This window comes from Ursus americanus, chromosome 22, assembly GCF_024610735.1.
Source record: "Ursus americanus isolate L20-20 chromosome 22, mUrsAme1.1.p, whole genome shotgun sequence".
NCBI classification, from domain to species: Eukaryota; Metazoa; Chordata; class Mammalia; order Carnivora; family Ursidae; genus Ursus; species Ursus americanus.
Window position 1 is genome coordinate 16,210,814 of NC_142148.1, and position 286,965 is coordinate 16,497,778.

Genomic DNA, 286,965 nt, shown 5'->3' on the forward strand with positions numbered 1-286,965 from the left:
GGCTGCGGCCAGCCTTCTCACTTCAAGCCTCCCCTTCCTCTTAGCAGGCGGCCTGGCCAACCATGCCATTCGTGATTCCTCTGCTTTCTTCAAAGCCCCTCTTAACCTCTGGCATGTTGTGTATACATGTTGGCTTATAGCTTGTCTGTCCTCTCTAGAATCTAAGCCCTGTGAGAATAAAGTTGTTTGGGAGAGTCTTGGGGTTAATTTTTGTATCCTCATCACCAGAACCATGCCTTGATGCCCGTTCATTGAATGTGTGAAGCAGAGAACAGCTCTAGTGCAGAGTTCACAGGAAGTGGCAAGTTAACAGGTTTGCAGTTGGCAAGGATGCCTCCCTCAGAGGACAGGAAAGAGACTCAGGACAAGCCACGGGCAAGAGTGGGAGACACAGTCTGGAGCAGGTGCTGGCGGAAAGCCCCTGGTGGGTTATAGGCCAGCTCACCGAGGTGCAACCACGGACCACCTGCCTAGAAATCACCCCTGGGAGCCTACAATCAACTCCATGGCAGGAGGACTGGAGGGCAGGTTGTCCCAGAGGCTTGCTGCGTCTGATGTTAACGTAGGTGTTCTACAGACTGGGTCGCCTGTGAACCTCGGAGATGAAGATCCCCCGGTCTCCACTCTCACTGGAGTCACCCATCAATGCTGACAGCCCTGCAGGGAACAGTCCGTGATGGAGCCTGGGCCCTGCAGGTCATCAAGGGAGAGCTGGGGTGGGGGACAGAGGACAGGAGTCCAGCCAGGAAATCAGCAAATGCACAGGGCCATATAGCAGGTGTGGCCCAGCTATGCAACTGACTGGAGCATCAGGCTCTGCTGCAAGAACTGCAGGAGGCAGAGCGGAGCCCTAGTCTCATTCCCAGGCCTTGGCTCTGCAGCAGGAACCAGGACTCAGCCAAGGCTCAAACTGGGTACAACTGTGTGTGACTGGGTCGAGGGCCACCTGGGGAGGGCTCTGCCATGCTGACAGGACCCCATGTGCACCTTCAGCAGGGCAGGGGTGTGTCAGTCAGGACCCAGGTGTGCTAACTCTTTAGAGAGGGGGCCCCCAGCAAGAGGATCTGTCCCCAAGTCTCCCTTGGGAACCAGAGGCACTGAAGCAAGAGTCTAGAGATGGGTCCCAGGCAGGTACCCATCCCGTGGTGAACTAAGACCTCAGCCCCCAGGCAGGGCCACATGCCAAATCCCATGAACCCCACTGCTGAACACCGCACTCCCTAGTCTAGACCTTCTCAAACTTGGCACCCATCCTGCTTCAATCCCCAGCTTCTAGCCAAGTGGGCCCATTGCACCGTGGTCAGGGTGGACCACAGCACAGGCTCCAACTGCTGCCATGGCCTTGGCAAGTTAAGGTCACTGTGGTCAGGAAGTTCTGCCCCGCTGCTGGTCGCTCCTTTTTTACCAGTCTCACCTGGGGGCTAGGTTCATGGCAGGCCACGTCAGCCATCCATGGCAAGGCCAAGCAGGGTCCCGATGCACCTTCCCCTCCCTGCTAACAGCCAAGGACTCCTCAGAGCTTTGAGACAGCCACTGGGTGCAGAGGAAACTGCCCCCAGTACACTGGGCCCCTTTGGGGGAAGGCGTCCAGAGCCCCAGACCTGGGCTGTGCAGACAAGGATGTCCTCTGAGGAGGAGGGCCCAGATCTCCAGATCCCTCAAGGCCCCAAGGACAGTCACCAGGGAACCAACCCAGTGACCAGGAAACCACAGGCAGGGGACAGGAGAAAGGTGGAGTCTACAACATAAGGAAAAAGGAAATTTTATTTTTTTCAAGAAAATGTACTAATAGGTTGAGGGAAGGAGCACACTGGCCACGTCCCCTGTTCTAAGCAGGGGTCTGAGATGAGGCCAGACCTGACCAGGGCTTGGGAGAACTAATGGGACTCCCTGTGGCACTGGCGAGAGGACCAGGCAGGCCCAGGGGTAGGACTTTGTTCTGTTAGCACCAGGAAGCACCCGCAGCCACTGCTGAACTTGGAGACTAGAGAGTGGGTGGCCCTGCTCTGCCTCCACCTGAGCAGTCTGGGGAGGGGCTGGTGGCAGAAGGCTCCCTGCATGTGGTCATCCGAGTGTGATTCTCAGACTCAAAGGCCAACCTCGGTCCCTCCAGCCCCCTGTAAACATAATGAGCTTGTGACCACCAAGCCCCTCAGGACAAGATGAGGGTCCGAGAAGTGTGGCTGGGCTTCAAGCGGCCCAGGAGCTGCCGGGCTTTCTCTTGCATGAAGAGCTGGTCCCTGGTCCCCCCGCAGGCCACCGTCTTCCAGGCGTTGGTCATCTGGGAGGAGGCAAGAGAGTTACCATCCAGGCAGGGGCAGCATGCACACTCCCAGCAAACGCTGTGAGCATGGCCAGGAGAAACGGGGGACATGTCTATGACCCTCCTCCCTTTCGAAGTCACAAGTCTTCTTGTGCTCCCTCCACCATCCCAGTGGCCCTGGAGAGGTTGCTCCTGTTTCTGAGCTTCCTCAGATGTAGAGCAAGGAGGCTGGACCAGACAACATGGCCGTGCCCATGTGGCACCAGCCTCCGCATGAGGAAAAGTGACAGCCAAGCAGGCGGGTGGGAGGGAACAGCAAGAAATTCATACAGACAGTGAGGTGCAAGCAGCCAGGGCAGCCCCTGCCCTTGAGGACAGACATGTGCTAAGCAACTAAACACAGAGACAATGATTAATTACAAGCGAGACGACGCCGTAAAAGAGGGGCTCGTGTGGAGAGGGGGCTCTCCAGCACACGGCTCCCTCCCCAAAGGAGTGGCGTCCAGACTGAGATCTGAAGTGTCAGCTTAATCAAGCAAACAGAGCCTGAGAAGGGCATTCAGGCAGAGGCGACAGCCTGTGCCAAGTCCCCACGGGTAACACCACATTGGTGGCCAGCACTCACAGGGGCAGGTGTTGGAAAGTGGCTTCGGGGCTTCGGGGCTGCCACCGGCTTCTCGGGCTTGGCCTGCAGGAAGCCCTCATTGAGGAGGCTGGTGTCCTCTTTGATGCCTGGCACCGTGAGGCTGGAGGAGCTTGACAGGACATTTGTCGGCTGAAAGGAAAACCGAGCCAGACTCACCCTTCTGCCACGAGGGAGGGGGAAAGGGAGGAAACCAGTCACAGCTCAGCAGCTCCACCTCCGGGCTATTGGATCTTGGGCAGGACATTAACTTCTCTAAGCCTCAGTGTCCTCTTCCAGATGAGGACTTCTCTGTCAAGTGCCTGTTTAAGAGCCTGGCACTTAATAGATGCCCAATAATGCCGGTCCTTTTTCCATGGAGCTGGCTTCTCCGCCACAGTCTCAGGCAGGGGTGGGGGTGCTCTAGTTTCTCCTGGGACCAGAAATCTCCACGAGCAGTCACAGATGCCAGCATCAACCAGTACCCACAAGCTGCACCAAGTACCCCTGGCCAGCCCACCTTCCTGCTCTGCTCCGCCTTTACCCTCCTAACAGTCTGCTGGGCTAGGCGCTCTGGTAGGCAAGAACCTGACACTTGGGACAACTGAGAGATCCCAGAGAACAAGGGCCAGCATCAGGACTCCACCAGCATCCCCCCCAACCCCATGTTCTAAACTACTTAACCACACAGCTTGACTGCCTGGCAAGTATTTCACGTACCCAAGGCGATGCCTGTTGCAGGTCTGGCTGCATGGTACTAAGTTCTCAGCCCTGTGGGGCTCCCTGCCCAGTGATGCTTCTCTGTAAGGGCTATGTCTGCAGTAGTCCTAAGTCCCCAGATCTGCAGGATCTGATCAGGCAACCCTTTGTCTCATCCCCCGTGCCCCCCCCGGCACTCCTCTCGCTGCCTTCCACTGGGCAACGCACCCCACTGTCGGCTGCCAGAGATCGAGTGTGGTGTGCTTTCTGAGGGCAGGCTCCGTGTAGGCAGCAGCCCCCTTCCTGAGCTCAGCCTGGAACTAGACAGCACCCTTCCCAGGCCTGATGTGTCCCAACCACCTGGCTATGCCTCATCGAGGCACATCAGCGACCTTCTCATCACCCCCATGAGTAGAATATGAGAGAAGGTGCCAGGGACCCAGATTTATGGTTTTCAAACATGTTCTAGCAATGCAACTCTAGCAATGCAATAAATGCTTCTATGAAAGACACATGCAGAGCTGCCTTGATTGAAACTGGAGGGTGGGTGCCCAGCCCCACTTTCTCCATCAGCCCTTTACAGCTAAGCCCGACACCCAGAGCCCAGTCCGAGAACCACCAGACCACTCCCCCACCAGGGTCCCCTCACAGCTAAAGGGTTCTAAAGGCAGAGGGCCTCCAGGGAGACTCCATCCTCCCTGGGCCAGACGAGCCTTCTGCAGTTCTGGGCAAGGCAAGCAGGTGACAGGGTGGTTTTTCTCTCAGACCCCTTACCAAGGACAGCACCTTGGGCAGTGTGGACATCACCAGCTTCACATCCTCATCCACGATGTCAAGAGCCAGGGACTTGCGGACCTTCTTGATGGGGCTCCGCCGCAGCTAGGGATGGGGAGGAGGGAGATAAGGCAGACGTTTGGGATTCCCGAGTTTTTGGGGTTGCCTGCCCCAACCACCCTGGTCACAGAGCCACACCCTGATGCAGTGGAGCCTTCGAGCCAGGTCCCTGACTGGCAAGGATTGGGATGGGGGTGGGGGGAACGCAGGTAGACCAGGAGACCCTGGCCCCATCACAGATTTAGCACCCAGGACAGACCGTCCTGCCAGATCCAACCACAGGGAGGCCAAGACACAAACACCTCCACCCAGAGACCCACTCCTCATCCCCAGATGGACCATGCACAGCTCCCAGGCCTCTACCACGCTAAACTCACCCCTAAACAGGCCTGGGAGAGAATCATCCAAGTTACACCTCAAATACCCACCTGCAGACGAGGAACACAGACACATAAACCTGAGGGACATAGGCCTCTTATAGAATACCCAGCCCTGCACCAATACCAGGGAGGAGCTCTGGGACTAACTCACCCCCCCCCCCCACCCAGCAGTATGTCCTAAATTGGTACTGCCATGGCTCAGAACCAACATCTGACATGGAGAAGCCAGGGAGGGCCCTGGGTCAAGTTCTCTGAACCTACACACCCAGGGGTCCTTGCCCCATGGGCCCCTCCCAGACTGAATGCCCACCTTCCCCACACACCCATCTGGCACATTCCCATCTTCCCACCTCTCCTCAGAAGAAAGCATCTGCAAGAAAGGGGGACATGAAATCCATCTGCTTTCAGGGAACCACACACGTGGTGCAGCAGGGGCGTGGCTTCTGGGCTGGCTTGGGACAACCCCTGCCCTGCACTCTGCAGCCAGGTGTCCCTGACCAGTGTCCCCACCAGCTCTCCACCTCACCTGAACCAACTGTCCCCCACCCGGCTCACATGGCCCAGATGCGTGGCTGAAGTCATCTGAGGACTTCCCTTGGAATCCTCTGTGTCCCTTTCTACTTACTCCCTGACTGCTGTGTGCATCGAGAGAGTCACTGGTGTGTTGTCTAGCATCTGCCTCCGCACCCTCGACTCCAGGAGGGAGTGACCACGTCTGGGTCTGTATCGCCATCCTATCCACTGCACCCAGCCCAGAGCCTACTTGAGAAGGGTCCCAACACAATGCTGCTAAAGGAAGGGCCTAGCTCAGAGAGATAAGGGGAGGGTCCCCAGCACCAGGGCCTCACTTTGGTGGGTTTTGTTGATAACCACTCTGAGGAACAAAGGGCATGGGCTGCAGCTCCACCTTCCCCAGTGATCAACTTTTACCAGCTATTCCCAGACTCACCCCCTCCCCACGGCTCCACCTCCCTTGGCCCAAACTGCCCAGCCTGGTAGGAAGGGGATCTCCAGCCCCACCGGCCACTCACCCCAGCCTTCCTCTTCTGCTTCTCAGGCCTCGCTTCGTCCTCAATGATGAGCTCGATGCCGGCCTCCGAGCGCAGCACCTCTTTCAAGTCCTCCTCCAAGTGTGGGGTCTGGGGCTGGGGGTGGGGGGTGGGGCAGCCCATGTGAGGCTCCACAGCCAGGCTCTGGGACCCAGCCACACCCTGGCTGTCCTAGGCAATGCAGGAAGGAGGCCCGGGGCCAGGATGCTGACGCTGACCTCGCACCCATTCATGACCATTAACTGTCCTGTCTCACAGGATAGACAAGCAGACACTGACCTCAACTCACTGAGGCCCATCATGAGCCAGGAGTATACCCACATCACCACAGCGACCCTCACACAACCCCGTGCAACAGCTGTCATCTTCCACAGGGTAGACATGGGAAGCTCAGAGACAGCAAGCGCCTGGCCCAAGGTTATAGAGCTGTGGAGTTAGAACCTGGACACCTTCAAGCCCTAACTCCTCACCCCCTTTGTTCCACACTAATGGGGACTCGGTTCCATTTCCCATTCTTGGGCCTGTGGGGCTCCAGGTGACCTCTCTGGCTTCAGGAGGCACTGACAAGGGAAGGAAGAGAGCAGCAGTTGCAGGGGAAGGCAACCCTGTGAAGTCACTCTAAAAGCCCCTACATGCTTTAATTTTAGTTGGCAAGGTCAGACGTGCCCTCTCAAACCTGTCCGGAATGCATGCCAGTATCTCAGTGTCTGGGAACCATATCCCCACCTGCACTAGACAGAGAGGTGCTAACTAGTGCCTCACTGGGCTCATGGACTCCGTCAGCTCATCCGCTCCATCCCAGGGCTGGAGAGACCACAGCAAGAGAACCCCACACAGTGGCAGTGACGGGAGGCGGGGGCAGGCAGGCCACAGACCGTTTATAGGCCAAATGCTTCTTGACAACCTTTCTCTCACCTTCAACTCATTTCTAAAATACCTGCCTCTGTTTCAGAAAGCCCACGGTGCCAGCTTTCTGTTTTCACTGGGGAAGAGTACGACCATCCCACTGGGAGGAGTGGGGAGAAGGGCGGTCTGCCCACTGCCAGGAAGGTGCCTCCTCACTGGCCCCTCAGGCTCACCCACAAGCTGGCTTTCCCGTGTTTCAGAAAGCACTGGCAGCGGACCAAAGCCGTCAGTGTGAGAAGCCATTGGCCACAGCACCCGAGCCAGTCCTTCTCGTTCACGGCATCTGCCCATCTTCTCCCCGGCACGGACGATACACTAGGAGTGCTGAGTTCTCCAGGCGCCAGTGTTTCATGCAACCCGCACCCCACCACCCTGAGCTTCACCAGGATGCCACCGCGTCTCCAGCACCAGCCAGTGCCCACCCAGCATGTTGCAGGTATTCAGGAAAGGTCTGATGAATTGGTAAGTAACTCAGCCTCGGAGCACCCATTTGTAAAATCAGGATATTTGCAACTTCTCAGGGCTGCTGGGAGAGTCCGTGAGGTCTCAGAGGGAAAGGGCTCTGTGAGCCATACATAGCTACGTGGATCTGAGAGACCCCACCGTGCACACCCGCCTGGCTGCACCACATACCAGGGGCTTTAGTGGTCCGTACTTCTCCAGGGCATTCTTGAACGGGGTTGGCGTATGGGGAGTGTTGTCCATGGAGTACTTCTGATCTGGGGTTACAAACCTGTCAGGCAGAGAAGGAGGCTGAGCAATGGGGTAGGGGACAGACACCTGTCACTCTGCCACAGGCTGCCCATGACTCCCACCGTCCTTCCACCTGACCTTTGGCCTCGGCAGCAAGAAGGAAGCCCCAGGCATATGGTCTCTTCCCATGACACATCCCTACCCACATTTATACCCCTAAGGGTCTTCATCAGGGCCTCAGAGGACTGGCCAGCCTCAAAAACAGGAAAGAACAGGACATAGTCTAAGAAGCCCTTGGAGCCCCAGCCAGGTGGAAGAACGTTTGGGAATGTTGCTCAGACTTTTCATAAACAGGGCAGGCCCACAGCCACACTGCAGGCCCAGCAAGAGAAGGGCAGGGGAGCAAGGCAAGAATCCAGGAAGACCAAGTCCCTTCCCCAAGCTCTCTCCAGAGAGCGCGTGCCACATGGAGAGCACGTGGCAGTGGCATTATAAAGGGAAGACACGTGATGCGAGATGGTGAAGTCAACACACGGGCTTAGTGTACCCTCTTCCTGAGTCCCCTCAAAATGATCACGGTGGGGACACAAATGTGGAGAGAAAGCTTTAGCAGACAGAAACATGGGAAGGGTCTGGTCCACAAGCAGAGATATTAAAAAGCTATCAGCCCTGGCCCCAGCAGCGAGCGATTTCTGCCTGTGATGGAGAAGCCTGGTGGGGAAGGCCCAGAAGAGACCCCCCACACACACACACACCGCCAGCTGGCTGTGGGCAAACCATCTCTCCAACTGCACAAGGCCCACATGACCTCCGTCAGCCAGAGATACCACACAGCTGACTCCCAGGCCTTACTGGGGCTGTCGGAGGTTGAGAAACACCCAGATAGTCAGAAACTCGGGAGCAGAGGCCAAGGTGGACACAGCTGCTGGGGCCCCTACTCCGGCCACCTCCCCCAGCCTGCCAGCCATTCCACGGGAGATAAAAGGCTGGAACAAGGGCAGACCATTCTTTATTTCCTTCCTCGGGATTGAGATTAGACGGGGATCCACTCAATCTCTTCCCAAATTCTTGTTATCTCCCACCCAGGACACACAGAGGACCCGCCCTCCAGTAAAGATGAAGAATGACGAGATAAGTACTGGTCAAATGTAAACATCTCGTGGTTCAAACTGTAGCTCCAAGGGATGAATTGAAGTCTCGGGATCAAACATCTCTGTGGGACATGGAGCTTTTGCAATAAACACAAGAAAACCCTAGAACCTAATTCACAGTTTCTGCAAGAACTGAGAATACATGCGTGCAAGATCCACCAAGGGAGGCCAACTTGAAAAAGAAAGACAAAAGATTGCTTGAGATGAAAAACTGCAACTCTGTAAGCTGGAGGCCTCAGCAGGGGGGAAAGTGCAGGAGCAAACTGGTGAATCAGAAGACAGTCCTGCGGCGTCCTCGCAGAGTTCAAGTGGCTTAAGACAATGACCAGGAAGGTGAAGATAGATAGAGACACAGCAACCGACAAGACTGTGTAGGGAGGATCTAAAGGTAGAAGGTAAAGGGGCAAATCCCCAGAGAAACAATTTTAAAAAAAGAAAAAAAAAGTGCATTTTCTTAGCTCAAAGTTTGAGTCTTGAGTTCGAAAATCAGGGTGGTGGGAGTTCATAAAAGAGACAGCACACCTACATCTAGCTTGGCAAATTTCAGGAATTAACCAAAAAAAAAAAAATAATAATAACCCCACGAAAACCAAAACCAAACCAAAGCGCTACAAGGATCCAGAGAGAAAGAAAAGATTTGCTACAAAGGAGTAACGGTGGGTTAGGTATCAGATTTCTCCGCAACATAAACGCCTAAGAAACAAAGCAGAACCCAGGGTTTGGGGTTACAGCTATTCTCCCTCCAGGCTTCTAGATGCAGCTCCTGTTGTTGAAAAATAGAAGACAGACAGCCCAGGCGTCAGATGGCACAGGCCCCACACCCTCCTCGTTCACAGCCTTCTCTCTGGGAACAACTCAAAAAAGCACTCCACCTAACCCAGAAAATAACCAAACTTTAAAACCAGGGAAGGTCTTTGCTTTATGAACCAGTAAAATCTTAGGGGTGTTATCAGCTCCACGCGGCCCATCCCCACTGACGCATAGCCCTGGTGACCCCTGACTTCTCGCCAACAATGCTCTACACCCGATTCACTCCAAACTTAGTGGCCTTCTTTTTGTTCTTTACAACACAAAAAAAGCATCCTTCTGTCCTTTGCGTTTGCAGTTTGACCTGCCTGGAATTGCTTTTTCCCAGAATTCTGCAGGGCTCTCCCTCCCTGAAGGGCCATCCCTGGAAACTGACCTGGAACTGATACACAAGCTAAAATCAACAGACAAGTATATAAAGACAGTTGCTATCATATACTTCGTACGTTCGACAGCAAAGTTGAGATGGAGGGTATTTTACAAGATCCAGTTGAACATCTGGAGACAGAAACCACAATGCCTAAGATCAAACACACACTGGATGGGATTACAGGGGACCAGATGCTGCAGAGGAAAAGATTAGTCACTTGAAGACAGAGCAGTAGAAACCGTCCAAAACTAAACAGAGAGAAAGAAAAGTGAAAACAATAGTAATAACATCAGTAAGCTGTGGGACAGCTCCACATGGTCTAATATGTGTGTAATTGTGGAGTCCCTAAAGAGGGCTGCGTGGGGGGGGGGGGGTCCAGAAAGAATATATGAAGATATAAGGGCTAAAGTGTTTCCATCACGGCACATCATAATCAGCTTGGTCAAAACCAGTAATAAAACAGTACAGGCCAGATGACAGGAGAGCAACATCCTTAACGCTTAAAGGAAAACCCTGTCAACCCTAAGTTCTGTACCCAGCAAAACTACCTTTCAAACACTAAGGGAACTTTTCAGATACAAACTTTCCAGATTCACCAGCAGGCCCAAACTACAATGTTAAAGGATGACCTTCAGCAAGAAGGAACATATTACCAGGTGGAAATACAGCTTGATAGAGGAATGAGGAGCAGGGGAAACACTTCTTCACATGGAAAAAACCCAGAAAGGCTGGGAAAGCAGCCGCCGATTAGGAACAAGGACGAGAAGGAAAAGGAGAAAGCACCATCAATGCCTTCTGTGGCACCAGCATATCTGCTTAAAGGCTTAGATGTGAAAAATTCTGGCTTGAACAGAGAATCGTTCCTCATGCAACATATCTGTTAAACTCTAGGTCAACTGTTGAGAGACTGATCTCTGACCAGGGGATTCATAAAGCTTTCCTGAAATTAGGTATCATTACAAGGGCTAACATTTCTGAGCTGATTCCTGAATTACACCGCTTACTCAGGAAATAACATGGCAATGCTTCTCCTGCAGCAAAGGTAATACGCAGGGTAGTTAAGCCACTGTCTCCACCTGGAATTCAGAGTCAGGATGACGTATGAAGTGCACTTCCGTGAAAGCCTTTCCCAAACACACAGGTAAGCAACCTATACAGGTGAGACACGGAGCTTCGTAAGCTCTCAGCATGGGCTTCCTCTGACTGAGCACCACAGAGACAGGGAGAACCAGGGCACTTCTGTCCTTCATGTTAAGGCTGCTCAAACACAGTGGATTTGCACTTGAAACTTACACAAGAGGGCACATATTTTCATAGCTGTTGGGACTCTAGTCCTAAGATTAGAAAACCATCAAATTAAAAACTGAAAATGAGGAACAAAGATGAAGCACCAAACAATCCTGACAAAGACAAAGAGGCGTGGTGGCCAGAAGGAGGCTGCCTTCTGGAAAGTCTCGGGTGTTTTTCCAAAGGGGATCCTGATCCTGGCTTGGGGAAGGGCAAGGCCCAAGCTCTTGGGCCAGCAGGGAGGGGTTGGCACAGCACTCACGCTGCGTGTTTCTGGTGCAGGGGTGTCTTATCCCGGTGCAGGGGTGTGGTGACCACCACCTTCTGGCTGCACACCGGGGTGGACGTCAGTGAGGGGCTCTCCAGCTCCAGTGTGTCCTGTTTGTTCCAGAAGTTCAGAAACTGCCAGGGAAGAAGACGGAAACAAGACAAAATGACAACCTGCAGGGGTGGGGTAAGATCCTGGACCCCCCACCCCCCGTCCCCCACCATGGCTATTCTCTGACAGAGGTCTCCCTCCTGACCTGGGAGCACTCCCCCACCAGGCACCAGAAAATAAAGACCAGGATAGATCGACAGGACCCACTACCTAGGTTCATGTAGACCCCTGGGATTGTCACTGCCCCTAGCCCTGGCTTTTTCGAGGCTGGGGGAGGGCCATCCCCCATGCCCACACTCACAGCACTGCGACCGTGCTGTCAGGGCAAAGGAAGCTGGCAGTCTTGAGAGCAACTCCTTTTCAGAAGTAACACTAGCTCTCACCCGACCTGTGGACAGGGGACAGTGACAATGGTGCTGGTAACGTGAACACGCAGAGCAGGTCCTCACACCAGGACTAAGCATTCACACCAAGAATTCCATGTAGTTTTCACAGATCTTCTGTGATGTAGATGGCATTATGACATCCCATTTTACAGGTAAGAAAGCTGAGACTAAAGAGGTAAAGGTTCTTGTGCTGAGTTCTAGAGATGGGACACAAATCCAGATCTGAGCCAAGTCTGTGGCACTACCCTCCCCCTCTCTGCCCTGAAGGTGCCCCCAGTAGCTCAAGGTCACGAGCAGCCTTCGGGCCCACAGCCCAGAGCAGTGTCCCCATCACCCTGGGCTATTTGTTGGGTGGCTCGGAGCTCACCATCCTCCTTCTCTTGTCAGCTGCCCTTGCTTGGGGCCTGCTATGTGGTGTCCTCCCAAATTCCTATGTTGAAGCCCTAACCCACAAGACCTCCGAATGTGAACGTATTTGGAGAGAGAGCCTTCAAAGAGATGATTAAGGTAAAACATGGTCATAAGGATGGGCCATCATCCAACATGGCTGGTGTCCTTAGAAGATTCTACGAGAAGCAGGTAAGAGATTATAAAAGAAAAGAGATTAGGGCACAGACACACACACAAAGGGAGACCATGTGAAGACACACAGAGGTGTCAGCCAGCCACCTACAACCATGAGAGGCTCCGAGAAAACTGACCCTGCCCAACTTAAACTCAGCCTCCAGAACCATGAGATTAATTTCTGAAGTTTAGGCCCCCTGGTCGGCGGTACTTCATTATGCACCTGTAGCAACTACACAAGGTCTCTCGCAGAAAAATACCACTCATCACCCGACACGGGCCTGGCTTTGATCCCTGGACAGATGGTGGGAGGAGCCTCCTGAAACGTGCCTCCTCTGGGCCTCTCTTTCTCCCACATCCTCAGGGAAGGGGGTAGACATAGGGAGACCCAAAGCCTCTGTCCACTCTCTTCGGGTCTGGGGAAGTGGGAACTCCAGGGTCTGCCTCTCACCTGCCCTTCCGGTCCACCCTACCATAGCCCCACCACCCCCTCAGCCCCCAGGGCAGTACATACCCGTTTACACCTACAGCCCTCCAAAGCCCCTGCCCCATTCCCCGACTTCCCCACCACCCTGGCTCTGGACTTCACACCATGCACTCTGCTACTCATGGAACGCTCCCTTCTCTCCATGCCTGTGTTCAGGCTGACAAAACCCAGCTCAAACATCTCTCTCAGAAGCTCTGAATGCCTCCCCGACACGTAGGGAAGACAGAGCCCCTCCTCAGGTCTCCCTAATAGTACTTTCATTACAAACAGAGCTCCAGGAAGCAGCACCCAGGACACAACAAGCTCCCAACGAGCACAGCACTTTCCACACCACCTTCTGTTCAAGTACTTACAAATGTGCCCCCAGCACTCACTACCCTCATCAAGGGCAGGGCTATGTCCCCTTCACCGTTACACCCCACGGCTGGCAAATCTGCTATGAGCAGGTGCACAATAAAGAGACTCTTACAGCAAATAGTGAGTCCTTTCCCTTCTTTGCCCAGTTACCACCTACTATTCCCCGGCTAAGCCTTCCCTCCTCCTCATGGAAGGCTTCCAGGATGACACCTTCCCCCCAGACGAGATGCCCTCACGGCTCTGTAAGTCTTCTGCATACCAGGTGTCAGATTCATTTGCAGCTTTTTCTATTAACTGGTCTTCCCACCAGAGCATAAGCTTCCCGAGGGCAGAGCCAGGCCTGGTTTTGCTCCCCTCTGTGCCCCCAGCACCTAGCACAGGGCCTCATACATGGCAGATGCTCAGTGAGGACTTGCGGGATGACATGTGCTTGTGTGCCAGGCCCTGTACCGGGCACTGGGAGTCTGTGCACCCAACCCAGTGAGCAGTCGGGGTGGGGTCCCACACACCTGAGAGGGCGAGAAGGGCAGGGTCTTGACGGGTGTGCTCTTGGGGGTGAGGCTGTTACAGGAGTCCAGGAAGGACAGGCTGGCACTGTTCTCCGTGACAGGGGACAGGGCGACACGCCTCTTCTTCTGTCGCTTGAGCACTGAAGGCGGCGTGCCGATGCCCAAGCCCCCCACTTCAGTGCTGGGGGAAATGGGGATCAGCTCGCCCCGACTGCTCCGGCTCAGGTCTGAGATGGTGTGGCCGTCCAGGCGGTACTCGGTCACACTGGGCACCGGGGCAGCGGGCTGGCGGGGCGGCGGCGCCAGCTGCTGCTGTGACGGGGACGGCTGCACCGGGCTGTTGCTGATGCTGCCCTCCGCGGACGGCTCCTCGGGCAGGTCAAATTTACTCAGGTCACACCAAGCATCAGGGTCCTGCCCAGAGAGGGGGGTTAGGAATCCCTGCAATCACTCTGCGTTCCCAGCCGACACAGGAAGACTCATCATTAAAGGACAATACACAAGCGCCAGGGAGGAACCCAGAGCCCCAGAGTCATCACCGTGAACGTTTTCTCGCGTTTCCTTGAGGATTCTTCTACATCTGTGTATCTCTATCTGCGAACATACCTGAAGTCCTACTGCGCGCACGGATGCTTGCTGTTACTTTTAAAAAGCGGTACATAAGATCGACAAAAAGCACAAAGAAAGAAAACTCAGACACCCATCGAGGAGCCTAGGAAATAAAACTGAATCACTGAAGCCCCAGGCACCTCCCCTCATACACATCCTCTGCCTGAAGTCAGTATTTACCGCCCTCATGCACTTCTCTCATTTTACCACTTAACACACGTCCCTCAACGATAGCTAGGATTCTGTGTTTCTACCCTTACAAAAAAATCATTTCTATATCCTGTTTTTCCATTTAAAATTATAGTAATAATAATAGTGCCTAATTCTATTACCTATGAGTTAGATGTTTACTATTACATATCAGTTCTCATGTGAAAAATTTTCCAACTTTCATAACAGGTTTTATGACTACAAAATATTTGATCATATGAATGTATCAGTTACTTAACTATCCCCTTCTTCTGTTGGATATTGTTTTTTCCCCTAGTTTTTAAAAATTAAAAATAACATCTTCATGAACATCTTGGATACAAATCGTTTCCTGCATTTTTGGTGACTTCCTTGAAAGAGGCTCCTAGAAGTGAAGTCTTAGGCCTGGGGCTGTGTGGCCGGGTTTAAGGGTCCTGATCTACATGGCCAAACTCCTGGAGAATGTCTTCTGCTGTGCTCCATGTATCTGCCAGTCACGGATGCCTCCTTGGCCACTTCACCTAAACTGCCTCCAGTCCCACAAGAACCTGCCAGACAAGCATTACTTTCTTAATTTCCAGGCCAGAGAAGGTGCAATCTGCCTGAGGTCACCTAAGTTTCTGGAAGCAATTCTGAGTCATACCCAGGTCTTCCTTCCTTTGCCCAATAAATTACAACCCAGCCACAGGGCTCCTGGAGACAGAAGCTTTGGTCCTTGGAGGTCTGGCTCTTAGTAGACCCAGATCCTCGTGATGACTCCTGGTCCGTGGGACTCGCGGAAGTGTGGGCAGTTCATTCCTAAGGATGGAGGCCAGCTCAGGGCAGGGCTGACTTCAGGCCCACGCTCCAGCAGCAAACCCCAACCTTGAGGAGGCCCCAGACTGATGGTGTCTAATGGACCAGAAGCATATCCTACAAGCACTGCCTGGAGGACCAGACGGCAGGGTGTCCACAAACGCTGTAACAGAGCATGCATGTTAGGTAGCAAGTAAGGAGCCTGGCCCGTGGTGGGCACTCAAACGCCAGCTACTGTCGTTAACTAATTAAGCATCGGTCTGGCAAACACTGGGTGCTCAACAAAACTGAGCTCCCCTCTCCCCCTCTCTGTATCTATCAAGGGAAGAAGATGCAGAATGGTCTGAGGATGAAGGCAGGGAACACCGTGAAAGGCCAACCATGCCAGGCACAGAGAACGTCCTCTGCTCATCTAACTCCCCCCTTAGGGCCTGAATCGGGGACTGCCCATGGCAGCCTCAGAGTTCTTTACTGAACGTACTGACAAACCAAGGAGACCTGCTTCTTGTGCCCCCGAAGTTTCTTGGAGTGGAGGGGTGACAGCACCTGCCGCTGTGACGGTGACGACTGCTTAGCTAGACCCTGCAGCCGGGCCAAGCCCCAGCCTCTGGAGGCCAGAGGTGGTCAGGACGGCCGAGACCCCCAAGCCTACTCACTGTATGACCGTGGGGACATGACTTAACCCCCCTGAGCCTCGATCTCATCTACAAACACAGAGAAAGGACAAACTTCACAGGATACTGTGTGGATTCTATATTGAACCCAGAACCTGGCATTTAGTAAATGTTCAATAAACAGCGTCATTATTCTTAGCAAGGATGGGGAAGCCCAAGTGGGAAGGTGAGTGTGGGCCTCCTCCCACTGAACTCCGCCGTGCCTAGTTGCCAGGCCTCTCACCCATCACGTCCTGAAACCCACTCCACACGGCAGGCCTGGCTGACACAGAGAGGAGCAGGGATGTCACATCAGGAGGTGCAGTCCCCACCGAGCTCTCCCCCATGAGGTACAATCCAGAGCCAGTGCGGCCTTAGGGGCAGCGTTACCGGAGTTACAAGAACCCACTCAGCACTTCAGCCCCAGTCCTACATCCGGTGTCGCCAGCACCATCCTCGCCCGTGCACTGTTACGGGCCTCAAACGCCCTCCCCTCGTCATCCCTGAGGTCTCAGGGCAGTGCCACCTCCTCTGGGGAGCCCTCCCACCCCACCTGCACTGTAGAGCAGGAGGGCAGGGACTGCGTGGCAGCCATCTGGGTCCCCAGGCCCTGGCTCCCAGCTGGGCACTCAGCATCCGCTCAGGGGATGTGCCGGGATGACGGAGTGAACAGAAGGATGCCCGCCCACGAGAGAAGCAGTCCTGGTTGGCAGGTGCTCTAGGCCCACTGTCAAGTGCTGTGACCAACATTACCGACTCGATCAAGTCCAGGGCTTCCGAGAGGCTGGACCCCACGGCAGGGATGAGGAGGTTTGCAGCCTCCACCACCCACTTGTAGGGCAGGCTGGTTTCCGGCGAGGAGCCCTCCTGGTCTTCACGCTTCGGGAAGTCCTCCAAGGGCTCCGGAGTTCGCACTCCATCCAGGTCTGCAGGGACAGCTCCCTGCTCCTTAGATGTGGTGGCTGCCATGGCCTCCTCCTCACTGCTTTCCTCTTCCTTCATGGCAGGAAGCGCGGGGGGCCAGCTGGTCATAAGACTTCCCTGTTGGACACAGGGCATGGGGTTCCGGTTATGAGATATTCACTGTGTAGTATTCTAGCGAAAAACGCACAACCTGGGGCACCTGGCTGGCTCAGTCTATAGAGTGTGCGACTCTGATCTCAGAGTTGTTGAGTTTGAGCCCCACGTCGGGCACAGAGGTTACTTAACATAAAAAATTTAAATAAAATAAAAATGTACAACTGATCTAATAGGGAAACTCGGATGAATCTAAATTGAGAGACAGATGGGGTGCCGGGGTTGCTGAGTCAGTAAAGCATCCGACTCTTGATCTCAGCTCAGGTCTTGATTTCAGGTTGTGAAACTTGATTCAGGTTGTGAGTTCAGACCGTTCACTAGGCTCCACGCTAGGCATGGAACAAGGAAGGAACGAAGGGAGGAAGGAAAGGAGGAGAGAGGGGGGGAGAGAGAGAGAGAGAGAAAGAAAGAAAAGAGAGAGAGAGAGAAAGAAAGAAAGAAAGAAAGAAAGAAAGAAAGAAAGAAAGAAAGAGTGAATCTACAAAATCACTGGCATTATCCTATACTTCAAAGGTATCAGCATCATGAAAGGCTAAGAAAGGCTAACGAACTATTCAGATAAGTGAAGACGAAAAGAGACAACAACTAAGTCTAATCTTAGACTGGATCGTGGGCAGGAAAATGGAAGTATAGACTGTAGATTTGTTAGAAGTCCTGAGTCAGTGTTAAAATCCCTGAACTGGACAAAAGCATACTACAAGTATGTAAGCCAAGCCCCTTATACTTAGGAAACACAGACTCAGTATTAAGGGATAGAGAGGCAAATGCATGTAACGAACTCTCAAATGGCTCAGATAAAAAAATAGTACCTGTATACAGAAAAACAAAGCAAATCCAGCAAATGTTAAAAACTAATGAATCTAGAGGTCCCTAGCTGGCTCAGTCAGTGGAGCATGAAACGCTTGATCTCAGGGTTGTGAGTTCAAACCCCACGTTGGGTACAGAGATTCCTTAAAAATTTAAAAAAAAAAAAATTCCTTAAAAAAAAAAAACTAATGAATCTAGTAAAGAGTATTCTGGGAGTTCTTTGTACTATTCTTGTGACTTTTCTGTATGCTTAATATTGTTTGGAAAATGAATGTATACTAATTTTGTGACCAAAAAAAAAAAAAAAGATGAAAATCATTTGGGGCAATAGCTCCCCTGGCAGAACCCTGAAACTAAGGCTGACATGTTAACCTTACAGATAACAGCATAGCCTTGAAAATGGCACATGTGAGCAACAAGGCCTTCTGGAGGGCAAGGAGTGCGATCCCCGTGTCAATGAGGAGGGACACAACGGCGTCGGGGAGAGGACACGGGCTCTGGATTCAGCCAGTTTGGACATTTTTGCTAAGCGACCTTGAGCAAGCTGTGTGACCTGTGTGTGGGTCAGCTCTCTTGCCTATAAAATGAGGACCTAAGGCTCACCAGGCAGGGGTGAGATCAGCAACAATGCGAACAGTGCCAACATACACCGCGGCTATTATTGCTATCACTGTCAAGTGAACAGGATGGAAATGGTTTGTCATCCAAGCAAAGGAAGAAAAGGAGAGAAGAACAGATTTGATTGAAAACTTGTAACTGCGACAATCGGAGAAAGGGGAAGAATGCCATAAACGTTATTTAAAGGCCTGAATGTGGGAATCCTGCTTCGGAAACAGCCATGTTGAAAAATGGCTTGGTGATTTCATTTAGAATTCAGAATACACTTACCATACAACCCAACAATCCCAATCCCAGATGTTTACCCCAGAGAAATGAAAACTTATGTTCACAGCAAATCCTGTACACAGATGCTTATAGCAGCTTTACTTGGAAACATAGCTAGAAACGTCCCTCAGCTGGTAAATAGATAAAGAATGGTACTCCCATACAACAGACTATCACTCAGCAGTAAAAAGGAACAAATCACTGACAGACGCAGTCACGTGGATGAATCTGAATGCGTTAATAACTACGTGAAAGAAAACAGTCACAGAAGAGCAGAGATTGTATGATTCCATTTACACGACGTCCTTACTAAGATAAAACTACAGAAAGGAAATAGAGAAGCGGTCGCCAGCAGCTGGGGGCTTAGGAATTTTAGGGGGTGTTGGAAATGTCCTCCACCTTGACCATGGTGTTGGTGACACTTGTCAAAATGCACAGAACTATCTACTAAGAGGGTGAATTTTACTCTCTATAAACTACACCTTTATGAAGTGAAGGGATGAGGAAGCTCCAAGTTTCGCAAGCTGGGAAAAAGGAGTTACTATATGATAAAGGGGTAATATCCTTAATATATAAATAAAAGTTTATGAATGACAAAAAAACAAAAAAAAAGGGCAAAGGCAAATCAATAAACTAAAGAAAAACGGTCAACCTCACCAGTAGTAAAAGGAAATCAAACCCAAATGATAGTCCATTGTTGTTCATAAAATTGGCAAAGTTTTTTGGTTTTTTTGTTTTTGTTAAGATACGGAGAGAGAGAATCCTAAGCAGGCTCCACCTGCAGTGTGCAGCCCCGAACCAACTCAGGGCTTGATATCACGCCTCTGAGATCATGACCTGAGCAGAAATCAAGAGTCGGACGCTTCACGACTGAGGCACCCCGGCAAAGATATTTTTTATATAGTCACAGCCAGTGGTGACAACGGTGTGAGACAGCAGGCAAGGCCATCCGTTGCTGACAGGACAAAATGGTACCACCCCTGGAGTGGCAATTTGGTGATGCTTATGAAAATTTCACATGTCTGGACCACTTGACCAGTCGTGCCACATCTGTAAAATTAACCCACATCAAAAAGTACATGCACGGGGCACCCGGGTGGCTCAGTCGTCAAGCATCTGCCTTCGGTTCAGGTCGTGATCCCAGGGTCCTGGGATCAAGCCCCGCATCGGGCTCCCTGCTCAGAGGGAAGCCTGCTTCTCCCTCTCCCACTCCCCCTGCTTATGTTCCCCCTCTCGCTACCTCTCTGTCAAATAAATAAATAAAATCTTTTTAAAATTAAAAAAAAATAAGCAGACGCACAAAGAATTTGAGCGATGATGTTCACCGAAGCATCTTAACAGAAACGGTGACAGATGTTCATCAGCAGGTTATGACAAGAGGTGACAGATTCAAGAACGGTGTAAAGATCTGTATGCACAAAATACCATGGAAAGATTTAAGAAGAAACCGCAAGGCAGTAAGTTACAACATAATCTCATTTTAAACTTACTGCCCTTAGTAAGAAATGTTGGCAAACACATTAAACGACGTATTGGTTCTGTCGGGCAGTTGAGATTAGCAGGCTCCGCCTTCCGCAATATTCAGTTCTGTAACGCCTGTAACTCTTTACAATGACTATGCATTGCTTTTGAAGCAGAGGGACAAGAATCACAATTGCAAGCACTGACCAGTGAGTGGCGAGACCAGGAGGTGGTCCCATACGCACATTAATAGGCAAACCTTTTCTGGCAGGCAATCTAGCAAAATGTATTAGAAGGTTTTCAAGAAATGTGTCTCAAGCAATCTCTAGGAATTTCCAAAGAAATGACTGAGCACGTGAGCAGCGATTTGAGCCACAAGGACGGTCATTAAAGTTTGGTTTCTAATTTTAAAAATTAGACATAATTACATAAACAAACAGCACAAAAGAACCATGAAAATGATGCTGGAGATGAAACACGGCTGAAAATAACACGCTAACTGGGCCCCAGGGCTCATTCTGGCCCAGCGCAGCCCGCGCTCCAGACGCAATGTGCCAGGGGCAAAAGCTAAGTCAATAACCTGACTTTCAGCTGAGGATTTTCAGAGACTGAGAAAGGTGTGTCCACGTCCCCCTCAACCTAACAGGGGACTTTGTGCCTGCTGATGCCCACTGTTTCTCAGTGTGCAACGTAGGCTTCTTCTTCAACCCGAAGTAAAAGGCTGGAAAACGTGTTACTTAGATACACAAGAAAGTGTGAAAAGTAGACACCTCTGCTTAGGGGATGTGTGGGGAGTCCAGACCGGAAGAAGTCGATTTACTTTTCATTCTAGATCTTTCCCTACCAGGGAATCAAGAGATATGCTCTCAAGTTGAGAAATCAAGAAACAGAAGCAAACACAGGATGCAGTGCGGCCGTGGAGCCTCGCAGCCCGGAGTGGTTCACAGGTTCCACGCAGCCAGGAAGGAAAGGGAAGGGGGGCGTGAAAAATTATTCACCAGTTCACAGTCACAGAAGAGACTAGAACAGGGCACAGAGGAAGTGTGTTACCTCCTCTGACTCCACATTGTCAAATCTTCATTCTTTGACACATTTCCTTCAATTTTTTTTTTAAAGATTTTTAAAAATGTATTTGTTTTGAGAGAGAGAGCGAGAGCAAGTGAGAGCACAAGCGGGGGGAGGGGCAGAGGCAGAGGGAGAAGCAGACTCCCCACAGAGCAGGGAGCCCCATGCAGGGCTCAATCCCAAGACCCGGAGATCATGACCTGAGCCGAAGGCAGATACTTAACCGCCTGAGCCACCCAAGCACCTCTTAAATTTTTTTTTTTAAGTTTGTTTTAATAATCCCTACACCCAGTGTGGGGCTCGAACTCACAACCCTGAGATCAAGAGTCACATGCTCTCCGACTGAGCCAGCCAGGCACCCCAAATCTTTATTTTTAAAGAATAAATCATTAGAAAAATAGTTTTAAAATATCAATAAAAAGTTTGCTTTGGGATGTGGGATGGGAGATGCTAACACCTTTACAATTGCAAATGTAATACCATATAATTTCATTTCTATGATTTTTTAGAAAATTGTATGAAATCATAAACAGAAAGCAGAGGAGTACCTGGGATGAGGGAAAAGGGCGGACATAAAGGAAGACAAGGGAACGTGGGGGGTGATGGAAATGTCTGTATCTCGATGTGGTTTGGTTACAGGACAGTATGTTTTTGTCATGACTCAGAACTGTACACTAAACGCCATGGGTTTTACTGTATGTCAATTATACCTCAATAAATAAATGACCTTTTTTTTTTTTAATTGCAAGCCTGTTTTTAGTATGAAAAGCCTGAAAAAGGCAACAGGTAGGAAGGAAGCTGTTGCCGAGGATAGAGGAGGCTTAGGACCTCTTACACCCAATCCTCCATCTTGTATGTCAGCTTGTATGTCGTCCTTCACCTGCGGGCAGACAAGTGTCAGGTCTGTGCAGAATTATGGGATAAGGAAAGGCTCTGGTGAGGGAGATGCAGCCCACAGGACACCCTGTGGCAGGAAGTCACGGACAGCTGTGGCGAAGATGAAAAGGAAGGAACGGGCGTTAAATGAGATATCTGGGATAAATACGCAACCCAACAAACCCAGAGCCGGGCCCTGGGGCTGGGCGGCCTCAGGCAGCCGTCTCACCTGCTCCTCCACAGGGTGGGCACTCTGGCAGCCGTCCTTGTCTTCGAGCTCCAGCAGCAAGTACACAGGGGGCTTGCAGTCTTTGGACTCACTCAGGAAGCCACCCGTGTCCACCTTCCTTTTGATGGTGGAGTTCCAGTGATTCTTCACAGCATTGTCCGTCCTGCGGGGACCAAGAGGAGGCCTTTCAACTCAGCAGCTGTGCCACAAGGCATGTCACTAACCTCCCTAAGCAGAGTTCCCACTTCTATAAACAAGGGTTCAACCTGATGACTCTCTGGTCTCTCGCTCTCTCTCTTTTTTTTTAAGTTGGTTCCATGCCCAGTGTGGAGCCCAACGTGGGGCCTGAACTCACGACCCTGGGATCAAGACCTGAACTGAGATCAAGAGTCAGACACTCGGTCAACTGAGCCACCCAGGCACCGTGACTCTATGGTCTCTTAGCTCTAAGATGAAGTCAGATGTGTCTCTGGCTCTCAACGATTTATACATATTTCCACTAACCTCAGCAAAATAAGCAAAGGTTTTATTCCGCCCATGGTAAAATCATACAGATGAAATGTTTTTGAAGCTCGCATTCCCTTTTCCACTCACTTTGCACCTGCAGAAACTAGAAGCAAACCCCTGGCTGCTGAGCTCCACTCTGAGGCTCACAGTGATCTTGAACACAAGGCCTGGTCCTCCTCTCAGACGCAAATGGCCACAAAGGGCAGAGCTGGATGGCATAGAGGGTCTGCTATGGGTCACTCTGAGCCTCAGTGACTTTATCTGGAGAGTCAGGAGACGACTTCATACTCCGTCACTGACTGAAGATTAACCGAGGTGACATAGGTCGTAGTGTGAGCAGAGAGCAGCACAATGCTACAGGGGCACAGGGTACTAGAGTATGGGAGTGTAGAGAAGTACAGGAAGAGAAAACAGACCGAGACAGACAGACTAGCGGAGCAGGAGGAAAGCGTACAGTGGTATGGAAACAGCACCGTACAGTAGCACAGAAATGCAAAGCGTAGAGAAGCCGGGGTAGTTTAGAAGCCACAGAGTAGCATACAGCACACAGCAGCAAGCGGCAGGCGGCAGCCAAGTGATGCAGGACAGGGCAGCACAGTCGTAAGCAGCACGAATGACAGCAGAGGAGTAGAGGAGTACAGAGGAGGCGAGGACTACGGAAGCCCACAGCAACGTAGCTGTAGGACTGCGTGGCAGCAGAGCAGTACAGAAGTATAGAGTCGTCGTCACCATGTCTGCAGGGCTGAGAGGAGGGCAGAGCTAAAGCCCCAGGGTAAGCAAGGGTGACAGTGCATCAAGGCCAGGCTGGTGGCATCAGCCAGGCCAGGCAGGTCACACGGGAGAGAGAGACTCAGGTCTGCCACCCAAGCGCTAGGAGAAGCACCAAAAGGATAACACACTCAGGTTTGAGTTTTGAAACTAGACCATTCCAGACTTAAGAGGAAATACAGCACCCGGCATTTTATCTCCTCTCCCCTGCAGGAGCACAGTGTCATGACAAAAGATTAAAAATAAAACTGAATAAGAGGGAAATGCACAAGGACAAAGAGAACAGGGTAGAAAACAGCCACAAATAAGAGATTTTTGTAAGTTTCCAGAAGATGGAAAGCACTTAGGGGAGCAATAAGCAACTTAGGAGAGGGGAGTTGACCCCGGAGGAAGATTCTGGCAAGAATGGAGACAAGTCTTCCCAATGCTCCCCCAGAGCCCCAAGAGCCTCTTAGAGGGACCAGGCACAGCAAGGAGTAGAAAACAGAGCAGTGGATTGGATGTCTAGATCCTGGCCCTGACCGCACAGGCTGGAGAAGAGAAGTTTACTCTCTAGAAAAAGGGACCAGGCAACCCTGGCAGAGGGCAGGTGTGGTGCACAGAGCTCCAACAGGGACTAAAAGAAAATCTGTACACAGTGAGAGGCCCCCAGGCTCCTTCTCCCTGCCCTGATTCAGAACTGCCTATATAGCCAGGCCAGGCACCCCTAGGCAAGAATCTGAAGGATTCATTCATCTCTGGGAAAAGTGAACAACTGCAAAGAAATAGGACTGACTCTTGGAACATCCCCCAAAAGCCCAGCGGATGCCCTCACTTCCTGGGAACATCCCGGCCCCCGGCCTCCGGCCCCCAGCTGGCAGCTCACCTCCCTGGCAGCATCTTGGCAATCTCGGCCCAGCGGTTGCCGAGCACCTTGTGGGCCTCACAGATGATGCGGTCCTCCTCCTCAGTCCAGCAGGACTTCTTCACCTCGGGGTTGAGGTGGTTGTGCCAGCGCTCACGGCACTGCTTCCCCAGCCGGCCCTTCAGGTGCTTGGCAATCAGTGTCCACTGCTTCGTGCCGTACTTCTTGACCAGCTCGATGACCTTGGAAAAGGTCTCTGTGAAGCTAGGGGCACCCGCCCCTCCCTCACCGCCCCAACACAGCACCCTCCCTCCACATACGTCTCATCTCACTGCGTTTCTGAGAGGGCCAGCTGGACACCCCTGCCCACCCCCAGGACAGCCTCACCGTCCCTTGATCCGCTGGGGTGGGTGAAGCCCACTGTGTGCAAGGCACTGGCCGACAGTTACCTTTTGATCCTCCTCTTTGGTCCATGGCCCCTTGACGAGGTCTGGATTCAAGACCCTCAGCCACCGGTACTGGCACTGCTGGTCGGTGCGGTTCTGGGAAGAGAACAGGAACCCGTGAGGATTCCTAGGACAGCAGCCTTGGACACTGGCTGAGCACTGGGTTGAATGGGCCAGGCCTACCTCAGACAGGTTTTGTCTTGTTCCCTTCCCCACCACATGCTACACTCCCACAGGCCGAACACACGTGTTTTTCCTGTAGGAAGCTTCCTCCTGCCCCACAATACAAGGAGGCCACCATCAGGAGCCATAAATTCCTATAAAAGTTTGTGGTGTATGTCAGAGATCCTTCCTTGCTTCTGGGAAAGCATTATTTCCTTTAAGGTTTCAGATCTCACAGAAGCAGGGAAGGTGAGGAATGAGGTAGGAAGGGTCTGCTGACTTGGTCCCTGAGCCATCGAGTGACTCAAGAAATAAGGCAGATAGCAGCTCCTGCCACGCCCCCTCCCTACCAGGCACCTGCAGTCCTGGGGGGGGGGGGGATCTGGGGGACCTGCATCCCCAGGAGGCTCCAGCTGCTCTGGGGGGGCTTTGGCAAGAAGCCTGCCCAAAGTATCGCTTCCCCTCCTTTCAGTCTTGCTGTTGAGACTATTTGCATTTCTTGCGGGAAGAAATGCAAATGTGCCACTGGTCACATGCTCCAGATGGCACAGAGCCTAAAGACCACCAGGCCTGCCAAGGCTGCTGTGTGGAGATGCTTATGACAGGGGAACTTGAATTCTGGCTTGGGAAGAACGGGCCTAGGAAGGTTGTTTGCTTTTTTTGGGGGGAGGGGGCAGCTTGGTAAGGAACACCCTCTTCTCCTTGGCAGAAAGTCTGTCCCAGGCACACTGTCTGGTCACCCAGAACCCTCATCTCTGGGGGAGGGGGCCACCGAGGGGCTGCACTCACAGGAAAGTGGCTGGCCAGGAACTTCCAGTCTTGCTGTCCAAACTGCCTTACCAGAGACCTCAGCTGCTCGTCCTGCCAATGCCAGAAAGAGAGGGCTCAGCTCACACATATGCAGAAAGCAGCCAATCATAATGGAGGAACAGCCAAAAGGACAACGTCCTTCACGCATGCAGTCATGAAGGGAGCGCCTACTATGTGCCAGGTACTGCAGACATAGCAACAGGCAGCGACAGAGCTGCCCCCTCTTGTGGGAATTATGGTCCAGAGGGAGCTAATTAAAGGCTCCCACAAACAAAAATAAAGCCACCTTGGGGCTGGTTGAGGGCCAGCGGAGAAGTACATGGTGACTGCCTCTTCAGGGAGACCGAAGGACAGGCTCAAAGGAAGGCTAGCGCAGCTAAAATGCAGGAAGCAAGCGAGGGGGATGCGAGAGGATTTGGGAGGGCACGGCAGGGGGCAGACCACACACAGGACTCATTCCGGCCTCTGCCTCACACAGAGGCCTCATACGGAGCCACTGAGGCATTTGAGCAGTGGGTGGTCACGGTCCAACATGCCTATTATGCAGTTCACCTTGGCAGCTTCAGGGAAAGGGGCTCTGAGAGGGCAGAATGGAGGAAAGGAGGCCATGAGAAGAATCCAGACCAGAGAGGACAGCGACGCGGCTCGGGAGACGGGGACCTGTGGGCAGGTGAACAGTCGGTGTTACAACAGTCTCCTGAAAATAAACTACAGACTCCCGCAACAACACGAAATCTCAACATCATGATGAGGGAAAGAAGCCAGGCATAGGAGGGTACACACTGCAGGATTCCATGTATATGACATTCCCAAAAATGTCAGCAAAGCTGTAAGGACAAAAAGGTAGTCAGTGATTGTCTGAGGTCGGAGGTGAGGGAAGGAGGGAGGGAAGGACAGCAAAGGGGTGCAAAGACTGTTAGAAGTTAATGGAAATGTTCTATAATGCGATGGTGCTGGTAGTTTCAAGGTAATACATCTGTTGTAACTCACTGAATTGTACTATGAATGGCTGCAGTTCACTGGATGTAAAGAACTCGATCAAATTGGTTTTTTATATTTTATATACATCTATATAAAGAAAATGTGATATATCCATATAATGGAATGTTTATTCAGCTTTAAAACAAGGAAATTCCGTTAGAAGCTACAACAGGGATGAACCTCAAGGACATAGGTGAGATAAGCCAGTCACAAAAGGACAAATACTATAGGATTCCACTCGCATGAAATATCTAAAGTAGTCAAAATCGTAGGCACAGAAAGCAGAAAGATGGTTGCCAAGGGCTGGGGGAGGGGGGTAAGGAGGAACTGGCGCTCGGTGGGCGTATTCAGTTTTGCAAGATGAAGACATTCGGAAGATCTGCACAATGGGAACACACCGAACACCGCGAACCGTACACTTAAAAATGGCCATGACGATATGTTTCGTTTATTGTTGTGTGTTTTTTTTTAACACACACACACTCCTGGACAGAAGAAAAAGGCCATTACAGAAATTCAGGCCCTCAAGTGCAGTCAGCACCAGCTGGGGCAAAGTCCCCATAAATCCTGTAGCTGAGCCAGCCCTGGACCAACACCGGCCTTCCTCCCATGTGCCCATGTCCATATCTAGCACCGCCACCCTCCCTGACAACTGGCAAGTATTGTCTTTGCTATATTGTCTCCATCTCCTCCCGGAACCCAGGGGCCTCCTCTACCTCTCAGTTCCATCCCTGCCTTAACCTCTCCACAGCTGCCTGGTACGGCACCCTCCCTGTACTGGGTACCACCAGTCTCAGCCTGGGCTACCCCCAGATCTCTTATCCATCCTATACACAGATTAGCTCCCCTGAAGCCCAGCTATGTTCAAGTCACTTCTCTGCTTTAAAAACCTTCAATGGGAGAGGTATGCCTGGGTGGCTCAGTCGTTAAGCGTCTGCCCTCGGCCCAGGGCGTGATCCCAGGGTCCTGGGATCAAGCCCCGCATCAGGCTTCCCTGCTCTGCTGAGAGCCTGCTTCTTCCTCTCCCACTCCCCCTGCTTGTGTTCCCTCTCTCCCTGGCTGTGTCTCTGTCAAATAAATAAATAAAATCTTAAAAAAAAAAAAAAACAACCTTCAATGGGAGGGATGCCTGGGTGGCTCAGATGGCTAAGTGCCTGCCTTCGGCTCAGGTCATGATCCCAGTGTCCTGGGATTGAGCCCCCGCATCGGGCTCCCTGCTCAGCAGGGAGTCTGCTTCTCCCTCTCCTTCTACTGCTCCCCCTGCTGTGCTCTCTCTGTCAAATAAATAAATAAAATCATAAAAAAAAAAGTTTTGGGGCGCCTGGAAGGCTCAGTCATTTAAGTGTCTGCCTTTGGCTCAGGTCATGATCCCAGGGTCCTGGGATCAAGCCACATGTTGGGCTCCCTGCTTAGCAGGGAGTCTGCTTCTCCCTTTGCCTCTCCCCTGCTTGTGCTCGCTCTCTCTGAAATAAATAAATAAAATCTTTTAAAAAATGTTTTACAAGACATACACTAAGAAAAAAAAAAGACCTCAATTAAACATATCCAGGGGGAAAAAAGGTAAAATAAAAGATAAGGCCAGCAGGAGTCTAGGATGGAACAAACAATTTAGAAAAAGGTCTGGTAGTTTCTATAAAACTAAGCATACACCACCCCATGACCATATAAATATCTCGCCCAGAGAAACGAAATCATAATCCTCAAAAAAGATTTATGTAAGAATCCTCCCAGCAGCTCTATCCACAATAGCCAAAAACTGAAACCAGCCCAAATGCCCATCAACAAGAGAAACATATTGTGGTATACCCGAATAAAGGAATGCTATTCAGCAATAAAAACAAATTGCTGAATCAAGCAGCTATTTTGTTAAGCAAAAGAAGCCAGATAGAAAAGAGTACAGCTGTATGATTTCATTTATAGGACATTCAAGAACAGACAACACAAAACAAACCAAGAGGCATTACTTCAGCAATTGCCTGGAGCCAGGGAAGACGGACCACAAAGGGACCTTTCTGGGATCATCAAGGTGGTGCTTTCAACTGTTCACTTTAAAAAGGTGCATGTGATTGTACCTAACAGTGAAGGTGATTGAACAATAAAAAGAAAATTCAGAGCTTGATGTCCCACGGATGCAGTTAATTTTTTAAAATTATAATAAAGAGGAGGGGCACCTGGGTGGCTCAGTAGGTTAAGCGACAGACTCCTGATTCCAGCTTAGGTCATGATCTAAGGGTCGTGAGATGGAGCCCCGGAGTTGGGGCTCACATTGGGCATGGAGCCTGCTTGGGATTCTCGCTCTCCCTCTCCCTCTGCCCCTCCTCGCCCCAACATGTGGCTGCGCGTATTCTCTTTCTCTCTCTCTCTCTCTCTAAATAAAATAATAATAACAATAGTAATAAAGAAGTTGCACATCAGGCTAATCAGCCTAGCGGACAAAGGACAAGAAGCAAGCAGTTAGTGCCCAGGATGCAGAACACACCAGCTTCCAAGAGACAGTGTTCCAAGAGTCCTCCACAGCTCCCGAGAATGCTCTGAGAAGAGGCACTCGGGAGAACCAGAGCACCCGCCCACCTCTTTCACCAGCTCCTCCTCTTCATTGCACCCATCACAGCGTCAGGCACACACCCACCCCAGGCTCAGTTCTCTGACCAGACCCCCAGCGGCCACCAGCCCCTCCCCCAAAATGTCTCTCAGTGTCACTCACCTCCTCGTGGGTCCATTTGACCTTGCACTTGCTGTCCCTTTGCTCTGGCACATCTGAATCTGTGTCCTGGTAGTGCAGCTCGTCCAGCTCCTCACTGCAGGGAGAGCAAGCTAAGGGTCAAGGGCATGTGTCTTCACACATTGCTCCGTGACGGATGGACAGCGTGTGGGCAGTGGCTGGCGATCTCTAGGGAAAGGCTTGAGGGAGGCAGCCTTTTACTGCCCACTTTTGATATGTCCACCCTCCTCCTTTTTTAATTCTTTAATGAATTGGGGTTATGGACTATTTTTATTTTCTTTATCCTTTTATTTTCACAAATACCCTAATGAGTTCAAAAGCTGCAAGGAAAAAGAAGTTAAGATTTCACCAAGAAGAAATGCCTGGGTGGCTCAGTTGGTTAAGCATCTGCCCTCAGCTCAGGTCATGATCCCAGGATCCTGCGATTGAGCCCTGCTCTATTGGGCTCCTTGCTCAATGGGGGGCCTACTTCTTCCTCTGCCTGCCACTCCCCGTTTGTGTTCTCCCTCTCTCTCTCTGACAAACAAATAAATAAAGTCTTTAAAAAACAAAAGATTTCACCAAAAAAAGAATATTATGATATTCAAACCAGACACCTCTTTGGTATTTTCTTTTCTATACCATAACTTTTTTAATTTTATGGTTATTTTAAGGATTAAATCTGGTGATATAAACAACCATCGAGCACATATTTCAAGATATATTGGTTATCTGAGGGGCACCTGGGTGGCTCAGTTGTTAACCATCTGCCTTCGGCTTGGGTCATGATCCCAGGACTCATGATCCCATGGTCCTGGGATCAAGTCCCGCATCAGGCTCCCTGTTCCTCGGAGAGTCTGCTTCTCCCTCTCCCTCTGCCTGCTGCTCCCCTGCTCCTGCTCTCTCTGTCAAGCAAATAAATAAAATCTGAAAAAAAAAAAGAAATATTGGTTATCTGAAAATAACACTTTTTTTTTCAAAGATTTTATTTATTTATTTAACACAGAGAGAGAGAGAGAGAGAGAGAGAGAGAGAGAGAGAGAGAGGGAGGGAGAGAGACAGAGTAACAAGCAGGGGGAGTGGCAGGCAGAGGGAAAGGGAGAAGCAGGCTCCCCGCGGAGCAGGGAGCCTGATGTGGGACTCAATCCCGGGACCCTGGGATCATGACCTGAGCCAAAAGCAGACGCTTAACCGACTGAGCTACCCAGGCGCCTCTGAGAATAACACTTTAAATATATCACCTCATTAACTATGTCCATTTTCCAATCCTTGCCTACACACAGGCATGGTTTATGGAGAGAAAAATCAAAGTACAAGCAGCCTTGACTTCTGGATGTTATTTTCTAACAGGCAATTTTTCAAGTTCCTCCTAAATCTTCATATCTATCAGGTTTAATGATTACAGAAATGGAAATGACACTCTTCACTCCAGGAATGTCAGGTGCTGGGGGCAGGGAGGGAAAGGTTAGTAAGCTCCCAACTCCATGTAGTGGGAATGCCTCTGGTCACCTGTCAGGTACATTCCTAAGTCAGGCGTCTGTAAGTGGGAAAAGCCATCTCCAAACAAGCAAGGCAAAGCACAAGCCTTGTTGCAAGAGGACAAGGACTTCCTTTCATGTCCATCTTCCCCTTCTCCAGGGCTCAGCAACTTCCTAGAGTCACTCCTGAGCTCCCACACCTCAGAAATCCTCCTGTCTCTCAGAATGAAGGCCCTTAGGCTGCTCCTTGACAGGGACAGAGGTCAGCTCCACCTCCACATCCGCAGGGCCTTTGGGGGTTGCCATCAAAAGGCCTTAAGAAATGTTTGCTCCGGGAATGACTGGATACTTGAATTAATGAATAAACATGCCTTACTGCTGCCTATTGGTTGATAAGAAATGCTAATTAAATGCTAATTAAAGCTCAGTAAATGTTCCTTCAAAGATAGAAGGTTGTCTTTGGGAACACTCTCCGGTGCTCCAATACTTTAACAGGGACAAGCAACTCAGCTGGGAGATACACAGTATACGAAATATACTTCCATCATCAACATGGAGCCAACCATCTACTTCACAGGCATTCCCATTACCCACGTTTAACAGATGTGGACCCTGAGGGGGACAGGGGTTATGCCACTTACCAAGTCCACAAAGCAGGGCTCCAGACCTGCACCTTCAAGCCCTTACCCTGTGATCCCCCCTGAAAAAGTAGAGGCCAAGTTGGTGGTGGCAACCACATGTAGGTCCAACACACCCTTTCTATGCCCTTCCATGTTCTGGGCTCTGCTCCAGGCTGGGTGAGTCAGAAGCTGAGCGGGAAGTGGGGCACTGGTGCAGAGGAGAGTTAAAGCGAGTGGCCAAGAATTGAACTGAGGGCTGTGGGGTGCCAGCGCACAGAAACCATCCCTCACATGGGAGGGGACTCCTCCACAGATCCCCAGGAGCAAAGTGGCAGAGGACCTGGGGGTTTTCTGGGGCTTGTCATTCCTTGGAATAATATTTCCTGCACCAAAAATGAGGACAGGGTCCGATAAGTGGCTGATCAGAAAACTCTTCCTGGGAAATGGAGGTGCCCTGGGAAATGGTGGCCTGAGGAAGACAGAACCTGTGCCAGGCACCCTGACCAGGGCCCAGGGATCAGAGGCTTCCATGCTGAGAGGAACTCTGGGGAAAGCCAGCAGTGAGTGCTTCTTAAGTCTATACCCTCTTCGTGAGAAGGGGGACACCAAGGGAAGGGGGTTAAGGTTATCTGGGCTGCGGGAATCCAGGGAGGGAATTGGGCAGGCAGGCCCCCTTTATCCTTTGACTCCCAGACTGACGTAAAACCCAGAGATCAGGCCCCAAGCACACAGGTGTAAGACAGGGACCTGGAACCTACAGACTAGGTTCCAGGCTCCACTCTGCCTCTTACTCTCTGGAGGAATAAGTAAAATGGAGACTGCAGTTCCTGCCTTGGCCCCAGAGCGGTCTTGATACGCATCTGTCTCTCTTCCCCTCACCTTCAACCCTAACTGCCCCAAACTCCTCATGTGGAACAGGAAAACAGGTCTCTTAAACTAAACCAAGCTGGGGCCCGCGACACCCAGGCTGAGGGTAGAGGGGAGACACACAAAAGAGTCCCCTCCCCCCGGCACCCTTCTCGGGCCGGAGAGGGTTTGGGGAGCTCCGTACTTCCCGGAATGTTTGAGAAGAAATGCCCACTGCCAAATATGAACCCAAATAGGTTTGAACTAAAAGTCCTCCAGGCTTTGGCTTCCCCCTCGCTGCGGCTTGGAGGGAGAATCACTTACCCTTCCAGGGGTCGCCTCCCTCCCCGGTAAAGGCCCTAGCAGCTGACACTGCCGTCCCACCCCCACCCCGCAATTAGGCGGGAGACAAAATGACATCATACAGGGCTTGGCCCGGGTCCCAGAAGACCCGCCCGCCCCCGCTCCGAGGCCCAGCAGGCCTGGGGAGCTGAGCGAGGGGCCCCCAAGAGCCCCCCGGCTTCGCGCGCGCCCTCTGCCTCGGGAGACCCGGGACACAGCAATTCCCCGGGAAGCCCAGCGCCACCCGGAGGGGCCACGGCAAGGGTAGGGGTGGGGTGGAGGCAGGGGTCGGGGTGGAGGGGGATGTAGGGGAAAGCCCTCGGCCGCCCGGCTCCGCTCACCCGCGCGTCCGCCGAGACATCCCCCCGGCCCGGGCCGCGCCGCGCTCGCCCGCCCGCCGGCTGAGCCCGGAGCGGGAGCCGGGCCGGGGTCAGGGTGAGGCTGCTCGGGCCGCTCCGGGCCCCGGGGCCGCGCCGGGAGGCGTCAGCGTATCCGTAGATCCCGCCGCTGCTCTCAGGAACTGCAGCCACCACCGGCGCGCACAGAAGCACTTTTCTATCTCCCGCCAAGCGCGACGGCGCCGCCCGGGCCTGGCGCGCGGGCGGGCGGGCGTGCGCGGGGCGGGGCCTGCGGGTTGCGCGGGGGCGGGGCCGGCGGGGCGGGCTCGGGGGCGGAGCCTGAGGAAGGCAGGCGCCGCACGGGTCCAGAGCCCTGAAGCCCCAGGGCCAGGAGAGTCGGCGGTGAGGGCGGCGATTTTGGGGACTTACGGAATGGAACCGGCCGCCATTTAACTTAGGCCGGACCTAGGCCAGGTGTGGGTCCGGGGCGGTCCAGGAGTTGCCCACCCAGCAAAGACTGAGGAAAGGGAGTGAGACACAGGGATGGGAGAGTCAGGCCGGGGAAACGGCCTGTGCAGAAACCCCCACGCTACTCCAAGCCGCTCCTCTGACCCTACAGCCCCCGCGCTAAACTGTTCCCTCACCCTGTGGACCGGGGCTTGTGCCTTCGAACTGTCTCCCTGCTTCCTCTCCAGCCTCGAATTCGATGGCTGTCGCTCCTGGGCTCAACTCCCGGCAGCCCGAGTGAGCTTCCTAAAATGCAAACCCAATCTTTCCTCTCCAGAACATAAAACCTCTCTCCTCTACCTCGGGGTAAAATATTCCATAATCAGGATTCTACCAGCTCCAACACCACCCCGCTCCTAGCCTAGCTAGTTTCCTTGCCTTTGCGTGGGCGATTACCTGGCCTGGAACGCTTCCCGCCCCTCCCACCGAATTCCAATCTATCCCTGGGCTTCGCTGCCCAGGATCTGCTCGTTGAGTAGTCGTTTTCCTCTATGAACTATGGGCAAGCTGAGGTCCAAGTGGCCCCTCAGTTCACCGCAGGGTCCCCAAGACCCAGAAATTGTCCGCGTGCTTAAACTCCTGGAGTCTTAGCGAGGATTTTCCTTCTGAAGTTGCCATTTACCAAGTACCTCCTGAGAGTCTTACCACACTGGGCTCCCTGGGAGGAGTACTGAGAGGAAGGTAAATGAACTATAGGACGGGTGCCTGGGGAAATCTGGTCGAACCCCAGCCTCTTAGCCACTGCTTATGTCTGATTCCTCTTCCTGAAATCTGAGGAAGAGGCCACCTTCCTGACCACCTGGGGACAGCCTAGCCAGCTGCTGCAAACTTCATTTACCACAGCAGAAAGAATACTGATGTCTTAAGTGCCAGAAGCTTCCACATCAATTAATTCAGGTCTTCCCCCACCCACTTCCTTCATAAAGTAATTCATGCGGACATCCCATCCCCTTTTCATTACTAGAGCATGATATTTAAGAGTGCAGACTCTGAAGCCAGACTTCCTGGGGTTATGATTCCCAGCCCCATCATTTATTAGCCGTGTGATCCTAGGTAAATTACTTAACTCCTCTATGCCTGTTTTCTCATATGTGAAAATTAGATTTATCAAAAACTTAGTTTTTATTATGTGCCAGCCACTATTCTGTAGGCTTTATAAATCATTTTAGGGACACCTGTGTGGCTCAGTGGGTTAGGCATCTGCCTTCCACTCAGGTCATGATCTCAGGGTCCTGGGATGGAGTCCCACATTGGGCTCCTTGCTCAGCGGGGAGCCTGCTTCTCCCTCTACCTGCCTGCGCTTCCCTTGCTCAGTGGGAAGTCAGTCTCTCTCCCTCTGCCACCCTCCCCAGCTCGTGCTCACACTCTCTCTCAAATAAATAAAATCTTTAAAAAAAAAATTATAGACTCCAGAACTAGATAGCTCAGGCCCAGGTTTGAATCCCTGCTTTGCCATTTACCAGTAGTATGGGAGAGGAGGAGGGAAGGAGCTGTATCTTAGTTTCTCCATCTGCCAAAGAGGATCATACTAACATACTAACACTACCTCCTCATAGAGTTATGAGGATTAAATGAACTAAAATGATTTTTTAAAGATTTTATTTGTCAGAGAGAGAGCACAAGCAGGGTAAATGGCAGGCAGGGGGAGAAGCAGCCTCCCCACAGAGCAAGGAGCCCAACACGATCCCATCCCTGAGATCATAACCTGAGCTAAAGGCAGATGCTTAACCCACTGAGCCACCCAAGCAGCCTTAGAGTCTATGCTCTTAATTACTACACTGGTACCTACTTAGTAGGGTGGTTGTAGGATGAAAAAAATCAGTATGTGTAAACCACTGAGAATAATCCCCGGCCCATAGTAAGTACTATTTTACTTTTAGTTGTCGTTGTTATGATGATAATAAAGAATAGTCAGAAGAAAGGCAGACAGGGACAAGCACTCCCTGTCCTAAGAGGAAACTACTCTTAAAAGGAAAAAGAACCTGTTATTCTAGACTTTACCCAGTGCCCCAACTTTAAGTTGTCCTACTGGGAGGACTTACAACTTCTATGTGACAGAAAGGAAGGGAATGGCCTTGGGTGTCCTAACCCAGGCCCAAGGAACAGCTCAACAGCCAGCGGGATATTTAAACAAAAAGCTTGATCGGGTGGTGACGTGCACCAGCATGGCATGCCTTAGGGCAATGGCGGCTACCACCTTCTTCATCCCTGAGGCTGTGAACCACCACCCTGCAAGGAGCCCTCCCTCAACCCTTTTCCACGTGAACAACTACCTGACAGGTAGATGAGTTGCATGTACAAAAACTCTCCAAAAGCTCATTAGCTAACAGGGTAAATGAGTAAACAGATCTGTAAGGGTGAAGATAAACTGCAGGGGCTGTGGGTGCCCACCCAAAAGGCTCACTGAAGGCTCTTCGGGCCTTGGTTATTTAGGAATTTGCAAGGTAGCCAATATGGGGAATAGCACTTCAGGCAGAGGAAACAACCACTGCATGGCAGGGAGTAGAAATATTAGTAAGTCCTCAGGGATTGGCCAGAGTTGCAGTCATTTTTGACTCTTCTCTCACATCACTTACCTGATCCATCTGCGAACGTATTGGCTCTACCCTCAACCTCTACCTTCAGAATACAGCCAGGGGCAAGAGCATCAGGCCCCTTGCTCAGCAGGGAGCCTCCTTCTTCCTCTCCCTGCCTCTCCCCCTGCTTGTGCACGCTAACAAACAAAACGTTAAAAAAAATGTATTCAAAACCACCCAGTCCTATGGAGTCAAGAAAAATGAGTGCATATGTCTGTCCACAAACAGATTTTTGCATAGCTTTATTTGTAATAGCCCTAAACTGGAAATAACCCAAATGTCCAGCAACAGATAACTGGATAAACAAATAATAGATATAAAATAAATATATTCATACAGTGGAATACTACCCAACAATAAAAAGGAATTATTGATACAATAAGAATCTCAAAATAATTTTGCTCAAAGAAGCCAGAGAGTGGATACTGTATGGTATCATATACATACAACTGTAGAAATTGCATAACAGAACCAATTAAAGTGAAAAATGGTTGCAGAGAAGGGATTACAAAAGGACACAAGGAATTTTGGGGGAGTGATTAGTATCTTGTATTTGTAAGATTCTAGGCGTCCCTCTTGGATCACTGGGAGAGGTGTGGGGTCACTGACCACAAAACGGGGGAATCAACTTTGCCTGGTCTGTCCTGATCATGCCAGTCCCTGCTGTGTCCTCATTTATGCAACTACAAAGGATGAGAATTTGGTCTCTCTTAGAAACCACCTAATCCAAATTTCCGGAGTTCCTGTAAAGGGGAGGAGACTCCGAGACGAGTGCCAGGGCCCTGGGCTGCTTTATGCACACACCATGTCCAGCCCACACCTCTGATCTCTACGCTGGGCTTTCTGGGCATCGGCTTTCGCAAACTTAGCTTTCTTTTGCAGTGTGGCCACTTGTCCAGGAACCAAGCAGGGAAGGACCCGAGGGTTACGGAATTCCGGCACAAAGTCAGGGATGGAACCAACAAGGGACGCCAAAGCCTTGTTCAGCGACGGTGGAAACCACCTCCACAACCTGGCCAGGCCTCGCGGCCGCAGATAACAACACCACCACCCTCTTCTGTAAAGATGGAGGGAAAATCAGGCTTTGGAGTCCACCTGGCAGTCTGTCAACGCCGCTGTGATCCGGGGCGAGTGCCGCGACCAGTTTCCAGCAGTCCTCCCAGAAAACCGGGACGCACCAAGGCCCAGGCCGCGACTGCCGGGCGCGCGCTCCATCTGTGGCGGGGCGTGGAGCATCACGGGAGTCGCGCCGCCTGACGTCACCAGGGGGCGCCCGCACTCGGCGTCCGCTTGGAGACGGGCTGCTGTGTAGTGGGGCTTAGGCAGCCTTGCTCCGCGCTGATTCCTCGCGCGAGGTCCCGCCAGCGCCGCGCCCTCGGAGCTGTGTTCGCTGGGAGGCTTCCCCCGACGCCTGCCGTTTTCGGATCGTCCGGAGGATGGGCGAAAGAAAGGGCCAGAGGTTGAGAGGGAGCAGGGAAGATAGGTGGTCGGCCTCCGACATCATGGCAGCCATGGGAGTAGGCGTTCAGCAGTCGCCCCGGCCTAGAGCCCTGTTGACCCGCTCTGCCTCCACCCGGCCCTGACTCCCCGAGTAGTTCGGCAGCACTGGACAGGCTCCTGACACTGCAAGTTTCCTTCGTGTTGCTAGTAACCATTTGCGACTCTACGAAGTTAATTTCTCTCCCCAATTAGATTGTGAGCTGTGGAGGTAGAACGCTAGGATAAAACCGTGGTGGGCTTCACAGTAAAATTTGGTATAAGCAAGATATGTCATTCTTTTTAAAGTAAATATTTCTTCCTGCCTCATGAAGTCAGCGGAAGAAATTGGTAACATCGGTTGCAGAAAGGGGAACTGAATGGGTGAAGAGGGTGAAATTCTTTATCGCTCAGTTCCGTGCATAGGTATTACCTAAAAATTTCATTAGGGCATACTTAACGCTCTAGAACCTTTTAGGTAACGGAGTTTAAATAAAACCTCTCATATTTGGCTTTATAAACAAGAAGTAACCTAGCAAAAGCCACACCGTAATCTATGACTCATAAGAACCACAAATTTTCCTTCTTGGTCTTGGGGAGAGGAGAGACCTTTGTTCGTAACACTTCATCGCCCCTTTCTCATTGTACCTCCTCTTCCTTTTGACACTCAAACGTCTCTGATGAGAGACGTTTTTGAGTTCAACAAATAAAATCTCCCAACAGTTATTTTTATGCTGTTAACCTGCTCGAACTGATACCATCACTTTGTTTGTGTTTGTGTGTGTGTGTGTGTGTGTGTGTGTGTGTGTGTGTGTGTGTGTTTTAAGAGTGAAGTTGAGGGGCGCCTGGGTAGCGCATTGGTTAAGCATCGGATCGGCCTTCGGCTCAGGGCGTGATCCCAGCGTTCTGGGTTCGAACCCCACATCAGGCTCCTCCACTAAGAGCCAGCTTCTTCCTCTCCCACTCCCACTCCCCCTCCTTGTGTTCCCCCTCTCTCGCTGGCTGTCTCTCTCTGTCAAATAAATAAATAAAATCTTTAAAAAAAAAGAGAGAGTGAAGTTGAAACACTTGTTCAAATCTCTTACTTTTCATGTTTGAATTTAAAAACACCCCTGGCTCACTACCTCACCCAGTCGACTGAACTTAATTTCACTTAGAGGACTAATCTGACATACACAGCATCAGCTATGAGATATTCTTGCCAAAAATGTTTAATTAAAAGCTAGTCAAGCCTTTAAGCCTAACCTCCAATTTGCAGGAAAGGAGATAATGGGTTAATAGACACCAAGAGGAAACCATCAGAAAAATCCACAATGTGGGACACCTAATAATTTTTTTTCCTTTAATGGCGCCTTTCTTTCAACAGCACCTTAGTTCATATCCCCATTACTTCCTCTTGGGGTTACATCGCACTCTCTGTAAATGGCCTTCCTTCCATAGTTCCCATCTTTATAGAACCCACTAGCTAAGCTGTTCCCATTGCATCGCATCCCTTACGCACTGGCAGTAGTTCTGCAATCTTCTGTCTTTCAGGGTTCCCCAAAGCTGGTTCCCAGTATGTCCAGTACACTGCTGTGCATTTCCACATCAGCTGCCCCATTCAAGCAGGTACAGTCTCCCATTGTCCTTGGGACAGATGATCATATTATAACCCAAATGATGATGGAATTCAATGCTTCAGGAGCTCAGAGGAGGGTGACAGAGTGTGGGTAGAGACGACAGCCTCCAAATGGTTGTGTCCTGTGGATGGCTGGGAGATGAAGGGGTGAGTGATCCATGTAAGGAAGTTATTGATCTACTATTTTATCTTTTTCATTAGGCACCTGGGGCAAACAGACCCTTGTAGGTTAAGTTTGTTTTATATCCTTCTGAGCTAGTCCAAAAGCTGAACAGTATTCATAAGCGAAAATTATTTATGCCTTTGATAAAGGAGACTCAAATTCAGAACTACAGTCCAAAGAAAAGACCTCAATGAAAGTCTGTTTCATAAATTATAAAAGTACAGATTCGGTCAGATTTAATTTCAAAAATGGAACGTATCTTACATAAGGATCTTGTTAGAAATGTTACACCTATCTGGGCACTACAGGAGATGTACGGACCTACAACTCATGGGGTAAAGAATGTATAGGCAATTTTGATAAGGAGTTGCAGAAGAATTCAAAAATAGTTTACAAAGAGAATCAGGAGGCAAAGATGCTTCAAGAGGCACGGTCCTCAGAAATTGTTCTGGAATGCTGGTTCACTTGTATCAATGTCATGTTCCTAGATGAGGGAATAAGACACAGAATTTTAGTATTTCAGTATGAAATGTGAAATGTGAACTCTGGTGTTTTGCACTTTAAGATTCTGAATCATCAATTGGGACACAGGTAATCTCTGGCTTGAAGGCTAAATCCAGCTGAAGGATCAAGTTTTCACTATCAGGACAAGGCTTCTGACTACTCCCCACCACCCACAAGGAGTGGGGAGCAAATACAGTTGAAGTCACTAATGCAAAGACCACACCAGACTTCTTACCTTGGCCTTGGGGGCCTGTCTCTGCCCCGCCAGCAATGTGAGTACTGTTGAGAACCTACCTGAGGCCCATCCCACATTTCAGTGCTCCAGCAGTTATATCAACTCCCTTCTGGGTTCCCTTCATGGCATTTATCTCAGAGCACTGTCATTTGCCCATACAGTATTCCTATCTCCCCCACAGCACATGGCTCAGAAAGAGACAACAAAGGGCGCATTCATCTTGTTCACTACAACAGCCCCAACATCTAGCACCATGAGTATCAGCAGAGCCAGCCCCTGCCAGTAGAGGATCTAACCTTTCCACTCAGCATCTAAAATCCTAAGCATGTACATATGTATGTATGTATGTAGAATGAATGAATGGCATACACACACACACACACACACACATATATGAAAAATGGACTGTCTACACTGTTTAATAGCCCTTACCCCCCACAACCCCATTTACTATATCCTGAACGTCTTCCAAGTCCTTAAACATTCTTCTAAACATTTTTTTTTTCCTCTAAACATTTTTGATCTTATGGATATACCGTAGGTACTTAACCAGTTCCCTACTGATGAAGATTCTTCTTCTATTAAAACAATGCTACACTGTGCATCCTGGTTGGTAAATCTATACACATTCAGGATTATATTACTAAGACAAATTCAGGAGTAGAATTACTGTGTCAAAGGTATATACATTTTGGGAGCTTTTGAATAATATTATAAAACAGATCTACAGAAAACTGGGACAAATTTATTCTCCCATCAGTAGTACATAAATGCCCATTTACCAACAGTGGTTGCACATTTAATTTAAGAAATCTCAGCAAGGGGGGCGCCTGGGTGGCACAGCGGTTAAGCCTCTGCCTTCGGCTCAGGGCGTGATCCCGGCGTTATGGGATCGAGCCCCACATCAGGCTCCTCTGCTATGAGCCTGCTTCTTCCTCTCCCACTCCCCCTGCTTGTGTTCCCTCTCTCGCTGGCTGTCTATCTCTGTAGAATAAATAAAAATAAAAAATCTTTAAAAAAAAAAAAAAAGAAATCTCAGCAAGGGATAGACAAAATGAAGACGAGACATAATTTTAAAGTCCTTGGTCCTCAGTCCAGAGAAAGATGATTTCTGACATAAGGTGCTGACCTTGTGGCTGGCTTCTCCATCTTTGCTCAGGTCTCTCTAACCACACTGGCATCACTGCTATGCCTCAAACATGCCAGGCAAAGCCCAGCCTCAGGGACTTTGCACAGGTCTTCCCTCTGTCTGGGACACTTGTCTCCCAGGTACCTGCATGGCAAAATCCCTCAACACCTTCAGGTCTTTGCTCCAATGTCAACTTTGTAGTGAGACCTATCCTAACCACCCTGCCTATTTAATACTGCCACATTCAGCACACTTGATCCCTGCTCTACCTTTTTTATACCACTAGCCTGTAGCAATACTATGTCATTTACTTCCATGTTTAGTCTACTATCTAGCTCCTCCAGCTAGAACCGAAGTTCCATAAGTGCAGGGATCCTTGTCTGTTTTTTCACCTAGTAGATACTTAATAAATCCTTGCAGAATGAATGAATGGCATAAAACACGAGAAGTCCAGTTTAGGAAATATACCAGCACTCAGAAGGGTTCCCACTTTAATGGGCTTTCTAGGCTCTACCTGGTTCAATTTCTTGAACTCCACCACTTGGAAGAAGATGTGCTCAAGGATATGTTTGGCATCTTGTTGGTCCTTTGGTAGTTTATTGGTTACTCCAAGAATGTCACCACACTTTCTGACATAGAATTCCAGGTCTTCTTCAGTACCTAGGCACAGTCAGGGCAGTCAGATGAACCCTTATGTCCTGTCCTTCCCCAAGAACAGACTTAACTGTGGTTTACCTATCCCCTTGTCAGGTTCCTATACCTCTCAGGATCACTCACCTTTTCCCAGGGTAATGTGACCGCAGGACTTAAACAATAACAAACTAAAGAGATCTCTGATGTGCTGCTTTTATGAATTAGGACAAAAGTGTGACACTTCTAATTAGAATAAAGCTGGACTGGTTCTGGCTCTCCTACTCCCAGAGCCAGCATTCCTACATTACAAAGAACAGGAAGAACTAGTAGGAAATCAAATTACCATTCTCTGAATGCAGCAAGGACCATTACGAGAAGGGCATATGGGTATATTAAGTAGCATTTATTATAGCAATATTACAGAAAAGAAAATTAAAGAAGAAAAAATCACTCATAATTCCACCCACAATGTATCACTGTGCAGCCATCCCCAGCAGCCCGATATCAAGGATGGAGAGCTATTACAGCCCTTCTTACACTAGTCTATAATTCCTTTTTTGTTTCCCCTTCTCATGTGCATTTTTTAAAGTTATGATAGAAACGTAAGTTTTTATTAAAATATTCAAACCATACAGATGCGAAATTCTCTTGCTCTAACTCTGTCCCCACCAATACCACCTAAGGTAATTACTGCCATGTACGCCTACATATTTACATATGTATAAACAATCGGGATCAAACCAAAATAGTTCTATAAGTTGCTTTCATCATCTAACAAGGTATCATGGATATCTCACATCAAAGCTTATGCTCTATATCATTTTTTTAACAGATGTATGTATAATATTCCACTATATTTCATTAACCAATTCCTCTCCTGATGGGCCGTTAGACTACTGCCAATTTTTTGAATACTACAATTACTATCTCTATAGCTATATTTTCTTTGTTTCACATTTCTATAAGGATTTCTACAGGATAAATTGCTAGAAACAGAAATGCTGAATCAAAGCATCTGACCCTTCACAGGTCTGTTATTCCTACTGGACCAATCACTATGTCTTGCTAATTTGTGATTGCTCGGCACCTACCACAATGCAGGACACAGAAGAGAGATGCAGTGAAGGTGCTTTACATTGAACTGTTCATTTTTGCACACTCCTTCCTGGTCTTTGGGCACATACAGATGTTGCTCATATAGTTAGGATCCTCCTGACCATGCAATTTTCTATCTTGCCTTTCTTCACTTAGGATTCTCACTTAAGTTCTATCAGTGTCACCCCCACTCCCTGGACTTTGGGAAACCTTTTTTATAATGACATGTTTTCTCATCAGATGAATCGAAGTCATCTGTGTACCTTCCTTATCTCCTTGATTAGATTCCCAGGAGTGGGGTCACTGCCTCAAAATGGATGGTTAATTTTATGCCTCTGAGCACATGTGTGCAGGCCCGTTTGCTCTGGAGGCAGGGCATGTCGTCAGAGTCAGGAGAACCACTCACCATGCAATTGTGTGGCCTGGGGCCTCACCTCCTCATCCACATGTCAAGGCGGGCACACATAACACAAGGGATCCTCCAGGATCCCTTCCAGTTTGAAGTCTGTATAACTCTTTTGGCCCTGACTAAGGTTTCTTATTTAACTGCTCCTCTAACCAATGACCTAGATTTGCTAAGAGGCAGCCAGGGTCAGAATCCATCCTCTGGTTACTCAGTAGGTCAGAACTAAGGACCTACAGGGATTAAAGCTGAGACCTTGGCTTCTGCTTTGCACCATGTTCTAACTCATTGAACTAACTGGCCCAAGAGAAACGATCGACATCACTTCTATGAAACAAATGGAAACTGTCATTTTACTCTGCCGTTCATATTTTTTTCTCCCTGAACAAACTCTAGCTCTCTCTCACGGCAAATCTCAGAAGTTCACAATTAAGTAAAACTGATAAAAGAAAACAAACAAAAATTTGCCAAACTTACACTTGTTGGTAATCTGAGCAAGGCGGGCCTTCTCAGAAGAGAACGTCTCATCTAAGTCGAACAGCTCCAGTGGAGGAGGTGGTAACTCCCTGAAACTGGGAGGGAAAACCTAAAAGGAAATAAGGTCTTTCAAGAAAGAACATACACAAAGCCACAACTGGCAGTGCTAAGATGGAAGGGAAAGGAGAGGCCAACTCCCAGCTCTTCCCTGGGATGAACCACGCAAATGCTCATCACCTCCCCCCACCCTAACCCGTCAGACCGTGTCAAGGGAGACGACTAGCCCAAGGTAAACAACCAAGCAGAGCCGGCACTGAACTAGAACACCGCTAAACCGATCAAACTGACATACTAGTGCCCATGAACTTGTGCAAGCATGAAAGCTTGGGGCTGATGAGGCTTATTTGTGTTGAACATTTGACTGCACAATGTGTTTCTCATTTAACCATGAGTTCATTAGGGACAGAAATTGGGTGGCACAGCGGTTAAGCGTCTGCCTTCGGCTCAGGGCGTGATCCCGGCGTTATGGGATCGAGCCCCACATCAGGCTCCTCCGCTATGAGCCTGCTTCTTCCTCTCCCACTCCACCTGCTTGTGTTCCCTCTCTCGCTGGCTGTCTCTGTCTCTGTCTCTGTCAAATAAATAAATGGAATCTTTAAAAAAAAAAAAAAAGAAATTGGGGAAGCAGATGTAGATTCAGGTAGAAAGTGCTAAACCTGGAGCCAGAATTTGCAGGTATGAGCCAGTGGTGTGCTGAGAAATGTTTCACTATCAGCTTTTAAGACAACAGAACATAGGCCTGCTCTGTAGCCTGTGTCATTTTCTGCAATGTAAATATCTCACCACAGCCAATTTCAAGCTACTAAAATGAAACCAAGTGGCTCATAACATTCCAGAGTGTGGTGGGATAGGACAGTTTTGAAGGTAAGGTGAGTTCCTGCCAGACTGGAATGTTGAAAGTAACCTATGCACCCATACCCCACCCCCACCTCCCCAGGGCTCTATGAATCCGTGCTATGAGCCACCTGTTGCCTGGAAAGCTGCAGCACAAAGCATTTCCTCCTTTTCACCCAGGATTTCTCCTATCATATATGCCCTCCAACTACACAAGATGGGAAATGCTTAACACCCACAAATGTCCACACCCTTGACTTCTCAGCTGGGAGCTACAGCCAATGGAAGGCCTTACGGAGTACTAATGGTTTGGTCTCTGCATGTTCAGAGCCAGAGAAATGTGACTTCGTGAGAACTACCATACACATAGGGTGTATATATATATATACACATGCCTGGGGGAAGGACCCATGTGATGGCCCAGTTGGCAAAGTAAAGATAAAGAGTAGGGTTCTGTAGCAGGATCCCCAACCACACCTACTCACCGCTGGCTGAAGGGCAGGCAGTGGTGTCTCAAACTGAGGCTGGATGAGCTGGAGAGGTTCATGTTTCACGTTTAGCTGTTCATGGGCCCTGTGTTAAGAAGAAGACCAAAAAGCAGAGATCAACGTGAGACATTGTGGCAAAGCGCATCTAACTGACCACACTGCGCTCTACTCCATCAAATCAGGCGGTTTGACACTTTAGTAGAAAAACACACAAAATGCACTGTTATAGGTAATGTAATGATCCTTTCATGAATCTTCTCTACTGTATCGTATGGTATTGACTGTATCAAGAGCTGAAAGGGAAAGTTCTTTTCACGTTTCATATCAGGCTTCTCCTAAACAGGCTTTTTATTTTTACCCAATGGACAGTGTGAATCTTATAACCCACTTTGTTTCCTTATTTTTATAACCAAGAGATAGGAGTCAAATCTAAAGTCTGCTTCTGGCAACTGTACAGATCTGTACAGTATATACTTCTTTCTTTCTTTCTTTCTTTCTTTCTTTCTTTCTTTCTTTCTTTCTTTTTAATTAATTAATTTATTTATTTTTAGTCATCTCGACACTGAACATGGGGCTGAAGCTCATGACCCCGAGATCAAGAGTCGCATGCTCTTCCAACTGAGCCAGCCGGGCGTCCCTATAATATACACTCCTGTGTGCTCATTCCCTCAGCAAGTATTTACTGAATATGTACCTGTACCAGGCAGTTTTATGCACCAGGAGAGCAGCAACTGTGAAAACAAGAGACCAAGGCAGCCCTTTATTGTGAGGAGAGACACACAATAAACAAAACCCCAGATGCCAGGTATCAATATGTATTGAGAAGAAAAACCAGGAGAGAGGGTAGAGACAGGGAGGAGGCATGGGGTAGAGAAGCCTCTCAGAGAAGACTTGAGTGAAGGGAGGAAGTCATGCACTTCCTTTCACAAGTATCCCAGGCAGAGGCAAGAGCAAGGAGAGCAGGAATAAGGGTACAAGAGGTTTTCACAGGACCTTGGGGCGGCCAGAGTGGCTACAGCAGAGGGAGAGTGCTAGTGAGGAGTTCAGAGTCAAGTGTGACCCTACCCCTGTGTTTCTTTTGGTTGTGGCTTCCTCTCTGCCTCCATTCTCTCAAACGTTCCTCTTATCTTTTTGTACTGTACCTAATGTTGTAAGCTGGCTGAACTCCTCCAGGAATGAGGCAAATTAAAATACACTCACCTAATTTAAACTATATACACATTTGTGACCTTTTAAAATGAAGCTGAACAAGCAAATGCCAAAGGGTGTCGACAAAGTTCATGCCTGCTTCTATGGGTGGGTGATTTTAGAAAGGAAAGAGGTCTGTGACTGCAGAAAGGCACTCAGCTGAGCTTATTGCCATCACCTCCTCCACTATTCCCAGGTGTCTGGAGAGAAGCGTTCCTGGCAATGCAGAAGATCCCTATGGAGAGAACAGAGTACCTGTTGCATGCCACATATTGTGCCTGACCCTGTGCTAGGCACCTAAAACTTAGTTCACTTAATGCTCAAAACAACCCTGGACAGTGGGTATAATCTTTTACAGAAAAGGAAGCAGATGTATAGAGATGAAATAGCTTTCCAAGGACACATGGTTAAGAAAGGACAAAGGCACGATTAGAACTCTCAGCTGGCTAATCCCTGCCAACCAAAGGCCCCAGGACTCAGTCTATACTGAAGGCAGAATGTCATTAGGGGCAGTATCTAAGCTAAAGGTCCCACCACGGGCACACGAAGAATCCTGCTGCCAAGCCCTGGCCTCTGCCATCCCAGCCATGATTTTCTGCTTTCTGTCTCCAGATGGATCCCTGTGTGAATAATAAAACAAATCCCACTGCCTCAACCCCTTCTTGCTCAGTTCATCACCTACCCAAATCTTCCTCCTCCTATTAGCCAACAGTGAGCTCATACTTGATGGGGGTGGGGGATGGGTGGAGAAACTAATCTTAAAACCAAGAAAACCTAATTCAGAAAGCTATTTCCAGGACACTCTGCCATGACCTCCGGCACTGCGTTTTTATCACTCCCTATCTCAGCCCCCAACCCATCAGCCCATGATCTCAGAAAGCAGGGACTCCACGCTCTCTGTCTCTACACCTCACTCCCACAGGGATCGATAAATACCAGATGGACAAATGAAGTTACTTCAGAGAACATTCTACAGACAACATAAATATTTAAAGACTAATCGAATTTTTACTCAGAAAAAAAGACACTGCATTCAAAAGATGTTACTAGCAAATACAAATAGCTAGGACCACCATATAGAATGGCCCATAACTACGTCCTTTGCTATGGTATGAACGACAAATACAATGAAAGGAGCCATCCAAGCCCCCAAATATCTACTACACTTGACTCTGCCGGCACTGAAATAACACATGATCCCATTCAACCCTGCATTCAGCGCTGAGGCTCAGTCACAACAGCCTGATCGAAACCACATCAGGAGAGAAGCAGGCCGAAACTAGAGGCAGAAGCTGGGAAGACTATACCTGGCTAGCGGAGCAGCTGAGGGGACTTTTCTGAGAAAAGCGCAGACAGCGGAGGAGGAGGAGCCCGGCCCATCTCCAGACCACCCTGCTTCCCTGTCCTTTTGCCTCCCTTGGCTTCCGGGGACACTGCTGCCGTTCCACTTCCCTAGCCCTCTCGCTGCTTTTCCCCAGCTTGTCACAGGCCTGCCTCCTCTCCAGCCTCAAAAGCCAGGGCAGCTGTGAAGCCCTGTCTCTAGCCCAATCCCCACTCTGGTGCTGTCCCGGAGGGTCTCCAGCCCCTCCCCCCACCTCTCTAATCACCTTATCTAGGCCTCTTCATCATCTACACTGGTGGTTCCGCCTGCACTCTTCCCAGGACAACCTCTCAGCCACATCAGATGGAGGCAGAGCAGAACTCATTTCTCTCTCCTCTCCTCACATCCTGAGCACCAGTCAGCAGCACCGCCAGGCACCCGGATCCCCCAGGGAGAAACCCCTGTCTCTGATCTCGCCATCATAGCTTTCCATGCATGGCCCGTGGCTCCTGACTCTTTCTTACCAAACATCTCTTAAAACCACAGCGACTGCTCCCACTAGTCCTGCCTCTCAACCCTCCAATCTGCTGTTAACAGTCTCCTAGCCGGTTTCTTCACTTCTACTTTTTCTGTTTCCCATTTAATTATACAAACCGCTGCAAGGCATCATTTTGTCTGGTTTCAGAAAACAGAGATTCAATCAAGTCCTTCTTCCGGAAGTCTTTACTAGCATCCCATACACAAATCCGGCCTTTGCCCCGAGCCTCAGGCTGTCTGCCTTGGCTTCTGATTTCGGTAATGCTCAAGCCTGTCTCCTCAAGTGCCGGCTGGGGAACACAGAACAGACTGTTGCACTTCAGAGACCAAATTTTCAACTATTACTAAGTTGGCCTTGTTCGAAGTCAAGGCTACATGCAGTTCAAAGGGCAATTAGGAATAAACTTCCTTACCTGGACACACGTCCATGTGTGAACATGCAGGCTTTGCCCACAGAAGCTACCTCATTGCCCAACTCTCTCTGAACATCCCCGCCAGCCCCCGAAGCCTCTTCACCCCTGACGGTGGAGCAGCCAGCATCGTGCCAAGCAGACACAAGGCCCCCCAAAAATGTTTGCTGAAATAATCAATGCCTAGCTAAAAGGGCCCCTCTTTCATAAAGCCTTCCCTGCTCACCCCAGTCAGAGTCAAATTCTCTCTCTTCATTATATGCCCATGGTCTCCAGGTTTATATTTCACATTTGGCATTAATACAATCACCTTGCCTCACAACCTGTGTCCGTCTCCTCCATAAAACCATTAACTTTGGACACAGTACAGGGGGAGCTCAGTTAGTATTTGGGGAACTTGAACATAAATACAGCAGTAGGAAGTTAGACACTCAGACTTTGGTTTATTCAGATGTAGACCCCATGTCAGGCCAAAGATGCAGAAGAACATATGGTTTTGCTCATTTATGGAACATAAGAAATAGCAGGGAGATCAGTAGGAGAAAGAAGGGAAGAATGAAGGGGGGTAAACAGAAGGGGGGATGAACCACGAGAGACTATGGACTCTGGGAAACAGACTGAGGGCTTCAGAGGGGAGGGCGGTGGGGGGATGGGCTAGGCCGGTGACGGGTACTAAGGAGGGCACGTGTATTGCATGGAGCACTGGGTATTATACGCAAACAATGAATCATGGAACATGACATCAAAAACTAATGATGTACTGTATGGTGACTAACATAATAAAAAGTTTAAAAAACAAACAAACAAACAAAAAAAGACACTGAAGAATGTTGGCCTCAGTCCCTGTCCCTGTCATTAGGAATGGACGACAATGACGAGCCGGCAACAGAGCAGGCAATCAAACAGAGGAAAGCCCTGGTCTGAAAGGCATTCAGGCTCCCACCTTGGGAGAATACCTGAAACTCTCTAAACTGGTTTCCTCCGCTGGAAACCTGGCACGTGATTCAGAGGACAAATGAAGTAAGACGTGAAGTAACAATGTGGGGTGCCTGCAGGGCGCCTTGCCTACCCAACTCAGTTGACTGGGGGTTCCTGGGGCATTGGACCCTCTGTGCTGAAACCAGGGAAGTCCCAGGCAAACCCAGAACACGTTGGTCACCCTAAATGCATGATATGGAGCCTAGAACACAACAGGCGACTAACAACTGCTGGCAGTTTTCTCTCCCTCGACCCCCACTGCAATTTTCCCGGCTGTCTCTGTCGGCCTCATCACAGACCTGAGAACATGTTTTTACATACCACACAGGCCATGACCCTAACTCCTGTCCCCAGGCTCATGTTTTCAAACCAAACACTCAGAATGGAGTGCAGGGCAGCTCCGAGAGCTACAGGTACTGACTTGATGACCTTGGGGAGGGAGGTGGTATCCAGCTGGTAAATGGACAGGTCGAAGAGGGTGGTAAAGTCTCTTGGGTTCTCGTCGCCCTCCTGGAGACACACTCGAAGCCGCTCTGACAGGGTGGCTGTGTCGGGCAGCATCATGTAGTCGGAAATCTGAAAGCCACAAGAGGGTTCACACAGCACAGCGGGGTAAGAATTTCATCTGTCTAAACCTGCAATATTTCTACTCTCTTATCAAGAGATTTCACTGGTCCTGGTCACTGACAGCTAAACCTTAAACAAGCCACTTCATGTGGCAAGAGGAACAAAAGTCACTTGGCTAAACCGCAATGCTGGCTAAATCCAATTCTGTAATTCCTCATATGGTACTGAACACAGCTGGAGAAACTAGCACGCTGACTGGCCTCCTTTTAATTTCGTGATCACTGATACTGAGTGGTCAGCAATCAACTGTATTTCTTTAGTTCATTCACTTCCTTTTGTCCTAAGCAATACCTTCCTTTTGTCACTTCAGCCATCTAAAACACTTTTCCCTTTCTTTTTTTTTTTTTTTTTTAAGATTTTATTTATTTGACAGAGATAGAGACAGCCAGCGAGAGAGGGAACACAAGCAGGGGGAGTGGGAGAGGAAGAAGCAGGCTCATAGCGGAGGAGCCTGACGTGGGGCTCGATCCCATAACGCCGGGATCACGCCCTGAGCCGAAGGCAGACGCTTTACCGCTGTGCCACCCAGGCGGCCCCAATTTTCCCTTTCTTTATTTTTGCTGCTGACCTTATTTTCTGTTTCAGTGAGAAAACAGAATCAATCGTAAAAGACGGTCCACAAGCTCCCACTACAGCTGCTGTCCACCCACCAGCATCTAGGCCACACACTCGGCTTCCTCTGCTGTTACACGTGTGAACCGCCTATGACCCTGGCACAGATGAACCTTGCACTCAGACACTAGATCCCAGCCCTTCTCACCTAGCCAAGGACATGCTTCCAGCACTGCTGAGAGCCCTTAATGATGACACATGCTGTGTGCTGATAACAGTATAAGACCAGGAAAACCTAAATGTCCACCAACAGGACACCGGTTAATATACTATAGTACAATGGAAAATACAGTTTTAAAACAAAACAAAACAAAACAAACAAAAATCAAAAGAAAGCTCTTTATGTATAAATAAGGAAACATCTCTTAAGATATACTGCTAATTTTAAAAACTAGGTGGTGGTGAATACAGTGTATAGTACCATTTATGTAAAACAAGGGGGAAGAAGATACACTCACACACTTATTTACTTATATATGTATAAAATATCTCTGGAAGAACATACAAGAAACAGCTAAGACTGTTGTCACTGGGGAGGGGAACAAAGCAGCTGGACAAAGGCAGGAGGGAAACTGTTCATTGTGCATGCTTTTAAATTCCAAACTGTGAATCTATTACCTACTCAAAAAGTACATTTAACTTTAAATAAATACATGCTGGCAACAAGAAGTTTATTCCTAATTGCCCTCTGAGGTCCCCTGCAACAATGTGTTCTACATTCTCCAGGGCCAGTTAGGAGGAGACACGCCTGAGCATTACAGAAATAAGCCCAAACAGGCTCACTTTTTTCTATATTCCAAGAGTCAAAAAACTCCCCTAATCTTCAAACTTTTTTTTTAGATAAGAAACAGGAAAGGAACATAAATAAATAACTGCTTTTCCCTGAAATATTTGTCCGTGTCAGAGGCTTCACCCCGCTAACAGGATGGGGATTGAAGGGTACTGGAGGTGCCGACCGTGTCAGGACACGCACCCAGATGCAGCAGGAAGATGGGTAAGGCTGGTTCGCATCTCTGCACAGAGCCCTGCTACACAGGCCTAGTTCAGGAACCCATCAAGCCCTTCAATGTCCAGACAGAAATATAAAAGGACTCCCAAGATCACTGGTTTTATAACTTCCTGGCAGATATGGAGGTTAAAACTTGTCATGGAAATCCTCTCAGCTTTTTACTGAGCTACCATTTTATTAAGTATCTTTGAAACCAAACTGCTGTTTGGGCTTGAAACCCATTCCAACATAAGATTTGATCCGAAATCATAGGAAGTTTGGATTTTCAGAATTTCTTACACTACAGTGTTACTGGGTCCAGAATTTTACTTTCCAAACCCCTACAACACAAAGGACACTTGCACCAGGTCTCCCGTGCAGAAGATACATGAAACCACGTGATTTTAGAGAAAGGCCGTGGCAACACCATCTTCCTCTGGTGCCCTATTGACAGACACTTCCCTTCCGAATCAGTCTGGGAATGCACAGTGAACAAGACAGCAGCAGAAAAGGCACAGGCTCTAGAATCAGCCTGAGATGGACACTAGGAATGGCTAGCCAGGTATCAATCTCGGCAGGGACCTTGAAGAACGCACTTACTTCCATTTCCTCGGCTAGAAAACAGGAATGACAGAAACTGAGTGAGAGCAAGTCGACCGCACAGACCAGGAGCAGATGTGCCATCTCAGTGCTGCTTCCCGGGCCCCCACACTCTAACTAGGACTGGCAGCTGACCAAGTCACAATCCACCCAAGAGTTGGGTCTTGTGAGGTCTGAAAAGTGAATTCCTGACTGTCCTCCAATTCTTTTATTTGGGGGGCTTATATCACTTTTTGGGAGGAATTAAAGCAAAATATCTATCCATTTCATGTTTCCATATGAGGGAAGATTTTAGACACAGGGCTCTTCTGTTTCCTAACCTAAGTCGGTCTTTGGGAGGCCACACCCTCAGCTGAGGGAGGAAGCAGGCAGTAGGCCACCATTTCTGACCATCTTCTCGCCCACTCCCTGCTACCTACCTACAGCCAGGAAATCATTTTCCTGACACTTCGGAGTTCAAGCAACAGAGAAGCGGGGTGGCTGGGTGACTCAATCAGTTGAGCATCTGACTCTTGATTTCAGCTCGGGTTGTGGTCTCGAGACTCGTGTGGGGCTTTGCACTCAGTGGGAATCTGCCTGGGACTCTCTCTCTCCCTCTGCCCCTCCCACCTGTGCGCATGCTCTCTCTCTCTAAAACGAATGAATAAATCTTTTAAAGAAAGAAAAGAGAAGCAATTATAGAACAAGCAGACTGAATCAGGAGAGCTGGGTTTGGGTCCCAACTCTGCAGTCGCTTGCTATTTGGACATACTGCAATCTTTTTTTTTTTTTTTTAAGATTTTATTTATTTATTTGACAGAGATAGAGACAGCCAGCGAGGGAACACAAGCAGGGGGAGTGGGAGAGGAAGAAGCAGGCTCATAGCGGAGGAGCCTGATGTGGGGCTCGATCCCAGAACGCCGGGATCACGCCCTGAGCCGAAGGCAGACGCTTAACCGCTGTGCCACCCAGGCACCCCTGGACATACTGCAATCTTAATTTCTCTTCCCTCACCTCTAAAATGAGAATAAGACCATCTCCTTCAAAAAGGCTGTTGTATTCAGAGAGGAGGGGGGTGGGGGAATGTGTTATACGCAACTAATGAATCATCGAACTTTACATCAGAAACCAGGGAATGTGTTATACGCAACTAATGAATCATCGAACTTTACATCAGAAACCAGGGATGTACTGTATGGTAACTAACATAATATAATAAAAAAACATTAAAATAAAAAAAATTTTTAAAAAAAAGGCTGTTGTAAAGATTACATAAGATGATTTATGTGAAGGTATATGATACATGGTGCCTATATATAATAAATACAAGAGTTTTAAAAAGTCTGATAGCTATACCACTTCCCACACCTTTTAATTTAATAAGTAAGTATACATCTATTAATTGAGGCCTCACAATCATCCTGTGAGACAGAGAGCACAGGTACTGGTATCCCCACTCCACAGATGAGAAAACCAGGATGATAAAAGGTCAGAAATAGGCTGCCTAAGGTCCAAGGGCCAGAGTGGAGCAGGACCTGGAAGGCAGGTTACAGGCCCTATTCCCACGCTGGTCTCACTCTCCATCGTCTGATAAATAGTATCCTAATGCCTTTAGGACGGTTGTTCCTAAAGACACCAAAATTATAGTTTAAAACTTAAATTCTGATGATCTTTGTTTATTCACAAATAATTATTTTTATATCCTTCATATTTCTTTTTTCTTTTTTTTTTTGAGATTTTATTTATTTATTTGACAAAGAGAGAGAGAGAGAGCACAAGCAGGGGGAGCTGCAGGCAGGGAGCTCGATGCAGGGCTCGATCCCAGGACTCTAGGATCATGACCTGAGCTGAAATCAGAGGCTTAGCCCACTGAGCCACCCAGGCGTCCGTATCCTTCATATTTCTGAAAGAAGTATTTCTCTACAGATAACAATTTTGAAAGTTTGGTGAGGGAGCATAAACATAGAGAGAGGTTCTCATCCCAATTCATTCTATAATTTCTTGATTTATTATTTTTTATAACATGGCCTTCATCGCCCCTAAAAGCATCACTTCTTTCTACCTCTCTTACAGATAAAGTAAGAGATACATATTCCTTTGATACTGTTGGAAGCGGTGCTGAGAGGCTGGACCCATTTTTTTCGACCTTGAACTTTTGTAATGATTCACAGGCCCTACCTCTGGATCTTCGGCATCAATCTGGTTTAGGTGGATGTCTCCCGTTGTGAGCCACTGGAAAACAACATCCTGGATTTAAGAATAAACACAGAATTAGACACTTGGTTATTTGAGAAAACCCAAGGCAGGACTAGAGAATTAAATCAATCAAGAAAAAATGATAAAGGGAAAGAGACTACATAGCAGTTTTCCAAAAAAGAGTAGCCACCCTTCTCTTGGTGAAATCATATGAAAACGTCAAAGTTTTCCTAACTCTAATGCCACTTCTACTATTGGAAATTGAGCATTTATCTTAGGGCACTTTCACTTTTAACCACAGGCCAAAATGTATTAAAACTTGCTCATGATCCCGAAACAACCCGTTTAAATGTGCTGATGACGGTCTGAACTTAAAGAGTAGACTTATAGATAGATGCCCCTGGAATGTGTCTAGAGACACTAGAATTTCATGTGGATTCTGCAGAAACAAGATCTTAATCAGTCTCTCAATACAATGACAGTCCTAAGGCTGAAGGAATTGTTTTATTAATGAAAAAGTTCAGTGGGACCTTCTTCCTCTGGCAACTGAGTCACCAGAATCACACCAATGTCCAGCTGGCACACACCATGTGTCACCCTTCACAAGACAGGTTTCCTCCCCACTACGCTGACAAGCAACTGCAGTGCCTTCATCTCATTCCCCACATCGACCAGTGCCCAGGCAGTCCTGTCATAACCCCTCCCGACACCACGTGCTGGCTGGCCGCTCTCCTCATTCCCACCTTCGCTACCTTCACTCAGGTCATCATCCCCTCCCGGCTGGCTGACTCTGCCAATCTCCCAACTGGCTCCAGGTTGCCTCCTACCTCTCGCTTTCCACGTGCCTGACAGCGGAGTCTTTCTGAAACACAGATCTGACTATGCCCAAGGCTGCTGCACACTCTACAAGGGCTCTCCATAGTTTCCTGCAGAAAGTTCAAGTTCCTGGGCTTTACACGTGAGGCACTGGTTGAGCCTGCTCCTGGCTTCCACCCCAACCTGGCATGCTTAAAAACATTCACCACATCCTTCTAAATTTACGTCTGTCTCTCACGCTCTCTCTCAATGTACTATAGATGTCTTCAAAGCAGGGACTGTACCTGACTCAACCTTGTATTCTTAGTGCCAGGCATTTAATGGGTTCTGAAGAGTTAGTTTTATTTTTTACTTTTTTATTTTTTTTAAGTTTGTTTTTTTAGTAATCTCTACACCCAATGTGGGGCTCGAACTCACGACCCAAGATCAAGAGTCGCACGCTCTTCTGACTGAACCAGCCAGGTGTCCCTGAAGATCTGGTTTTAAATGAATCGATGACCTTAGCAGGATTTTTTTTTTAATGACATGAAAATCATACACATTATACATTAATGTGATGAAAAAGAAGAACCTACCATGATTTTGCTGTTTTCTTCTTTATCCAAATACTGGTCACTGAACATGTGACATGAGCCAAGCACTGCCAGCTTCCCACCTTGGTTCTGTCAACGATAAAAGTGGTGTTAGATACTCAGATCCCAAAACACACCACGTGCATCCTAGTCCCCAAAAACTTATCATCAGAATCATGAGAGGATTTTAATGACCTAGAAATATTAACCATGATAGCAACTATATTCCCACCTGCTTCTCATTTTAGACACTTCTATATCCTTCTATTTGACTTTAACAAAAAGCAATGTGAATTGGTTCTACAGCATTTTCCCAGTTAACTTATAAATGAAGGTTATAATTCTAAAGGAAAAAAAGAACCCAAAGGCAATCTGTAAAGATTTAAAGATATTTTATGACTATCAAAAGACAGTGTTTAAGATCCAAACAGAAAACTAATCCATGAGCATGAAAAATTCACAGAAGAGGGCACCTGGGTGGCTCAGTTAAGTGTCCAGCTCTTGATACCGGCTCAGGTCATGATCTCAGGGTTGTGAGATCAAGTCCTGTGTCAGGCTCCACGCTGGGCACGGAGCCTGCTTAAGATTCCCTCTCTCCCTGTCTCTCTGCTCCTTCCCCCCTTCTCTCTCTCTCAAAAAGGAAAAAAATATTCACAAAAGAAATAATTGGCTAATAAGAAAAAAATTTAATTAGTTATTTAAAAAATAAAAGTATTTTTGCCTATCAGATTAATAAATATGAAAAAGATGACTACAGTGTCAGATTTCAACGAAATAACTTCTTTCGCACTATGCTGAAACTGTCAACATATGCAACAAAGCCTACAAGACTCTATGGACAATTTTACAGTCATAATCACAGAAAGTCAGAAATAAATCCAAATGTTCAGCCACAGAAACAGTGGCTAAGGATAAGGGAACCTCCTCTAGCGGTGAAGTTGTATGTTACAAAGGGTTTTCAGTAACCTGGAAGAAGCCTTCTGTCATAACATGAGGTGCATTTTTTTTTTTTTTTTTTTTGCTTTAACATGAGGTTAAAAAAAAAAAGGATGCCATAAATTGTACACACACCCTCGCTTAAAGCCCGTGAGGCAAATAAATAAAAACGAGCTGCAAGAAAAAGTAAGGAGAAAATGACCAAAATGTCAGTTGTGTAGCGAGACTTTTTTTTTTTTTCCTTTCATCTCTGTATTTTTCAGTTTTTCTACAATGAGCATAAATTACTTTGGTAAAGAGAAAAATAGTACAATGTTAAAACTACAAAATGAATTTGGTTTTTCTAACAACATCACATACAGGAAATAGGCACAGTTGTAACGGTACTAGGAAAGAATTACTCTCAAGCCAGAGATGTGAAGAGATACAAATACACAAATTCCGTAAATAAAACAAGATTTGCAAAACAAACTGTGACTGCACCACATTAAAAGCAAATGGTTCATAGGAAAAATAACACTGACTATAACATAACTACTGAAAGCACATCAGTTACTGAGAACAGGAAGTAAATTTGGTGGAATTCCACAGGAAGAATGGGGAGTGCGGAATGAACTCTGCTGCGATTTGAACCCACATATGTAAGTAAATACAGGAAGAGGAAAGGACTTTCCTTCTCACTACTACCCAGTTAGGTCTATATTTTTTCTTTAATATTCTTTTTTTTCCCTACCTCATTTATTTCAAATAGACTACAGTTAATCCTTTTATTCTGGACAGAGATTCTACCATTGCCTTCAGTTTCCTTTTCCAGCTTTTGTCTCTAATTTGTTCCAATTAAATTAGAGTGTATCTACTTAAGGACTGATTTGCTCCTTCGATATTAATGAGTTTATGCTAGTAAACTAGAGACCTAGAAAGGATCATGACAAGCTCAAGAAGGCAATGGCCTTGGGCAAGGAGGCAGAACACACCCCTCAACCCCGTGCTAGCTTCGCCCTGCTTGGGGTTTCCGGGACTATGGGAGTGCCCCCTCAGGCATCACTGGTTTATCTCACAAACATAAAAGTGACAGGTAAAAACCTCTCAAAGATGGTGTTTATAAGGCAGGACTAAAAGCTTGTTAGGAGGGGCGCCTGGGTGGCTCAGTCCATTAAATGGTCGAGCATCTGACTCCCAATTTCAGTTTAGGTTATGATCCCAGTGTCCTGGCATCAGCCCACGTCAGGCTCCCATGCTCAACAAGGAGTCTCCTTGAGAGTCTCTCTCTCCTTCTCCCTGTGCCCCCCCCCCACCCCCCCCCCCCCGCTTCCTGCTTGCACTACTCTCTCTCTAAATAAATACATAAAATCTTTTTAAACAAATGAGATAAAATCTTCTTAGGAAAAGAAAATAGGCTTTAAATAGCTAGGCAATGAGCAGATGATAATCTCATGAGTTCTAGAAGAATCATCACAGTTAGCATAGAACTCTGTACTTAATAGATGTTTCATAAAAATCCACTGAGGAAGCTAAGTAAAATCTCTGTGTAGAGATTAAAAATTTGGTTAAAAAATCAAAAATAATAGGGGTGCCTGGGTGGCTCAGTCAGCTAACTTTCCAATTCTTGATTTCAGCTCAGGTCATGATCTCAGCATTGTCAGATCAAGCCCCAGCCCACATCAGGCTCCATGCCGGGCATGGAGCCCACTTGAGATTCTTCCTCTCCCTCTCTAAATAAATAAACAGACAAATAAATAAATAAATAATCAAAATATTAATTACCAGAGGCCCCTTAACATAGTTGTTTCATTACTTTTGTGACTATAAACTGACAATTTATGGAAACTGATTATTTCCTCATCTTGAATCATTTAATACTTTAATTTTAAAACACTTATTTCCATTGTTTGGGAGAAACTACCTACCATAATAACTATTTTGTCCAAAATTCTTTCAAAAAAATAAAATCTTTCAAAAACAGCATTCAGGGGTGCCTGGGTGGCACAGCGGTTAAGCGTCTGCCTTCGGCTCAGGGCGTGATCCCGGCGTTACGGGATCGAGCCCCACATCAGACTCCTCCACTATGAGCCTGCTTCTTCCTCTCCCACTCCCCCTGCTTGTGTTCCCTCTCTCGCTGGCTGTCTCTCTCTCTGTCGAATAAATAAATAAAATAAAAAAAATCTTAAAAAAAAAAAAACAGCATTCAAAACATTCAAAAACATTTATTTACTTCCTAATAAAATGAAGTCAGACCTTTTAAATATGGGAGGGAAAAGTAAAAAAATCCCACAGAGAAAAATAGGATATGAGGAACTAGAGAAAAACTGGGAGGTCAGCTGGTGAATTCTAAGTCTTGGTAAACAAATAAAGGTGAATTCAGCAAAACACGAATTAAAAGGCAGTGGGTGGGGCACCTGGGTGGCTCACTCGGTTGAGTGTCCGACTCTTGATCTTAGGTCTGAATGTCAGGGTCATGAGCTCAAGTCCTGAGTTGGGCAGTGGATAAGTGGGGTCATGATGAGAGGGGCTATGTCCTCTGGGACCACGTGCTCCCACATTTTGTGGGGTCTCCAGGATAAGAACTGAGCAACTAGTCTTCTGATATATTGCCCTGGGACAATCTAAAATAATAGCGCAATTGTGTGCATTTTGGCATAGTGTGTTAACTCACCCTTCCCTGGATGGATTCTCTTACGCTGAGCGTGAGAGCCTGTAGTCATAGACGGTTATAATACAGGTAGCCTCATGCTACCGTGGAATAGCTTTGGACTTAGAATGGTAAGAGATAGGTCTTGACTCCATCGATAACTGGACAATCTGCTATTTCCCCATAAATAAAGTGTAGTTAACTGAAATACTACCTCACAGGTGGCTGTTGTAAAGACCAGGGAGAAAACATATAAAACCCCTCTGGAAACAGTTTTTATTATTTCAATATTAAAAATAATGTATCCACCCACATCTAAGAAAGGCTGTACCTTCGAGTGATAGAAAGCCAGAATGGGTCTGTTAAGCGGGAAGCAGACAGAGCCTGTGGACAGAACAGCCACTGCTGGTTTCATGACACTCAACGTGGCACCAAAAGGATAAACAAAGGTAAGAGCCCTGTAAGATTTTAAAGAAATATTCAAATTAAAAATAATAGTAAATAAAAAGTTTTGAAGATAATTTCAGTGCTTCTTGAGCAATTCAAGATCAAACACAAAGTTTTCTGGTTTTGGGGGGGTGGTTTTGGTCAGGAGTAAAAAAACCAAAGTTTTATTACATACACACGGAGGCCCAATAATGAAATTGAGACCCAAAGAAATGACCAAGGCAGGTAGTTTTTTATACCTTTTATACAGAGACAATAAATGGGTGAGGAATTGACAGGATAAAGAAAACAGGTATTTGAGGGCTTTAGTAAGGAATTCTAAGTGGAATCTGGGCTGAGGCAGTAGATTAGTAAAAAAGTAGCAAGGTGTATTTCTGTAGCTTTCTCAACGCTAAGGTCTCTACCTCTGATGATAAAGATGTCTTTTACTTTTTTTTTTCCTTTTTCAAATTTTTATTTAAATTCTGGCTAGATAAGGGGCACCTGGGTGGCTCAGTCAGTTAAGTGTCTACGCCTTTGGCTCAGGTCATGATCTGGGACTAGTCCCAAGTGGAGCTCCCTGCTTAGCAGGGAATCTGCTTCTCCCTCTCCCTCTGCCCCTCCCCCCTGCTCATACTCTCTCCCCCACCCCCCCAGCACTCTCTCTCAAATAAAATCTTTAAATATTTTTTTTAAATTCTGGTTAGTTAACATACATTGTAATAGTGATTTCAGAAGTAGAATTTAGTGACTCATCACTTACATACAATATCCAGTGCTCACCATAACAAGTGTTCTCCTTAATACCCATCCCCACCCATATCCCTCCATCAACCCTCAGTTTGTTCTCTATCATTAAGAGTCTCTTATGGTTTGCTTCCCTCTCTCTTTTTTTCCCCTTCCCATAAGTTCATCTGTTTTGTTTCCTAAATTCTACATAGAAGTGAATTCATACAGTATTTGGCATTCTGACAGAATTCTTTCACTTAGCATAATACACTCTAGCTCTACCCACATCGATTGCAAATGGCAAGCTTTCATTTTTTTGATGGCTGAGCAATATTTCATTATATATACATATGCATATATACTACATCTTTATCCATTCATCAGTTGATGGACATTGGGGCTCTCTCCATGGTTTGGCTATTGTTGATAATGCTGGATAAACATTGGGGTGCATGTGCCCCTTTGAGTCAGTCATTTTTGTATCCTGTGGGTAAATACCTAGTAGTGCAATTGCTGGGTCATAGGGTAGTTCTATTTTTAACTTTTTGAGGAACCTCCATATTGTTTTCCAGAGTGGCTGCACCGGTTTGCATTCCCACCAATAGTGTCAAAGTGTCACCCACTCCCTGCATCCTCACCAACATCTGTCGTTTCCTGTGTTGTTAATTTTAGCCATTCTGACAGGTGTGAGGTAGTATCTCATTGCAAACACAAAACACACACAAAAAAAACCCAAAACCACAAAATTTTCTCTAAGCTTTGGTTTGTCAACCCAAAAATTGGTATAACTCTAGCTACCAGTTTAATAAAGCATTTAAAAAATCTGAAAGCGAATTAACAACTTAAAATCATATGTGTAAATGACTGTAACTGGAAGAACTAGAGAAAGCCCTATGGAGGAGGAGAAGAGGGGCCCTCATCTCAGGGCTGAACTGGAGCTATGCTCTGTATGACAATGTCTTCCAGGTAAATATTTCCCCCTTCCTTACAGATCTGACTGGTAAAATCTCCAGGGATGAACGGCTGTCATTAGAAGGCCATGTTCTCAGTCAAGTACTTATGTGAATAGAGACCAGACATCAGACACTTCACACACACCTGTCTTGGCCTCCTTCCCCTTCCCCTATTCTGTACTAACAAACACTTAAGAGTATCTAGAGTGAATCAGTCTGACCTGGGGCAATGTACTCCTAAAACGAGTGTGGGATTGGAGGGGTAAGGGTGGAGTGCAGACCCTGGGGTGTGGCAAACTCCTGCAGGAGGGGCTGAGGTTTAACTGAGAAAGCAAGATGGAGCTCTGAAAAGGTAGTTGTTCGAAGGAAGTGCTCTCAGAATCGAAACAGGAATCTTTAAACAAAGCATAAAGTTAGAAATTGGGGAGGGGAAGCACCCATGAAGAGCTCCCTATAAAGATAATGTGAATTTTCCTTTCTCTTAGACCATGAGAAAATTCTCTTTAGCTTAAGTTTTAAATTATTTCCTTTCAGAGCTAGTTTCCCCCTCACTTCAGTCAAGTCTCACCTACCCCTCTGACTTCTGTGTCATATCATGGGTGAGAAGTGGCACCTGCCCCACGTTCTCTATTCTCCCCCTTCTGCCCTGCCCCAGCACTAGCCCAGGAAAGGGGACTGTAGGCCACGAGTCCCAGGCCAGAAGCAGAAAGAAATGAGCAGTTGCCATGGAGGAAGAAAAGGGATGTGGGAGAAACAGTTACATGGTTGTGAGTGCACATCCTTGCTCCACACTTCCACCAAATACACTCCAAGGAGATGATTCTCAAGGAGGAAGGGAAAATGGACACTTGAGTCATCCGATGAAAACTGTCAGCTATTATTTATACTCCTCTATTTCTTTTATTATTAGTAAGAAACCAATCAGACTGACATTTTATAAGCTAGTATTTATACTCCTCTATTTCTTTTATTATTAGTAAGAAATCAATCAGACTGACATTTTATAAGACTTTAAGCATATATACATCCACCCAAAAACCAAAAACAGGATTTTTCCAAACCACACATGAATGAATAAGAATTAGCTGGGTAAATAGCTGGGAAAGTGTATTCCTGGGACAGGGAGCAAATATGTACAGGCCCCTAAGATAGGAATGAACTTAGCATATTTAAGGAACTGAAACAAAATCAATGTGGCTACAGCTGAGTGAGAGAAGGGAAAAGGGACATGATAGAAAAATGAGAACCTCAGACTTCAGTAGGTCAAGATTTTTCAAAACACAAAGCAGGAGTAGATCTCCACATCTCAGAGCCTGCCCAGAAACTTATGCTTCCGGGATGACCCAGGAAACAGTCAACTAGCCATCTGCCCTTCACCACAATTACCAAGGACTTAATAACACAACAACAGGTAAGGTACTATGCCATGTAGCTAACAAAGCACTTTTATAAGTGTGGCCTCACTGGCGTTTCCCAACAACTTCGTAAGATTCATATCATCTCCATTACACAGACATACAAACAGAAGCTAAGAGTAACTTGCCCAGGTCACCCTCAAAGATAGACATGAAAATAAAAACTTCTACCTCCAAATCCACAGTTCTTTTACCTACACCAACTGGATAAGCTGACACAAAGCTTAAGAATTAGATGATGAGGGGTGGGGGATGGGTGAAACAGATGATGGGGGTTAAAGAGGAGGACACTTATCATGGTGAGCACCAAGGAATGTGTCGAAGTGTTGAATCACTACACTGTGCACCTGAAATGAATATAACACTGTATATTAATTATACTGGAATTAAAATAAAAAACTTAATTTAAAAAAAGAGTTAGATTGAGCTTAAATAAATAAATAAATAATATTATGATTCTTGAATGTCAAAAATGTTAATTCTATGATGTATTTTGCCATATGTTTTTCACTTTTATCACTTTGCCTTGGTTTCGTCCTAAGAAAGGTCTTCTTTATTCTAAGGATTATAAAATATTCACCAACTTTTAGTGATCTTATGGTTGCATTTTTTTTATCATTTAAAATTTTCATCCATCTGATTAAGGAGGGCACATTTTGCATGGTGCACTGGGTGTTATACGCAAGTAATGAATCATGGAACTTTACATCAAAAACTAGGGATATACTGTATGGTGACTAACATAATGTAATAAAAAATTATTAAAAAAATGTAATCCATCTGAAATATATTTTAGGAGTGTGCTGCAAAAATGGAAATGTTTTTTCAAATGGTTAGCCACAATTATGCCCTTCATTCCCCAATAATTTAAAATGTCATTTTTACTATAAACTAATAATCCTCACCTTTCATATATACAGTCTGATTCTAATTTATTTATTTCTCTTTATTTCTGCATTATTACCACATTGTTTTCATTACAGAGTTTTGTAATATGCCTTAACTACATAAAACTTTCAACTCTTATGAGGCGAAATACCTCATAGGAGAAAGGTAAACCAGAAAAAATATTTACAACACGTGGAGGTCTTATAAATGAATAAGAAAAGATAAACCATCAATAGAAAAATGGGCAAAAAGTAGTGAACAGGAAATTAACAGAGGAAATACAATCAGCCAATAGCCTTTAAAGGCTATCCCACTCAGTAGTAATCAAAGAAAAGCAAATTAAAATAAAGAGATATCATTTTCATGAGAATACTCCATGCTAGCGAGAGAGAAAAAGGGAGATGTTCATAGGGACAACAAGTGCTATAAACTACCTCGGAGGCAATTTAGCCACGTACCACATTTGGCAATGCAACAACTGGAAAACTTCTGACCCAGAAATTCTAATACTAAGATCTATCATTACTAAAATATTAGCATAGATGCACAAAAATCGCACGTACAAAGATATTCACTATGTGCTTTATTTATAGTAAGTATAAAATTGTTTATAATAACAATTTGGAGCAGAAGTTAAGAGCACAGGCCCTGGAGCAGACTGCCTAGGTTTGAAACCAAGCTCTCACACTTACTAGTCAAGTGAGCTTGGGCAATTAACCTCTCTGTGACCTCATCTAAAACCTTTGTGTGTTTCTGTGATGATTAAATGAGATAAAAATGCCTGTCTCATATACACATACACACACACACACACACACACACACACACACACAGACAAATGCCAGTCATATAGTAAGTGCTCAATAAATGTTCGGTTTAACTATTAAAACAAAATATCACAAATGACCTAAACGTTCAACAACAGGAGATTGGTTAGATAAATTAGGATAATTCCAATTTAATCTAGTCATTTAAAAGAATATGGTACCTATCTATATTTTTAAATATGAAAAAAAAATCTAGAAATCTAAATACCATATTGTTAAGAATAATTATCTTTGGGGAAAGGGGTATACATTTATAGTGCACGACTTCTATTTTCTTCCTTTCGAACTGTTCAAATTGGTTTTTTTGGTGAGAATGACTTTTATAATGAGAAATGAAAACTCTTCACTTTGAAAAAGAAAACTCCTCAAAATGACAAATGCATCCTCTTTAGGTAGCCTCAGAAAACACACTCACTGGGCATTGTTTCCATTGCTTTCCTCATCAATGATTCCAGGCACGGCCTTCCCTGCAGCTCGGCTAATTTCCCTTGAAGAAAAAAAATTAAATCTAGTAAACCAAAAAAAATTTAGGAATTTCACACTCCATTCATTAACAGTAAGTATGAACTAACTGCAAGGATTTTGCAGACTTTTTCAAAACATAATTCTTAAAACTTAAATAAAGGTACACCTACATACCTACACCTCTTTGTGTAGCTTGCAAAAGTTATATATGAGGATCAGTTCTTCTTTCTTGAGTCCTGAGGGAAGGATCAATATACTAGACCATATTCTAGACTAGATCCACATTCTAGTCCTATATTCTAGACTCTGTATCATCAGACCCAGCAGAGCACCTGGCATATAGCAAATTCAAGTGTGGAATGAATAATTTTGAATATAGGGAAAAGCTCACAGAGAGGGCACCCGATGCTGCTCCTCTCACACATTCACCTCCCACTTCTCCAAAGCCCCTAATTTATCCTTTAAGATCCAGTGAAACAGAAAAAATTGACCTCACCCCAGCTCCAGGGGTAGAGAATATGACCCAGCTATACGCATCATCGGGGCATTCTATGCCCTCTGCCACAGTGACCAGTTCAGGATGGGCATGTGGCGTAGGCCAGCCCAAACAGAGCAAATCTCAGGACTACTCTTGCTGGGAATGCTGGGACCAAAGCAGGCTCTCTTGCCCTAGATGGTGTGGCATGCAGGGATACTGCTAAATTATTCAGCCCATACACACAGCAGAGCAGAGCCAAGAGAACTACAGAGCAATGGAACTGGAGCCCTGACAACATCATCAATTTTCAGTCAATCCACACCTAAAGCCTGCCCTATTTCTGGGCTTTTCAATTACATGAATCAATAAGATCTTTTCATTGTTTCATCCCATTGAGAGAATAGGGTTTTCTACACTTGCAACTGAATGCATTCTGACAAAAAGGTGAATGTGTAATAAGGTTTCAAAACATGGGAGGAACGTAACTGGAGGAATGAGAAGTAACGGGATAAAATAAACTATAATACAGTAAAATAAAACAAAAGAACAAGAAAGGAACAAAGGCCAGTGACAAGAACGTGTGAGAAGAGACAAGAGAAGATAGGAATCATCTGTAAAAACATTTCTGCTTTCAACACGCTTACCTATTCAGGACTCCGTTGGAAACTAGAGCTTCTTTAGGATGGAAATACTTATAATATACATTTCTAACCACAGCATCTTTAAGGGAAAAAGAGAGGAAGTTGCATCTTAGATTAGAAATAGGTTTGAGGGGCGCCTGGGTGGCACAGCGGTTAAGCGTCTGCCTTCGGCTCAGGGCGTGATCCCGGCGTTGTGGGATCGAGCCCCACATCAGGCTCCTCTGCTATGGGCCTGCTTTTTCCTCTCCCACTCCCCCTGCTTGTGTTCCCTCTCTCGCTGGCTGTCTCTCTCTCTGTCAAATAAATAAAATCTTTAAAAAAAAAAAAAAGAAAAAAAAGAAATAGGTTTGATATGGGGCGCCTGGGTGGCGCAGTCGTTAAGCGTCTGCCTTCGGCTCAGGGCGTGATCCCAGCGTTCTGGGATCAAGCCCCACATCAGGCTTCTCCTCTGGGAGCCTGCTTCTTCCTCTCTCACTCTCCCTGCTTGTGTTCCCTCTCTCACTGGCTGTCTCTCTCTGTCAAATAAATAAAATCTTAAAAAAAAAAAAAAAGAAATAGGTTTGATATTATAGACACATATAAACTTTGACCTGTAGGGAACCCTGGAACTCTGTTCCGATTCCTCCTATTTTATACACGGAAGAAGCCTAGCCCCAGAAGTCTCAGACTGCCACTGAGATCAGAATGCTGGACCACACACCCTCAGCCCAGGGCTCTTTCCACTATACTATTAGGTCCAGAGGGCTACAATATGAATAATAAATAGGAAACAACTGCTTCTACTAAAATAACAATAATAATAATTACCATTATTAACCATGATTCCATATTCTTCTAGAAGAAAGTTAATATTCGTGTCAAATCTGGATTCCCCACCCTCTCCTAGCATCACAAGGATATCACCACCACCATCAAGGTATTTCTTCAGGACTTCAAACTACACAAAGGAAAAAAGCAATATATAAATATACCCGAAAGACTTTTGTCTAAAGTACTATGAATAAGATCTTAACTACCTGAAAAATAAACAAATCTATAAGGCACTTAAATATAAATGTATATAAGATAATATAAAAGGTACTCTCTTCATAGGATTTCCAAGCTTGCCTTTAAGCATAAAGTTTCAAAATACTCAAACTGAATTAACATTTTCCACACTGACTATCTGGAAAGCAAACCAAAAGTGGAAACCATTAGCTAAAGGAAACTCACAGGCCATTGAGCAGCAGCCCCGGTCTCAACCTAGTGGAGACAACATCAGCACTGGTTGAAAACGATTGCTCCAGACCAAACCTTCCCCTCACTGCCAGCCACAGACATCAGGATGAAGGCACTGCATACCACCCCGAGGGAGGAATTCTGTTCCAGTCACTGACTGATCAAGCCACAGTGAGAAATACATGTTATCTGCTTATCTCTTGGGAAGCTCTCTCTTGCTTTCCCAAAGCTGAGGAGGGAAGAAAAAACTAGGACTGGTCTTGTTGACCCAGCTTGAGAAAACCTGGGGTGAGTGGTCTAGACCAATAGTCTCTCAATTTTCCTCAAGCACCCCATAAGAAAATAATGTGAACACGTACTCTGATATGTGTATAAAGTACATGTGTTTATATAATTATAAAACATCCTCCCAAAAAGGGAAATTTTGAAGGATAATAAAGATACGACAAATAGAGTTTCCTTCCGGCACCTCAGTGATTTACCATATACATCCCACTTTGGAAACCACTGGCTTCGCCCAGCTCTGCCACAGCAAAGCCTCTTGCTCTTGCACACTCCCTAGACTTCCTTCTCTCCTCCAGCCCCCTAAATATAGAAAACATAGTGCAACAATTAACATCACCAAAGGGGCTAGCTCCCAAATGAGATCTTCACGGATCCTGGACTCTGTACGAGACTGTCCCATTCATGGGGATCCTACATACCTATTTTTAGCCTTTGTTTCAAAATGTCAATTATAAAGAAGGGCTCAAGCATTAGCAAAGTGAAATACACGTATTCTTCTAGTGCCGATATGCCCAAACACTGACAATTTGAAGCACACATATTCTTTTATACTTTTACACATATTCTTTTATAAGTCATCTTCCTTTAACTTCTTTACATTACAGTTAAGACACTTATTTTTTTAATGATAGTGGGTTATAATATCTAGGCTTCTCGATTCAGAATAAAGGTTCATTTATAATATAGATAGGGGTGCTGGATGGCACAGTCGATTAGGCATCTGACTCTTGGTTTTGTCTCAGGTCATGATCTTGTGGTCGTGGGATCAAGCCCCACATTGGGCTTCCGGCTCCTGCTCAGCATGGGGTCGGCTTGAGATTCTCTCCCTCTCCCTTAGTCCCTCCCTCCACTTGCACTCTACCTCTCTCTCTAAAATAAAATAAATAAATAAAATCTTAAAAAAATAATATAGATAGATATTGATCTGACAGGGTTGGGAAGCATGGTCTGGGCCAACTGGCGGTAAGTGAATACCATCACCAAGCAAATGTGTAAGCCAATGGAGCTGAGGTGGGAACAAAGAAAAACTAAATTCAGTCTAGTTTCCAGCTTGATTCTCACATCTAGTATCAAACATATGATGTCCTGTCATAGAGGTTTCTGGAGGACAACATCAAAGAGGGATCATCTAGTCTATGAGGAATGAACTGGCCCCTTTACTGGTTCTAGGAGGCCGGCAGCAGTGTCTAGGAAGGCAGTGATCTCTGCCTGGAGGAACACCTCTACTGACCATTTGGATCAGCTTAGCAGAAGAATAAAAACACAGGGGGATGTTGGTCCTTAGAAAGAAGTTAAAAGTTTTTCTGCCTTTCCTTCCCACCTCACTCCACCTCTAAAGAGAGGGCATGCTGGACGGGCATGGTCTGGTGGGAGAACATTTTATTAGGCTAAATATGCCTCTCAAGGGATTCTATCTTTTGGATGCCACTGCCTTCCATCCCTAAGAGCCTGAAGTAAGGTTTGACCTAGTGCCTGTTCCCTCTTGGGAAAAGGACCAGGCACTGGTCTCTGACTCTCTTTCCAGATGCCCTGGCTTTTCTGAGGTTGCTTGTTTCCTCAGCAAAGACCTGGTCACCTCTCTCTTTGTCTTCACTAGGTGGAGAAGGGTGGTAGCAGAGGAGAAATTATTGGAGTGTGAGGCTAAAACCCAACCAGGAATATAGTATTCCTTCACAGGTCACTGCCCACTGTGTGTACATTTCCCTCAGGGTCTCAGTGGGTGGGGGCAGCTGGCCAACTCCATGTTCCTAACAGGAATTCCTGCCTCTTCTCTCAATTAACCTGATCAGTTATGTCTCTCTTGATGCCCTTCTCAGCTGAGAAGGTGGCCTTGCAGTCAGGTCAACAACAACAAAAAAACAATAGAAATGCTTCCCTGTAGACCTCCCTGCTGTGTCCCCACCCAGAGTCAGAGCAAAAGACTGTGGAATCCCCCCAGTCTAAGGACCACATCGGTCCCACCCTGCCTCAACTTCCCTACTCCCCACAACCCTCCCTGAGCACCACAGCACTTGTAGGTCTCTATGAGAAAAGCTCTTGTTGTGTTCTGGGGTTTCTGTTTAGTTGTGGCAAAGTACACGTAACATTTACCATCTTAACGATTTCTAAGTGCGCAGGTCAGTAATTAAGTACATTCACATAATTGTGCAATGGATCACCACCATCCATCTCCAGAACTCTTTTCGTCTTGCAAAACTGACGCTCAATACCTATTAAACAACTCCTCATTTCCTTCCTCACCCTAGCCCCTGGCAACCACGATTCTAACTTTATATGAATTTGACTACTCTAGTCACGTCGTATAAACGGAATCACACAGTACTGGTCTTTTTGTAATTGGCTTCTTTCATTTACCATAACGTCCTCAATATTCACCCATATTGTAGCATGTATCAGAACTGCCTACCTTTTTAAGGCTGAATAATAATTTATTGGATGTATATACCACATTTTGTTTACCATTCATCCATTGGTAGACTTGGGTTGCTCCTACCTTTTGGCTATTGTGAATAATGCTGCTATAAACGTGAATGTACAAATACCTCTTTGAGATTCTGCTTTCAATTCTTTTGGATATATATCTAGAAGTGGGATTGCTGGATCATGTGATAATTCTATTTAAAATTTTTTGGGGAACTGCCATTCTATTTTACATAATGGCTGCAGACACATATTTTACCTTTCCACCAACAGTGCACCTAAGTTCCAGTTTCTCTACATCTTTGCCAATACTTGTGTTCTGGGTTCTACATTTATCATTCTTTGTCTATTCTATGAAATAGAATTAAAACAGCTTCACGTTAAAAGGAATTTTCCTATTTTCAAAGCAAAAATATGGCGAACAGGTATGGCTGGTACTTAATTAGCCTCAACTATGTGTCTGGTACTTGACATGCAGTATCTCAGTTAATGATCATTAACAACTCCATGATGAAGAAAGACAGGAAAGTGAATACCTTAAGGCAATACAGTGTACGGTGAAGAGGGATTAAAACCAGAATTTCAGAGCCCACGCACCTAACCTTCTTACTGTATTTCTTCTTTTTGGATATTTCTTACCTCAGCTGCAGTAAATTTTTCCCTTGGCCCAGCTGTAATCCACAGTTTCACCCCAATTAGCTTCTCAGATGTGATTTCATCTTTTAAGCTAGAAATATGATTTTTAAAGTGTTAGATCCATAATTTAAGCCAATTTAGGAATTATTTTAGCCTCTAGACTATATGGAACCCAAAGGCCAGAGAGGCCCAGAGATGAAGGGATTTAGAGGTACCTGGTACAGCCTCTCTCCCAGAGTAAAAATCCTCTCTATAGGCTTGTCCCAGATCAGCCTCTGCTCAAATACTTCCTATTGGCCAAGATGTCCAAATTAAACCATGCAAGATGAAAGTCCTCCAACTACTAATTCAATCAGCTCTGCCATTAGCTGATATGATTACATATCCTTACCCATTAAGAAAAACCATTTACACACACACACACACACACACACACACACACACACACACACAAAGAGATAATTCTCATCTATCCTTTCCCTAAACTGAAGTACTGACCCAAGTTAAAATATGGAGAAAGACTCTAACCTCTTAAAAAATTGTATCTGTATAATTCGAATAATTTTTTGATTTGTAATTTGGGAGACAATATGCTAATTGTCAATTTTCAAAAGAGATGTTTTTTATAATCTTTTAATTACTTCTGAACAATCTTTATATTGAACTCCTTCTATCTAAACAACTTCTTACATAAGAAAATAAAGACTTTCCAATTATTACCAGCAGGCTATTATTATCACTTAGAAAGGAAAACAATATATATGGTCACCTCTGAATCTTCCAATTACTCCGAAGTCTTTTCTGCATGGATTTATAGCCATTGTTGGTGGTAAATACTTCTTTTTTGTATGCATTGAAAAGAATGGTGCTCCGGAGCTCTTTCTCCATGGTTACCTTATGGAAAAAAGAAGGGATCAGAAAAAGAGAAACAATAAACAATATTCCAAAAATCCTAATGGAATAAACAGTCTTCTAATTTATCAAGAAAGGGCATACAGCTGCAACCTAGCTATGAAATCCCTATGACTCTCAAAGGTTGAGAATGAAAATGCATAATCACAGCTACAGAAACGTTAAGGCCAACTCTGGCTTTTGCCTCCTGTTTCTTGCCCTGGCCATCCTACCAGCTTATTCTCACGACCCTGCCCTGCCATCACCCTACCTTTATGCCGTTAGACCATGTTTCCCACTTGATTTCTCACTGCTAACTACCGTTAAGTGTGGGGCATAGTCTTCTAGATTCTTTTTATACACGTTACCTTACAATTTTTTTATGATATAGGATCCAACACACTTTTTTCACCTAACTTTGTATCTTTCCATGTCAGTACACATGGATCTACCACATTTTTTTAAAACTGCTGCACAATATTGCATTTATGGATGTACCATAATTTAACCAGTCATACAGGTGAACATATTTTTTTTCAAAATTTTTGCTAGTAAAACAATGCTACAAACATCATCCTTAAACATGATATTTTTCTGCACTTTTCATATTTGTAGAATAAATTCCTACCTGCTGAATGGCTAAATAATTTCCAAATTGCCCTCCAAAATTGTATTTTTTAATTCCATTAACACTAATGCATTTGTTTCTATGTAATCCTATTTCTAATCTTGTTCATCTTTGCTAATAAAATAGGCAAAAATAATTTTTTTTTTTTTTTTTAAAGATTTTATTTATTTACTCAACAGAGATAGAGACAGCCAGCGAGAGAGGGAACACAAGCAGGGGGAGTGGGAGAGGAAGAAGCAGGCTCATAGCGGAGGAGCCTGATGTGGGGCTCGATCCCATAACGCCAGGATCACGCCCTGAGCCGAAGGCAGACGCTTAACCGCTGTGCCACCCAGGCGCCCCAAAAATAATTTTTAAAAAAGCCCTCATTGTTTTAATTTTCACTTTGAAATTGGTAAGATGGCCATCTTTCACTGTGCATATTGGCCACTCATATTTCTTCTGATTTTCTTGTTCATGTACTCTGTTCATTTTTCTATTGGGTTTAATATTTTTCTAACTGATCATTAAATACTTTCATAAATGTACTTGTCTTTAGACTTAGCTTCTAGTACTTTTTTTTGGTTTGGTTTGGAATTTTGCAGGACATACAGAAGGTTTTAAATTTTACAGAGTCAAAAGTATTAATCTTTTCCTTTCTGACTTCTGGATTGCAGGACATATTTACAAGAGTTTTGCTGTGCTAAGGTTACAAATACATACACCAATTGAAAAGAATGCTTTCTTCTAGTACTTTGTTATGTCGGTTTTTAAGATATAAATTTTGGCCTATTTGGAACTTATTTTGGTGATCAAAATGAGCTTCATTATTGTTCTTTTTTTAATTACTAGAAAGCTGCCTGACACCAAACTACCTTTTCTTTTCTTTTGTTCTAAGATTTTATTTATTTATTTAATGAGAGAGAGAGAGCATGAAAGCGCACAAGAGGGGGACTGGCAGGCAAAGGGAAAGGGAGAAGCAGGCTCCCCAGGAGCAGGGAGCCTCTATGCAGGGCTTGATCCCAGGGTCCCAGGATCGTGACCTGAGCCGAAGGCAGACACTTAACCAACTGAGCCACCCAGGTGTCCCCAAACCACCTTTTCAATGATGATTTGAAATACCACCTTGACTACATAATATATCCCCATAAGTATCTGTATTTGGATCTATTCTGAATTCCATTACATTCTATCTGCATCTAAGTTCCTGCTCAGTTCCATACCATTTTAATTACTACAACTTTATAATATGTTATACTATCTGGTGGTGCTGCAGAGCTAATCCTCCTTATTATCCTTACTTTTTAGAATTTTCCTGCCTAGTCTCACATATTTTTTTATTCCAATTGAACTTTAAAATCTTTTTTTTTAAGATTTATTTATTTATTTATTTATTTATTTATTTAACAGAGAGAGAGAGAGAGAGAACACAAGCAGGGGGAGTGGAAGAGGAAGAAGCAGGCTCCTAGCGGAGGAGCCAGACGTGGGGCTTGATCCCAGAACGCTGGGATCACGCCCTGAGCCGAAGGCAGACGCTTAACAAGGCAGACGCTTAACGACTGCGCCACCCAAGCGCCCCTAAAATCATTTTGTCATCTTTAAAAAAAAAAAAAAAAAGGAGCTCATGATTACAGCACCAGGGTCTTTTCACGTTCCAACCGTCCGTGTATACGCTTGTCTTCCCAATGCGTACATACAATATTGTATCCAGCTTTTCCCAGTTTCCTGAAAGAAGTCTTCATGGTCAGGTTAGTGGTTGTACGCTCTCTTGCGTGGTTATGCCATAATGAACTCAACCACCGCCTTCATGGGCATCTTTTCAACGATTTTGCCGTCACAAACAAACTGGAATTTACATACTTCTACTCTTGCCATTATTTTTGCTGTAGGACACATTCCTAAGAACACGATTCCTAGGAAAAGGGTTTGAGACTAAGATGTTAACGATTCCTCGACCAATGCTCTTTCATACTCAGCAAGACGACTAAAAACCCGCCAGGTCGCAGGCGACGGGGATTCGAACCCAGGGCGAGGTTCGGGATCCAGGCCTATATCCGCGGCCCCAGTTTACTATATCCCAACGAATCTCGATTTTCCACAAGACTGGCCCAGAGGCCTCAGGAACAGGCCGGCGAGGCCCTCGCCAGCTCCCAGGCCGCCCCAACGGCTCGACCGGCTCATCCCAGTCGGAGCCCTTCTTACCTGAGGCCCAGTGACCACCATCTTCACCTGACACCGCCCGGCATCCCGCGGCCAGGTATCCAAGGCCTCTTAGCAACGGCGCTGGAGAGGCGGTGCGCCGGGCAGGCGTTCCTGGGGCGTGGACGTACCCCGGAGCAACGTGATGACGACAGAACGAAGGAGCCATTCCGGAGCGACACGGAGAGGAGGTCGGGGGGCGGGGCTAATATGGGACTGTACCATTATGTGGGATGAGGGGTAGACCGAAACAGAACGTGAATTAACTTCATGACAAAGACAAGCCCATCTCGTTTCGTCCTTTAATATCAAGTATTATTAGAGACTGGTAAAAATGGTAGGACCCTAGGGCCCAAACTTCGCTCCGCCGCGAGGGAGAAGAGCGAAGGCTTCCGCCGGGGGGGGGGGGGCGGGGGGGATGCCCTAGCCTCGGCCCTAAGGGCGCAGGTGCGGAGAGGAGGGGTGAACCCCGGGTGGAGCTCTGCGGCTTCGACCCTATGTCGGGGTGGAGGGATCCAGAGCGCAATTTAGCGGCTTCGTGCCCGGTGTGGAGGGGATTCGGGGCCTTGGGGGCCCAGGAAAGACTTCCCGGGGGAGGGTGGGCAGGTTTAGTGGTGCCAATGGTCACTCGAGATAGTTGGGTCTTCGTTAATTAGCTCTGCATCTCTGAGCGCCACCGTGCCAGGCACGGGATATGGGTGTGAACCCGCCCTCTGGGCCTCCCCAGACCAGGAGTTAGACCTTGACCAGACCCTACAAAACAGTGAAAATGTAAACTGTATTATTAAGGGGGCTGTGAGGGCCCGGAGCTGGTCTGAAAGGCGCCCCGGATGAACAGAGATATGATTGATACTCATTAAGGCAAGGGCTGGAGAAGGAACTGCTATGTCAAAGAGCCAAAGCCACTTAGAGGTTGTCCTGCCATTCCCATCAAAATGAAAAGCCAGGCGCAGGTAACCACAAACAGGCCACCTTTCGCTCCAGGGGAGCGACCCTTGCCTACCCTGAGAGTGTGGACTGCAATGCCACTTCCTCGCCGGTCCAAACCAAGAGCTGAGACATCTGGCAGTTTGGAAACAAACATCCGGAAATGTTTGTTACAGTCTCCAATAGGTACAGAGTAGTAGCAGTTTTAGGAGCTTGAAACACACAACTCTTGTTGCCTTTACACAACTACTGTCACTGCAGAGCTAAAAAATGAAGAGGATGGGAATTCTCTTCATGGGGATGCTGTATTTTGGTGCAAAATTAATAAAGATGAAAGTGATGTATTCCCATTGGAGAGGGCCACTTGAGGGTTTGGACAGGTCTGGAGTTCCTTCTGCCTGACGTACCGTCAGTGTTTGCTAGAAAACCAAAGGAGGACCTGCGCAGGACCTGCGCAGAGCAGTTCTCCCACTGCTGGAGCCTGCAGGAGAAGGCCAGTTTTAAAATCAGCAGCCATCAAGTTCAGTTGCCAGCTGTGCCTTGTACCAGCTGGGTGACCTTGGGCTAGTTGCTTAACCTCTCCGAATGAATGTTTCTTATCTGTAAAGTGAGGTTAATAATTTCTAAATGCTGGTTTATGGTGAGGATTGTAGATAATGCATGTAAAGATCAGAACGTGCTCAGTAAACCCAGACGAAGCAGGATCAGTTCAACATCATATTCTTCTTCATTTTTATTTTCTATCCTGCTGAAAATTTTGTGACTCTATAGTCTTAGACCACTTGGAAGCATTATGTGTTTCACAACCCATAGCATGTTGTGTACTTTTCACAGTACTATCATGTTACTGACAATTACACTCTGGCTTTTTGCTTTGGGAAGTTGGGGAATGTGGGCCTCTCCATCATGTTCCACATTTGTCAATTAACAGTTGCTGTTATGATGGAAACCAAATCAGAGTTTCTTTCAAAGTTCTCAGCACATGTCATGAGGTAACAGTAACTTCCTGACCCAGCTTGGATCTCCAGTAGGTCAGTGTTAGTGTCATTGGTGTGTTTTCCATGGTCTTCCAGCATCATCCCCTGTTATTCCTGGGGCAAGGACCTGAGCACGCACACACACACACACACACACACACACACACAAAAGGAAGAGAGGGAGTGGGGTTAGGAGGAAAAGGCAATAAAATCGCCAGCACACACTGATGTTAAAGTTTTCTCTTTGTCCATACGCCAAAAAGCCGATAAGCCCAACCTGAAGTAGCTGACGAACCACAGGTTTGTGAAAAAAAGACCCCTTTGCTACTGAAATAAGGCAACATGATCCATCCTACTCGGTTTTGTGGGTACCGTTACCACAGTTGCCACACGAAAGCTTCTAGTCCCTTGAGTCAAAATCTGGCACAGGTGCATCCCTGGGCCACATGCCTGGCCCTCATAGTAGGGGAGGCTGCGAAAGTCAATATCGAGCATTTTCAGCTACCAGAAGTAGAGGTAATTACTGCCCTTCATCAAGGCTCTTGAGCTAGGAGATTCCCTAGACGTAGGAAAGGATTCAGATGTCAGGCAGGCAAACCTAATAACAAATGTCCAATACCATCCACCACAAAGAAAGATACCATCAACAGAGAAAAATAAGAGCATGTTGGGTGATAGCCTACAGGCTTATTACATCTCTGTCATTTTACACATGGAGAGAAAAATCCAAATACCAAGAGGTCCTTCCGCAGAGAGATGCTGTTTGCCTACCCCACGTTTCCCCCTTCTCCCTTGGTATTAGAGCCTATGTTTTTAGGGGTAGTAATATGCCCAGCTAATAACCCACATACCCCAGCCTCCATTACAGGTAGGGGTGGATGGTTAATGAGCCGAGGCCATTGGTGGGGGCTTCTGGGGAAGCTCTGTAAAGGTACTATTTTGCTCTTCCCTCCTCCTCCCTTTTTCCTTGCCCAGGACACAGAAACAGTGACTAGAGCTCCAGTAACCACTTTGTGGCAATGCAGCAATCCTAATATTGGAAACCAGCTGCCCCGGATGGCAGAGCAGAAATACAGAACACCTCTGAATATCTGAAGACCTGTCCAACCAGCCTTGGACACCTAACAACATTCTTCTTTTATGTGCTGGAAAAATATATGTAACCTTATTTAAGCCATTGTTACTTTGAGTCTCTGTTACTAGCAGCAGAAGGTAAGGAAGGTAATTCCTGAGGGATACCAGCTGTCTTCAGGGGTCATACAAGCACTTCTCTTCTAGTAGTCCAAGATGGCCTCATCCTCTGGCGCATAGGAAAATCCCAGGAATGCACTCGACGCCCCAGAACTGCTGGCCACAGCGTCGGGAGTGCAGCCAATGGACTGGGAAACAGCTTCCTGGGTGAACTCTGGGTCAAAGTGTTTCAAGTCAGCAGGTCCTGCCTGTGAATACAAACCAACAGTGAGATAGGAACATGGGGGTCCAAGCTGCCAAAGGAACTCACAAGCCCTGAGAGGGATGTTAGGCCTCCCTTCCGAGGGCCTCAGGGACACCCACCTTTAGCTGTCACTTATGCACGGGTTTACATTAGTCGTTTTATTGCACGTGGCCCACTAACCACATATCAATTCCTCTAACCTCCTGGCACCCGGCCTGCTCCACACCAGTGCTCAGACAAGTCAAGTCAACGTACACTCACTGAATGCCTAGCAGGCACTGTTCATGGCACTGGAAATACAAGAGAATAAAATGGAGTGGGCCCCTGATTTCATGGAGCCTCTATTATGCAGAGGGTAGGAGGACCGATTCTGAGCATGTACATAAATAGACAAACAGACAATCTGGGGCGTTGATAGGCCGTGTGAAGAAGAGAAAATAAGGCAATATGGTAGAGAGTGACTGGCTGCTTTCGCCGTTTTGGAGGAAGACCTGTGTGTCAGATTTAATGGTCACGAATCCTCCATTTGCCGTCCAGAGGTGGAGTCTGGCTCTCCACACCTTTAACATGGGCTAGCCATGTGACTTGTTTGGGACAATGGGACGTGACCAGATGTGAAGCAAGCCAAGGCTTGAAAAACACACATTGGGAGTTGTTCTCTCCTGCTGCACTTGGAACCCTAGGCCACCATGTGAACAAGCCCAGGCAAGCCCGTTGGGAGTAGGAGAGGCCTCAGAAGGAGAATCCAGTTGCCCCAGCTGTTGGCCAACTGCCAGGCATTTGAGTGAACCAGTTCTAGACGACTGACATGAGAGAGCCCAGCAGAGACCAGCTGGCCTGGCACGGGCCAAAAAAAAGTCACCCAACAAACCCATATTATTGGAGTGAAATACAAAATTGTTTCAAGCCACTAGTTTGGGGGGTGGCTTCCTAGGTAGCATGAGCTCAATGAATCAGCCTCTTTATGAAGAAGGCAGTCTCTGGAGAACACTAGGCCACCTGGGCTTCCTGAAGTGAGCAGGTGAGCAAATGGAAGGGTCCGCATATCTGCTTGAGTATGCAAGCCTTAGACTATAGAACCAAATAGACCATGGTTTCCAGCTTCTCACAAAGGTCACAGGGCACAGTGGTTCCAGCTCAGGGACCAGAGTTCCAAGACCAGAGTATAGATTCTGGCCCTGGCTCTTGATAGCTGTGTGGTCCTAGACAAGACAGATCTTTTCTGTTTTTTACAAATGATATCGTTGCTAAAGATACTTACGCCCGGTCTCACAGGGGTAGCTGACTGAACCAGGAATCCACCCCCGGCATGTCTTAAAGTCCACTCATTGCATTCTGTTACCTCCCTGTCTAGTATTTTTTATATTATTCTCTCTCCAGGGTGTACATTCAATATTACCCTCAGAGTCTTTGTTACACCCCCAGATAAAGAAACTTTTCAGCTACCCGGACTGAGTGTGTCCTACCTGACAACTGTTGTCAAGACTGCTCAAAGAGACATTCATGCACAGGTAATTCATGAAAGGCAAGGTGTAAAATAGCAAATATTGGCAGTGTGGGGGTGTGCAAACTACATGGAGGGAAGCAGCTTGACAGTGCTGGACGCTGCAGGTGGCTGCGAGCCTCCAACGTCTGCTTCAGATGGGGCTCCTTTCATGAATACTACCACCGCTCATTAATCTTAGTGCTAATAACACCAGTAATTAAATGCTAACCACCTTCACTATAAAGGAAATTAAAACAATATGAGATGCCATGTTTTAGTTAACAAAATTGCAAAGCTGAAAACGGTAACAACTGCACACGTTGCAGAGAGAGGAAGACAAGAATTCCCCAGCAGACCCTGCTGGCAGGAAGTCGATTTTACTCCCCGCCACACAGTTAAGGCAGTAGGAATCAAGAGCGTAGGGGATGCCTGGCAGGCTCAGTCAGGGGAACGTGCGACTCTTGACCTCTGGGTCTTGAGTTCGAGACCCACGCTGCGTGTACAAATTACTTAAAATTAAAAAAAAAAAAAAAAGAAAAAAACCCCTAAAAATGTTCACATTCTTTGATCTGGTAATTCTGCACCTGGAATCCATCTTAAGGAAATAATCAGAACTCTGGGCAAAGATACACACTTAAAGGTGTTCGTTGGTACTTTTACAATAAAGAAAGAATGATAATGACCTAAAGTTCACCATTAGGAGCATGGTTAATAAATGATGTCACCAACAGAGGGCTGAAATATTATGTAGCCATTTAAAATGATACTTCTAAAGTTTTATATGATTTTGGGGAAATAATGACATTGTTTCTAGCAAGAAAAGAAAGGTAGGGGAGAAGACACTCTATGTAGAAAGTATGACCTATGTAAAACACATAGAAAAAGACGGGAGGGAACATGGCAGTGGCAGTTTCTCTGGCAGTGAGATAATCAGCTTTTCCTCCCTGCTGCTTTAAACTCTGTTTTACACACTTTCTATAATGAATACATGTCGTTTTTATTATGAGGAGAAAACAAGCTAAACACAGAAAAAGATATTTTTACAGGGCTTGGTTCCATCTGGGTGTGCTATGTGACAGAGGAGTTTATTTACTTATATTTTTATTTTTTTAATATTTTATTTATTTGACAGAGAGAGTGAGAGAGCACAAGCAGGGGGAGCTGCAGGCAGAGGGAGAGGGAGAAGCAGGCTTCCTGCTCAGCAGGGAGCCCGATGCGGGGCTTGATTCCAGGACCCTGGGATCACGACCTGGGCCAAAGGCAGACACCCAACTGACTGAGCCACCCAGGTGCCCCTATTTACTTATTTTTTTAAGACTTTATTTTTAAGTAATCTCTACAACCAACATGGGACTCGAACCTACAACTCTGAGATCAAGAGTTGCATGCTCCACTGACTGAGCCAGCGAGGAGCCCCCAGAGAGTGCTTTAAACAGTGTAAAGGGCCCTGCAATGAACGTTATTGGTGCTGAGAATGAAGGGAGGGGCAGCGTGGCTCATACACAGAGCTGGACTGGCAGTCCAGACTTCTAGAGTCTAGACCCCGTTTTGCCTCTACCTTACTGTGTGGCCTTGGGCCCTTGGTTTTCCCACCTCTAGAAAGAGAGTTGGCCCAGATCCCCTCCAAGCTCCCACCAGCCCCAGAAATCCAGAATCTGGAACACAGTGACCTCTTACCACATTTGGGTTGAAGGGTGGAGTCAGCCTCTTGTGGTACAAGTCATCCCAGTTTATGGGGCTGAAGAATACATGGTTCTTTATCTCAAGCTGCAGGAATAAGGTGCTGATCACAAGTAGCCCTCCCCACAGCACTCCTCCCCACCCTCACCCTCCACCCCCCATGCGCGGGAACTCCAACTCTACTGGCAAATGGCTGTCGAGCCCTAAAACGTTTATTGGGAAAGTAACTTGTACTACCAGCTGTTTTCCTGGGACAAAGGGCTGTTGTGCCGCCAGGCCTCTTCCCTTCTCCATCATCTAGATCCCAAACCCTTCTCCCCCATAGCATCCATTTATTCCTCAACTATTTACTGAGCACCTACTCTATGCCAGCACCACGGGACGCTGTGGTGGTATGTCAATGAACAAGATTGCAGAACCCACCTCTGGGGTCCCCAGGGGATCCTGCCACTCCACCCAGCTGCCTCAGTGCATCTTAATTCTTCTAGAATGCAAACCAGAGAAATAGACCACATAGCTCAGTAAAGAAAGTGAAGGAAATAAAGCCCCAAGAAAAGCTGCAGGTTCCTGGAGACTCAGAATTTAAGACTCAGCCCTGGGCCTGATTCACTACTTATTTCCTAATGTAAGCCAATGTCAGCATCAAGTTCCTCCTATCCCAGCAGGATCCTCTCTATCTGTGTTTTGCAAGGAATGATTCTCCAGCTCCCTACATCAGAACCGCTCCCCACCCCATGCCCTGTGTGATTGTTCAAAAGTCAGATCCAAAATATCTTGAATGCCCAAGAAATAGATAACACTGGTTGCCTTTAAATTAAGGAACTGGGGGACTAGAAGGACTTCCCTTAATATCCTTTGAATTTTGATCTATTGGAATATATACCTTATTTGAAAAATCATACATATTTTTTACGATGAAAATTTCCACTTGGACGAAGGGGACCAGTCTTCATGAAAGTTCCCTTCTTTAAGCTGCCCAGGATGGGTAGGCAAATGCCCTAAATGTTGTTACACTTCACAGTATCCAGCATGTGGGGCTGTGGGTACCAACACTTAGCACTGGCCTAAGCGCTTTGCATATATTAATTCATGTGATCTTTACAGCAGCTGTGAGCTAGGTGTTATTATTGCAGATGGGGAAACTGAAGCTTACAGAGAGAAGTTATGCAATTTTCCCAAGGTTCTGCAACCAGGAAGGACTAGGAAGGTGGAGGAGGGATCAGAACCCAGGTAGTCTGTCTCATAGTCCGTGCATCGCAACCACTCTGCTAGAAGAGAAAGCAAACTTCCAGGGAGAAAAGCTGTATGATCTTCCTTTCATAAATTCAAATTATCTTTTGTTGACTAGAGACTGTGAGATTATTTTTCAAGGGCTACTTTAATAAAAAAGAAAATCACGAACTCATTATAGGAATCGATAGCGAATTACTCATCTCTATAACCCGAATGTCCAGCCTGGCACTGGCAAAAACCAAGTCCAGTCCTCTCTCTGCACAGAAACCAGAGGAATTTCTTAAAACTGAAACTGGGTCTTGCCATAGCCCTATTCAAAATCCGCCAAAGTGGACCACTCTTCTTGGTCCTGCCACAGGACTTTTGCACATGCTGTGCCCTGTGTTGTCACCTCCTCAGAGTGGACCTCCCTTACCATGCCAGTGTAAATTCACTCCCTCCCATTATTGTCTATCTTGGCTTGTTGTTCATTCATTTCCTGGTACCTGTCACACTCTGCAATAATTATATACCATAAAGTTTGTTTATTGTCTGCCCTTCCCCAGTCAACTTAGTAAGGGCAGAGACCCAGCCCATTGAATTGCTAGAACCTAGCTCAATGCCTGGCACATAGTAGGTGCTCAGTAAACATTGGCTGAATAAAAGAACTGGACTGAAGGAAGTAATCAAGCAGTAGCAGCTGTGAATTTCCAAATGAAGGAGTTTGCAAGGCCTGGTTTTAGAGGGCAGCCAGACGCACACCACTGTGCTTCTAAGCTGCTTCTGCAGGTAGCTGAGCCCCCCGTCAGGGACCAGTGTTCCACTGGCAGTTCACTTACAAAGTCTGATTTGGAGCCCAGCCGCTGCCTCTGGTCCTTGTGGAGAAGGCCTTGCAGGAGGTCACAGGCAGCCACGGTCTGGCCCCCAGGGATCCGTAGTGGCTGATACAGAATGTTCTCATACATCTGGGACATGTCTTGGCTGTAGAATGGTGGCTGATGAGAGAGAGAGAGAAGCTGGAGGCTCATCCATGCTAAAGGGGGGAAAGGTCTCAGGGAGACTTGGAGCAAAGCCAGGTAATGGAAGGATTCCGCCAGACCGTGTCTTGTGCAATGGCTCATGTCGCAGTCTGGAGAGAGACACAGAGCTCGGCTTCTGGCACAGGGGAGAGGGCTGCTGGGAAGGCTGAGGGGAGACCTCCCAGGAGCATCCCCTATCCAGCTCTCTTTACCCAGCTTGGGCACCAACTCTGCACTTTGCGAAGTGAACATTCATCCTTCCAGCCCAGCGTCACAGCCGTCTTTGGAAACGGGCAGTCATTTGTTGGTTAAGACAAGGCTCAGAGAGATGAAGTCGCATGGCCAGGAACAGACCCAGGCCCCCATCCATGCCCAGAGCCTCCTCTTTCCCGAGGCTCTTCATCCTGCCTCCTCTGCTGGCTCTTCCTTTTCCTGACTCCACGGAGCCCATTCTTTCATATCCCCCACACTCTGTCGGCGAAGCCACCCCAGAGCAGCACGTAAGCTGGGGGGAGCCTCCACAAGCCACCGGCACCAAGACCTTTCTGGGCCTCAGTTTCCCTCTCAGTAAATAAGAACAAATCCATCTCCTACAGTGGCAGCCTCAAAAGTCTGTTTCTAGGTGTCAAAGGAGTAACGTATGAGATGGTGGGGTGTAAAGTGCTGAACTAACGTTATGGAAAAAACATACATAATCCTCACATCCTCTTTTTGCGCTTGGACTAGAGAGATGGCTCATTCGGTTCCTTGAAAAGCCTGAGGAGGCCACACAGGGAGAGACCCACCCCACGTCTTCCCAGAGCCGCATGTCCCTTGCAGATGGCTACGCCCCACTCACCAGGCCTTGCAGCATCTCGTAGAGAACTGCCCCCAAGCACCACCAGTCCACTGCCCGATCATAGGGCTCTTTACGAAGCACTTCTGGAGCCAAGTACTGTTGAGGAGAAATACACTTCTCTGAAAGACACTCGGCCTCAGTCTCCCCAGTTGTAAACAGGGCACTTGGAAGAACATTTCACCAGGGGTTGACCCTGCTATGATATTCACTTGGCCGTGCATATGTTCAATCAGCATCCATTTGCCAAAGGCCTACTCTGTGCGTGACCCTTTGCCAACATGCTGGGGACAGAGGGGAGATCAGGCAGGACTGCCTTGTACAGTTATATAAATGACGTGCCGTACAAAAGTAGCAGCCAAAAGGATACAGGGAGATGTAAGCCCGGCTGCGATCAACTCACCAAGCCACAACCCTAGTATAGGGCTATATCTGGAACTTTATTAATGTTTCATAGAGTAACTTTTTCTAATTAATGTGCCCAAGGGGGTGCCTTTATCTAATTTGCACAAAAGCATCCAGTTGGTGTCCTGGGAATAGGAAAGCCCTGTGAGTACTCACAGTGCACTGGGGAGACTAATGGTGAAGTGTAAGTAAATGTGGCCCATCCTTGTACTGGAAACCTCAGTGACAGAGAGATGGATAGGAATCAGGAAAGAGGAGGCGACACTTGAGTTCATATTGACAGATAGATGCATGCTGCAGAGCTGTGCCTTCCAACAAGAAGAGGACCTGAGGCAGAACTGTGCTTTCTGTCAAACCCAAGGGCTTGGTGACCCCTTAGCCTGGCATCTCTGCCACTAAGGAAAGAGGTCTCAGCAGCTGACAAAGCCATTTTGAGAGACTGTGAGTCTGGGGGAGGGCGGGTAGTTACCCAGACCTGAGCCCTATGTAGGGCTCATTTAACCTCCCAGAACCTTGATTTCTTCCTCCATAAAATGGGGTTGCAGGATCCCTCCCTGGGGGCTGTTTTAAGGCTATCTGCTAATCTAGGTGTAATATGATATGTGTGTAGGCCTTGAACAATGGAAGCAACCATGGGTACTCTTGTCTGTGCTTCCTGGCATCACAGCAGTGGCTGAGTTATGGAAGAGATGACGTGCTGGGGCCCCACGTCTCCTACACAATCCAGTGTGTCCTATGCCCTGCTCCTAGCCGCTGGCATTGTCCAAGGAAGGGATGGCTGGGTTGTCAGGCTTTGGGACACCAGTCTGTCCAGCGGACACCTGCCATGTGCAAACACAGACAACGGCTCCTGCTCAGAGAGATCACCAGTCCATCAGCTGCCCCAAAACCAAATGGAGCAGGCCCAGCTGAGATCGGAGATCCAGATTTTCTGGCATACAGAGAACAGAGCAGCTAAAGTCCTCTCCCATGCCAGATCAGGAGGAGCTTCCCAGGCCTGCAGCCTCTGCCTCCCAGCCCCCACCCAGATACCTGTCAACTGGGAGCCCCTTTGGGTCCAAGGTCCAAGGGTCAACACTGGTGGGAGTCCAAGGAAAGATTTTCACTGCAAGGCTACGGGGAGGCCTTGACAGGACACAGACACGTAGGAATTACTGCTGAGACCCACAGATTTTAGCCCCGCCAGGCTCTTGGCGGTTGGAAGAGGGGAGTGGACTAGCGTTTTACACTTGCAAGCCCTGATCTTAACTGTCAGGCCAAGCCCTCCTGTAGCACGTGGACTTCACCCTGTAGGGCAGGCTGTCCAGTATGGCAGCCACCCGTCGCACGTGGCTACCGAACGCTTGCAATGAGATTGAGCTCAGCTGAGGTGGACCGTAAGTGTAAAATACACTCTGGATTTCAAAGACTTAGAAGAAAAGAATAAACTATCTCAACAATTTTATATTGATTGTATGTTGTAATGACAATATTTTGTATCTATTGGCTTAATTAAAATATATTATTAAAATGCATTCCACCTGTTTCTTTTTACTTTTTAAATGTGGCTGCTGGGAGACTTTACATTGAGCGTATGGTTTGCATGGCACTTTCTACTACTATAGACCGCATTGCTGCACAGCTTCACCAGCAATGAGGTCTATATATATATATATGCCCCCATTACACAGAAGGGAAAACCGAGGCAGAGTGCACAGCCAGGTCAGCGCAAGGGCTCGGGTGACAGGAGGGAGCCTCCCTGCCCCCGGTGTAGCCTGTTGGCTCTAAGCAGGAGTTGAAGCTCAACCACTCATGACCTGGCCTCTGACCTCTCCTACCAGGTTTGGCTTACCTCAGGGGTGCCACAGAATGTGGATGTGGTCTCCTCAGGCTCTACACCTTCCTTGCAGAGGCCAAAATCCGTCAGCACCACGTGTCCCTGCAGACGAGGGTGGGCGGGGGCTGGAGGGTGACCTAAGCTAAAGGTATGGCCAGGCCTAACCCCAAAGCCCAGGTGCTTCACCCCAGGATAGTAGCTGTGGGGTCTTACGCCTCTGGCACAGGCTCTAGGTTCCACTTAGACACCCACAGCTCCTAGACTGGGTGCCAGGAGCAGTACAAGGGGCAAGGTGGGGGGATAGCGTTGCACTGTCTGCTCCCCCCAGCTTATCACAGACTTAGACCCATGCCCTACAACATGGCAGCTCCATGAATGTCCTTGCTGGAGGGGACTGATGATGGCAGCTCCCTTGACAGAGGGCTGGCGGTTGAGAAAGGAACCATATCTTGTGGTAGCTGGGCAGGTGGGCGGCTGGTGGAGATCGTGGGGTGAGTGGATACTGTGGGGCTCTGCTCAGATCCCCCCTCTAGAAGCAGTCATGCCCATCCCCCCTCCCCAACTCTGGCACATAGCGCTCACCCAAAGTTATGCCCCTCCCAAGGACCAATCGACACTCAATGACCGGTCGATGCAGGGGCACAAAAGCCCAGCCTCCTTGCCTCAACTTGGAATGGTTCTAAAGAGTTGCCCCAGCTTGGGCCCTCCCCACCCCTGTAAGATCAGCCAAGGCCTCCTCATTTGCAACCGCAATGCAGGTGGGCTTCCTCCTCCGCCCAATCTTGCCTCCTCATCCCCTTAAAACTGGATCTCTAAAGAGCATTCCCAATAACCATCTGCACTCAACACTCCAGCTCTTTCCAGGGGACCTAGTCTGAGACATGGAGAGACTACAAAGTCCAAGAGCCTCCACCTGGCTCCACTCCTGCCCCCGCAGACCTCGTACACACACACATGCACATACATGTGCACACATACTCGGATGCATCCCTATCCATATGGACACAGGTACAATGCTTGCACACACACTCCTAAACACACAGCACATATGTGCAGCTATGCACACGCACATGCACATGCACACACACAAACACACACACACACCAACCTGGCAGTCCAAGAGAATGTTCTCTGGTTTCAGGTCCCTGCAGAAAACAAGAGAAAAGAGCACTGTGATGTCTTACTTAGTGAGGAGAGCCGGGAACCCGGGTCCTGGCAGGAGGACTATTCCTGGAGGCTCACGGAGATGTGGAGGGAGAGCCCAAGGAGAACGGGCACTTGATCCCAGAAAGGAAGCTCCTAGTCTACTCCCACTGCTGGGCCATCCTCCTCACACAGAGGGCCACGTTCACCAGGACCTCGGGGGCCACAGAACCCCTGGCATTTGTGGCAGAAGGGCCAGGCCTGGCTCGGAGCCACAGGTGGGCCTCACCTGTAAATGACATTGAGGGAGTGCAGGTAGCCAATGGCGCTGGCCACCTCGGCGGCATAGAACCGGGCCCGGGGCTCCAGGAAGCGGCGTTCCCGCTGCAGGTGGAAGAAGAGCTGGAAGGGGAGGAGATGTGTGAGACGGTCTCCGGGTGGGGGGCTCCAGCTCCTAGAGCGCAGAGTGTGGGGCGACGGGCCGAGTCACCTGCTCTCTGAGCTGCAAGGTACTCCGACGGAAAAGACTTGCTCGGGGTGTCTGGGGGTCCCAGTCAGTTAAGCATCTGACTCTTGATCTCAGCTTAGGCCTTGATCTCAGAGTCGTGAGTTCAAGTCCCACGTTGGACTCTATGCCTACTTAATAAAAGGGGGGGGCATGCCGGCCCCCACCCTAGAGAGCAGTCGGGTGTCCAAAGTGTCAGCAGGAGAGCTTAATCTGCATGAATTGAGCAGCCACTGGGTTCCAGGCTCAAAGCCAGACCCTTTCAGGTCTCTTATCTCATTTAACACCCATGACTACCCTTAAGGCATCAAATATGATGCCAGTTTCACCTAGCAGGAAACTGGGAGGGGTCAGGCGGCTTGCCCAAGGCCATGCAGCTCATCACTGCCAGAGCTGCCACTCGAGCCCAGGTCGCTCAAAGATGCACTTTTCCTCCCCCCAGGCAGTAAGATGCTCATAGCTGTCCAACTGAGCCCAGCCTAGGTCTGCCCCTGGGCCAACTGCTTTCGTCTATTTTGTTGGCCTTGGAAAGGCCTTTATCTCTACCAGGGGACTTAGGGATCCAGAGCAAACACTCCCCTCTTGGTGTCAGGCCAAAAGTCATGAGATCACTGGGTTCGATCTGGGGTCACCTGCCCAGAGAGACACAGTGAAGTCCAGGACGGAGCCCAGCTTATCCCCACTGTGCTTCTGGGTCACAAGTGGCCTCGGGTCTCTGTTTACCACAGGGACCAGTTACCCCCACCTAGTGGCCTGTGGTATAAAAAGGGGACATTGGGATGTTCACCCCAGAGCTCCACGAACACTGACCTTGCCCAGGTGCACTCCAGTGAGTCTGGGCAGCCTTGCATGGGGCAAGTCAAGAAATGCTGCGGCTGGGAGCCAAACAGACTTGCCTTCAAATCCTGGCTCTGTCAGGGGCAGGCTGGGGGGCCTTGAGCAAGGGAGTTACCTCCTGAGCCTCAGTTTTTCAGCTACAAAATGGGTCTGTTGTGAGGATGAGGTGAGATCAGTCCAGAATCTGGTACACACTGGGCCTGTAAGAGTCCAGCACAGGGAAGCCTCCCTAGGGGTCCACCCACCTCTCCCCCGTTGACATAGTCGAGCACGAAGTAGAGCTTCTCGGGCGTCTGGAAGGAGTAGCGCAGGCCCACAAGGAAGGGGTGCTGCACGTTCTTCAGAAGCACGCTGCGCTCCGCCATGATGTGGTTCTGCTGTGGAGTCATAGGCAGGGGCCCATGTCATAGCCCACCGCAGCCCCTTGTACCCTGGCACAGACTCACTCATGGGGGTTGCCCTGCCCAGGACCTTCTCATGCCCCTGCTCAAATACCCACCGTGGCTCCTTAGTGCCGTCAGAGCCAGGCTCCTTGCCTAGTAGCCAAGATTCTGAATGGTCAGCCTCATCCCGAGCCACGTAGGTGCAGCTGCAGCCCCCGGGGTCAGAAACCCCTGTCCCCCTCCCCCCCCGGGCAATAAGGAAAGCATACGTGATTACTGCATACAGGGAGCCACATTCATGCTTTTGTTCACGCTGTTTTTCCTGCCTGGATGCCCTACATTAGAGGCCAGCTGCCAGGCCACCCCCTTCCTAAAGACCGCCCCTATCTGCCCTCAGGATGTCCTTGTTAACTTTAATTCCCTAGCCTGAGTCCTCTGATTGAGAAGTCAATCCTCTCTCGGGGTCTGCTCTATCCCCCTCAGGGGGGGTGGAATTAAAGAGACTCAAGTCAGCTGAAGAACTAGAACTCCAGCGTGGCTGTGGCTTGAGGGGCCTTTGGAGAGTAGAAAGTGGCTCCAACACCACACATCCAGAGAGGCTGGCAGCTAGACAGGGCAGGGGGCTTGTCGGCCATGGCGCCCTGAATTTCCCAGGGGAGCACGGAGGCCTGGGCCGGGGTCCTCCCGACGGCCCTGTGGGTGAGCCTGTTGGCCTGGCTTCCTTGAGAAGCACCGTCAGCACCCTCGGCCCTCCGTCTGCTATGACCCAGAGCTGCGCCCAGGCCCAGGGGTCCTTCAGAGCTGGGACCCATCTCGGGAAACCACCTGAGGCTGGGGTCGAGAAGCAGGAGGGGAAATGCCTGAGCACAAGCTCTGGTACCTCTTTCTTCTTTAAGATGGACTTCTTCTGCAGCACTTTCACTGCGTAGAACGTCCCGTCAGACTTGTGCTTGGCCAGCAGGACCTGTGCAGAAGCACAAACGCAAGGCCCCGCGGGGGGGACGACTCCTCTGAGCTTCGGATTTCCCCATCAGCCCCTAGCTCTGGCCCCGAGTCTGTGATTCTGCAGGTTTGCGAGCTCCCGCTTTGCACACACAAGCCACAGGCAGAGAGTGGAGGAGGCCGGGGAAGGGAAGACCCACGCCTCCCAACTCACTGTGTCACTCACCTTCCCATAGCTCCCTTTGCCAATGACTTTCAGGAAGTCAAAGTCGGTGGGCCGGGCACTGGGGGGAGGGGGAAGAACACAGGTCAGCATTTGTGAACTTGGGAAACCTGGCTCCTGAGGTCAAATCCAGGCTTCTCTTTAACTTAGAAGCTGGGGAATAGAGGGAGCTTTCCAAGAGCCAAGGCTCCTCACCACTGAAGCATGCCATGTTCTCCCAGCCAAGTGGGCTTGGAGGACTGGCTCCTGCCCCTGGGGATCCATAGTCGAGTAACCAACAGGCAAGTTGGGAAGAAAACCAGACGCAACTGAAGGCAAGAAATTTGGCCTCCAAACCTGAGAAGGGCCTGAAAAGTAGGGAATTGCTAACAACGCAGACTTAGGGGGGCATTTCAGGCATGCGACTCAGCATGGGCAAAGGCTGGGGAATTAGTGGGAGATAAAGCTGGGGGACGGTTCTGGGTCCCAGGGGGCAGAGGGTCTTGACAGTAGACCAGAGAACTTGGATCAGATTCCCAAGGAGAGGGCAGTCAGGTATGAGGAAAGCCAGAGAGGAAAGTTGCTTGAGGGACCAGAACTCACTTTGGGTTGGCTGAAGGTCCCAGGTTGATGTTCCCATTGGCCCTTGAGGGCTAAAGACATTTACAGAAAAGTTAGTGAGATCAGCAGTGACTGTGTCTTAGGATCCTCGGCTCCCTGCTTTCCCCTTGCCTAGGCCCCGCTCCCTTCTCTACTAGCCTGCCTGCTTCCTCCTTCCTTCTTTCCACCGGTCTACCAACCCACCCAACCACCCACCATCTCATCTGCTTCTCCTAACACCCCATTTTTTTCTTGAAGCTCTTGCCCAACTCTGTGCCCTGTTTACCCTGCAAACAGCCCACTTCCGTGGGCTCAGTGACCTAGTCCTGCTCTAGGTGGGCCCACCAGGCTGGCCTGAGCTTCCACCGATTTCCCCTGGCGGAGGAAGTGAGCCCCCTGGTGGTGGGTAGGGGAACCAAGACCCGCTCACCTGAGGACTCGGGGTCCCGGCTGGGCTAGAGTCCATTCTATAGCAGTGATCAGATGGGCTCTGGGGACACAAGAGGGACCAGGCATGAGAGAGCTGTTGTTGGGGAAGGAGGATCACCTGTCTAAGGCTTTAGGCACTGCCGCACTCTCCACCCCTCCCCAACCCCATGTATCTGCCAGTCTGAGCATCTCCTACCCGAGGCCAGTGACCCCTGCAAGGGACAAGAACTGATGTACCCTGGACCCAGCCTCTCTAATCAAACATCTCAAGAGAGAGCCAGGGAGAATGGCCAGGGGTATGCCTCCCAGGCTGAATCTTTTCAAGGGTTGGGGACTGCCAGTACGCCAAGATCCCTGTGAGCCAGGCAGCTCCGGAAGTCCAGGATGGCCGGGGCTGGAAGGCTGGGCTCCCCAGGCTCCCAGACAGGCATAGGCAAGCCTGAATTCCTATGGACAGCCCTGAGCTGGGATCTGTGTTGTGTTGACTATTATCTCCCTGCCACACGGACATCTACTTAATGCCCCCGGAATGGCAGCTGCCCTGGGCGCCTGGGGCCAGAGCCATGAAGAGATGACCCAAGCCTGACTAGTGTCTGTTTGAGATCAAACAGTGAAGAGTGTGACTAGCTGGTCTGTGCAGCGAGGAGCACAGTGTCTTTCCTGCTCCTGGCCTGCAGGGTGAGGGAGGCTGGCGTGTCCAGGCCCTGGCTCCAGGATGCCCACGGCACGCCCCTGCTTGGGAGGCCAAGGCTAAGAACTGAGATCCCACCTAAGAACCCAGTTGCTCACAGGGGCTGCAGGTACTATACATCCCAGGACCTGCTGGGGGCCTACGCTACAGCCTAGCCTCTCTGGGTAAAAACCACCCATCTTTACAAGGGAGGATCCTAGAGCAACCACCCCCACGGCATTCTTGGGTGCTGACAAAGTGACCCCAGGGAAAAGGAGGGAACCCCTTAGCCCAGGCTGCTCCAAAAGGCCCAGACCTGTGGGGCCCCGGGAGAACGAGCTGCAGAACTGCCTGGGTAGGACATGCAGCCTGGCTTCAGCCAGTGCCCCATGGTCCGTGCTCCCCCGGGAGGGGGGCCCAACGCTGCCACACCCTCTCCTGGGCTGGCCCCATAGGCCCTTTTACCAGGCCCTGGCCTCTCCAGCCCCACATACCTGCGCAGCCTGAGGAGAGGCCACTGAAAGAACCAGCAGTTGGAGCCGGAGGATAGGCCGTGGACAAGAGAGCCTCTCTCTGTTCTCCCAACAAGGGCCGAAGTGTCTGTGCCTGGCGCTGGCCCGGCCCCAGCACCCAGCTCAGAGCTCCCAGCAGCCGCAGCAGCAGCAAGGGGGCTGTTGATGTCACGTGGGATCCAGCAGAGCTTAAGATGGGACCAGAGACCTCTGTTCCCTCGGGGACATCGCCTCCCCCTGGGGGGTGGGTGGAAGGGGGTGGGCAATAGCTGCGGGAATGCCCTGTTGACGCTTGGGGCTTGTTGGAGTGTGTGCGATTGTGGGGCTCAGGCTGCATGTGTGTGTGTGCGTGTGCATGCCTGTGTGTGTGTGTGTGTGTGTGTACAGGTGTCTTGTGCACAGATGTGCTTGTGTGTCTGGTGTATCAGTGTGTCCCCACGTGTCAAGGCTTTTGTGTGTGTGTGAGCCTATGTGTAGATGACTGATGTGTTCTGCTTGTGCGTACCAGTGTGACTGTGTATTGAATTCTGTCAGTGTGTCCAGTGTGTCTGTGCCTCTGTAACTGTGTTCTCATTGTGTGTAGAGATGGGCTTCTGGATATTTGCAGATGACACTACAGATAAAAGATTAGTATCCAAGATCTACAAAGAACTTCTCAAAATCAATACACGGGAAACAAATAATCAAATAAAAAAATGTGCAGAAGATATGAACACTTTTCCAATGAAGACATACAAATGGCTAACAGACACATGAAAAAATGTTCAAAATCATTAGCCATCAGGGAAAGTCAAATCAAAACCACATTGAGATACCACCTTACGCCAGTTAGAATGGCAAAAATTGACAAGGCAGGGAACAACAAATGTTGGAGAGGATGTGGAGAAAGGGGATCCCTCCTACATTGTTGGTGGGAATGCAAGTTGGTACAGCCACTTTGGAAAACAGTGTGGAGGTCCCTTAAAAAGTTAAAAATTGGGGGCGTCTGGGTGGCACAGTCGTTAAGCGTCTGCCTTCGGCTCAGGGCGTGATCCCAGCATTCTGGGATCGAGCCCCACATCAGGCTCCTCTGCTAGGAGCCTGCTTCTTCCTCTCCCACTCCCCCTGCTTGTGTTCCCTCTCTCCCTGGCTGTCTCTCTCTCTGTCAAATAAATAAATAAAAATCTTAAAAAAAAAAAAAGTTAAAAATTGAGCTACCCTATGATCCAGCCATTGCACTACTGGGTATTTACCCCAAAAATACAGACGTAGTGAAGAGAAGGGCCATATGCACCCCAGTGTTCAAAGCAGCATTGTCCACAATAGCCAAATTGTGGAAGGAGCCGAGATGCCCTTCAACAGACGAATGGATTAAAAAGATGTGGTCCATGTATACAACGGAATATTACTCAGCCATCAGAAAGAATGATTACACAACATTTGCAGCAACATGGACGGGACTGGAGGAGATAATGCTAAGTGAAATAAGTCAAGCAGAGAAAGACAATTATCCATGGTTTCACTCATTTATGGAACATAAGAACTAGGAAGATCGGTAGGAGAAGAAAGGGAAGAATGAAGGGGGGGGTAAACAGAAGGGGGAATGAACCATGAGAGACTGTGGACTCAAACTGAGGGCTTCAGAGGGGAGTGGGTGGGGGATTGGGATAGGCTGGTGATGGGTATTAAGGAGGGCACGTATTGCATGGTGCACTGGGTGTTATATGCAAATAATGAATCATGGAACATTACATCCAAAACTAGGGATGAACTGTATGGTGACTAACATAACATAATAAAAAATTATTATTAAAAAAAAAGAGATGGGCTTCTGTGTAGTCAGTGTGTCAGTGTGTATCTTTATATATGTTAATGCATTACACAGGTGTGTGTCAGTGTGAGTCTGTGTGTGGGAATCTACATATGTGTCTGCAGACGAGTCTAGGGGTCTATTAATACATGTGTAACCACCTGCGTAGATATAGTTTGTTGTGTGTCTGTTCATCTTGGTGTATATCAGTAAGTGTGTGTGTGTGTGTGTGTGTGTGTGTGTGTGTGTGTAGGGGGCTCGTCTATAAGAAGACATGCTCCCTGGGGCCTACCACCGAGGCCTGGTGCAGGCAGACCATCATACAGTTCCAGAGACCTCATCCATGGCAGCTGAGAGCACTTTGCCTTCCAAGAATCTGCAGGTGTTTCAGGCACAGGTGTCTGGCCCAGTCCAGCCAGCCTTGGTCTTTGACTGCTGAGCACATGACCCTTTGGGCCCTTCCTTGCTGGCTGCTCCAGGGCCCTGGCTCATGAAGGCCTGACTGCGTGGTGCAATAATCATGGGGACTCATAGTGTCCCTTCCTCTCCCCAGGAGCTCATGAGGGGTGTTCTGAGGCAATGAAAGAGTTGACAGGGTCCGACACAGCCCCTGCCTTTCTGGAACTTTCTGTGTGGCTACCATATGCCACACTTAGGCCTCTGCGATTCACCACAGTGGAGGGATCTATAGGGCCAGGGCTAAGAAGGTTGGCCGGGGAGGGACTTGAGCCCGGGGAACTCGGGGGTTTTCTCTGGGCTCTGAAGAGCAGGGGACTGAGGGGTGCCAGCAAAGCAAACGCGAGTGAACACTATCAGAGCCTTCTATCTTTCAACAAAATAGAAATGTTGAACCAATACACAGATGGGCAGGACGTCATGTTGACAAAACACCCACAAAACAAGGACATTTCAGTTCAATAACAAGACCCTGATGGGGCTTTTATTCAGCAGCACAGTTTAGAACAGGAGACTAATCGTGACAGTCATCAGAGCTGAAATGCCCCGCTTGGAGTACCCCCGGCTGTGACGCTCCCTCTCTTGCCTTGATACCCCTCTCCAGGTACAGTTCCCTTTCTTTGGCCCCCCCCTTTCAGTTAAACTCCTTGAAAGAGCTGTCTGGACTCAGTTTCCACTCCTTTTCCTTTTCTCTCTCAAGCCCATTCCAAAGAGGCTTTAAGCCCAGCCCTCCACCAAGATCCTGGGTCCATGCACCCACGTTCCAGAGCCAGTGATGAGTTCCTTGCCCCGGCTCACCTGGCTTGTCTGGAGTCCATGCACCCCGGTCTTCCCACTTGGCTTCCCGAGCTCCCATCTCACCAACTGCTCTTTCTCCACCTCTTTCTGCTAGAGCTGCCTCCTCTTTTGCCACTAAACAGTGGCCTGTCCCAGGGTTCAGTTCTCAGACCTCTCGGTACACTTGCTCCCAAACTCTCTCCTGCACTAAACCTGGGTTTACGCGTCGAACTGTGCCCTTGGCACTAGTTGGGTGCCTGGAAGCACCTCACTTGTAACGTGTCCAAAACAAAAGTCCTGACTCACATTCCTTCCACTCCGCCCCAGCCTGCTCCTCCCTCAGCCTTTCACCTACCACCTGTTCAAAAATTCAAGCCAGCAAAACTTGGAATTCCATCTAGAAACATGGCACCTTCACCCACCTCCAGTCCACTGTGAAATCCCATGAGACTCTCCCTTGAACCCAGAGAGGTGCTTGAATCCACCAGCACCGCTGCAATGTCCCTGCCTGAGCCACTGTCACCTCTTGCCTGGATTACCGCAATGGCTTCCCTACTGTCTCCCGATTTTTAGCTTTACCCTCTACAATGTTTCTCCACCCAAAGCCAGAGGGCCACTTTTAAACTGGAAGTCGGATCACGTGAGCTGGCTGCTCAGAAGCTCCAGGTGCTTCCCATCACACCTCGGATTAAAATCCAAAGTCTACCCTACCAGATTCCGTGTGACCTGGCCCCTGTCGCTGTCTCTACCTTGGTCTCCATGCTCTCCCTCTTGCTACACTCCAGCCTCTCTGGCTTTCTTGCTGTCAGTCAAACACACTGAGTGCCCTCTGGCCTCCTGTCCTTGGCACCTCCTTTCCCCTCTGCCTAGTGTGCTCTTCCCCCAGACTTCTGCATGGCTGGCTTCCAGGAACATCACAGAGGTCTCTGCTCAAAAGTCACCTCTCAGAGAGGCCTTTTCTGGGTTATGAGTGGCTGATTTTCCTGGTTCCTCTGGGACCAAGGGTTTCTGGGGATGTGAGACTCTCAGGGCTGAAGCTAGAACAGTCCTGGGCCAAAGCAGGATGGCTGGTCACTGTCCAGACCCGCTCCCGCCCGCTCCCTATCCCACTTTTTCTGCTTTGTGTCTTACTTCATGACACACACCACTCCGACACCTTATCATCAACTCTTATTTTCTTTCTTGAACTACAGCATTGGCTGCATGAGGGCAAAGACTTTTCTTGTTCACTGTTAATCCCCAGCACCTAGATAAGGCCCTGGAATACGATCGGTGCTCAGTACATATTTGACTAATGAATCAGGAATGAGTTGATAAGATCAATGATAGTACATATATAAAATGGAAAATTACCCCATTGAAAAACAATAGATCTGTAAATCGGAACGGGAATATACGTGTGATACGGTATCAAGCAAAAAAAGGGCATTTCAAAATGGTAGGCGTACCAGGGAGACCATTATTATAAGAAAATAGAGACACGCATGCAAGCCTACATTTGTGCATAACCACCAAAAAAAGGATGGATGGTTACAACCCAAGGGGACAGCGGGCTAGGCTCGTTTTTATCTTTGTACCTTTGTGTAAAATGTCTCGAGGTGTTGCTGTTCACGTAATACTTAGGTACTAAGGCCTGAGGAGAACTTTGACGGACGCATTGCCCACCACCACACTCCCATCGCCTTGACAGGGACTCCCACAGTTGAACAGCTCACAGCTCCTATGGCTTCTTTCTCACCTGAACCACTGTCTTCTGATTTTCTGGCCGGAGGCTGGGCATCAATACCTCCTCCTGACTATTCAGACCTGCAGAGACCCCTGTGAACTTCCAGGGTGTGGTCCAAGTCCCTCCATGAGCCCTCAAGCCTGTCCCTCCTCTCAACTGCCCCAGCCTAGACGTGCATGCCTCTTCCCCATCAGGACATGGACCTGCTCACACCTCCCGAGGCCTGCGGATTGCAAGGGCGGGGGGGGGGGGCTCATGCAGTTCCCTCTCCTTGGAGCACTGTCCTGACCATTCTGGTCTGCTCGGCCCTTTGCATCTGTCCTCATTTGCCTTCCCCAGAAGCCTTGCCAGAACACCCCCGCCCCCTGATCCCATAAACTCTTGTCCCCTTCTCTGTGCCCACTGCTGCTGTAACACCTGTCTTCACCCTACTGTAATTTATTCATTTACATGCCTGCCTGCCTGTGCATACCAATGACATACCAATGACAGTGCAACCAAGTGCCAGCTTGGTTTTATTTTGTTCCCACAGCGCCAGGGGTTAGAAACCACCAGTATCCCTGTTTTAAGGAGGAGGAAACTGAGGCACAGATAGGTGAAGTGGCTTGATCAAGACACTGAGCTAGTAAACGCTGTAACTGGGATTTGAACCCAGACAGTCTGACTCCAAAGGCTGTGGCCTGGAATTGCAGGAAGAAGTTAGGAATGTAGAAAAAAAGGAATGAAATCGTGGGAAGGAAGCGAGGGTGTGACTGGATTAGTTAGGAGGAAAGGAGATTAGGTGGCCCAGGAGGCAGAGAGGTAGCTGAGAGGGAAGGAGGGAAAGGAGGGGAGAGAAGTTAGAAAGGAATGGAATTAGGGAGGAAGGGAGGAAGGCAGGAAGAGTTAGGAAGGAAAAAGGAAGGAAGGGAACTAGGAAAGAGGGTGCTAGGAAGGAAAGGAGGAAATTGGTAGCCAGAAACGAAGCCAGCCAGGCAACCCGTTTGTCAGCTTGGCAGCCCAACAGGCTGGCAGGAGGGGGTCCTGCTCACGCCTCAGCCTCTCACCTGAAAACACTAGGTCCCAGCTCAGGTCCTGGGGAGCAGCCCGGGGCACAGCTCTGCCTTCCTGTCTCTCTGCATGGTCCCTCTGACCCGAAATGCAGCCCTGACGTGCCAGACAACCTTTCCAGTCAGGAGCGACCTGTCACCCACTCGCTTGGCTCCCAAAGTAGCTGGGAGCTGACGACAGGGCTTTCTGGTTACTAATTAACCCTGAATCTGAATCACGACGCCCGGCCATACCCAATGGCTTCTAGACAGCCCTGCCCTGGGGACCCTCTGAACTTTAAAAGAGCTACGCACAATTCAGGTTATGTGACCTTGGGCGGATGACTCCAGCTCCCCCAGCCTTGTGTAGATTGGTGAGGGTGGCGTGTGTCCTGACCCTCACCGGGAGGGTCTCTGAGGTCCCTTCCACCCCTGTCCCATTTCCATTCTCTGAAATGCCTCCCACCCTGGCCCCCCCAGGTCCTCCCCATGCTGACCTCCCGCATGGCCTTCCCTGATTCCACCAGCTGAATCACATCCCCTTTCCCTTAGTGCCTGGAGGGCTGACCACTGAAAGGGCTGGTCTCGCACAGCTCCGCCCTCCAGCCCTTCCTTGAGGGGGACCACCAGCCTCTGAGATTAGCCCTTCCCTGGACCCCCTTCCGGGGATGGGCAGCTCACGCTGTCCCGAGCCAGCTTTGTTGCCGGACACCCCCCCCCACCCCCCCACCCCCGCCGTGCCGAGCCAGAGCCTGCCGACCAGAGCTCACCTGCTCGGGCACCAGCCCGGGAACCATCCTGGGAGGACAACCACGGCTGAGCTGAGCCCCGTGCTCCGCTCTGCCCTTCAGGGACCTGGGGCTCAGGAACCGGGGCTCAGAGCTGCACAGCTCGCCCCAAGGAAGGCTTTCTCCCGGTAGATCCGAAGCTGCCCAGACTGGGTTCCACCTGAGGGCAGGGGCAGGGCCCGGCCCGCTACCCAGTCTGACTGTCCCGCTGCCTCCTCCACTGCCTTTTCAAGAGGATGTCAGCATCTTCTTAAACGTTCCAGGGTGCCCGGGAGAAGCCTGCATGCCCTACTCCCCACCTCCACCAACACACACACACACACACACACACACACACACACACACACACACACACACACGGGCCAACACTGGGCCTCTGCCCGGAGAGGCGCCGCGGCCTGGCCGCAGTGCACACAGCCGAGCCCTGGGTCCTGCCCCTTTCCCGAGCTGTCCCGAGCTGTCCGGCTGCAGCTCCACCAGGCTCCTCCTCCCCTGCGTTCCCAGAGCCGGTTTTTAAACTCTCCCGTGACGGTGCTGCCTAAACCGTCCTGAAGAAGTGCCCCGCGCAGGAGAATGTGGAGTAAGAAGGGAACGCTTCTCCTCTAACCCGTCTTCAGTCTCATTTCCCGAAGTAACTGCTGTGAACTAAACGCGGACCATCCTTCCAGACCTTTGTCTACAACCTAAACTACATACCTCATTCGATTTTTCCAGAAAAATGGGCCACACTACACATATTTTTCGGCAACTCACTTTTTCTCACACGCGTGTTTCCATATCAACACAGAGAGACTCAGCTTTTTTTTTTTTTAAACATCTGCATCACGTTGTATAATGTGGAATTAATGTCCCTGTCCCTGTTCCCTCTTTACTGTTCCTTTGCTTTTGGACGTTTAGGCTGCTACCAATTTCACAATAATTCTAACAAGGCCGCAGAGAACCTCGTGGGGCTAATTTCCTGTGGCCTTGCCCTCCTGCTTCTGTCTGATAAACTCCTGCAGGGGGGAGTGCTGGGTTAATTTTGACCTATCTACCAAGTTACTGTAAAAAGTGGTACCGGCTGACAGGGCTATCAGCGGTGCTTAAACTTGCCCTTCCCCTCCACGATGCTGCTGCGGAAAACAGCGAGGCGGCTGCTGCGGTGAGGCCCCCTCCTCCCTGGCCTCCTCCTCCTGCCCCCTCCCCTGCCCCCCTCCCTCCCAGTGCCTTCCTCTCCCTCCTCTCCACTGGCTGGCTGGACTCTTGTCTGGGTGTGAAGGCCAAAGACACATTCTCAGGGATGAGAAGGGGAGCTGGAGCCTGAACCAAGGTGCACCCACCTCCATGAATATTCCCTCCACCTTGACATTCAGCCCACTTTTCTGTGCTTTGTCGGGTCCCCTGCCCACACTCCCACCACTTCCCCCACCTGCACACACCCTCCCTCTCACACCTTTAGGTTCATCCACAGGCAGAGGGAATAAGGGGCGTAGGATCTGTAGGGAAAAATCTATCACCTGCACGAGCTGGACGCAGGACCTCTGGGCCAATGGAGTTCACACATAGGCCAGAGACGGGCCCCCAGGTTTCTTGGGAATTTTTTTTTTTAGAAATGGATGAATGTACAAAAATTTAAAAAATCAAGTAGGACTAGAACGTAGATAATGAAAAAGATCAGTTTCTTTTCCATTTCTCAACGTTTTAAAAGCTGCTTCCTTTGGTATTTACATCCATTTGTCTGATTATCCTGTTATTCCTTTTGGTTTTAAACATTATCAGGTGGATTCCTTTCTACTGTGGAACATGAATCTTCAGATCTCGCCCATCCGAATACACACTTCTGTTTTTCCTAAAGTTAATACTGCCTTCTTTGACGGCTTGAAACTTTGAATACACACACACACACACACACACACACACACACACACACTTCTCTTAAACTCTGGTAGAGCTGAAAATATCCTCTTCATACAATAATACGTCAGTTTTGGTTTGTTTGTTTTGTTTCTCATCCTTCCTGGAGCCTTTCATATTCTTCTGTTCTCACCTGGACAGTTGCTCAGTTGTCAACCTGGCCCTTCCTTTCCCCATCACTCCGCAAGTTCCCTTCATCTCTCTCCTTGTTGGATGTCCTGTTTCTTGGATCCTACATTTTCTTCCTTCCTTCCTTCCTCCCTCCCTCCATCCATCCCTCCCTCTCTCCCTCTCTCTTTTTTCCTAATTTTGAATTGTGGGTAAATCTATTTAACACAATTTGCCATTTCAACCACCTTTTAAAAAAGACTTTATTTATATATTTGAGAGAGCTAGAGAGAGAGAGAGAGAGAGAGCATGAGAGCATGAGCGTGGTAGCTAGGGGTGGGGGGAGAGGGGCAAAGGGAGAGGGAGAAGCAGGCTCCCCACTGAGCAGGGAGCCCCACAAGACTCGATCCCAGGACCCCGGGACCATGACCTGAGCCAAAGGCAGACGCTTAACTGACTGAGCCCCCCCGGCGCCCCCAATTTCAACCATCTTTAACTGAACAATTCAGTGGCGTTGGGTACATTCACAATATTGTACACCTACCATCATTACCTATTTACAAGACCTTTTCATCGCCTCAAAGAGAAATTCTGTAGCCATTAAGCAGTAACCGTCCATTCCCCCTCCTCCCAGCCCCTGGTAACCTCCAATCTACTTTTTGTCTCTAGGGACCTGCCTATTCTGGATATTTCTTGTAAGTGGACTCACGCAGTATTCGTCCTTCTGTGCTTGCCTTATTCCACTTGGCACCACATCTTCAAGGTTCTTCCATGTTGTGTAATCCTTTTTTATGGTTGAATAATATTCAGTTGTAGGGCTAGACCAAGTTTTGTCTACCCACTCATCTATCGACGGACACTTGGGTTCTTTCTGCCTCTTGGCTATTGTGAATAATGCTGCAGTGAACACTGGCAACAAGCATCTGCTTTCAGATCTTTCAGGCGTATACTTAGGAGCGGGATTTCTGAGTAATGTAATTCTAGGTTTAGCTTTTTGAGAAAGCAAACCCCTCCTCAAGCAGCCAACCTGTTTTCCAACCTGTTACATTCCAACCAGTGGTTTCTCCACACCCTTGCCAACAATTGTTGTTTTCCAGTTTTGTGCTGACAGCCATCCCGGGGGGTGCGCAGTGGTAGCTCATGGTGGTTTGGATTGGCATTTCCCTAATGACAAATGCTGTTGAACATCTTTTCATGTGTTTGTTGGCATTTGTACATCTTCTTTGGAGAAAGGTCTAGGCAAGACCTCTGCCCATTTTGGGGGGGGGTTGTCTTTGTTTAGTTTTAGGAGTTCTCTCTATATTCTGGATATTGAACTGTTGTCAGATGGATAATTTGCAAGTATTTGCTCCCATTCCATAGGTTGTCTTTTCACTTTCTTGATAAAGTCCTTTGATGCACAGAAATTTTTCATTTCGATGAACTTCAGCTTGTCTTTTTCTTTTGTTGCTTGTGTTTTTGGTGTCACATTTAGACTTCACTGTCAATTCCGAAGTCATAAAGATTTACCTCTAAGTTTTATTCTAAGGGCTTCGTGGTTTTAGCTCCTATATTTAGGTCATTGATCCATTTTGAGTTCCATTTTTATATGGTATAAGGTAGGCATCTAACTGCATTTTTTTTCACATGTGGAGATCCAGTTGTCCCAGTACCATTTGATGAAGAGACTGTTCTTTCCCCATTGAGTGAACACTCTTTTCAAAAATCAATTGGCCATAGATGTTTGGGGTTATTTTTGAACTCTCAATTCTCTCCAATAGGTCTCTATGTCTGTCCTTATGCCAGTATTACACCGTTTTGATTACTTTATATTTGCAGTAAGTTTTGAAATCAGAAAATCTGAGTCCTCCAACTTTGTTCTTTTTCGAGATTGTTTTGGCTTTTAGGGTCCTCTTGCTAGTCCATATGGCTATGAGGATTGGCTTTTCCATTCCTACAAAGAAGGTCATTGGCATTTTGATGGGGTTTGAATCTGTAGGTTACTTTGGGTAGTGTTGGCATGTTAACAATCTCAAGTCTTCCTAGACATGCACACAGATGTCTTTCCATTTATTTAGGTCTTCTTTAATTTCTTTCGGCAATGGTGTGTAGCTTTTAGTATATAAGCCTTTCACCTCCTTTAAATTTATTCCTAGGTATTTTATTCCTTTAGATGCTGTTTGTAAGTGGAATTGCTTTCTTGCTGTCCTTTTTGGATTGTTTGTTGCAGGTGTTATAGAAACACAAGTGACTTGATTTTTGTGCGTTAATCTTATACCCTGCATCTTTGCTTAAATTATTGGCTTTAGCAGATTGCTTGTGGATTTTTTTGTATATAAGATCATGTCATCCATTTATAGAAATAGTTTTACTTATTCCATTCCAATTTAGGTGCCCTTTATTTATTTCTCTTTCTAAAAAAATTTTTTTAAAGATTATTTTTTTTTTTTTGAGAGAGAGAACACGGTGTGGGAGGGGCAGAGGGAGAGAGAGAGAGGGAGAAAGGCAGACTCTCCGCTGAGCAGGGAGGCTGACCTGGGGCTCCATCCCAGGACCCGGAGACCATGTCCTGAGCTGAAGGCAGACGCTTAACCCACTGAGCCACCCAGGTGCCCCTCATTTCTCTTATCTAATTGCTCTGGTGAGAACTTCCAGTACAATACTGAAAAGCAGTGGTGAAAGTGGGTTTCCGTGTCTTGTTCTAATCCTAGGAAGAAAGTCTTTTATCACTGAGTATGATATTAGCTGTGGGGTTTTTTTGAAGATGCCTTTTATCATGTTGAGAAAGTTCCCCTCTATTTCCCAGTTTTCTGTTTTTACTGTGAAACGGTGTTGGACTTTCATAAATGCCTTTTCTTCATCAATTGAGATGATCGTATTTTTTCCTCTTTCATTCTAGTAATGTGATGTATTACATAGACTGACTTTCTTATTTTGAACTACCCTTGCATTTTTGGAATCTTCCTCTTTTTTGACTTATTCTCTCATTTAAAAAAAAATTTTATTTATTTATTTTTGTGAGGGGAAGAGAGAGAGTGAGCATGAACTGGGAGGGGGGAGAGCAGAGGGAGAACCAGACTCCCTGTTAAGCAGGGAGCCTGATGTAGGACTCGCTCAGAGGACCCTGGGATCACGACCTGAGCTGAAGGCAGATACTTAACCACTTAACCCACTGAGCCACCCAGGCGCCTCTTATTCTCTCATTTTGATGGAGCACATCCTTTAGTGTCTTTCTGAGGAAAGGTTCGCAGGGGATAAAAGTTAAACTCTGTATGTTTGAAAATGTTCTGCCTTCACATTTGGCTGGGTACAGAACTCTAGCGTGGAAATAATTTTCCTTTGGAATGGTGAAGATGTTGCTGAACTCTTTTGCTTCCAACACTGCCATGGAGTTCAATGCTATTGATTCATGTTCCTCTAGATGAGACCTTATTCTCTGGAAGTTTTTAAATCTTCTCTTTGTTCTCATTATTCTGATATTTCACAATAATGTAGCTTAGTGTCATTCCTTTTATATCCATTGTGTTGGGCATTCAGTGTAACCTTTTAGTTTGGAGACTAGTATCTTTCCACTCTGTGAAATTTACTTTTTAAAAAATGTTTAAAAATATATATATATATATATATATAGAATTTCTCTGTTCTCTCTTATTGGCATTTGTTAGTTGTATATTGGACCTCCAGCTAGTCCTCTAATTTTATTATTCTTTCCCATTTTTCATTTCCTTGTCTTTTTCTTCTACTTTCCAAGCAATTTCAACTTTATCTTTCAACCCGTGTGTTGAATTATCTCTGCAATCAATTTTAAATTTCTCCAAGTCCTTTCTTGCCTCTCGATGTTTCTTTTCCTTTTATAGCGGCCATGGCCGGTAGAGGAATAGCTTCCACAAGTGGAAGTATCAATTCTTCTACTGTGATGGGTAGGAAAGAAGGAAGGATGGATATGGGTGGGAGGAGACTGGCAGATGAGGCGGCAGGAAGGTGGGTGTACTCCTTCTGATGACTTCCATTTTCTCTGTAATATAGATGATGAACACATATTTGAGACAACAGGGAGGGTAATGGGGCAGGCATTTGAGGAGCATGGAAAGGGAAATCAGAGGTAACCCCTTAAAAAACCCAGCTGCTTCCTGGGCAGCCCTGAGGGTCCACACTGGAGCCGGAGAACATCATTCAACTGTAGCACCAATTGCCTTAGTCAGATAAGCTCCTGGTAAAGGTGTGGAGAAGATGGGCTTGGACAGCTTGGTGGTTGGTATTCTAGCTGCGTAGTCTGGAAGGGCAGCAGGGCAAAGAAATTAAGGATACTGACAAGAAGGGGGTTGATGTGATTGGACAGGGCATTTCTGCCACTTTTCCGTTTGCTCACAGTCTCTGGGAAACTTAACAGAGTCTAACTGTTCAACTTGGCATCTCCTACCTGCAAGTTTGATGTTATTTTATTTTTTTAAGATTTCATTTATTTATCTATCAGAAAGAGAGCAAACGCAAGTGCACACGAGCAGGGGGAGTGGCAGGCAGAGGGAAAAGCAAGGAGCCAGATGAGGGACTCGATCCCAGGACCCTGGGATCATGACCTGAGCCAAAGGCAGATGCTTAACCGACTGAGCCACCCAGGCGTCCCAGTTTGATGTTATTTTAAAAACTGGAGGGCTTCATTGAATTTTCTGCCCCATCCATTTATAAACTGTCAAGGATCCAGCCTTTTCCACGCTGTTTTCTGGGGGTTCCTATTGTTTATGTTTCTCAGTGTAGACAAGTATACCCACTTATCTTTATACTTCGTTTCTTATCTTTAAAAATAGAATGAGGACCCCCAACAACAAAGAGAATGCTCTGTTCTCTTCAATAATGGCACTATTGCTATTCGTTTTGTGTTTTCTGGATGTTTTACCATGAAAATAGAAACAGATTCTGACTACATATCATCCAGATGTTCAGTTTATTTATGTTGTTTCAATACACTGACAAAACACCAGTTTGTAAATTTTTCTCCCGTAAGAGTCAAGAGTCACTTTATCTTAAGCCAGAGATTCTCTTAAAGACACATATGCACGTCCATGCGCGTGCGTGCGCCCACACACGAAAAGTACAAAAACAATTCCACCAAAGTGCATGTGAATGAAAGTGCAAACAGGCTTCATTTTCAAACTCTGGGATCATTCTCTCTGCTTCAGAAATTAAACAGAAAGGTCCTCACTGACCTAAGCCAGGGTTGGGTGCAGCTGCCCCGGGCCAAAGTGTAAGCGGTGTCTGCTGCCGAGAGCAGGGCAGTGGCACCAACTCCCTCCCTCCACCTGCACCCCCGTCAACGTGGGAAGATCTCATCTGGGGACAGGATGCGGGTGAAGGGGCAGAAGGGCAGACTGCTTTCCCCATGTCTCTGGTTTCTTTCCAAAGAGTTTGACGTTGGTGCAGGAAGTGCTGAGGTCTCCAAGTTCGGAGGCCTGGGGGCCCTTTTCTCAAGGCCCTTCATGAGTCCGGCCTGCCTTTCCCGTAGGCAAGTGCTAGAACTGTGGCTGGCAGAACTGTGGCTGGCAGAACCGTGTGGCACAGCTGTCCCAGCCCTGCTCCCCGGGAGTGGTGAGGTCCCGCAGCTGTGCGTCCTTGCTTCCCTCTCCTTACACCACAAAGCCAGTCTCTCCTCAGTTTCAAAGAGGAGCGGACCAGGCCAAGGAGCTGGTGAGTTTTGCCACCACCCAAGCGAACCAAGGGAGAGAGGCTCAGGCTGGCTCCTCCTGACTCTTGGCCAAGGGAGCAGCAATGCAACCTCTAAAAACCGGAGCCTCAGCCGGAGGCAGGGCCTGCCCACTTTCTTCCCACAAAGGTTGTGCTCAGAGCTGCCTCTAAGGGCCGAATGGGAAGGAACATCAGCAGTCCTATGGGAGTTCAGCGGGGCAGCTGAATGGCTGCCCCCGCAGAGCTGTCTGGGCCCGTGTGAGAGAGGGTCACCTACCGGACTGCAGCAGGAAATCAACAGAGCTTTGGGTGTCCCACTTTTATAGGGAAGATAAAGCTTCATATTTTAACAATAATAGCCCTTGACATTTTCCCAACACTGAGCCTCACAGATGCACCTGTCAAACACTCCTGAGGGTCCCTTGGGGACACACACACACCATGTGACTGAGGAAAGGGGCCTGGCTCCGCACCCTGCAGGCCCCTCGCAGCACCTGGGGCCACGGGAGCCTGGCAGCTGCTCCTCACCTCCTGTGGGGCCAGCTGCTGCCGGGCCCTCTGCCTCTTCCCCACCCTGTCTGGTTTGGCAGTGGCTCGGTGGAGGCTAGGCCCCCACTTGGACAGAAAGGTCAAAGTCCCAGAGCCCCGGGAGGCATCTGGCTGGCAGTGCAAGACGGATGGAGAGTAGTAAGAAAGGCTTACGGGACACAGAGAATTCAAAGATAGAAGAGTTCACCTTCCCAACTCCCAACTTCAAGTGGGTTTTGTAAGACTCCTTAAAAGCAAGACATTTAAGGGACAGGTCGAAAGTGATGTTGTGAGGTATGTGTGCTAGTCAGAGCGGCACATTCCCATGGCAGGAGGCCTGGCAGGCGTGGGCAATACCTTGGCTGAGATCCCTGGCTGCAGGGAAGGATGCTATGCCCAGCTTCAGGGACCATGATGCCTGCTGGAGCTGCCCCTCTGGCCAAAGACCCGAGATTGTCTGACATACCCTTGGGCTCCCGGGAAGGGTATATGGGGAACATATGTGGAGCCTTAACCTTTTCTGCGCGGGTAAAACAGGCTCTAACCACCCGCTCTGCTGGAAACAGGGCTTGGCGTGGCCCACTAAAATGCCAGCTGATCCGGAACAGGGCATGCTTAGGAAGGCATCCTGGCTTGGAATCCCCCACTTCTGAGCGAAAGGGAGAAATGCAGCCAGAGACTCCCAGTGGATCCTATGACAACCTGTTTCTGAAGCCCACCCATCTAAGGGGGAAGAGCCAGTGGGGTCTGTGTGGGCTATGTCTGAAGGTCCTGCCCAGGAAACCAGACAGCAGAATGAGTACATATGTTTGTGGCTGGGTCACTTCTTGGTCAGAGCCAAGGAAAGAAAAGCACGGAGAGAGGCCCAAAAGAAATGAGCCTCTGACCAGAGGACTGACGTTCTACCAGACTGTCCTTAACCACTAAGAAAAAGACCCTTTGGTGATCACATAAGTCAGCCGGAGGCAGGGCCCCTCCAATCTACTGCACCGGTAATGTTCCCCCAGCCCAGTCACACCCTCACTGGTGTGCCTGGTGGCGGATGAGCCCCAGGACTCAGGGGCTAGGACTCCTACGTACCTTGTAGGAAGCAGCCCCGGAGAGAAGGAGGACCACCCCTGGTAAGACGTAGAGGGTGGCAGGGGTATGGGTGGGATATGAGGAACTCAAGTCGGAAAGGAAGCATCAGCTGCGGAGGGAGGCCCAGCTTGGGCGGGAGGTGAGCCCAGCCCTGAGCCACTCACTTTAAGGTGTCATCGGCGTTTTTGAACATGACAATGGCGTTATAGATCTTCAAGGCCGGACCAAGCTTGACGCTCATGATCTTCACAATGTCCGCCTGTGTCAGCAAAAGGAAGGCCTCGCCGTCAATCATCTGAGGGGTGGGGGGAGGGAGGTGGAAAGCGGAGAAGGTGGAGAGGACCATGGGAAGGAGTGGCGGAGAGGTGGGGTATGTGTGGGGAGTGGGCAGGGGAGAAAGAGAATCGGAGTCAAGGATGTGTGGGGGGCAGGGAGGAGGACAGAGATGGGAAGAGGAAGGGAAAGGAGAGAGGAGGGAGGGAGAAAGGAAAAAAGGAAGATAGCAATGGGGACAGAGGACAGAGATCTCCGCTGGCTGCCCCACGTTCACACACATACTCTTTCTGCTGCCTGGTCTGATGTCAGTGTGTGTGTGCTTAACGTCTTCCGAGTCCTCACAGACAGCGCCTCAAAACACCTGCTATTGCGCTGCCCCCACAAAGCCCTGGGTCAGTGTCTGTGCTGCTGGCAGGTCAACACGCAGACACTGTGGACACGCGCAGGGGATGCGGTGTGATGTACACAGTGTCACCTACGAGCTATTCTTGTGGGGGCGGTGCTGGGGGGAGAGAGGACGGGAGAGTGATTTAGTCTGAATCTGGGAAGAATTTCCTTAGCACCATCAGGGCCAACCGCCAGACTGGACGGACTGACTACCCACGAGACCATCCGTCCGCTTTGCCCTAATTTCTCACTCATGACACATCCCTCTAATGACTGGTCTGTGTCCCGGCCGGAGAGAATCTTGACGTGTGTGTCTGAATGCATCGGTTCAGCCCGACAAAGGCCACTCCCTGGAGCACGGACCAGATCCTGGGAAAGGTCTTCCTCGGCCCTCACAAAGGTCCTGCTCCCCACTGAGACTCCATCTGATGCTGGCGGTCCACTCTGTGCCCCTGCTGGCCACTGCTTTTGTTTCCCAGACCATGCTGAGCTGAGATACGCAGCAGGTGCTCTGACCAGGGGAAGATGCTGGAGGACAAAACTCTTGCGTGGTTCTGGGGTTGGCTGAACGACTGCACTCAGAGAGCCCTGATTCATGACTAGAGGAGGGAAGGCGTCTAATGGGAGCCACCCGGTTCTATCTCGTGAAACAGGGGTGGTGAAGGTGTGGCTTGGCTATCACATGACAAGTTGCATGAGACTGGAAAGGCTTACTGATATCAGAGATGACAGAATCAAGATTTAAAACAATGAGACTATGAAACCAACAAAATAACATTTAATAGGGATAAATGTAGAGTTTTACATTAGGTTAATAAAAAAAAAAATCCAGTGGTACAAGTAACAAACTGGAAAATGTGGTTAGACTATAATGGGTAATTGATATAAAAGGCACTTGGGGACTTTCATGACCTCCAAACTGGTGGCTACAATGTAGATAGAGCAAACTTAATTTTTGCTAAAAAAAAAAAAAAGGAAAAAGAAAAAAGAAAAAAAATATATAGGGTTTGTATCTAGGGGAAGAGAAAACAACCCAAATATGCATTAATAGGAGAAGTGCGGGCTAGTCATAAAACGGAGCACGACTCGGCAATACAAACGGACAGACTCCTGGTATACACAGCAACACAGGTGAACGTCAGAAACAGTACACCGAGTGAAAAGAGACAGACACCAAAGAATAAAAGCTGTACCCCCATTCATGGGAAGTTCAAGAACAGGTAAAACTAACGTAGGGTGCTAGAAATTAGAACAGGGGCTGCTGATGAGGGCAGGGACTGACAAAGGGGCCAAGAAAGGACTCTCTGGTAGGACGGAAATGTTTTATATCTTGATTGAAGTACTGGGTTCAGGGTGTATACATCTCACAAAACTCGTGGAACTGTACTTTGAAGATGCGTGGATTTTGCTCCATGTACATTTTTATCTCCATTAAAAAACATCCTGGCATTGGCTCAACTATTCTAACAAGTGTGTCACTGCGGTGAGTGCGGCTGATAAGGGGCGGGGGGTAAGAGGGGAGGCTCGGCATGGTGGGGGGGCGGATGGGGAATCTCTGTACCTTCCTCTCAATTTTGCTGTCAATCTAAAACTGCTCTATAAGAATAAAGGCCTTTTAAAAACAAGACCAAAAAGCACGTACGGGAGAACTCAACCAGCGTGTTCTGTGCTGGTCAGAAGGCACCTGAAACCAGGGTACAGCTCTGAACACATACATTTGAGTAAGATCGCCAGCCCAGGAGGCAAGCACCCAGAGTGGGGCGGAGTCTGTGAGCTCCGCCACACGAGGATACTATGAAGAACTGGCTGTTGGGTCTGGATAAAGAGATTCTTCTCGGGGGAACAGGAGCAGACTTCTTTCTTATGGGCGCCTGACCTGCAGGGGCCATCTATGGGGAGCTGAGACTATGCTTTCCTGGGTGTAGGCAGATGGATGCGTGTATTCTTTGGAAGGAAGATGTAAACAAACCCCAAGGTCCCTTCCAGTTTCAAACTGCGTAAGTTAGGAGAGTCATGATAAAGTTCTTTACTTAAGGACTTACGGACGACTATTAAGAGTCAGAACCACCACTGAGCCCCCACTGTTCCAGGCATTCTTAAATACTGATAGGATTTGTGTATTATTTTATAGCAGACTAGCGATACAATTATACTGGACATTCTGGTACAAGGATCCATTCATCACTTCCGATGCTCACAATGGCCCTGCAATGTTGTCATCGTTATAGCCTTCATAGTACCTGTTTTATCTCATTTTATAGATAAGAAGATGCAGACTCAGACATAGTAAAGAGCTCAAACTGGCAGCACTGGGATTCACACCCACACTGTCTGTAAAGCTAGGGTTCTTTTATGTACAACTCACTGCTTCTTATCCTTGGTAAGCTTTTGGGTCTTGGTATTAAGTATAGGTTAGGATCCTTGCTGTGAAAGGCAGACCTATGCCATTCAAGACCCACTTTAACTTACTGTCCCTAGTGAGCTAGGTTTGGAAGACAAACTGGGCGGAGAGCAGAGGAGTGAATGGAGCCCTGTCTCCAAGAGGCATTTTCCTTCCTGCGGTGATCTGAACATAGGGTTTGCAAGCTGGGCCACGGTCCATACCAGATTTTTCCCAGAGACGTGGGTCACTGTGACCAGTCTCCCACAGGCAGGACAACAGAGGGCCCTCCCTAGCAGGGGGCAGCGCTGCTGAGGGCATCTGCTCCCTGTCGCCTCAGTGACTGACCCTTCTGTCCCCACTCTGCACCTGCACCTCACCTCATCTTTGAAGAGTCGTGCCTGGTCCTCACAGCCGGTCAGGGTCTGAACGAAGCCGAAGACCTTAGAAACCAGAGAAGCACGTGTTGCCAAGGGGATGGGGGCTTGGGAGTGCAGGGGGGAGGCAGGCCCAAGTGCACTTGGTGCTCTCTGGGCTTTGATGGTGTCGTTTTTCTTATTAGCCTAAGAGGATCCTTGTGTCTCTGCCGCTGAGTGAGCAAGGTGGGGCCCAGGTGAAGTGTCTCTCCTACTAGACTTGCATGTGAACTAGCTGCACGTCCCTCCCCGCATCCGCCAGGGGAGGCCTAGCGAACCATGTCTCAGCCCCTGCCAGGCACCAACCGTGGACAGGAGGGTGGGGCAGCAGATGGTGTCAGGAGCAGTGTCCACCTCGGCCTGACCATGGCCTTTCCTGAGCCCTCCTGCAGGGTGTGGTGAGAAGGCAAAGTAGGGGAGAGGAACAGGGACAGGTCCTCGCTCTCACCTCATCAATGGTCCACTTGGCAACTGTCGAGGCCGAGATGCCCGCCACTCCTGGCAGGAGCTTGCAGTGCTGCTCCCAGCACACGGAGAGCGAGCGGTCAGGGTGGGCCGACAGGGCTGACATGAAGAGGGACTGGTGCATGGCGTCGGTGGCTAGTGCTGCAGGCAGAGGCAGAGGCTGGCAGGCTGATGCTGAGGACTGGGCTGGTCCCCGAGGCCCGCTCATACCCATGTCCCTCGGGAGGGCCACGGCCCCCTTCTGAGAGTCTTGCAGAGCCACGAGGGAGGGAGGCACTGCTTGCTCCCCCTGGTTAAGTAAGTCCCTCACTTTACAGACTCTCGGGAGTCAGCTGTTAGGAACGACGCCAGCCCCATCTCTCTAGGCTACCTCACCCTGGGCCCCACAAGGAGATGCCGTAGCATTCCCGACCGTTCGCTAGATACCCCGCATCAGAATGGCCTCCAACAGCCAAGAAGCTCAGCCCCGGCAGCAAAAGCCCAACTGTTTGCCCTCCTTTTCCTGAGACTTTTTGGGGCCTGACCAATTGTCTCAGAGTCCGGTGAATTCTGTGTGGGAACCCACCCTGCAAGCTGCTGTCCCTGCCTCCAGCTCTGTTCCTCTCCCCTTCCCCCACCCCAGCCTGGTCCGGTTGGCCCCCTGCGTACTCTGGCACCTAGAAGGTGATCTCTGACCCGCTTGCCAACTCCACGCTGCCTGCCGCTCTGCCTCCCGATCTGTTCCTGCAGTCCTGGCTCCTGGCCTCCAGCCTCGGCTGCGAGAAGATCTCACGAGTGGTGCTGCTCTGCTGGGCCTCCTCCCTGGCCAGGCCTGGCGCTCACCTGCCTGGACTTCAACTCCCTTTGCTGCTCTGACAAGCCTGGCCCCTGCCTACCTCACCAGCCTTGGCAGGCCTTGAGCCATGTGGTCACTGTCCCCTGGGGCTTGCCCTGCCTCTCTCTGCCCATAGTCCAAGAGAGCTGCCTCTTTGCTGTTCACTGGGCGCCAGTTCTAGACACGTGGCTGCAGCTCGCCATGGCCCCCTTCTCACGGGCCCTTCCCTGCTCGTCACAGACTGTCCTTCCCTCACCCTTTGGCCCCTTAGCCTCAGCCTTTTACCCTGACTCTGCACCTCACAACCAGCCCCCGAGCCTCTGGGATCCTATTAGCAGCCGCACCTGCTGTCCTCTGCAGCTCCTCCCTCCTGCCTGCTGCCATCCCTGCTCGTCAGACCCGAGCCCAGCCTTCGGCAGCAGGAGGAAACTGCTACCGTGCACCGCTCAGCCAGCTCTCAGCGCCGCCGGCCGCACGGGCAGCCTCTCCCCTGGCAGCTTCGGCCACCAGTGCTTCATCTCCCGGCCACAGGTTTGGCCTCCTGCCTTTGAGGTCCTGTTTCTGGTTCTCCGTGCACCCGCTGAGGAGTCTTGGGGGACAAGGCCAAGAGGCTGTAGGAAGCTTTGCTCCTTATCTTTCCTTCCCAGAGCACAGGATGGGAGCTCTCCCAGGCAGTCAGGGTGTCCTATCAAACGGCAAGCCAACTAGGGGCAGGTTAGAAGCTGCTGGGTTTTTGTGTGGGGTTTTGTTTTTGTTTTTTGGCCTTATAAACAACAGAAATGTATTCCTCACAGTCATGAAGGCTGGGAAGTCCAAGATCAAGGCATCAGCAGATCTGGTACATGGTAAAGACCCACTTCCTGGTTAACAGACAGCCAGCTTCTCCCTGGGTCCTCATACAGTGGAAGGAGCAAGGGAGCCCTCTGGGGTCTTCTTTATAAGGGCACTAATCCCATTTGTGAGGGCTCCACTCTTATGACCTAATCAACTCCACAAAGCCCCACCCCCTAATACCATTACACTGGGGATTCAGTTTCACATATGAATTTGTGGGGAGGTCACAAACATTCAGCCTATAGCATTATTATTATTATTATTATTATTATTATTATTATTATTATTATTATTATTGGGTAAGCCCTTCCTCACCTTCTCTGGGCCACAGCCTCAGTCTCTGGAAAGACTTGACTTCCTGAGTTCTCAGGATGTTTCTGGAATGAACACACAGGCACGCGCCCTCTGGTGGTCAGAACCTGGCCTTGGATGAGAAGCTGGCCAGGTCCCACAGTTGGGTAAAAGAGGCGCCCACTACAGTCCCATCCCCAGAAGTCCTCACTCTGAGGGCCAGAGGCTGGCCAACCCTCTCCTCACTCGAGCCCGAAGCTGCAGGAAGTGCCTTCTGCTTCCACCAAGAGGAGTATGGAATGGCAGTACGAGGAGGTCAGCCACACACAGGGCTAATATACCAGTAGGTACTGGGGCTAAGCCCTTTACTTGACCTCTTCACTGAAGCCTCCTACCACCTTCTGAGGTGGGCACATTAGCAGCATTGCACAGATGAGCAAGCTGAGGCTCAGAGAGGGGGTCACCTTCCCGAGGTCTCGCACAGCCTGTAAAATGCTGTCTGGGTGCAGGGTGCAGAGACTGTTCTTGAAGAACTGGAATAGCTTAAGTCCCGCCCACAAACTGTGCACTGACCCAGGTGATGTCCCATGGTCTCTTCTAGCCTGAAAGACGGTGGGCATTCGACTCAACTAAGGCAAGGTCCCTAGTGCTCCTGCTGTGTATCAGGCCCCGTGCCAGCGGCTGAAGACGTGGGGTGACTCTGTCACCCAGTGGAAGGCTCAGTCACCTTGTCCCTCCCTTTGGAGCATGGTAGGGGCTTCACTGTGTTCCCCCCAAATTCATATGCTGAAGCCCTCACCCCCGGTACCTCTGAGTGGGGACTATACATTTAATCCATGACCAATGTAGGGCTGAGGGGCACCAACACCCCACGCAGTCAAAAATCCACGTATAACTTTGACTCCTCCCAAAACTTCACTACTTATACCCCACTGTTGACTGGGAGCCTTACCAGTAACATCAATAGTCAGTTAACATAGATCTGGTATGTTGTATGGATTATATACTATATTCTTATAATAAAGGAAGCTAGAGAAAAGAAAATGTTATTAAGAAAATCATAAAGAAAATACATTTACAGTACTGTGCTATAAAAAATCCACACATAAGTGGACACACGCAGTTCAAACCCCTGCTGTTCAAGGGTCAGCTGTATTGGGAGATAGGGTCTTTCAACAGGTGATTAGGTTCAAATGAGGCCATTAGGGTGGGCTCTCATCCAATCTGGTGTCCTGACAAGAAAAGCAATTTTGGACACGCGCAGTGAGACACCGGGAGCACACAAACACAGGGGCAGACCACGGGAGGACACGGCCAGAAAGTGGCCACCTGTGAGCCAGGAGCGAGGTCTCAGAAGAAACCAACCCTGTGGATACCTTGATCTTGGACTTTTCGCCTCTGTAAGCGTGAGAAAATAAATTCCTGTGGGTAAGCCACCGAGTCTGTGGCACCTGGTTGTGGCACCCAAGCTAAGCCAAAGGAGATGGAGGGGTAAACTGACGTCTGGGTTAGGGGCTCTCTCTCTGTTATATCAGCAGCACAGAGCAGAGGTCAGACCCGAGTCTGAATCCCAGCTCTGCCCCGCACAAGCCGAGTGACTGCACCCTCTGAGCCTCCCATTCCTCTTCTCTCAGAACAGAATGGTGTCCACGTTACAGGATGCCTGTGAGGGCCAGGTGCTCAGTAAGCACTGTTGCTAAGTACTATTATTTCAAGAACTTGACACCTGAAAGAAGTATTATTCATGTCTTCGAATGAGACTGAGACTCAGAGATATTAAGTGACTTGCTGAAGGTCACACCGCTAGAAAGTGAAAGCCAGGCCTCCCTCGCAGGAGGCCTAGAATCCAGAGGAACAGAGCTGGAGGGCATCCTCCCACGGCACAGTGGAGAACCCGAGGCCCAGAGAGGCTCTGTGTCTCATACAGACTCACAATAAGGTCTCGGGTGAAGTGGGACTGGAACCTGAAGGGACTCCTGTGCTCTCGCCACTGCTCTGTGCTCTGCAAGGATGTGAAAGCAAGACGCGGCTTCCCTTCCAGTTGCCCCCTCTAGGTCCCCCTCGTGACTCATCCCACCAATTACTAAGCACTCACTGTGAACACTTTGTGGAGGGCATGGGAGTAGAGGACTTACTCGGGAAATCTTCCTGTGGGATCTTCGGATACTTTGGAGGGCGTCCAATCCTGGAGAGAGAGGGACCCGGTCCATGGCAGGGAATCAGTGTCTGGCCTGGCCCAAGAGGACACGAGGCCCTGCACCCTTGCCCTCCGCACCGGCCATGATGGCGAGGCTTCTTCCTTAGGGAGAAGCCTGAGAGGTTCCTCTTACGGGCCGAGGCCTCGGTGTCAGATAATTCCGCCTTCAGCCGACTTTGGTTCCTCTCAGCCAGTGGGCAGCCCGAGAGGCAATGGTGAGCTGTGAACTTGCCTGTGACGTGGCCAGAACCATCACAACCAGGAGTGGGGCACTTCCTGGGGAAGAGGAAGAAGAAGTAGGCTTAAGTTGGGCTGAATGCACTTGTTCCCACTGAGCCCTTCCCAACAGTGGCCCCATTCAGAGAGTGTTTTGAGGAACCCTGATTGGCCACACACCCAAGGTGTAAAAAAGCCCCTCTCTGAACAATGCCCGAGGGTCTCTTAGCAGGAGCCCTTCACTCACCGGTGGTGAAAGCTGTACTTGGAGGTCCTAGTGTGTGGCAGGCTGCGATAGCTGAGTGGGGGACAGCCCCCAGGAGAGGCAGAGCTGGGCTCTCTGGGTCCTGGGGGAGGAAGAAGAAAAGAGTTAGCATAGGGTCCTGGGTTGGGGATAGGATGGGGACAGGAAGGGAAGGAACAGTTTCTGTGGGGAAGGTCAGCACCTAGGAGTTAGCTCCGCAGCTATGGGGACCCTAACCGAGACCGTGACATCATTTCCTGCTACTGAGTATCTGCCCCTCTTTGGGGAATGAGGGCTTGGCTTTCACACACTTTGTTGAAACCCCAGCCCATGCCCTCTGTCTCTGAGAGGAGAACCCCGGCGGAGAAGATCAACTCAGAACTGGAGTGGGCACGGTGGCAGCTTGGAAGCCACATCAGGCACAATTATGTTACTCTGTTTGCTTCCCTGTTTCATTCTATAACTTTCTTTAGGCACTATTCATGTTTGGAGGAACAATCAAGAAGGATCAACACCCCATGTGTCTTGCAGCTGAGCGGTCCGATTACCTGACCTCCCACCCCAGCTGCAGGGACCAGGATTTTATTTAAGGGAACCTGCTTTCCTTAGCAAACATAATGTCTGCTCTGTGTGGCTCTGCTGGATGCTGAGGGAACTCCCCAGGTGCATAACTCTCTCCTAGGCACGCGCTCCTAAGCGAGCTTGCCCCTGCACATCTCAGTAGCCTAAACCCAACAACTAGGGAAGCCAGAAGCACGGCTCAGTGTAGCAGAGACCACTGAGGCACAGAGGATGGGGGATCCCAGAGCTCTAGTGTGGGCACTAGAGCCCACCTGTGCGTGACGGTCAGAATCCCCTGGGCAAGCTACAGGAGGGGGACTGTCAGAGGTCACAGGGTGGGGTCGGACATCAGCAGGGGAGGTTCAGAAGGGTACACACGGAGAGGAGGCTGGAGGGGATGCCCTGTCTTGGAGCACCAGCCCGCGGGGTGGATGTCCGGGTGGTCGGCGTCAATCCAGAAGTCATAGGCATGACTCCAGCCATCAAAGTGGAGCTGGGGAGGAAAGGCCATTGGAGGTCAGGCGTTTCTCATGGAGCCCGGCTCAGCCAGGAGGTCCTCTAGGCTCCAGGAGGTTCTCCCTGTCCCTGGGACCTGTCAGAAGCAACATCCTGGATTGGAAGAACTAAGTGGCCAACCTCACAATAACCCACCTCCACCACCACATTTTTTAAGGGCTTCACTCATTAAGTTACTGGCATCTTCCATCAATCCATGCCCACTTGATAGGCTCAGAGAGGGGAAATGACTGGTCCCAGCCCACAAAGATTAGTCACAGATGAGGCTAGAGTGAGACCCAAGACTTCAACCTTGAGCGTAGAGTTCTCTTCCCTACAACCTGCAGCCTCCTTTATGTCTGGCTCATGCCATGCCCTTGACCTCTAACCAGTCTACAGAATTCCTGCCCAAATAACCTGTCCACTCCCCTAGCCCAAGGGGCCTGGAGCCACCTTTATCCGATGGTCCTCCACATCCTCCACGCTGGCCACGCGCACCAGGGCTGGGTTCCTGCGGTCCACGGCCTCCAGTTTCATGTTGACCAGGAAGCTGTGTGGGGGGCGCTGCAGGGGGACAATAGCCTTCAGGCCAAGGCCCAGCTCAGTGGAGCCGAGGCCCCAAGGAGGGAGCCCAAGTGCTGTGCCTTACAAATTGTGGCCTGCCAAAGGGGGAGCACTCCATTTGGCTGGCTGAGTGCTCCATGCCTTCCCAGAGGTCAGCTGAGTCAGAGAGAGCTGACTCACCACCTTGAAGGCCCAGGTGGGCACAGCAGAGGCCCCGGTTTCTTCCAGATATTTCTCCCAACAGAAGCTATCAGGGTCTGGGTAGTCTGGAAGAGAGGATGAGAACAATGTCTAGGCACCCTGGGAAAGGACGGGAGTTCTCTCTCCCCAAACAGGACCAGGAGCATGGAAGGGGTACAATCCCCCCCCCAACACCACCAGAGCCAGCTCTTGGCAGGGGCTCCTCAGGCGGAGGGGTGCTAACCAGAACCAAGCACATCATCACCCCACAGTTCACAGGGCAGTGTGGGAACCCTGGCTCCCACTCCCCTTCCTTGGCCCCGCTGCTCCAGCTCCAGCCCCAGCCCCATCTGAAACTTTCCTTGCTTTGGACTCCTGCTCCCATGCTGAGGGGGGTCATTTAACTCTCTTCCTTAAACCTCAACAGAGTCGGGGGTTGACAGGTCTCTCCTAACATCAAAGACTTCTCAACTCCCAAGCAAAGAAGATAAGGCTCCAGGACACTTCTGTCCCCTCACCCAGATCCTAAAGACCCAGCTAATGAGGCACTGCTAAGGGATGGGAGGAGAGGGCTGCGGGGCCAGGCCCAGGAAAGGGCATTTTCTCAGGCTGCAGGGTCACCTTGTGGGGGGGTGAGGGGCTTTCCTTGCTTCTGGCACCAGCCCACCGGGTGGATGTAGGGGCTGCTGGGGTCACACCTGAAACCGAGAATACTTCACTGTCCCGAGTGACACTTTGAGGACGATGACAGCATGGCTTCAGTGCCCACCTTCATTCTGCTGCTTAGTGACAGCTACACAGATGGCTGATAAAAAAGTCAGAAAACTGCAGCATTAACTGCAAACCCTAGGACTAATATTGAAGGGAAAAGCATGAGATACAGCGGCTTGCTCATCCTAACCTTGGTATTTTTAGATAAAACATCTAATATTACGTTGTGTTTCTTAGGATACAGATCAAAGCCACAGGACTGACCGGAGCAAATATCAACGTCAGGACCAGTCAGGGGCCACATGGTGCCTGAGGTCTGAAAGTACTGCCTCCGGCCCTGGCCACCCCCTCACCCCCAGGCCAAGTCTGGGCACCCCCACTACCAGTAGTCGTAAGTATCATCCCAGTTGTCAAAGTGCACTAGGAAGCGGCTGTCCACCACGTCGGTCACGCTGGCCACACAGACGAGGGACGGGTTCATGCGGTCCACTGCCTCCAGCTTCATGCCCACCTGGAAGCCCAGGGGTGGAGAGCTCTGGGGGCAAGAAGAGGGGCTGCCATGTCCAGGTGCAGGCTGGCTAGCACGAACCCAGAACCCCCTGGCACAGGAAGGAGTAGGTTCTCTAGGAGTCACGCCTGGGGTGGGGTGGGGGGGACAGGGGAAAAATCGGCTAAGAGAGAGGGTCCCTCCAGGGCAGAATCCTAACCCCCAGCCCTGAGCCACGTGGGAGCTTCTGGGCTCCAAGCTGTGCTCCCAGGAGGCCTCACTGTGGTGGAAGCTGAGTGACAGGCAGGAAGCTACACATTCCCCCCAAGACTCTGCCCCCCGGGGTCTGCCGGGGTGAGCACGAGCCTCTCTTCCCCGGACGAGCCTGCCAAGCTGGCACTGAGGCAGATGGGTCAGCGGTGGGGGGCTGGAAGGGAGGAGTTGATGTGAGGTGGGGGAAGGGGAGGAAGGCATAAGCTTCAAAAGCTGGCATCTCACCCATGAGATAGGCACAATCATCCCCATTTTATAAGTTAAATAACTTGCCCAGGACCACAGTGCTCGTCAATGGTGGGACCAGGATTTGAACAGTTTGACTCAAAGTCTGCATTCCCTGTTCTAACAGTGGGTAGACCACCCCCAGTCACCTGGGAACCCGGGGCCAGACCTCGCTGGGGGACTAAGTGTCCCAGTCTGCACAGCACGGTGGCCCTCTGACCCACGGGGACCCTGTACTTTTGATATGCTGACGACTTGGATGGGGATTCCCTAAATCTCTCAGACCTTTGGCTGGAGATCAGGAGCTACTTCCACTGCTGGATAAAGCTGCCAGCTGCCCTCAACAGAGAAGAAGACAAGCAGTGAGTATTGGGACTGAGTGGGAGAGCCATGGTGTTGGTCAAGGGACCAAAGAGCAGCTCCCAGAACAGAGGCTTGGGCTTTACACCAAGAGCTGCAGAGCAAACCAAAGCAAGAAAGGAGAACGGCGGCTGAGATGGTGGGCCAGGGACTCACAGAGCCTGCTTGTGCTCGGAGGAGAGGGTTTCTGCAGTAGGGTGGAGGGGAAACTGGGTAGAACCTATAACCAGCTCCCTCTCTGGCCCTTGGCCCGCCCAGAGCGCCCCTCCCGTTCTCTGGGACAGACCAGAACAAAGCTGAGAGCACTGGCCGGTGAGCTCCCTCCTGATGAGTCAGGACAGCCTGGCCAGCGGCAGGGATCTGTCCCAGGGGGTGGGTGTCCACTCTCGCTCAGGGGCACTCACGTGGCTCTGACTCACGAACAGGTGCTTGGGGGCGGCCTGGGCTCGTGTGCTGCGCAGGTACGGGCTCCAGCTGAACTCCTCCTCCTTGTAACCTAGGCCCCTCGGGGGGAAGAGGAGAGCTCCCTGCAGACAGAGGCTGGGCCACGGCAGGCCTAACCCACACTGAAGCACAGAATCCGGACGGCCCAAGGGCCTCCCAACCCTCAAGAGCCTGCTCGGGGAAACCCTGCTGAGGTGGGACGTGACCTGGGTAGACACCCAAGGGCAAGGGCAAAGCAGAAGCCCTGGGGCCTCGTCAGAGTAGGATTCAATGAAGAGAGGCTAGCTGTAGAACGGGGAATAAGGAAGGGGACCCACGGGGAAGAAGGGAAGGTCACTGTGAGCAACGCAGCTAGGCCTTACCTTTGGGGGGCTGCAGCTTGTGCCCAGTCTTCTCGAACCAGCCAGCGGGGTGAATGTCAGGGGAGTTGGCATTGATCCAGAAGTCATGGCACTCGGAATACCCATCAAAATGCAGACGTAGGCGGTAGCCACACACCTAGCCCCATGACAGGGAACCACAGGGACTCTGATGCCAGCAAACACCCACTCCCTTTCCCTCACCTCTTCTGGCCCAGCCTGGTGGTCTTGAGGGTCTTGAATGCTAGCAGGTTCCCCAGCCCACTGCTCTTCCCCCCATCCTGAACCTGGCCCCGTGCTCTCCCATCCCGCAATGAGGGCAGATCATGTACTCATGAGCCCTGAGTTCTGGGTGTGAGACAGGTGGAGTCTATGACATCCTCCTGCCCCTTTGAGCCCTGGACAGAACCCCAAGGGCACCTACCAAGGCTCAGGCCTGTTCAGGGCCCCTGATGGCCTTTCCTTCTGCTACTGTCTCTCACTGCTCTCACTCACACACTGCTCTGACCTCACCAAGCTGATGGCAGCTCCTTGAACTTGGCACCGCTCCATGCCCCAGTATTTTTGCTGGTTTTGCCTCTTCTGCCTGGAACACCTTACCCATTCACAACTTATCCCTCAACGCTTGGAAGGAGGACCTTCCTCTGCGAAGCTCCTTCTGCCCCCTCGTGCCACCCTGCTCAACATCTGTTGGCCAACCCCACCGCCCCCCTGCCGTGGCATGTCACAGATGTGTTTATCTCACTGACTCCCACACTGTGAGCTCCTAGAGGACAAGATCTTGGTTGGAACACACACCAACATCCCTGCCCTCGGGACCTCTCCTCCTTAGGCTCCCCCAGCACTGAAGGATACAGCATTCAGCATGGTCACCCTGCCCAATACTTTGGTTTTTGTCCCTTTTTTAGCTTTCTGTGTGTTCCACCAAAGCCCCTGGAGACTGTGCTTTCTGAGGGCAGGGCAGCATCTCCCTCATCTAAGCCAGGCCCTCCATGCCCCCAGCAGTCCCCGTCAGTCTACTGGAAGAGACATCGCCACAACGTGGGTGCAAGTCTCTGCTCACCTCGGCCACGGTGAGGACGAAGTACATGGACGGGTGTTGAGGGTCGATGCCTTCCAACTTCATGCCCGGTCTGAAGCCATTCTTAGTATGAGTGACTGCCTGGTACTGTCAACGCACAGATTGGAGAGGACCCAGCCTCCATCCAGCCTTATCCTTGCCTAGTGGGCTTAGGGTGAAGGAGCTGCCTTTAGGCCCCACCCGCCTCATATTACCAAAGGGGTAACTTATTTGGGGATCTTTAGTGCAGGGATCCAGAGCAGGACAGACTAGCTTCCAGGTCCTCTGAAAAATGTGGGCTAAGTCAGAGCTGGACTTAAGGGCTCCATATTACCCAAGCCATGGCAAGATCAGCGTACAGACCAGAATAGAAGGTCCCAGGATTCAAAAGTCCACAGGGGCACTGATGGGTGAGCCTGGGTCCCACCCTTCTACTTCCTCCTACCCTCAAAGCCTCTCAAAGTGAGCCCTTTTCTACTCTGGGACCCTAACCAGCCTCTCCCCCTTCCATTCCGCCAGTTTTTTTTGAGGGATAGCAGACACACAATACACCAGAAGGCCTGAATTTGGTGGTGAGTTCCTGGACTGGGCATACAAGCTCTTCCCAGGTAGAAATTATCCGACTCACGTCCTGGAAGAGGCTGACAGGGGCAGTGACAGCCTTCTGCTCCTCGAGGTAGGACTCCCATGACCAGCCTTCCTTCTTCTCCCCTGATGCTGCGGACAGGAGACAGACAGATTGACCCCTGGACTGCTCCCGACAGACTATTCTCAGTGTCCCCCGACTCAACTCTACCTTACCTCCCAAACAAACCCTCGTCTATGCTTGCGTGCTGCCCTCTGGGCCCTCCCAGCCATGACGGCGCCAGACACGGGCTCAGACCTCAGGCGAGCCTCCGTCTCCAGTGGGGCTACGCCAAATTCTGTCCGCCCTCATCCCCAGGCCACTGTCAGAAAAAGTACTTTGGACTGCAGAGCACGTAACTGAGGTTACAAAGTCTCAGTCACAGAGGGACCCTGTTCTCTGACAAAGCTGAGTGACAAGTCCTGAGCCGGAGGACTTCATCGCAGTGCCACCTAAGCTCACGGGAGAGAAAACATGGAAGGAGGGAGAAATGGGGGAGCAAGATCACACAGAAATGAGAAACTCTCATTTTTCAATTCTTCTTCCTCTGAACACGCAGAGGTACACACAGAGACACAAGTACGTATACGTGTGCTTGGCGTGCCCAAAGAATAGACAGATTCTATGGCTCTCCCAGACATACGTACGCCATGTGTGCACGCATGTACACACACACACACGCATGCATGTGCACACACGCTGCGGTCAGGGCCTACAGCCCTCGGAGCCTCCAGGTCCTGGGGAGGGGGGAGACGAATTCCCCTGCAGGAACTTCAGGTTAGCCTGCAATGGCTAATAGCACAGAAGAGAAACATCCTTTAAGAACTAGAATAGCTGGCAACGCGTAAGGTAGGCTCACAAGGTCAGCCTGGGCTGCCTTCAACTGAGGGCCACAGACAGTGAAAGAGGCAACTAATTGCAAAAATCAATCCATATCCCTTGGGTAAATAGCTCCAGCTTCTTCTAGTAACTTTTATGCCTCCATTTTGTCATCTGCAATAAGCAGACAACTTCATCTACCATAGGGAGTCGTTTGGAGGAGTCAATGAGATGCTGTGAGTAAAAGATCCTCACGAAATGCAAAGCTCTGGTCTTGAGTTTCTGGGCTTCCCAGGGCTCCATTAAGTCTGTCTTATCTGGATTCCAGCTCTGCCGTGCTCTGGCTCACTTGGCTACCGCCGTGGATCACTCGGATGTGGAGGGCTCTGTCACTCACAGAGAAGCTCTCTTCTTTAGTCGGAACCTAAGTGGCTAGAAGCATCTCTCTAGGGGCTGCCTGTGTTCCCTGGTCACTGTACTGAGCCTTGAGACACCAACCATCTGACCCAGCTGGACCAAAGCAAGGATTTTCTTCATCAGCTGATCCACCAAGCCATCAGACTCTCTCAGAGACCTATACAGACACACCAGCCTAGAGCACATCGCTTCCCACTATCCTTTGTCCTGCGTGAAATCCGGATTGTCCCTTGAACACATCGCCTACAGTGTTCCCTCAAGAGACCCTCGGTTCTCCCACTCAGCCTTCCTCCAGACATACTGAGCACACCAGGGCAGAGAGTAGGCTTCAGGACGCCAGGCCTGGCATTGTCTCTCTGTCTCTTGCCACTACAGTTCCACATCATCCTGTATGATACCTCTTCACTTTTTCCAAATCACCACTACTATCACCAGTCCTTCACAATACCCATCCCCTTCTCTCTAGACGACACTCGCTCCTCATTCTTCCTGAACCATACCACGAGCCACTTGTCAATCTCACCAGGCACCTCTGCCACTCCTTGGTCCTAACTCCCAAATTCATCTTCCATTGGCCATACCCCAAAGTGGCCAAGTCCTAAGACCCCTGGGCCACAGCACAGACCTCTGACTTCATCTTCTGTCCCTTAACCTCCGAACCCCCAACCTTGCCGTTTGCCTCCCTGAGCCTTTACTTATCTGGATTCTCTTCACTAGTTATGATGCATAACAAGGATACGGACTTCACAGTTTGTCATCAACACCACTTCCCTTTACCTTGACCTTTCCTTTACCACTGAGTGGTACTTCCTGTGTGCCAAGGCTGGTCCCAGAAACTGGGGGTACGGGGATGCCTCAGACGCTTCACATACATGGTCCCATTTGATCCTCACACAATGTCTTGAGGAGATAGGTAGGATTCATAGTAATCCTTTTCACAGATGAGAAAAGAGATTAAACGGAATCCACTGGAAAGGGGCCTGCCTGCTAAACCTTTCAGTCATGATTAGTCCTCCCCTCCCTGACCAAGCCCTTAGCCTCCTCCAGTTGCCTATATCCTTTCTCCACGGTGAACAATGGGCTGAGCTCTTAGGCACATCCTCCAGACCAAATAAGTCCCAAAGCTCCTGTGTGTGGTTGTACTGTTTTCGCGCTCGACACAGATGCCCAGCCAAGAGGGTGAATGTGGGCTGAAATACAGCCGGGGCTCCTTGCTGAGCTATGTGGCTGAGTCTACTACGAAGAAAGGTTGCCTTTTTCTAATTGGGTCTGCTCAGAAAGGGCACCGTTTTACAATGTGTCCCAAGGTATGGTATAGACTAGCTGCAGTATGGATCCTCTCTTGACTTCCAGAAATGCTCCGTTGCTTGTTTCTGCTTCCTTAGACTAGATGCTCTTGGCTAGCATTTTCTTCAGCTAGCTCGGGCTGTCCAAAACCAAACTCATAACTGCTCTGCCAAAGCTTGTGGCCTTCTCTGTACAGTCTATTTCAGTCTGTGGCACCAGCATCCATTCAACCAGCCACATAAGCCAGGAACTTGGGACGGATCCTCTAGGTCTCTTTTTTCTCCCCCAGGCTCCTTCAGTCCCTGAGACCTGCCAACTCCAGCTCCTAGCTAGCTCTCAAATCTACCCCCACCTCTCCATGCTCACCGTTCGTCTCGGTTTGACCCTGATTCCCAGAGTCTCTGGACTGATCTCTCTGCCTGAGATTCAGTCTATCACCAGAATAGTTCTAAAATAAAACTGGTTTATTTCTTTGCTTTAAAGTCCACGATAGCTTCTGACTTAAAACCAAAAAATACAAAAATCCAAACATCTTTCTGCAGCGTACAGAGCTCTTCATGAGCTGGCCTGATCCTGCATTTCCACACCCCTGTGTGTTCTGTGTGTGTGCGCATCCTAATCCCTCTGCCTCACAGATCCTGCCCCCACCCTGTCCCATCCTCCTGTCTTCTTCTCATCCTTCAAGACCCAGCCATAGCTCTGGCACCTAGCACAGGGTTTCACACAGAAAGACGATCACCAAATGTTTGTTAAATGAATGACTAGGAGGATGGATATATGCATATATGGATGTGTGGATGATTGAATGTATGTGGATGCATGGATATATGGATGCATGGATACTTGGATGCATGAATGTAGGGATGTATGAATGTAGGGATGCATGGATGCTTGGATGCTTGGATACTTGGATGCTTGAATGCATGGATGCTTAGATGCATGGATGCATGGATGTATGGATGCTTAGATGCATGGATGCTTGGATGTATGGATGTATGGATGCTTGGATATATGGATGCTTGGATGTATGGATTCATGGGTGTATGGATGCTTGGATGCATGGATGTATGGATGCTTGGATGCGTGGATGCTTGGATGTATGGATGCTTGGATGTGTGGATGCTTGGATGTATGGATGCATGGATGCTTGGATGTATGGATGCTTGGATGTATGGATGCATGGTTGCATGGATATGGATGCTTGGATGCGTGGATGCTTGGATGCGTGGATGCTTGGATGCGTGGATGCTTGGATGCGTGGATGCTTGAATGTATGGATTCATGGGTGTATGGATGCTTGGATGTATGGATGCTTAGATGCATGGATGCTTGGATGTATGGATGCTTGGGTGCATGGATGCATGGATATATGGATGCTTGGATGTATGGATTCATGGGTGTATGGATGCTTGGATGCATGGATGTATGGATGCTTGGATGCGTGGATGCTTGGATGTATGGATGCATGGATGCTTGGATGCATGGATGCTTGGATGTATGGATGCATGGTTGCATGGATATGGATGCTTGGATGCATGGATGCTTGGATGCATGGATGCTTGGATACATGGATGTATGGACACACGGATGGAACATCACCCCACCTACCCCATGAAGCCTTCCTTGACTACATGAGGCAGTTTGTTCCATGACAGTCCTTTGTACCTACATATCTCAAGCACAATACTTACTCTACCATTGCATAGTAACTACCTGTTCATAAATCTCTCCCTGACATCGGACTGTGAGCTCTCTAAGGGCTGGTATTGTGTTTTGTTTAGTCTGAACTATTATATCTCAATAAAGCTGGGAAAAAAAAGGGATATCACCACATATCCTGCAAACATTAAAAGATAAGGGGGGTATTATGAACAACTTTACATCCTTCTGACACATTTCCTTCTGAATCACCCAGTCTTGTGCCTGCCTCTGCGCACTAGTGAGGTTGTTCTCGAGTCACCAAGGCCACAGTCCAATGACTTCTTCTGATTCCTCAACTCTCTTGATATCCACGTGTTACCAACCCCCTTTCCATATGAGCATTTCCCTCTTGCTGCATTCTCTTAGCTGTATCTCCCTCTCTTCTCTTGCCATCAGTGGTTCTTCTGTCTCCCACCCCAACCCTGCTCCTCAATGGTGGATCCCTGGAAATACAGTAATTCCCTCCCATTTTCTCTCTTTCTGCTCACTCTCTTAGGACCCTTCTTTAGCATTGCTTGAGTTGTTTAAGTAGAGATAATTTGCAAATTAGTGGTTCTAGCCAGACTTTTCACTGGGAACACCAAACTGAAGAGGCTGGGCTCCATAATGCTGTGGTCTACTCTTCACCTGGCCTTCAGTTTTTAGTAAGTATAAATGGACCTTTTCGAAAATCAAATGAAAGCCATGGACCAATCTCCCCAGAAAAATAAACAATTCACAGAATTCTGCATATAAATTTAGAAAAGGGACCTCATTTAAGAAGGCGTTGCTCTAAGAGTCATACTGATTAATGTCTTGTACTGAATCACACGCTCATATTCTCAACTTGTTCCCCAACTCTGTATGGCACTCCTCAAATTTCAATATAAAATGTGTTTCTCATATGTAATTAAAAAATGGCATGGGGGCACCTGAGTGGCTCAGTCGTTAGGCGTCTGCCTTCGGCTCAGGGCATGATCCCAGTGTTACGGGATCGAGCCCCGCATCAGACTCCTCCGCTGGGAGCCTGCTTCTTCCTCTCCCACTCCCCCTGCTTGTGTTCCCTCTCTCTCTGGCTGTCTCTCTCTGTCAAATAAAAAAAAAAAATGGCATGGTACTAAATAAATATTTCTCCAAAGAAAATATAAAAATGGCCAATAAGCACATGAAAAAGATGCTCACCATCATTAGCCATCAGGGAAATGCAACTCAAAACCACAATGAGCTACCACTTCACACCCACCAGGATGGCTATAATAAAAAATATAATAGCAAGCACTAAGCATTATAATAAAATATAATAATAGCAACCACTGATGAGGATGTGAATAAACTGGAAGCCTCATACACTTCTGGGGGGAAGAGAAAATGGTATAGTCACTTAGGAAAACAGCCTGGCAGTTCCTTAAAAGGCTGAACATAGAGTTACCATATGATCCAGCAATTCACTCCTGGGTATATACCCAAGAAAAATGAAAACATATTCACACAAAAACTTGTACGCAGATATTCATATTAGCACTATTCATGACAGTCCCGAAGTGGAAGCAACCCAAATACCCATCGATTGATAAATAAAGTGTGGTATATCCATACAATGGACTATCATTCAGCAGTAAAAAGGAATGAGGTCCTGATGCACGCTACAATGTGCATAAATCTTTAAAACGCTGTGCTAAGTGAGAGAAGCCAGTCACACAGGGCCATGTATTATATGATCCCATTTATGTGAAATGTCCAGAATAGGCAAATCCATCCACAGAAGGGCTGCCTGGGATGACAGGAGGATGGGTGGTTTGGGGGGAATGACAGCTCATGGGTACAAGGCTTCTTTCTGGAATGATGAAAATGCTTTAAAATTGATTGCGGTGATGGCTGCACAACTCCGTGAATACACTGAAAACCACTGAATTGTACAAGTTCAATGGGTGAATTACATGGTATGTGAATTCCATCTCAATAAAGCTGTTAAACACTACTTTGTAAAAATACGTATGAAGCGCTAGCTGCAAAAAACGGACAAAGTGGACATCATCAAAATGAAAACATTCTGCTCCTCAAAAAACATCATTTAGAAAGGAAAAGGCAAGCCACAGACTGGGAGAAAATATCTGTAACACATACATCTGATAAAGGACTTACATGCAGAATATATAAAGAATTAATAGTAAGAAGACAAACAACTCAATTAAGAAAGGGTAAAAACGTGGGGCGCCTGGGTAGCTCAGTCAGTTAAGCGTCCAGTTCTTGACTTCAGCTCAGGTCATGATCTTGGGTCATGAGATCGAGCCTTGCACTGGGCTCCGTGCTCAGCAGGGAGTCTGCCTGAGATTCTCTCTTGCCCTCTCCCTCTGCCCCTCCCCTCTCTAAAATAAATAAATAAATACATAAATAACTCTCTAAAAAAAAAAAGAATGGGCAAAAACATACGTCTAAGGTAACTATAGGGAGACAGAAAAGGATGCGAGGATGCTTGGAGGACTGTTCTGAAACTGAAAAGGCTGTAACAAGTTGACCCTGAAGAACGCCACCACAGATGCCTGGTCTGGATGTGGGCAGAATGAGAGGTAGACACGAGAATATCGGAATAGCTATTAATGACTACATACATTGTGAAGACTTTTACCACAGTGTGTTAGGAAAGATTCCTCACATGAAGTGGCCATTGAAAAAATAAAGTGGATACATGAGAGAGAGAGAGAGAGCCTGAGAAATTACTTGAGTTACATGGCTCTAACTTGTGAACTACTGGAACATTCTGTCAGGACTAGACACGTCAGGCCTGTACAACATGAACCCAGTAGCTGGCCATCCAACCGCCAAGCAGAGTGTAGACATAGCACGGATTCTCCACACACAGGACACTCAAGCAACCCTGCCACGCCCACCCCTCATGCCAGATTCTTCTGCCAAAAGACCCCTAAAAGAAGCGGGAAAAAATTTAGCCATAAATGCAAACTTCTGCCAACTGATAGAGTATCTTCCCTTGAAAAAAGGAAAAAAAGACACAAGGAGGAAAATATCCAGAAACCAATGCCATGCCAATGTTTACCATTGTGATGGCAAGAGGTATATGAATCAAAAGATAACCCTGTACTGGTCCACAGGACCCAGCTAAAAGAACACTGATTCATGAATCTATTTCCCTAAGTAAGACACAGCAGTTGAGCCACTGTCTTAGGTGGTTGGACACTGCCTCCTTCCTCTACAAAGGATTTAAGAGGCCATAAACCAATGAGAGCTACGCTTTCGGCTTCTGATGTGAGAGCCTTGGGTGAGAGACAGCAGTGAAAATCTGGTTTGGTTGTGATGGGCAGAATTTTGAATAGGAATTTGAATAGGCATAGGAGTTCGGAGCCCAGGACACAGACGGGGTTCCTCTGGCCGCACCAGATCCATAAAGGCAGAACGTCCTGAGAACTCTCCTCACCCTCTGGCTCTCTCTGAGACAAGAAAGATGACAGCTCATGCAACAGAGCTGTGGTCCGAGAGGAATCACCGCACACAACCCATGCGTTCGTGTACGAGCAAACACGGATGGAGAGTCTACTCAACACCAGTCGCTGAGCTAAGCACCAGGGATACTATGATGAATACAATGAATTTGGTTCTGAGGGAGGAAGACAGACATTCAACAAGCTGCTATACAGTGGTACCTAGGTGACTGCAAGTGTGATAAATGTTACTCAGCTCTAGTTGACTGTTGTCACACGGGAATGGAGAAGGCCTGAGGGCCAGAGCTGACTGTTATCATTTTTTTTTTTTTTAAACCAAAAGGCCAGAAGGGGGGCTCAAACAGCAAGGTCAGACCAATGGCCAGCACAAACTTGCTCACACCACCAAAGGGAAGCAATGCCCTGTGATGCCATTAAAAGCTGTTTAAGTCTTTGGATTCTGAGCTGGGCTGGTGAGGCCTATTCACCACTGGGTAATAGAGGATAAACAAACACATGATATAATCACTCCCCAAATACACATATACTAATACATAAACCAGAAACATTGTCTCTCATTTTCTCTCTCTCTCTCCCTCACACACACACTAATTTATACTCATTTATGTATGTACAACACACCATCACGTGCGTAACCCATACTCCCAGCCTCACACCAGCAAAGGTGTGTACACACATCACATCAACATAGCCACAGACAGGCACACAGAGAGGCCACCATACCAGGCTGGCTGGTGCTCCACTCCTCACTTTCTGGGGTGCTAGCGGTGGGTTGTCCCTCTGGATCCTTTCCTTCTTCTTGCTTCTCCTGTGGAAGAGAAGCCTGATTCCTGTCCTCATGGATTGGGGTGAAGCCCCAGACTCTATTCCAGGTTCCTGCCTGTCTCTCTGGTCACATGGTATTCTGCCCCACGCAAGCGAAATTTCTTTTAGGCTATCGGCAGGAACATAGCCGCAGCGGGCAACCCCCACCAGGTGGACACAAACTCACATGAGCGTACAGCCCCTATGACACAGTCTGACTACAATCTTCCTCATTCCTCAGGCCTGCTGTGTGTTGATTTTACTTGCCCGCTGGAACTTTCATGCTCTGTCCCTTCCAGCTTCTCTGCAACCTTCTCTGCCTCTGGCCTCGTGACGGGGCTCCAGCGATGGAGCTTTCCATCTGCCTACACATCTGCTTGGGTGCTGCTTTATGTGAATGTGACTTAGCCCTGACACTAGACTGAGATGGGAGCTCCGGAAAACCGGAGGGTGATTTAATCATTTTCCTCTAACCCAGTACAGGACCTGAGTCAAAATGGGACCCCAAAATAGGATGAGGGAGTCATCATGTGTCTTCTCTGGCCTGGCCCCACAGCCTGAGTTAACGAAGAGGACAGTGGGAATTGCCATGTAGCCTCTCGCCTCCCCCCCCCTCCCCGCAACTGCCCTCTTCCTACCAAGGCCTCAGGCTCTGACTCCTCCTCTGATGGGCTGTGGTATTCCCTGCGCTTCCTCTTCTTCATGGGTTTGAGAAGCTCAGAAGCGCTGGTGCAGGAGTTCTGGCCTGAGGAGTTCTCCACTATGACTGACCTGAGGGACAGATGGCCTAAGAGAAAGAACCATCCACCCTGCACCACCCAGTCCCTCTCCTAAGCCCTGAGCAGAAATGGGGAATGAGGGCCCCAAGGCAGAGCAAGTAGGGTTGCAATCCCCTCCCCCTTACCGCTCTTGGAACAGTTGCGGGCAGTCATCATTGGAGGAACTAGCAGGATTTGGACCCGCGCTTTGCTGAGGTCCACACTTCTGGCACTGACAGGTGCCATCATCCTCTGGGGGATCCTGGGGGGGCTTTTCTGGAGGATCCTGGGGGAGGTCCGCTGTGGGGGCCAAAGCGGCCTCAGGCCTCCCATCCATCACCGCCACACTCAGGCTCTGCCCACTTCGGAACCCACGCCCCCCCTCAGACTCCCCTGGACAGGCTCCCCACAGTCTTCTCCACCTCAGGACCAACCCCTGGGCGTACCCACAGAATCCAGGCCCTCCACCCCATCCTCCACCCCGCCCATGAAGACGCTGAGGGAGCTCGGGCAGAGCCCCAGCCTGGGGACTGGGGGGTCCTACCCGGCTGTTGGGTGCCCGCATCGCCACCTCCCGCCGGGGCCTCGCCATCTTCATATTCAGCCACACCTTCCGGCCGCAGCTCGGGGCTCGGGGGCTGCTCCCCTCCTACCATGTTCAGCGGCGCGTACTCGCTTATCCGGAACTGGAGTGTGGAAGGGTCTGAGGACCGGACTCCCGTACCCCCTCGACCCGCCTCCAAACGGCAGAGTCCCCTCCCACCGCCTTACTCCGCAAGGCTCGGCTCCCGGTGCCTCGCTCCAAGCCACGCCCCCAACAGCCTGCCAGACTCCGGGCACCTCCACCCAAGCCATGCCCCTAGAGTCCCTCACTCAAAGCAGCACCCCAGAACCCTCCATCGCGGCCCCCTTCCCCCTCCTTCGCCCCGGGCCCCGCCTCCTGCCTGCTGGCCCCGCCCCACAGGTGCGGCTCTCCGGGCTCCCGCCAATCCCCACAGACACTGACCCGCAGGCCGCTCCCAGAAGGCGGGGCGGCGGCCTCGGTCCACTCCAGGAGCCGCACTGTGGTGGCGCTGGAGCTGGCCGCAGGTCCCGCGCTTAATTGCGGCAGAACGGTGGCCGTGACAGGTACGCTGCCGGCCACTCGCTCCTGAGCGGCCACATGGATCGGCTCCCGCGGAAAACAGGAAACATCCAGGGCACTGCTGGGCAGGGCGAGGGTGGCCGAGCCGGCTACGAACAAATACACAGACAGACATCACACAGGTGAGCCCGGTGGTCCTGCCCCATGCATGTGTGTAGGCAGGTGAAAGTATGTCCTTCCCGGGACCACACCTGCATAGGCAGGTATGGGAATGCTCCTCCCCCCAGGCCCCTAGCTTGGCCCACCTGGGATGATGAAGGCAGTAGCCGGCAGGTGAGAGCTGGAACCTGGGCTGTCTCTGGCCACCAGGTGCACGTTGACCTCTCCTGTGGAGGGCCCCTTCAGTGTCCTCAGCATCTCCATTTCGGTATTCCCCTCCATCCTGGTAGGCCTACAAGCTGAACACGACCGACCCCCAGGGCGATCAGGGAGGGAGGAGGCTTCTTTGAGGAGGAGCTGGTCACCCTCAGGCTGGCAACCTGCCTAGAAAAGCCTCAGCCTTGAGGAGAGCAGGGTGTCTTAGGAGACCACCATTAAGTCTGGCTCCTGGCTCTAACCAGGTCATCCAGGTGAGGCCGGGCCCTGCATCTCCCCCAGACTCTGGAAGATGGGCATGAGTGGTGGTGCTTTGTAAACTGTGAGATACAGGTACAGAACTGACTCTGGGGAGTAGGTCTCAGGCCAAGGTTCTGTCTGGCCGGCTGTCCATGACAGAGCCCAGGCTAAGTCCTAACTCCCCTCTTCTTAACCCCTACCTCTAACCCCACTAGAATCAATCTCTTCTTCCTGTGGGGATTTAGAGCTCTTAAGTACCAGGTTTGCTCTCACTCGTAAGGTCCATTTTCCTGGGAGGTGATCTTTCCCAGTCACATTATTTTATGCCCCTGCCCACAACCCTTCCAACCCCAAGCACAGGGTGAGCACTATAACATCTGTTGAACAAATGCATACATGTGAAGAGCAAAGAGGTGTTGTTTGAGAACCCAGGCAGTGCATGACTTTGCTATATAATAAAGCAAGGGCAAAAAAGGTATTTAATAAAGAGGTGGTTGAGCAAGTAAATATATGGGGGAAAAAAGACCTAATGACATAACAACTATACTTAATATCTATCATTTATTTAACTCCTAAAACATATTGGCTGCTGTTCTAGTGCCTTACCAGCACTGTCCAGTAGAATTTTCTGTGAATTTTCTGCATATGTCTTATGCCTACATTGTCCAACACAGTAGCCCCTTGCCACATGTGGTTACTGAGCACCTGAAATGTGGCTAGTGTGCATGAAGAACTGAATTTTTTTAATCTTAATTTAAATTAAATTTAAACAGTCACAGTGGCCATAGTTGGACAGTAAAACTTTACACATATTATAATTGGCCTGTCGGCTCTACCAGCAAAACACATCTCAGAGTCTGACTTCTCTCCATCTCCTGGCTGCCATCAGCTCTCCTTGGACTTCAGAAACTGCCTCCTACCTCATCTCCTTTCTTCCTCTCTTGCCCCCTACAGCCTATTCTCCGGTAAGAGAAAGCTTTAAAAATGTTAAGCGACATCACCTAATTTCCCTACCTAAAATTTTTCCACGGCTCTCCATTGCCCTTAGAATAAAATCAAAGTGCTTCACCCTATAGAATCTGAACCCTGTCTTCCTCTCTGATCTCATTCTCCACCACTCTTCCCCTGTTTTCCACCCCCAACAAATACTGGTTTCCTTCTCCTCATTAACAAACACTCGCACCTCAGAGCCCTTGATCCTTGTTTTCCCCTCTGCTTAGAATGCTCCTCCCCAAGCTCTCTGCTTGACTGCCTGTTTCCCATCCTCCAGGCCTCGGCTCGGTGGTCACCTCCTCAGAAGAGGTCTTTCCTGGCCATTCAGTTTAAGCAGCATACCCCTTACCCACGCTGGTACTGCTCATCCCATGACTGTGTTTATTTCCTTTGCATCCTTCATTATAATCGACAGTGATCTTCATTTACTTATTTGTGTGTGATCGGTCATCCCCATAGAAATATAAGTTCCACAAAGGCAGACTTGTGTCTGTCTTGTTCACTGCTATGTAGCCAGCCGCTGGAATTCTGCCTGCACATAGTAGGTGCTACATAAATACGTGTTGGATTTCACTAACTTCAACTTGTTAATAAAAAGCTCTGAATGTGTGATTGATACCTGGTTACTTTAAGGTGTTGGCAGTCCTTGACAATGGCTTCTGGCATACAAGTTAAAGGAAAACATGGCCTCGGCTCCAGATAGACATAACACATGTGAATCTCAGCTCCAGCACTTAACACCCATGACTCTGAGTAAGTAGTTTACCTGACGTGAGCCTCAGTTTCCTTGTGTGTAAAATGAATGCAGTAATATCTACCTCAAAGGGTTCTGGTGAAGATCACATGCCAAAATGTGTAAAGTCTTGGTAGCAGCAGGCCTTCAACAAACACTAATCCACTCCCTTTTAACAGAAATTCCAGGGAGCTTGGTAGCTTCTGGCCGATAACATGGAAGCTACTTGCTAGCAAAGTCAGCTTGGAGGGGTTGCTGTCTCTCCCACTCCCCTCCCACCTGCTGTTCTTGGGCACTATGTTTATTTTCCAGCTTTTCCTCCCTAAAACAGAGAGTCTATCCTCTATATTATATAACCAGGTAGGTGAAGGCTAGATATACAACCTTATTAATGAAGGCAACATTCAAACCAAAGTGTGTTTCCCTTTGTTAAAATTATAAAATAGAATTCCCTGAATTTCAATTATTTTGTTTTGCACAGCTGATATACTTGTACCACTTTAAGTTCTTTTAGATAGAGTCAATCTTTTCATTCAAAACCTTGGCAGTCACTAAGAGTGAGCATGGTTACTCCTGGAAGAAGTCCATTCCTGTTTTGAAACCTCTCACATGTTTCGGGGGTGTCCAGGAAGGGTGGCTGAGGGGACTGCCCTTCTGCTCAGGTTTGTTGCCCTTGTTTCAGCAAACACTGGAGGGCCAACTAAATGTCAGCTCCATTCTTTGCTCTGGGAATACAGTCTCAAACAAGACAAAGTGCTCTCATGAAGCACATATTGTAGAAATAAGGGATAAGGTTGGGTTGGAGATGTAAACTGGAAAGCTGTCACGTATAGCTGGGTTGAAGACCAGAGAACTGAGTATAAAGAAAAAGGCAGGAGGTTTGGAGCTCACCAAGATTTATAGATTGGGAAGAGGAAGATCTGGTAAAAGAGCCTGCCTTCAGTTCAGAGGGAATCCAGAAGAGTCTGAGGTTCTGGAGGACACAGGAGGAAAGTTTTCAGGACAGTGGGACTCCTCAACACTGTGAAATGCCACTGACAGATCAAGTCAGGTGAGGGCTGAGAGCTGACCATCGGGGCAATAAGGAGGTCCTTAGAAACCCTGAAAGAGCCACTTCCGAGGAGCTGTGGACACAAAAACCAGATCGGAGTGGGTTCTAGTGAGAGATCATGGATTAGCTCAATATTTACGAGCACCTAGTATGCGCCAGGTACTGTTCTAGGCAATGAGGATTTGTCAGTGAACAAAACAGACAAAAACCTCCGCCACACACTCGACATTCTTGTGGGGGAAACTGACAACACGGTTTGCTCCTCATAGGAGAATGGGAGAAAGGGAAGTGGAAACAATGGGACTGACAACTCTCTCAAGGAGTTGTGATGTGAAGGAGAGCACGTGGAATTGGGGGACGGTGTTTAGAGAGTGATGTGTTCTCAAGGAAGGGGCGTGGGGTCTTTGCTGGTTTGTTTTTAAATAGGAGATGTTACAGCATGTTTGTATCTGATGAAAATGAGCCCATGGAGAGGATAAAAATGGACAGTGCGGGAGAAAAAGAATAGTTCTAGAAGAAAAGCCCTCGAATGTGTAGGAGGAAAGACGATCCAGGGCGTCTGTGGTGTTGGGACCCATCACATGTTCTTGTGGCTCCTGGCTCGAGGCACCTACTGCTTCTGAGTTCTTCCTCCCCAGCTAGACCATGAGTTTTTCTGAGGCCTGTAACTGCTTTCTCTGTGATCTGAATTCACTCTTCCTCTCCTGCTGCCACCCCTTGTGTTTGCAGCTCACGCAGCATTTTCATAAACATTGTCTCACTTGGTACACACAGCAGCACAACCGGTCTGAAATGGCTCCCAGCCCCAAGCCACGTGCTGGGAACCCATCCGCTCCTACCCCTATGGCCTGATCACACCCTCAGAACCCCACTCCTGTGTCCTCTGCACACATTGTTCCTTCTGCTTGGTGCCTTTCCACATCCCATAGGTCTGGAAAAATCTCAATCATCCTCCAAGATCCAGCTTGAGTGACCCCTCTTCTTTGAAGCCTTCCCAGAATCCACCCCCAAACAAAGTTAATCATCCCCTCGGCTGTGCTCCACTCCACCACAGTTTAACCATGCATTAACTTGTCTGTCTCCCCCAGAGACAGAACAAAGCAGCTGAAGTGCAAAAAGCCCGGCAGAGAGGCTGCACTCAACAAATCTTCACTGAATGAATGAATCCCGGAGCTGGGAGTCAAAAGCGGTCAACGGTGTAAGAAACAATGGTATGGAAATCCATAGAAGGTTTAGCCATTCTTGCCTTAGGGGCTAGAATTCCACCCCCCACCCCGCCCCCCAGCTGTGCTGCTCAGAGGCTAGGCGAGGAGGGGATAAAGTGGGAGCTCCTGGCTGCCCTGAAGGTTGTCAGGGGCAGCCCTCATCTGTCAGCTTCTCTGGGAACTGCCCTCAGCCAGGGGAGCTGCCTCGCCCAAGGGCCCTCTCCTGGAAACAGCCATCCTGTTAGACCAGCTGGTAAGGGGAATAAAGGCCTCACCCCTTGTCTCAATTTGGGATAACTCAGCAGGGCCCTGTCGGCTCCAGAGCTTCCCCTGGGACAGGCTGAGGCTTCTGCTGAGACTACATTGGCTATTCAACTTCTGCCCACCACCTGCTGTCTTTCCTGTCCTACAGGTGATATTCCCAAGGGCACACCAGTAAACTAAATGTGCGCTCGCATCTCCCTCTCGGAGTCTGGTTCCTGGGAACCCGACCTAAAAGAGCCATTTGGGTCCCCGGGGCCAGAGCGGTGACTGGCACATAGCATATGCTCAATAACTATTTATTGAATGAGTATGTCCCTGTTTATTTTCTCGTCGTCTCTCTACTAAGGTTCCTCCCAACTGCTTGCCCTTCAAGGCCTCGTATACAACAGACGCTCAATAAAAGCCCTGGCTCTAGGTGTTGGGGGTGGGGAGCAACACATACTCAGAGCCTCAGCGAGGCTGAGCGCCACAAACTTGGGGCCTGCCCCCCGCAGGCGCGGCCGGGACGCTGGAGGGGGGCAAGCCGGCTCGGGGTCGGGACCGCAACCCGTGGGCCCTCGGGGAACCAGCACACAGGGCGGCGGGCGGGGCGGCCACTGACCCGTCGGCTCCGCGCAACGGTTACTTTTTAAGACGCCAAAATGGCGGAATTCTTTTTATTCTTTTTCTTTATGGCAAAAAAATAATAATCCCATTTCCCGTTATAAAAATCGGAAATCAATGGTAGGAAAAAGAAAGTTTGCCAAATGACCCATTTCCTAAGAAACCCCAAAGCCCGCCATCTACACCCTCCGTCGTATTAATGAAAAACTCTTAATTGACTGCATTTCGCTAAAAACGGAGCCACCGCCTTCCCCGCTCGCGGTCGCTGCCCCCCGCCCCACAGCCGCCGGCCCCCGCCCCGCAGCGCTCCGCCCGGACCCCTTCCGCTCCGCTCCCCCGCTCTCCTCCCCGGCCCGCGCCCCCCGCCGGCGGCGTTCGCCACGAGCCCCACGTCGGGGCCGCGCACCGGGCACTGGCGGCAGGGCGGGCGGCAGGGCGGGCAGCGCCCCGCACCCCGGGCCAAGCCCCCACCGCGGGCTCCCTACCTGCGAGGCCCGCCCGTGGCTGCCCGGCGCCGAGCTGCCGTCCGAGCCCCGCGCTGCGCGCGCCTGCGCGCACAGGGGGCGGGCCCGCCTCCCTGCAGGACGCGGGGCGCAGAGCGCGCGCCGAGCGGGATCAGGGGGCGCGGGCCCGGCAGCGTCGGCCTAGTGGCCTCTCCACCCGCGACCGGACGGCTGCGTGGGCGAGGCGGCTAGAGATTCATCCTGCCCCCCACCCTCCGCGTCACGGCCCGCCGCGCGCAGTGGGGCGCGGGGCCCGCAGAGCCGAAGAGCGAGCCCGCCGGGCCCCACCTGAGTGGTCAGTGACAAAAGACGCGGTTGCGCTCCCGCACGCACCCCGGCTGGGTTGCAGCGGTGTCCAACGCCTTCCCACCGCGTCTGCAGTTCCCCGCCCCAACCCGGAGAAGGGGAGCCAAGGAGCATCCGAAAACGGCCTCAGAAGGGGTGAAGGGCCCTGCGACCAGAGGAGAGGAGGCCCAGGGCGGCGTGGGTTCCAATTCCGACCCTGCCAGGCATAAAGGGCGAGCGGCATCAGCGGCGCCTGCGTTTAGATGACCCTATTGCCATGGCTGCTGGTGTGACCTGGAGGACATCACCTTATCCTCCTGGTACTCCATTTCAACATTCGTAAAGACTCACTACTTCCTGGCCTATGGTTCCCGTTGTGGTGTTACCTTGAGCAAGTCACTGCTTCTCTGTGTTTCAATATCCTTGATCTAACTAGTCACATCTCTGTTGATGGTTCTTATTGCACAAAACACCTCTTTTTACACATATCACAGCTGTAGCTTCACATAGATCTGTTATTGAAGAGGTGGAGAGACTGCAAGCTTCAAGAGAGACAATTTTTGTATCCTTAGCTAAACCCAGCTGGACACTGACTGGGTGCCCAATAAGTATTTGCTAATAATATACTGCATGCAGATGAAAACAGGGAAACACTTGGTACAGTCTATAGCACGGGCCCCTTCTCCAACACGGTAAGATTTAACCTAATCCCTTATTTTACAGAAAAGGACATTGAGGTCCATTTGGCCAAAGGTCATGGCCATAGGTCAGACCTCCAGACTTCTGACCCAGTCCAGATGAGAAAAGGATTCCTAATTAATAGCAGGCAAATTGCCCAAATTGTGATCATTGGGTTTAAATTTATGCAGACTTCATTCTGGTTGCCACGCCAACGCATTACATGTGTTCTTCCTTGCTGCAATGTCAATTTTTAATCACATCTCATATTATTGGAACAGATCTGCATCAGTTGAGGACGCTGGTTGCCATAACAATGGAGGTCTCTTTATACACACCGATACACACACAACCATCCGCTCCTTTTCTCTCATCTCTACCCAGACTGCTTGTTCTAGATTTTCCAAAAGGTTTATTTTAGGTATTCGGATTACAAGAAAGTGATGAAACTACACAAACACATGGCTTCTCAATTACAAATGCGTCTTGCAGACAGTGATTCAGACAGACGAGTGGAATCTGAGCTAGCAGAATGTAGGAACCAACATGAGTTGCTGAGGCATTATTGTTCTGCCCATTAACCATCTTAACAGGTGGTCCTGATACTTTCGGTGGTCTTTCTTGCTTGAGTACCTTCAGGGATGGAGAGCTCCTCAAGTTGATGCGATTTGGGGAAGGTTGTTTCTCACACAGCCAGCATTTATTCTGCTGCTCCAGTATGCCCTCAGGAGCAAGGGTTCAAAGTCCAGTCCTTCCCTCAAGTGACAAACCCCTCTTCTACAAGTCAGTAGCCCCCAATGTCTTCTCCAAGTTAACCTTCTACCCAAGAGTGGACCCAAATTTGTTTGAAATGTTAACAGAAGCACTGGGAAAACTGTTAAGCAGCCTACACCTGTTTCTACAGAATTTAATTCACCATTGAAGCAGTCTATGTATTTTAGGAAAATCATCAAGATGTGCCCTTTATAAAGTTCAGGGTGAAAATACTGGTTCCAACATGACAGACTTTACTAATAGGGAGCCCTTTCTAGCCACAAACACCCCAGAATCCTGGGTAAAATATTACAAGGAAGAAGCAAGCAAAGGAGGAAGAAGAGTAAATTCATGGCTGAAAGGGTAACCAGCAGGGGTCAGAAACAAGAGAGAGACAGAGCAACTGGGGTGGGGGTGGCCTGGTGTCTCTCTTCCCCTGGAGGTGGTTATTGATTAGAGACAGGGACCGGCTGCTAGGGACTTGGGTTTCATCACACTTAATGGCAGGAGATGGGATCTTAAGTCCAAGTGGTACTGGGAGTATGAACTTAAACCAGTGTAAAGACTGGACACCTCCCATACCCAGACTATGTATTTGTGGGTCCACAGTGGGAAAGGCAAGGGAGACCCAAGTTTCCAAATATGATCAGCTTCAGGTCCTGCTCTCCCCCCAGGGCATGGGTTTATGTTATCCAGAAATTCAGACACTGACAAAATTTTATTTGGCTTTGGGAATGGAAGCTTATGTTTGTAAGCTCTAGAGCTTGCTTCAGTGAGGGCCAGAGCCTCAGCTATTTCCCTCACCCTGACCCTGCTAAATATCTGAACCTTGTTCTCAACATACTGATAGAATTCCCGTCTTAGGACACTGAGGTACCCAACAAAAAAGAATCACTCAATCAAGGCATATTCATTTTCTATTGTGGAACAAATTACAGTCAGTGGCTTAAAAAAGCACAAATTTATTACCTTGTAGTTTGGGAGGTCAGAAGCCCTAATTGGGTCTCATCGGGTCTCAAGGTGTTTTATTTCCCAGTACCAAGGACTTTCTTTCCAAACAATTAGCTTGTCAGTGGGGACAAATACCACTTAGGAAAGGTGGTCCAAGAACCTGAAGTCTCTGTACAAGACATTATGTTGCTTTGCTCGGGCTCTGTCTGCTCCAGGCCATCTTCTGATTTCATTTTTCAGATGCCTTCATGTCCTAGTGCACTTGGGCTGCTAGGGCAGACCACCAGACTAGACTAGGTGGCTTACAAGAACAGAAACTTACTTCTCACAGTTCTGGAGGCTGGAAAATCCAGGATCGAGGTGCTGCAGATTTTTTGTCTAGTGAAGTCTTTCTGGCTTCACAAACAGCCATCTCCTTGCTGTGTCCTCACATGGCAGAAGGTGCAAGGAACTTTCTGGGGTCTTTTATAAGGGTGCTAACTAATTCCACTCAGGAGCACTCCACCTTCATGACCTATTTACCTCCCAGAATCCCCACCTCTAAATACCATCGCATTGGGGATTAGGCTTCAGCATCAATTTTGGGGAGATACAAACATTCGGTCCGTAGCACTTCATATCCCATAATCAGCTATTTGGAATGGGGTTGCTAGGAACTTACCTTCCAATCTCCCTTCTTCTTCCACTCAAGGAACACACTGGCTTTCTGGTACAAGCCACGTACTTGGACAATGTTAGCCAGATAAGGGGGTGGCAGAGTGGGTGGGTATCTCCCTCAGAAAAGCTTATCTACTGAGAGGCAAGAATAAAGTTCCTTGGTGTACTTGTTAACTCAAGAAGCTCTTCCCTGGCTTTGGATAGCAAATGAAAAAAAGCCAACTTCATCAAGTGTTATCTTTTATACGTTATTGGAATTTGAAGAGAATTTAATAAAGGGTCTGTTTTTAAAGGTGTGGGCAGGTTGTTAGAAAATCACAATTGTTAGCAAAAGACCATAGTGGCTAGGAAAAGGGGACAGTGGTTACTAGGACTTGGAACAAGAGGGCTCTGCATAGAAGACACTATGCCCTTCCAATGAAGACCACCACCAGCCTAAACTCTACAGGGAGGGAGCTGTTGGAAGTACTCCAATCTTAATCTTTCTCATATCCTACTGCTGCTCCCTAATGACTGAACCTAATCTGAAAACAGAGGGCAAAGGAGATGTGGATAGTCAATGGAGGTCAGCTTCCTGTGGCTCAGAATAGGCAGAGAATTGAGGGGTGGTGGTGTGGGAGTGCCAAATGTCAAGTATCTGTTTAGGCAAAATGAAATAACCCCCAAAGGTTTTCCTTTTCATACGTCTGTGGGTTGGTGGACTTAGGCTGCGCTGTTTCAAGCTGTAGGTGGCTGAGACTGACAGACAGCTTGGCCCCACCTGTCTCATCTCCTACCAGCAGGCTGACCAAGGGATATTATTCTCACGGTGATGACCGAGATGCCAAACACCACGCCCATTTGTGCAAGTGCTTCTTAAGCCTGCAGTTATGCTGTATGCTTCCTATAGCTAAAGTTACTATTTACCACAAATTTGGGGGCTTAAAATAAAAATTTATTACCTTACAGCTGTGGAGATCAGAAGGCCAAAATGAGCTGAGGGGACGTTTAGCCTGGAGAGGACCTTCACCAGGTCAGGCTCTGAGCAGGGCAGTGCTCCCTCCAGAGGCTGCAGAGCATTTAGTTTTCTGGCCCAGCGGTCCCGTCCCTTCCATCTCTAAGGCTGGCAGTGTAGCATCTTCCCAGCTCTGGGAAACAAGCTCTGCTTGTTTTCACATCAACTTTTTCTCATCTTTTTACCTATTGTAATTACACTGGGCCCACTTGGATAATCCAGGATCATCTTCCCATTTCCAGAACTTAGTCACATTTACAAAGTTCCTTTTACCACCTAAGGTAACATATTGACAGGTTAAGGTTAGAAGGTAGGCATCTTTGGGGAAGGGAAGGGTAATATCTAGTCTACTAAACATGTCATGCATGCCAAAATTCCACTGGCCAAATCAAGGGACAGGAGGTACTCTGCTCATGAAGAGGGGAGATACAGAAATATATGTAGATATGTAAAAGAATCTGGCAAGACCTTTAAGTAAGTGTTTACTGAATGTGAGTTTGGACCATTATGACTCAGGGTATTCCACTGATCAGCTTATTACAATCACAGCCACAGCTATCCATGCTGGAGTTCCTACCAGGTCTGCAGGGGAATGTCATCTACAGCAAAGGCGGACGAAAGCTGTAACTTAAGATCTTATTTGCTCATTCCAATTTTAATGTTGTTGTGTACTTTACACACTGAAATTTATGCTCTGAATTTCCTTCTCCCTCTATTCCTGTTACGCAGAGCAAGAGGACACATTATTTGCTTTAAACCCTCTGAAGGAGTGGAAGAGATTCTGTAGGGTTATTAAAGTTTCCTCACTCCTTTGCCAGAACTGACCCAGAATTCAGCTGAACATCTATTAGGGCAGGGTGTCCACATACTACTTATTCTGATCTGAGCAGTTTTTTTGAAAATGATTTTTTAAAAAGACTGTATTCATTTGAGAGAGAGAGAGCGCGCGCGCGTGTGCGGGCACGCACATGCATGAAAGCCAAGGGGGAGGAGCAGAAGCAGAAGTAGACTCCCCGCTGAGCAAGAAGCCCAATGCAGGGCTCGATCCCAGGACCCCAGGATTATGACCCAAGCCCAAAGCAGATGCTTAACCGACTGAGCCACCCAGGCACCCCTGCTCTGAACAGGTTAAAGCAAATCTGGAGTGCTGTCTGTTACTACCAGGCCCCACTGTTAAGAGGGACCCTGACCAACCAGAATACAGGGAAACAACAGAGATGGTTAGGGACTTTAAAACTGCTGCACTGAGACAGCTGAGGGGACATTTAGCCTGCAGGAGAGGACCTTCATAAGAGCAGAAAGTAGTCTGATCTGGGGGGGCCTGAGAAAGATCCAACTAGAAGCTATGAACACCCAGGGGCCCAGGTTGTGCTTGCCAAATACCATTTCCAAATAAAGATAACCAGGGCTCGTTGGAGAAATGGCTGCTTCCAGGTCTGGGACTAGAAAGTTGAGCCTGCAAATCCTACCATACCAGAAAGCAAGGAAACTGATAAGATTATTAGGCTGTTTCAAATGAACTCAGGAGGCAACCCGAGTTGATGTCCACTGACTAAAGAGAACAAGGCGACACCAATTAAGGAGAACTGCCATGGATTGAAAAAAGTATTGCAGATCATGGGTTCATGGTTTAATGGACCTAGGCAAAATCATCAATGCCTGCCAATGACAAAACCCCACCAGAATCTGATAAAGCCTCTAGAATAACAGGTCTCAAACTTGAGCACGCACCAGAATCACTTGGAAGGCTTATTATACCACCACCAATGGCTGGGCTCCACTTAGTTTCTGATTCAGTGATCTAGGGTGGAGCCTGAGAAACTGCAAATTCCCAGAGAATGTTGCCGATGTTACTGGTTCCACGAACACTTTGAGAACCATTGTTCTTCGGTCTAGAACATGCTAGATGATACCATGAGAATGCAATCAGCAAAATCAAGACTGAGAAACTACTCAACAGTGACCTTCAACAAATATACTGCAAAGAACAAGAAACTGAGGAGACTTAAGATTTATCTTTTAGAGGCATACAGCGAACTACCTTCAGCGGGAATGTCTAGGATTTCCTTCAAAATTATCTGGAAGGGAAGCAGACAGACCTATATTGTTAAAGCTAAGTATCCAGGAGGTTCATCACACTATTCTCTTAGCTGGTGTCTGCAATCTTCTAAAATCAAAGGAACAGCAATATATTTAAACAGCACACTCAAGGCTGTTTACGAATAGCTAAAAAGTAGTAGTGGCCACTTAACGCTAATACTCGGGCACCATATTCAGAAACTCTGCTTTGCCTACCTTTTCCTCAATTGGCTAGAAAAGTTTTAGGGTTTGACTATTTATAGAATGTTTTAATAGGAGCAGCTAATCTTTAAGGAGTGACTCTGCCAAGTGCTTTGATAACAGCATTTACCCCCATAACAATATCAGAGGGTACTGTTTTCTACATGAGGATGTGGCTTATTTCTATTTCATCTTTTCAATCTCTCATCTATTTAAAGTGGCCTCCTGCTCCTTTTTTGGCCCTAGGCTAGAACCATTCTCCTTTCAGAGGTAATGGAGTACTACCTGATGCCAACAAAGCTCTCCCTTCAGCAGCTCTCAAATTTGAAAATGATTGGCTCCCTCCCTAAAAACAAAAACTCTTTTTAACCTTATTTGTAAGACTGTCTACTCAGAGAAGTACTGATTTATAGGTTATTAAAAATGAGTACATATGATGCAGAGGACAGTCTCATTCTTGTGATATTCCTGTTAAAAATGCAATCATGAGAAGACATCAGACAAACCCAAATTGAGGGAAATTCTACAAGGTAATTGTCCTCTACTCTTCAAAAATGACAAGGTCAAGAGGACCTGGTCCAGATTAGAAGAGACCAAAGAGCCAGGACAACAAAATGTGGCAAAGGATCCTGGCTAATGTAAAGGCTATTGGACGACAACTAATGAAACAGAACTATGGACCACGAGAGTAGACACTACTGCATTGATGCTATTTTTGGTAGGCACTGTAGTTATAGTTTTTAGGTATAAAACAGCAAGATGTCTCTACTTTCCTATGATTCAAGAAAAAAAAAAAGTAAATGAAACAAAGTATAATTAGTGAATGAGAAAAAGGTTATAGTTTTTTTGTACAGGATTTTCCTATTTATCAAAATAATTACTTGAAAGTGTATGCATTCTGTACTTTCTGAGCCTTCCATAATCTAATTTCTTGAGTGCTTTTCACTAGGAATTATCTGACACACACTTTTTTTTTTTTTAATGTTTTAGGGCTGTTAGGAACTGAACTAGGATTTAAATCCTGCCTGTTTATAAATCTTCACAATTCTAGGACTTCCCTAGAAATGATATTGAAAATAGATATAAATAAACGGGTGTTAACAGTAAATATGAATTTAATTCAAACAGTTTCCTAGTGTTTGAGCTGCAAGACTTACTGTTACTTGCCCTTGTAAAATTCCAATGAACTATGATGAAACTATCTGGGAAGTATCAATTTTTCTAGATTTGCATCTCCAGAAGGACGCACAAAAAACTAGCAATCCTGGTGTCCTCCAAGGGGTCAGAGGTGGAATTTGCTATATTAACCCTTTTACAATTATCTTCCGACTTTTGAACGAACCACGATTCCTTTCTCTTCAAGTATAAAAAGTTAATCACCGGGGTACCTGGATGGCTCAGTTGGTTAAGGGGCTGACTCTTGCTTTTGGCTCAGGTCATAACCTCGGGCTTCTGGGACAGAGCCCCAAGTTGGGCTCTGCGCTCAGTGGGGAGTCTGTTTGGGGATTTTCTCTCTCCCACTTGCACACTCTCTCTACAATAAATAAGTACTTTTAAAAAGCTAATTATTTATTAAGTACTATACTAGGGGTCTACCTGTGGGCAGCTGTAACACAGCCAAGAAAATCTAAACAAGCTATCCAGGACCTAGATCATCAATTACACAATCCCATCAACTCACCCTTTTAGCTAACAGACGCATACATGGTGTTACACAATGATCCACCTTATTCAAGACGTGGTATTGCTCAAAGAAGTTCAAATTTAACGTGTAAATTGATAGATACTAAACTATGTAAAATCGCTCTATATTCTCATTGTTTGATATTGACTATTAAAAGTAGTATTTTTCATTCCTGTCACACAAGCCAAGGGATTAATTACTTCAATAAAACAATGCTGGTACTGAAAAAGTGTACTGATACATATTCATTCAGGAGTATACTAGTCAGCCATTTAAAATAGCAGACCTCTAGGTTTTAAGTAAAAACAAGTTGTGGAACACCACTCATGGTAAGAACGGCTTGTTGGAAGGAATAGGTTTCAGGACCAAAGTCTAGGCAGAGACAGATACTGTTAGCAGCAGCTACCTCAGCCAGGGGGCTGTAAAACTTTATGTTCCCAAGTACATATTACTTTTGTAATTAAAATTAAGTCAAAACTTAAGAACAAAACATTCAACTACCATAGCACTGAAATTGGATTAAGTCAGAAAATGCTTTCTGAAAACAAGGTAAATAATAAAAATGTTATGTTTCCTAAATGTAAACTGCCAAAGTTTAGAGTGCTTGAAGTCTAAATTAAGGAAATTAGGTTAAGGACTTTGGAAAAGGTGATTGAACTTCTTAGTTTTCCTGAGAAATAATTGTTATGGAAAATGTTCAGATTGCTACAAGGTAACAGGTAAGTGAATTTAATGTGAAAATAAAGCAGGACAATACAAAAAAGGTTTAGTACGCTTAATTCTTCACAGCAGCAGATAGTACTTATCATGTATGGCACTATTCTAAGTGCCTTCCACATATTAACTTTTATTTTTATTTTTTTAAAGAAGGTTTTGAGAAAGAGAGCACATGCGTACAAGCAGGGGGAGTGGCAGGCAGAGTGAGAGGGAGCAGACTCCCTGCTGAGCAGGGAGCCCAACGTGGGGCTTGAGCCCAGGACCCTAGGATCACGACCTGAGCTGAAGGTAGCCCCTTAACCGACTGAGTGGCCGAGGTACCCCTAACCTTTATTTTTAAAAAGATTTTTAAGTCACCTCTATACCCAACATGGGGCTCAAACCTACAACCTTGAGATCAAGAGTCACATACTTCACCAAGCCAGCCAGGAACCCTAGATATTAACCTATTTTCACAACTCACAGCTTATGCTTACTATTTCATGGATATCATTCAAGCACAACTGTTAAAGGCTTGCCCAAGATAAACCATCCACAATGTTGATCCTAAATGCAGGTCTCTGAGGAACTGTAAACAAGACCTTTTTCTTCTACTCAAGTCAGAAATGGCTTGCCAGTGGCAACTCTAGTTCAAAAAACCATTTGCCAAATATTTGGCACTAAGTGGGAATACAAATAAATTCAAAACGAGCCTTTCCCTCAGTAAGCATTTTATTGAGGAGATAAAGCATAACGTGGGTTAACAAACTGGGAAAAAGAAGATACCAAGATGAAGGTAATTAACAACACAGGACTGGAACGTCAATCACAGTAACTGGTAGGACTCAAACTGGCCTTAAAGGCACTATGGCGTGTCAATCAACATTACCAGGTAAAAGAAAGGGGAATCATGATGTCGCTCATTTCTGTTTTTGCTCTCTGTTTAATACTCTATCTAGCCACAGATGTACACATGGCGTGTTGTAGACTCTCAGATTCTACTTGTAAGTTAGCAAGGAACTGAACATTTCTGTCAACTCTGTTCTCAAGTGGGCCAGTGTTCTAGAGCTTTAACATATCCCATGATGTAGAGGTCCACAGGTATGGACTAGGACTAGATTTTCATGAAGTTGGTCTTTGCTATTACTAGAAAACTTATGTATGGGTGTAGGCATTTACCTTAAAATTACCCACTCTGGGGGCAGCTAACAACGGAGATAAAACCTGCCTATGACCATGTGACGTTACACTAATACAAGAAAGCCCAGTTGAAGGACGACTTTACAAAGTCAAATTTCACACTGTGATATTCCCCCCTCCTTCCTTTTTAAAAGGCTGTGGTTTTAAAAGCTTTTGTTTTTTCCCTGAAAACAAGAGAACTTTGGTCAAAGCCAATTCTTAAACCAAATTTTGAAAGGCAGCTGGAGACGCGCCTCTTCATTTAAGAGCTGTAATTTCTGTTCTTTCAAGTAGGCAAAACGATGAACTACGACTGCAGACACCAGTGTCTTCTTTCAAATTCTGAAGTTTATACTGGAAAAAAACCCATTTCTTATGAATATCTAAATTTTACAAAGTATGAAAAGTAAAGAAAAGGTCATGGAAGAAGCATCAACCTTTTGGGGCACTATATTCCTAAGAGTAGGCTCTAAGATTTTTTAACAGGAAGCCCAGAAATTTCTCAAAAACAAGTCTTTTTACTCATTATCAGGTACTCCCAGCTACTCTGTGATTTTGACACTTAAAATCAATTTTTTTCAAGCACCCTCCATTTATCAGGTATGCCTTCTGGACTATCTGAGCCACAAACCAACTCTAGATTACCATGCTTTTCTAGTCACACCTGTGGCATGATGAGCACTGTACCACCATGCCCTACTATATAGTACAACCCAGCCCTTGATACCTTACAGTGATAGCTCCTAGAAGAAAACTGAGTCAAATAACCTACATCTTAGTTACAAACCAAGGTTAATGAGTGCTTTTAAATGAAATTAAAGTACTTAAACAAAAAGATATAAGGTAATTCATTTCTCATACTGCAATTTCAACTAATTAGGTCTACAGATATATGGACTACCTGGTTACCCAGAACCTCCTACAAATTTGCAGTGTAATTTGGCTTCCACAGCTTATCATTACACTTCATAACAAAGTACAGAAAGTTTAGGGTTTACCCATGTAAATTCTTTTCAAGCCAACCATTATGTTGTAAAGTTACAAGGATGATCTAACCAATTATCACATAACCTCTTCAACTACAAGAAGGACTGATTGTTGGGTAGAATTTTACTTTAATCGGCAAACTGATTTTACCAGGCAACCTATTAAGTGCCTGTTAAATGTAATGATCTTCCAGAAGTAAATGCAGTATTTGCTTTTCTACTCTGAACAAGAATATGCTAAATTTCCAATAGTAGAAAGGCTACTTCCATTTTTATATAACAAACATTAAAGACCATAGAACCATACTCTAACAAAACACTAATTACACTGACCACTTACAGAAAGTGGGACTACTAGGCTAAATGGGATCCCAAGTGTTAAGAACTACTTCTTCAAGAGTTTGATCAAATTTAAGTTTGAAAAGTTTCATTATTTAAAATCTAATTTAGGCAAAATCATATAACTGACTACAAAATACCTTTTATTTTTAACTTAACTCAACGGGGCAGATAGACTTTGGCAAATTTGATTAACAGCACAAAATGTTATCCAAATGGAATAATTTATTGCTGGTCTGAGGCTTGCCTTCTTTTACACTTAGATAGAATTTACATTGTTTCCACAAAGAGCAAATTATCAGTATTTCAAGGAATTTAATAGTGACCTATTCAGTAAGGCAATCATCTTGGTAGCAAATTTTTATTGAAATCTTACATAACTCAAGCTTTATAAAAAGCCAACATAATTGAAAATTGGGGTCTCCCTCTAAAGCCTTAGGTATTCAAAGCTTGAAACGGTTAATTTAAAAGCAAACAAAACAACAAAATCCCTGCAGCAGATCCTGCTGAAATACTTAAAAAAAATCTAAATGAGCTTAATCTTTACAAAAGTTATTTTAGCTCAAAAGCTATAAAATCAAAGTTATCTTAATTCTACAAAGAAGGGAGAGGGTCTTTACTTCATGCCACCATTTCTTTAGAATCTCATTTTTTTCATCAAATTTGGCCACAAATCAAATTTCTGTGTGCCCCCATTTTCAGGAGATTCCTCTTGCAGAAGAGGCCAAGTACAAATATGGAAGAGTAACTGCCTAAGCAAGTAGGAAAGTGTTCCATAATAGTGTGCAAAGAATATAGAGTTCTAGGTTAATCTCTGGAACTCGATCTGGACCGTGATCTTGACTTTGAACGAGATCTAGAGCGGGATCTTGAAGCTCTTTTTGGTGGAGGGGACACAGAACGTGCCTTTGAGGGTGGAGCAGGTAGGGGTGAATTTGAACGAGACTGGCTTCTTGATCTAGATTTTGACTTTATATCACCTTTTCCATTTTCTTTGGGGGAACGAGATCGAGAACGAGACCTGCTTCGAGATTTCTCATACTCCTTAGATCTGCTTCGAGAGCGCGAACGGGAGCCCCGATCAGACTTGGGCTTAGATTTGCTTTTTGATCTAGATTTCCTGCCTTTTGATCGAGAACGTGATCGACCTTTGCTCCGAGACCTGGATCTAGACAAGAAGAGTTGGGATTTTTTTTCAGTACCTTGCCAGAACATACAAGTACAGTAATATTCAGAAAAAAAGACCTCACAGCTTATTATTTACCGGGAGCGACTTTTTGAGATACTTCGAGATCTACTGCGGCTGCTCCTGCGACTCCTACTTCGTGACCTTCTTCTAGACCGTGACCTATAACCAAACACAATAAAAACCTTAACTTCGATACATCTCATCAACGTGAACTTTTGTGTCATTTACAAAAAAACAATACACAAACAAAATGTAATTCTTTACCACAAATTAAATCCACCTGAAAGCATCCTGGAAGAGAACTCAATGATGCACAATAAAAAAGAGATCAAGTACTGAACTAATTACAATTAAGTCTCAATTCAAGTACTGCCATTTGATTTTTCTTTGCTCTTGGCAAATATCGCTTCCTCTCCTCTATTTCTGAACAAATTACCTTGATCTGCTTCCAGAGTAAGATCGCCTATGGCTCGTTCGTGGCTTATCCTCAATGAGCCTAATGTTTCTGCCATTTATCTCTGTACCATCCAGTTTATCCAAAGCACGCTTCATGTCAGAGTAGGAACGGAACTCAATCACGCCTTCATTTGTGCGCTCTTTGTGGGCATCCGCATAGGTTACTTCACCTGCTTGCCTCATGAAATCCTAAAAGAACAACGAGACTGGTCAAACCTAGAAATGTAAAGAAAAAGATCTACATACCGTACTCGAGACTCGGAAATAAAGTGAAACAAAGGCCTACCTTTTAAACATTAGCCATATGACTTTTATCTCAAATTATAGCACGTACCTTTAAATCTTGCCAACTGCAACGACTAGAAAGGTTTTCTACAATAAGCCTGAATTCTGTACGAACAGGTGGTCCGTATTTGTCTCTGCCAGAGGTTCTCCGACTGCTGTATCCACCTCCACCACCTTTATCACATGAAGAGAATAATTAGATGCTTTGCAATGATAGGGATGAATGTTTTTTGAAAGTTAGTACAAACATATCAACTTTTATTTACTGGAGTAGGACTTTGCTATTATATTGCTAAACCTTCGATACAGTTGTGATTTGCCATAAATTAAATTAAGGGCAAGTCAAACAGACTAAATCCAACTAAACTTCTCCTACAATCTGTTAGAGAGTGACTGCTCCTTTATTCAATTTACCTCGCTAAGTTTTATTTTACAGAACATTGTAAAATATAAAACTTAACTGATTACATGCATTTCTACATTTTACAAAAATGTTTACTAGTTACACTAAGTACTTACATCACAGTGTGAGGTTTTTGGTGGTGGTTTGGCCACAAAACACGCAAGGTAACAGTCACCTAGTTCAGATTAACCAGTTTTGTCTAACCCTTGGAATCCTCACCATCACCCTGCGTCTAATGGCAAAAGGCTGCTGTCGTCATGGCTTCCGGTAAGGTCAGCCAAAGGGTCATAGGGCAAGGGTCACACAATGTATGGAAAAGCCAAGGCCAATCAGGAAAGGCAGTCATCTTAGCCTCAGTGGACACAGCCTCAGCCCCATTGGTCACTTTCAAATTGAAACATCAAGGACTTGTTAAAAAGTTTGAATTCAACATGCAACAATTTCAACATCAAACATTTAACATAACCAAACCCCTCCCACCTCCTCCCAATAACATGCCCCAACTAGTTCGAATACAGCATAAAGCTTATTTAAGTCTACTTTGTGGTATCATACCACATTATTTCAAAATAGTATTTCTTTGGCCCCCGCCAATTTTAATAACTAAGACCTAAACTTAAAACCCCTCCTCTGACCCCGCCCCCACCACCACCCCACCTCCACCCCGCCCCCAAACTTCTACGCTAACACATTCACATTTCTAGCTAAAGCACTGTCAGGTAAGTGAGGGGAATACAACAAATACGGCCATCCCTCACTTCCTCCGTGGGCAGAGCTCACGACAGTGCTGACAGGGGCCCAAACCACCCGCCCCTCCCAACTTAGCAAATAGCAATAAATAATAAAATTTAAAAACCCCCAAACACCCCAACCCTAGCTAGGCAAAACCCACAACCCAATCCCCGCGCTCCGGCGTCCCGTGGCTGCCCCGGGCAGGCGTGAAGGCAGCAAAGCCCGGGGACACTGGAATCTATGGACCCCTGCCACCGCGCCTGCCCGGGATGGGAGGCCCCACCCCGCCCACCCTAAGCCTGCGCCCGCCCCCCAGGGTCCCAAAGACGCGGAGCGCGCGGGGGTGGGACTCACTGCGGCTTCCGTAGCTGTAGCCGTCGCGATCGCGACGCGGGCCCCGGGCGTGCTCCACGATCACGCGCTCGCCGCAAAGCTCTTTGCCGTTCAGTTCGTAAACGGCGTCGTCGGCGTCGCGGGAGTCCTCGAACTCCACGAAGCCGTACCTGGGGGCGGTGCGAGGGCCGGGGACCGGCAGGCGTCGTTAGGCCGGGAACGCGCACGCGCGCGCTCCCACCCCCCCGCGCGCGCTCCCGCGGCCCCGCGCCGCCGCCATCTTGGAGGCCCTGCCACGCGGCGCCGCGGCCTTGGCCCTCTTCCGTCCGGCGGGCTCCGCCGCCGCCAGACCCGGGGCGTTGCGGGCGGACGCGGGCGCTCAGGCCCGACTCACCCATTTTTGAGGTCTATTTCGAGGAGGCGGCCATAGCCACTGAAAAAGCGCTGGATGTCCTTCTCCCGGACGTTGTAGCTAAGGCGTCCTATGTAGACGCGCGGCATGTCCGTGGCGGGCAGGGGCCCCGAAGGCTGGCTATCGAACGGCGGACCGCAAGGCAAAAGCCGCGGTGCGGGTGCGGGGACGGCGAAAGCCCGAACACGCGCCTCACACCGCAGCGGCGGCCGAGTCCAGCCACACAATGGTGCGCGCGCGCCAGGGCTGCGCTATAAGGGCGGGCGAGCTGGGGGCGGGGTCGACGCGTGACGTCAGCGCGCAGCACGTACCCTCCCGCGCTGTAGCCCTAGGCTCGGGGGTGACTTGCAGGTCCACCGCTCGCGAGGTGTCGGGGAAGTGCGGTTCTGCTCGCTCACAGTGTTTTTAACGCCCATCTTTCTAAGCGCAGTGTCCCGTCGTCGAGCCACAGACTTGTCTTCTAATTTGTACTTTCTAAAAAACTTCCTCTCGGTGATCTCTCCCGGGACAGGCGCTCGGGAGGCGGGCCAGGAGGACTCCCGTTTTTCATTGGTTCTTGCGGTTGTCATAATAGGCCTCCGTGGTTTCTGATTGGCTCCTGAAAGCGAGGGCGCTCGTTTCCTCCACTGATGGGTTAACGCTCAGTTTGGCGGGGAACTGGCGCTCGGACACAGGTGATTAGCTCATTTTACCGCATCCCGGGCTTGAGCTGCGAAGTCGCAGTGACCCGGCCGGAATCGCGTTGCGAACGCAAAGCCCTATTGGTTTCATTCACGGCCATCATCAGCCTTGACCGCCTTGCGGCACGTTACCCCCCTCTCTCCGTGGGTCTTTCTGGAAGCACTGGCAGCTGGAGTCACCTATAGATTGCTGTGTACGTGGTAATTCGACGCTCGCTGTGGGTGCTCACAAAGGGAGCCTCTGGCCTAAGAAAGTCGAGCAAGACCTGACAGCCCTCTTGTAGAGGTGCGCTCTCTCCGGTGTCCAAGCGCCATCTCTTCCCCCAACAGGTTGGAAGGCACCTTTTCTAAATGTGGCAGAAATATACATTTTTTTTTAGTGTATCACCAGAGATACCTTTTAAAGCTGGAGAACTGCATGAAAACCCCGAAGAAGTAAGTTTAGGTGGAGAGCAGAAGGCCCTGGTGTACTCTGAAACTTGACTACAGGAAAGGAGACTGGCCATGAGGGAGCAGAGAGGGAAAAACCAGGAGTCCCGGAAGCCAAGAAAGGAAACGGTATCCGTGAGATATCACTGGCTGTTCAGGTATTTCCGAATATTCCAGCTCTATTTGAGTGGTCCAACCTCAATATTCTTCAGGTGGTTGAAAGCGGGCGATTTTGCCCTCCAGAGGACTTTTGGCAAAGTCTAGAAACAGCTGGTTGTCACGACAGGGGGAGAAGTGTTAATACTGGCATCTAGTGGTAAAGGTTATACAGTCTGTGCTTAAAATTAGATATACAAGGTAGATCTTTAAAAATTCGTGGGATATACCAATTAGGGAAAAGAGAATCCAACAGTGAGACATTTTTTCACTCATCAAATTGTCAGTATTTAAAAAATTGTTAAAATTCATTATGGGCAAGAGGTGAATCAGGAAATGGCGGTGATAGAGTGTTGGTTGCACTTCCCCTTTTGGGAAGGTAATGGGGTAGTACTTATTAAAGGATGTGTACGGGGAATGGGGTGTTGCCTCCTCTCTTTGCAGTTCATGTGCCCAAAGAGAAGGATGCAGCTGACGTCATCCTCTGCTCCCTCTCACTTCTCTTTCCCCAGAGCCCAGTGGCTACTCTTTTTTTTTTTTTTTTTAAAGTAATCTCTATACCCAGTGTGGGGCTCGAACTCACCACCGTGAGATCAAGAGTCACACACTTCACTGACTGACCCAGCCAGGTACCCCACAATGGCTACTCTTAACAAAAAACCCCTAATGCACCAACTACAGAAGAGGCCATAGTCTCGAATATCATCATTAAAAGGAGTGTTGGGTCATCAGCATTCTGTGGAGTCTTGATGATCTAACTCACCTGTTGATGATGGTCAACTCATCTGTTGATATTTTGGAAGAACAATTGGAGAAACCCTAGATGTACAGCACAGGAGTTCATTTCTTTAGATACCTGCAATTGTGGCAAATAAAGATCACTCTATTGCTGATTCTAAAATTTTGGATGTAACTGCAGAAGTCATTGAGAGAGAGTGAGTTAATAACTTTGAATCCATAATTTCCCAGATTGGACAGTTTAGAGCACACATTATGGTTTTCAGTCCCAAGTACCATGTGATTTGAAGCGGGTATAAACTGGATTCTGGTACATTTTGCTGTATGATATCTGAAAACGTTAGCATTCCAGAAGCTGTCATCCTGAGGGGGTTTGGGGTGACCATGGCAACTCAAGTATGTTTACCTGGAGTGGAGCGAATGTAGCAGGGGTCGCTGCAGAAATGGCATTCAGAAATGGAAATTGTCAGGGACATAGTTTGGAAAAGATGGGAAGCAGATGGTTGAAAGAACCTCAGAAGGGATGAGATTAAAGATACTTTCCAACTGCAGTATTGGATTAAATGTTGCCAAGCGAATCCAAACCCTTTTTGAACAACATCTGTAGAGGATTCATCTAGACAGTGTTTCTCAACCTAAGCACTACTGACATTTGGAGCCAGGTAATTCTCTGTTGTGAGGGGCTGTCCTGTGCATTGTACAATCTTTAGCAGTATGCCTGGCTGGCGTCTATCTGCTAGATGCCAGTAGCTCTTCCCCTTCTCCAGTTGTGATGACCAAAAATGTCTTGAGTGGAAAGGGATTAGAAGTACAAACTTTTAGTCATAAAAGAAGTCATAGAGATGAAAAGTATAGCATAGGGAATGTGCTCGATAGTATTTTAATAATGTGGTGTGGTGACAGATGGTGACCACACATAAGGTGATGAGCACTGAGTGACGTACAGTTGTCAAATCATTATGTTGTGCTCCTGAAACTAATATAATATTGTATGTCAATTATACTTCAATAAAAAAATTGGGGGTAAACAAAAGTGCCTTGACATGTTGACAAATGTCTGCTGAGGCACAGAATTGTCCCCTGAGGTACCGCTTGTGATGGTGAGGGAATGTGTGGCACTGAGAATGGGCTTCTGTTGCATTCTAAGTGTTCAAGAATTAACCAGAACTTCAACAGATGTGGCAGGATAACAAGGTTTCATCACTCGAGGCAATGGGATATACTGAACTATTTAAATATCTGCTATTATCTGAGCAATATGACAAGGAAATGTAATGATCCAAGTATGATTAACTGCCAAAGTGCAATTTTTTTCTTTCTGAGTACATGAATTTGGGCCCACAGGATCCAAGCACATGCCTGGTAAAATGCATTAAGAACCTATAAACAGGGGTGCCTGGGTAGCGCAGTCATTAAGCGTCTGCCTTCGGTTCAGGGCGTGATCCCGGCGTTCCAGGATCGAGTCCCACATCGGGCTCCTCCTCTGGGAGCCTGCTTCTTCCTCTCCCACGCCCCTGCTGTGTTCCCTCTCTCGCTGGTTGTCTCTCTGTCACATAAATAAATAAAATCTTTAAAAAAAAAAAGAACCTATAAACAAATAAAATCTATTAGTGTCAAGTGGGGAAAAAATGCACACGATAGACCAGAGATATAAATCTGTGAGTTAGTCACAAACTGGATGGAAACCCTGAAAGAGTAAATTTAGATGGAGAGCAGAAGAAGATTCAGAACTGCACTCTGGGGAACTGTGTTAATTCCTATGTATTACCTGTATGACTGCTGTAACAAATTACCAGCAACTCAGTGGTTTAAAGCAACACAGAAATTAGCTTACAGTTCAGGAGGTGAGGATTCCAAAATGGTTCACTGGGTTAAGACTGGTGTCAGCAGGGCTGCATTCCTTCTGAGGCTCCAGGAATGGGATCTGTTCCCTTGCATTTTCCAGCTTCTGCAGACTGGCTGCATTCTTTGGCTTGTGGCCCCTTCCTCCATCTCTGAAGCCATGAATTTTGGTTGAGACCTTCTTGCATCCAGTTACTCTGACCCTGACCCCTGCTTCTATTGTCACATCTCCTGATGCTGAGTTTCCTGCCCTACTCTTATGAGTCTCCACCCTCCATCCCCCCCATGATTACGTTGGGTCTACCTGGATAATCCAGGATACACTCTCCATCTCAACATCCTTGACTTACTCACTTTTTTTTTAAAATATTTTATTTATCCATTTGTCAGTGAAGGAGAGAGCACAAGCAGGGGGAGCGGCAGGCAGAGGGAGAAGCAGGCTCCCTGCTGAGCAAGGAACCTGACAAGGGACTCGAACCCAGGACCCTGGGATCACGACCTGAGCCGAAGGCAGACGCTTAACCGACTGAGCCATTCACTTCTGCAAAGTCCCTTTTGCCACGTAAGGTAACATCTTACATTCCAGGGAGGAGGACGTGGACATCTTTGGTGGGGGGCCTTATTCTGCCTGCCAGGGCGACTCTGAAACTTCAGTACAGGAAAAGAGACTGGGAAGAGAGGTAGGGGAAGAGACCAGAGTACAGTGTCACAGAAGCCAAGAGAGCAAAGGGATTCAAGGAGGCAGTGGCCCATTGACAAGCAGGAAGTTCTCAAGGCTTTGAACCAGCCACCTTACTCCTAGAAGTCTTCTTGATGAGAGCATTAATTTGTAAAACCTTAGGCCCTAGGGTGGTATTCTAGCAATAGAATACTCTGTAACCACGAGAAAAAAAAAAAAGCTAGATTTATTCACGTAACAAATATTTATTGTGTGCCTACTATGTGCCAGCCACTGCTCTTGGCATTGGGAATATAACAGGGAAACTATGTGTCAGGGTTTGGAAACCACCACCTTAGGCCCAATCTGGCCTGCCACCCGTTTTGCAAGTTAAGTTCTGTTGGAACACAGCCATACCCGCTCACTCATGTGTAGTCTGCGTCTGCTCTGGAGTGGACAAGAGCAGTTTTGAGCAGTGGCCACAGACACTATCTGCCCACAGAGTCTCAAATATTTACAAGCTGGGTCTTCACAGAAAAAGTTTGCCTGCCCCAGTCCATGCTACGGACTTATAAAGATGCCTATGGTATGTTGTTAAGTGAAAAAGGCCAGTGTTAATATACACACGACTGCATTTTTATAAACGGCAAGAGCCGCCCCAACCCCTCAAGGCCCAGTGCTTTATATGTGTATGTATGTGTGTTTTGGGTTGGGTTTGTGGTTATCTTTGAGCATCACTGAGGGTAGGTCCTACATAATCATGGCCCCATTAACTTTCTCCCAGCATTCCTTACTCCTCCTTCCACTTGCTTCTTACTGTGTCTTGAATGTGCCAAGCACCCACCCACCACAGGGCCTTTGCATTGAATGGCTCCCTGTCTCCGGAGCTCTCTTCTCCTATGGTTTGTTTTCTCATCTCCGGTTTCTGTTCAAATTCACCTTATCATTCCTCTAACCACTTATTTTATTTTATTCTCTTATATTCCACCCCCCCAGATTTATTGAGATGTGATTAACATACAGCATGTGTAAGTTCAAGGTGAAATACATGATGATTCAACACACAACAATTCACCAGTTTCAAAATGGTCACTACAATCAGGTTAGTTAACACCTCCAGCCCCTCACGTTATTACCATTGTTGCGTGTGGGGTGATAACACTTAAGATCTACTCTCAACATTTTTCCAGTTGTTGATATAGTGTTGTTAATTGTTAACCCTAGTCACCACACTGTACGTTAGATCCCCAGAACTTACTCATCTTATAGCTGGGCGTTTGTACCCTTTGACCAACGTCTCCCCATTTCCCCACCCCCCAGCCCCTGGCAACCACCATTCTACTCTGTTTCTACAAGTTCAGCTTTTTAAGATTCTGTATGTAAGGGAGAACACGTGGCATTGGTCTTTCTCTGTCTGACTTATTTCATCCAGCACACAATGCCTTCAAGATCCATCCATGTTGTCACAAAAGGCAGGATTTTCTTTTATTTATGCCTGAATAATATTCCATATATATGCCACATTTTTAAACATTCCTTCTTCTGTCAATGGACACTTGAGTTATTTCCATATCTTGGCTATTGTGAATAACGCTGAAATGACCATGGGAGTGCTGATATGTTTTTGAAATAGTGCTTTCATTTCCTTTGAGTATACACCCAGAAGTGGGAATGCTGGATCATAGGGTAGTTCTATTTTTAATTTTTTGAGGAAACTCCGCACTGTTTTCCACAGCAGCTGCACCAATTTGTGTTCCCACCAACAGTGCACAGGGTCCCCTTTTGTCCACGGCCTCGCCAATGCTTGTTGTCTCTTGTCTCTGATAGCAGCCATCCTGACAGGTGTGAGGAGACATCTCACTGTAGCCCACATTTTAAAATAGCACCCCTCTCTGCACTCTACGTCTTCTTATCTTGTTTAATTGTTCTTTACAGAACTTTCACCACTTGACATCCCTTTATTTACTGTCCGTGCCCACCCCCACTAGAATGTGAGCTTCAGCAGCAGAGGGGTGATGTCTGCTTCCTCTCTGTTGCATCCCCAGCACTGAGGAAAGTGCCAGGCATGCAGTGAGTGCTCAGTGACAGCAGCACTGCTCTGGCAATATTGTTCAGAGCTCACGAAGTGAGGCGCTCCATTCAGCAGATACTATTGCTGCAGGGCTCATCAGAGCGTGCTGGTGGGATGGACTCTTCTTCCTTGTAGTTCAAGCCCACCCGCTCATGCTGCCCGGACACTCACACCCTCTGCAGGGATGCCCACTCCAGATCCCACATTTCTTTCACCAAAACTTATCCAGGCAGAGGATTCTGGCGTGGCCAGACAGCCACAGATATTCTCATACATTGTCAGTGGGAGCGTCACTTGGTGCAGTCCCTTTGGAAACTGTGTGGTAATGTCTACTAAACTGTCTACTAAGGCTGGAAGCGCTAGCTAGCGTCTACCCCTGTGACCTAGCAATTCCATAAGTAAATGTGTCTACACACTCTCCATAAGGAATATACTAGAAATTCATAGCAGTATTATATGTGGTAGCCCTCAGCATGTTGCTCTTTACTAGTAGCCTGTGTCATGAGCGCTCAGAGGCACATAACAAGAGAAGGACAAATCAGTTGCGGTTTATTCATACCACACGCTACTACATGGCAACGAGATTGAACTACACACATAGCAAAATCAGCGGATCTCATGACATAACCATCTAAGCAAGGCACAAAGGCAACCATACCATCGGATTGCCTGTATGTAGAAAAACAAGCAAAACTGGTCTATGGTGTTAGAAGTCAGGATGGGGGGTGGTGACTAGGAAGGAGGCTTCTGGAATTCTGGTCATATTTTGTTTCTTGTTACACCGGTGTGCCCTGTTTGCAAGAACTCATTGAGCGATACACTTACGATCTGTGTACCTTGCTATAGGTATGTGGTACTTCGATGGAAAAACATTTTTTAAAAAAGGATTATCACTCTCAAAAATTTTTATAATTTACTTGGCCTGGAGCCCTGTGGGTTGTGCTGGGGATTAAAGCTCCTGAGGATTTGTTTCATAGTCTTTGCCTGTGAATGTCATTTTGTGTGAATCAGTTAACTGTTTGTTGATTTTGGTTTTGTTTTCCAATTAGTTTCTGTAAACCAACTGCTCCTTGACTGGGAAGATGGGGCTCTGTTGCCATCTGGTGGCCACTGGTATGATTACAGTGGTAGACCAATTCCACCAGATGCCTCATCCAGGTCTCAGTGAAGCTCAGAGAGAGGGGGAGGTCTTCGAAGTTTCCTCAGTCTAAATCTTCTGATTGTCAAGACCTTATTCACCCGGAGGTTTTCTGGCCCCACATATCCTGTGATGGAGCATTCACTGCCTACCCAGACAGCCGAATCCCTTCTTAGACGTCTCTCATTTTGAGTAAATTCTTTATAGAAAGTAAAAATTAGTGCCTTGAATTGTCTAGCCAATGGTCCTGGTTGTGTCCCTGAGGCTGTTCAAATAACCACATCTGTTCCCCACGCCTAGGTCTTCCAGATGTTTGAGGGCAGCTCTCAGACCCTCTGTTCACGTCCTCTCTTCTGGCTGAATGCCCACAGTCCCCCAGTCTCTCCTGGGGCCTGCTTTCAAGTCTGTTTTCATGCTGGCTGTGACCAGTCTATACTCAGACTCCTTTGTGACCCCTCTTCAGGTGTGGCCCTCAGAGCTGACCTTGCCCTCCCGCCCCCCGACTTGCCTGCACTCCCCCAGTGCCGCTGCTGTGGTGGCCATATTGTTCTCCAGGCTAGTTAAGAGCTGTTGGTGTGGATGGTGGTAGCTGGTGTCTAATTCCTCGCTCAGCCCTACCTCTTCTGCTGCATGGAACCAAACTGGGATTCTGGAGTAGCCCATTTGTGGCAGACAACATTTGTCTTGAGAATGGAAGCAGGCGAGGCAGCAGGATGGAAATCCAGGGCTTTATTGGCAGGGAGACTCTGTTCCTGGGGCAACCAGGAAGAGAGAGTTGCTGTTGAGGAAATCCTCGTGGGCCACGTGTCAGGTGAAGAGCATGAGGCCATGGGGGAACTCTGGAGACAATAACTGCAGAGCCCACGGCCTATGAGTCCTGTGGGAGGCAATGCTGGGCTGTCCTCCCAGATCTTCCCTGAGCGGGTGCGTGTAGATTTCTGTTCCTCTGCCAGACCCTGGGCTGTGTCTTGCAGACATTCTGCCCATCATTAGTTCTATGTGCTGTTATTTGGACAAGGGTAGGCCGAAACATATTCCTGAATGCCTTGCACGTGCTCATGCTTATCACGACAGCACTACTTCTTCTGGCAGCAAAAGCTACAGCAAATTGTGGCCCTCTGAGGTCATAGGACAGAGGCATCAGGGGAACGGCAACATGCCAGAGAGCATCCAAGGGTGTGCCCAGGGTGTAGAACCCACGTCTTAGCAGAGTGGGAGAAAATAAGGCTTTTTCAAAGGCACCTGGCATGGCCCAGGCACTGTGCTAGGCTCAGGGGCATAACAGGGAACAACACGGACCCAGTCAGCCCTTCTAAAAATTGTAGACCCAATGCAGTGGTCCTCAGACATTGGTGAGCACCATTTAAATAAGAAGATATCTGGGCTCCATCCTTCAGAGGTGGAATCACTGGGTACAGGGCAGGGCCTCAGCATGCGTATGTTCCGCGTCTTCCAGTGTGACTGTGACGCAGATCGTCAGGTGACCACGCTTTGAGATATACTGGCTTGGGCCCTTCTACTACTCCAAGTGTGGTCTGTGGAGCTCCCGCCCCTGCCGGCGACCCCTGGGAACTAGTGAGACATGCAGAATCTCAGGCTCCGCCCCAGACCTACTGAATCAAAACGGGCATTTAATCAAGATTCTCAGGAGGACTTGTGTGCACGTTAAAGCTTGAGAAGCATTGCCAGTGTTAGGTGCGAGGGAGCCTTGCTTCTCACCTTCTGTATCCTTTTGATAAGAGAAAGAATGTGTTCATATATTACTTGACAATTAAAAATGAATTAATGAAAACCTCATCATAAACCAGGAAAATCTTGGACAGGAATGTTCATAGCAGCTCTATCCATAATAGTCCCAAGCTGGAAACAGCCTAAGTGTCTATGAACAGGTGAATGGCTAAGCAAAAGGTGACGTATTTGCAAAATGGGCTACTGCTCAGAACTACAAAGGAGCAGTCTGCACGCTCGCTTCCTGCGGCAGGCACAGGTGGTGAAGGTGGTGCTAATCCGTTCAACAGGGTCCCATGAGATGGAAGTATGAGATGGACGTGGCCGTAAGGCTTTGGTGGCCCATTGAAGCGAACCGAAACCTGACCAGGTAAATGCGTTAAGGTTAAGAAATCGAAACCCAAAGGATAACCAAGCCTAGTCAAGTAGGCTTTCCCAAATCAGGCAAACACTAGGGACTGCCAGTCACAGAAAACCGACAGGCTTTAAGCTACAGCCCACTAAATAATTTCCTTTCTTGGTTTCCCCACCTTCTCTATGTGTCTTTCTGCCTAACCCTGTGGGAGGAGTGCCCCGAGCCCCTGTTGCTTTAATGCTGCCAGACTCAAATAGGGTTTTACTCAAACTCTTCCAATTTTTAATATGCCTTTGTTCATTTTTTAAACTCTTCTTTTAAAAGATGGAAGTACGATTAACATGCAATGTTCTGTTAGTTTCTGCATTTGTTCATCTTTTAACAAGGATTAAAAGCGTATCTCTGGAGCCAGATGGTTTGGGTTCTGTTCCTGGTGCCATCAGCGGCTACCTGTGTGACCTTGGACACATTTCTTAACCTCTTTGTGCCTCGGTTTCCTTGGTCATAAAATGGAAGAAATGATAGGACCTATCTCAAAGAGTGAGCATTTTATTATTTATTTATTTATTTTGAAAGATTTTATTTATTTATTTGAGAGAGAGGGTGTGCGCAGGAGCAAGGGGAGGGGCAGAGGGAGAGGGAGGAGCAGGCTCCCTGCTAAGCAAGGTGCCCAATGCGGGACTCAATCCCAGGACCCTGAGATGATGACCTGAGCCAAAGGCAGCTGCTTAAGTGACTGAGCCGCCCAGGCACCCCAAGAGTGAGCGTTTGAAAAAGTTATTTTATTGTAAAGCTTTTAGAATAGCGCCCAGCACATACTAGGTGTAGAGGCTGCTGTTAGGCAACAGGCTTGAGCATTGGAATGTAGAGCAAGGCAAAAGGGCTCACAGCGCCCGTCAGAGCTGAATCCGGACAGGCCCATTGGGCAACCCACCTCAAAATATCCATAGGCCCTAACTGACCAATGGGCTACTTCCAACCAGGCACAGTTACCAAAAAAGGGAAGATTGCATCCATTCCCATACCTCCTCACCTTCCCCCTTTAAACATAGCGCCTATCCACTGCCTCTGTGCAGACAGCCTCTCCTCTGCTATCCAGCTCTGCCTTCCCTTGCAGTGTGTTAAATAAACATCCACCTCCTTTGTTCTGCCATGGGTGGTTTTCACTGCCCATGCCCCACGTTTGGGGGCCCCCATCTGATCGGGGGAGGAACCACAGTAGGCACTAAATAAATGTTGGCCATTACAGTTTAATAAATGCAAAATTCATCCACACCATTTTTTCCCTCAGTGTATCCATGGAGATCATTTTTATGGAAATGTTACAAGCTAAAAACTCTTAGTTCTCCATCTTTCATGACAGGTTGATTCTAGAAGTAACCTCTGACCCCATTCCAGCTGTCCTCACTGATAGAGGATTCTGGGGGAATGGCCACGGGGGAGAGGTGAGCAGGAGCTGGAGCAGAATGAGCCATAAAGTTGGGGTTCAGCCTGGGTCTGGGATAGTTTTACTCTGTGGTCAAGAAGACAGGCTCAAATCTCCTCCCACCGGGAACCTTTCTTGAGCCTCTGGCTCCTGCTAATCCCTGGCAGGTTGGGGTTCCGACTGCCTAAACTCTATGAGCATCTCAGTCTTCACCTCTGGAAAATGGGGATGACCCTGGCTCCCAGGGCTGAGGTAGCAATCAGGTGAGAAGGCATGATGAGCTCTGGGGGCTTACCTTGGTTTGGATTCCTCTGTAAGCAGATGAAAGTGCAAGTAGTTTATTTGGGAGGTGATCCCAGGAAATTGCCCTGTCCCCTGGGAGAGGAAAACATGGCAAGGAAGGGAAGAAAGCCAGGAAAGGGCGCATTGTTGGGCTGATGACAGTGGTGGCACCTGCTACTTAATTCCCCTGGGGACCCTGGGGGCCAGTGGAACACCTGCCAGACCAAGGGGTGAGGAAGCTGCATTATCCGTGTATCAGCCGGCCAGCTGTGTTGGTGGAGGGCTGCCTCTGAGAGTGTTCACTCTGTGGCCAAGGTCTCCCACAGCTTGAAGTCAAGCCCTGGATGGAGAGATGCAGGTGTTCCCAGCCAGGTGTTCAGCTTCAGCTAGTGGAGGTGAGTGTTGAGATGACTGAGCCGCTCGCTCAGCTCAACCCGCCTCCCCTTGCAATTCTGTTCTCACAGCATTCCTCCCCTCCCCCATCAGAATGTAGGGATGTGTGGCTTCTAGCTAGCTGACCTGGGACACTTCTGTCATGGGGCACACACTCCAGCTGGCCCTCTAGTCATCTTCCCATGTGGTTGTCACTGCCCTTCCCACAAAGGCTCAATAATAAAACCAACAGAAATAATTACCGGGCCTCAGATTTCAGATTAGCACATGAATGTCTGTTTACCACATGAAAGGCCTCTTGATCCAGCTGGAGAAAACCATCCAATAGCAGTCCAGACTGGCTGCAGCTCTCAGACCAGCCTGGCAGACTCCCGTGGCCCAGGGGGCCACTCCTGGCGGGCATTGTGAGCTGTTTCAAGGGTCAATGTCAGTGTTTCAAAACTTTGGCCACCAACGTTTTGGATGGGATATGGAGCAGTGAAGGGACATCTAGAAGGGGTGGGGGGAGGGCTTTGGGATTATCTAGCTTTATACTTTTCCAGTAGCATGACAAGTCTCCTCATGTCCCCGAGCCTCATTTCCTCATCTGTAAAATGGGTGTAATCAATCATAGGATGAGCCTCATAGAGTTGAGTTGAGGAGTAACGAAGACAGTGTATCTTCAGTGCCTGGTGTGGTATAGACCAGGGGGTGGAACCTTTTTCTGTAAAGGGTCAGGCAGTCAGTACTTTGGCTTTGTGGGCACCTGTTCAATTCTGCCCTTGTAGCTCAAGCCCCTGTGACTGTCTCTAAATACTATAAATTCAGGCATGGACCCCTGGGCTAGAGAATGGGCAGAATGGGGAAGATTTTATTTCTCCCTCTTAGAGGAAAGCAATATGTGTGTGTGTGTGTGTGTGTGTGTGTGTGTGTGTGTGTGTGTATAGGTTTTTAAATTTTATTTATTTGAGAGAGAGAGAGAGCACAAGCAGGGGGAAGGGCAGAGGCAGAGGAACAAGCAGACTTCCCACTGAGCAGGGAGCCCGACGTGGGACTCGATGCCAGGACCCTGAGATCATGACCTGAGCTGAAGGCAGATGCTTAACCAACTGAGCCACCCAGCACCCCCGAAAGAAATATTTCTTACTCATCTTTGTGTTCTCCTCCGGGCTCAGCATAGAGCCCGGCGCATAGCAGGTGCTCAGGAAATGTTTACTGAAAGAAAAAACAACAACATATGACATAGGGAAAAAAAGGCCTTTGGAGTCAAACAGACCTGGGTCCAAATCGGCATCTTCTCTACGTGACTTGTTTAAAGAGAACATTGTTCGTGACACTTGTGAAGAACTGCTAAGCAGACTTAATTCAGGGGGCTCATGGGGATAGGTATAGAGGTGATTGTTAGAGGGTTTGTGGTAGAGGAGAGAGATTGAGCTCACATCCCAACACAACAAGCACAAGTAAATTGTAGCTGAGGAGCAGGGGGTGGTCGGTGGGTGGGATGTTACTAAGAGGAAACATCAGGAGCAAGGGGGATTCTGGTTAAAGCGACCTCACAGGATTCTGCTGAAGGCAGGCCAGGGTGGCTAGCTAGACTCGGAGTGGGTGGTGGAGGATGAGGGACAGGGTTGGACATCGAGGAGGATCAGATATTAAGGGTGGGGCATCCCAGCTCAACCAACTTAGCAGGATTCTTGCTAAAATTGTATATATCAGCAGAGGCGAACACAGAATCCCCAAAGTCAGGGCCTTGTTGGAAGGAGGGTCCAGAGGAGCCTGATTGCAGTTTGGACAAGGAGAGGCTCTTTGTCACTTAAGCTAAGCCGCTTCCCCTCTCTGGGCCTCTGAGCCTGTAAAATGGGCATAGAAATAATACTTGCTGCGCGAGATCATTGCAGGTGTTACTGGTGATCGTGGGGAAAAGTGTAGATTCTGGACAAATATTCTCTGAAAAGAAAGCATGAATCACGTCTTCACGTTTCATGATTCTCACCATGGCTTCCAACCCTTAGTCCCATCCCTCTGGATGAGGGCTAGTTCTTGTCCTCTCCAGTCTGCACAAACAGCTTTTCTGGCCCTTCTTGGGCTCCGGGGCTGGTTGGAGGAAGGAGAAGGAAGGAGAAGACCCGTTGTCTGTAGAGAGGGTGAGGGGAAAGTCATGCTCCTCGTTCTGAATTCAGGGCCAGGCTGGCAGGAACTGCAGACAATCAGGTTTTGCCCCAGGGGCTCAGTGTCTGCTGTAAAGAATTAATGGCCAAGAAAGGTGTCTGCCAATTATTTTTCAACTCTAGGTGCAGAGATTACAGAAACACAGCCAGCCCATTTTAGATCCAGGCTTCCCTGTGCTGGCTGACAATTACCCCTACTGACTTGCCTCCCGGCAGAGTGCTGGAGTCAGGGGTCTCGCCTTCAAGGGCACGCTTCCAAGTATGTGCAGACTTGGAAGTATGTGCAGAACATTCTGTGGAAACACAGAGAAGAGGGCAAGGGAGGGAAGGACACAATTTGTCTTGGTTTCGTTGCTCTCGACGCAGGCCCTGAGAAAAAGATTGGAGTCTGTGAAGTTTACTTGGGAGGTGATCCCAGAAAATATGGTAGGAGGGTAGGGAAGTGAGGTGGGGGAAGGGAGAGAGCTTGGAGATGTATTATCAAGCCAGTAACGCTGTGGGTGATGGAGTTTAATCTCACCCGGGGACTCTGGAAATGGTGTTAACATATATACCTCAAAATGACCCCATCTGAGAGGTGAGGGAGCTGGAATATTTACACACTGGCTCCTGTGGATGGTTGGTTGAGGGGTACTGTGGGGGTGTTCATTAGCAGGGCCTTCTAATGTATCTGACTTGGTGGCCAGGACAGTCCTCAAGCAGGAAATGCAGGTGTTGGCAGCTGGAGTGCCCTGAAGTGGTAAGGCCTTGGAGGATTCAAGCCAGGAACCAATGGGTCCATTATAGCATGTACTGAAGACCTACTCTGGTCCAGGCACTTAGCATCTGGCATCTCATTTAATTTCAGTGAACATCCAAGACTGCTTCTTAGTTGACCTCCTCTTCTCAGACCTGCTTCTCAGGGCTGGGTCTAGAGGCGGTGAAGCCCTTGTGCCTGGTACAACATTTGAGAGGGCACCAAAGCCCACAGCCATCAAATAATATTTTAATGCAATATTTTGAAAAAAGAAACGAATGCAAAAAATCCATAATGAACAAAATATCCGAATTTTAAATCAAGGCGGGATCAGTAATGGTGCCAAGCTGAGTCATATTGAAGCCCGAAGCAAAAGGAAAAATCAGTAATACCGATCGTGTTCATCATGGATTTTTTTTGCATTAATTTTGATTAAAAAAATTACTGCATTAAAACATTATTTATCTTGATTACTGAGGGGTTTTGGCACACCCTTGTATTTGGTGCCTGAGGCAAGCACTTCATTCATCTCACCGTGGTCCTGGCCCTGCACCCTCCCCCATCTTCCCTATCTTGGTGGATTGCATGTAGTCCACTCAAATGCTCAAGCCAAGAATCTGGGGCCCCCTGTGGTTCCTCTCCTTCTGGCACCCTCCCTGGCTGCACCATTATGATCTTTCAGAACCACCTCCAGGCATCTTTCAAATCCGGTCTCTTTTCTCCATCTTTATTCTGTGACTCCTCCACAAAGGAGGTCCCCATTTGTGGTCTTCCTTTGCAGACAGAAGTGGCTTCTTGCATTTCTCTGCAAGCTCTGATGTGTCCACTCAAGTCAGCGCTCTGGCAGCCAAGATCGTGGCTGTTTCTCTGGCCCTCTCACTCCCTTCTCTTCCCCAGGTCCTCCCACACCCATGTAAGCTCTCACTCCAAGAGGAAATGCCTTATTCCTGTAGTTCTTGCAGAGGCTCTGCTTTTGTGATTGAGTCCTGACAGATACCCCAGGCCTCCTGCTATTTCTTCACTATCTTGGCTGCTCCAAGTGGGCATGGGGAAACCAAAAGGCACAGTGTCCTCTAGGAGCTTCAGTGTAGCAATGACCCCTCTGATCTTCCCTTTACCACTCACCTACTGGGAGTGCTATTTTCATACCTTCCCACTTTGGTGTTGGCCCACTTTGGGGCCAAGGCCAAGGGAGGTGGGGGCATGAGTCCCTGAGACCAGGCAGTGTCTTTCTCCAATTCACATTCTCTCTGAGTCTCCTTCTTCCTTGGCTTCGCCCCCGGGCCTGGAAGAGACCACCATCTTCTCATGGGGTAGGCACTTCCCTGACCTCATTTCCTGAATCCCATTGCATGACTGCTTGTCATAAACTTCAGGCTCAGACCTCCAAACTTTGCCCTTAATTTGTAGGGTAGGTTCTGGAATTAAGAAACTCTCTCTTGTTTTCTCAGGCCAGGTTTTAAGACTACTGTCTCTGTACAGACTCAAAGCTAAACCATGATTTTTTGATTTCAGGTGGTGTCTGCACTTCTCTTAAGGTAGTGAATGTCCTTAATCCAATGGGTTGGGGAGTGATGGGGTGAAGGGACACAGAACATCATGGTTCATGAAGGTGCAAAATAGATGGAACCATTTGATAATTTTGAAAACATTATCCCCTTTATGCAGTCAGATGGGTCCCCCAGTTCCCAATAGCTTTGCTCACCTCCTGGGTACTCACTATTTCTGGACAGTTTTGGCAAGTTCTCCTGTTTCACATTACCTTCCCACATCGGGCCACATTTGTCTCAGACATCCAGAACTGCTCTGCTCATCTGTTTAAGTTCTGAGGGGATAGAGAAGCTGTTGAATCACTGGCAATGAAATCCCAACTTCTGGTGGGAACTTTAGTGAAGAAACAGGGGCCCTGAGTCCCACTCCTGGACCCGAGTCTAAAGTCACTGAGTGGAAAATGGGGGAAATAGTACCCCTACATGGGCTGTTGCGAGGATTCACCAGGATAATGACTGTGCAGTGAAACTTTGCAGAGAAGCTGGCATAGACTGTGTGCTCACTCTGCCTGTTTCCTCCCCCCCCTGCTCCACCGCCCTGCCTCCTCAGCCTCCTGCCGTCCTCTGTCCTCTGAACCGAGCCTCCCTGTTCTAAAAATTCTGGGCTTCTGTACACAGAGCTTAGTATTGGATTTATTAACTTGCTCAGCAAAGTTCATTCGGTTTTGGAACAACAGCCCATCCTGCTGCTATTGAACAGCACAGTGATTCGGCATAAGTGGGCTGTGGCTACACAAATGAATCATTTTTTTAAAAGTAGGCTCAGCATGGAGCCCCACGTGAGGCTCAAACTCACAACTGTGAGATCAAGACCTGAGCCAAGACCAAGAGTCTGGATACTCAACCGACTGAGCCACCCAGGCGCCCCACAAAAGACTAATTCTTAATGCAACTTTCTCAGCAGAGAGCCAGGCATGTTGGTTTCTAGTGCTGGGATTGACCTTGGAACTGAAGATTTCCCCAATGCTATTTGACTGTTTGGTCATCATCATTATTCTACACACATACCCATACACACACATATACACGCTCACGTGTTTTGGGTCCTGGGTCCTGGCCTCTGGGAATCTTGGGTTAGCAGATGTGTTGGGTTAAGAAAGTTGGGTGGGAGAGCTCTTAGAATTTTCCAGAAGCCGATCTAGGTACCTACAGTTTCCCTCCCCAACATCCCGGGTCTACTTACTTGCCGAGCCCTCAGAGCTTGGGGCTGGCTTTGTTACACCAGTTCTGAGTCCTCTGCACAGAAGGGTGGGTGGACCCTGCTGACCTCTTACTCTTAGGTCTTGAATTTCCCCTCCCCCCGTCCTCTGTGCCCCAGTCACAGTGACCTCCTTTTGATGACTAGAACACGTCAACCTATTTCCCTCCTCAGTCCCATCACCCGTCCTGCTAATCCCTCTGAATTGTTGCTCTCTTCCCATGGCTGGTTTCTCATCTTTCAGGGAAGTTTTCCTTGACCACTCTATCTAAAGAAAGTCCTCCTAAAATTATTTATCATACCACCTCACTTGCTTCCTTCATAGCATCTATTATGAACTGTAATTTTTTTAACCCATTTTAAAATTTCCTTTCTGTTCCTTCCACCAGATTGTACACTCCACGAGAGCAAGAGCCACTTTTGTTTTGTTCCCTATGCTATCCTCAGCGCCTAGCATAGTGCTGGTGCATAGTAGATGCTTAATTTTTGTGACAGAGCAACCTGAACCCCCCCTGTCCATTTTATTATCTTAAATGAACTTGGCAGCCCAATGGGCCATCTGGTTGACCCACTGTGGGAATCATTTCCTTCTCAGTAAGCAGCTGGGCTTAGATCCTCCAACATGTAATGCTTGAGCCTCTGTAAGACACCCATTGCCAAGACTAACCCCAGCAGTCTGCTTTCTTTCTAGTAAGTTCCTTTCCCTAGATTTAGTGAGGGAGTCAGGGAGTAGGAACTAGTCTTTGCAGAGAACTTACAACATGATAGGTCTGTGAATTTGGGCACATTAATTTCTGTGGGCTGCAGTTTTCCCATCTCAAAAATGGGACTAAGAGTAATGCAAGATTTCTTAACTCCAGCACTAATGACATTTTGAGCCAGATGATTCTTTGTTGAGTGGTGTGTGTGTCCTATGCATTGTAGGATGCTTAGCAGCATCTATCCACTAGATGCCAGTAGTGAACCCAGTTATGACAATCAAGAATGTCTTCAGATATTGCCAAATATCCCCAAGGGGTAAAATCACATCTCCTTGCCTCCACTGAGAGCCACTTCAATAATATCTGCCTTTAAGGGTTGTCGACGGACTAAATGATATTGGTCATGTTAAGTGCTTAGAGTAAGGATTTAACATACACATTTCAAATCTACGATTGTTACTAACATCACTATACCAAAGGCCAAAGGGAGTTTTAGGAAAGACAGGTGCTTGTAGGGAGGGGGTCAAACCCAGGTAAATCCACTCCATTGCTAGTGGTGTGCTGAAGCCATCTTGTCCCTGCTTTTAAGCATTGATCGTTACATTTTCAGGAAATTTGCAAACCAATTGTTAAACATAGTCATCCTTGAAATTGGCAGTGGTAGGAATATTTACACCGTGGGAATTAGCAAATGCTGCAGAGCAGAGCAGAGCTTTCTTCTCTGGGAGCCACCTGGCTACCACAGTGCTTCTTTGTTAACACATGAAATGACAAGATCTTGCAGAGTCTAATAACTACCGACATTTTCAAATTGTGATAAACATTAATGACATTTTGAGATATGAGCAACATATGAAATATATGAAAATACCTGTGATTCCATTGGTGACAAAGTCACAGGTCCCTATTTGTTGCCCACATTCAGATTTGGAGGAAATGCTGAGTTTCAGTTAGAAGTAGGAGACAATAAAGATGTAAGTTTTTGTTTTTGTTTTTTTTCATCCATGGAGCCCCTGCATTCTATCCACTGACCTCAGTTAAGAACCTCTCTGCTCCAGGGGACACATTCAGTGGTGTAGTGTAAATGAGCCTGGGACTTAGAATCACACAGACCTGGGTTTGAATCCCAGGTCGACCAGTTACTTAGCTGGAGAAATCTTCATTTCCTCAATCTCTTAAATGGGAATCTGAACATCACAGGTGGTGGAGAGGGGCTGGGCACCTGGTAGTGTGTGTGCGTGCATGTGTGTGCATGTAGGTGTGTAAGTGTGCACACACGTGTGTGATGTACATGTGTGTTGGCGGGAGGGACTTTACACCATCTCTTCCACATCCCCATGGGTCTGCAGAGATCTCTCAATTTGAGCAGCAGAGGTAGTGACAGACCTCACCCCAGATGGCGCTCCTGGTTCATTTTTTATTTTTAGTTTCTGTCTGGATGAAAAATTTGCGATGTGCACACCGGGCAGAACAAATAGAAATATGACTCACTCTTCGCAAACTGTGTTGTGGATTTCACATATTTTCATGCTTGATTTTCTACCACATTTCAAACTGATACAAAAATGCTTTTTTCCCCTCTCACTGGGACATTGGGATATGTGTCCCGATGGGGAAGGGGCATCGTGTTCCCCCTTCCTTCCCTCCTTGACTTCCCTAATGCACGGTGAGGGAAGAACCATCGTCTTCCTTCCTCAGCTTGGAAGCTGCATTCCTCACACAGGACCATTTTTCCAGCTCATTAGAACCTGGAGCTAAGATAAAGGAGGGCAGAGCCATTAGGCAGCAATTTATATGTAAATGTGGAAGTTAGCAAAGAAAGAGAATGGCCTACTGTTCTTTAGGAAGTATTCAAGTTGGGACCCTTCTGCAAAGCTAGCATCACACCCGAGCTCTGTTAATGCCCGCCACCCCCTTGCCAGGCTCAGGGTACGTCTTCACGTCTTCTCGCAGGAGGAGACTGAGGCCAAGGTCACACAGTGAGTGATGAGCAGGGCCAGCACCTAAAGCCACAGGTGGACCCCAAAGGTAGTGTGTGGCCACTTTACGGGGTACCTCTAAGGGGAAGAGGCCCCTCTGACCAGCCTCACCCTCTCCCTTCCCCTTACTTCAGTTTTTGCAGCCGATTCAGGCTCATCTGCTGGCTTGTGAGCTCGGATCTAAGGGGAAATGTGTATTGTACACTCTATTATAAGATTTAATTAAACAGTTATTGTGCCCAGTGCTGTGCTGTATATGTGTAGAGGACAGTCCCTAGCAAAGGAACCCTCTGGGCTTGGTCCCAAGCTCTGATATTGAGGTGTCAGGAACTAAAATGGAGGATGCTAATAAGAAGGCCGGGGTGGAAACTTTTCCTGAAAGCTAAAGAAAATCTGGCTTTTTTCCAGGCTTTTCTTCACTATGGTCAGTAGTCCAATCCCTGACCTTGTGGGAGTGATGAGTTAGAGGCATGTGTGGAGAGGCAGCCTGTCACCCTGGGAGGAACAGCCTTTGCCCTCTTACTTCTTTAGCCACCTAGCAAATAGTTTTCTGAGGAGGGAAAGACATCCTCACCTCTGCCGAGGGTTCCAGGCCTTCTGTCTGTGCCATCCCTAGATCTTGAGCCTGACCCACAGCAGTACTCTCCCTCCTTAGGCATGGGGTGAAGACAGAGGCAAGGGGCTGGAGGCGATGTGTGTTGGTGGAGGCTGAACATATGCTTAAGCCAATATGTCATGACTCCGAGTTTGAGCTTGGTCTTGAGAGCAAATGGGAAACCCTCAAAGAGTCTTAAGTGGAAAGTGGTGTGGAAGTGATACGATCAAATTTGTGGTTCAGAAAGATGTCTTTGGCTTCTCTGGGGAATGAACGGGAGGCAGTAGACAGAAAGATGAGTTAACAGGCTGCTTCAGCCATTTAGAAGAGAGATAAATGATTCCTGGACCAAGTGGAGGGGCAGACAAGAGGATGGATGTGATAGAGACCCAAGAGATAGACTTGATAGCACTTGGTGATTGATCGGCTGTGGGGGTGAGAGAGAGTAATACCCAAGCTTATGGCTTGAGCAACTGTGTGGAGAGCCATGTCTGCCGTTTCCTGAGATCTGCCTACAAGACGAGAAGCAGTAGGTTTTGGGGGAAAGATGATAAGGTTAGTTTTGGCCATGCCGAGTCTGATGAATCCATGGGACATCCTAATAGAGATGTCTGGTCAGAGCGCAAGAAGGACACTTGGGAGACATTGTCACATACATGGCAATTAAATTGAGAAAAGGAAAGGTCTGAGGACAAAATTCAGAGGAGGAGGATGGGAAAAGGAAGGAGATTTCACGAAATTGACTGAGGAGTAATGACCAAAGAGGCCAGAGTGGGGAGAAGGGTGTCATGGAAGTTGATGGAAGGGAGTATTTCAAGGGGACAGGGTCAACAATGTTAAAATGCTGGAGAGAGGTCACAGAAGATAGGAACCTGGCAAGAGGAGGGGTTGGAGTGGCTTGAGGAGTGAATGGGAGATGAGGATGTAGCAACAGTGTAGACAACAACTTTCTCCTTCCCTCCCTGACTGCCTGCCTCCCTTCCAACAAAAAGAAGGAAAGAAGAGTCATCTGGAGTCCTACCACCCTGAGATGGCCACTGTTAGCGTAGTGGTGCCCAGCCATCTCTTTAGGTACCACACACTGCATACATACGGAAACTTTAACTGAAATGGCATCACATACTGTTGTTTTTACCGTAGATTTCCCCTCTTAGCCCCAAATCAGCGCTCAATTACTTATTTTAGCCTCTCCCCATAAGCTGTGTTAACAATTTAATGTACGTTCTTCCATATTTTTCTCTTTCCATATATAATCCCATGCAGGGTGTGTGTATGTGTTTGTGTGTGTGTGCGCATGTGTGCATGCGTTTGTTTTTAAAAAGATCATATTCACACTTGCTTTTCTCCCTCAACCGTATCTCAGTGAGATATCCGGAGGAGCTCTGATTCATTCCTTTTAATGGCCATGCAATAGTTCATAGTGTGGGCATGCCATGCTTTATTTGGGTGAACCTGTACTGATGGATAGTCATTTTGTTTCCAGTTCTTGTTCACCAGGAACAACACTGCAATAAACATTCTTATACATATGTTCTTCTAGACTGGTACTTTTATTTCTGTGGGATAGATTCCCAGGAATGAAATTGTCAAGTTGAAGAGTATATGTATTTTTTCCCCTAAAATTTTATTATAGAAAATTTCAAATATATGGACAAGTTGAAAGAATTATACATTTAACATTGATACACCCATCACCTGTATTTACAATGCACCTTTTGGTGTATTTGCTTATCATTTGCTAATTCATCTTTTAACTTATCAGACCCATCTTATTTTTGGTGCATTTCAAAAGAAGTTATGAATATCAGTACACTTCACCTCCAAACACTTTAGCATGCATATTATTAACTTTGATATTTGCTTATAGATTTCTTTTCAGATATGACTTCTATAAAGTAGATTATACCATTCTTTTTTTCTTTGTGCATTGTACAATTCTTAAGTGTACCTTTCAACGAGCTCTGACAAATGCATCAACCCCAGAGTCCCCTCATGCCCCTCCTTAATCAACCCCTATTCCTCTCCTTGGTTAAAAGCACCGTTCTAAATTTTTCATCCTTAGTTTTGTGTCTTCTAGAATTTCATGTAAATGAAACCATACGGTTACCAATGCTTTTTAGTAAGTGTCCTTTCATGCTACACAATATTTTTGAGGTTTATTTATATTTGTGTACCTTTTCGTTGCTCAGTACTATTCTATTTTATGAATATGTTGCACTGGGTTTATCCATTCTTCTGAGCTGATTTCTACTTTCGGTTATCATGCATAAAACTGCTGTGAACATTTGTATACAAGTCTTTTGGTAGACATCAGCTTCTTTCTCTTGGGCGAGTGGGATGGCTCTGGAGTGGGATGGCTGGTCATAGGGTAGGTGTGTGGTTAGCTTCATAAGACACTGATAGGGGGCACCTGGGTGGCTCAGTCGGTTGAGAATCTGATTCTTGATTTTGGCTCAGGTCATGCTCTTGGGTTCGTGGGATCCAGCCCTGCATCCAGTTCTGTGCTCAATGAGGAATCTGCTTCTCTCCCTCTCTCTCTCCCTCTGCCCCCCACCACCCATTTACTTTCTCTCTTTCTAAAATAAAAAAATAAAAAAATAAATCTTAAAAAAACAATAAGGCACTGACAGATCCTTTCCCAAATGTTCCTGCCACTTTATGCTCCCCTCAACAATGTATGAATTCTGGTTATGCTACAGTCTTAACAGAAATTGGTGTTATTGTTTTTTTAATGTAGCCATTTTGGTAAATAGGGATATCTCATTGCAATTTTAGTTTGCTTCTCTGATGACTGGAGACGTTGAACACTTTCTTATGTGCATATGGGCCACTCATCTATTTTTTCTTGTGAAGTGTTTGTTAAACTATTACCATTTTATAATAGGCTTTTTAAAAATTATTGAGTTGTAGGAGTTTTAAAATTTTTATTTATTTTTAAAGATTTTATTTATTTATTTATTTGATAGAGAGAGAGAGCACAAGCAGGGGGAGTGGGAGAGGGAGAAGCAGACTCCCTGCTGAGCAGGGAGCCCGATGTGGGGTTCCATCCCAGGACCCTGAGATCATGGCCTGAGCCGAAAGCAGAGGCTTAACCGACTGAGCCACCCAGGAGCCCCAATGTAAGAGTTTTTAAAAAATGTACTCTGAATACATTCTATTTGTCAGATATCTATGTTTTACTCATTTTTTTTCCCTCAGAGAATTGAATATTCGTTTTCTTAGAGAAATCTTTTGGTGAGCAGAAGTTTTAAAATTGTGGTAAGTCTAATAAATTTTTTCTTTTATGATTGTCACTTTTATGATTATATTTTAATGAGTTTTTAGTGCCTACTGCTCTGTGAGTCCTGCTTATTAACAAGCCTGTTACCTCATTTGAGAAGAAAGTCCCCTCTATTTTCTTTAGAAGTTTTGTGCTTTTCACTTTTCAGTTGAGGCCCAAGATCCATTTTGACGTAACTTTTGTACATGGTATGAGGAGGTGAGGATTGAGGTCACTTTTTTTTTTTTTTTTTTAACATGGGATATCCAGTTGTCCCAGAACGATTTGTTGAAAACATTTCTTCTGGGGCACTTGGGTGGCTTAGTTGGTTAAGCGCCTGTCTTGGTTTCAGATCAGGTCATGATCTCAGAGTCCTGAGTTTGAGCCCTGCGACAGGCTCCGTGCTCAGTGGGGAGTCTGCTTGTCCCTCTCTCTCTGCTCCTCCCTCCTCCCACCTCATAAATAATAAAATCTAAAAAAAAAAAAAAAAAAGAAAGAAAGAAGACATTTTTTTTCATTTTGGATCGCTTTGGCGTATTCACCAAAACCAAATGAATTCGTAGATGAGGATATGTTTCTGGGCTCTCTGTTCTTTTCCACTGATGTGTTTGTCTCTGTGCCAGTGCTGTAATGCCTTGGTTACTGGGGCGTCTTAGCGTGTCACCTCTTTAAGTCAGGCTTCCTAGTCCTTCCAATTTGTCCTTTTTCAAGATTGCTTTGGATATTTCTAGGTCCTTTGCATTTCTACATACATTTTAGAATCGGTTTGTCAAATTCTACAAAATGGACTGGTCACATTCTGGTTGAAAATGCATTAAGTGGGTAGATAATGGGACATCTTAAAGACGTTGACTGTTCTGATCAGTAAGTTTGGTATACCTTTCCGTGTATTTAGGTCTTCTTTAACTTCCCTCAGCAATGTTTTGTGGTTTTTGATGTAGAAGTTTTAAAATGTAGTGGCTTTTAATGTAGAAGTAATATCTTTTGTGAAATTTATTCCTAAATATTTTGTGTTTTTTGACCATACATTCAATGAAATTGTTTTTCACATTTCGCTTTCCAGTTTTTCACGGCTGGAATAGAAAAGTACAATTGATTTTTGTGTATCGTCCTTGTCGCTCCAAGTCTGCTAATTGACTTATTAGTTCTAGTAGATGTTTTGTAGATTCCTTAAAGTTTTCTGTGTAAACAGTCACATCATCTGCAAAAAAAGACTGTTTTAACTTCTTCCTTTCCGATCTGTATGTCTTTAATTTTTTTATCTTGCCTTACTTCACTGGCTAGGACTTTTGATACACTGTTGAAAAGAAGTGATGAAAATGGATATTTAACTATAAGTATAATGTTAGTGGTACGTTTTCTGAAGATGCCATGAAGTAGGTTGAAGTTTCCTTTTAATTCTGAATCGCTAGAAGTTTGTTTTTTTTTTAATGAATGTCTGTCGATCTATTTTTTTCAAGTGATTTTCCTGCATCTACTTCAATAAGTATTTAATTTTTCTTTTTAGTCTGTTAATATGGTTAATTACATTGATTGGCTCTATGTAAGCAAAACCAAGTTTAGATTCCCAGAATATACCCAATTAGGTCATGATACCTTTTGCTTTTGATATATGGTGTTGAATTCTATTTGCTTATATTTTGTGAAGGATTTTGCCTCTATGTTCACAAAGGAGATTGGTCTGATTTTTTTTTCCCCCTGTAGTTTCTTTGTGGGGTTTGTCGCTAGGGTTATGTTGGTCTCCTACAATGAGTTAGGAAGTGTTCTCTTCCATTTTCTAAATTTTTCTAAATTTTTAGTAAAACTCACTGATGAAACCACATACAGATTTATTTGTGGGAAGGTTTTAAATTATGGATTTAATTTCTTATTAGCTATTTGGCAATTTAGATTTTGTTTTATTTTTTTAAAATCAATTTTGGTAAGTTGTGTTTTTCAAGGAATTTGTCTATTTTATGTAGATTGTCTAAATCATTTTTAGCATGAACTTATTTACAGTATTCCATTATTATTCTCTTAATAGCTGTAGGATTTGTAAGGCCTTCTCCTTTTTCATTTCTGACATTGGTACTTTGTGTTCCTTTTCTTCTTTTCTTCAGTCAAGCTAGGATTTATTAATTATTTTTTAAAGATTTTATTTTATTTTATTTTATTTTTTTAAAGATTTTATTTATTTATTCGACAGAGATAGAGACAGCCAGCGAGAGAGGGAACACAGCAGGGGAGTGGGAGAGGAAGAAGCAGGCTCATAGCAGAAGAGCCTGATGTGGGGCTCGATCCCATAACGCCGGGATCACGCCCTGAGCCGAAGGCAGACGCTTAACCGCTGTGCCACCCAGGCGCCCCTAAAGATTTTATTTTTAAGCCATCTCTACACCTAACATGGAGCTTGAACTCACAACCCTGAGATCGTGAGTCCCACACTCTGCTGACTGAGCAGCTAGGCACCCCTAAGGTTTATTAATTTTATTAATCTTATCAAATAAACAGCTTTTGGTTTTGTTAATTTTCCTCTGTTGCTCATTTTCTATTTTGATGATTTTTGCTTTGTTAAAAAAAATCTCTATTTCTGCTAACTTTGGCTTTTCTTTGTTTTTCTTTTTCTAGCTTCTTGAGGTGGAAACTTATGTCATTTATTTTACAACTGTTTTATTTTCTAACATAAATATTTAGATTTTGAAAACCCCTCTAAACACTGCTTCAGCTGCATTCCACAAATTCTGATATATTGTATTTTTATATTTATATAAATATGTTTTTAAAGTATCCCTTGTGATTTCTTCATTGACCCAATGATTGACCCAATGTTGATCCATTGACCAAAAACCTCATGTTTGTTCCTTAATATCCAATAGTTGTTTTTTCTCTATATTTAATTGCTAATGATTTTATTTATTCATTCATTCACTCATTCATTTAAATTGGTAATGATTTTAAATTTAAAAGTCATGGTCAGAAAAATGTATTCTGTGTTACTTCAATTTGATTTTATTGAGACTTGGTTAATGGCCCAGGATATAGTCTATCTTGGTAAATGTATCACGAGCATTTGAAAAAAACGTGTATTCTGCTATTGTTGGGTATGGTGTTCTATAAATTAGATCAGCTGGTTAGATCAGGTGGTTTACATTATAGAATGTTCAAATCTTCTACATTTTTAATTATTTAAAAAATTCAGTTCTATCAGTCACTGAGAGAGGAATGTTATATTTTGTTAACTTTTGTTTTATGCATTTCGAAGCCCTAATATTAGGTGTAATTGTAATTTTTGTGTCTTCCTGATGAAAATGGACTAAGGAAATTTTTTTCTGGTCCTAAGTCCTTGAAATCCAGTATGTATTTGACACTTACAGCACATCTCAATTCAGACTAGCCACGTTTCAAGGGCTCAGTAGCCACATATAGCTAATGGCTACTGTGTTGGACAGTGCGGTCCCTAGAAAATGAGATAATGAGAGGTGGGGGAAACTGCCTGGCAACACTCAGAACTGAAGGAACACAGTAATTTCTCTGCCCCATTTCCAAGTGTTGGCAATTTTTGTAACATTACCCTCTGCTCGTGACAGCTCTGGCACCAACAGTAGAACCTGGTAGAGAAGGAGAGGCTAATAAAGAGGTGATTGAGTGAGAAAGGGCTGCGAAATAGAAGGAGTATCTGAAGTTTTGAGCTCAGGGGCCAAGGTTTCCACTTGCCTGTGATATTTTTGTTCACATTTGAAAAATGGGCGACTTTGGGTAGATGAATTAGAAAAGCCATGCATATCTGCAAGGGTGTAGGACTTGGAAAATAAAGATGGGTTGGATTTTAGGTCCTACTGGCACCTTGGCTAGGGGCTCTTGTGCAGTGCACAACCCACACGACTGCACTATCAGGCCTTTCCAGGGATGAGAACCAGTCTCAGATGGATAAATGATGGGATCTTCTCCACTTTGGCAGGGAGGCGGGTGGGTGGGAGAGTGAGGGCATGTGTCTGGGAATAGGAAAGAGTGAGGGGTATGGAAGGAGGTTGAGGGGGTTCTATTTGATGACATTATTTTCATTGCAAAGAAGAAGAAACAGGCTGAGAGTGAGGGTCAGAGGTTTGGTGGGAGAGGCAGGTCTGAAACAGGAAAAGGAAAGAGGACAGACTAGAACAAGTTAGAGTTTGTTGAGCAATGTCAAGTCCTGACAGACTTTTGTCTGGAGTGGAAGGCAGGAGAGGCCAAAAGTTAGAAAGTGAGCAGTGAGCTCTCCAGGGAAGTAGACTATCCTGGGTGCAAGAGTGCAGGAGGCACAGGTATGCAGGTATGCAGGTGTGCAGGAGGTGCAGGTGTGCAGGAGGCACAGGAGTGCAGGAGGCTTAGGAGGTGCAGATGTGCAGGAGGTACAGGTGTGTAGGAGGCACAGGTGTGCAGGAGGTGCAGGAGTGCAGGAGGCACAGGAGTGCAGGTGTACAGGAGTGCAGGAGGCCATCTGTTGGGCAGACACAAGACAAAACCCCAGCAGCTTGCTTTCATCAAATAATGTATGCCAGCCCCTTTTCTAAGCACTTGACAAATATTAGGTCATTTGATTCTCATGTTACTTCCATTGGGCAGATGAGAAAAGCAAAGCACAGAAAGGGTAAGTGACTTGCTCAGAGTCACACAACTAGTAAGTGGCAGAGCAAGGTTTGAACCTGGGCCATCTGGCTGTAGCAGCCTTTGGGAAGGGGGATTTTGGTCCTGACTCTACCCTCTCTAATTGTGGGAGGACTTCCCTTCTACCAGTGGTCTGCATGAGGTCATGGAGTCAGTCTCAAGGATGGGGTAAAGCAATTTTGTAAAAGCTGAAAAAGTAATCATCTGTTTTGTTGAGTCTAAACATTCTTAGGTCATGATATCTAAATGTCTTGTGCTCCTAGGGGGGATCTGGGAACCATGGGTAGCTCTGCTTTCTGCTCCAGGCTCAGAGACAGACCTGAGTGCCCTGGGGAACAGGGAGGTGAGGTCAGGAAGTGACACCCATCTTCTTCATTAGCTGGGGAGCAGGGCAGGTAGAGGGAGTTTAGATCTCTAAGTCCTATCTCTACAAGTAGAGCCCTCATTCGAGAGGAACCATTTTTCTATTTTCTTTTTTTTTTTAATTTAGGAAAACATGCCAAAATCAGCTTTATAACAATCTCAGTGCTAGTTTTATGAAACGCAACATTTCCATTGAAGCCACCAGCAGAATCACTTCTGTCAGCCACCAGCCTTGTAAAAGGAATGAATGCATTTTCTATGCCCATAATCATCCCTCTATGGGAATGAGGTCGATTTCAATGACTATCTAATAAAGGAATAACTTAGCAGTCAAAAAAAAAATCAGAATCCCAAGGAACCCTAGAGGCAAAAGGCAAAGGAAATTTGATCTGATGAAAACTGAGATCTTTTTTAAAGGGAAGCTTTATTTATTTTTTTTTTCAAAGACAAAACTACATTTTAAAAACAGTAGGTTGGTTAATCAATAAATCTCTATTTAAGGAATTGAATACGGAACTGATTATACAGCTGGCAAAACCTCACTATTCCTACACATTCTGAGATGGTCTAATTTAGTGAAAGGTCTGAATCAGTTTGAAGCATGTGCTTTTTTGCTCTGACGTGCTTAATTACCTTCAACTCAGACTAAGCTGGGAAACTCATTCTTTCAGATTGTGGCCTCCAGAGCCTGGGGAAACTTGCAGCAACAAGCTAATAAGGATGGTTTATAATTAGCATATCAATTGCACACTATTAATCACCCACTTCCTTTTTTTTTTTTTTAAAGATTTTATTTATTTATTTGACAGAGATAGAGACAGCCAGCAAGAGAGGGAACACAAGCAGGGGGAGTGGGAGAGGAAGAAGCAGGCTCATAGTGGAGGAGCCTGATGTGGGGCTCGATCCCATAACGCCGGGATCACGCCCTGAGCCGAAGGCAGGAGCTTAACCGCTGTGCCACCCAGGCGCCCCTAATCACCCTGATATTTGCACTGTTTATTGTACAAGAGGTACGATTTCATCTGTGGTCTGGTCCCTGTAGGTGTTTGCACACTTGAAGAAAGAGTCTTAACTCCCTCCCCCTCATCTCCAGCATCACCGCTGCACCAGTAACATACAGAGGAGGAAACTGAGGCTTAGGGAGAAGGGGTGCCTTGCTCAAGATTTCAAAGCTGAACTACCACTAGAACACATCTCCTTCTGACTCCCATACCAGTGCTCTCTGTAATGCATGTCAAAGTGCATGGTATATGTTATTAGTAAGAGAATGTTTAAAAAAAAAAAGAAGAGAATGTTTTTTCATTTTGTTATTTTAGAGAGGTAGAGAAGGGGGTGGGAGAAGGGGCAGAGGAAGAGAGAATCTCAAGCAGGCTCCATGCCCAGCTTGGAGCCCACACGGGGCTCAATCTCATGACCCTGAGATCATGACCTGAGCTGAAATCAAGGGTCTGAAGCTCCACCGGCTGAGCCACCCAGGCGCCCCAAAAGAAGAGAATGTTAGAAATTGGATTTCTGCTGAGTTTTTGACATTTCCCCTATAATCTTGCCAACTACTGATGTGGCCTTTCTATGTAATAATAACATGTATATAGCAGTTATTACATACCAGGGACTATCCTAAATACTGTGCATATCCTCCATCAATCCTATCAACAACCTTATGGTATATTATTGTGGTCCCCAGTTTATACTTAAGGACACGAGGACCAGAGAGGTGAAGTAAGATGCCTAAAACAGAGAGTCCCACAATTTCTCTATTCCCAGTACCCTTAGTATTTCAGTAATTTTTTCAAGTGCCCACAGCCCAAAGGAAATACCTAGTAGTCTTGTTTATTAAGTCGTTAGGTCCAAACAACTGAAAAATAGCTATGTCATAACAGCTTAATAGCCATTTGAAAAAATAACTCCCATAGATTGAAAGACAACAGTTTTATTCCATCTGAAATAACCGGCCTCATGGAGCAATGGGATATGTGTGCCTACCGGGCACTGCGCAACTTTTCAGAACTTAGAATCAGATGGGATATCGCTGTCCTCATTTCTTCATCTACACGGATTTTCATACGGTGTTTGCTTTTTATTCCCGTGACCACTGAGACCCCAGCTTTGAAAAGATATGATGTCATTAGAGGGAATGTAGCACAAATTAATGTCGAAACTGTGACCACTGTGAGCTGTGGTTTGTGGGTGTCTGCCTCATGTCACTGTGTTTCTCTCTAATGTGTAAGATAACCTATGTTACCCCTGTGTGTTTGCCTAAGTGGGGAGGGCCAGTGGACTTGAACCCAAGCAGTCTAGCTCCTGAGCCCATATGTTTGGTACTAGGCTGTTTTGCCGGGTGTTATCCATCCAGTAGCCCTTACTCTCTAGGGAATGGGCCCAGTCATTCAGCAGATGTTTGGTGACCTGCCACCCTACTGTGGACCTCTTGCTGTGGCTGGGGTGCGGTGGGGAAGGGACAAAGATGAATTGGCTGTAGGGCCTGTTTTTTAATCATCTTGTCATGTAGGAAAAGAATTGCAGTTCAGCTGTAACAGAAGGATGTACGAAACACTCCCTTATCTGCAGAGGGGATCCTGGAGGTGATGGGGGGCAGGACTGATGGGAGTGCCATGAAAGCTTATTTAGGCTACATGGATAGAAATTTGGTTTGGGGAATGAAGGAAGTGCTGCCTCTTCCCATTCTGTGCAAGTCCAATCACCCCAGAATCATATACAGGCTGGAGAAGAGGCTGGGGGGTTTTGGTAGGCATCTGGTCACCTCTGAAGGCTACTGTGGGCAGAGGCAGGAGGCATGAGCCACGAAAAAGCCTGTGATGAAGGACTTTGGGCAAGGTGCTGAGCACCCTGTCACTGAAGGTATGTAACAAAGGGTGTGTGATGGGGACCTACTTCGGAGGGGGCCGGGCCAGCTGGCCCTGGAGGTTCCATCTGACTCCAAAAAGGGATGATTTTGTGAAGTTCTCTTCTCGTTGTCCACAACTGTCCCCCCTTGTCCTGGGCTCTAAGACTCCAGCATGCCTGTCACTGGCCTTGACACAGTACTGCTGTTGTTTCAGACATGGAAACTAGTTTCTGGAAACTGATTTCTTATGGTTCACTGAACGTGCATTTGTCTTGGGGCTGCCCCAGCAGCTCCTGTCTGAGGTCAGGGGTGAGGGGAGGAGGGACGAGGGGCTGCTGCCTGACACCTGGTAGAGGTGGCGCTCGCCCTTTGCTGGAGGTGGAGGGTGAGCATCTGATTCCCCTCGTGGCTGCCAAAGTGACCTTTGCAAAATACACACCTCACCTTGGCCCTCTCTTGCTGGGATTCCTCCAGTGCCTTCCCACTGTTTTCTGAATAAAGTACAAACTCCCACAGCTTGGCACTGAGGTCCCCTGTGGCAAGGCCTCTGCCTAACTCTCCAGCCCCGTCTGTCCAGACACCCTGCGATTAGTTATCTTGGGTGACTCCTTTCTCTGAAAAGAGAGTCCTCCATACCCACGTGCCTTTGCTCTGCTGTTCCCTCTGCCTGGTTTACCTTTCCTCGCTTGTCCACTCATCATGCTACGTCTGGCTCAGCCCTCTCCTTTGCTGTGGAGGGCTGAAAACAACAACCATCCATTGAACTCGAGGTCTGTAGTGTGGCAGTTTGGGCAGAGCTCAGCTTGGTGGGTCTTCCAGACTAGGCTGGGTTCGCTCGTGGTCTGCAGTGTGCCAGGTGTGTGTGTGTGTGTGTGTGTCCAGGGCCGGCTGGCTTATGATGGCTTCATCTGGGATGTCTGAGATGACGGGCAGGGCTCTCTCTCCACATGGCTCTGGGCCGTCTCTCATTCTCTGGCATGCATTCTTCACATGGGAGCTTCCAAGAACTGCCAAAGAGGACAAGCCCCAAGGCTGGAGAGCCTTTCAAACCTCCACTGGCATCATATTTGCTGACATCCTATTGGCCAAAACAAGTCATCTGACTGAGCCCAGCGTCAAGAGTGGGAAGGCATTCTAAGTAACGTAGCAAGCAGGTGCAGGTGTGAGATGTGAGGGAGATTTGGTGCCATTTTTACAATCTTTCACAGCTGGACAGCCTTCATGCTGGGAGGGTCTGAGCTCACTAGGCTGTGAGCTCCCAGAGGCCTTGGTTTGACATGCTTCGGTTTCCCCAGAGCGGGGCACGGAGCAGGTACTCAATAATGATGGACTTCGCCCTCCTACCTGTGGGGCCAGCTTGAGGCTTGGGCTCAAGGAACCCAGAGAACCCCAGGTGAAGACAGTGTAGATGGCGGGGGTGGGGGAAAGGAGAGACAGACAATCCTTCACAAACTTGTGCTCAGCGGCTCATGGGTGCAGTTAGTCCCAGAGAGCGATCAGATCTGATTCAGCCACAGTCTGGTCTCCACCTTTAAATGTTGGGAACTGCATAAATCAGCACATTTCCCCCAAAGCGGAGTCTATATACAGCACTACCAGGCTGCTCGCCATAATTAGGCCTCCAGCAATGATTGTTTTTGCTCCCCATGTTTTATCACCAGTCTCGCAGGGGAAGGGGAGGGGTATCAGTGTTATGATGTTTGTGTGCGAGCCCAGTATTTGAGCCGTCTGGGGCAAAGTACAAAGGGAGGCTCTGGTCTGGAGCCTCCTCTTCTCTTCCTATCACCTGCTTTGTCCTGCACCGCGAGGGGTCACCCTCCTCGTGGGCAATTACTCCACTTTCCATGTCCCAACCTCCCCACCCTCCCCACCCCCTGCAAATGGCCTCCTTTTGGCCTTTGAGGCTAGCGGTGCACACACTGGGGACAGTCCACTCCTAGGAAGAAGGACCCAGAGAAGAATTTTAGTAGGTCCTGGAAGCAGGCACTTAGGGAATTCCAGGGTCCTGGGGAACTGCAGCCTGATCTAGGAAGGGGTGGGGGCTACAGGAGGCATATTTTCTTGCTCCTTCAGATTCATTGTCCTGTGAAGGGGCATTGGCCATTGGAAGGCCAGAGAATGTTCCTCTAAAGTAGGGGTAAAAGGGGCAGCTGGGTAGCTCAGTCAGTTAAGCATCTGACTCTTGATTTTGGCCCAGATCATGATATCAGGGTCGTGAGGTCGAGCCCTGTGTTGGGCTCTGCGCTCAGGGTGGAGTCTGCTTGAAATTCTGTCCCTCTCCCTCCACTCCTCCCCTCTCTCTGTCTCTGTCTCTGTCTGTCTCTCTCTCTCTCAATCAATCAGTAAAATAAAATAAAATCTTAAAAAAGATAAAGTAGGGGTACAAGGCAAGGAGGTCCTAGTTGCTAGAGTCTAAGGGTGATTCTGTGTGTGTGTGTGTGTGTGTGTGTGTGTATGTGTGTGTGTGCAAAGCTAGAGAGGCATGGAGGTCTTGAAATCTGACCCTGTCACACTGCTGGCAGGACAGGGCCTCCCCAAGTTCTAGGAATGACCTGAGTGGTGATTCAGGCCTGTTCAGTGTTCTGGAAGTAGCAGCCACCCTCCCCCCATGTTTACAAAGGCCTCTGTTGACATGAAAGTCTCTCACATCTGTTTCTGTTTGGCTCTCACCACAGACCTGTGGGCTCACTAGGAAAGGGGGCCTCATCTTCCACTGAATGGATGAGGAAGCTGGGGCTCAGAGAGGTGATGTGACTTGCCACAGGTCACACACCTATCAGTAGTATAGAAGGGGTTGAGTCCCAACAGTAGATTCCATGTGCAGTGCTCCTGATGCTCTACCTATCATGGAATTTCGAGTAGATCTTAGATGTATCAGTCTATCACTCATACCTATAATAGTTTGAATGTTCCCTCAATGATAGCAGTTTGGATTGTGTCCAGTTTTTTGCTGTTATAAGCAATATGGCAGTGAGCATCCTGGTGCTGGCAATGCAGTGCTTGAGGACTGGGTTAGAATCCTACCACTGTTGTGAACAAAGTTACTGAAACTTGCTCAACCTCAATATCCCCTTCATATGATAGGGTCATAATACCATCTTCATGAGATTTTGAATAAATGATGGTGATGGTGGTGGTGATGATGATGATGATGATGCTGGTGGTGGTGATGCTGGTGGTGATGGTGATGAGGATGATGATGATGGTGGTGATCATGATGGTGGTGATCTTGGTGGTGATGGTGATGGTGATGATGGTGGTGATCATGATGGTGATAATGGTGATGGTGGTGATGGTGGTGGTGATGGTGATGGTGGTGATGATGATGGTGGTGATGGTGATGGTGGTGATGGTGGTGGTGATGATGGTGATGGTGATGATGGTGGTGATCATGATGGTGATGATGGTGATGGTGGTGATGGTGGTGGTGATGATGGTGATGGTGGTGGTGGTGATGCTGGTGATGATGGTGATGGTGATGAGGATGATGATGCTGGTGGTGATGATGGTGATGGTGGTGATCATGATGGTGGTGATCTTGGTGGTGATGGTGATGGTGATGATGGTGGTGATCATGATGGTGATAATGGTGATGGTGGTGATGGTGGTGGTGATGGTGATGGTGGTGATGATGGTGGTGATGAGGATGATGATGCTGGTGGTGATGATGGTGATGGTGGTGATCATGATGGTGGTGATCTTGGTGGTGATGGTGATGGTGATGATGGTGGTGATCATGATGGTGATAATGGTGATGGTGGTGATGGTGGTGGTGATGGTGATGGTGGTGATGATGATGATGGTGATGATATGATGATGATGATGTTGATGATGATGGTGATAACATCTTGTTTACCTGGCAATTATGTTCCTTGTTGGGTATTTTGGTTTACATGCCAGGCTCTGGTGACTTTTGCTAGTCTGAGGCAGCATCTCTGCACTTAACATATCCTGGGAACTTCAACAAAGTGTAGCCAGTTTAGGCTCAGAATTAAGGCTCTGGTGAACTCGCTTAGGTCCTATGCTCTTTTCTGTTTACACTTAGTTCTCTGACTATGGCTTTAAATACCCTGATGGTTCCCAGGTTTATCTTCTACTTATGACTATCCCACTGAGTTCCAGATTCATCCATCCATCCTAGTCACTCAGTCTTTGAAAGATATCCCAAATCTTCATGTCTGCTATTCTGGTCCAAGCTCTTATTGTCTCTCTTGCTCTTTCCAACTTCCTTATTGAACATTTAGCTTGTTTGCACTATATCTTCCTGGTTTTATGATAAATACTTTAATTTTTTCTCCTTTTTAAAAATTTTTATTTAAATTCTAGTTAGTTAACATACAGTGTAATTTAGTTTCAAGTGTACAATTTAGTGATTCAACACTTATTTACAATACCCGGTGCTCATCACAGCAAGTGTCCTCCTTAATCTCCATCACCTATTTCATCCATCCCCCCTCACCCCCCTCCCCTCTGGTAACCATCATGTGTTCTCTATAGTTAAGAGTCTGTTTCTTGGTTTGCCTCTCTCATTTTTCCCCTATGATTGTTTGTTTTGCTTCTGATAAATACTTTTTAACCTATGCATTTCCCTCTAGATATTGCTTTAGTCTATTCTCCCAAATTTTGACATGTAGTACTTGGTTGCTTAGTTCTACTAATTTTGTTATTAATCCATAGGTTACTGAGTAATATATTAGTTTCCAGAGATAAGAGAATTTGTCAGTTACCTTTGTTGATTTTATTGCATATTTTCAGAGAAAGAGCCTAACTGATGTTGATCTTTTAAAATTTATTTTGGTTTATTTTAATGGTCAATTTTTAGAAATATCCCATGGGTGCTTGGAAAGAGTGTTGGCTGATTGTAAGATTAAGAGCTCTGTATTCGTGTATCAGCTTGCTGATTGTCTGCCTGATTTGTTTCTGGGATGGATAAATTAAATTAAAAATTTATTTATTTATTTCTCTAATTCTGCAAGTTGGCATTTTATGTATTTTGAAGTTACATCTTTTAATGAAAAGGTATGCTTCTGGGTGGTTATTTGAAAATCTGTTCTTCTTTGTTATGATATTATGGTTTGCATTGGATTCTGTTTGTCAGATCTTAGGACTACTACTATTATGGTTACTATAGCTTTCTTTTGGTTCATGTTTGTTAGATATATACTTAAAAAGTTTTTAAAAATTTTTAACATATAATGTATTATCTGTTTCAGGGGTACAGGTCTGTGATTCATCAGACTTACACAATACACAGCGCTCACCACAACACATACCCTCCCCAGTGTCCATAACCCCCCCATCCCTCCCAACTCCCTCCACTGATATATACTTTTAAATTCTTTTCTCTTTAATCTCTGTATCCTTCTAAGTGTTTGCCTGTAAGCAGCATACTCCTGGATCTTGTTTTGCTTATCCAATCTTAGATTCTCTATCTTTTGATTGATGACTTCAACCCATTTATCTTTATTGTAAATAGTATTATATTAGGCCTCATCTTTGCTCTCTTACTTTGTATTTTCCATTTATTGTGCTTTCTTTTTGTTTCTCTTTTTCTCTTTTCTTTCTAATTTTCTTTTGTCTATCAGCTGGTGAATAAACAGACTGTGGCACATCCACACGGTGGAATACTACTCAGCCATAAAAAGGAGCAAACTTCTGATAAATGCGATAACCAGGCAACTTTTAAAAGCCTTGTGTTAAATGAAAGATGCCAGACTCATATGTTTCCATTTATATGACATTCTGGACAAGACCAAGTTATAGGGACAGAAAATAGATAAATAGTTGTTAGAGCTAGGGGGTAGGAGTTGAGGTTGACTTGAAAGTGTCAAGCGGATGTTTTTGGATGATGGAAATATTGTATGTCTTGATTTGGGTCATGGTTTCATGATTCTGTGTATTTGTCAAAATTCATAGAAATGTGTACTTCAAAAAGGTGAATTTTACCATGTGTAAATTGTATCTCACTTAAAAAAAAAGAAAGATAAAACCCTACCAAAATCCTTCCATGGGTTTTGCAACATCTGTCCTCTCTCCTTCAAGGTCTCTCTGGACTTCATCACCCGTATCCACAGAGGTCACTCTTTGCCTCTTTTTGGTTTCCTGATCAAAGGTCTCCTTATCAGAAGGCTCCTCCTTAATCTCTCCCTTTCCCCAACACTTCTTCACTGCCTGACGTACTTGAGATTTGCTAATTATATGTCTCTTCCTTCTGGAATCCAAGCCCCATGAGGGCAGGGGCTTTGTCTGTTTTGTCCACTGCCATATTTTCTGAGCACTGCCCGACACATAGGAGGAGCTCAAGGAAGAGTCAATGAATTCACTGAGACAACTAGATCCTACACCAGCGCTGTCAACAGAAATAGAATGTGAACCATAAATGTGAGCTGAGTATAATTTAAAATTTTCTAGTAGCTGCATTCAGAAAGTAAAAAGGAACAGGTAAAATTAATTTTTTAATAATGTGTTTCATTCAACCCAATCTGTTCAAAATATTAGTTCAACATGCAAATCATATAAAAATTATGAATGAGATATTTAACATTACTTTTTTCATACCAAGTCTTCGAAACTGGAAATATATTCTACACGTACAGCACATCTCAAATTTGGACTGGCCAACTTTCAAGTGTTCGGTGGCCACGTGTGGGTAGTTCTAGAAAAGTGGGAAGCCTTGTCCCAGGGTCCAGGAGCAGATTTTCTCCCAAAGGGCCTGTTTTGTTGTAGGAAGTAATTCTGAATCAATAATGAATCTTGGATTTAAAAGTAAACAGTGAATGATGGAATTAGAATATCAGAGTTCTGCAATCCCCAGTGAAATCACAGATCTGGGTAAATCACGGGTAGTTGCTGACATCACGAGAAGAGAGGTCAGTTGATCCCAACTGCCTCCTGCTAGCCGACTGAACAAGAGATCAAGACAGAATCTGAGTAGACTTCTGGGTTCAACTCCAACTGACAGAATTTACAACTCAGAAATCTGAGGAACATATTAAATGGCACCACAGGGGTGAGGCCAACAACATCGCAACTGTCGGAAATGTTGGGACAAATGACCAGGTTCTTTCAACAAACGAACTTCCAGTAAAACAAGCCAACCAAAAACCACCCCACACCCCCCCCAAAAAAACCCAAATGGAGGAGAAACTTATAGATTAAAAAAAGCCTCCCACTCACTACACTCCTAAAGAGAGAAGCCATATGGAGAGGCCCAAGCGAAGAGAAACCAGGTACCCCAGCTGAATGCAGGGAGGTGTTCCAACCAACACCATATGGGGCAGAAGTAGTCGCCCAGTCAAAACCCAAAGACTGGTGAGTGATAATAAATGGCTATTGTTCGGGAAAAAAAAAAAAAAAAGACTCAAAAGACACTGAACCAGTTACAACATGTAGACTTAATTAGGGTTCTGTTGAATACACTGTAGAAAAACATTTATGAATTCATGAGACAATTGGATATTTGATATTAAGGAATTATATTATTTTTTTTGTGAGATAATGATATTGTGGTTACATTGTAAAGGTACTTATTTTAGAGAGACATAAGAACACACTTAGGGGTGAAATGATGTGTTGCTTGGGATTTTCTTTGAAATAATTTGGAACAGCTAAGTGGAGGGAAGGGTAAAGAGGAAGCAAGATTAGCCATGCACTAACTGGCAAAATAGAGTGATGGGTATCTGGGAGTTTGTGACTACAATTCTCGCTACTTTTAGATATGTTTGAAGTTTTCCATGATAATATGCAGGAAAAGGAACAGTAAATGGCTGATCTGCTCTTCTGGGCCCAGCCTTTCTTCAGCACCTCCAACCCCTACCGCCTGGGGCCTGAGGCTGGGTGGGCGTGAGCTGCACTCCCCAAAGGCGCCAGGAGGTGGCGCCACCACCTCCCTGCTTATAGGCTGCTGCTCCGAGCCACTGGGAAGCCCCCCCAGTCTCCCCAGCCTCCAAGAGGCCACTGGGTTTCTGCTCTTCCCTACAATGCGAGGTGTGGGCAAGATGGAACCTGGGTCTAGCGGGGATTTTCCCCTTTCACTGCATGTTCCAGGCCTATGCTGATCTCCATCCTTCAGGGCTGTGGCCATCCCTCATCCACCTGCCTAGGCAGGGGGAGGGGTCTTGTTCTGGCGTCCGGTCCCACCCCACCCTACCTAGTGGAGGCTCCTGAGCTCCACCTTGATCTTGGGTCCCCATCCCCTCCCCTCTGGCCTTCCCCCACCCCTGGAGGCCGCATTTCTGCTCCCACTCTGGGTCGGGTGCATCAGCCTTGCTGCCCCACCCCCACACTGCTGCCCGTCCCCCCCCCCCCCCCCGCCCCGTCCTCATTCCAGACTCCCCTCTTAGGGAGCAGACCCACATCTCTGGGTGGGCTTGGCTGTACTATTGAACTGAGTGAGCACTGGACCAGGAGTCAGTAAATCTAGGTTCCAGACCAGCCTCCCTGGAGTAAATCATGCCCCCTCTAAAAAATGCAGCAGTTGGAACTGTAGAGAAATAGTTTTCCAACTTTTTAAAGAAGTGGAACTCCATTTCCAGAACCCCAGTATGTAAAATCAACAGGAGTGGATCATGCTGATTCCATATGGAAGAGGTTTAGTCCTCTGGCCCCCTGGCCCTCCCCAGGGTGGGAAACATTGGGCTTCCTGACCTCTGGGTTCCTTACATTTCTCACTGGCTGTCAGCCCAAGAGTTCCTACAAGTTGGTCTCAGGCTCTAGTAAGTGCCAGTGTTCATTTCATCTATCCGTCTGTCCGTCCATCCATCCATCCATCCATCCATCCATCCATCCATCCATCCATCCATCCATTTAACATTTACCAAACTGGTACTCTCTGCTGAATCCCCAGTGAGACTAGTTGACCGGGATGGGGACTGTGTCCTCTATGGGCCCATGGCCTGGTGAGCATACAACACCATTGGGGGCATGCCACATAAGCAAGTAGTCCCAAGTTCAGGGAGCACAGAGGTGAGAGTGCCTGCCAGCCTGAGGAAGCCAGGGAGGACTTCTCGAAGGAGGTGACACCCGAGTTATCTTGAGGAGAGACAGGTAGAGAACAAACTGGAAGGGAAGAGGGGGGTCTGGAAGGGAAACTTTCTTTCTTTCTTGATTCAGTCATTTAGAGAGGACCCCTAAAGAGGGAGAGCAGTTACTCCAGACTATGGTTTGGGTGGAGACCAAGTGCTTCACTGTAGATACCCTGCCTGACACTTCGGATGAGCATTTATCTAACGGGCCACCCACACAGATGAAGCAGTGATGAAGCGCCACTACAGCATGTCTGGAAGGAAATTCACTTCCCTCACACAGTGAAATTGCCAATAATTGGTGTTGCTGAGAACATGAATAGCTTCATGGGCCTCAAATGAAAGGCTGAATCCCAAGTGTTCATTCCAAGTGCTGGGGGTGCACTGGTAAGAAGATGCCAAGATTTTAAAGCCCCCCTTCTTGGGCAGAATGCCTCTCCATCCGCAAATAGAAACTTGCTGAGATTTTAATTAAGAACAGTGTACATAAAACTCACTGTTCCTAAGTAAACAAATATTAAGCAAGATACTTTGCTTTCATGTTATGGGCACTTAAGAGATGGGAAAAATAGGGACAGGAGGGGTGGGTGGAAGATATTGAGGGGGAAGAGGAAGAAAGACTCAGACTGAGAAGAAAATAGATTCCAGGTTGGGGAGGGAGAACAGACGAAAGGCAGACATATATCCTCCAAAGAAAAGAGAGGAGGAGAGGAGGCAGATGGAAGATTCTAGCATCTCCTCTGCCCAGATCTTTCTTTTGTCTCAGGGCTCCACTTTTCTGGCTTAGTTTACATTAGGTTCTGATACCTCTTAGTTAGTCAGTTGGAGACCAACGCTGCTGTTTTGCTCAGTTCTTTCCTTGGGCTTTGTAGCAGACGCTGTTGGTGACTCATTCCCACCTATTTGGTGCTCTCGCCATTTCTGAGTATGCTGAGGGTTGTTCTCCTGCAGGCACTGGCCGCTCTCCACTCAAGGGCTATCCCTCAGCCTGGGTGCGTGGGCAGGTTGGAAATACTGGGGAGTTAATGCCCCTGGGAGCAGGCTTGGTGAATGGGAATTGGAGAAGAACTACCCATCTCCCTTTGCCCTTCAGTGGGGCTGTGCTGTCTCCCAGGGTCCCCTGTAGGATCAAGCTGTAGTTGCCCACAATAGTAACTGGACTGATAACAGGCCCTTAATTGCCTTCCATCCCTTCTCTGTCTTTCCTGCCCCCTCCCCTGCTGGTGCCTCCTGGAGTTGCCTCCCAAATAGAACACTTGCACTTGAACCCTTGTCTCAGGGTCCCCTTCTGGGGGAACTCAACTCTAAAAAGACTTTATATATTAAAATTTTATTTGGAGGATTTCATTAGCCCTCCAGAATTAGGCCAAGCCTGTTCGCAATGGGAGGGACTAATACCCTTTTATGGTCAAAGTTTTGAATTGAGGCTTATTTTCTTACTGCGTTTTGAAGGTCTCTTGTCTCAGAAAGATGGTTTAGGGTTTAAAAAGTTACTCTGAGACTGTTCAGTCAATTTGGGCTGCTGTAAGAAGTACCATAGGCTGAGTGGCGTATAAACAGCAGACATTATTTCTCACAGTTGTGGAGGCTGAGAAGTCCAGGATCATGGTGCCAGCACGGTCAGGCTCTGGTGAGGGGCCTCTTCTGGGTTGAAGACTGCCAACTTCTTGTACCCTCCCGTTGTGGAGGAAGAACTAGCTAGCAATCTGCCCTCTTCTTATAAGCACACTAATTCTGTTCATGAGAGCTCCACCCTCAGGACCAAATCACCTCCCAAAGGCCCCAGCTCCAAATGCCATCACATTGGGATTAGAATTTCAACATGAATTTGGGGGTGGAGGGGGGGTTACAGACATTCAGCTTGTAACAGGGACCTTTGAGTTAATGGTCAGTTTACTGGAAAGTACCTGATGTTCTGTTTCTAAATCCTATGATCACATCTGGTTGCTTAGGAAGACATTCAAGAGAATCAGTGTGTAAATACTCTGCTGTGCTCATCATTCATTCGTTCCTTTTCTTTCTTTCTTTCTCTCTCTTTTTTTAAAAGATTTTATTTATTTATTTGACAGAGAGAGACAGCCAGCGAGAGAGGGAACACAAGCAGGGGGAGTGGGAGAGGAAGAAGCAGGCTCCTAGCAGAGAAGCCTGATGTGGGGCTTGATCCCAGAACGCTGGGATCACGCCCTGAGCCGAAGGCAGACGCTTAACGACTGCGCCACCCAGGCGCCCCGTTCCTTTTCTTTCATCATGAAGTAAGTTTTTATGAGCAAGCACATGCCGTGTGCCAGGCATCCCTGCCCTAGGAACTTGCTCTCCTGCTTGAAATTGGATTTCTGATGAGGTTTTCTGGTCCTTTTGGTTCTTCATTCAATATTTGCTGAGAGCTTCCATGTGCCTAGCACTGAGCTAGATCCTGGGCAAACAGAAATGGATAAGGCCAGGACCATATTTCCCAGAAGCTGGAAGGCTGAGAATCTACACAATGGTGGAGATGTTTCCTGTGATAGATGTACCTGCAGGATACATGGGTTCACTTTACCTTGGGGTCTTGGAAGGGTTCGAATGTCTTCATGGAGGAGGGACCTATGAGTAGAGCATGGAGCATTTAGGGGAGATGAGATGGTGTGAGCAGAGGTATGGTGAGACCCAGAACTGCAAAGGGTGTGGTGAAGCTGCAACCAGAGAGTGTGGTGTTAAGATCTGGGCTGTGCTGGGAAGCAGTGTGGCCCGGTGGTTATGGCACAAGCTCTGTATATGGACTGAAATCCTCATCTCAGTCCTGCCACACTAGCTCACGATGTGGCTTGGGCCAATTAACAGACTCTCTGAGCCTCAGTTTACTCATCAGTATTATACTGGGGAGAAACTACTTCCTGCATAGTCACTGTGAGCATTAAATCGAAGAACCCTGGCACAGCACCTAGGACATAGTGACTGGTGATAAAAGGAAATTATTTTTTAATGATCTGCATCAAGATGTCCTGGCTTGGTTTACGAGAGAATGTAGAATGTAGAGCCCTCACCAGTATACATTTGTGTCAGCAGATTGATTACATGGGGACTGAGGAACCTCTTTGTATAGGAGACTTGATGGTGCCCTGGGCAGTGAGCAGTAGGAAGTAACCCAAAATGGGGCAAAGGGGTACTACTACCCCATTGCACCATTTCCATCAACACCATCATTCCAGTGGTTCCAGGAATGTATCTTTTGACACCTGGGCAGGGCAGGGCCCCCTCATCTCATGGAAGGACCCAGAACCCCATGGGGAATTATCAGTGCTTTGCATTCAGGGGATGGTGCCTGGCTGGTAAGCGTGGGGACAGGCAGGACCGTGTGGCAGCACTCCAAACTTCTCACTTGCTACAAGGCCCACGTCTCACCCTTTACAGAAGCATCTGCAGAGATGTTCTTAGAGAAGTTGGAGACCTCCCAACTGCCCACCCATCTTGGTGTCGCTCTGTAAACAGGACTGGCAGATGGGCAGTGAGACCTGCTCTATAGAGGGCCTGGAATATGGCTCTGCTTTAACAGTTTGGGGACACCCCAACCTCTTGAAGATTCCTCAGATCTGGGAGATGAAAGGAACCAGACAGAGGGAGAGCTAGGATGGCCCTATGTATTTGTGTACACGGGGAAATGAGGCTTGGTGAGGTGCGGGGAGTGGCTCAGAGTCACACGGCAGGTCAGAGGAAAGGCGGGCCTTTGTCTCTCTGATCAGTATTCTCTCTACACCATTCACAGCCACTTGTTCCACTCACCTAAGAGATCTACCAGCCTGAGGTATTGCCTCACCTCAGCTGGGTGCTCCTAATTCTACCTCTAGAGTTCTAACATGCTCTCATTCAGCATTTATCCATCCATCCATCCATCCATCCATCCATCCATCCATCCATCCATCTACCATCCCTTCATCCATCCCCATCCATCCATCCATCCATCCATCCATCCATCCATCCATCCATTATCCATCCATCTACCCATCCATCCACCATCGATCCATCCACCATCCATTCATCCATCCACCATCGATCGATCCATCCATCCCTTCATCCCGCCATCCAGCAAAAAACCATTGATGCCATGTCTCTGCCACAGACACTTTTTGTTTTTGGCTATACAAATGCGCATATCAGGTGTGTGTGGGTGGTGAATTTGGGTTCCCTACTGAAGCAGTTAGGTCTGGAGTCATAGCTGTTGCAGTAAATATTTTGTCTCTGGTTTCCCTATCCTGCATCTCCTCATCTGTTGAACCAGCCTCCATCCTTTTGTAACCTGTAGTCACTTCGACTCATATTTTCCCTTCCTCTTCCCTATGTGAAATTTTGCTGTCAGTCTGAACTGTCGTTGCTGGGCATGTTGGCGAGATCCAAGGATAACTTTCGGGGCCAAGGGGTCTGGCATGGCTCTGGTTTTTCAGGGAAGATCAGGACCATCCTCAGAAGCCAGGTCGTGGAGAAAATGGGAGGGAACTTTCGAGAACAAACCTCCCTGAGTTATAGGTGAGGGTTACAGTAGTATGTTTCCCCCTTGTCTCCTGAATGTTATGAACAATGTTACCCTCCCCTGGGTTAGTCCTGGTGGTGAAAGGGACTTTCTCTTTTGTATTTAAGTCTTGCTTATTTGAGTTAGGTCTCTTTGGTTGTAAGTGTGTTCTGTGCTGGTAAGAGTAGTGGTAGTAGGTCACAGGGAGCCTGATAGCTCCAGAACTTGAAATACCACTGTTTCAACCACCAGGGAGGGATAAGTTCAATTCTCAGTTAGTGCCAAGTTCAGAATCCCAGGAAAGGGTTCCACTTAGGTCAAGTACCCAGCTGTGGCTGGGGGAGTGAGGTCACAGAAGCAATGGTTGCTTCTCTAGTAGCCAGGGGAATGGTGGCCAAGGCTCCCACAAAAGACAGTGGGTGAGCTGGGTTGGTGAAATATTTTTTCAATAAGAGTTTGTTCAGAATGCTTACTTGGGAGTGGGTCCGGAGATACTGGTCAATGCCTTTGCTCCCCAGGGGGCTCAATTTGACCTGAGAACATTTAGTCAGGTTTGATAGGCCTCTCCAGGCTCTGACACTTGTCTTTGTTGCCTTGGACCCCAAAGGCCACAGTGACCGCAAAGGGGCCTGGGGCTGGTGGCCTAGAGTTTGTGGTGCTCGTGGTCTGAAAGAGACAGACTGTGTCCCAGTCCAGCTTCCCTCATCCCCTGCTGCCCGTCTTTAAGGAGACGTGATACAGCAGAAACAGTGGTCCCTGGTGTCATACTGAGTGAGGTTCAAGTCTGTCTCTGCTGTTACTAAGTCAGGACTAAATCAGAACTTGGTCAAGGCACGGGAGCTCTTCAGCCTCAGTTTCCTTGTCTATGAAAAAAGGGCTAAAATTTTCACTTCGTGAGGGTAAGATACAATTGACACCACTGTCTCAAACTTGAAGGAGCATCAGAGCCACCTGGAGGCCTTACTACTGGGACCCACTCCCAGAGTTTCTCATTCAATGGGTCTAGAGTGGGGCTTCCCAAAATTTGTATTTTTAACGAGCTCCCAGTGATGCTGATGCCGCTCTTTGGGGAATCACACTCTGAGAACCGCAGGTCTACATTTACAGTGGTTCTCAACTAAGGGCTATTCTGCTCCCCTTCTCCCCCCACCCTCACCCCAACCACGGAACATTTGGCAATGTCTGGAGATAATCAAGTTGTCATGATAGGATCAGGGGCTGCTACTGACATCTCGTGGGTGGAGGCCAAGGATGCTAAACGCCCTACGATGCACAGGACAGCCCCCACAGCAAAGAATAATCCAGCCCGGGGCACCTGGCTGGCTCAGTCAGGTAAGTGTCTGACTTTTAATTTTGGCTCAGGTCATGATCTCAGGGTCCTGGGATTGAGCCCCACATTGGGTTCCACATTCAGCAGGGAGTCTGCTTGAGATTCTCTCCTTCTCCCTCTGTGCCTCCTCTTTCTCTCAAATAAATACGTAAATAAGTCTTAAAAAAAAAAAAAAAGAACTATCCAACCCAAAATTGAGAACTGCTGTTCTAGAATAAGTCCCTGGTCCTAGTTCTACTTCACAGCTGCGCTACCCTGGCAAAGTCACTTCATTTTACTGAGCCTTGAGAACACACAGAATTAGTTCCGAGGACCTTTGTAGCTCTAATGTCCAACAACTTTATTTAAAAAGCATTTATGGTGTACCAACCACATGTAAAACATGGCGGCATCTCAGGTAAGGTACATCTGCTATAGGAGATCGCCCAGTTGGCAAAGACTTTGAAAATGTGATTGTGTTTCATGTCATAATGTGTAACGCTTGCTTTTACAATCCTGCATAAATAGTACTATGTTTCCTTCCCTGTACTTGGTGGAATTTAGAAAAACAATGCCACAGCACCATAGCTGTTTATTTTTGTTGATGTGTCATCATTGCATGCACTAATGAGCACTTTTGGGGCACAAGCCTGCTAATTGGTGATGGTGACTATGGGCATATGTGCAAACCACTGTAATCAACTTTTTCACACTTGATTAATTGAAGGCAACCTTTTGTTTGAGAATTAATAAAATATTGATTGCAATTAGTTCTGGTCTACAATACATTGTTAATTAACAGTAACTCTCAGTGACAAGCTGATTGAGGTAGAAAGTGCTGAGATACTGCAGGAGTGAAACAGACAAGAGCCTTCCTTGGATAAATGTTTGATGGTTGTCCTTGGATTCTAAGCAGCTGTTGTGGAAGAAAGGGCGTCTCACCTGGGGTGACCAACTCATCCCAGTTTGCTTGGGGTCTCCCTGGTTTTAATGTTGAGAGTTTTGTATCTCAGGAACATCCCCCCCACCCCCACCATCGCCATGCCTGGGCAAACCTAGGTCGGTCACCCAGGGGAAACTGAAGGATTAGCAGGAAAACGGGGATAATGATGGAGAGGACACATAGTGAGAGGGATAGCTTGTGCAAAGGACCCAATGAAGGTTACAAAAATTCACAGTATAGTCAAGGCAGCCTGCTAATGCTTCTGGTGATGGCTGGGAAGCCTTGGTACTTCTTGGCTTACAGCTGCCGTTGGCCTCTGCCTTCACGTGACTTTCTCCCCTTGTGTGTCTGTGTCTGTGTGTCCTTTCTCTTGTAAGGACACCAGTCCTTTTGGATTAAGAACCCACCCTACCCCAGTATGAGCTCATCTAACTAATAACATCCACAATGGCCCTATTTCCAAATAAGATCACATTCTGAGGTACTAGATATTAGGACTTCAACATATCTTTTTTTTGCGGGGGACACAATTCAATCCATAACAATTGTTTAGAGACAGAAGTTCTTGCCATGTGGACATGTTTGTAGGGTACCTTTCAATATGGCAATTGGCTTCTCTTAGAGACAGCAAGGGAGAAAATGAGAGAAAGCCAGCAAGTTGAAAGTCTCAGTCTTTTTGTAACCTAATCTCAGAAGTGATATCCCATCACTTCTACCGTATTAGAATTGAGTCATTAGGTCTAGCCCATCCTCAAAGGGAGGAGATCACACAAGGGCCTGAATACCAAGAGTTGGGGTCATTGGGGGGCCATCTTGGAGGCTGCCTTTCATACCCACCAAGAAGCAAGTTTGCTGGTTTATTCATCAGATCCTATTTTTACTGGTTGAAAGCTGCTCCAGGGGGGTTTTCCTGGGTTTAGTTCTGAAAGTTCTGCTTCCTGGGAAACTGCTCAGTCTCAGGCAAACCAGGACAGTGGATCACCCTAACACAAAGTCTGCTAGCTGGTCACAACTGAATCAAGAAACAGTGACATGCTAATATCTCATGAGATGTTATGAGATTGTATACCTGTAGCTGAAATGCACAGAGAGGATGTGGCTTAGAATTACCCATGGAAAATAAATCAGGGGCTTTATTTTATTCTGAGCTCAATTAGTGTCAACAGTTTGAGGTGGCCCTCCAAAATCCAAATTCAACAGAGGCATTAATGAAAGCATTGCTAAAGGAACAAAATTCACAACAGTAGGCAAAAGCTAGGACCATCAGCTGTTCTGTTGTCAAAATCTGGGAGGACTCTACATTGATATGAGAGGATAAGGTGGGATCAGACAAAAATAAGTTCTCAGCATGCCAAAGGAAAACGCAAAGAGATAGCACTAGTTGTCATAGGCAGACAAAGGGACAAAGGGCACAGGAGTCTGATTTTATGTACAAATTCTTCAGTTTATTTATTAAGAAAAGATGTCCTTGTGGTGAATGTCTGAGACCCATCAGGAGCATCCATGTTTCTATGGTGATGCAGTTGGTCTATCAGAGGGAGGGTAGGCTACTCTCTGTAGTTGTCTACCGAAGGGGTTCCTGGGACCTAGGAGGACACAGGTCTTTTAGCATTTTGTTTTTTTCTGGTGTGACTTTTCCAGATGTCACTGCTTTGGAAAGTGAATCTCAAATTTGAGAATGATAATCATCTGTACAACTTGTTAAAGCACCTATGGCCAGGTCCTACCTCCAGAGTTTCTGACTCAGTAGGTCTGGGGTGGGGCCCAAGAATTGGCTTTCCTAGCAAGATAGCAGCTGATGCTGACGCTGTGGCTCCAGGAACCACTGACTCAGGGCATGGTGTCCCAAAGCTAATTTGTGATTATAGGAAAGGAAGTTGAAACTTGTCTCTTCATCCTACATTCATAATTTTTCCCTAATGCTGTCCTCTCCACTGTGTGTGTGTGTGTGTGTGTGTCTGAGTATATCCCCATTTCTGACATGTCATAGTGAAGAGGCTCCCAATTATAGTCATCTAATTGTTAGCCGCCTCCCACCAACCTAGCATTCTCAATGCTAACATGATGTTAGAAATTTTTGCCTCCTTATGATATCTTACCCAGCCATCAAAACTCCCACCAGGAGAAATAAGCATTATGGGTCTTTCCACTACCTAAACCCTGGCTGCATGTTAGTATTCCTCGGGATTTAAAAATTCCAATGTGGACCCCTACTCAAATGAATTAAATCAGGACCTCTGGGCTTGGGGGGTGGGGAGAGGGGCATTGCCAGTTTGAAAAAGCTTTCTTAGGTGATTATCATGATATGCTAAAACCAGGACTGTGAGCGCGAATCTTATCTTTTCTCTCAGAGGCGGTAATAGGTCCTATGCATAGATAATTCTAGGCCACTGGTCCTCAACCTTGGCTATACTTTAGAATCACCTGGGGAGCTTTTAAAACTCAATTCTCAGCAGCACCTAGACCAGATAAGTCAGAATTTCAGGGGATAGGATCCATGCATCAGTACTTTTTTAATATTCCCTAGGTGATTTCAGTGTGCACCAAAGTTGGGAACCATGGTCTAAAAGTATCCTGCCTAGGACCTATCATGGTTCCAGGCCTTGGCTTAGAGCACAGGAAACGTAAGGTCTGAGCCCCATCTCTGAGCTCAGAGATACCAGCACAGCCCAGCAGTGGCGGCTCTTCAGAGGGCTGATTTTCAGCCGTGCAGAGCCCTTCCTCCAAACTTCTAAGTTTTAGTAATACCAACTTCTTCTTTTTCTTTTTTTTTCAAGATTTTATTTATTTATTTATTTGACAGAGAGGGGGAGAGAGAGAGAGAGGGCAGGCAGAGGGAGAGGGAGAAGAAGATTCCCTGCTGAAGACCCTGGGATCATGACCCGAGCCGAAGGCAGATGCTTAACCGACTGAGCCCCCCAGGTGCCCCAATACCAACTTCTTCCCTTTGTTTCCCCAGCCGTCGGGGTGGTAGTTGCTCCCTGGAGTTGCTAGGTCTATAATATTCTCTTGGTGCCTTTTCAAGTACCTAGTTAGTCCTTTTACACCAGTTAACAATTATTTACATTAAGTTACTTAAAACAACCAGCGTGGATTTGCAATGACGTGGATGGAACTAGAGGGTATTATGCTAAGCAGAATAAGTCAATCAGAGAAAGACAATTACCATATGATCTCACTGATATGTGGAATTTAAGAAACAAGGCAGAGGATCATAGGGGAAGAGAGAGGAAAAATGAAACAAGATGAAACCAGAGAGGGAGATAAACCATAAGAAACTCTTAAGCTTAGGAAACAAACCGCGGGTTGCTGGAGGGGAGGAGGAGTGGAGGGATGGGGTAACTGGGTGATGGACACTGGGGAGAGTATGTGTTATAATGAGCACTGGGTATTATGTATGACTGATGAATCACAGACCTGTACCCCTGAAACCAATAATACATTATATGTTAATTAATTGAATTTAAATTAAAAAAAATAAAATAAAAAATAAAACGGATATGGAAAACAAACAAACAACGAAACAATGGGCATGGTTCTTGTCTCCTGACCTGATCCCAACCCATACACTGAGATCAGGAAATCTACAGCTGACATAGGGACATTTGTGTTTGTGGACAGCAAGAAATAGAATAAGTGTCATAGAAAAATATTCAAAGAGGAAATAGAAGAAAACATTCCCAAAGTGAAGGTAGATAGGTATTTTCAGCTCAAAAAGGGTTGCCAAGTAAACTGAATGGGGATAAAAAACTAATAGACACATACTGGGATGAAACTGTTGCATTTTGGAGACAAAGAAAAACTCTGATGAATATTCCGGCAGAAGAAGCAGGCAGTTTTCAAAGAAAATAAAAATCAGACAGCCTTAGCTCTTCAACTCTGATAGTGGGTTCCAGAATCTGGAAGAAGATGAAGCACTGAAAGAAAAAAGATGGCGCCCAAAATGCCCCATGGCAGTGCATATTTACACGTGACTCGAATATGCAAGGGTTTAGGAAGTATATCATCCGTATATCCTTGTTGGGGGCTGGAGGGAGTGGGAAGCAAATACTTGAAAATGTGCTTTGTTCAGCCAGGAGTTGAATCAAAACAAAGAACTCGAGAGAAAAGCATCTAATATATTTCTGGAAAGGAAAGCTGTTGCATTGTATGGTGGTAATACTCTGTAACTATTTCTACATGAAATTAAATTAATTGGGCATGGAACAATTATGAAATTTTTATAATTTTATAAAATAAAATTTTATTTTTATTTTTTAATATTTTATTTATTTGAGAGAGAGAGAGAGTACATAAGCAGGGGGCCTGTAGGCAGAGGGAGAACAGACTCCCTACTGAGCGAGGAGCTGGACACGGGACGTGATCCTAGGACCCTGGGATCATGACCTGAGCTGAAGGCAGTCGCTTCGCTTAACCGACTGAGCCACCCAGGCGCCCCTATAAAATATAATTTTAAATACACTTTTATAAGAATGTAGCTGTTATAATTTAAAAAATATAACCAAATAACCCCATAATTGCACTAGAAAAGACCCAGAGCATACCCCTGAAGACCAGAAGCGGGGGGTGAAGAAAGAGTGAGGATGCACGAGGGAATGGATTTTCTAATCTCTCAGAAGGGGAGTCAATTGCTATTTTTTTCGTTTCTGAATTTAGTATCTTCAGACATGGAAGTTAAAACATGTTATTTAAAGATATAAAAATAATCACCGGCAGAACTAAAAACATTCTGTTTATCAAGTGAGCAGGAGGTAGGAAAAATTAGAGAACGAGTCTTAGTCTGGTTGTGCCGCTGTAACAAAATGCCGTAGACTGTGTGGCTTGTAAACAGCGGACATTTATTTCTTACAGTTCCGAAGGTGGAAGTCAGAGATCAGGGTGCCAACAGGGTTGGGTCCTGGTGAGGGGCCTCTTCTGGGTGGCAGAGGGCAGACTTCTCGCTGTGTCCTCACACAGTGAAAGGGAGTCTCTTTGATCAGGGTGCTGATCCCACTCCTTGGGGCTCCCCCCTCCTGACTGAAGCATCTCCCAAAGGCCCTGTCTCCCAAAGCACTAGGATTTCGATATATGAATTTCAAGGGGACACAGACATTCAGAGCACAGCAAACTAAAAATGTTCTGTTTACCAAATTAGCAGAAGGTAGGAAAAAGAAGGAAAAAGAGATAGAACAGAAGCATATAAAATATAAAACAAGAAAATGGAATTAAGACCAAAGATATCTGTTACAAAAGTACATATAGATTGAAAAAAAATTCTATCCATTAAAAGAAAATGACTCTCGGATTCGGTAAATTCAACCCAAGTCCGACCATACACAACATCAAAGCACATACCTGAAATTAAAGAATTAATCACAGATTCACCAGCAGACAAAAAGAAGGCAGGGGTCACAACACTGCCATTAGAAGAAGGGGAATTTAGGGCTCCTGTCTGGCTCAGTCAGTTAAGCATCAGACTCTTGATTTTGGCTCAGGTTATCATCTCAGGGTTGCAAGACGGAGCCCCGCATCAGGCTCTGTCCTGGGTGTGGAGCTTGCTTAAGATTCTCTCCCTCCCTCCCTCCCTCCCTCTGCCCTGCTCCATCCTCGCTTGCCCCCCCAAAACCCAAAAAAAACCCCAAATAAGGGGAATTCAAAGTAGACGTTATTCAATGAGACTAAGGTCACTTGACAAAGTGATGGAGGGTTTAATCCACAGCCAAGATATAACAGCTTTGGATGTAATGTAGCTTATAAATATATATGGAAACAAAGTTGCACATGCCAACCAGAAATTGACAGAAAAGCGATTATTGAGAAACTTGAAAGTGTCCTTTTAATTCTTGACAGATCATATTGATGAAAATATAAATTAGACTACTGAGAGGATTTAAATAACAGAATCACTTGAACGATGTGCACGAAGGATAAAGCCCTGTCTCCCTTAGGTTCTGGAAGGGGGGCTCAAGGGTCTTACTCTCAGGTCCCTCGTTGTCCTTTGTAAATTGGATCCTGGGGTGAGAAAGGGAGTAAATCTGCAGCTAGTGGGGAAGGAGGGGTTTAGAATCCCTCAGGCCTGGACTTCTGACTTGGCGTCAGGACTAACTGCTGTGCAACCTTGGCAAGACACTTCACCTCTCTGAGCCTCAGTCTTTCTAGGTATAAAATCTGTAATATTCCCTCCTCTTACAGAGTTCTGGTAAAGAATGAAACGAGTCCCTCTCTAGGGAATGGGAAGTGCTCGACCGGAAGCACTACATATATTCTTGCAGGATGGCAAAGAGCCGGCAGAGTGTGAACTCAATTATGTAATGATCACAGAGCTACACATCCATGTATGTATAGCAGGGTTTCTGTGCCTTGGTGCTACTGACATTTGAGCTGGAAAATTCTTTGTGTGGATGGGGGGCTGTCCTGTGCATTGTAGGCTGTTTAGCAGCATCTCTGGTCTCTGCCCACTAGATGCCAGAACACTCCCTCCTAGTTGTGAAAACCAAATTTGTCTCTAGACGTTGCCAGATGTCCCCTGGGGGACAAGATTACCCCCAGTTGAGGACTGTTGGAGTAGAGATGCGAAGCATGCTTTCCAAAAGCAGATGACTTTTGTCTCTGGGTGGTGAGATTTGGGGGACCTTTTTTTGTTGTTCATTAGCCTGTCCTGCATCTTTGAATGCCAAATCTACAAAAGTCCATGCATTAAGATGGTGAATACAACACAAATGTTCAGTGTTTTGTTATTATTATTATTATTATTATTATTATTTATTTTGTGAAACCAGAGGCCAAACAGCACTTCCTCTGTTCTCTACTCTGGGCCCTATGAGGAGACACTTACTCAAGCCTCTTTTGCATGTAATGAGTTAGCGCATGGTGAGAGCACCATCGATGTGGGCTTTCTGTCCCTCCTTCTGCTCTTTACTGCGGGAGAGCACGGAGTGATTAGTACAAAGTCTTCCTCTCCAGGGCAAGCAGAACGGTGCAGTCTTTGTACAAAGACGTTAACAACTTCACGATTTTATTTCAAACGAGCAGACATGCAATTTGTTAACAAAAATCTACCAAAGAAGCATGCATTAGGCAGTAATCCACCTGAGCTGCTATGCTTGTGGCAAAAATCTCAAAGACCCCAAAAGCGTAGCATCATCATGTTTACATCACGGCTCTGAAACGAACATGAAATGTGCCATTGAGACTGATTTCCCCATTATCCCTTTGCGTTCTGATTTTTAAAAGAGATCAAAATTCCATTTTTCCTGAAGAAAGGGAGCGCAGATTCACAGATTTCATTACCAACTTAAAACAAATTGAGCGAAAAATTAGGGAGAATGTTTTTTCAGACGCTGCAAAGGCCTCTTTTTAAAACCAGCAAACATCTGTGCACTTAAGTACCTTCTGTTAAGGTCTAAGGAAGTCAGTTTCTGGAATATGTGTGAGTTCATTGACTCTGCCTCACTTTCAAATACTGAATAAGAAGTGAAGAAATCATCCTTCAGTTTTTAAAAAAGTGTAAAAAAAATGATACATCTGCCAAGAAAGTTTGGATGGGGCATTCAGATCTTATAATAAACAGATGCAGAGCGCAGCATTAGGCTGGAACGGGGCCAGGCACTGGGGCAGCATTTGGATTTTCTGTTCTGCGTTTTTATTTATTAATTTAGAAATCACATCTAGTGCTCTTTTTCTAAGGATAAAAGATATTTGCTCACGTTAAAGCTCTACTCTCAAATACAGTAGCCACTAGGCACGTGAGGCCATGGAAAAGTTAATTTCAATTAATAAAATCAAGTAGAAAATTCAGGCCCTCAGTCATATCATGCATGACACGTGTCAAGTGCCAATAATTACCCCCTACCGTATTGCACACATTGCTCTAAAGGGTTTGGAAAATAAAGACGTACATAAAGGAGGAATGATAAAGGGATCTTATCCCTGCCACCCACACCTCAGAACCACTGTTGCTGGAATATGGTGGATTTCCTCCTGATCTTTTTTTCTTCAGTACTTGCCGTATAAAAATTAAAAAGCTGTTCTAATTGGGTTATAGATTATGTACAGTAAGCAACTTCTTTGTATATCTCACTTCCCACCTAAACTTCTGTCATGAGTTTTTTCCCATCTTAATATACATTCTTTGAAAACACGATTTATCAGATTTTCTGCTGGGAAGATTCATTCTTTTTCTCTTTCTTTCTTTCTTTCTTTCTTTCTTGATAATTCTTATTGTAGGAAATTAAAGTAAAAGGGAATGCAAAATTTCCCCTGAAATCTCACCACTCAGAGATAAAAATCTTCAACCTTTTGGTGAGCATTCTTTCAGGTATTTCTTTGGGCATAAATACACAGATGGGCATATAAACAGTCAGCTTTATTAAGGATATTTCCATGTCAGTGAATTGAGAGATACATTATCCCTTTTATTAGCTACAGATTGTTTCAAGGCACAGATGTCAAGTTTGACTCTTGTTGCTACATCTGATCAATACCTCCCTCCTTCTGCAGTGTTCTCCCCGTTGGGATTTTTTTTTTTCCCTTTTCCCCCCTTCCCTCTTTTCCACTCCTCCCTCCTTCCATAAATGTTTTCTGTACTTGTCCCTTTGCTGGTGTCACGGATAGAACAGTGAAGAGAGCAGGAAGGTTCCTGCTCTCAAGGAATCTGTATCCCAGTGGAGGAGGCAGGAAAGAGAATAGGCAAAGGGAAGAAATATTGGCAAATCACCGTTCACGACAGATCGGGGGAAGTGCCAGGAAGGAGGCAGCCTCGCTGGAGTCGGTCGGTGTGGATGGTTCAGTCCTCACACTTGGCCCTGCTTCCTCGGGGGGCGGGGGGGGCGGTCCTGGGCCCTGGAGAAGGCAGGTGACTGCCCCAGGAGAGGAACGAAACAGAGCGAAGTGCGTTGCTCGGATCAAGTGGTTGAAGGCACGGGACCTGGGGCTCTAGACCAGTGGTGCTCACTTGGGGGTGATTTTGTCCCCCTGGAGGACACTGGACAATGTCTAGAGACATTTTTGGTTGTCATCACTGGGGGGACATGCTACTGGCATCTAGTGGGTACAGGCCGGGGATGCTGCTAAACTTCCGGCAGGACAGTCCCCACGAGAAAGAGTTATCTGGCTTTAAACGTCAGTAGTGCCAAGGTTGAGAAACCCTGCTCCAGAAGGCGCCAGGACTTAGGGTGGAGAGGGAGACTGAGTTGGGAGGTGGGGGTCTACAGGACGAGGGATGGCGATGAGGAAGGGCATAGAGAGCTTGAGGACACAGCTTTACCTGGGGTGGGAAAGCCTAGCACGGGAGTGGCAGTGAGGAGCAACGAGGATGATTACCACAGATTTGGACCCTAAGGTGTGTGTACGTGGGGGAGGGGAGGGGGCTGCAGGACACGTGCGGTTCTGGGGTACAGAGAACTTCAGCCAAGACGAAAGGGGTAGTTGCTGAGCGTTTGGTGAAGTGGTTGAGCATGGGGGTGAGTTTGTTTACTTCAAAGAGGGGTTCCTGAGGGCACAGGGAGAGGGTCTGGGAGGGAGGGCTGTGATGGAAGGTAGGTCAGGCTAGAGAAAGCCAGGAGTGGTGCGGTGGTGACCATGGAGGAGTGACAGGTGTAGTCAATTAAATTCCTCGTGAGTCAGGAGGTCCCGGGTTCAAATCCTGTCACTGGCATAAACCAGCTGGGTAAGTTTGGACAATTGGTTTGACCTTTTTGAGCATTAGTTTCCTTCTTGGCAGGGTTGCTGGGGGGATTAAATATGACTGGGCATGAGACGGTGCTCCATCCATTATGAAGTGCCATCCCCATGGGAAGTGCAGTAAGAACCCTTGAAAAAGAGGCAGAAATGCCCCAGAGAGTTTTTGAGCAATGGATGCTGACCAGACGCAGCCTGTGAGGGTATGCAAGAGATACTGTGGATTTGAAATGTCACAGGAATGGCTCTGCCTGTGATATTTCTGCACTCACTGCCCAAGGCTGAATCACGAGAACAGCTGATGGGACTTGAGACCTTCACACTTCTCCTCGAAGCAGAAGGGCAGCAAAAGCATGAAGATGGAAGCTGGAGGAAGAGCCCTGCTGGACAAGTGTTACCGCTCACGCCTGGTGCCCTCTGTGCTGCCGAACCCCGTGGGGGGAGGGGTTGGGAATCAGCCACCATAGGCTGCCCACCTGGGAGCTGTGCTTGCTCTTTCCTCATATGATCTCATTAAATCTTCACCTTGATCTCGAGGGCGGCCATTTTTTGTTTGTTTGTTTTTATAAATTTTTTATTTTTATTTTTTTTGATGTAAAGTTCGATGATTCATTAGTTGCGTATAACATCCAGTGCACCATGCAACATGTGCCCTCCTCACTACCCATCACCAGTCCATCCCATTCCCCCACCTCCCTCCCCTCTGAAGCCCTCAGTTTGTTTCTCAGAGTCCATAGTCTCTCATGCTTCATTCCCCCTTCTGATTACCCCCCTTTCTTTATCCCTTTCTTCTCCTACCGATCTTCCTACTTCTTATGTTCCATAGATGAGAGAAACCATATGATAATTGTCTTTCTCTGCTTGACTTATTTCACTTAGCATTATCTCCTCCAGTGCTGTCCATGTTGTAGCAAATGTTGAGAAATTGTTCTTTCTGATGGCTGAGTAATATTCCATTGTATATATGGACATGTAATATTCCATGTATATATCTTCTTAATCCAGTCATCTGTTGAAGGGCATCTCGGCTCCTTCCACGATTTAGCTATTGTGGACAATGCTGCTATGAACATTGGGGTGCATATGGCCCTTCTCTTCACTACGTCTGTATCTTTGGGGTAAATACCCAGTAGTGCAATGGCTGGGTCATAGGGTAGCTCAATTTTTAACTTTTTAAGGGACCTCCACACTGTTTTGCAGAGTGGCTGTACCAACTTGCATTCCCACCAACAATGTAGGAGGGATCCCCTTTCTCCACATCCTCTCCAACAATTGTTGTTTCTTGCCTTGTCTATTTTTGCCATTCTAACTGGCGTAAGGTGGTATCTTAGTGTGGTTTTGATTTGAGTTTCCCTTTTGACTAATGATTTTGAACATTTTTTCATGTGTCAGCCATTTGTATGTCTTCATTGGAAAAGTGTCTGTTCATATCTTCTGCCCATTTTTTGATTTGTTTATTTGTTTCTCGTGTATTGAGTTTGAGAAGTTCTTTGTAGATCTTGGATACCAGTCTTTTATCTGTAGTGTCATTTGCAAATATATTCTCCCATTCCGTGGGCTGCCTCTTAGTTTTTTTGACTGTTTCCTTGGCCGTGCAGAAGATTTTTATCTTGATGAAGTCCCACAAGTTCATTTTATCTTTTGTTTCTCTTGCCTTTGGAGATGTGTCATGAAAAAGGCTGATGTCGTAGAGGTTGCTGCCTATGCTCTTCAAGGGTGGCCATTTTTATCCCCATTTCACAGATGAGGAAGCTGAGACCCAGTGGATGAATTAGCTGGCCTCAGGTCACGTGGCTCACAGAGGGCTCTGATGGGATTTAAACTCAGGCCAGTCTTTCCTATTCGAGGAAAGATTCTCTTCCCCTCATGGCTCCCCAGCTTCCTCCAGGAACTGGTTGCTGGAGAAGGCATTAGTTTTTTTAGATAGGGATAACAAGAGCTATTTTGGACCCAGTCCTCAAAGAGCCAGTGATTGTGGCGCAATGGCCAGGGGTGACCTGAGTGGGGACAGGTGGTAGCCAGCCGGTAGCTGAGAGAGAGGGTCCATTCCTCCATCTCCTCTCCATCCCAGAGAGAACCACTTTCTCATTTCTATCACTGTGAATTTGTCTTCCAAGTGGGGTTTTGTTAGGGTGACCAACATATTCTGGTGTGCCTGAGATTTTTCTGGTTTTAGCACTGACAATCCTGGCAAACTGGGACAGTTGGTCACTCTAGCCAAGCCTTGTGCTCCAACCAGCTCCCTTCCTCTCTTCACAGAACCCATGGCTCTTACAAGGGGTGCTCTGGTTCCCTACTGGCCATCTCCCTTGGGACTCAAGGCAGACGTTAGGTATTTCTGGTTCTCCTGACCTGCAGTACCATCAGACATCATCAATGCTCAAGCTTTCATTTGTAAGTAGGTTAATGAAGCAGGAGGAGCAGGTGGCAGATGACAGTGGGCAGCAAGGAGACTTGCTACTCCAAGTGTGGTCAGTGGACCAGCCACGCCAACAACATTGGGATCTTGATAGAAATGCAACATCCCAGCATTCCCCCCACCCCCGGTCCCTGCCTTCCCTCCCCCAAGACCTACTAACTCAAGATCTACATGTAACGGGCTCCCCATGTGATCTGTGTGCTCATTGGGGTTGATCATGCTCCCCCTTTCTGTCTTCAAGCTGAGATGAGCCCCCACCTCAAACCAATGAGACAGTGGTCTCGCAGAGCTGCTGCTGGGCTCACAGCCCATGCCTATGGAAGGTTCTTCATTTCATCATGCTTAGGTTCTGATAAATTATTGAACCAGGTGAGAGTTTCCTTCCATCTCCCTAAAGTAGATTGGGAGAAGCATCCAGTACATCAAACCCTCTTCCCTTTCACTCAAGCCCAAGGTCATCTCTAGTCAGGATGGAGGGAGGGAGATTTTAGCTCACACTGAATGCATTCTTCTGTTCTCCCTTAAGGACAGAGCCATTCCGCACTCACGCCCTGCTTCAGGCCATGAATTATTGAAATCTGAGAAACTTGAATTTGATCAGTCACGTAGGCTGGGGGTGGGGGGCAGAGAGCAGTGCCTCAGAATAGCGTTTTATTTTTCTTTGAGAAGTTAGAACAAAATAAAAATACAAAAGTAATGAATTGGCATGCTCACTGCTGGGATAATGGCTGCGAACATCTTGTTATATTTACTTCAAGTGTTTTTTTAATAAAAGATAAAACATTACAAAGTTGAAGCACCCTTTGATTGATATCCTCGCATTTTATCCTTTACCCCTTTCCCAGAATCCACCCCTGTCATGGCTTTCATGAATAGCTGTGTTTCCTTATGGGCAAGCCTTTTAAAAGACATTGGTTTGAAACTTTTGTATTTTTATATACATATGTAATGTATTATAAATAAAGATACATGGTATTATTTTGTGGAAATGCATTTCAATATTTACATAAATTTGCTCTGGGTCCCCTTTACACCTGGATTTTTTTCACATAAGCCCACTTTTGACCTTTATTCTTGTTGATGAATTTAATCCATTCATTCTAACTGCTGAAAGGTATTCTGTCATGTGGATAGGCCATGTTTTGTTTCTCATTTTTGCCTTGTTGCATATTTAGGTTGTTTCCAATTTTTCACGGAAACAAACAATGCTACAATAAGAACCCATGCCCTGGGTCTCCTCCCCCACACGTGGCAGTGTTTCTTTGGGGCATGTCACGAGCCGTGGAATCATTATATTGGACAGTACGCGCACTTTCCATTCTACTAGGTATTGCCAGTTGCTCTCCAAAGTCACCCTCACGATTTACATTCCCAACAATAGTATAGAGGGGTACAATTTTCTGCACATCCTCTCCAACACTGGATATTGTCAGAATTTTTTATTGTTGCTAGCTCCATGGGAGAAAAATGGTCTACCTCTGGTTTTCATTTGCCAGTTGTTCCCTTTTGGTTGGAGGGAGTCCTGGCAGGGTAGGACGAGGTCTGAGCTGAGATCAGGAGGCTTAGATTCTTACCTGGCTCTGCTGCCAACTTGGATTTGAGCTTGGGTGAGTCCCTTTCTCTCTGGTCTTCTCTGAGGTGGCTGGGTTGGATGGTTTCTAAGAGGGATATCACAAAGTGGGCAGGACTCTTCTGGTCCCTGGTATTTGAGGTTTTGAAATGACAAGACTTGCACAGGAAGACCCCTCCACTACTTAGCACCTGTGCTAGATCCTGGGGTGACCTTGTAGTAAATGGTTCTTGAATTAGGGAAAAGGCTGCCACCTGGATGTCAGAAGAAGCAGGTTTTAGTCTAGGCTCTAACGTTTGCCTACAGTGTAGCTGTAGAGGGATGACCAAGTATTGGCAATCTGCTAGGGCTCCGGCATGAAGATCTATCTGCTTTAAAGGCAAGGAGGCCTCCACGTGGGGAGCCCAGGTGGAAGGTCATTTCCCTGACAGCAACCCAGCCCTGGACCAGCTATACCATCTGGGCTCCAAGCGCAGCTCTGGCCAAGTGCATTTCCTGAGACTGACTCTGTTTGCTTTTGGCTTTGACTTAAATGGCGTTTGAGAAGTAGAGGAAGTGGCTTCACCTGAGATTGAGCTCATCTGGCTGCTTCAGGATTGGCAGGCATTTGGCTCAGGCACTTGGAGACCTGATGGGTAGGAGGATAGGGTTGCCAGATTCAGCAAAAAAACAAAACAAAAAAACCCCAACTATATTTGAATGGGGTGTAACTTAAACTAAAAAAATTACCTATAGTTTATCAGAAATTCAAATTTAACTGGGCATCCTATGTTTTATTTGGCAACCCTAGGTAAGAGGTGACAAGTCACTCAATGTAAGAAATCACTAATGCTAGGATGGTCTAATTTGACAAATAATGAGCACCTTGTTGCTGGAGGTATACAAGCACAGGTTAGATAAAGCATGAGTGGAAATGCTCTGTGTACGTGCGTGTGTGTGATACAGTCTTATAGTCTAAGTGAGATCCCTGGACGAGCAGCATTAACATCATCTGAAAACTTGTTAGAAGTGCAAATTCTCAAGTCCTGTCTCAGACCCACTGCACTGGAAACTCTACAGGTGGGGTCCAGCAATCTGTGAGGTGACAAGCCCCCTAGAGGATTCTGATACATGGTCAGGTTTGAGAACCAGGGAACAGAGGATTAGATTGGAAAGCTGACTTGAGATCCCGAAACCACTGTGTTGAGCTCCCCTTCTCTGGGGGTGGAGGGAAACTGGAAATTGCATTGGGATGAGAGTGTGGCAGGGGAGCAGTGACTGATGCCCTGGGGGGCGGGTGGTGTCCAGCACAGAAGTGAGGGCACTCTTTCTGGTTTCCTCACATGGCTGAGAGAGAGGGAGAGAGAGAGTGAGCAAGCACAAGTAAGCCAAGGGAACCTGGTGATTGTTGTTAAAGAATTGTATTTTTTAATGAAAGAATTTTTAAGCATCTATTTGGGTCAGGAGTCAAGGAAAAAACTCAGTTTATGCCTTCAAGGACCTCACAGTCAAATGGAGGAGGCAGATAGTTATAAAACAGAATGGAACGCAGACAGTTTTGTGTGTGCTGAGAACAAAGGCTGGACAACGTGGAAGGAGGAGGATTCATTTTGACTGGGGAGGATGGGTCGTGGTGGGTGACGCGGTGCTTCAGCAAGGACATTCTTGGAAAGACCTTTGCAGCCACAAGTGTGGCTTGCATATGGAGGCAGGGGCAGCATGGGGCACTTGGGCAATAGTCTGCCTTTTCTCACCGTCTGAGATGTCCATGGGCTGTCTTGAGCAGCAGCGAGTACTCTGTCCTTGGAGACATGCAAGCAGAGGCTTCAGGACCACTGTAGTGGTCCTGGATGGAAGGGTGGTCTGTGGGACCTTCCAGGATGAGCCCCCTCCCCCACCCCCAGGATTGTCTAGCTGCTCCGAGTGTCATCTGTGGGTAGCCCAGGGCCTCTAGCTCTGGTCCTCATTGTGGCTGCCTCTCTCTGCACCCCAGTCCTGCTAAGTAACCAACTGCCTTCTACACAGTGCTCTCTAGTGGGGAGAAAAGAGTGGCATGGGGACCAGGCATTAAATAAATGAAAACCAACAAGGGACAAGATGGAAGTATCCAGTCCCCACCCTATGTGAGCATGGAATGTGCTTTTGTGAAGAACAGCTTTGTTCTATTTCTCTGCCTCTATTGGAAGTTTCATGGATTATCCAGATCACCGTGTACTTAGCCCAAGGGTTGTGTTTGGCATCTCTTTGGACGGCTTGTGGTTGCTTGCTGCTTCCAGTTCCCTCCTCTGGCTACACTACAGAGCCAGCAATCCCTGTGCAACCTGCTCTGGGATGTGGGGTTTCGGGGGCCTGGGGAACACTGAGGCCATGTCTCGGCATCTTCACAATTGGCCCGATTGTGAGCTGAACTGCTTCTCTGGCAGCTGGCTGCTTGGCATCGGGAAACATGGCCACACCATTTGCTGTCTTCACAGGCTCCCTTTTGGTAACAGAATGTTGGCACTGTTGAATCTGGCTGTGGAATTTTGTCCAGGTTGTTAACAGTGTCATAAACATCTACCTTCCTTTTTCTCCCTGATATTTCCGGTCCACTGTCAGGACCAAATGCGTGAAATCTTCACTATTATGACTGCCAACTTTAGTAATATTTTACACCACTGACAGCATACAAAGCACTTCCACGTGTCATACCTAAGCCTCTGAGCGTGTCAGCGTTGTCATCTGTAAAATGGGAGTAATGACCGTTTGTAGTTGGTGAATTAATCCATGTCAAGCTCTTAGAACAATGGCAGATACTCAATAAATGTGAACTATATTCACTTTTTTGAAGTAGGAAATCCCCCCAAGAATGGAAGGGGCTCCAGTCACCAACAGTGGGTGAGGAGGTTTGAGCTGTCCTGGGTACAGGCAGTCACGGGGAGCATTATCTGTAGTGAATATAAACACTGTGATGGATTCTAAGCCATATTGATGGTGAAACTCTCCTTCACCCTGAAATATTTGGTTGATCTGTCTCAATAGCTGTGCTCACTGTTGGGTTTTCATAATGTACTTGTAAGTTTCAAATTAGGATATTTCAATCACCCTTTCCTAACCATTGTGTTTCAAATGGACGCTAATTCAAACGAGTCCCTGTTATGTCATCCCTCTACATCCATGGGCTCAGCTCCGTGTGTCCATTTTGAAGTTATTCCTAATGAGAATCATCTAGGCTTGCTCTGGGCTCAGTTTGGGTCTCTGATGCCTGCAGTATGCATATTCCTGCATTTAAACAGTTGGCTTGGTATCGGTGGTGATAGCCCGGTAATTAAATGATGAAGGGCTCTTCAGTGACTTTGATTCTTTCGTTCTGTAAGAACACTGGGAGCTTTTATTCACGTTTAAGATTTAGAATGGTGAAATGGGGCATGCCCTGTGAGTGGGAAAAGTTTTGCTTGGCAAGTGCAAATTTTAATTCCTACTGTAAATATTTTATTGAATCTGAACAACATATGTAACGTCAAAATTTTTCCTTAATATGTAAGTTGACTATTGTTAGTGATTTTAAAACTAAAGGACAAGTCAGGGAAGTAAAGATTATTTGTGGTTATTCCATGATTATTACCAGAAATAATTTTTCCATAGAGTGGAGGGGGGTGTGTTAAAAAATTATACTCTCCTATGTAGTTATACTGACTGTATAATAGACTCTGGTGGGTCCTTTGTATACAATATCTCATTTAATGCAGAGATTGGCCCCAGGGAGGGAGGGCTTATTTTTCCTGGTTTTTGTTTTGAGTTGGTCCAGTTTTGCTAATGATACAAAACTTGAAAACATTGCTTATTCTAGCATTCAAACTCACTCTCGTTTTGTTTCTTCCCCATAAGATGCTTTATCACAAATGTAACCTGAAAGCTTCTCTCCAGTGCTGTGAAAGGAGATCACTCCTCCCCCAGACAATGAAATCATTCTGGCGTCAGCCACTTCTGGGCCTCTTGCTGGTAATAAAGCCCCTCTAAAGTGTCCCCCTGTTTTTTCAGAAGGCTCCTTTTCTCTTCTGCTGCTATCTTGCATGTGTGGGGAGGGGTATGGCAGGACCTCCTGTCACTGTGGCCGCACTGCTGCCAGGAACCCTCATGAGAAGCCTGCTCTGGGGGCATGGATGTCCTTGTGGCTGATGAGTGCTAATTCCCCTCTTTCTCAGCTGGGGCCCCCTCTCACTTCACTCCCTTGGTTGAGGACATGGGGCTGAGGTTAACATGAGAAGGAGGTGCTCCTGCAGCCCACAGACCCAAGTGCCACCTTAGAGAGAGCTAGGAGCTTGTGGCCGGCCCCTGCAGGGTAGGGTCAGCTCAGCCCCCAGCAGCTGGCATCTCTAGGTGTCTATATGGCTTGGAATCCCAGCCCGATTGCCTCCTTGACCTAAGTGTAAGCCTTGCCTAAGACTCCCTCATTTCCTGCTCTGGGATCATGCGGGAGATGCCTCTGCCCTTCAGGGAACCCCCGCCCCCAGGGGTTTGGTCTGCCCCCAAGCTCTGATGACAATCACAACAGCACTCAGCATGTTCCCCAAAGTCTGCCTTGTTCTGTCTTAAATGCTGCGTTGCACATGGGGTGCCCAGCACTCTAGGTTCCTAGGGCCCCCTGCTTGGTCTTACCCCAGCCTTCCTTTCCCAGGCTCCTGCTGCCTCCCTGGGGAGCAGGACCCTTTTTCCTGCTGGATCTGACCAGTCTGCCCTCTCTCAGTCCCAGGGGAAGTTATCTTCATGGCTGGTGGGGAGGAGAAGGACATTTGGGCCAGGCTCCTCTCAAACATTTTGTTTCTGTCCCCAAGGGCCAGGCTTGTGGAGACCCAGACCGGGTGGGGGTTTCTGTCCCTGCTCACCCAACAGGATGTCCTGTGTCTTGTCTCAGGCAATGGGCTCAGAGGTGGGTGGCTTGACTGGGGGCAGGAGAAGGAAGCAGAGAGAGCAAAGGAGTGAGCCACGAGGAGCAACAGTTTTGTTTCACTCAATTGAAAACCTACCGATTGACCAAGCATTTAACCATTTGACAAGTATTTTTAAACAACTAGTCTGTGCAGAACACTGTCAGGTGTGATGAAGTGTACAGAGCAGTGTAACACAACCCCATCAGATGAGGCAGACGATGACAGTGTCCCACCATGCACTGAGGACTCTGCTAGACTCTGAGACACAGAGGTGAGCAACATCTCAGAAAGGATGTCCTGCTGAGTCCAGGGGAGCCTCTGATAGTAGCTCCATCCTGTTCCTCACAGCCCACGGGCACATCTCAAGGTTTCTTTGCATCTGTAAAATGTATTAGTGTCCTGTGCTGTGTAAATTACCATGAATTCAGTGGCTTAAAACTATGCAGATTTATGATCTTGTAGGTCTGGAGGCCAGAAGTCTGACATGGGACTCACTGGGCTAAAACCAAGGTGTGAGGAGGTCGTAGGGGAGACCTTTTCCAGCTGCTAGAGGCTGCCTGCAGTCCTTGACTCCAGCCCCTTCCTGTACCTTCAAAGCCAGCAGGATATTGTCTTCATTTCTCTTTCCGATTCTGACCCCCTGACCTGCCTGCCTCCCTCTTTCACTTGTAAGGACTCTGTGATTGCACTGGGCCCATCTGTACAATCCAGGACAGTCTTCCATCTCATGACCCTCAACATAATCACATCTGCAAAGTGCCTCTTGCCACGTAAAGTCCCCTATTCACGGGGATTCTGGGGATTAGGACCAGACATCTTTGGGGGCCATTATTCTGCCTTCCGTATGTCACAGGGGCATTGGAAGGATGTGTGTGAGGGGATGTGTATGTGCGCACACAGTTGGCACATCCTAATGCGAGTTTCTTTTCCCACCTGTGGGTCTGATTCTAAGGAGGAGCCTGCTTCCTAATGGGGGTCCCTTGGAGAATAGAGTTAGGTGGACCAGAAGGTGGCCCTGATTCAAGTCCAGCCACCGTGTGTGGGGGCTGTCATTGCCCAACCTCCTTCCCCCACCCCCAGCCCCTCTCTACCCAAGAAGTCACCTGCCATTTCAGTGGGCAATTCCTGCATGCACGATGGCCTCCCACTGTAGGCACAGGTATTTCTCTGCTCGAGGGCTTTCTCTGGCTGCAGGAGGGACTCAGCTCCTGGTGGTGCAGGCTGGAAATGCTGGGAAGTTGACCCCAGGAGTAACACTTAACCAAGAAGGGATGGGAGTTGGTGGATATGTCAGTGTCCTGTGGTAGCTGTAACAAATGGTCACACATTGGGTAGCTTAAAATACGGAAATTTCTTTTCTCACCATGCTCGAAGCCAGAAGTCTGAAATCGAGGTCCTGCAGGGCCCTGCTCCCTCTGAAGTTTCCATGGGGAATCCTTCCTTGACTCTTCCAGTTTCTGGTGGCTGTCGGCATTCCTTGGCCCAATAGGCTGCATCCTTCCAACTTCTGACTCCATGTGGCCTTTTCCTTCCTCTCTGTGCATCTCTTAAAAGGACACTTGTCATTGGATTTAGGTCCTCCTGGGTAATCCAGGATAATCTCGTCTCAAGATGTATAATTATATTGACAAAGATCCTTTTTTTACAGTTAAGTTCACACTCCCAGTTTCCAGGGGTTACAAAATCACATCAGCTGGTTCCCGGATGTGGTCTGCCCCGGGCCACCGTGTGCTGCACACTCCTGGCAGGTCTTCATCTCAGGTGCTCCCTGGTCAGTGCTCCGCCTCCCTGGCCCATCCCCTCCCTGATCACAGGCCCTTGTGATTCCACAGCCTCATCTCTGTCTCGCAGAGACTCCCGGCCGGTGGCTGGCGTGCAGCTGCCTCAGAGGGGAGGTAATTGCAAAGGTACCTGCTGCCTTAAATAGTGGAGCAAGTATCACAGTCAGCATGTGGCTTAATTGGATTAAAGAAAAAAGCCCTGCTCCCATCTCCACGGTAACTTATCGCCCTTGATGGGATGCAGATAGAGCTCATCACAAAAGCAAGAGTCTCTGCCAAGACACTTGCTGGCCTGCTGGCCTGGCTTTAGGAAGCTCCTGGACAGGGAAGGAGCTGAGTGCTTGGGCCCTTGCCCAGAGCTCAGCGACATAAGCAGACACTGGGCCTAGAGGTGAAGAAAGGAGGGTGTTTTGGGGATGAAGAGACAAAGGCTTTGGCTCTGAGTTGGAGCACATGACCCAGGAAGAAGGTCTGCCTGAGATAGTCCCGTGCTCAAGGCCGGGAGGATGAGAGAGCTGGAAAAGAAGGATCAGGGGTGATGGAGAGGTGCTCTCATTGCCCCCAGGGAGGAGGAGGAGTTGACCATCTGATAGGTGACAGTCCACGACAGTGATTGGATCACAGGGACCTGTGCAGGAGGTTGTATGGGTTGTGCACATATGTTACTCCTTTTTTCCTGAGGAGGTGCTTCCAGGCCAGTCTGCCCTCCTGGCCAGCCCACTGCTCTTTGAACTATAAGGGAGGCAGAGTCTCCACCAGTTGTGAGCCTGAGCTCTGGGCTCCAGCCTTGGGTCCTTAGAGTTCTGTGCTCTGTGGACTGGGCATGGGCCCAGCTTATCCCAGCAGAACATGGCATGTCCTGTTTGGTGACTTCTCTGAGGAGTGCTCCTGAGGAATCCTTCAGCGAGGAAGACGTCAGGTGTGCCTGGGTGTCGAAATGCAATAGCATCAAGACCCTAGCTCTATCCCAAGGGAAAGGAAACCTTTATGCTCCTTCCTCATCAGAAGAGTTGGAGGAGCTGTGGGAGCTGGGAGGATGGATGGCTGGAGGGCTAGTGAAGTCAAGGGCACAGCCCTGCACTGGGCGTGTCTTTTTTTTTTTTTTTAAAGATTTTATTTATTTGACAGAGAGAGAGAGAGAGCACAGAAGCAGGGGAAGTGGCAGGCAGAGGGAGAGGGAGAAGCAGGCTCCCCACAGAGCAGGAAGCCCGATGTGGGGCTTGATCCCAGGACCCTGGGATCATGACCTGAGCCAAAGGCAGATGCTTAACTGACTGAACTCCAGGTGTCCCCAGCCATGTCCTTTGCTTCAGAAATACACTCAGCAGTGACTGATCTTTTGTTTCCTGGTGCTTAAGTTCCTGTGTCAGAGAGTAAGGTGAAATAACTGGATTTTTGGTTTTTCCTCCTACTAGTGTTTCAGCTGTGTGAATTGACTCTCAGTCATGTCACCTCTGTGCATTCATACTTCCTGGGTTGTCTGCTGGGTGCCTCCTAGAAGCCCCCTCCTCTGTTGCCTCTGAGAAGGTTGTGCTGCTCTGAGACACTTTCTCTCCATGTGGTTGGAGGGGTAACAAGAGCCAGGTCAAACCCAGTCTGGCCCTAAGGCTGAGGAAGTTCAGAGCTGTGGACTTCCTTCAGGTGGTACTGGGGGTTCGTGGAGCCCACAGTCAGAGCCGTGCTTTGGTAAGCAAAAGAAGAGACACCTGTGCAAATACAACAGGACGTGATGGGGAAAGGGACTCAATATATCTGCAGCTGAATGTTTAATCTAAAGGCCTCGATGTGTACTAGCCCCTCTGCCTAGAACATGTGTCCCGGAGAATTCTGCCTTGATTCCCCTTCTTAGCTGAATTCATTTCCCTTGTTGCAACCTCTCATGGCTTCCTCTGGTTTTCTTTCGTAGAATTTACCATAATTTTGAAAGTTTGACTTCTCTTCCTAATCAGACCTTAAATTCTTTGGGGGCAGGATCCATGTTTTATTCATTTCTCAGTGAACCCGAAGAAACGTTGCATGGACAGTGTTAAAGAGATAAGGAAGATCTTATTTAAGGCTATTGCAATAGGGGAGAGAGACTGACCACAAGTCTATGGAAACACAAGGCAGGAGGGTTTTTAAGCTAATGGAAAAGTAATGGAAGGCAATGGTTTATTTGTGTTTGCTCATTGGTGGTTGTCAAAGTTAGACTCCTACCCGCCCCCCCCAGATACTGAGAGACAGGGGCGTTATCTTTCTTAATGATTTCATTTCTGTGGGATGGTACCGAGGTCGTTGAGAAAGACATAGCAGGGTTGTAAAACTGGCAAGAGGCTGGGAGAAGGTTTACAGCCCAAAGGGACAGAGAAAGAACTTAAAATTGCAAGTTTTCTCATGTAAACACTCAAAGAAAAGAGCGGTCAGGGGCCTATAGTCAGGAAGAGACTGTCCAGAGTGTAGTCAAGCTGAGGGGAACATTGACGTATCTTGGTCAATAACCTCCCACCCCATGCTACCTTCCTCCCTTACAGGGCCTGGCCAAGAAGCCAGCAAATAATAGATGTATTTAATTTAATTTAACTGGAACATTTGTGGGTCTATTTGGTTAATTTCCATTTCCTTCTCTAGACTATGAGCTCCGTGAAGGCAGGGGCCAGGCCTGCTTCATTCATTAGTGTAAACCCAGCACTAACAGATTTCACCTCTTAGGAGCAACAGGTGCTTGTGGAAAGAGTGGATGATGGATGGGTAGGTGAAGAGAGACAAGCATCGAGGGTTCCAGCTTTTTGGTGTTCCTGGCATGTGCAAGTGATAGTGATGGGCTGAGGGCAGAGCAGTCATTTGATCAGGGCTGGCCTGCTGACTTCTCAGAGGGCAGGGGGTTCACGGTGTTCGGTATCTGAGATGGAGGTGATGGAGGGCACACGGCTGGGGTCTGGGGAGATGGCTGCATTGCAGATCGCACCTCTTACTTGCCCTCTGTTTGATTTCTAACAAGTGACAGTGATCCTGGGGAAGTGACAATGTGCTCTTTTGAGTTTATTTAGAAGACAGAGCAGCATGGAGGTGAGGACCCCCTTCCAGGCCACCCCACTGGCAGATGGATGCTGGTGCATGTAATTACTTTCAGGGTCAAAGCAGTGCAATCAGCTCCTTTGTCAGCAACGTTCACTGAATAGTTTTATCGAGCGCCTGAGGGTGATTTGTTCCAGGGCTGGAGTAATTGTCCAATCAACCACAGGTCCCCAGGGGAGGGGGTGGTGGTTTGAAGGAAGCATCCCATGTATTTGTGATTAAGACCAGAGGATTCATTAATTAACTCAACAAACATTCATTAAGTTCCTACTGTGTGTTGGGTTGTGCACGGGGTCTTGCAGAAGGTGGGGAAGAGTTCTTGTTCTAAAGAACCTCTGGATTGTTAAAAAGGATAAACAGAACTGCCCTTAATCTCATAGTCATCATTGCAGGTGCCCCAGTGAGGCCCAGAGGGGGAAAGGCTTCCTCCTGATGGAGAAGGCTTGGACTAGGGCCTGGGAAGATGATGGGTGGGAGTTGGGGTGGGCATGGACAGTTGGGGTGGGGATGGGGAGTTGGCACAGATGGACATCCAATGTCACTGACAAAGATTCTCTCCTTGACCAAGGTACAACCAAACTCCTCTGAATCCTTTTCTTGACTAGGCCTCAACCTTGGCCTGTAAAGATTTAAACAAACATTAACATAATTTCTAACAAGGCCACATCCCTAGGTTGACCCTAGACCCCTTAAAGTGGCTGCCTAAGAACAATCAAGGCTGCCAAATGAATTTGCTGTTTGTTCCAGCCAACCCCTGAAGATAGTGCCCCTGTCTCCCAGCCTGTGTGGGAGGGCAGGAGCCTGACTTTGTAGGCACCAGTTAGCAAACTCATGTGGGATTCACATGGACCAACATCCCCTTCCCACTTTTTGTAAGCTTTCGCAACCATTCCCCCTCCTTCTTTTCTCATTCTCCCTTTATAATGCCCAGTCACCTCTGCACAAACCAGAATAGAGCTAGGCACTTTCCCCTCCTGTCTCTGGGGAATAAAATCTGAATTTTACTGAATAAAATCTGTTTTCAGTGCTTTAATGAATTGTTGGCTGTGTTTATCTATACCCGTTCTCCATGGAAAGATAAAAGCAGAAAACTGACTCCAAAATTGTTAAAAAATTATTGGTCAAGAAGGGACCTTTTGGGGTTTGATCCATCAGGGGAAATAGTGAGAGAAGGAACAGTGGACCAGAGCGGCGGGGGAGGGAGGGGAGCCAGATCATACAGGACCCTGAAGGGCTCAAGCCAGGAGTTGGGGGCTTTATCCTAATAGTCCCATAGGAAGTGCTCAAAGTCATCCATATGCCAGAGCAGCATATTTTGGGGTGGCGTGTCTTAAACTCCTTCAGAGTTCTCTTAGGCTGTAAGACAAGATTCAAAGGAGGAAACTTTCCTTGGGAAGTGGAGGTCACACAGGTGGGGAAGTGAAACAGGGAAGGAAAGTCAATACCGTGTTATTGAGCCTGCAACTGTGGTGGTTGATGTGGGAAATGTGCGTCAGAGGTGAGGGACCTGCGGTATTTCTACACCTCCTCTAGTCATTGGCTCAGGACAGCTCCTGGGTGTAACCATTCCCTGGCACATCCGGCCTGCCACATGCTGCAACCAGAGCACTCCGGCACAGAGATACAGACACAGACACATGTAAGTCACTGGGGCACAATGAAACATCCAAGGGGTATGAACAGGACAGGGACAGCATTGGCTACAAACTCTAAGAATGCAATTTGTATAAATATTCCAAGCTATCTAGAAACTGGTCCTCTACTTAGTTTTGTGTCATGTTGGTGGAATTAACTGCAACCTTCAAATAGTTCAGATTGGAGCAATTATGTTTGTAGCACAGGGGTGGGATATAACTGTAACCAACTTGTGAGCCACCCACTTGTGAGCTATTCCACATCTCACCCACTTGGGGTTCATTAGTTTGTTAGGAGTGAGCATTTATTGAACATCTGCTATGTGCCAGGCCTTATGCAGGGTACTTGATGCATACGATCTCGTTTAGTATTTATAATAAAAACCCCTATGAGACAGGGATGCTTGGACCCATTTTATAGATGAGGAGGTAGTGATTTGCTCTTGCTGAAATAGCTTGCAATGAACAGAGCCAAGCTGCAACCCATTTTCTTTCCTCAACCTTTGCTGTTGCCTGGTAGGTAGACATTACAAGAACAATCTCAGCTCAAGCATTTGGCTTACATTTGCATTCAATATTTATTGAAGTTCCTAGGCCCATCCAGTACTTACTGTTGGGGCTTAATAAGTTCTAAATAATAATGATTTTCCCCTGGATTAGTATAGATGCTTCTGTCAGCTGAGGCTGATTTCCACCTAATTTGCAGGGAATTTGTGCAGCACAATGATGAGCTAAATATTTATGCAGAAAGGATGTATGTACAAATCACATTTCCATAAGAAACACAAGGCAAATGAGAGTTTCCCACAAAAAGTTTATTGATGGGAAAAGATGCTTTAGAGAATCAAACATTAGCCAGGATTAACCAGCATTATCCAAGAGTTAGCCATATTTAGGCAATTTTAGCATTTATGCCAGAGAAGTGTTTTTAAAAAGTGTTGCCAAGGATTACTGGAGGAGAAATTAGTTTTGCTTCCCATAGTTGAGGGAAAAAAACTTGGGAATATGGAATAGCTCTTTCTCTGATTGACCAAGTTATCTTGATGGATGACCATGGGCAAGTTGTTGCCTCTCTCTGAGCCCTCAGTTTCTCAAGCTGTCACCTACTGGATAGGATTGGATGTTCCCCAGGGCCCTGCCCACCCCGTCTTGTGATTTCTGAACACTACAACTGTGCCTCTCTGTCTTTTTGTTTATACTGAGGGGCAGGCTGTTGACCTCAGACCATTAACCTTCCTATGGAGGAAAAGGAGTCAACATTTGAGCTACCTACTATGTGCCAAGCACCTGTTAGATTCTTTATGTCAGTCAACTCATTACTCCTTAGATTAGCTCAATGGCATGGGTTTTATTTCCACTTTATAGCTAAGAACAGAGAAGTTGCAGGTTGAAAAGCAACTGCTACATTTGGGACCATACTCCAGTCCTTTCCAGCCCCACCTAAGTTCAACAAAATTTTTTGTTTTAAGTTGTTTACCAAATAGGTACCAAGGGGCAAAGAGCATAGGACTTGGAATCCTACAGGCCTGGGTTTGAATTCTGCCCCCTGCCCCCCAAGGTACTAGCTGTATGCCTTGGTGAGTCATGTCATTTCTCATCTGCACACACTTAGGATCACCACAGAGCAGGACTATTGTGCGCATTCTGTGGGAAACTGTCTGGCTCTTTGGTCCCAATCTGAATGGTTGGTCATTCTAGACTTCCCTTCAAAGGTCATCTCAGATGGCCATGCTCACTCCCTCGCTGGTGGAGGAAGCAGCTCTAGTTGTGGCCCTGACATTTTCCCCATCCTTGCTCCCTTGAATTCCTTAGGCTGATCCCACACAAGCCCTGGCCCTGCCTGACTTCTGCCTGTGCATGTGGTGTATGGCTGGAGATGTAGGTTCAAACCCCAGCAATACCAGGTACTTGAGTGACCTGGAGTCACTCATTTGATTTCTCTAAGACTCTATTTCTCCTCTGTGAAATGGGGATGATTTTACAGACTCATAGTTGGTTAAACATCGTGATGTTGAAATTAATTACATGCTGAACTGTGTTCTGCCCTCACTCTAGGGAATGGCCTCGGTCCTTCTGAATGAATTATTTTGTGACCTTAGGAATCCGTGGGTTAAAGAATCCCTCCAGCTCTGTTACAGAGGGACATCTGAGCCAGCTGATCCCTCGTGGTCAAGATTCAGATGCCTTGAATGAGCAAATGGGTGAGCAACCTTCCTCCCACAAATGTTGCTTTAGGAAGACTCATTTCTGCCTGGCTGAGACATAGTTTCATATAGAGGTGTCTCATTTCATGTTTTCGAAACCCTGTATCAGGCACCACCTTCTGAGGTCAGAGAAGCAGCAGGTGTCTGCCCTGTGTCCTTTCTGCTGTGCCCGCTGGTGCTCACAGGTCCAGCCTTGCTGCGAATTTATCTTTTCCAATACCAAGACTCACAGTCAGACTTTCGGTGTTGTGTTTTTCTGAGGTTGTAACATGGCTTTGAAAAGATATTTCAGGAAAATTAGAAAGTTGTAAAAAATGTAGAGGTCCAGGTTCCCAGAGGACTTCAGACGCGCACGCACACACACGCACACACACACACACACGCACACACACACACACTCCATCTTAAATAAATAATCACTCTATTAATTATAATTCACATAAAATAAAAATTCACCTTGTAAAACAATTCAATGGTTTTTAGGATTTTCACAGAGTTGTTGTGGCCATCACTACTCTCTAATTTTAGAACATTTTCATCACCTCTCAAAGAAACCCCGTACCTGTTAGCAGTTGCTTCTCATCCATCGTTGGTAACCGCTAATTTACTTTCTGTCTCTGTGAGTCTGCCTATTCTGGACATTTCGTATAAATGGAATCATAGGATATGTGGCCTTTTGTGACTGGCTGCTTTGACTCAGCATCATGTTTTCAAGGTTCAGCCATGTTGTAGCGTGAATCGGTACTTGACCTCCTTTTTGGATGGCTAGTATTCATCCCATTGTATGGGTAGACCGTATGTTATCCATTCATCACCTGGGTTTATGGGTGTTTGGATTGTTTCTACTTTTTGGCTATTATGAATATCGCCACCATGAACATCTGTGTAAAAGTTTTGTATGGACATATCTTTTCAGTTCTTTTGGGTATAGACCTTGGGCTGGAACTGCTGGCTCATATGGTAACTAGCTGCCAGACTATTTTCCAAAGTGGAGGCACCACTTTACAATCCCATCTCCAGAAACTCTGTTTTGGACTTTGTTGGTTGATACGGGTTTACAGGTGCTGCCAATTTATTTGAGCTTCAAGCCCCATTTGGTCTGAAGTCTCAGAGGAACACCCAGATTGAATTACAGGATTCAATTCAGCATGGCCAGAAAAGACCTGCTATGGTCTATGATGTTGCACTTAAATATCCTGTAATAAAGTTCGAAATAGAGTGCAGTCTCGGATTTGAGTTCTTGAGGAATAGCTGTGATCCAGCACAGGAAGAACAGTTTAGGGTAGTGCCCATTTTGCTTTGTGTTCCTTTTGGTGAGAGGCTAAGACAAAGATTTGAGTGCAAGTTATTTCCTTGGGAGGTGAGCCCAGGAAATCCCTGGTAAGGAACGAAGGCAGTGAGACAGGGAAGAGAAGGAGGTCAGTAAGGGGTATGTCCTCAAGCGGGTTACCACTGTGAGCCATCAGAGCTCACTTCAGCTGGGGAACTCTGGGATCCAGTGTAGAAAACACCCTGGAGTTACCCCAATGGAGAAACAGAAAAGATGGTGCATTTATCCACCAATCCCTGGTCTGCCAGTTGGTTGAGGGATGCTTCTGGGGTTATGGACTCCTTGGGACTTCTGGTTTGCCCTGCTCACTGGCCTTGCCTGTACCCGCAGCCGTAGGAGGTAAGGAGTGGGGCTTGCCCGAAGCAGCCTTTGGTGTGTGGAGGTCCACGGTCAGGGAACCGCCAGCATCAGCCATGGCGCCAATCCAAATTGGTAGCTGAGTAACTCACCAGTGGCCACCTCTAACTACATTAAAAAGATTCAATCAATGTGATGGAAAGCTGTCTCTGTTGACTTAAAGGAATCAAAAGGAGAAATAAAATCTTTTCCTAAACCCTTCCCTGACGTAGGAAGCACAAAGCTTCCAGAATGTGGGAAATAGCTGATATATATATATATATATATATATATATATATATATATATATATATATATATTTTTTAAATTGAAGTTAGAGGCTGTTCTTTAGAAGGAAAAGAATGGGGCAATTGAAAGGCTCTTGCTGAAGTAATCAGAGCTGAGAGGCAGGAATAGAAATGGAAATCAGAATCCGTCTTGAGACAATTTAGTGGGATAATCAAGGGCTAGGAATTGTGCCAGTCCCCCACAGATCAAAACCGCTGGGTTCCATAGAGCCCTGAGTACATGTTTATCTTCAGGCTCAGTGGAAGAAGGGGCCTGTGTGGCAGCAGCTTTCACATCTATTAGAGACCCGAGTCCCCTGGGGCACATGATAAAAATATAGGCCTGGGGTCCTGCTGCAGAATCACCAAGAGTAGGGCCAGGCAATCTGTATTTTAACAAGTCCCCTGGGTGACTGCGTTTCAGATTTGGGGACCTCTGAGAGAAGACAGTGAGACTTAAAGATAAAGTTCCAGACATTTTTGGAAACTGGCAGGAAAATGGAAAATCTACTGTGCTTCCTTAACCTTCGCCATGGCCCTGCTTAGATTTCACTGGCCCATGTTTCGTAGCTAGCCCAGCCTGTAAGCAGAAGGAGTTAGGGGTCGCTAGAGAAAGGAAGAAGAGACAAAGCCTTCAATACATTAAAAAAGTTCACTTTAGCTCCATGCTCATCTTGTGATCTATGCCTGATCGGCACAACTTGCCCAAAGTACATTTCTTGCAGAAATTCCTGGGATATGTTGAAATTATGGAAGAATAGACCCCAGTAGGTAATGATTTTAGGGGAACAAAATAATGTTTAGGAGCAAACAGCCACTGTCAGGCCAGGAGAGAGCCTCATTATATCTGGGGCAATAAGTCAGTGGTAGAACTCCTGGTGCTGGCTTGGAAGTAAAGACTGACCTAGTACACATTCTCGAGTTATCTTTGCAGGATCTAAGCCCCATGTGAGCATTCCCAAACAAACCAACTAAAGCCAGAGAACTGATGACACTCACCCTTGCCGGCACTTATGACTTTGACCTGGGCTCTGTCCCCTTCAGATGGCTTTTGCCCCAATTCCATACCGAATTCCCCACTGGGTGAGCCCCTTCATGAATATGGACATACCCCACTGTAAAACTTCTCCAGTTTTGTTGTTCAAGGAGACACTGCTTTGGGAAATATCCCTGGTGTTCTCCTTTACTTGTTGCAAGTAAAACCCTTCCTTTTCCCGATCTTTGGCTTTGTCGTTGTCTTTTGGCTTGACACCCACCAAAATGCACCCCCGGTTGTGAGGAACAAACCTTTAGCTCCTCCCTTGGCTGAGGTGTCAGGCAGGAATGTCTGCGGTGTTGGCTTTTCATCACTGGGAACTGGGAATCTCAGACCACGTGGTCCTCTCTCTGTAAAGCATGGTCTCAGACGAGCAAACAGTCAGACTGAGTCTCAACAGTTGAAAGGTGTACAAGAGGAGTTACCTTAACCTGAGTCTCTCTGGAAACACGAAAGGCCATGAAAACTCCCTCCCTGCCAGACTGTTCTTAGTCAGGGTTATGGGCTGAATGGTCTTTCCGAAATTCATGTTGAAGTCCTACCCACCCCCCACCCTCACCCCCCGGTTCCTCAGAATGTGACCTTATTTGAGATAGGGTCTTGAGAGAAGTCATCTGGTTAAAAAAGAAAAACAAGCCCCAAATGGAGTCATTGGCCCCCCGGGGACAGAAAACCGAGACTTAAATAACAATTTTAGTGGGTCCTAGCAATGTGACCATTTAGCTGTCAATCTGAAATTTCCTGATGGGCACAGTGAGGCCATCTGCAAAACAAAATCCCTGGTTCCCTTCTCCAGGGAAAGATGATGTCCTGGCCTGGAACATTTCTTTCTTTTCTTTTGCTAATCACCTCCTTGCCCCACTCTCCTTCTCTAAAACACCTTCCATTTTGTACAACTCGGAGCTTCTCTCTACTTGCTAGGTGGGATGCTGCCTGGTTCATGAAGCGCTTAATAAAGCCAATTAGATCTTCAAATGGACTTGTTTGAATTTTCTTTTTTAACACAGTTAAAATGAGGTCGTTAGGGTGGGTCTTAATCCAGTATGCCCCATGTCCTTATAAAAAGGTGACATTTAGAGTCAGGTCATGTGAACTTAGGCCATCCACAGGCCCAGGAGAGTGATCTGGAACAGATGCGTTCCTCACAGCCTCAGAAGGCACCACGCCGGCCACCACCTGACTTCCGGCCTCCAGCCTCCAGCCTCCATGGATGAATTACCGTGGTTTGAACTACCCGGTCTGTGGCACTTTTCACAGCAGACCTAGCAGCGAATATGGTCAGCTTTCTCTCTCCTGGATCCTACCTCCCCAACTTCTCTCAGTCCATCCTCTCCACCTTCACAGTCTTCCCTGTAACCCAAACCTCCCCCATCTCCCTGGATGCCTGTGGTAGCTCCTACCTTGCCTTCCGCTTTCACTCTGACGCCCCTGCCCAGCTGCCAGCCTCATGTTTTATACACAGACATATGATCCCGCCCTCAATTCTCCTGTGGCTCCCTATGGCCCTCAGGGTAGACTCGGATCCCTAGTCACGAGGGCCTCTGTAGAAGCTGAGGCTTGCTGTCCTTCAGCCTTATCTCTCCCTCACGCTGGTCTTTCTTTGGTTCTGGATTAGCCTTTGTTGTATCTCTGCAATCTCTGCCGAGACCGCTCTTCCTCACCCTCTCCCTCACCCTCACGCTCCTAGCTCATTCCCCTTCCTCGACGATGCCTCAGTTAATGTGGTTCCTAAGGGGTTACCAGGTTAGATTTTTTTTTTTTGAGAGGGAGGCGGTGAGCAAGCGCATGCGTGCGCACGCGCACACAGGGCGGGGCGGGGCGGGGGAGGAGCTAAGGGGGAGAGACTCTCAAGCAGGCTCCATACTCAGCCTGATGCCGGGACCTGAGCGGAATCGAAGAGTCGGACACTTAACCGACTCCGCCACCCAGGCACGCGCCAGGTTAGATTTTTGTCTATATGCTTTCTTAACATCCTGAACTCTCCCCTGTAGCAGCTACGCATTTGTCATGAGTAATTGGTGTAAAGATTGATTTAGTGTCTTGCCTAGAATGTAAACTCCATGGGGGCAGGGGTGTTTGTTCTGTTTGTTCACTTCTTTGTCCCCAACACCTGAACAGTGCAGAGTGGGTGTTCTGTCGATACTTGGTGACTGAGCGAATGAATAGACCGGAATCTCCTGAAGGGCCTGGACTGGGTCTGTCTTGTTCATTCCCGTTTCTCCAGCACCTAGAGCGGTGCCTGGCATAGAATTAAACCCTATGAGTGTGTGTGTGTGTGTGTGTGTGTGTGTGTGTGTGTGTGTGTGTGGTGGGGGGAGGTGAAGGGGGAGGGGAGGGGGAGGAGCAGGGAGGACGTCAGGCACAGCTTGCCTGGGTTGGGAGCCCAGGGAGCTCCCGGTTCCCTGGGGACACCCTCCTGCTAACAGACCCGTGTGATGCGGTCTGCCGTCCCTGTGATGGGCCCACCCAGGGGGCTGCTGGAGTCAAGTCCAAGAGAGGAGGATGCCGGATGGGACCGAAGAGAGGGCAATGTCGAAATGGATGGTGGGGAGATCTTAGGGGCAAAGCTGGATCCGGAGTGAGGGCTGCTGAGGAGACAGTTTTTCCAGGATTCCCTAGGTCCTGGTGGCTTGAGGGCCACGCGAGCACCTAGTGGGGAACCAGTGGACCGCTCACCAAAGCTCACCCCCAGTGTGAGCTCACCAATGGGAGAGCCCTTGGCTTACTGGGCTGCGTTCCCATTGTTCACTGTGACCTGTGCTGTGTTGGGGTTCCCCTGATGTCCCCAAACTGGGCTTTTCTCATGAGCTAGAAGATCACATGTAGTGAGGCTTCCCCTTGAGAAAACAAGTTCCTTCTTTTCCAAGGCATCCAGCTCTTCTAGTTTCTGGAAAGCTAGAATGTGTTCCAGAGTTTCTTCAGCAGGTAGGCCCCATTATTTAGAGAGCCCCCCACTCCCAGGGCCTTGTCTGGTGGGCTGGTCTTGCTCAAGGAATCCTTCCTCTGACTTGTCTCCGTGGGGCCACTCTGTGCATTTCAGGGCATGTGGGTACCTTGTCAGGCTGCTTGCTTTTGGATCACAAAACAGTCAAGTATGTTTTCAAGGGAGAGGAGGGAGAAACAGCCAGGGGCATGGCTGAGGCCCCAGACTGGAGCTGGAGCAGAGAAGCAGCCCGGATGACCATCCAGTGAAGGACCATCATGTCTCAGGGCCCCGTGGACCTGGTTCCTCAAGCAAAGAGTCCTTGGGTATCGTGGAATATCTGCCTACTTCCGTAGCCCCATCTCTCCGTCTCCCCCAGCAATAGGGCTTGATCCAGGTATCTTTGATTGAATTAGTCACTCTGGAAGCACAGCATAAATAAGGTACAACGGGAGGGGCAGTGTAAGTGAGAAAATGGAAAGATGGGTTATATTAAAATGTTCATTGTGGTGACATGGAAATGCGATGGGATAATTTATTGGGATTGCCCCGGACTTTGTTGATGCTGTTACAGCGGGGTCAGAAAGTGCAATCTGCTTTGGCTTTTGTTGTTTTCTTCCTGTCCACCCCCTTTCCAAGGAGGTGTCTTCTTGCCTTCAGTGGAGTGAACTGGACTCTATCTCAGGTAAGTCTGCAAGGAAGCAACAAATGCCTCCCTCACCTTTGCTCCCAGGCTCCATTAGCTCCTTGCGACAAGCTCACAGAGACCGCAACCTCTCTGGGCTTTAGTGTCTTCACCTGTAAAACAGGGACTATAGTACCTACTGGCTGGTGCGTCTGACACCTGGGTTGCAGGCCAGCAGGCAGGAGCTCATGTCACAGTCTTGAGGCAGAATGTCTTTTTCCCTAGAGAAACCTCGGTTTTGTTTTGAAGGGCTTTCAGTTGATTAGATGAGGCCCACTCACATCAGGACAGTCTCCTTTACCAAAAGTCACCTGGTTGTATGTGTTGACCACATCTACACAACACCTCCACAGCAACATCTAGATTAGTGATGGGTTGAATAAACTGGGTACTTTAGCCAAGCCAAGTTGACCTATAAAGCTGGCTGTTGAGCATGACATCTCTAATCCAGCTCACTTGTCCCCATGCATGCAGGTACACTGACCAGCTGGGTCTGACCTCTGGGGAAGCTTCCTGCTCACACCTCTGCCTCTCCCCTCCATTCCTGACCCCCTATGTGGCTCTCCTTTTTCTTAGTTCTTCCGTGGGTAGGGGAATTTGGAGGGGGGAATGTCTTTGGGGTTCTGGAGGTGGCAGAAGGGAAAAAGATGAAAGAAAGGGTCTGGTTGCATGTTGGACCAAGTCCTGTGGACCCTGGTTATTAAAGAGAAAGAGAAGCCAGACATTACCCATGGCCTGGGTACACCTTATGCCAGTCCTCACATGGCTTCCCTAAACTCATTAAGCTGAAAGCGTGTCTGTCTCCTTCGCAGTCTTGAATTACATTAAGCAGCCCCCTTCCTTTGCCGCTAGCTCTGTCCAGTTTATTTCCCTTGATCACGATAGATGGGGGAAGGAGGGTCCGCCCTATCCTCATGGCTGGTGACTGTCACTGAGCCCAGAGTTTGGTTGGAAGATGAGGTAGTGACATGCATTTCTCAATCAATTAGAAAGTGTGTCTCCTTCCCTCCCCCACAGGCTTATGACTTTTTAGCAGCAGCTTGTTATTATTATATGCAGCTTGTTATGGTCTCCCTGGTTGTAAAATTTCATTTTAAAACAGTGTATGCTACATAATATTTACAGATGAAATTATATACTGTTTGGGATTTGCTTCAAAATAATGCAGGAGGGGGAGGTGGGTGGGATACAGTTGAAACCAGATCAGCCATAAATCGATAATTGTTGAAGCTGGGTGGTGGGCACGTGGGGGCTCATTATATTTTCTGTGTACTGTTGAATATGTTTACAATTTTCTGTAGTGAAAAAATTAAAGAGGAAAAGATTTTAAAAAGCCCACATTACTGTATGAAATCCTTTAGTATGTTTTCAAATAGTGTTCCTCAAGAATATACTCAAGGTTTCACAGATGTTTGATTAAAATTTCATTTTTAAATATAATCTTAACTCTTTAGTACTTGAAACAACAGGATGTGGAAATCTAGAGCTGGGGTTGACAAACTCTGTAAAGCGCCATTTGGCTTCAAGGGCCATGTAGACTCCTGTTGGAGTACAAAGGCAGCCACAGGTATTATGCAAGTACATGTGCATGGATGTGTTCCAATAAAACTTTATTTGTGAACACCGAAATTTGAATTTTATATAATTTTCACCTGTCACTAAGTAGTCTTTTGACTTAAAAATATCATTAAAAAAATGTAAGACGTGGGGCAACTGCATGGCTCAGTTGGTTGAGTGTCCAACTCTTTTTTTTTTTTAAAGATTTTTATTTATTCATTCGACAGAGATAGAGACAGCCAGCGAGAGAGGGAACACAAGCAGGAGGAGCGGGAGAGGAAGAAGCAGGCTCATAGCGGAAGAGCCTGATGTGGGGCTTGATCCCACAACGCCGGGATCACGCCCTGAGCCGAAGGCAGACGCTTAACCGCTGTGCCACCCAGGCGCCCCTGAGTGTCCAACTCTTATCTTGGCTCAGGTCTTGATCTCAGGGTTGTGAGTTCAAGCCCTGTGTTGGGCTCCACCCTGGGCGTGGAGCCTACTTATAGATGGATGGATGGATGGATGGATGGATAGATACATGCATTCTAAGCTTGTGGGCTTAACAAAAATAAATGGTAGACTGGTTTGGCTTGTGTGCCATAGTTTGCAGACCAGGATATAGATGACAGTTTAACACACTGGAGATGACCGACAGGTAATTTGGCCTTCTAGAGTCAGTTTGTTTTCTTAAACAACCAGGGAAATAAAACTTCTGTCATTTCTGGGTGTGTTAAAAAACAAAACAAAGGAAAACAAAACGCCCAAGCTAACTACAGCATATGTTGATTGAAACAGAATCAAATAATTAAGATATGACAAAAGGATAGAAGTAGAAGGCCCTTTCCTTATTGTCCAGTCCTGGAGCACTACCCAGAGGTAACAGCTGGGGTCCGTGTCCTCGATGATCCCAAGGCACACCTTCCTATCCTTCTTCCTCCCCAGAAGGCCAGACACTCGTCAGTGTTGCTTTGAGGATCAGGGAAGAGACGAAGATAAGCTGACCATGTCCCCAAACATAAAGACTTACACACTTTACATTTTGAGGATCAGCCCACCCACTGGCAGGTGAACTCTTGCCCTTAACTGATAAACCAAGTAAGAAGGGAATGGTTGTATATATGAACTGAACTGACAGGTGTCAATGTTGCTTTAAAAACTATGTAATTCATGATACCTGTGAGCAGGATCCCAGTAGTGAAACTTGGGCAAACCTTTCTTCCTGCCTCAACTTCCCCAGTCACTCTGGCCCTATTTGGGTCCTCAGCTGCTGGGAGCTAAGTTATCTGATTGATCTGCAGGGTCTGATGTCTCCTACATTTTATTTTGTTTTGTTCCCTCTCTACTTTTTGTTTTGATTTTCTGAGAGTGGACACTAATTTGACTCTCAGTTTCCTATTTTTTCCTTAGGGAATCAAACCAGGTTATTTTTGTTCATGAGATGGTGAAATACATTGAACGTAGCAAAGGGAAAAAAGCGTGAGAGAGAGAATGCCTGCTGCTTCCGCTGGGATCCTCGCGGGCTGTTCCGGAGTGTTCCATGGAAAGCACTTAGATTTTCAGAACAAAGGGTAAGTGGTGTGTGTGCTGCATTTTTCTTTTAGAACCAGGAGGGAGGAACCTCAGGGACTAGCTGGTCCAAACCCATCCCTTTATAGATGGGGAAGCCAAGGCTTGAATGGGTGGAAGCCAGGAAATAAGGGAGGGGCACATGAATGGGGGAGAGATACGGTTTGGGGAGGGTGAGCAGGTGAGAGCCTGAGAAGGGCGGGAGCAGGTGCTGCTGGGCATGTGCTGGATGAGAGATGAGGGGAACAGGGCCAGGCCAAGATGGTCCTTGAATGACCAGCTTGAGACGTGGCCTCTTCTTGGGGGATTAAAGGCTACTGGAAGGTTTAGGTGAAGGGTGTTGGGTTCTGTTATGCTTCAGAACGATCTTTCTGTGGAGGAGGGATGCATGACCAGAGGCTGGAGGCTGGGGGTCCTAGCAGAGGACAGGAAGGCTGGGCAGCAGATGTGGACCATTGGTGGTGGGGGAAGGGGCAAGAGACATGCTGGCTTGGGGAAAGGCAGAGCCAGGGCAGGGGGCTTCTGTCTGGATGGGGAGATGAGAACATCTGAACAGCGGCACGAAGAAATCTGTGGATGGAGAGAGACTGAAGATAGGAGAGAGCTGCCCCGGTGGAGTGAGACCATGGCGGGGGTGGGGTGACCCAGGGCCAGGGGAGGGGAGGGGGAGGACTGAGGTGGCAGGTGCTGGCCTTGACAACTGGGGACCCAGCCTACAAAGGCTGGCCTGTGACACCCCTGTTCGTGGTTGAAGTTCTGGTGTTGGATACCCCTGCCCATAGAGGCACTGGCCGCTGGGAGGACAGGCCAGGTGGATGAGCTCTGGACCCCGGGGTTTCCGACTCCCCCTCCTTGCTCTTGGAAGGAGGTAGAATCAAGCTGGTGCTGGTTACTGTTCAGTGATGGTGGATGTGAGAAAGTGGAAAACCTAATGACCAAAATGAAAAAAACTGCTTACTGGATGTCTGGAAGCATCCTCTCAGCATCCCTGCATTTAATCTGACGTCTTTGGCCAGGTTTCCTACATGACATGAAGTGCCATATTTATTTCAGAGCCTTTCCAATTTCTGACAATTAGTTTCTTGGCCATTAAGCTGGGCTGGAGCAGGAATACTTTAATGTGCTTATTTATATCTCGTTGGTTACATAAGTTCCCTCGTAAGTAAGCTCTATGATCCCCAAAAGTGTCAGTGTGAAAGCTTAAATGGACTCATCAATTTCTCAGCCTGTCTTCCTGGAAGGTCAGCCTTGAGGCAAATTGCAGCTTTGTCACTACCGATCTCATGGTCCTTCCACCACTTTTGCCTCATTTTTGAGCACGAGGACCTTAGAATCATGGAGTTACAGTATTCAAATCAATTTGAGAGGGAAGTGGGGGCAGCGGAGGGAGGGCCTTCCTGGTGGAAAGGGATCCTGGATGGACACGTGGAGGGTCACCAGAGCCTGGCCCTTCAGAGAGCTGGAGCCTGCAGCCAAGGGGCTGAGACATAGACGGGCTGGGGGTGGATGAGTCCCAGTAACGGGAGGATTTTACACAAGGAAAGGCATGGTCGGCCTTCCCCTAAGGAAGATCATTTTGGGTGCATGGCGGAGGGTGCAGGAAGGGAGGGGAGGCAGGCAGCAGTCCTGTTGAGCAAGACCAGCTCCCACACCCCCATCAGAACCAGTTAAGACCAGCTTCATAACTTCAGAGCCATTTCAAAGTGAAAAAGAGAAGCCTCTTATTCAAAATTTAGGTACAATGGAATATTATTCAGCCGTATAAAGGAATGGAATACTGATGTGTGCCCCAACATGGGCGGACCTCAGAAACATTCCCCTGAGTAGAAAAAGCCAGACACAAAAGGTCACACATTGCATGATTTCACTTCTGTGAAACACCCAGAAGAGGTAAATCCACAGAGAGAAAGTAGATCAGTGGTTGCATGGGGCTGGGAATTGTGAGGAATGAGGAGTGCCTCAATGGGAATGGGGTTTGCATTGGGGTGACAGAATGGTTTTGGAGCTAGATAGGGGTTGTGGGTACATAAGCCTGCGAATGCACTCAATGCCACTGAATGGTATACTGTAAAATGGTTACTTTTATGTTCTGTGAATTTTACCTCGATAGAAAATGTATATTCACAGGGGCTGGGGATTAGGATGTAGACATCATTTGGGGAATGAGGAGGGGAGAGGATTATCCTGCCTACCCCACCCTACTAGAGTGATGTCATCTTTCTGACCCAACAGGCATAGAGCCAGATTCTTCCAAAAGGCTTAATTTCTTGATAGGGCTCGGAAGTTCTTTTACACTCTTTAGATAAACTCTCGTGCTATCGTGTGTGTGTGTGTTCACGTGTATGAACATCTGTTGATTTACAGTAGTGGCTACTATGAATATATAGGAGATAGCTTGGACATTTTGGATGGATGTCATGAATTCCATGCCAGAATTATGTGACATTAACTACTCTAAATTCATCTAATGTAGGAAGAGAGAGGCTGGTGTTATAGAAGCCTGAGGGCAGGCTGCAGGCTCAATTATGTAGTCTGAGTCTCTTATTTGATACATCACAGGAGTTGAGAATTGGAGGAACACTTCTCTAAGTGCCCTGATGATCTTTCAGCCCAAATGGAATACTTTGAGTGAGGGGAGGTCTCTACTTGTGCTCGCAGATGACTCCAAGACTTCAATGCCTACAGTGTTTTTCTATTCTTGCACCTGAAAGATGCCTTTCTCTGCCTTATACCCACAGGTCCAGTGTTTCCTCTGGGGAACACTGGTTACCCTTCTGCAGGGAGATGACAGAGATCCTGTCCCTTCTTCTTAAAGCCAAATATTTCCTGTTATTTTACAAACTTCTTCATAGCCTGTCCATCCTTCCTGGGCACACTTCCAAGGAAATGTATTCACATCTGTGTTAAGACCTGGTGACCCCCATCCCAGTTCCCCTTCCTCTTCCCCTCTACCCAGTCTCCTTCTCGGGGTGCTGTCCCTCCTTCTTTAGGCCATTTTACACAGAGGGCCTTCTTCTGATTCTTTACTCCATGGTGGGACTTGTTGGTCTCCTAGGAAAAGAAAACCCTGCCCTATACAAGGCACACTGACCTTTCTGACTCTGAAAGGGAATGGGTCAGTTATGGGCTGAATTGTAACCCCTGCCCCCAGTTTATATGCTGAAGTTCTAATGCCCAGGACCTCAGAATGTGACTATATTTGGCGATAGGATCTTTAAAGTCATAATTAAGGTAAAAATGAGGTCATAGGGGTGGTCCTTAATCCCCTAGGACTGGTCCTTAAGTGATTAGGACACAGATATGCACACACATGGAGGGAGGGAGAAGGAGGCCGTCTGCAAGCAAAGGAGAGAGGCCTCAGCAGAAATCAATCCTGCTGACACCTTGATCTTGGACCCTTAGTCTCCAAAACTGGGAGGAAATCAGATTCTGTTGTTTGGGCCACGCAGTCCCTGGCAGCCCTAGCACCTAGTCATCAGAACCTCCCCAGCTGGCTTCTCCTTCTCAGACACATCACTCTCCACACCACCTCCACCTCCTACCTGCCCAGGAAAGAGAAGGTGACTTCTGACTGAGGCAGAAAAAACCCAAAACCCAGAGACAAAAGCATGGTTTAAGTTCCCAGCAGGTTGCCTGCCCACTGGATCAGTCATGGCAAAGCTTTGGCAGTATCCTTTGCTTCTCCAGGAACCTGATTCCTAATTTTAGTGTCTTGTTTATAGATTCTCTCAACCCCCTCTGGACCGTGGGGTTATTGTCCCCAGGTGCCCAGAGTAGCAGCTCTGACTTAACTGCTAGTTTCTGATGGAAATTGGACTTAATAAGGCTACCAGCAGGGGCATTCTGGTAAACAACATGGATTTGGTCATACTCTGGGAATGCTTCCAGATGCTTGGGGTTCGGGGGTGAGGTGGTGGCTCCCAGACATCATTCCCCATCAGCACTGGACAGTGGCCCGAGGGTCCGGGTGGGGCCTGACCTCCAGAATGCAGCTAGAAGGAGGGAGCTGGGGTGGGTTTCAAGCACCGGCAGTTTGGTGTTCCCACCCAAGCAGAGTTGTCGCCACATAGGGTCTCACACGTGCCCTCCTGGGGATCATCGCTCTGCAGTGCAGTGCTCTGAAGCTCATTATTAGCTGGATGCCTGACTACATTAAGAATAGAACAAAGTTCATCTCTCTGTGGCTTCACACTAGCTGGTGTCTCAAGCCAGGCATTGATTATAGAAGTTGAGAAAGGCCATTGCAGAAAGCAGACACGGCCCTCTGATTGGCTGAGTGAGGTCACCGGGAGCAAACAAGACGGAAGGGTGGGAGGTGGGGGTCTGGAAGCGAGGGTCCCAGGTTGGACCCTTATTACTGACAGCCAGCTTCCTTCCATGTTTGCTGCTGTAGGGCAAAACTAATTGTCTTGGTTACGAAGTGTGTTTTCTTCCAGGAGCAAAGGGCAGATGTATTAATGTCTGTTTGTGTCAAATGCAGGAGATAGGAAGGAAAGTGAGGGATTCAAATAGCTGGGGGTGGGGATGTTTGACCTGGCCAGGGCTGCGTGATTTAGGGGGTGGCGGGAGGGTCAGCACTGTGCACATAACTGGGTGTCTCCATCACTCACCCCGCAGGCTGAATGAAGCACAGCTCTGAGCCCACTTTGGGCAGGACTGAGTATTAATGAACAGGGTTCTGAGATTCAGACCAGAGCTGCTGCTGCTGACCAGATGAGTTTTGTGGCTTCTGCTGTCATCATCCCTGGGGCGCATTCTGTGGTAGAAGGTCTAAAATTAAGTCACAGTGCGGTGTGCTGTCTTTACATCTGGTGAAACTGGGAGGCTTTGCCTGGCCTGATGGCAAATTCCCTTTCCATTCTTCTTCCACAGGTACGGTCCCCTTGTTGAACAACCCTCCGTATCAAGGGGACGGGGTGCAGTCCCTGCTTATCCCTGTAGCAGATTTCAGTTCCCTGCCAGATCATGGAATTATTCAAAGAAGCCAATCACGTCCTCACTCTGTTGATAATACAGGCCTGCCTCCCACAGCCCTTGGTGGTTTACTCTGCTCCGGAGTACAACGCCCATGTGGCTGGTGTGACGTGCAGTGTCCTCCTCACCTGGGCTGTGAGTATATGTGATCAACACACTGCCGTCGATCGTATCCATCCAGTGTCAAGTGGTGTGTATTTGGCTGACCATCCCCATAACCCTGGGGCAGGAATGTCTCCCCTCCCAACAGGGTGGTTAAAGCATATACTCTCCCCAGCCATGCCTGACAGCTGTTAGTTAGGAGAATGGAATGTATCTCGGTTTAATTCAATCCAACCAATCTAACCAGGTCCCTCTTAGGCTGGGTTGGAGGGCACCATTTGGGGACAGGCCTTCCTGCTCTCACCTCCGAGGTCGTTTTCTGCTCCTTCCCTGATCCAGGGCACAAGGTCGAGCACCTTGTGAGCTCTGCTAGCAATCCACAGGCCCTCCTCCTCTCTTCCCTTCAGAGGCACTGATAAAATCAGACCGTGGTGGGGGGGTGGTGCTGTCTTGGTGTGCCAGCATCCCCGGAGTCCCGATGCTTCTTTTCTAGATGAATGAATGAATGAGCAAGGGGAAGTAATAACTGTGATAGGGAACTTGGCTTGTTGCTCCCTAGGGGTGTATATTAGTTATGAGGAAAGGCACCGCACAGCAGGGGCTGCTCGTGCTCTGCCCACAACCCCTACACTCTTGAGCACACTGGTGGCTTCCTATGGCAAGATCCTGCAACTCCGCCTGAGAGTGTTTGCTGGCTGCAGAAGCTTGTTGGTGCATGGGGCAGGTTGTAATGCTGGGAAAATGACACCCCTGGGAGCAGCACTCAACCAGTGATGCATGGAAATTGGTGGGTAGAACTTCAGCTCCCTCAGCCCTTGGGTGGTACAACTCTAAGGTATGTTCCACGTCAGCACTCAACAATAGAAATACAATGTGAGCCATAAATGTGAGCCACATATGTTCTTTTAAGGCAAACAGAAACAGGAAATACCAATTTTAATGCTATATTTTAACCCAGTATATCCAAAATATTGTCATCTCAATACGTAAGTGATATAAAAATCATTAACGGGATATTTTCCTTTTTTTTTTTTTAATATTAGGTTTTCAAAATCCGGTGTGTATTTTATATCTACTCCACATCTCAATGTGAACTGGCCACATTTCAAGTCCTCAGTGGCTCTACATGACGAATGTATTGGCCAGCACAGTTCCCTATCATCTGCTAGAGGTTCCCTGGAGGGATTAAGCAAAAATTCCCCACAGTGGTAACCTGTTGATTAATGTCCCATATTAGCTTCCTTCCTTTCCCTGTCTCAAACTAGAGGTTCCTAAAAGCACCTCCAGAATCAGGGTCTGCTTTTGGGGATCCCTTCCTAAGACAGGCAGTCATGAGACCAAGGGTGCTCCAGAGAGTAGCACCAGGACTCCTGGGTGAAAGTATCAGGAGAGTTATTAGAGCAGCACCGGAGCTATTCATTCATTCATTCACTCACTTACTCACACACTCAGAATTATGTATTGAGCTCTTGCTACGTGCATTGCACTATGCTGGCCACTGTCCAAAAGGGGAGTGGGTGTGAAGCTCCCCATTACAAGGGGCGGTCCAGGAAGATTCAGACTGGCTTCTTGGTGGAGCAGCTCCACAAGAACTTTATGAATCAGACCAGGATTTTGGTCACATGCTGTCTGGCATCCTTTCCAGCCTATAGACACTGCCTTCCATGACTCATCTCTGCCTCTGAGAAGCTTCTCACGTTGTTAATTGCCTGTCTCCCATGACATGCTGCTCCCTAAAACTGCAAATCAAGGTTTTTGTGACATTTCTTCTCTAGCAGTGACTTGTGATTAGGTTGTTGTTCCTAAAAAAGGTTCATCCCTCATCATCTTTGCAATTTCCCTTTGATTTTCTTGTTTGGCAAATTGCGGTTCTCCAGATAAAGACTGGTTTGGAGCCTATTCACTTTCCCCCTTCATTACTCAGCTGGAAAACACACCTAAGCCTCCTGTTGCTGGAGGGGACCTCAGAGACCATCTGGCTCAATGTCTTCATTTCAGAGATTGGGGGTCTGAGGGCTGGAAAGGGAGACTTGCTTGCCCAAAGCCTCGTGCTGGAACAACAGCACAGCTGAGACAGAAAAGAGAGTACCTGAGGTCTCTGCGATCTCTTTCCCAACTCTTGGCCTCAGGCATCCTAGCTTCCATCCATGGGGTGGCTATGCCCCAGGAGGGAACTGGTGTTGTTCATGATGCGGGGCGGGGCGGGGGGAGGATTTTAGTCCTGAACTGCTCTGAGGCCTTTGGGGGAGGCCACACTTTAGTTAGGACTTGAATCAAGATTCTAACTCTTCCTCTGATAGCCGTGGGACTCTCACTGGGCCTCCTGGCCTCTCTGGACATCAGTTTCTACTTCTGCAAAGTAGCAATGATGACCATAATAACTGTTACCACACTATGATCTGGTGATAGAGGACAGATAAATCCTTGTCCCAGCCTGCACGGTCTGGCCTCTGCTGAACTCAGTGGTTTCCTCTCAGGCCAGACTGTCCTTTGGTCTCAGGACTCAAGCCTCTTGGACTTTTTCTCAGTCTTCCAAGCATGCTACAGTTTTCCTGCCACTGGGCCTTTGTCTATACTGTTTCTTCTGCTAACAATACTCTTTGAACCACCTTCTCTTTAACTGCTCCTCTACGTAATGGCTGCTTATCCTTCAAATATTAACCGAAGAATGACCTCAGAGAACAGTTCCTAGGCCCCCCGATGATTCCGGGCTCCCCGTTACATCACTGTGGGTCTCTCTCTCAGTGCATCTGTCTCAGTGCTTCATTAGACTTGCATTGGTGAGATTATCTGATTTTTGTCTGCCTCGTGCATTAGACTGTAAGCTCCATGAGGGTCTTCTCGGCACTTGGCGTCAGGCCCGACAGATGGAAGCTGCACCATATGTATTGTACTGAAGCTTGAAAGTTAAAAGTCCTTTTGAAATATAATTGTTCATCTAATCCTGTGGGTCACCTTGTGAGGGAGGGATTATTATTGTACCTTGTGGCAGAGACAGCATTGCTTACCAAAGATTCCATTTGTTTCCTTATATTTCTTGGCTCCTTTGGTGTTAGGCAGAGGCAGGTGACTAGTTCTGGCCAATAAAATCTGAGTGGGAGTCATGCGTGTCACTTCTGAGGTAGGAATTTGGTTCTTCCCTTGCCCTATGAATACAGATGCCCATGTTCCAGATGGTTCAGCCACAAGATGGCAGAGACTCAGTCAGTCGGTGTGACTGTGTGGAGCCGAGCTTACCTTGGATATTATGAACAAGAAATACATTTTTGTGGTGTAAAGGCATTGATTTTTTGAGCTTTGTTTGTTATGCAGCAAAGTTTAGTGGCTCATCACTAATACACTCCCATTTTTTTTTTTTCAGCTAAGAAAACTGAGCCTCAGAGAAGGGAGGTGACATGCTGAAAGTCACTGGAGCTATGGCCAGAGCTGGGGTTTTGCCCCTGGTGATCTCATGGGGTCATGTGGACAAAGGTAAAGGTCCATTGAAAACTGTAAACTGTTGTGTAAGAAGAGATTTCTAAGGGGTTTCTCCAAAGGTCTGGTATAGGGGTTCCATGGCCCACATTGCAGGGTGGAAGTAAGGATACGGAGATGCCACCATGGACCTGCTGGTCTGGAGAATCTTGTGCTACCTTCCGAGTCTGAGGTTCTTGCTTCGTAGAGACTAGTAAGTGCCAGTTGATAGCTACGAACATTTAGGGTGAACACTGGCTTATTTCCGAGCCCTCCCTCCTGTCCCTACTGTGGGACCCTTTTGTCCTAAATGCTATAAGACCTAAGTTTTTTGGGTCAGTTAGTCCAGCTCTTTACTAGCCATTATGTCCCTTGGACCTGATGCTCAGCCAGTGGTTATCCAGTCTATGTGGGAGCACATTCTGCACTTCCAAACCAGACTGGAGGTGAGTCGGACTGCCCGAACTGGACCTCACACTTCTAGCCCTCTATCCCTTTTTCTCCATCCCCACCTCACTCCCAGTTCTCACAGCACAGGTGCCAGTCCAACCCAAAACCTCTCAAAAGAAGGGGCATGCATTCTAGGCCGAGGATATAGCTTGAGCAAAGGCAGGGAGATATCAGAGAACTTGGTGTAGCAGAGACGACAGTTATGAACCAGTCTTTTTAACTTTCCCTGATTCTCCAGGGAAGAATTCTGGCCTGCTTGGTCAGCTCCTGAGCTCACCTTTGTTGTTCAGAACCAGGTAAAGTAGGAAAAGGACAGAAGGCACCAAAGCTGTGAGAGGGTTGGGGTAGTCGACTCAGTGAAGAGCTAATATGGGATCGTATGGAGGAAGCAAGAAATAGAAAAGCCTCATGGGCTGGAGGTTGAGAGTGAGTGAAGGAGAGAGCGAGTTTTGGGGAGAGGCTATGTGAGAGATATTGAAAGCAGCAGTAAAGAGGAGGTCTTAAAGGTGTTTGTTATGTATTAAGAGTGCATGTCTCCCTTTGAAATTCTTGGAGAAGCCGAGTACTTGTATTTGTAGTACTTTACATTAATTTTGGTTGCTGGACTGTTTCTAGTTGAACACTGTGTTGAGACTGGACCAGATGGTCCACATGCATACTTGGGTTACATGACGTTTGGGTTTGGACTTGGGAGCAGCCAGTATCAGGATCATGGCCACAGGCGGTACTCAGGGCAGAGAATATCAGTAGGTGAAGCTGTAGGGGTTGAGAAGGGTCTTCAGAGCAGGGCTAAATTTATTTGTATTCCCGAGGGCCTCTAGGTCACCCAGGTCCTGCCTGCTGCTGTGTGCTTTACCTAGTGGTCGTGTGTGGGAGTAATAGGAATAATATTTGCTCACATTTACCCTGAACTTACCACATACCTGGAGGATTTCGAAAAGCTTTACCCATATTTTCTCCATAATCCTCACAACTACCCAACGAAGCAGGTATTATTAGCATCTGCATTTTATAAATGAAGGGATCGAGGCATGGAGAGGCTAAGTGATTTACCCAAGGTTACACCACTTGGAATTGGTGGAGCCTGTATTTGAGTCCAGGTAGTTTAACTCTTAATAACTATGATAAGGTTCAAAGCAATTGTTTTTAAAGGGAAGGAGGCTTTGGAAATCTCTGCAACATTTTTCCTGTCCTTTCTTCTCTTTCTTCCTTTCCTCTCCCCTCTCTCTTTTGTAAAGGACTTACCATAGCATTATGTGAATTTATTGGATTTATAATATGGTTTACAGAGGCAACAGTTTTAGTTAAAGAAAATTGGCTTCCTTTTCAAAATGTCATGTTTCTCATTTTCTCTCAGCATCTTGGGCTTTTTTCAAGCTCCCCTCAGCTCCTAAGTCATTCAGAAGCATGCTTCACAATTAGAATGCTAGCAACCCTCAACCAGCCTATTTAGGTTTTGTGATTTGTTCAATAGGACACTTAAAATAAACCCAGGAGTCGATTGTGAAGGAGAGGAATGAGTGGGAGCTAGAGGGGAGAGGAAAAGAAACAAGTGTGAGGTAGTTGGGTGTCCACAGAAATGAGGGGCTTCATTCTCCCTCCATAAATGATTGAGCCAACTGTTTACGTACCCTTACAAAGGTACAGACATCCTCATTTATCCCTCCATCCATCCCTCCGTCCCTCCCTCCGTCCCTCCGTCCCTCCCTCCGTCCATCCAATCAGATCCCTGTGTATCCGTCATCCATCCACGTTGGCTTTTGGCTCATTTTGTAGCACCTCAGTGGAGTGATGCTCATACTAGTTCTCAGGAATCTATCTGGAATGGCTGATCCATTAACATTTGTTGAACATCCTCCACATGCTGAAAATTGTCCTCGAGAGTTTATAAGCATGAAGGTGTGTTTGTATTCCTAACATTCCCAACAACCCTACAGAAGTGAAGCTCAGAAGAATTAAATATTTTTCCCAAGATCGCACAGCTAGTGAGAATCGAAACAGAAACTGGGAAGGTGGAGGGGGGAAGGCTGGGAATTGGCCCAAGGTTTGCTTCTGACATGGGCTGGGTTTTGGGGAACTGACTTAGAGAAGATAGGGACACAGGAAGTTCAGTCAACTGGGGCATGCACTAGTATCCAGAGGTATCTCAGTCAGCTGTTGCTGCATAACAAACCATCCCCAAATTCTCACTCCCATCTCCAAGGAAATTTTGAGGATTTGGAGGTTACCTTCTAGGAGCCAGGAACAAAGGCCAGGATCTCTCCTTGGGCAAAGCTAAATTCTTTACCACATGAGATTAAAGTTTGAGAAGTGTTGTTTAGGAAGAGGGGTGGAAGAGAGGTGGAATCTTGTTGCTTTGATCCTTGGACATCTTTTTCTTTGGGCAAGTTCTTAACAGCTTCTCCATCCATGGTTCTTAAAAATTTCCCCTCCTGCTCCTTAGTCTCCCCCTCCAAAGTAGAGTTCCTAGACCTGTTCTTCTCTATGGACCCCTCCCCACCAACAGTCAGGTGAGACCTATGGACCTCTGCTCAGTAAAAAGGTTTTAAATGCATAACAAATACACGGGATTCCAAAAGAAACCAGTTATATTGAAAGGTAGTTACCTATGGGCACCTGGGTGGCTCAGTCAGGTAAGTGTCTGACTCTCGATCTCAGCTCAGGTCATGATCTCAGGGCTGTAAATTTAAGCCCCGTATTAAGTGCTGTGCTGGGTGTGGAGTCTACTTAAAAAAAAAAAGTTATTTAAATATTAAGAAAACAGTTTTATGATAAATGTTCTTCTTTATTAATACTTTAACTATCAACCTAGTGGAGAGTTTAAAGTAGTGATGAATGTAAATATTTCAAAATATCTGAAATATATAGCAACTGGTAGGTGATATGAAAAAATCCATGGGTTTAATTGGTGAAAGCCCAGGTCCTTCTAATACTACTGTGGCTTGTTGCCTGTATTCATAATGGAAGGAAATATTAAACTTCAGTCAGAGGTTAGTGGGAAAAAAAGTAATAGGTTCATAAATCACTGAATTCTATCCATACACCTGTAGAACCTGGGTGAAGAATCCCTGCTTCAAAGTCTTGCATGATATGAACTTACTTTAATTGGATACTGAATGAAAATTCAATTCATTTTAAGAAACTTTTGAGAAGTTTGCAAGAGTCATTGAGATAATTAGAGGCACCCTGGAGTTGCGCACAACTTGAATTGGGACTTGGTGTACTGGTGCCTGGTGGATTTATGGGTAAGTTGGTGGGGGGTGTTGATGGCCTATAATCCGCTCTTCTGGAAAGCTATATTGTGTGGCGTGGCTCAAAGGTGGGCATGATTTTCCTATTATCAGTAATGACATTTAAATTTATTCAACCCAAAAGCACTGGCCCAATGCCAGGGTGAGGATGGAAGAAAAATAAATGAAAATTAAGAAAAGCTGAAAGAAAACCAACTGTGCACAGCCTTTGGGAAATCCATTTGTAGCCACCCAGAGTCAGTGAGTCCATCTGGACAAAGCCGAAATTTCCACACTTTTCAAGACAGAAAAAGAATGGACGAAACCCAAGAGCAAGACTAATGTTTTAAGAAAAGGCATTTCCAGCATGACCCACAAAGATTTTGATTATGTTAATCATTTTTTGCATAATTTTCACTGGCACTGTCAAACCTTCCACTCACAGAAGGGTTTTCCTCTACGTTCCTTTTTAAGGGATATGAAGGCAGACGTTGACTGTCGGACGCATGCCAATGCTGTCAGAGCAGAGCATTTCCTCAGGAACTCAGGGGCCAGGAACCCTTTCAATATTTTTATATAATTGGCACCAGCCCCTGTCCCGCAGGTGACATACAGGCTCTAGGCATGGATCCCCTTAGGGATCCAGTCAGGATGGAAGCCTAGTGGTGAGGTTGGGGAACGTTCTTAGCGGGACCACTTGAATTGTCAAAAGTTGGACAACGCAAAGGTAAGAGGGAGAGACCTTCCTGTCTGTGCTTTGGACAACTTGCTGCTTCAGAGCCCTCCTGACAGCCTGCACACTAACATTTGTGTCACTGGAGGCTTCCTGAAAACCGAGGGGAATGGAAGCAGGGAGCCCTCTGGGGCATCAAGCCAGTGTACGCTGCCCTGACGTAGGGGTGAGCCCACCACACAGAGCCCCGGGAAGAGAGAGTATCGGCACTGGAGGGGAACTGAAGGTGCATGGTACCCTTTGAAGGTTGGGTTGTTCCTTAAATACGTTGTGTCCAGGATGGAACTCAACTCCATAGATATTCCATCAGTGCATCCTACCAATTTCATCTCCTAATTATCTTTGAAATCTATCCGCTTCTCTCCATGTCCACTAACCACTCCCTGGTTCTGGCCACCATCATCCCTCTCCAAATGTCTAGGATCTAAATAACCACAGTGAACTCATCACTGATCTCTGTCTCTCTCTGCCCATTGCCTTGATTTTCCTGTGAACCTTTATAAGCAAAGGAGAGAAAATGCGTTGAGTAGCCACCATAGTTTAATTCTTTAGTCAATTCATTTAATATTTGTTGAGTACCTTTGATGTCCTACAAGCTCTTTTTGGAGCCTGTCAACTTGGGATGTGTGGTCACCCTGTCTCTGGTGGCATTAAGTGTTAAGCTGCAACCATTGCAAAGTTCAGTGCCTCCGTTCTTAGTAAAGGATGATTATCAAAGCTTAATTGTTTTACTTTCTCAGTGTAGTGATGAGATATTTAAAACAGAATGAGGAATTTGGAAAGTAAGATAACCAAGAAACTGCCACCTCAAACTAACACACATGAACATTTAATCGTATTTGCTTTAAATATATGTATATATTTAAGATTTTTATTTATTTATTTTGAGAGAGAGAGAGGGAGCACAGGCGGTCTTGAGCATGCATGAGCAGAGCGGAGGGGCAGTGGGAGAAGCAGAGTCCCTGCTGAGCGGGGAGCCCGATGCGGGACTCGATCCCAGGACCCTGGGATCATGACCTGAGCTGAAGGCAGATGTTTAACTGACTGACCACCCAGGTGCGCTCTCTCTCTCTCTATTTTTTTTTTAAATTTTTTTTATTATGTTAGTCACCATACAGTACTTCCCTGGTTTTTGATGTAAAGTTCGATGATTCATGAGTTGCGTGTAACACCCAGTGCACCATGCAATTCGTGCCCTCCCTACTACCCATCACCAGCCTATCCCATTCCCCCACCCCCCTCCCCTCTGAAGCTCTCTCTATATATGTACATTTTTTTTTTTTGAGAGACAGAGAGCATGTACACACAAGTGGGGTGAGGCAGAGGGAGAGGAAGACAGAGAATCCCAAGCAGGCTCCTTGCCCAGCACAGAGCCTAATGCAGGGCCTGATCTTCTGACCCTGAGATCACGACCTGAGCTGAAATCAAGAGTGGAACCCTTAGGCTGAGGAGTTAAGATGGCAGAGGAGTAGGGGACACCGTTTTCAGCCGGTCCCCCGAGTCGAGCTGGATAGGTACCAGACCAGCCTAAACAACCACGGAACCAGCCTGAGACACAGGAAGACGCATCTGGATCTCTACAAATGAACATCTCCAGCGCTGAGTATTGAGGTACGAAGCGGGGAGCCATGAAACTGTGCACAGATATCGGAAGATAAACGGAAGGGGGAGGGAGCCGCCGCGTTTGGGTGCCGGGAAGCGGTAGCCACTTGCACGGGGGAGCGGGCGGGGCTCGCGGACGGCACCCGCAAAACAGCAGACTGAGACCGTGAGCCGGGTGCGCGCGCCACCAGGCATCTCGCAGAACCCCGGAATCCCGGTGCGCTCACTGGATCCAGACTGAGACCGGGAGATCCGGGAGCGCGCGCGGGGCAGCTGGCGGCTGGCGGCATTAGAAACACAAAGGACAGAGACACGCCGGCCCTGGAAGTGAGGGCTGGGACGCCGGGTGTGGGGCGCACATCCCGGGACGCTGCAGGGTTGAGCAGCACCAACAGAAACAGAGTTAAAGTGGCCAGAACATTAGTAGAGAACGGGCCGCAATCCCTCTGTTCTGTGACAGAGGCTGAAATTCGGCCGCTGCTGCTCTGACTCTCAGAAGAGGCACAGCAAACCGCCAGGGAAAGTCGCCAGAGAACAAAAGCCTGGAAATACCGGCTCAAGGAGTGCCCATCCCCATCCCCCCTCGCAGGGGACGCCGAGACTCTACCCAATCAGGGTTGCCTGAGTATCCGCGCGGCAGGCCCCTCCCCCAGAAGGCAGGCTGAAAAATCAAGAAGCCCACAACCCGGGCGCCTGGGTGGCGCAGTCATTGAGCGCCTGCCTTCGGCTTAGGGCGTGATCCCGGCGTTCTGGAAAGGAGTCCCTCATCGGGCTCCTCCGCTGGGAGCCTGCTTCTTCCTCTCCCACTCCCCTGCTTCTGTTCCCTCTCTCGCTGGTTGGCTGCCACATAAATAAATAAATAAAATCTTTAAAGAAGAAGCCCACATCCCTAAGATCCCTATAAAACAAGGGGCACGGCCTGGGACCCAGTCAATAATTTGGGCTCTGGAAACCCCACAACCTCTCTTCATCAGAATGACAAGAAGGAGAAGCCCCCCCCCCCCCAGCAAAGAAAAGACAGTGACTCTGTGGCTTTTGCCACAGAAATAATGGATATGGATGTAACCAAATTATCAGAAATGGAATTCAGAGTAACGATGGTCAAAATGATGAGTAGAATTGAAAAAACTATTAACGAAAAGGTTACTGAGAATATAGAATCCCTAAGGACAGAAATGAGAGCGAATCTGACAGAAATTAAAAATTCTATGAGCCAAATGCAGGCAAAACTAGAGGCTCTGACGGCCAGGGTCGCAGAATCAGAGGAACGGGTTAGTGAATTGAAGGATGGGTTAATAGAGGAAAAAAATGAAAATAGAAGATGGTCTTTAAAAAATCCACGCCCACGAATGTAGGTTACGGGAGATTACTGACTCAATGAAACGATCCAATGTTAGAATCATCGGCATCCCCGAGGGGGTGGAGAAAAACAGAGGTCTAGAAGAGATATTTGAACAAATTGTAGCTGAAAACTTCCCTAATCTAGCAAGGGAAACAAACATTCGTGTCCAAGAGGCAGAGAGGACCCCTCCCAAGCTCAACCATGACAAACCTACGCCACGTCACGTCATAGTGCAATTCGCAAATATTAGATGCAAGGATACAGTATTGAAAGCGGCCAGGGCAAAGAAATTTCTCACGTACCAAGGCAAAAGCATCAGAATTACATCAGACCTGTCTACATAGACCTGGAATGAGAGAAAGGGTTGGGGGAGCATATTTAAAACTCTTTCAGAGAAAAACATGCAGCCAAGGATCCTTTATCCAGCAAGGCTGTCATTCAGAATTGATGGAGAAATAAAGACATTTCAGAATCGCCAGTCACTAACCAATTTTGTAACCACGAAACCAGCCCTACAGGAGATATTACGGGGGTTCTATAAAAGTAAAAAGGCTCCAAGAGTGATACAGAACAGAAAGTCACAGCCAATACAAAGACTTTACTGGCAACATGGCAACATTAAAATCATATCTCTCAGTAATCAGTCTTAATGTAAATGGTTTGAACCATCCCATAAACGCCACAGGGTTGCAGATTGGATAAAAAGAAATGACCCATCCATTTGCTGTCTACAAGAGACTCATTTCAAACCCAAAGATGCATTCAGACTGAGAGTAAGGGGATGGAGTACCATCTTTCACGCAAATGGACCTCAAAAGAAAGCTGGGGTAGCAATTCTCATATCAGATAAATTGGATTTTAAACTACAGACTATAGTTAGAGACGCAGAAGGGCACTATATTATTCTTAAGGGAAGTATTCAACAAGTGGATATGACAATTATAAATATATATGCCCCCAACAGGGGAGCAGCAAGATACACAAGCCAACTCTTAACTAGAATAAAGAGACATATAAATAAAAATACATTAATAGTAGGGGACCTCAACACTCCACTATCAGAAATAGACAGAACACCCTGGCAAAAACTAAGCAAAGAATCAAAGGCTTTGAATGCCATACTCGACGAGTTGGACCTCATAGATATATATAGAACACTACACCCCAGAACCAAAGAATACTCATTCTATTCTAATGCCCATGGAACATTCTCAAGAATAGACCATGTTCTGGGACACAAAACAGGTCTCAACTGATACCAAAAGATTGAAATTATCCCCTGCATATTCTCAGACCACAACGCTCTGAAATTGGAACTCAACCACAAGGAAAAATTTGGAAGAAACTCAAACACTTGGAGACTAAGAACCATCCTGCTCAGGAATGGCTCGATAAACCAGGAAATCAAAAATCAAATTAAACAATTTATGGAGACCAATGAGAATGAAAATACAACAGTCCAAAACCTATGGGATACTGCAAAGGCAGTCCTAAGGGGGAAATACATAGCCATCCAAGCCTCACTCAAAAGAATAGAAAAATCTAAAATGCAGTTTTTATATTCTCACCTCAAGAAGCTGGAACAACAACAGAGGGACAGGCCTAATCCACGCACGAGGAAGCAGTTGACCAAAATTAGAGCTGAAATCAATCAAGCAGAAACCAGAAGTACAGTAGAGCAGATCAACAGGACTAGAAGCTGGTTCTTTGAGAGAATCAATAAAATTGACAGACCACTGGCAAGACTTATCCAAAAGAAAAGAGAAAGGACCCAGATTATTAAAATTATGAATGAAAAAGGAGAGGTCACGACAAGCACCATTGAAATTGGAAGGATTATTAGAAATTTTTATCAACAGCTATATGCCAATAAACTAAGCAATCTGGAAGAGATGGAATCCTTCCTGGAAACCTATAAACTACCAAGATTGAAAAAGGAAGAAATTGATTCCTTAAACAGGCCAATTAATTATGAAGAAATTGAGTCAGTGATAAACAACCTTCCAAATAACAAAACTCCAGGCCCGGACGGTTTTCCTGGGGAATTCTACCAAACATTCAAAGAAGAAATAATACCTATTCTCCTAAAGCTGTTTCAAAAAATAGAAACAGAAGGAAAGCTACCAAACTCATTCTATGAGGCCAATATTACCTTGATCCCCAAACCAGGCAAAGACCCCATCAAAAAGGAGAATTACAGACTGATTTCCCTAATGAATATGGACGCCAAAATCCTCAACAAGATACTTGCTAATAGAATCCAACAGTACATTAAAAGGATTATCCATCATGATCAAGTGGGATTCATACCTGGGATGCAAGCGTGGTTCAATATTCGCAAATCAATCAGCGTGATACATCATATCAACAAGAAAAGACTCAGGAACCATATGATCCTCTCAATCGATGCCGAAAAAGCATTTGACAAAATACAGCATCCTTTCCTGATTAAAACCCTTCAGAGTGTAGGAATAGAAGGTACATTTCTCAATCTCATAAAAGCCATCTATGAAAAGCCTACTGCAAATATTATTCTCAATGGGGAAAAGCTGGAAGCCTTTCCCTTAAGATCAGGAACTCGACAAGGATGCCCACTCTCGCCACTATTATTCAACATAGTACTAGAAGTCCTTGCAACAGCAATCAGACGACAAAAAGGGATCAAAGGTATTCAAATTGGCAAAGAAGAAGTCAAAATGTCTCTCTTTGCAGATGACATGATACTCTATATGGAAAACCCAAAAGAAGCCACTCCCAAACTATTAGAAGTTATAGAGCAATTCAGTAACGTGGCAGGATACAAAATAAATGCTCAGAAATCAGTTGCATTTCTATACACGAATAACGAGACCAAAGAAAGAGAAATTAGGGAATCCATTCCATTTACAATAGCACCAAAAACCATACGTTACCTTGGAATTAACTTAACCAGAGACGTAAAGGACCTATATTCTAGAAACTATAAATCACTCTTGAAAGACATTGAGGAAGATATAAAAAGATGGAAAGATATTCCATGCTCATGGATTGGAAGAATTAACATAGTTAAAATGTCCATGCTACCCAGAGCAATCTACACTTTCAATGCTATCCCGATCAAAATACCAAGGACATTTTTCAAAGAACTGGAACAAACAGTCCTTAAATTTGTATGGAAACAGAAAAGGCCCCGAGTCTCCAAGGAACTGTTGAAAAGGAAAAACAAAGCTGGGGGCATCACAATGCCGGATTTCGAGCTATACTACAAAGCTGTGATCACAAAGACAGCATGGTACTGGCACAAAAACAGACACATAGACCAATGGAACAGAATAGAGAGCCCAGAAATGGACCCTCGGCTCTTTGGGCAACTAATATTTGATAAAGCAGGAAAAAACATCCGGTGGGAAAAAGACAGTCTCTTCAATAAATGGTGCTGGGAAAATTGGACAGCTACATGCAAGAGAATGAAACTTGACCACTATCTCACACCATACACAAAAATAAACTCCAAATGGATGAAAGACCTCGATGTGAGACAGGAATCCATCAAAATTCTAGAGGAGAACATAGGCAACAACCTCTACGACATCGGCCAAAGCAACCTTTTTCATGACACATCCCCAAAGGCAAGAGAAACAAAAGATAAAATGAATTTATGGGACTTCATCAAGATTAAAAGTTTCTGCACATCCAAGGAAACAGAAAAACTAAGAGGCAGCCACGGAATGGGAGAATATATTTGCAAATGACACTACAGATAAAGGACTGGTATCCAAGATCTACAAAGAACTTCTCAAACTCAATACACGAGAAACAAATAAACAAATCAAAAAATGGGCAGAAGATATAAACAGACACTTTTCCAATGAAGACATACAAATGGCTAACAGACACATGAAAAAATGTTCAAAATCGTTAGCCATCAAGGAAATTCAAATCAAAACCACACTGAGATACCACCTTACGCCAGTTAGAATGGCAAAAATAGACAAGGCAAGAAACAACAATTGTTGGAGAGGATGTGGAGAAAGGGGATCCCTCCTACATTGTTGGTGGGAATGCAAGTTGGTACAGCCACTCTGGAAAACAGTGTGGAGGTCCCTTAAAAAGTTAAAAATTGAGCTACCCTATGATCCAGCCATTGCACTACTGGGTATTTACCCCAAAGATACAGACGTAGTGAAGAGAAGGGCCATATGCACCCCAATGTTCATAGCAGCATTGTCCACAATAGCTAAATCGTGGAAGGAGCCGAGATGCCCTTCAACAGATGACTGGATTAAGAAGTTGTGGTCCATATATACAATGGAATATTACTCAGCCATCAGAAAGAACGAGTTCTCAACATTTGCTACAACATGGACGGCACTGGAGGAGATAATGCTAAGTGAAATAAGTCAAGCAGAGAAAAACAATTATCATATGATTTCTCTCATCTATGGAATATAAGAACTAGGATGATCGGTAGGGGAAGAAAGGGATAAAGAAAGGGGGGGTAATCAGAAGGGGGAATGAAACATGAGAGACTATGGACTATGAGAAACAAACTGAGGGCCTCAGAGGGGAGGGGGGTGGGGGAATGGGATAGACTGGTGATGGGTAGTAAGGAGGGCACATATTGCATGGTGCACTGGGTGTTATACACAACTAATGAATCATCGAGCCTTACATCGGAAACCGGGGATGTACTGTATGGTGACTAACATAATAAAAAATCATTAAAAAAAAAAAAAAAAGGAGTGGGACCCTTAACTGCCTGAGCCACCCAGGTTTCCCTGCTTTGAATATTTCTTAAAAAGATAAGTAAAATGCTCTGCGCAGAGCTGCAATGCCCCTTTGTGCCCTTCCTCAATCCTATTCTCCAGTCCTCCAGGTAGATCCTATCCTCAGTTGACATATCCTTCCTGCTCATGTTTTAATATCTCCATCTTTGCCTTTGTGAATTTAAAAAATTAATATAAGTGATACCATGCTGTAAATATTTTGATTTAAAAATTCAAACATTAGGGGCACCTGGGTGGCTCAGTCAGTTAAGTGTCTGCCTTTGGCTCAGGTCATGATCTTGGGGTCCTGGGACCGAGCCCCATGTCAGGCTTCCTGCTCAGCAGGGAGTCTGCTTCTCTGTCTCCCTCTGCCTCTCCCCCTACTTGTGCTCTTGCTCTCAAATGAATACGTAAAATCTCATTCAAACATTTAGATTTAGAAAGTCATCCATGCTGACGACATAGATCAAGTACATACATTTAATGACTGTAGTGTTCCAGCCCGTGAATCCGCCACACTTGCTTCTGTGTTTCTCCACTGAGGGATATTTAAGTTGTCCATACTTTTGTTTCTGATGACAAACAAAGCTGTAGTAAACATCTTTATACCTCTCTCCTTGAGCACAGACATGGGATATTTATATGTCTTCAGTCTTTACCAGATACTGACAAATGGCTTTCTAAAGAAGCTATCTTGTCATGTGTCAGGGACCTAGTTCTAGTCTAATTCTGGCATCCACTCACAGTGTGACCTCCAGCTTCCCCCTTCTTGGCCTCAGTTTCCCCATTGTTAAGATGAAGGTCTGCACTAGCAGATTTCTACATTTCCTTCTCCTGAGCTGGCTAAAAAAGATGTTTGGTGGCAATATCGGCTCTCCTAGAAACAAAGAAATGTCCCAGAAGTGGGTTGGCTGTAAACCCCAGAGAGCGGTTTATTGTGGAAGGCAGTTGATACTTCCATCTCCTTCCAAGTGCCGGGCACTTTTGTTTTTCATTTACTGGACTCGGGAGATTAAATGGTTTGTTCAAGACCGCAGAGCTAGGACTGATCAGAACTATATTTGAACCCAGGACTGCGGGATTCCAGAGCCTGAGTTCTGGTTTTGCTCTGCCACAGGGCAAGTTCCTTCCTAACACCCCCATCTGGGTTGTTGGAATGGTGTTCTTGGGAGTCAATGGGCAGGCCATTGATGCCAAGGGGCCCCTGCCTTGGACCCTGCCCCAGGAATGCAGAGCTGTGCCTCACAGATGTGAGGAGGGTGTAAGAAAGAGCCCTCCTTTGGAGGGAAGAGAAGGAGCAAGTGGGACTGAGCCAGAGGCTGAGGACACCACAAAAGCATGAACTCTGAAGACATTTATCCTCTGACCACAGCCAATGAACCAGTGAGGAACAGGCATCAATAAGAAGCAAATTACACACCAGCTCCAGTTAATTAGTAAGCACAGCTGCTTGCTTTCCTGCATTCAATTTCAGACTCACATTATGAATTGCCTCCCTGGAGAAACAACCCCTCCTCCCCCAAAAAAGGCCTTGATCCAATAAACCAACTTTTAACGGAACAGCATCTTTCAATCGAAGGACGATGGCAACTTATCTCTGGGTCCTAGCTCTGCGGTGACACAAATTCTCTGAGCAGCCCAATCTCACTCAAGGTTAGTAATTAAGGCATAATTGAAATGAAATTAATTGCAATAAATGTGTAATTAGCACAGCCATTGATTAAGGGCATTTGAAATACAGTCTGTGCATGAGACATTGATTGCCATGCTTTTTTTTGATAAATGTAATTGCAATGATATCTTTTGTTACCCCAGAAGGTCTTTTTTTGTGTAATGGATTTCCACAGGAAGGGCTGGCCTTGAAGCCATCCGACTTCCTGAAATTTAGAGATACATATATAGAATATTCCAGGCCCCAGATGTTTTGGGTACAAGTTCTTTTGCCCAGATTTTGTATAGGATCTGTTTCAGGGTGGCCTCCTGGCCCATAGGCATCTTTGTTCAAATTAGAGATAGGCACTTCTTTCTTTGGATAGACCCAGCTCATGCTAGGTGCACAACTTGGCCAGTGGAGCATGGGCTGCATTTCAGTGCTCACTGTTCCATCCAGTTGGGCACCTTTGCACAGTGAACAACTTTTACATCCATATACAGCAGACTTAGTATCCTTCTCCATATAGAGGGAGATGACAGGAAGGCAGAACCAGACGTAATATTGGCTTGAAGCTTGTCTTGCGAGCAAAGCCTACAGATGCCTTCCTCTCCCAAGTCACCTTAATTGGTTAGATGTTATGCAGAAATTGCTATCTGAAATGCTGGGAACTTAGCAGTAGCCATGAGGGAAGACAGTGGGACTGGGCTAGATAAGGCCTGGGGGTGGAGTGGGGTATAATCTGGTCACAGGACTGAGTGGTGGGCAGGAGGTAGCAGTCATGGCAGTCTGTCCTAACCACACTATTGGAGGAAGCATGTTGACTTGAGGACAATCAGGCTGGACAATGCAGGGGTCAGTTGTGGCAGAGGGAAGGACAGGATCTGCCAGAGGAGTTGGTAGGCAGTAGGACTGGGGTTCCCTGGGATCCCACACTTGAGTCTGGGACAGTGGGGTCCAGATCTGAGTCAGTTGGGGGAGAATATAGTATATTAGGGCAGTTGATCTGCTCCAAACCCTGCCCTTGGATGGGGCTGAACCTAGGCTGGGTGACAGGGGGCTGAAGGTCATGTCTGCTGCTCAGTGATGACCATTCCTCCCCAGCTTTCTGGGTCTGAAGGGGAATGGCAGGTCCTGAACGATCCTGTCTGCTCTTCATATTGAGGCATTTACTCATTCATTCAACTTTACATTTTCATTCATATACCCTGTAAGTATTTAGTGGGTGTCTTCTATGCATATGTGCTATGCTAGCTGCTAGGACTAAAGTTGTGACCTAGTCCCTCATGGAGTTCAGGGTTGAATGGGACAGTCAGGCTTTCAATAATCAAACAGACCTGCATATCCCCCTAATTATAAGGTGGAACCAGGTGTGCTGGGTGCTTTCTGTTTGCCTCTCCAGATCCACGCTCCATCTTCCTCCCTCTACCCTTTTTTGTGCCCTGGAGGCTGATCATTGTGGACTGCATCAATGGCTCTTCTGTTCTCTGCTTTTAGAGACTGGGCCAACGGGGGCCTGGCCAGACACTGGAGGGAGAGAGGGAGGGAAATGGGGTATTTATTCCCCCCAGATCTCTGGGACCTGGCTGTGTCCTTACTGAATGGCACAGCTTTCCACCCAGCTCTCAGGTTCTGGTACAGCTTCCTCCCCACAAGGCCAAGGGGTGTTAATGATGCTCCACTGTTTCTAGCTCTGGAGCAGTGCATGAGCCTCTGTGTTTCCCTTCCCCTTGACCTATCTTTGTCAATGGTCTCTTTAAAATCTTGGGTTACCCAGCCTGGCTGTGCCATATGTTTCTGCTGAAGGACTGCCTAGGTTGGTAGAAGTACAGGGGACTATGAGAAGGGACGGTGGGGAGCACTGGCTTGATCTGCTGTGCAAGTGTGTGTGTGTGTGTGTGTGTGTGTGTGTGTGTGTGCATGTGTGTGAAGGAATGCTTCTTTGCAATTAAAACTGAAATCTGAAAGAGGGATAAGGGTTAAGCAGATGTGAGAAAGTGGGAGATAAAAGGAATTTCCCTGCAGAGGAAGAGCATGTGCAAAGGCCCTGAGGTGGGAGGGGAGAGTGAAATGTCCTTGAGGCCTGGGAGGAGGCTGAGTTCCCGTTGGCATTTGTTGCCTCTTCTGGCCAAAATCAGGGGAAGCTGTGGTCCCTGAAGCTTGCAACAGCCTTCCAGAAGCCAGAGGCCTTTTGGACACAAGCATCTTTGACTTTTCAGGGCTATATTCCCTATCTGGGGCCTGGCCTAAGTCCCGGTGGTATGGCCTCGAGGTCTTTCAGCCATTTCCTCCAGCAAGAGAGTCTCTCTTTCCAGATACCTTTGCACCTCATTTTCTCACATGTAGAATGGGGAGAATAAAACCTGATTAAACAAGGCATCTCTCAGCTCTCCTCCCCACTCCCGGCCCAGCTCAGGACTTCAGAACCTCGGTGTCTCTTGGCTGAATATCTCTCACCTTCAGTTTTTATCTTGCATGACCCCCTCCTCCAGTTTTCAACCAGGTTGCTCCTTCTGAAATGTAGATTTGATCTCCTAACACCCCTAATCATAATCCCTCAGTGGCTCAACAGGGCTCCTGGCAGTGGGCCATTAGATACACTGGGAAAGTTTTTATTTTTTATTTCTTTCTATCTATCTATCTATCTATCTATCTATCTATCTATCTATCTATCTATCTATTTTAAAGATTTTATTTATTTTTTCGACAGAGATAGAGACAGCCAGTGAGAGAGGGAACACAAGCAGGGGGAGTGGGAGAGGAAGAAGCAGGCTCATAGCGGAGGAGCCTGATGTGGGGCTCGATCCCATAATGCCGGGATCACGCCCTGAGCCGAAGGCAGATGCTTAACCGCTGTGCCACCCAGGTGCCCCGAGTTTTTATTTTTTAAAATTGTGGTAAAAACACATAACATAAAATTTACCATTTTAACCATTTTTAAGTGTATAGTTCAGTAATGTTAATTATACTTACATTGTTGTGCAATATAAATACAGAACTTTCTCATCTTGAGAAACCAAAACTGTGCCCGTTAAACAACTCCCTATTCCCCCTCCCCGGGCCCCTAGCAGTTGCCTTCTGCTTTCTTTCTCTGTGAATCTGATTACTTTAGGTACCTCATGTAAGTGGAAATGTACCATATTTGTGTTTCTGTGACTGGCTTATTTTACTAAGTATGTTACTTATTTTAATAATTTAAATAAGTATGTTACTTATTTTAACATACTATCCTCCAGATGGCCACGTTCATCCATGTTGGAGCCTGTGTCAGAATTTCCTTCCTTTTTAAGGCTGAATAATATTCCATTGTATGTATACACCATGTTGTCTTATCCTTCCATCCGTTAGTGGACACTTAGGTGCCTTCTACTTCTTGGCTGTTGTGAATAATGCTGCTATGAGCATGGGTGTATAAATGCCTCTTTGAGACCCTGCTTTCAACTCTTTTGGATATATACCCACAAGTAGGATTGCTGGATCACATGGTAGTTCTGTTTTTAATTTTTTGAGGGACCACCATAGTGTTGGAAAAGCCTTAAGATATGTGGATGCCTGGGTCCACCCTGGGAGATGCTGGCTCAAAACGTCTAGAGGTGATGGGGGAGTGGGGGTGGGTTGAGAATCAAATGTAAATTCCTGAACTTGGCATACAAAATCCTTGATGGTCTACCTCCCCAGCCTCTGCCACCGTCTGCTCATCGTCTGTATACCCGAGAAATACCCGTCTGCTTGTTTCCTGGACACAGCAAGGCACTTCATTCCCCCAGGCCTTCGCACATGCTCTACCTTCCAACCAGAGTTCCCTCTCTCTCTTCTGTGCCTGGAACACCTCAGTTCATCTGGCAAAATTCAGCTCAGGTATTGGGCACCTCCATTAGGAAAGCCCTTCCCTTCCTGGTCTTGGCTCCTCATAGCCAGCAGCCAAGCTAAGCCCCACAGAGGAGGGAGCAGAACCAGCTCAGCCCTGTAAGGTCCACACAAAGAGCCATTTCTTTATCCCCATCAGCAGATTGGGAACAAAGTTTGAAACATACACATATGCCATGGTTGCCATGGTTACCGTAAAGGCATTCTAAATGTAGATGATTACATAATCAGCTGGAATAACTCTTTTGGAAATAAAAAGTTCTGACCCTCCTCTTGCAATGAACCCAAAAACTGTGGGTGGTGACTCTACATAGAGTCCCTGTGGAGTGATGGATTTGGGCTGTGGGCAACAGGAAGACTGCCTTCAAAGTGCCCCACGCCACCATCCAGGATGAAGTTTTCATTCTACAGATGGCAAAACTGAGGCCCACAGAGGAGAAGTGACTTTCCTGGAGTTCTGCAGAGAGCTGGAACCTGAGCCAGGACCAGCTCCACGTCACCAGGGGCAGGTGCCATGGGGGCAGGAGTCCTGAACTTGATATAGGGCAGATTTGAATATAAACCATGGTTCTTAGAGCCTCAATTTTTTTAACTTGGGATATTACTTGTATTAGTGTCATTAATGCTGGTTGCTATAACAAAAACTCCAATCCCAGGGGCTTTTCCACAATAAAAGTTTTGTTTTTTGCTTATGACTCAGAGCAGTTGGGCATTTGATAGATGAGATTGCATGTGATGACTGAGGAATCCAGGCTGCTTTCATCTCTTGGCTTTACCATCTCCAAGGATCGTGAAGAACAGATGACAAAGGGCGTCCTCCTGCTAGGTGGACACATGGTGACAAGCATGTTGGATCCATAGGAAGGGACAAGGCAAAAAGCTGTCCTCCAGCCAGGATTGACACATCTGGAGGTCTATTTATTACTTCAGCCAAACTTAGCCTAGTTGAATATAAAGATTGATGATCTCTGGAGCAGAGCAAGGAGATGATTACCAAGGACCTATTAAAGCCTTCCACTTCCACATGGCTCCATCCCTAGAGGCTATGTTGGAATGCATCTTTTAGGGAGGCCACAAGATATGGGGAAAGATCAGAAACCTTGAAATCATGCAGACCTGAATTTTACCTTTGTCTCATGTTTTATTAGCCATGGGATCTCGGGCAAGTTATTTACCTTCTCAGAGCCTTTGTTTCTTTTTTTAATTAATTAATGAAATTTTCAAAGGAGGCTCCATGGCCTTTGTGGAGCCCAATGCAGGGCTTGAACTTAGACCCTGAGATTGAGACCTGAGCTGAGATCAGGAGTCGGCTACTTAACCAGCTGAGTCACCCAGGTGCCCCTCAGAGCTTCTGTTTCTTTATCAAACCAGTAATAATTAATAAAGATGCAAAAATTAAGTGGGCTATATATAGAACAGTATTTGCCTATAGTAGGTGCTCAGTAAACAGGCTCTTTGTTATCTTGCTGGTTCTACCACGTTTTTAGAATCTAGGATCTATTGGCCCTTCAAACCATGACCACATATCCCTCCATACTGTGTTCTCCTGTCCCGCATCTTCACCACCTCCTATCCTCATCCCGATAGCTGTGCCTTGGGCACATTGCATAAGAGAAGCCCCACCTTCTTAGCATCTGCCAGCGTTCCAAGCTCTATCCTAGAATGCTGTCAACCCCAGCAGGGCAGAGTTGGGTAGGCTGGTGGACAACTCTTAGGATCCACACAGCCAAAGTGTGCAGTGTGTTGGTTGGAGGCCTGAGGTGGCTGGATTTTATTCTAAGTGCAATCCGCTGAAGGATGTTACAACCAGAGAGAGGAATGACTTAACTTACATTTTAAAAGACATGCTGGTGTTTTTTGTTTTTGTTTTTCCCCTGCTCCTTAGAGAATGAATTGTAGAGGTACAGGACTAGAAGCAGGGAGATCTGATAGTGTGGGAGTAGTTCGGATGGAGAGAGGTAGACAGATTTAAGAAATATTTAGGAGAGGGAATCAATGAACCTTGAGGCTGGAAGTCTCCCAGAACACAAGGAGCTGAAAGTGATCAGAGGGCCTATGAAGGATATGGAGGGTATGCAAGAGAGATTTGAAACATGGAACATTGCTATTTTTCAGCAAGACACACAACAGCAGCGGTATCTCAAGGTGCAGTTACAGAAAACTCCACTGAGCTAAAGGGAGATTTAAATCTACAGATAGAAAGCCTTCCTATATAAATAAGAGAAAGAAGCCATCCCGTAGTCACTGCCAGGAGAGATTTTAAATGTCAAGGATGAAGAAATAATCTTACAAGCATACTTGAAGGTAAACATTTTAAAAAGAAACAAAGGGAGAAAAATCAGACTGACTTGACTGCAAATTTCTTCACAGTGTTACATGCAGGAGAAAAGAATCAGAGTCAAAGCTTTGAAGGACGTTACCCCCAAAATTCTGTGCCCAGACAAGAGGTCATTTATATTGGTTGACAATTTAAAAATACTGTTAGTTATGCAGAGACAGAGATTATACCACTTGTGTATTTCTTTTCTGGGAAAAAGAAAGCCTGGAAAACGCATTTCAAAATATCAAGGTATGAAGCAAACACTTTTTAAGAATGGAAAATTCAGGCTGTCAGTGGCAGGCAGTAGGAATTGAAAGTTTAAACCTAGCATAAATCTAAATATACCTCTTTAAAAAGATTTTATTTATTTATTTGACAGAGAGAGAACGAGATAGAGTAGGGGGAGAGGGACAAGCGGACTCCGAGCTGAGTGCAGAGCCCGACACGCGGTTTGATCCCATGACCCTGAGATCATGACCTGAGCTGAAATCAAGAGTCAGATGCTCAACTGACTAAGCCACTCAGGAACCCCTAGATATATCTTTAATGAAAAGCAAATGTCATAAAGAACTCTAGAAAGAAGGAAAATATTAATAGCTAATGGTTAGTGACCACTTCCTATATGGCAGGCACTAAATGCTCTACCCATATTTATTCACTTAATTCTCATATCTTCACAAGGTGGGCACTTTTAGAAACTCTATTTTAAAAATGAGGAACCTGAATATAAAGAAATTAAGTAATTCTCCCAAGGTTGTACACACATGAACCCAGGAAACCTGACTCTGGAGCTTGTGTGACCAATTATACTCCTTCCTATATATACTGGAGGGAGAGGGTGATAAAACTAAAAGTAGCTATGGGGTGAATCTTGCAGATCTGTCTAAATAAAGATTTGTATAAGAGGAAGTTCAGGTAGAAGTTCAATCAAGTTACCTTCCTACAGAACACAAGGAGCTAAAAGTGTTTTTTTTTTTAAGTTTGTATTTTTTGAACTAGGAGTTCTGCCTCTATAATTGTGTCCTAAGAAATAACCAGTAATATGCCCAAAGGATATTTTGTACAAGGATATTTATTGCAGTGGTATTTAATACAAAGAAAAGTTTGAAAGCAATATGAATGACCAATAATTTATAATTAGTTCAATTCAGTAACTTTTTTAAATTCAATACATTTTGATGCTGAACATTCATTTGGTAGAAAAACATGCAGACATTTAAACTATACTGTGGAGGAAGGTCTAGAGACATGTACTAGCATATAGATTCAGACCCAAATTAACAATGAATTAAATAAGATGGAAGTTTCTCCTTCATGTAGTGGTCTGGAGATGGTTAGTCCAGGGCTTGCAGTGGCTCTGCTCCATGAGGTCACCAAGGGACCCAGACTCCTCCTATCTTGTTGCTCTGCCATCTGTAGAGCATGGTCCAAGGCAGTCATTCTCTGAGAAGTAGCTGAAAGTGACAAAAAGAGCAATGGAGGGCATGTCCCTTTCAGTGCAACATTTGGCAATAGTGTATGCATCCCTTCTATTGGCTAGAACTCTGTCATGTGGCTATATCTAGATTGAAGGGGGTCTGGGAAAAGTAGTTTTTAAAAAATTACTGTAGTAATGTAGTTTTTTAAAAAAATTACTGACAATCAGGGGTGCCTGGGTAGCTCAGTCTGTTAAGCATTCTGCCTTCGGCTCAGGTCATGATTCCAGGGTCCTGGGATTGAGTCCTATGTCGAGCTCTCTGCTCAGTAGGGAGCCTGCTTCTCCCTCTTCTTCTTCCTGCCTCTCCCCCTGCTTGTGCTATCTCTCTTTCAAATAAATAAATAAAAACTAAAAAAAAAATACTGACAATCATTAAAAAGTTTGGAAGAAAAAAAAAGGGAGCGCCCGGCTGGCTCAGTTGGAGGAGCATGTGACTCTTGATCTCGGGGTCATGAGTTTGAGCCCCATGTGGGGTGTGAGATTCCTTAAATAAAAATAAAAGTTTGGAGGATTCTGTTCGTAAAGGGAGAATGGGAGAGTGGATATTGGAGAACACATAGCAGCCTTTGGCTCAGCACAGAAAACATTTTTACAACATACTAAATGAGAAAAGCAGGAAACAAAACAGGATCAGTGTACCCATACAAACAATTCTTTTTTTCCCCCTACATAAACAGTGGTTATCTTTGAGAGCTGGGATTGTAGATGATTTAAATTTTTTTCTTTGTGCTTTTATTGTGTTCTCCCAATTTGCTACAAATTAACTTTCCCCCCCCCATAATCAGAAAAGCTCACCATATATACATTAAAAGAAGTAATTTAGGAGACAAAGCAGCGTGTGTTTTGCGTCTACAGCCACCTCTCCTTTCTTCTCTGACTTCCCTCTGCTGGGCCTCTTTTGTTGGTATTTTCTCATTTCTCAGGCAAAGGGATGGCATTGTCTACTCTGCCTCACGTAGGAAAGCCCAGAGTGGGTTGTCAGTGAGTTTATTTTAGTGCGATGCGGGCAGCTTTCTGCCAGGAATACAGCCAGCCTCCAACATGGCCTTCTTCAGGGGGATGATTAAGAGCACTTCTCCGGGTCTCAGGAAACAGGGGTTCTTGCACGGAGATGGGCAAGAAAGGGCAAGGTGTTCAACAAAGAATGGCTCTGGAGGATGGGGCAGGAACCAGGAAGTGGGAAGTGCTAGGAGGCTTCACAGTCCTCCTGCTTCCTGGAGCCTGAGATGTGAGGGGTTTAGGCAAGACCTGCTTCTCCCTGGGGTCTGGCTTCATACCTGATCTTCCCCAGAGTGGGGACAGTCCTGGCGGTTCCTCAAAGCTTTGTCCGATTGGTTGTCAGTTTGGCCTTTGGTCTAATGACCATGTCTCAAGATGCCACAAAAACTAGGGAGGGCCTCCCGTGTGCCAGGCATTGTTTAGGCTGACAGGAGTATAAGGTGTAGCCCTGCCTTTTACTGGCTACGTGATTGCAACTCCAAGCTTCAGTTTCCTCACCTGTAAAGCAGGACAATACAACCTCTACCTCACAGGATGGATAAGGGGATTAATTGAGCTGAGGCTGAGGAAGAGCCTAGCGTGTGTCTAGGGCAGACAAAGACACTGGATGAGTTTGCTGAGGCTGCCCTAAGAAAGTACCACAGCCTGGGGGTGTAACCATCAGCATGTCTCACAGCTCTGGGGGCTGGAGGCCTGAGACCAAGGTGTCGGCAGGATTGGTTCCTTCTGAGGCTGTGAGGGAGAATCGGTTCTAGGTGTCTCTTCCTTGGCATGGAGATGGCTGCCTTGTCCCTGTGGCTCTTCTGATTGTCTTCCCTCAGTGCCTGTGTCCAAATGTCCCCTTCTTAGAAGGACACCAGTCCTATTGGGTTGAGACCTGCCTGAAAGACTTCATCTCACCTGAATTACTTCTGTGACGATGCTATCTCCAAATAAGGTCGCATTCTAAGGTAGTGGGGGTTTAGGACTTTGACATACAAGTTTGGGAGGAGAGGACAAATTCAGTCTGGAACAAGAACCTCTAGCATCTAGAGCAGGACACTGGAAATATTGGTCATTACTGTCACCAGGATCTTTGTGAGCTTGGACATGTCACCCTGCCCCAGGCCATCTCCAGTTGCCATGGCACTGATGTCCTGGAAAGGGGACAGCAAGGTCTTTCTTGTCTGAGCCATGATGGTGACATTCCTGTCTGTCTCCCAGGGCTCTATCCCAGACACATCAGTGTGCCAACAGTCTCTGCAGTGTTGGCCAGCTTCCACCCGACAGGGCCACTCCTGTTCAGCTCCTTCTCCCTCCTTCTAAGCTTTTGAAAAATTCACTTATTATATTCATTTATTTAGCAACCACTACTATTACACTTATGATGTGCCAGACATTACTCTGAGCATTTTATAAATATTAACTCATTGAATCCTCCTAACCACCTATTATTACCTCCTAGATGAGGAAACAGAGGCACAGAGAAGTTATATAACTTGCCTGAGATTTCATGATTAGCAAGTGGTAGAGTGTGGATTTGAACCTGTGTGGTGTTGTGTTCTGAACAGCTAGACTATAAAGGAAATAATGTGGCAGGACTATAAACTTTGGAGTCAGAGAAATGTGAACGTGGATTCAAGCTAATGGGCAGTAGAAATTTCCATCACTGCCTCTTTCATCTATAACTTTTCTGAGAACAGGCTCATCCCCCAGTTTTCTTGATCATATTTGGTTATGTCATTCCAGGCCTCAGCTGATTGGGGTGGGGTGGGCATGTGACCTGAGGGTACCCCATCTATTGGTTGGGACCCATGACTTGGATGGCCAGTCAGATTTCACTCTCAGACATTTGGCTAAGAGGCTTGAGCAGTGAGGATGGGAGCTGAAACCTTTGGTCAAAAGACATTGTGGGCTGGAATGGTCCTTTTAGGTCATGTACACACCAGAGTTAGAAGGCAGTGGAGGACAAGTGTAGACAAATGGAGGAATGCTTTTAGAGATGGAGAGAATGGAGCAGGGCAAAGAGAAATACAAAGATGGCTCATACTACAGTAGAGGTTGTCCCCAAGACAGGAAAGTGCACGCGTGTGCGTGCAAACACACACACACACACACACACACACACACACACACACACACAGAGTTGGTGCTTCTTACCATTGGGCAGGCACCCCATCCCTCAAGCTCCTGTGAGTGTTGGCTGCTAATGCCTCATAGTTTTTCCTCCTCCAGAGAAACCTTGACTTAATGGCTTGCCAGCCATGTTGGTTAGTTCCCTGCCCCTGGCCACGAGCTGCCAATGACTGACTCACATGGGGTCAAAAAAGCCAGCTTCCTTTACTCAAGAGGGAACCAACTTTGTGTTTCCATTCATGCTCTTGAGCTCCCTGGGAGATCAGGCTGAAGCTGGTCTCCACCTAGGATGGCATCCTTGCTTAGTTTTCTTCTTTCCACTTCCTTGTTCTGCTTCCTTCTCTCTTCTTCTCCTGAGAGCCACCTCAACAAGTCACAAGAATCCCCATCTCAAGGGCAAAATGGATTCCCAAGAAACAAAGACAGATACTTTGGCTCTCAACTGTTGTCCGTAAGTTTTCATTTTGGTGTGTTTCCTAGCCTAGCATGCTGGATAATCTACTTTCTTTACAGTGACCCCTCTTTGCTTGAGTTACTCTGCTTCTTGCAACAAAACAAGGCCAAATTGTGTGAACTTGGTAAAGCTGCTCAACCATTCTCAATTTCACTCCATCAGGAAAATGGTACCCATGATTCTTATGACTTCCATGCTTGCTTTGGTGATATAATAAGAGAATGCATGTGGCAGCTCCCAACATTGTGATTGGCTTAGAGTAGGCACTCTGTTAATGACTTCCCTTTTCTTTCATAATACTCTCTTTCTCCCTTGTTCACATCAATCCAGGGGGAGCACAAAGAGAAATATCAGACAATTTACATCATATATCAGTGTGACTTTCAAAGCAACATGGAAATGTGGGAGTTCAGAGAGGTATGAGTTTAGAGTCCCAAAGACCCAAGTTCAACTCTTTAGCCCATTGCTTCTCAAATTATAATGAGATCTAAGTCACCTGGGGATCTTTTTCATACACAGACTGTGACTCAGGAGGTCTGGGCAGAGCCCAAGATGCTGCCTTGTAACAGCTCCAGGCAATGCCCATGCTGCTGGGCTTTGGAACAGCACAACTTTGAGTGGCAAACTCTAAGTCTGACTTTTAGTTCCAGAGTGACTTTTTTTCCTCCCCAAACAGATGACCTGAATGGCAGGCTCTTCCCTTTTCATTTTATTTTTCACATCCCTTGAGATGTGGTTCCTGCCATTAAGGAGGTCTCAGTGGTTGGGGTGGCTGGGAAAGCTGTCAGTTGTGAAGTAGAGCTAAGTGTAGGGCTTGTGGAGGCTGGTGAGGGGCACTCGTTTCTGGAGAGAAAGTCAGGGAAGGTTCCTTGGAAGAGATGAGCTGTTAGTCCATCACTCCACATAGATATGTCCTGATTCCTACCTTCCTGCTCCTTTAAGCAAGGACCACACACTAGAATCCCAGGGCTGCAGTGACATCTTATCTCCTGTTGCCTGCACTCCAGTCCTGCCCTGCCTTCTGCACAAGACTATCCACACCTGAGCCTACCATGTCCCTTTGGCCTCACCATGGGCCTCCTAGATCCCTACGTGTTAGAGATCCTAGCCCGCCTGTCCCTGATCTAGAGCCTGTTTTGACACTGTGACTATAATGAGAGGTTCAGGCAGTTCGAGATACAAGACAAAAAAAATCTGTGTTATTTCCACAACATTTAATGCAATTCTTCCTTTCATTATAATCCTGGCCAAGTCCTTATAAACATTCCCCTTTCCAAACTGAGATTGGTTTTCCTTATTCATGGCTGCCAGCAGCTTAGGTATGTTTCCTCCATCTGCTCCTTTTCCCTTTGCCATTCTCCTTTCTTTACCCCCTTTATCCTCAGGGTTCACGGAGCGGAGGTGTTGTCTCAGAAAGGCCACTGTTGACCTGAATAGGGGGAGGGAAGTCTGCTGGTTGCTAAGCCATCTTTCATTGGCATATCTGGGAGTTTTCACTTACATTCTAAAAGTAGCTGGACCCAGAACAGGCCCTTAATTGATTAATCCTTTCCTTACCCTATGCTGAGAATACAGATGTGCCAGGCGCTGTTCTGGGTGCCACGCATACAGCAGCAAGCAGATGGGGGTCCTATTCCTCACCCAACAGTCTAGCTGGGCCTATTACACTTTCCTTATCAGTGGGGACACCCGACACATGCACATTCTCATCTTCAGCCTCCTGAGTGACCCCACTCACTGTCTCACTGTCTTCAGGGGAATGGCCTGTGTCTCAGGCCCAAGGAAAGCAGAAGAAATTCCTAGAAACACACTTCACACCTGTTAGCATGGCTATTATAAAAAATATAAGAAATAACAAGTGTTGACAAGGATGTGGAAAAAAAGGAACCCTTGTATACTGTTGGTGTGAATGTAAATTGGTGCAGCCACTGTGGAAAACAGTATGAAGTTTCCTCAAAAAGTTTTTTTTTTAAATTATAAGTAGAACTACCATATAATCCAGCAATACCACTTCTGGGTATATATCCAAAGGAACTGAAATCAGGATCTCAAAGAGATATCTGCACTTCCAGGTTCATTGCATTATTATTCACAGTAGCCAAGATATGGGAACAATCTAATGTCTGCCAAAGGCTGAATGGATAAAGAAGATTTGAGCTATCTATCTATCTATCTATCTATCTATCTATCATCTATCATCTATCATCTATCTATCTATGTCTATACATATATATCTATATATCTGTATATATCAATAGTGTGTGTGTATGTGTGTGTGTGTATATATATATATGTATGTATTTATTCAGCCTTAAAAAGGAAGGAAATCCTGCCATTTTTGACAACATTGATGAACCTGGAGGATATTATGCTAAGTGAAATAAGCAAGACAGAGAAAGACAAATACTGTATGATCTCATTTATATGTGGAATATAAAATAGCCAAACTCTTAGAAGTAAAAAGTAGGATGGTGGTTGCCGAGGGTGGGGACAGGGGAAGATAGGGAGATGTTGGTCAAAGGGTACAAAGTTTCAGTCATGCAGGATGAGTAAGTTCTGGAGTGCTAATATACAACAGTATGGCTACACTGTAGTGTGTACTTGAAATTTGCCAGGCAGGTCTTAAGTGGTCTCACCACATACGGAAGAGAAGAAAATGGTAACCCTGTGAAGTGATGGGTACGTGACTTAGCTTGATCGTGGTGGCTGTTTCACAATGTATACGTATATCAACACATCAAGTTGTGCACCTTAAATATATACAATTTTAATTTGTCAATTATACCTCAGTAAAGCTGTTTAAAAAAAGAGCTAACACACTTTGGCAATTTTTTAATCTGGGAACATTTTTAAAAAAGATTTTATGTATTTATTTGAGAGAGAGAGAGCACGCACAAGTGGGGGGAGGGGCAGAGGGAGAGGGAGAAGCAGATTCCGTGCTGAGCAGGGATCTCCCCCACCCCCGCCCTGTCCCCCACCGCTGGGCTTGATCCCAAGATTCTAAGATCATGACTTAAGCTGAAGACAGACGCTTAACCAACTGAGCCACCCAGGCGCCCCAGTCTGGGGGCATTTTGAGCACAAGTAAAGCGGGAGCCACAGAAAAGGTTTAGTACCATTGGTCAAAGAAGCCCAAATGCCGGGGACTTAGTTGATGTGGGAGAGGGGACAAGTGTCTTCTGGAGGGTCTGGCCCCTCGGAGGAAGAGAGCCCTTGATAGGTGGCGGTGAGTTAGATCTGGGCAGGGCCAGCTTATAGACAGAATTCCATGCACGGCAAGGAGAGGCTCTTGCCTGCAAACTGATGGTGAATACAGACAATGTTCCAATCCCCGTGGAAAATGACTGCACTCAGCTCCCTAAATTCTGTGTTTCTCCATATTTATATATGCTGTTACCCAGTGAATACCTGATTAAGGAATGCAGCTGCCAAATGAATACATTTGTTGCTCATCAAATGGCACCATAAAGCCAGCGATGATGGGGCTTATTAAAAACCTTCTTTCACTCAGTGAAAAATCCCCCACATGTCCCAGCCAGTCTCAATATCGCAGCTAATGAAATGGGTAACCAATACACAAAGAGATGTATTCAAGAGCAAATTAACTGCCTCAGGAATATGCATCATAAAGATTGCAGCCTGGAAAATAAATAGACAGTGTATTGGACAAATTGGCCTCATGTTTAAGTGTTGATGGGTTGGAAATATTGGTTTAGCTTCTTGATAGAAGCAGGCAGTATGGGATCCTGGAAGGCAAACATTAGCAATGAAAAATCAGGCTGGGGACCTTCTAATTAGCTAGAACTGGGAAAGGCGTGAGGAGTGAGAAACATTTATTGAGCCATTCCTGAGAGCCAGCCAGGCCCCGTGCTGGCCCTTTATGTATGTTGCCAGTTACTCCTTTTGTTGCCCAAAAAGGTAAGGGACGTATATTTTTGGCCTCACCTACCTGTGACCATAATGAGATTACACAAAGAGATTTTTGTTTTCTCTGTCTGTACAAACTATTAGCACAAGCTTCTATCAGGTTCTTTAAAAACACCCCCTTTAAATTGTCCCTGGATATTTCCAGCTCCCTGAGCCTTTGCTCATGATTAAAAAAAAAAAAAAAGAAAAAAAAGATTTCCCTTTGTTTCTTCTGCTCCAAATTCTGGTCCTGCTATATGACTGCCTACTCTGCCTTGATTCTTCTCTGGGAAGCTACCAGACCAAAGGGAAGCAGCAACCTGAAGGCTGAATGACCATTCCTACTGTGGCTCCTTCTTCAGGACTGGAGGTTGGGTCTTAACACTCTCACACTTAACACTTAACACACACACAGCTTGAGGAGAAGGCAGTAGGTGGGTTTCGAGTCCTGTGTGTGCAGGGAGACCACAAGGACACAGCATGGGTGGCCCCCACTGCTGGAACACAAGCCCTTGCACTTGCTCAGGCAGGGTGTTCGTGGTTATGTTTATTATTCTATATTAATATGTTTAATATTATTATATTTCATTAGTTTGAGCCTGATTTTTATGATCATTTTTAAAGAAAAGCTAGTGAATTGTTTGGACATATCCCCTGATCCGTTCCAGGCAAATCGACAGTAAATTTCCATTTCAGGTTAACGGACTCTGAAGGCCTGTAAGGGCTGTCCACCCCATTTGTTTATTGGTGCATATCTTAGATTGGGCTCCCCCAGAAGCAGACAAGGGTGTGCACGCAAGTAGTTTTTCTGAGAGGAGACCCGAGGAAGCAACGAGGAAGCCAGTGGCACAGGGAGGGAAATGGATAGGCTGCCTTACTGAGCGGGTTACTGCCATTGGCCACTGGGAACCTCTGGTGGGCAGTTTAGAACACATAGCACGGTTATCCCACCTGAGGGGTGAGGGAGCCGGGGCGTTTCTCTGCTAACTGGCTAGTTGTTGGTTGAAAGCTGTTCCTGGGGACATTTATTCTCCAGCACTTCTAGCCTGCACACAGGGAAACTTGTATAGGAATGGTGAACGCCAAGGGGATGTGGGTTAACACTGATGGTGTCTGCACAGACTTAAAAATCTGGGGTCCACAGAGCATCCTGCATTTCCAGTGACGTGTTTCTGTATTTGTCTGTCTTTGGCTTTAGGCTAGGAGCTGTCTGAGGACAGGGCCATCTCTTGTTTTCATCCCCACTATCCTGGCTCAGAACAACGAGTCAGCAAATACCTGCTGACTGACTGACTGACTGACTGACTGACTAACAATAATTGAGGGAGCAAGTGATTGAAGACTTGAAAACACAACAGGACAGAGATTACAGACTCAAATGCCTACAAGAGCCTGGAGTTCATGAGTCAGAGAGGCAAATATAGATCCTGCTTTTGAGGAGTTCACAGCCCAGAGGAGGCTGACCCTACTCCATGACAAAAAAATGCTAGGGGTCAGTGGCATTCCTTTACCTCCTGGTCATGGAGCTTGACTACATTTCCCGGACTCCCTTGAAATTAGGCAAGATCATGTGACTGGGTTCTGACCCATGGAATGTGGGCAGAGCCATATAGACTAATTCCAGCATGGTTCATAAGAATTTCCTGTGCCATTCTCAACATTCTCTCTTTCATCATCCACTGGATAAATGGAGAGAACTCCAAGCACTGAGAGGAGAGTGGAGCCATAAGAGGGAAGGAGCCTGGGTCCCTGAATGACTGCTCAGAGGAGAAATTTCCACAACTCCGAACTTATCTGTCTTGTATCCTGATGTCACCGAGACTGGGGTTGTTTCTTACATCAGTTCCCTGGTCTGACTGACACAGTGTCCTAAGGGGAAGTGTTGGCCAGAATGCCTGGGGAGCCCTCAGCCTTCTCAGAGGAAGGCTGTCTGTTGGGTGCAGGCCAGATTCTTACTCAGAGCTCATTAAGAAAGCTGTAGGCTCTCCACCAGGGCAAGGGAAGTGTGGAGCTGGGGAGCTGGGCAGGTCTGCTTCCACATACACTAAATTAACCCCAGTCAAATGGATTTTGTGATGCTCCTTGAGGAGGACAGAAAAAGCTTCAGGCAGCAATACTTGTCCCAAATTGTTGGTGAGAGTTGCATTTCCCATCCTCCAGGGATTCTCAGTATGATATATCCCAATGGCGTAGGGTCAGAGCAGAATCGTCCGCTCCTTCTGGGGTCGCTAGAGACCACGAGGTACTTGTGGTAATGGTTGTACTTCTGAGAGCGTCTTTTCTTGCTCACTGTGTGAACAGTTGACAGTGGCGCTACACTTCACAAGGCAGGCAAAGGTCACTGAGTTTGAAGCTCCACCGTCAACTTCTGTCCTGCCCTGGGAGACCTGGGGCAGAGAGTGTATATTCTCCTCTTGGTGCGTGTCTGCTGCTGAAGGAAAGGGGAAGTGGCTCAGTCTCCCATCATTGGAGGAGAATGTGTCCAACCTCTTCTCTGGATGTTTCCATCATCTATGAGTAGGGAAACCTAGAGGAGAATTCAGAGAATATGGGCCTGCTTTCCCCAGGGATCATATGACAAGATTCAGAATCCACGTGAGGCTCATAAAGTGAAGGCTCTCAGAGCCCCACACATGTATGGGGCTGGAGAACAGGGATGGGCAGGAAGCAGACTCACTGTGAGGTGGGATGGGCCCCTGTGTTTTTGTGAATTCGTTGTACCTCTATTCAAGATTTAAATTCCAGAGAGGGAATCCAGTTATAGAAAGCACGAGACAGCACAGAGCACTCCCAGACACATTTAGTCTCGTACAGCCCGTAAAGTTTCTTAAGGAGATGCTCAGTTTTTGCTGACATTACTGCTGGATGAGAGAAGGTAGTCTTTGCCGTTTTCATGACCGTTGTCATAGTCTCCAGGTGTGCTCCTAAACCTCCTGATTATTCTGGATACTCTGGCAACAAACCAGTAAAGTACAGCTGTAGTGCCCTTCTGAGTGATGGCTGTGAGCCTGGGAGACTCAGAGGTGAAGTTTCTAGACAGCATCACTCAGCAGGTCAAGGCCTTAATGCTGCCTGAGGCCTATTCTTGGGTGGGAATTGGCTTAGTCCTGTTTGCTTCTTCCCCTAATAGGCAAATGGTCCATCCTTTAGGGCCTTTCTGTTATAGATTGTGGCAACTCCTTGTGTCTCTTAAAATTAAGTAATCCCTAAAAATAATAATAAAAAAATAAAAATAAAAGTGAAGTAATCCCAAGGCAGTATTTGAGCCTAGATGTGAGAGTGGTCTGGGTGGTGATGGCTCCTGCCCACGGTGGGAAAGAGGGGATTTGCAGGGATGTGGGTGACCAGGTGATTCTGAGGGGGAGCCGCATATTTGCAATCTCCAAGTAATTAGGGATAGTAATTTCAGAAGTGCAGCAAAAACCAAGCTCTCAACAAAGAGGTACTGGGTTAGCTTGCTGAATGCGTCGAAAACGAAGTCTCAAGATCTTAAGTTTTCACCTGGGCCTTCTAACACTTCATTGTTTGGTTATCTGGGCTATGCCATAGGGAGGCAGCCACCTCTCTGTAAACAGATTAATTTCTGCATGTGGATTAGGGTGGAACTTTCAGAACGGAGAAAATAAAATCAGAGCAAAGATCAGCATGGGAGGGAGAAGGTTTTAAAAGGCGATGTTTTACTCCCTCTTTAAATGTTCATTAGTGTGATATCCAAAGGCTGTTTATTTCTTAAGGCATTTATAAAGTATTTTCCGTGTGTAAGGCATTGGAGGGGTGGATGAAAACACAAAGAAGGTATAAGCCTTCCTTTCAAAGGAGTTATAAACTATGGAGAGTGGTACTAGGCAATATTCATAGGGTGCTGTACAGTTTGCAAGGCTTTTTTTTTTGTGAATATTGTGATGGCATTGATTATAGGTGGTATTCAAAATTTGGTATTTTTCCTGAGTGCATCAAGAAATTGAAGCTCAGAGAGGTTAGCAACTTGACCAAGTTCATAGTTCACATAGTTGTCAGAGAAGGGACAGAATTTGAACTTGGATCCTTGGTCTAAATCTCTTGACTGTTGAGCCAAGGAGACAGACATACATGGTCAAGTGAAATGAGGTATTGTATGAATGTTAGAGGAGAGGAAGGCGTCTCAAAGATGCAGGAATTTTTTAAAGACAGAAGAGGTGTACTGGTTTGCTTGGGATCCTCAAGCAATGAAAAAATTATGTTTAAGCTGCTCTACATGGGAAAATGAGAAAGATTTTTTTTTTTAGATCTTTGAGAAGGAAGAGAGCAGGCAGGAGGAGGAGGACAAAGAGGGGGAGGTATAGGAGAGAGAAGCCTTCTAGATGGCTTTTGGCTGGGGACCATTTGGAGTGACAGGATAGCTGCAGTGGCCTTTAAAATCAGCTATGCCGAAGTGGAGTTTCAGTCGTTTGCTGTTCTGTAATATATGTCTCCTGGCCATGGCCTTCCAACATCTTTGGCAAAATGTTCCACATTCTTGCTTTTCTCAGTGGGATTTTGGAAATTGAGGATGGGATTGGTTTTACCTCTGGATTGTCTTGGTGTAGAACAAAGATGGCATGTACAGAAGCAGGAATCCAGAGGCTGAGATGAGCATCCATTCATTTATTCACCCATCTTACCATCCATCCATCTATCCATCCATCCATCCATCCATCCATCCATCCATCCATCCATCCGTCCGTCCGTCATCCACTATCCATCACCCCTCCACATATCCATTACCCACCCATCCATAATCCTACTCCCATCCATTCATCATCCATCATCCATCATCTATCCATCCATTCATCATCCATCCATCCACCTACCTATTCACTAACTCATTTATTCAACAAATACTCATCGAGCATCTACCATGTACTTGGCTTTGCTCTGGGTACTGGGGATACTGTAATGAACCACACAAGCAGATACCCTATTCCCAGGAGCATCCAATCAGTATGAAAGACAGACCATAGTAAAGTAACTGAATAGATTACCAAGATAATTTCAGACTGTGATAAACACCATGAAGACCATAAAACGGTGATGTTATAGAACAGTGGCTCTGAAAATATTGCTCTTAGATTAATAGCATTAGCACACCCTGAAAACTTGTGAGAACTATAAATTCTCAGGACCCACTCAGACCCATTGAACTAGCAACTCTGGGGAATGGGGCCCAGCAGCTTGTATTTCAAGCCCTCCAGGTGAATCTGATGCATGCTCAAGTTTGAGATCCACTGGTATAGAGAGTGACAGTGTTTGAAGTAGGGTAGTCATGGAAGTCATTTGAAGTAGGGTAGTCATGGAAGGCTTCTCAGAGGAGGTAGCATTTGAGTTGAGATCTCAGCAACAAGATTTTAGCTGTATAAGCTTAGAGATGTGTATTCCAGGCAGAGAGAATAACAACTGAAAAGGCCCTGAAATAGGAACAAGGCTGGGGGCCTCAAGGGACTGAAAAAAAAAAAAAAGGGCCAGTGTGGTTGGAGTGTGGTGTACAATCATGCAAATTAATGATGACAGACAGTGCTAGGAACATTCTGGTTGCTCTTTGGATATTCATTCTCTTTTTTATAGAAATGTGGTCTTTGCACATTTGCGTTGGAAGATACATATTGGGATTCTTTTTTGAAGTAAAAAAATTAATTTAAATCTTACTAGTAATACATATATAAAATTTTCTTATAAATGGATTTCTTGGCTTCTTGTGAAGCCGCGGGTTGTCTTGGGAAGATCACTGTGGGCTAGGAGGCAAGGGGCTTGGGATCTAATTCTGTTACACTCTGTTCACTGCTCCTCTCTGGGTTTTATTCCCCCATCTGTAAGGTCAGAAAGGAGAGCTGGTCTGTCTCCTGTGTCAGAAGACTGCTGACATCTCCTTAAGGGGCAGCCTAGTTCTTCTGCAGCTCCCTAGCCTCCTTTTCCTCTTCCTGAGTTGACCTTGGACATATGTGCCTGGAGCAGGGCAGGAGGAAAGAGGCAAATGGGTTCCCTTGGAATTACCATTTATGTCAAATGATGTTTTGGAAATCTGCTTTGAATACACAGTAATTCTGGGAGCTGAAGTCCATGTACTTACTAGTAGTTTCCTTTATAGTTATTGCTCTGCTGCTGAACCCAGCAGTTTTATTTCTTGCAAACAGACATCCTATGAAAAGAATAGTAAACAGAGCTGCAAAATCAGAAACATGGCATTTAGCCTTGACTCTTCAGGATTGGGGAAAGAGGGGAGGGAACAAACCTGGACCTTCTAGGGAGGCTGTGAAGTGCAATGGGAAGACCCCGGGGTGAATCTTTTAGGTGCATTGTCAGTCTCAGCCTCTGTTTCCCCATCTGTAAAATGGGGATGATGCCTTTTATACTGTAAGATGACATTGCCAAGTGTCTGGCACATAGTAGGTGCTCAGTAAATGTGTGTGCTTGTCTTCCATCCTCCCCTGGGAGTGGGGAGGTGTCCCTTTTCCCTAGGCAGCGGGAAAACCCCTCTTGCCTCCAATTCTCTGGGTTTGTTTGCTTGTGTAGTAATTAGGCACAGCAGCTAAGAGTATCCAAACCTGCAGTGTTATCTTTTCCCCAAGCTGCTTCAGTTGATAGAGGGTTTGGTGGTAGATGACAGCTTGTTTATCCAGGGAGGCTGTAAAATATTCTGTCGAGCGAACACACAGAAAAGCTCATTTGTCTTATCTTTTGTCTCCACAGCTACATAGTTCAGAAGGGTCTCTCTCCTCCTGCCTTACTGACTGCTTGCTCCTCTGAGCATGCTCACAGACCTTCTGTCCACCCCGGGCCCTCCCTCTCACCATGTTGCCTCCACAAGAGTATCAACCATGATGGCTCTGTTGACCATTCCCAACTTGGACTGCTCCCCTGAGCTTCACACTGGACACCACCACCTGGATGTCCACGGGCCTGACCATTCCCTTCCTACCACCTCCCTTCCCATACTTGCCCCTTCTCTTCTCTGGGTCTTAGCCTTTGGCAGCACTGCCACCCACTGCCCAAGCCTGAAGCCTGGGAGTCCCCGGTGGACATCTCATTCTTTCTTGCCGCCACATCCCTGCACCCATCGGGTACTGCCCAGATTCTCTCTCAAATCTGTCTCCTGACTGTCCTTCCACTCAGCCCCAGCCACCACCCTGCGGAGGGCTCCCCTCCTCCTGCATTGCTACCGGCTAGGGGTCAGGTGCTGGAGCACACACTGGACTGTGTCAGTCCATTCTCCCAGGCCTGCAGGCCTGAGGACAGGTGGAGGGAGGGATCTGTGATCATCCCCAGAGGCCGTGGGTAGGGGGCAGGAAATGAGCTCACGTTTTTCAGAAAAACAAGTAAACCAAACATTCTGGCGTTCAATTCCAGTGCTAATCACACATATTAGCTGTGTGATTTCTGACAGTGTTTGAAATTGCTTTGGAGCCCAATTTCTTCATTTCTGAAAGGGGCCAATCATTCCTACCTCAAAAGTTGCTATGAAGTTTAGATGAAACCATATACATGGTAGATGGTACAGGTTTGATCAGCGTCAGGCTCTTCTCCCTGTCCTTCACTTTGAACTTGACTTTGTAGTTCTCAGAAGCCCTTCTTAGATCATTCCTTCATTTGTTCATTCCATACATGGATTATGCACCTACTATGATCTGGGACAGTGCTAAGTGCTGGGGTGTAGTGGAGACAAGACAGGCTTAGTCCCACCTTCCCTGGAGTTTACATCTTTGGTGGACGAGACAGACCAAAACCAGTTACAAACAAGTAATATAATATCAGGCAGTGTTAAGGGCATGACAAAAAATCAAGCAAGGTAAGATAGAAGTGACGGGGACTGGAAAGTCCCTGGAGCTGAGATCTGTGGGAAAGAGTCAATAAACAAGCCAAAGAATAATTAAAATAATGTACTGACGGTGGGAAGTGCTGTGAGGGAAGTGAGCATGGTTATGTGAAGCCACAGGCAGGTTGACAGAATTAAATACTACAAGTGGCTAGGAAGTGACTTGTATGATGGTAAGTGCCAGACACTCAATGGCCCATTCTTACCCGAACAGCTCTCTTTCCTATACCTTTAATTTCCTTCTCCAGTGGGTCCTTCCCACCAGCATTTACACACATGGAGTCCCTCTGTGCTTAGATGCCTCTTGGCCTCAAACCCCATGCCTTCCTCCAGCTATGATCCTACCTTATCTCCTCCAGAGAAAACCTTTCTAAAGAGTTGTCTACACTTCCAATCTCCACATCCACCTCCTTAGTGAATCCTTCTACTTTATCAGTTTGGCTTCTGTCCCTAGAAGTGTTCCAGAAACCACTTTTTCTGAAGTCACTGATGGCCTCTATGGTCACTGTATTCTTCCAGTTCTCACATCTTGTCTCTTGGCCATATTCAGTATCATTCTCTCTCTAGCTCCCAATACATACATCACCTCTTCAAGTTTGTTTTCCCCACCTCTTCTTATTCCTTCTCAGGCTTCTTTGCTGACTTCTCTCCCTCTGCTGGTTCTTTAAATGTTGGGGTGTCCCAAGACTCCATCCTGGGTCCCCTTCTCTTCTGTTTCTATACGTTATCCCTGGGTAAGGGTTCAATTCTCCCAAATTCCTGTCTTCAGTCCAGGTTGCTCACCTGAACTCCCAGCCTATGTTCTTAATTCATTCTTTGAAGCTTCCACTTGGAAGTCCCATGAGCATCTTGAACTCAACAATGCTAGGTTGGAATTCACCATCACTTTCCTTCACCAACCCTGCTCTTCCAATTGTCCCATGTCAATGGGTTTCACTACTATCCATACGTTCCACAAGCCAGAGCCTTGGAATTCACCTGCTTCCCTTGAGCCTTTCCTCACCCCCATATCTGCTGGCCGTCAAGTCTTGTAGATTCTGCCCACTGAATACTATTGGAAGTATCCCTCTGCCACCACTTCCTCTGTCCCCTCCCTAGCCCAGGCCTCTGGCATTTCTTGTCCAGACCACTGCAGTGTCTCCTCCCTGTCTCCACCTTTGTCCCCTCTGATCCATTCTGCACACAGCAAGCATGCAGAGCTATCACTCTAACATGCAGCCCGATGGTGCTCACTCTCCTGTTTAAAACTCTTTAGGCTCCTCATTGCCTGCAGGATAAAAACCAGAACCCTTTCTATTGCACTCAGGCCCTGTGGGCTTAGTCGCTACCTCTCTTTCTGCCTTCATCCTTGGTCTGTCCTCTCTCATACCACGTCCAATCACACTAAGCTCAGTCAGGGTCCTTAGACCTGCCAAGCTCACTCTCTTGCCTGGGACCTTTTCAGTGCTCTTCCTTTGCAGCCTCTTCCCATCTGGCTGAACTGAGGGGCCATGACAGACAAGCCACTCCAACTCCTTCTCTTGCAGATGAGTGTCCTGAAGCCCAGAGAGGAAGAGTGATTTGCTGAAGGCCAACCAGCAAGTCTGGTGTGCTTCATACAAAGCAAAATGACTCCCCTCTTAGCCATGATCAGAAGGAAACTTGGCATCAGCACGGTCCCTTCCCCAAGATTCTGGCTCTTTCTGGTGCAGAAATCGGAAAGATGAACAAGTGGTAAGTTTTTATGGGAAAGGGCTGGAAATAATGCAGGATCTCTTTGCCTTTGCCTTGGACTTCTGAGGCTGAGGCCCTGGTGTCACATCGACTTTTTCTGCCACCATTCCAGACCCGTTACAGTCTGCCTCAGCTTTTCCCCATGCTGCCTCTAATACAGATGCTCACCTGTAGACACTCCTGTCTGCTTTCTGTCACTTGATGTAGCTTGAGTTTCTCAGTGGTTATTGGCACAATGTGGCTAGGAGTAGGTCTGGTTAATATTTGAGACTGGGAGTA

General features: G+C 47.2%; 5 protein-coding genes across 21 annotated transcripts; all 5 read right to left on the minus strand.

The window, feature by feature from the left end:
- Positions 1-1,746: 1,746 nt before the first annotated feature.
- MYBL2 (MYB proto-oncogene like 2) lies at positions 1,747-33,458 on the minus strand. Of its 2 annotated transcripts, none has more exons than XM_045804659.2 (14): positions 33,236-33,458; positions 29,612-29,705; positions 25,906-25,977; positions 24,958-25,050; positions 24,530-24,750; positions 22,390-22,552; positions 16,743-17,030; positions 13,744-14,157; positions 11,324-11,463; positions 7,387-7,486; positions 5,830-5,943; positions 4,371-4,463; positions 2,889-3,038; positions 1,747-2,281 (listed from the first exon to the last, which is right to left on the minus strand). In XM_045804659.2, exons 1-14 carry the CDS (start codon positions 33,253-33,255, stop codon positions 2,153-2,155), a joined length of 2,091 nt encoding a protein of 696 aa, XP_045660615.1. In that variant the 5' UTR covers positions 33,256-33,458; the 3' UTR covers positions 1,747-2,152. The 2 variants fall into 2 exon arrangements, with proteins under 2 accessions (XP_045660615.1, XP_045660614.1); XM_045804658.2 differs by having other exon boundaries at positions 4,359-4,463; positions 33,236-33,457.
- Positions 33,459-39,773: 6,315 nt separating this feature from the next.
- On the minus strand, positions 39,774-75,052 carry IFT52 (intraflagellar transport 52). Of its 3 annotated transcripts, XM_045804651.2 has the most exons (15): positions 74,902-75,044; positions 74,397-74,612; positions 71,971-72,095; positions 71,205-71,292; positions 67,449-67,578; positions 66,645-66,720; positions 65,473-65,544; positions 60,151-60,277; positions 56,258-56,344; positions 54,849-54,917; positions 50,286-50,440; positions 45,428-45,515; positions 44,049-44,157; positions 41,955-42,100; positions 39,774-40,056 (listed from the first exon to the last, which is right to left on the minus strand). In XM_045804651.2, the coding sequence occupies exons 2-15, from the start codon at positions 74,439-74,441 to the stop codon at positions 40,009-40,011; spliced, it is 1,365 nt and encodes a 454-aa protein (XP_045660607.1). In that variant the 5' UTR covers positions 74,442-74,612; positions 74,902-75,044; the 3' UTR covers positions 39,774-40,008. The 3 variants fall into 3 exon arrangements, with proteins under 3 accessions (XP_045660607.1, XP_045660608.1, XP_087709698.1); XM_045804652.2 differs by lacking the exon at positions 74,397-74,612 and having other exon boundaries at positions 74,902-75,052; XM_087853572.1 differs by lacking the exons at positions 60,151-60,277; positions 66,645-66,720; positions 67,449-67,578; ... (2 more) ...; positions 74,397-74,612; positions 74,902-75,044.
- A 1,476-nt stretch (positions 75,053-76,528) lies between these two features.
- SGK2 (serum/glucocorticoid regulated kinase 2) lies at positions 76,529-99,794 on the minus strand. Of its 6 annotated transcripts, none has more exons than XM_045804654.2 (13): positions 99,460-99,793; positions 91,733-91,792; positions 91,306-91,355; positions 90,727-90,784; positions 90,439-90,522; positions 89,421-89,549; positions 88,123-88,235; positions 87,799-87,835; positions 86,706-86,792; positions 84,473-84,568; positions 83,455-83,610; positions 81,401-81,490; positions 76,529-78,241 (listed from the first exon to the last, which is right to left on the minus strand). In XM_045804654.2, exons 1-13 carry the CDS (start codon positions 99,484-99,486, stop codon positions 78,077-78,079), a joined length of 1,152 nt encoding a protein of 383 aa, XP_045660610.1. In that variant the 5' UTR covers positions 99,487-99,793; the 3' UTR covers positions 76,529-78,076. The 6 variants fall into 6 exon arrangements, with proteins under 6 accessions (XP_045660610.1, XP_045660609.1, XP_045660611.1 ...); XM_045804653.2 differs by having other exon boundaries at positions 89,421-89,552; XM_045804655.2 differs by lacking the exon at positions 99,460-99,793 and adding an exon at positions 98,708-98,895 and having other exon boundaries at positions 89,421-89,552.
- Positions 99,795-101,738: 1,944 nt separating this feature from the next.
- L3MBTL1 (L3MBTL histone methyl-lysine binding protein 1) lies at positions 101,739-139,908 on the minus strand. Of its 9 annotated transcripts, XM_045804648.2 has the most exons (23): positions 139,862-139,908; positions 134,218-134,370; positions 133,835-134,061; positions 133,373-133,514; positions 132,975-133,128; positions 132,709-132,841; positions 131,990-132,074; positions 123,612-123,700; positions 122,987-123,091; positions 121,927-122,062; positions 121,525-121,616; positions 120,159-120,310; positions 119,686-119,762; positions 119,065-119,150; positions 118,774-118,884; positions 118,204-118,318; positions 117,268-117,367; positions 116,883-117,080; positions 116,743-116,792; positions 112,652-112,809; positions 112,168-112,230; positions 108,909-109,003; positions 101,739-105,472 (listed from the first exon to the last, which is right to left on the minus strand). In XM_045804648.2, the coding sequence occupies exons 2-23, from the start codon at positions 134,351-134,353 to the stop codon at positions 105,262-105,264; spliced, it is 2,715 nt and encodes a 904-aa protein (XP_045660604.2). In that variant the 5' UTR covers positions 134,354-134,370; positions 139,862-139,908; the 3' UTR covers positions 101,739-105,261. The 9 variants fall into 9 exon arrangements, with proteins under 9 accessions (XP_045660604.2, XP_087709693.1, XP_087709695.1 ...); XM_087853567.1 differs by having other exon boundaries at positions 116,743-117,080; XM_087853569.1 differs by lacking the exon at positions 101,739-105,472 and having other exon boundaries at positions 106,386-109,003; positions 116,743-117,080.
- Positions 139,909-149,571: 9,663 nt separating this feature from the next.
- On the minus strand, positions 149,572-155,409 carry SRSF6 (serine and arginine rich splicing factor 6). The gene is made up of 6 exons (XM_045804645.2): positions 155,154-155,409; positions 154,781-154,929; positions 153,341-153,465; positions 152,987-153,195; positions 152,626-152,709; positions 149,572-152,529 (listed from the first exon to the last, which is right to left on the minus strand). Exons 1-6 carry the CDS (start codon positions 155,258-155,260, stop codon positions 152,169-152,171), a joined length of 1,035 nt encoding a protein of 344 aa, XP_045660601.1. The 5' UTR covers positions 155,261-155,409; the 3' UTR covers positions 149,572-152,168.
- Positions 155,410-286,965: the final 131,556 nt, after the last annotated feature.

Bases quoted from the DNA above. Each gene is read 5' to 3' on its own strand.
- L3MBTL1 (XM_087853567.1), bottom strand. From the start codon at position 134,353: ATGGAGGGGAATACCGAAATGGAGATGCTGAGGACACTGAAGGGGCCC. The intron at 119,151-119,685 runs GTGACCCTGCAG...CCTCTCTTCCAG, and splicing joins GCCCCTCACCCCCCCACAAG to ACTACCCAGACCCTGATAGC. The intron at 117,368-118,203 runs GTGTGTACCCTT...TTCCTCCCCCAG, and splicing joins TCCCCTCCAGCCTCCTCTCC to GACCCAGAGAGCCCAGCTCT.
- MYBL2 (XM_045804658.2), bottom strand. From the start codon at position 33,255: ATGTCTCGGCGGACGCGCGG. The intron at 24,751-24,957 runs GTAACTGTCGGC...ACCTTTTCCAAG, and splicing joins CCAAAGAGGAGGATCAAAAG to GTCATCGAGCTGGTCAAGAA. The intron at 2,282-2,888 runs GTGAGTGCTGGC...GCCTCCTCCCAG, and splicing joins ACTTTCCAACACCTGCCCCT to ATGACCAACGCCTGGAAGAC.
- SGK2 (XM_045804653.2), bottom strand. From the start codon at position 99,486: ATGGTTCCCGGGCTGGTGCCCGAGCAG. The intron at 87,836-88,122 runs GTGAGGCCCACC...TGTTTTCTGCAG, and splicing joins TCCCTCAATGTCATTTACAG to GGACCTGAAACCAGAGAACA. The intron at 78,242-81,400 runs GTAAGAGGTCAC...TTGTATTCACAG, and splicing joins CACCCTTCAACCCAAATGTG to GCAGGACCTGCTGACTTGAA.
- IFT52 (XM_045804651.2), bottom strand. From the start codon at position 74,441: ATGAAGACTTCTTTCAGGAAACTGGGAAAAGCTGGATACAATATT. The intron at 72,096-74,396 runs GTATGTACGCAT...TTTTTCCATAAG, and splicing joins GAAAAGCTGGATACAATATT to GTAACCATGGAGAAAGAGCT. The intron at 65,545-66,644 runs GTAAGCGTGTTG...TTTTTCTTCAAG, and splicing joins TCCAACGGAGTCCTGAATAG to GGAAATTAGCCGAGCTGCAG.
- SRSF6 (XM_045804645.2), bottom strand. From the start codon at position 155,260: ATGCCGCGCGTCTACATAGGACGCCTTAGCTACAACGTCCGGGAGAAG. The intron at 153,196-153,340 runs GTACGTGCTATA...TTGTTCTTTTAG, and splicing joins GCAGTTGGCAAGATTTAAAG to GATTTCATGAGGCAAGCAGG. The intron at 152,530-152,625 runs GTAAATAATAAG...CTTCTTGTCTAG, and splicing joins ATCTCAAAAAGTCGCTCCCG to ATCCAGGTCTCGGAGCAAAG.